Source organism: Podarcis bocagei (genome assembly GCF_964188305.1).
Source record: "Podarcis bocagei genome assembly, chromosome: 6".
NCBI classification, from domain to species: domain Eukaryota; kingdom Metazoa; phylum Chordata; class Lepidosauria; order Squamata; family Lacertidae; genus Podarcis; species Podarcis bocagei.
Genome location: NC_138130.1, coordinates 94,466,458 through 94,754,815, shown reverse-complemented (window position 1 = coordinate 94,754,815; position 288,358 = coordinate 94,466,458). Strand labels below are relative to the sequence as shown.

The window sequence follows — 288,358 nt, the reverse complement described above, 5'->3', positions numbered from 1 at the left end:
GGACTACAACTCCCATCACCCCTAGCTAGCAAGGGAGAGCTCAGGGATGGTGGGAGTTGTAGTCCAACAACATCTGGGGACCCACAGGTTGAGAACCGCTGCAGCGGCGTAGCGTGGGTTATCAGCACCCGGGGCAAGGCAAGTAATTTGCGCCCCCTAACCCGGGGCAAGGCAATTAATTTGCGCCCCCTAACCCGGGGCAAGGCAAGTACAGTAATTTACTCTCCCAAGCAGCAGCAGCGGGGCTTCTCTTTCCCCCGCGCTCTCCTGGAGCTGCCTCTTTTCTTTCCTTTTTTCCCTTTCTCCAAGGCTTTTCGCTTTCTCTCCTTAATTGATTCCTCCTCCACACCGCAGCGTTTCCTGGCTGCTTCCCCCCCTTCCCCTCTCTCTCCTCCTCGCTCTGCTTGCCTTGCCAGGCGAGGTGGAAAAGTCTCTTCCCGCCCCCTCGCCACACTCCCTGCTCGGCTCGGCTCACTACCCAGGCGGCCAGTGGAAAGAGAGCCGCAATTACCATAAAGCTCCTCTCCCTCCGCTTCGCCAAGCTGTCAAAGTCCCGGCAGCAGCGGCAACGGCAGCAGCAGGCGCAGCCAGACCCCCGCCAGCCAGCCAGCCAGCCCGCCCGCCCGCCCGGCTTCCTCTCCTTTTTTTGCCCGTGGCAGAAGGCTTCGCTCTCCCCCTTCCGCGACCTCCTCGCCAAGCCGAGCGAGCGCGGGCTCCCTAACCCGTGGATTTTAGTAGGGGCAGAGAGCTGCTAGTGCGAGCGCGCCCCCCGCCCATGTTGCGCCCGGTGCGGCCGGCCCCCCTGGCACCCCCCACGCTACGCCACTGAACCGCTGCAAGTGTGTTCACCCACCCACCCGCCTGAAACCCTGGAGAGCCTCTGCCAGTCAGTGCGGGCAATACTGAGCCAAATGGGACGGGGCGAGGCGGGGTGGGGTGGGGTGGGGAGGGGTGTCCCGGCTTCCCCGCTTCCCAGATGCTCCCGAACCGGGCTGGCCACTCACCGTGCACGGCGGAGGAGGGAAAGAGGAGCAGCAGCCACGGCAGCCAGAGCCCCGGAGGCGTCTTTTCCTTGCCCGCCTCCCTCAGCATGGTCCTCCGGGCTCCGAGGGGCGGCTGCTGCGTCGAGGAACGGCGGCGGTAGCGGCGACCAGAAGCGGGGCTGGCGAGAGAAGCCTCAGCCGACCCCGGGCGATGGTTGCATCTCTGGGAGAAAGGCAGAGAAAGTCCCCTCGCCGCCGCTGGAGACGACGCGGGTCTCAGCGCGCGCCTTCCTTCGGGCGCAAAGCGCGGGCTCCGCGGCGAGCGGCGGCGGGGCTGAGGCGCTTCCTGAGGAACTCCATACCTGAGGGGGGCGGAGAGAGACGGAGGGAGGGGTCATTCCGCCCCCCGCCCACTTTCCAAGGGAGGGGAGAAGGGGAGAAGCCTCTTGGCGCCCTCAAGGGTCAGCGCGCGCCGCCGTGGCTCCGATGTTGCAGCCCCTTTCTCTCCAGTGGTTCCGCCCGAGGAGTGGGATTCGGGATTCGGGTCAGGGGGTTGGCCCAAACCACTTTGCTGCAGCAGGGGGATGGGGGGAGGCGGGCGACTCGTAAATTTCTCCTCCTCTACCCGCCTCAACCACGTCAAGTTGCGTGGGGATTCAGAAACCTGGCCAAGTTCGGCTCGTTCCTTCCAATGGGTCTACTCGGTGTAGGGCCAGCACCGCAGGCAGCCCAATGCGCGCCCAAGGCGATATAACCAAGTTATTTTGGTGACGACCTGAGGTAGGGGGGTGGTGGTGTTGAATTGTTTAAGTCACACAAGCGCCTTCCTTCCTGAAGGGCGTCGAAGTGCGCAGAAGACAACAATGACCAATTAAGTAACCAACAATTTGCTGGCCTTTTCGTGACACTGCGAATCAGCTCTCTTCGCCTGGGTGGTAGGACAGGCTCTAATTATTGTTAAATCCATTCTCTTGCGTTTAAATTCTAGCCCACCTTTTCCTCCAAGGAGCTGAAGGTGCCTGGTTCTCCCCCTCGTTATTTGAACTCCAACAACAACCCTGAGAGGCTCAGCGTTTCCCAAACTTGGGTCGCCACCTGTTTTTTTGGACTACAATTCCCATCATCCATGACCACTGGTCCTGCTAGCTAGCGATGATGGGAGTTGTAGTCCAAAAAACAGCTGGAGACCTGAGTTTGGGGAACCCTGGTTTAGATGGTGCTGTGGCTGAAGATGACAAGCTTCATTGTGGCTTAGTGGGGATTTGAACCCTAGTCTGGCATCCTGAGTGCTACGCCACACTAGTGAACTGGTGCAAATGGTAAGGTAAAGGTAAAGGGACCCCTGACCATTAGGTCCAGTCGTGGCCGACTCTGGGGTTGCGGTGCTCATCTCACTTTATTGGCCGAGGGAGCCAGCGTACAGCTTCCGGGTCATGTGGCCAGCATGACTGAGCCACTTCTAGAGAACCAGAACAGCACACGGAGACACCGTTTACCTTCCCGCTGGAGCAGTACCTATTTATCTACTTGTGCTTTGACATGCTTTCGAACTGCTAGGTTGGCAGGAGCTGGACCGAGCAACAGGAGCTCACCCCGTTGCGGGGATTCGAACCGCCGACCTTCTGATCGGCGAGTCCCAGGCTCTGTGGTTTAACCCACAGTGCCACCTGCGTCCCTGGTGCAAATGGAGAGAAGAGCAATAATAATAATAATAATAATAATAATGTCGTGGTTAGTTGCCATTGGCTTTGGAGAACATCAGGTGCAGCAGCTGCGAATGGCAGGTGCAGTCCGTGAAATATTCACATTTTTTTAACTTCGTCGTTATTGCTTCTTTTTGGTGCTTGTGTTTTATTATTGTGGCACTGTGTGGAATTCACTGAGTGGTTGCTGAACAACTCCAGGCACGCCTGGAAGAAGTGGACCATTTGGATCCCTTCCAGTTGGGATTCAGGCCTCATCACGGGACTGAAACTGCCTTGGTCGCACTGGTTGATGATCTCCGGCGGGCTAGGGACAAAGGTGAGAGCTGTTTCCTAGTTCTGCTGGATCTCTCAGCGGCGTTTGATACCATCGACCATAGCATCCTTCTGGACCGTCTTGAGGAGCTGGGGGCACTGTTATACAGTGGTTCCGCTCCTTCCTCCTGGGCCGTGTTCAGAAAGTGGTGGTGGGGGATGAGTGTTCAGACCACTGGGCTCTCACTTGTGGGGTGCCTCAGGGTTCTGTCGTCTCCCCCATGCTTTTCAACATCTACATGCAGCCGCTGGGAGAGATCATCAGGGAGTTTGGGCTGGGTGTTCATCAGTATGTGGATGATACCCAGCTCTACCTCTCTTTCAAATCAGAACCAGTGAAGGCGGTGACGGTCCTGTGTGAGTGTCTGGAGGCAGTTGGAGGATGGATGGTGGCTAACAGATTGAGATTGAATCCTGACAAGACAGAAGTACTGTTTCTGGGGGACAGGAGGCGGGCAGGTGTGGAGGATTCCCTGGTCCTGAATGGGGTAACTGTGCCCCTGAAGGACCAGGTCACAGCCTGGGAGTCATTTTGGACTCACAGCTGTCCATTGAGGCACAGGTTAAATCCGTGTCCAGGGCAGCTGTGTACCAGCTCCATTTGGTACGCAGGCTGAGACCCTATCTGCCTGCGGACTGCCTCGCCAGAGTGGTGCATGCTCTGGTTATCTCCCGCTTGGACTACTGCAATGCGCTCTACGTGGGGCTACCTTTGAAGGTGACCCGGAAACTACAACTAATCCAGAATGCAGCAGCCAGACTGGTAACTGGGAGCGGCCACCGATACCATATAACACCGTTCTTGAAAGACCTACATTGGCTCCCAGTATGTTTCCGAGCACAATTCAAAGTGTTGGTGCTGACCTTTAAAGCCCTAAACGGCCTCGGTCCAGTATACCTGAAGGAGCGTCTCCACCTCCATCATTCTACCCGGACACTGAGGTCCAGCACCGAGGGCCTTCTGGTGATTCCCTCATTGCAAGAAGCCAAGTTACAGGGAACCAGGCAGAGGGCCTTCTTGGTAGTGGCGCCCTCCCTGTGGAACGCCCTCCCACCAGATGTCAAAGAGAGCAACAACTGCCAGACTTTTAGAAGACATCTGAAGGCAGCCCTGTTTAGGGAAGCTTTTAATGTTTGATGTATCACAGTATTTTAATATTCTTTTGGAAGCCGCCCAGAGTGGCTGGGGAAACCCAGCCAGATGGGCGGGGTATAAATAATAATAATAATAATAATAATAATAATAATAATAATAATAATAATAATAATAATTGTTGTTATTATTATTATTATTATTATTACAATATAATAAAAGGCAACATGAAAAATAAGCAAAGCAATAGCAATGTGATTAAGAGTCATATAGCAACTAGGGCAGCACGCTGCAATTGCTGCAAGAAGCAGAAGCGGTCCTCCAAGACTCTCTGCATTTTTAAAGTGGTCCGTGAGGCAGGGGAAAGGTTTGGGACAATCCTGAGCTGGATGGACGAATGGGCTGGCTCAGACTAAGGCAGCTTCCTATGTCCCTGTGAGATGGAGCAACAAATGGCAAAACAGCAAGCACACAAACACATCTCCATAACAATTTCAATATCTGACACTTTGCAGCCCTTTTGTGATACCTCTTTAAAAGCCAATAACTAAATAGGGGTGTTTTTCTGCAAGCAACACGTTTAATATCTGGACTTAATACAGCAAAGCATGATTTACTGACTTTGAACCCGTCCGCACTTCTGCTAGTCCCTGTGCTTTCTAGGCAGTTTTGCCTTTGCCCTGCCACTTCCCCCCAGAAAACCCACTCTTTAGTGATAAATTGGAACAAATAGCACTCTGGGAAGGAACCCAATTGCCATTTATTCCAATTCAGGGCTAAATATTGGGTTTCCGATAGAGGCAAACAGAGTTGTAGATAAGCTCTATATCTGATGCCACTTAGGAATATTATATGGTGTCAGAGTTGGTCTTGCTCTCCATTGATACCCCAGCACAGTGACTATGGGACAAACAGAGTCCCTGGGGCAGCTGGTGCTTCAGAGCAATGTGACCAAGAACTGGATAAGGTGGGAGCAGGTCTTTGGACAGATTCCAATCTGCCCTTTTCCTGAATGTGTCTGGAGAAGAGGCCAGGGAGGTTTTCGGTATCTTTCAGTTCACTGGTGAAGCTGAAAAGCAAAAGATGTCTGTTGTTCCCAGCAAATTTAAGGCTTGCTCCGCTCCAAAATAAAGAAAAGAAAGAAAGAAAATAGTGTGACTTATGAGAGACACAAGAGGTTAGATGGAATTGGGTGGGGAAGCATTGGTCTCTGTGGCAGAGATTTAAAGGCGATTACACAAACTTGTGGTTTTGCAGACTGATGTGAATCCTGTTGTCTGTGGAGTAAACTCAGAAACTCACTGAGGGCTAGGTTGCTAAGAAACCCTCACTTGACCCCTACTTGTGCTGTCAACATTTGCCGAGCTGAAGAAGCAGTGAGCGCTTAGAGCTGCAGAGAGACAAATGTATGCAAGAGCTCAGGATAAACAGAAGCACAACCGAAGTGCAAAAAGCCATGAAGTCCCCTGCTATGTCTGCTGCGCAAGGGAAATGCTGCACAAACTGGGTGAGGGCTCCACCAACAGTCCCAGGAGCTGTCCAAGTGTTCAGAAGCTTTTGCTTCGGCTGCTCCACAAAACATCGCTTTGCAAAGCCGTGCAGCAAGCTAACCCATGAAGGAGGAGAACCTTACTCCTTGGTGCATGGGCACTGCATTGGCAAGACAGAGAGCAGGGCAAAAAGCATTCAGGACTTCCTGGTGTTCCACAGGGATTGTTACTGGCAAGCATATTTCTTTCGAAGTGGACAGGTGCATTTGAGGCAGTTCTCACCATTTTTTATCACTGCTAAAGGAGATCTGGCATTATTAGGCTCTGCAGCAGGTGAGGCTATGGATCTGGTCCAGGATGTGCATGAAGTCACATGACAATTGCCCGCTTCTGAAGACTTCCGGTCGGTGCCAGCGCTTAATGGCGGTCCTACCTCCGAGCTCCGGAGAAGGACTGCTTCGCAAGTTCGGGTCTTACCCGCTACGGCGAGCGGGGGACCCCTAAAATCCCAGGCGCTGAAGCCTGAGAACAAGGAGACTCGGTGGGCACCTTCGCGCCCCCCCGGTACCGTGAAAGAGCCTTTTTAAAGGCTACGGATCGACATCGGGAGAGAGCGCGGTGCTGAGAGTCGCTACCCAGCCTGCGAAGTGAAGCCGCGTCGCCATAAGCGGAGAGCGCCGATTCCTTCCTGAAAAGAAAATTTGGACTGAATTCCCGTGAGTAAGAGCTGGAAAATAATCGGGACCCTTTAAAATTTTAGAAATTGGGCTAAAAACGGGGAGATTTAAGCAAAGGAAGTCTGCCTCCCCCCGACTGCATGAAAGTGAAAGCAACGGAACTCTAAACTTGCATCCGTTTAAACCTGCTCTTTGATCATATAAACCGGACATTTAGACCTTTGATCTCCCCTCTAGCAAGCAGGGCAGAGGGGAGGTGAATCTGACCAACAACTGCATGATCTATTTGGAGGAAAAAAACCTCTGCTATCTCACCTATTTGAAAGCATGAAACGGTCTGCCTTTTTAGTACACTGAACTGACTTTTTCCTGTGAAGTGATACTTTGATACAAAGTTTCCACAGTGCCTGATCGCTGTATATCATAAGAAGAAACAGTATAAACTGGGCAACTGTGGCAATTTGAAGTTATAAGTCTTTAGCAACATTGACTTTGACTGTGTTAATCTCCTTCTTTTTTACATCGTGGACTGTCTCCTTTGTTTTTGTATTTGGAAATCCTGTTCTATGGCCATTTTGATTTGCTCCCTCTAGAGGATAAAGTAAAACTTGGCACGGCCTAAGACAGTGGAATTTTCCAAGGGAGAATAATCCCGTGGGAATTGACCTTGACATGAGTGGCCCACAAGAAGAGATAGTTACAAGAGCCAAGATCAAGCAACAACAACAACAACAACAGCTGCAGCTGCAACAGGCAAAGAAAAGAGGCTCAATTTCAGGCGCAACAGCCGGATCAGCAGGAACAACAGGACAAGACAAAGGAGCAGCCGTCTCTATGGAAGCTGTGACAGAGGCCTTGCTCAAGATAAACCAAACTCTGGAGTCTTTGACAAAACAGACTTCAGAGAACACACAAAAATTAACAGAAATATCAGCAAGATTAAACCAGAATACAGAATCTATAAACAAATTGGTGGAGGAAAACGCCACCACGCGCCAAATTGCCGAAGAGGCAAAAGCCACTGCCGGAGAGACACAGGAGAAATTAGAGCCACTTGCCAAGAAGGTCTATGAGCATGATGCAACTTTGGCCTTGTGGGAGTTACAGAGGAAAGAGAGAAATTTAAAATTAAGACTGATTCCGGAGAATGAAAGAGACAACCTTGTGGAATATTTGACACGGGAGTTTGCGGATTGCTGGGACCTTGAGGAAGACGAATTTAAAATTACGACTGCCTTTAGACTGGGTAAAAAGCAAGATAGAAAGACACCGAGAGACTGTTTGATTACACTCAGATCCAAGGAGGAAAGAGATAAAATATTAGGACTACACTTTGAAAAGGCCTTGCAAATTGGAAATTCAGCTGTACAGATCTTTAAAGACATCCCAAAATATATTTTGGATTTAAGAAACTTCTACAAGGACTTGGTTCTTTTGCTAAAGAAAAATTCTATCCGTTTCAGGTGGGAGTTCCCACAAGGACTGTCATTCGACTACAAGGTAAAGAAAGTGAAAATAAAGACAATTCAAGATAAAGACAAATTTTTGGCAAGATACCAGGAGGACCTACAGAAGGGGACTGTGGACGTACTTGCAGAACAGAGGAGAGCACTGGATATCCTGAATCTCTCGATTGGACAAAAACCACCACCATCAGAAGAAGAGCAACAACTTGGAGCTGTTGGAGGAGCCTTAAGAAAATAACAAGATGGCTTTGCAATTCCTTAGTTGGAATTGTAATGGACTGAATGGGCCTTTGAAGAGAAGACAAGTATTTCATATTTTGAACAGAGAACAACTGGACTTGATATGTTTACAAGAAACTCACATAACCAGAGCCCACAGGAGATTACTCACAAATAAAAGGCTAGGACAAGAATTTATTTCATCAGACAAAGTTAAGAAGAGAGGAGTGGTAATATATGTGAAGGAGAAATGGGCTCCAAAAATGATATTCAAAGATGAACAAGGGAGATATCTGGCTGTGGAGATACAAGTACAAGGAGAAAAATTTCTAGTTGTTGGAATTTATGCACCAAATGAAGGCAAATCTGACTTCTTTAAGAGACTTCATGAAATTTTGACGGACTATCTGGATTACAATATGATAATCATGGGAGACATGAATGGCGTGGTCTCCACTAATATGGACAAGGCACAAAGACTAACAGTCACCAAAGAAGGGAGACTCCCTAAGACTTTTTTCGAAATGACAGAAAACATGGACTTGATAGACATTTGGAGAACAAGGAACCCTCTGGAGAGAGAGGGAACCTTTTTCTCCCAAGCAATGATGACCTGGACCAGAATTGACCAAATCTGGGTTACTAGTGGACTGGCTCCAAAGATTAAGAAAGTGGAAATCTGCCCAAAAACTTGCTCCGACCATAATGCCGTGAAGATGGAGATGAAACTCACAATAACTGGTCAATTTAGATGGAGAATGAATGACACCCTCTTTCGAGATAAGGAGATTCTCACGAAGGCCCAAAAGACCCTAAAAGACTATTTTGAAATAAATTTGAGGACCGACGTGGAGAAAAGAGTGATCTGGGACGCAAGTAAAGCGGTTATGAGAGGATTTTTGATTCAACAAAATTCAATAAAGAGGAAAAAACAAACTGAGAAAAAAGAGAAGATTTTGGAAATGATAAAGGAAGGAGAGAGGAAATTAAGAACAAAACCAAAGTCTCAGGATATTGTTAGGGATTGATTAGCTGCTTGTGCGTAAAATCGTGCTCCCTCAGAGTTTGTGCGACCCCACAAACCTCAGTGTGTGACGGAGCTCCTCAGACATGTCTGCTCTAGTCACTAGTAGAGTCCGACAGTGGCTGTCTGCGGAAGCGTTTCCAGCAAAGGAGCTCCTTAACGGAAACGCGTCTCCTGGACTCACGGCGTGACAGTTTCCGGCGAGGTGTAGGTCTCCCTATGTGAGACTCAGATACCTCCCCACTGTTTTCGCTGGAAGCGTCCCTGAGCCCTCCCTCCTGCTCACATTCCCTCAGAGAATCACTCCTCCCCCTGCTGGTGCCTGCTTCAGCTGTTGAGTCTCTTTCTTCCTCCCTGAGCCCCTCCACCACCTGATGCTCCGATGGCAGTTCCCTGACATCCACCTCCCCTCCAGGGCCCCCCTCACCCCCTCCCATTACCTCCCCTCTGGGAGGTGAAGGGCTAAAACCCCGAAAAGAATCTTCCTCATCTTCAGACGTCTCGAACAACTCCCTCCATCGATCGTCGTCCTGGCTCGCTGAATCCTCTTCCTCTTCAGAATCTGGGAACCCCTCCAACTCCTCTTCCTCATCGGTGGTGGCAAAGTATTCCCTTCGGAACCTCGCTACAGGCTGAGGTTTACGTGGGAACCTCTGATGAAAAGTCTCTATTAAAACTTCGTCATTGACATCCTCTGCCCTAACCCAGGTGTTTTCCGACTCCGGTTCCCCTTCCCACATTACCAAATACTCTACTTGATCTCCCTTCCACCTGGAATCAAGGATCTCCGCTACATGGTAGCTGTGTTCCTTCTCCTCCATTGCTGGTCCCCTAGTGACCCTCCCTTCACTGTCTCCTCTATACGGTGACAGCAACGACCTGTGAAAAACTGGGTGCAGCTTCATGTGGTTCGGTAACCGGAGTCTGAAAGCCACTGGGTTGACCTGCTGCATGACTTCAAACGGACCCAGCCTTTTGGGTCTTAACTTCTTACAACCTCCTTTGAATGGCAACCCTTGGGTTGACAGCCACACCTGGTCCCCCACCCTAATGCTTTCACCTTCTCTTCTGTTTTTGTCTGCCTGCCTCTTATATTCCTCCTTAGCCCTGTTTAAGTTGAGTTGGAGCTGGCGATGAATCGCTTCCATTTCTTCAACGAACTGTTCTGCAGCTGGAACGCTCCAGTTCTCCCCTTCCCCCCCTGGGAAGGCTCTGGGATGGCACCCGTGATTAGCCAAAAAGGGGCTCATCCCCGTGGACACGTTCTCTGCATTGTTGTAGGCAAATTCTGCCAACGCCAGCTTCTCCACCCAATCATTCTCTCTGTCATTAACGTAACACCTCAAATATTGCTGGAGAACCCCATTTGCTCTTTCCGCCTGCCCGTTGGTTTCTGGATGACGGGCCGTTGAGAAATTAACCTCTACATGCAGTAAGCTCATGAGCTTCCTCCAGAACCTGGAAGTAAATTGTTTTCCCCGGTCTGAAACCACCCTCAAGGGGGCGCCATGCAGCCGAAACACATTCTCTACAAACAATTTGGCTGTTTCTTCTGCTGTGACCGCATGTGAGCAGGCTATAAAGTGGGCCATTTTAGTTAACAGGTCTACCACCACCATGATGGCTGTTTTCCCTCTAGACCTTGGCAGATCAGTCATGAAATCTATTGCCACTGCTTCCCACGGTCTTTCAGGTGTGGGCAGTGGTTCTAATAAACCAGCCGGCGCCCGCCTCTCCCCCTTGGCTCTTTGGCATTGTTCACACCCTCTCACATACTCCCGCACATCTTCCCTGACCTTGGGCCACCAAAATTCCCTAGTAACCAGCCACATGGTCTTGTGTTGCCCAAAATGCCCTGCTGTGGGACTATCGTGCAACTGCTTGAGTACCTTCTCCCTCAATTCCCCTTCGGGTATATATAACGCTCCCTTGTAATACAATGCCCCATTTCTCTCCTCAAAACCACCGGGTTTGTCTTCCTCCCTCCTGAGACCCCTGAGTTTGTCCTGGGCGTATGCATCAAGCACCGTACCCTCTACCAATTCCCTTTGTCCCACCAAAGTCGCCCCACACACCCAGCGATCCTCTGGGATGATATGGGTTTCTTCAGGTGCTCCCTCCCCCTCCAAATATTCAGGTTTGCGTGAGAGAGCGTCCGCCCTAACATTCTCTGGGCCTGGCACGTAACAAATCTCAAAGTTAAATTTGGAGAACTCCTGGGCCCATCTCAACTGCCTTTGGTTGAGCACTCGCGCAGTTCTCCAATACTCTAGATTTTTATGGTCCGTGCACACTTGCACCTTATGTTGTGCACCAATTAGCAGATGCCTCCATCTCCGGAACGCCTCATGAATCGCAAGAAGTTCTCGGTCGTACACCGTGTAGTTCCTCTCGGATTTGTTCAGCTTTCGCGAAAAGAAGGCACACGGTCGCCACTCTGACTCCTCCTTTCCCGGCTGCAGAAGAAGCACCGCCCCTATGGCTTTGTCAGATGCGTCTGTTTCGACCCTTAGCTTCCTTTGTAAATCCACATGCAGAAGTTGTTCTTCAGAGGCGAAGGCCCTTTTCAGCTCCTCAAACGCTCGCTCCGCCTCCGCCGTCCATACAAACTTCTTTTTACTGCTGAGACAGTCAGTAATGGGCGCCGTCAGATGGGCGAAGTTGCGGATGAACTTACGATAAAAGTTTCCAAACCCTAGGAACCTCTGCACATCCTTCTTGGTTTTTGGTGTTTTCCAGTCCAGCACCGCCTGCACCTTGCCGGGATCCATGGCCAATCCCTTGTCTGACAGGCGGTACCCCAGGAATTCCACCTCCTTGGTATGAAACTGACACTTCTCCAGTTTCACCCACAGCCTGTTGGCTTGCAGTCTCCTCAACACTTCTCTGACGTCTCTCACATGTTGCTCCTCATTCTCCGAATACACCAACACATCATCTAGGAAAGCAACGCAATTCTTGTAGAGCAAAGGGCCCAGTACATGGTTCATAAAAGATTGAAAGCACGCGGAGCCTGCTTGTAATCCAAATGGCATAACGAGATATTCAAATGCCCCCAAAGGGGTAAACATGGTGGTTTTCCATTCATCTCCTTTCCTTATGCGTATCAGGTTGTACGCCCCCCTTAGATCCAGCTTTGTAAAAATCTTTCCCTTCCGCACCCTGGTCAAAATATCATCAATCCTGGGCATAGGGAACACCACTGGTTCAGTCACTGCGTTCAACCTCCTAAAGTCACATACAAGTCTCGGCTTGTCCGCGTTTTTTTTGTCCACAAAAAACACTGGGCTACCCCCCGCTGCTTTGGACTCTCTGATGAAACCTCTCTTCAGGTTCTTGTCAATAAACTCTCGCAACTCCTGCATTTCCCTGTCTGACATGGCATACAACTTGCCCACAGGAAGCTGTGCTCCAGGGAGTAAATTGATCTGGCAATCAAAGGGCCTATGCGGGGGTAGTTGGTCAGCTTCCTTCTCGCTGAACACGTCGCTGAGATCTGCATACTGTGGTGGTACCTTCACCTTCTCCATTACTTCAGTCCCTGCTAGGGTGGCTTGGGCCCCTGCTGAACCCTTTTCCCCTTTGCAGTGTTCTAAGCAATGTGCTGAACCAAAGGACACCACTCTTTGATGCCAGCCAACCAGCGGATCATGTAGAGCTAGCCAGCTCATTCCCAAAATAATGGGAGCGCCTCCCAAGGTGGCCACATTAAACGCTATCAGTTCTGTGTGCCTTGCCACCCTCATGATCATTGGGACCGTCTGCAAGCTGACTCCTCCTCCCAACAACTCCCTGCCATCGATCGTGGTCACCTGCAGGGGGTTGCTTAAAGGGATAGTCTGTATCTGGTGTTCAGCAGCAAACTCCTTGCTCATAAAATTGCAGGAGCTGCCTGAGTCCAATAGCGCCTTTATTTTTAGGGGGTGTCCATTTTGCAGCTCTAGCAACACTTCAATCACTAGAGCAGGTCGAGGAGCTTCTGGCACGGGCACTTTCACTGCTCTTTGGCCTGGCTGCAGTGCCCCGATTGTGGCAACCAGGCGTTGGCTTTTACCTGCTCCGTCTCCCCCTGCTCTTCCCCCTCAACAGCTCCCACCATCCCTTGCCATTCCTTCCTCTGGGGGCAGACTCTGGCAAAGTGGCCTGGCTGTTGGCAGAGATAGCATTTCCGGGCGCCCTTTCCCTCCTTCTTAGCCCCCTCGCTGGGTTTTGAAAATGCGCGCGCGCGCGCTGTCCCGATTTCCATCGGCTCTGCCGGCGGGAAAGCTGGCTCAGGAATGTCTGGAATGCGGAACTCCTTCCAACGTTCCCCTCTCCCTTCCCGCCTCTCCAAGGCTCTTGCCTCCTGACGCGCTCCTATGGTCAGCGCAGATTTGGTCAGCTGATCCATAGACCCCGCCCTGGGGCTCCGTGACAGCTCGTCTTTCACAGCCGACGAAAGACCTTCTTCAAATAGCATCTGAATGGGTGCCGCCGATAAATCCCAACCCAGTCTGTGAACCAGCATGGTAAACTCAGTCCAGTACTCACGGACAGATCGGCTTCCCTGCTTGCAAGCCATTAGCTGTCTGCGCACCACCCCTTCCTCAATATCGCTGGAAAACATGATATCCATTGCACGAAAGAACTTCATCGTGTCCTTTAGTACGTCATTGTGCGTTGCCATCAGGGGTCGAACCCAGTCTCTCGCCCCCCTCTCAAGATGCCCAATCACGAAAGCAACTCGTGATTCCTCATCAGGGAATTCATCAAACTGCACATTAAGTGCATATTGCATCTCTGTCCTAAAGGCATGGTAATCCTTGGGGTCCCCCCCAAACTTCTGCACCAATCCTGGTACCTTTCTGGGGAACTGAGTGGCTCTCCCCTTCTTGTCTGCATCCTGAGCCCTTCTCTCCTCCAGCCTCGCCGTCTGCAGCGCCAGTTGGACCTCCAACGCTCGGTATCTATCTTCCAAGCTTGGACCAGCCCCAACCCCAGCTCCTCCGGTTCCGGTTGGTTCGCTCATGATGCTTTCTCTTGCACAGGCAGCGTACAAAGACTGTCGGACTGCTGTTAGGGATTGATTAGCTGCTTGTGCGTAAAATCGTGCTCCCTCAGAGTTTGTGCGACCCCACAAACCTCAGTGTGTGACGGAGCTCCTCAGACATGTCTGCTCTAGTCACTAGTAGAGTCCGACAGTGGCTGTCTGCGGAAGCGTTTCCAGCAAAGGAGCTCCTTAACGGAAACGCGTCTCCTGGACTCACGGCGTGACAGTTTCCGGCGAGGTGTAGGTCTCCCTATGTGAGACTCAGATACCTCCCCACTGTTTTCGCTGGAAGCGTCCCTGAGCCCTCCCTCCTGCTCACATTCCCTCAGAGAATCACTCCTCCCCCTGCTGGTGCCTGCTTCAGCTGTTGAGTCTCTTTCTTCCTCCCTGAGCCCCTCCACCACCTGATGCTCCGATGGCAGTTCCCTGACAGATATTTTAAGAGAGATCAAGTTATATCAAACACAATATATGGAATTGATGAACCAAGAGATTGAATGGAAGATAAAGCAAATGAAGCAAAAGACTTTTGAATCAGCAAATAAATGTGGTAAACTTTTGGCATGGCAACTGAAGAAAAGGCAGAAACTAAATACAGTTACAAGCCTAGAGGTGGATGGAAAGAACATATCTAAACCCAATGAAATTAGAAATTGCTTTTTAAGTTATTTTAAAAAACTTTACACTCAAGGTCCGCAAAATGAAGAAGATATAGATAAATTCCTTGGAAGATATGGACTACGAAACATCTCTCATCAAAGTAAGATGGATCTGAACCAGAGAATCTCAGAACAAGAGATAGAGGCTGCCATTCAGAATATGCAATTGGGCAAATCTCCGGGACCAGATGGACTGACTTCCAGATACTACAAATCGCTGAAGGAATGGCTGACTCAACCACTAAGAGAAGTTTGTAATGAGATCCTTGAGGGAAAAAGGGCACCTGAATCGTGGAAAGAGGCATATATTTCACTCATACCAAAGTCAGAGACTGAAAGGACCCAACTTAAGAACTACCGCCCAATATCACTGCTTAATGTGGATTACAAAATTTTTGCAGACATTTTGGCAAAAAGATTTAAAAGAGTCTTGATGGAGAAGATTCATAGAGACCAAGCAGGCTTTCTCCCTAAGAGACACCTAGCAGATAATGTAAGGAATGTAATAGACATTTTGGAAAAGTTAGAGGTGAATATAAACACTAAAGCAGTATTGATCTTTGTGGATGCGGAGAAAGCCTTCGATAATATTTCTTGGAGTTTTATGAGGAAGAATCTTCATGGGATGGGGGTAGGCCAGGGTTTTGAGAATGGTATGGCTGCAATATATTCTGAACAAAAAGCTAAACTGATTGTAAATAATGTCGTGACTGAGGAACTTAAGATAGAAAAAGGAACACGACAGGGGTGCCCAATTTCCCCATTACTTTTTATTTCAGTTCTGGAGGTGTTGCTGAACATGATAAGAAATGACCAGCAGGTCAAAGGTGTGCAGGTCGGAGCTAAACAGTATAAGTTAAGAGCGTATGCAGATGACCTAGTATTGACTTTGCAAGAGCCAAACACTAGTACGAAAAAGGTCCTAGAAATAATACAACAATTTGGCCAGGTAGCTGGATTTAAGTTGAATAAGCAAAAAACTAAAGTTTTAGGGAAAAACCTAACAGATATGGAAAAGGAGAAATTTCAAGAGGAAACAGGTTTGACTGTGGTCAAGAAGGTGAAATACCTAGGGGTTTATTTAACATCTAAGAATGTGAATTTGTATAAGGACAACTATGAAAAATGTTGGTCAGAAATTAAAAAAGATCTAGAAATATGGTCAAATTTGAAACTGTCAATGTTAGGCCGAATTGCAGTAATTAAAATGAATGTATTGCCTAGAATGTTGTTTTTGTTTCAGACCTTGCAGATTCTTGACAAGATGGAATGTTTTAAGAGGTGGCACAAAGACATCTCGAAATTTGTCTGGCAGGGCAAAAAGCCCCGAATTAAATTTAAAATATTGACTGACGCTAAAGAAAGAGGGGGTTTTGCCCTGCCGGACCTAAAATTGTATTATGAGGCAGCAGCCTTTTGCTGGCTGAAAGAATGGATGCTCCTCGAGAACACGGACATCTTGGATCTGGAAGGTTTCAATAATGCTTTCGGTTGGCATGCATATCTTTGGTATGATAAAGTTAATAGTGCCTTTAAAAATCACATTGTTAGAAAAGCATTATTTAATGTTTGGATAAGATATAAAGATCTATTGGAAAATAAAACCCCTAGATGGGTGTCACCAGTGGAGGCTAAAGCAGTGAAGAAACTCAATATGGAGGTCGGATGGCCGAAGTATTGGGAAATCTTAGAACAGGATGGAGATAAATTCAAACTACAAAGTCAGGAGAAATTGAAGCATAAAGTAGAAAATTGGTTCCAATATCGCCAAATAATGGAATTTTTTAAACAGGATAGGAAAATCGGTTTCCAGGTGGAAAAATCAAAACTAGAGACCGAATTGCTAGAACCCAATACTAAGAATTTATCTAGAATGTACAACTTGTTGTTGAAATGGAACACACAGGATGAAACAGTTAAATCGGCTATGATCAAGTGGGCTCAGGATGTTGGACATAACATTATGTCAGCTGACTGGGAATGGTTATGGAACACCGGTATTAAATTTACGGCATGTAATGCCTTAAAGGAAAACATTATGAAAATGGTTTACAGGTGGTACATGACCCCAGTCAAACTGGCAAAAATTTATCATTTGCCCGACAATAAATGTTGGAAGTGTAAAGAGACTGAAGGTACTTTCTATCACCTTTGGTGGACATGCCCGAAGATAAAGGCCTTCTGGGAAATGATCTATAATGAAATGAAAAAGGTACTTAAATGTACCTTTTCTAAAAAACCAGAGGCCTTCCTCTTGGGCATTGTCGGCCAATTGGTGACAAAGAAAGATAGAACTTTCTTTATGTATGCCACAACAGCAGCAAGAATACTTATCGCAAAGTATTGGAAGACACAAGATTTACCCACTTTGGAAGAATGGCAGATGAAAGTGATGGACTATATGACACTGGCCGAGATGACAGGCAGAATCCGTGATCAACGAAAAGAGACGGTGGAAGAAGAATGGAGAAAATTTAAAAGTTATCTTAAGGACTACTATAAACTTAATGAATGCTAAAATGTTGTGGTTTCCAGAAGCAAAAGGGTACAGGGATACAAGGCTAGACTATAAAAGAGGACTAAGATGACAGAGATTAGAAAGTAACAACTGGGAGTTGCTAGTTGAATTATGGACATTGGGATGCAGAGAGGGGGGGTATGGGGAAGTTCAAGAAAAGAGGTTTATGAAAATATGTTTGAAACTATTCATGTATGTCTGTCACTTTTTGTGTTTGTTTGTTTTTCTTAAAAATGTTGTAAAACCAATAAAAATTTTATAAAAAAAAAAAAAAAGACAATTGCCCGCTTCTAAAGATAATCTCCTTACAGCGTATTCTGGTGCTTTTGCTGGCCTGGGATGCTTTTTGGTGCATGTTATATTTATGTGGACCTGGCTGTGGGCCCCTGCTGTCCATAAATGCAAGAAGATTTCCCCACACCATCATAGAATCATACAGTTATAAGGGACCATGAGGGTCATCCAGTCCAACCCCCTGCAATACAGGAATCTTTTGCCCAATGTGTGGCCTGAACCCACGACCCGGAGATTAAGAGACTCGCGCTCTACCAACTGAGCTCATAGAGCAACTGAAGCCTCTCAAGTCTATGGAGGTCACTTCTATAGCGACTAACCTTCCAGCCTGCGTGAGTAGTTCAGTTATTATTACACAGAAGAATAATGAGTCACTCGTGGTGTGTCTTGATCCCAAGGACCTTGGTAAGACTTTCAAGGGACAACACTTCTCTGTCCCCACAGTCAATGGCATCCAAAGGATCATGGCTGGGAAGAAACTCTTCACCATCCTTGATGAAAAAGATGGAAGAGAAGGGGAGGTCCCAAAGGAGATTGATCACAACCATTTGATGACCTATGACTCAGTGGGTGAGATTTATTGGGGGGGTGTATTTCAGCCCTCTGCCAGATCAGTTCTGTGCAAGCCAGCATCAGAGCTGGTCCCTTTTATCCACTGCTAAATAAAGCACTTGTTCTTCTGATATCTTGGAGTGTGCTGTGCTGCACAGTTAATGGGAAGGCATGCAACTCACAAATAGTATGACAGATATTCTCTCCCTCCCAAATGTCTCTCACCAGGCAAATCGTTGTTTCTGGGAAATAAATTGGCCATAGATTTCTAATACGATGTTGCTGAGTATTATGCCTTTGCAACTCTTGTTATTTGCTGTTCTTAAAGTGTTTGGAATTGTCTGATGTCGAAGGCAGGCCAATGGGATGAAACCGTAGGTGTTGGTGAAGGCCAATGTATGAGCAATCTGGCTCTTGAATAACAGAATGCACTTGTGGCCTTTATTACGAGGAATGAGAACTTATTTGCAAAATCTCCAGCAGCAAAAAATGGCAGGGTTAACACACACACACACCAATTCTGCCCCCAGTCTTTGAAAGGAAGCCATCAATCCCCAATCTGGCAGCTTTTACAGGTTTCCATAGTAAAGTTCTCTTGTGGTTCTGAATTGTTTTAACCAGCAATATATTTTGATCATAGTTTGTAATATGTGGGGTTTGATTGCACTTGTTAGTCACTGTTGTTTTTTATTATTCTTACACTGTGGAATCCGCTCAGTGATCTTCATGAAAGAGGTAAAGGTAAAGGTACCCCTGACCGTTAGGTCCAGTCGCGGACGACTCTGGAGTTGAGCATTCATCTTGCTCTATAGGCCGAGGGAGCCAGCGTTCATCCGCAGACAGCTTCCGGGTTATGTGGCCAGCATGACTAAGCCGCTTCTGGCGAACCAGAGCAGCGCACAGAAACACTGTTTACCTTCCTGCCGGAGCAGTACCTATTTATCTACTTGCACTTTGACATGCTTTCAAACTGCTAGGTGGGCAGGAGCTGGGAACTGAACCACCGACCTTCCGATCAGCAAGCCCTAGGCTCTGTGGTTTGGACCACAGCGCCACCCGCATCCCAATTTTCATGAAAGAAACAAGCAAATCCCACCAATAAGACACCGTCCGGCCACTGCTGTCAATGCAAAGACAGTGCAGATAGCTCCTTTCCAGTGTCCCAACTGGGAAGCTCTGTTCAGTTCCAGTACAGTCTGTTCCATTTCCACACCCCTTCCAAGTTACTCAAAACTCTGGGGCAACTGAGCATAACCAGCCTTCACTGGGTTCCTCATTCTTGTTTCTCGTTGGCTCCATTTTGGCTACAATTCTATTGGCACTAACTTACTGAGTTCAAGATTAGGAGGAGGGGTGTTCTGTTTAGTTGTGCTTTCCTTCTGGCTTGGCTTGGAGGGAGGGCCCAATTCTTTGATTCGCAATAGGGTCGCCTTCCACTTGGTTTTTTAATGGTCCAACTTTTTTATATTCAGACACTGTCGAATTAGCTCTCTACCCTTGAGCCAGGAATGTCTAACCTGGTCCAATTCTTTGAGGGCTGCATAGCAATGTTGGGTGTGGTCACCCCTCCGCTCTCTCTTACATAAAGGCACACAGCCCCCTGCCCCATGTGATCTGTGTGGACCAATTGATGAAGGGGATTATCACCTCTTCATTGATCATCAAATGATCAATTGAAAGTCCAGGAAGGGGGTGATTTGCAAAAAAAAAAAAAAAAAAAAAAAAAAAACAAACCAAGCAAACAAACCCTCCACAGAGTGTTTGACTGGATGGAGAGATTTAAACTTCTTTCCTCAGCCAAATGTGTATCTACAGGGAGCAACTGCTTTGGGGGGGGGGGTTTACGTTCTGAGGGACCACAGGCTTGCATGAAATCATGTATAATTGGAACACTCATTGAAAAAGCCTGCAAACAGCCTGTAACACCTCTGTGATATTTTTTATTTATTTGGTCATTTCTCAGTTTGGCGCAATGCACATGTGTGCAGTTGTGCACGTATCAGACTCTCCTTAAAAAGTCACTGCCTGTACTTACTTTATTTGCTGCTGCCGGAACCAGTTAGCCTTGGGGTGGGGCAGGGGAAAAAATGGCTTGGAGGCTGTGGATTAGATCACTTAAGCAGTGATGTGGGCTGGATGTTTTCTGCTAAGATAGTTTCAAAGGTCCGTTTAGTAAAAGCTATGGTTTTCCCAGTAGTGATGTATGGAAGTGAAAGCTGGACCATAAAGAAGGCTGATCGCCAAAGAATTGATGCTTTTGAATTATGGTGCTGGAGGAGACTCTTGAGAGTCCCATGGACTGCAAGAAAATCAAACCTATCCATTCTTAAGGAAATCAGCCCTGAGTGCTCACTGGAAGGACAGATTGTGAAGCTGAGGCTCCAATACTTTGGCCACCTCATGAGAAGAGAAGACTCCCTGGAAAAGACCCTGATGTTGGGAAAGATAGAGGGCACAAGAAGAAGGGGACAACAGAGGATGAGATGGCTGGACAGTGTTCTTGAAGCTATCAGCATGCGTTTGACCAAACTGCGGGAGGCAGTGGAAGACAGGAATGCCTAGCGTGCTCTGGTCCATGGGGTCACGAAGAGTCGGACACGACTAAACGACTAAACAACAACAACAAAGTTTCCAGGGGTGCGGGGAAGGGAATCCATTTCTCAAAATACATTGTCCATTAAAATTAGTCGGGAGCATAATGAATGGATGCAGCACCAGTGAAACATAATGAAGGCATCCAGCGCCATGGCTGTTTGGGTATGCTTAAATGAGTATGTTGCTGTTTTCAGTGCCTTCATTCCGCCTGCTCCTCTATCCCCCCACCAAAAAAGTATGCTATTCAATTTTCATGTCTTAAAATAACTACATGTTTTTCAGTGAAAAAGTACAGTCCAAGTAAAGCTGTGAATTCAGTTGATTATAGCCTTTCAACTTCATTAAGCATGCTTTAGTGTTGGTTCTCCCATCAACTATTTTAATCCCAACACTTAGTTTTGCATAAAGCCCAACTTACAAAAAGGGAAAACTAGTGAGACTCTTATATGGCAGTGGGTGGGGGGGGGTGGAGCAGAGAGGCAAAGTTAACAGTGCCACATTTATATGCTACATGTCAGAAAATAAAAGGAACGTTCCCCACCCTGGTTGGCCAAAGAGAGGCGGGGCTAGGAAATGCGGACCGCTGTGACATCACAGCAAGTGCCATATTCTGCTAAGGCATTGTGGGTTGGAAGGGGTGGAGCTAGTAGTGTGTATAAATTCTAAGTCACAGATTTTGCATCCATCCTCAAAACTGATTCTAACAGGTCAGAAAATCCAAAGAGCTCTGGTAGAGCTGGTGTGTAAGTGCCTGAGAGCTAAATGCCCAGTCTAGGTGTTCAGAGTGATGAGGAGGAAAGAGAAAGAGGAGGTGTGGGGCTTTGCCATCAGACACATGCTGCTCCAGGTGGGTGCAGAGTTCTTGCCCAAACGATGCTCTACTCCAGTGTTTCCCAACCGGTGTTCCGCGGCACACTAGTGTGCCGCGAGACGTTGCCTGGTGTGCCGTGGGAGGGAGGCGGGTGAGTCGGGCGGCGAGAGGCGGGGTGGCGGCGGCGAGGAGAGGCCGCCCAGCGCGGGGCTCTCGCCGTCTGCCTGCCTGGCTGCCTGCGTGGCGCTGATGTCACGGGGCTGTAACGTGCCCCACATAGGCACACGCGGGGCGGCGAGCAAGCTCCCTCCCACATCCCATCGCCGCTCGCTTCGGCCGGCCTACTGGGCTGTCGCAGGCGGAAGGCCTGCGCATGCGCGAGGTTTTCGCGCCTTCGGGATTCCCTTCACGCCTTCCTCCTCCCGGGTCCTTGAGAGCGTGGGAAGCGGCAGCGCGAGACCGGCATTGAGCCTGGTAGGTATTGCGCTTGCCAAGGCAGTCATTTGGGAAATGAAAACTTGCAAAGCAAGCAACCAGTTCAATCTGAAGTACGTGTATGCTTAATATCCTGTATCTGAAACCTGTTCTGCCCCCTCCCCCACACTTGGTGCCATTTTCATCTACACATGCAGCAGAGTAAGTTGACCCAGAATAGTACCAATTCAGATGGCAGATGGGAGAATGACAGTGCTGAATGCTTTCCCATGTAGAACAGTCCCTGCAAATAAAAACCTAGCATATTTGGAAGAGGGATGCTAGCCTAACCATTACCTTCTATGCTGTTACTATTTTTTTATTTTTTTTTTTTACATAAGTAAAAAGTGACCTTTCCCCATCTGGCATGGTGGTGTGCCTCGAGATTTTTTTCATGAAACAAGTGTGCCTTTGCCCAAAAAAGGTTGGGAAACACTGCTCTACTCAGACGTATACTCCACCCCCATGCTCTCAGAGCACCAGTCCCCGAAACCTCCTTCTTTCACGTGGTTTGTTCTCTCCATCGATCAGCTCAGTGCTGGTCTTGGGTTCTTCTTTCAGATTGAGGTCACACAAGGACGTGGCTGAGCGCTGCTCTTTGAATTTCAGAGGAGATGGGCATCTCAGGCTTGGCTGGTTTTGTTTTGCAGTATTGACTTGAAGTTAATGTTTCCTGTTGAACATGTGGTGAAAGTAATGCTGCCTGTTGCTCCTTTCTTGCAGCAGAGTGTTCATTTCTAAGCTAAGCACCCGTTCCTCACACACATTGTTTACAACTGAGCCACAGTACACTCACGTCACTGAAGGTGCTGGGGGAACTTAAGTTGCAATACTGCAGAAATGTAAAGCTTCTCCAGGTGAGAGCTGGGAAGATTCTCTTCTTTGCATGGGAATGAACACAATAATGCTCCTTATCTTTCTGTTTTCTCTCTTCTCTTTGTTATTTGTTCTTGTTCTTTTCTCCTCTTTCCTTTTTGTTTTCCCGATTCTATGTGTTCTAGGTATTATTTTTGGTTGGGGCTTTTGTTTAGGGGCTTTTGCTGGGGAATGTATCTTTTTATTAGTTTGTAATAACTAGAGTGAGAGCTGGACCATAAAGAAGGCTGATCACCAAAGAATTGATGCTTTTGAATTATGGTGCTGGAGGAGACTCTTGAGAGTCCCATGGACTGCAAGAAGATCAAACCAATCCATTCTGAAGGAAATCAGCCCTGAGTGCTCACTGGAAGGACAGATTGTGAAGCTGAGGCTCCAATACTTTGGCCACCTCATGAGAAGAGAAGACTCCCTGGAAAAGACCCTGATGTTGGGAAAGATGGAGGGCACAAGGAGAAGGGGGCGACTTGAGTGTTAAGAAGGATGCAGGACTGAAAACAACACGGCACCAGCAATTTAGTTGAAAGAAACATGATAATAAGTGAGATCTGAGAAATAAGATAAATTTTGGAATAACATTATGTCTAAATTAAGTATTTAAGTATTTGATAAAAATGTTTAAAGTCGGGGACATAATATTTGAAAACTACAAAATAAGAGTTGAAATAAGGTGATAAATTGCTGTTTATAATTCTATAACTGGGAACGCAGGAATGGGAGATCTGAGGAAGTCCAAAAGCTTAAGAAAAGATGGATGTTGGATATTTGATTTTGTGGTGTGTTTGTTACTATATGTTATTCTTTTTGCCTTTCTCTGTTGTTCTTTGTTTGTTGTATTTGGGTGAGGGTGTTATATGTGTTTGGTGAATTTAATGTTTAAAATCTTTAATAAATATCTTTTTTAAAAAAAGGAGAAGGGGGCGACAGAGGATGAGATGGCTGGACAGTGTTCTCGAAGTGACCAACATGAGTTTGACCAAACTGCGGGAGGCAGTGGAAGACAGGAGTGCCTGGTGTGCTCTGGTCCATGGGGTCACGAAGAGTCGGACACGACTAAACGACTAAACAACAAATAACTAGTATTGTTAACTTTTTGAATTATTCTTTTTATGCATTCTGTGTTTTTTATATTGTAACTTGATGTTGTGAACTGCCCTGAGACCTCATTGTATAGGACGGTATACAAAATTAATTTAATAACAATACTATTAATATTAATACCCTTTCTCAAAGCAAAAATTCCTGACTCCGTATCAGAGAGGGAGAAAACCTTATAAGAAGGAAAAAACCTCTCTATTTACTTACACCACACTGTCCATACATTCCTTATGTCCCCTTGTTCATTCTTTTTGAAACTAACCTCCTGCAACTTTATAATCGCTTTTCATAGGAGAGCTTATCTAACTCTTTGATGATTTGGGCTCCCTTTTTCTCTGCCTTCTGCGGCCGAACAATAGACATTTTGAGGGGTGGTGACCACAACTGTACACATTATTTGCAACATGGCTGTGCTATAAATTCACATCAATGCCTTTTTCACAGCTACCACACACTGGGTCAATATATATATATTAAAATCAAACAATCCCCAACATTAATTTGATCAATCTACTGCAATGCAAATCTCGCGCCCATAACCTGTAATGGTCCAAAACCTCCTGAAGCAATCAAAATGGCTTCCCTTTCTCCAGCAGTTCTGCTCCTCAGCCATGGCCTGGCCAGCATGCAGAATTAATAAACTGAGGTGACAGGAGATGCTCAGCTGTCTCATACGACAGCAGCTAAATGACTTCACCTCAAGAAAGTTCTCATGCACCAAGGAAAGGAACTCACGTCTTAGCTGCTACTGTCAGTTTTCATTAAGACCTCTCTTTGTCAGAGCTTGGCCAAAGCCCAGCCACGTTGCTTCAGGGAGACATCCTGCGACGAAGGAAAATGGAACTTCGCCAGCACACCAGCGTGCAAGCAGAAAGTTTATTTTCATCTAAGGCAGGTAGGTAAGATGGGAAATGCAAGACTGTCAGAATATGTGGTTAATAAAACAGAACACCCTGCCGGGGAAGGGAAGATATTTCACAAGGCAACACCTGCTTATCTGAAACTTAAAAGTAGCAAGGCATGGCTCAAATCAAACAAGCGTGTGACCGTTCAGTTGCTTCTGCTTCTAAAACAAAAAAAAATAGAATAACTTTTCCTGAGGGTGAACACATTCCATATACTCTGATGGTCACTGGTTACTAAGGTCAGTGCTTTTTCTGGTACCAGTCCCTGATAAATAATTGTCCCATAATATTTTGCAGTGGCGAGGGGAGAGTGCCAGATTATTCATAATAATAATAATAATAATAATAATAATAATAATAATAATGGGTGATGTATGTGGTTCTTCCGTGCAGGGCCAAGGGGGTGCAAAATTGAGAAGATCCCTAATTGAGAAGATTAATTTGGGGTGCCAAATGTTCTTCAGAACTTCCACAAACTCCATGACTATGCCAGGTTCTGGTTGGGCTCGTATTATGACTAAAGCAAGGGGAGAAATTCGATTCAATTCACATCTTTAGGCAAACATAACCAGTTTGCACTTTCAGAGAAAAAGACACAAGTCATGGCAAAAACATCATTTAGAAATTCTCACTGCTCCAAATTTTACCACGCAGTTCCCAAGCCAAATAATTCTATTTATTTTATTTACTTCGCAAGGTTAATATGGCACCAACCTTGAAGCAGTTTACAAAATGAATAAAACAATAAAACCAGTTAAAAACAACTATTTAAAACATTCAAAATATAATTAAAACCAATGATAAGCTAAAAACTAGATTAAAACATGTATCAACATGTCAGGTGTCAGAAAGAGCAAAGTGATGTCAATAGGCAGGGATGTGCACACATATACAGCATCCAAAATTCATTATATAACGGGAAACAGCTTTGCAAAAATGTGTATATTAAGCAAAAATTTCCCTTAAAATTCTGGTGAATTTCCATGAGGAATTTTTAAAATAAATAAATCATGAGTTGGTATGGAAATGGAGAGAACCGAACTTAAGTGTGGAAAATGAGAGAAACTGAAACCGACAGATTCTCCCATCCCAAATTAAGCTGCAACCCTAACTACATGGTCTGTGGGCTGGTGGGTTTTACTTCCCAAATGGGCCGCTTTTCGACGTTGACGCAACCTCTCTCCTTGAAAATGAAAATGCTGCTTCGATTCCCAGCAGCGAAAGTAATTGGCAAAGTGCTCCTGACATCTGAAAAACGTAATTCTTTCTGCATGAGCTCTCATCAGCATATATGCAGCCTTGTGTGTGGTGCTGCTCGCCATGGGATGCTAAGGGTCATTCTGCAAGGGTTGCTATGAGCAGCAGTACCTATTTTTAAAAAGGATGCAGTTACAGCTTGCACCAGAATTCCCCGCCCATGCCCCATTAGCAGATTTTCCACGGTTGCTGTTTCGCTTTTCTCTCCTCGTTCCACCCAGGTTTCACTGCCTGCTCCCCACTTTCAATTTTCAGCTTAAAGCCTATAATTTTATTGGAGTGGAAAGCGTGGTGGTGGTGAACCTCCAGCCTGCAAGCTTAATTAGAAGCACCAGGCTTCCCCCATGTGGCTGCAATGTGATTTGGCCCAAACCACACTCACCTGTCCATCATCTGATTGACACAGAGATTCTCCCTTTTGAATTCAAGCCAGGACTGCAGAGAAGGAATGAAAAGTGCACGGGGACGGACAGACTATCATTTCTTCCTTGAAGTTTAAGCATGACATTGGGTGATTGACAAGTGGTGTGTCAAAGTGGCCCACAGAGGGATCTACTTCCTCACCCCTGGGTTTCAGGGTTCAATTAAGAGACCAGGGGTCAAATCTGCACTCGGATATGAAGCGTACCGGGTGCCCTTGAGGCAGTCTGAGGCTGTGTACACCATGTACCTGAAAAGCACATTCAAAGCACATTTCCCCCCTAAAAGAATGCTGGGCACTGTAGTTTACCCCTCACAGAGCTACAAGTCCCAGCAGCCCTTAACAAACTACACGACCCAGAATTCTTTGAGGGAAGGGGTGTGCTTTGAATGTGCTTTAAAGGTCTAGTGTTGACACAGCCTCAGCCTAACTAGCCTCAAAGAGATGTGAAGAGCAGTGGCGTAGCGTGGGGGTGCCAGGGGTGCCGACCGCACCGGGCGCAACATCTGGGGGGGCGCGAGTCCAGAGGGAAGGGACAAGTTCCTTCCTCCGCCGGGCTCCCCGCCGCCACCGCCAGCCTTGCGCCCTAGCGCGCGCGCCCCCCGCCGTCGCTGTGGCTGCGCTCCGCTCACTGCTCGCAGGAGGAGCAGCCGCTGCAGCAGCGCCGCTGCCGCCACCGACGCCTGGCCGGGCACGGGCAGCCTCTGCACCCTGCCGCCGCCGCCATCCCCTCGGCCCAGCCACAGGCGGCGGCTGCTTCTGCCTCCATCCTCCTCCGGGCAAGCAGCGTTGTTTGCGCGGCAGCGCCAGCGGCAACTCGCAGGTTAGGGGTTGGGGGGGCGCAAATTACTTGCCTTGCCCCGGGTTAGGGGGCGCAAATTACTTGCGTTGCCCCGGGTGCTGACAACTCACGCTACGCCGCTGGTGAAGAGAAAATGGAGAGGTGTTCACTACACCACATTGACCTGCTTGGAGAAAAGATGGTAAAAAATATCTACTTTGTAGAAAACACCTTTTAAAAATAATAATTCCATTTGACGCAGTGGTTTCTTACAATGGCTGTTTCTCTCTCTCTCTCTCTCTCTCTCTCTCTCTCTCTCTCGGATGAGTCTACTCAGTGTAGGAGCGATCACACAGTGAAGGGGTTAAGCCGCAATACTCTATAACCGATCAGTTTTGCCTAAGTGATAAGGTCTCTGATGGCCACTAATGACAGTGACAATAAGTGAGGGCCATTTAAACAGAAGTAAATGAACATGTGTGTGTGTGTGTGTGTGTGTGTGTGTGTGTGTGTGTGTGTAAACACACACACACACACACACACACACACACACACACACACTCAGTAAAAGAAAGAAGCATTTTCCAGCACTGCTAAAAACGTTTGCTAAAAGCAGCGAATAATCGCGGCTCATTTCTGCTTCCATTATATTTTTGTGACAGTTTATCTTCCTCTGTGTTGTGGTAAGCCGAGTCAAAAAAAGAAAGAAAAAGAAAGCAGAATATGCATTTGGGAGGGGTAGGAGGAGATACAGGGGCATCTGAAAGCAAAATGTACCTTTCACCAGAACGTCCGCCCACACAACCAACAAATATGCTTGTGGCAAGAAACAGATCAATTGTTACACAAAGAGCAGTTCAGCAGAGTCCCTCCTGTCAAGTTAACACTTAATACAGTTGCCTAAAATCCTAGATATGTGATGGCATATGCATACATGCATATGCTTGAATGCATGCCAGTTTTTATTATAATTAAAGTCGCTTGACCTCTGCACAAATGTGGATAGGCACCAACTCCTGGCTTCCTCATGGGTTTCCGGCATCTCAGGTCTACAACTCGCTGATGACAATCCGTCACATCAGCAGCAGAGAACCTCAGGCTGGAATGACCTCCAGACTTCGTTTTTCTGGTCGCTGGAACTCTCCACTGGCCACGCCCCCTCCAAGGCCAAACCCTCTTTCCCCAGGCCACACCCCACACTGGCCTTGCTTCACCTAGGGCCTGGTTTGTCCCAATTGGCTTACACAATCACCTGATGTAATTCAAGCTCGGAGCCCAGCTGACGCGCTTTGAGCCTGGTTCCTTGAGGATTAGAGTGTTGGAGAAAACGCCATGGGCTTTGTAAACATATCATGCACAAATGGTAAATAGCGCTTGTGCAAAAATTAAGCGATAAAATAAATTTGGCACAAGGCTCGAAGCGCAAAGACTCTTCTGCAAATGAATGGCATTTACTGTGTACGTGGCTAAAATGGGAAACGGAGGACTCTCCTCATGTTATAAAACTTTGGAGTTGCCTTCTGTACAAACAGTAGTCTGTTGTATAGGGCCCAGCATAACTTACGTTATGTTGTTGTTATTTTGCATGCCTTGCCTAAACACCAGCTTCTGGGTGGGATATTTCAGTAGTTATCTGTATGATGTCATACAGTGCTACCTCGGGTTACATACGCTTCAGGTTACAGACTCTGCTAACCCAGAAATAGTACCTCGGGTTAAGAACTTTGCTTCAGGATGAGAACAGAAATCGTGCTCCGGCGGCGCAGCAGGAGGTCCCATTAGCTAAAGTGGTGCTTCAGGTTAAGAACAGTTTCAGGTTAAGAACTGACCTCTGGAATGAATTAAGTACTTAACCCGAGGTACCACTGTATACTGAAAGGATTTAAGCACGAACAACTGGGTTTGTGGCAGCTTTGTGCTTTGGCTGTCTGTCTTCCTCCCCCCCAACAAAATCCTGGCTTCGCCCATGAGATGGGAGGAGGAGGGCAGAAGCTATCAGATGAGGCAGAGGACCCGGAGATTGTGGACGGGGATAGCTCCAGCAGTGATATGGAAGGAGGTCCCGGATATGTGAGTTTAGGGTTTTCCCACCAAGTATTTTTGGCTATTACAAACATGGATGTTTCGATCTGTCTCAGGAGACCCACAAGGAAGTGGGAGCTGGGGCAGGAAGGAGAAGTTTGCCTCCACTAGGGATGTATGGGAATTCCCAGGAAAATGGGAGCAGGAATTTCAAATGTTTGCTTAATTTGTACCATGTCTGGAATGGAACTTAATCTAGTGGATATCATACCTGTATCCTGTTAGATTTCTATTATGCCACTATGCAGTTTTTGGAGTCACAAGACTCTGTTTACATTCCAGACTGTTGGAAGTCTCATGGCAGACGGGAGACGGATGTTGATGTTACTGGTTTCCTGTTTCTTTGTTTCTAGTTGTTCACTGACTCTCACAGAGAGCAGATGCTTATTCTTTTCTGTCCTGAGTAGTTAGAAATACACTTAGCGATGTAGCACATATTTCAGCTCCTTTTACTGCTGTTTGGATGCTCTGCATAATGGGAGAGTGCCTGAAGCCTCATCAAAGGCTTAGGTTGTAAATCACCGTCAGAGCAGAGCTTGATGGATTCCGAAGATACGACGTGGAGGAGAGCCATTTCAGCTCGGTCGTACACAAGCTCCACCATATGCCACACTTCCTCTGACAGGAGCTCAAGATGGCTAGCAAATTCATGGAAGGCTATCAATGGCTACTAGCTGCAATGGCTCGGCTCGGCCTCCGTGGTTTTAGGTGTCCATATTTCTGAATGCCAGTCGCTGGAAACCACAAGAGGGAGAAATGGTCTTGTGCTCAGCTCTTGCTTGTGGGTTTCTCAAAGGCATCTGGGTGACTGCTGTGAATCACAGCGCCACAGAATTGTAGAGTTGGAAGGGATCCCGAGGGTCATCTAGTCCAACCCTCTGCAATACAGCAAAACAGGATGCTGGACATGGTGGGACACTGGCTCCTTTTGTTATTGGTATTCACCGTTGTTGCTGCTCTCAGTCTGCAAACGATGCAGAACTGATTATGTTCCCCTCCTCTCATTTGGCTTGTGTTTTCTTTGCACCGAAATGGTTGGGGTGGAATAATGTAATGGCAACATAATTACCTAATTACCACAATTAATTGCATCAATTATTGGAGTTGCATAATTTTGCCACAACAAACAATGAGATGAATAATGCACTTTTTGGCAGAAAATGAACTGCAACAGAGTGGAAACAATGCGACAAGCACAGGGTGCGATGCAATACGGTACATGCTGACATCGTGAAGATTTTGGCTAATACCTGCCAAGAGAGAATACATAGAAACAAGCAAACAAACACTTTCTTCTGTGTGGGTTTCTAAGGCAGATTGCAGTCGTTATGGCTACATATATTTTTATTTTAAGAAAGGGAAATTTAAAAGAGAAAATGCACAAGATTAAGCACTGTGTATAGATTGGCCCCTAAACATGAATTCTAACATATAGAATGCACGGGTTCCATTGGTACGATGTATATGAGAAGATAAAGGAAAGGAAATAAAAATGAACTTTTAATAAGGTAGCTGTGTCTTTTCCATTAAGAACATAGGCAGTACAAAATAATGTTTCTTCTCAGCGATACTCCCTAGAGTGAGCATCAGCGAGTCCATTATCCATCCTATTTGGAAAGAATGACACAGAAATTTAAGCCTTGCACGGCTAAGCTCCCATCCAATTTAAGTTATCTTGGAGTATTGAGTGAACAGTACATCCTACCCAACAAGCCATTTGCGGCACACATGGTTCCCGCATTCCACAAATTACGATGGTGGTTCTTGTATCCCAGCCTTAAAACACTCATCAAAACCAAGATAACCATTAAGAGCAATACAGAAGGTGGCAATCATTGGAATAATTATATTTTACTCCCCATGGTTCCCGCATTCCACAAATTACGATGGTGGTTCTTGTATCCCAGCCTTAAAACACTCATCAAAACCAAGATAACCATTAAGAGCAATACAGAAGGTGGCAATCATTGGAATAATTATATTTTACTCCCCAAAGGCCCAAACAAGTATGTTTGAAGTTGGCACCTGAATGATAGCTTAGGGTGGGGCGAGGGTGCAACTGGAATTGCTTCAGGGGGGCATTTCATAACTGTGACACTGTTGTTGAGAAGACCTTGTTTTGCATCATCATCCAGATGCAAAAGAGATCAGGGCTCCTGTGCCCAGAAGAGGGAATTTCAGCAGGTGTGGCTTGCAAGGCCTCCTGAAATCCTCATTCTCAGAAGTATGAAAGGAGCAGGAGCCCAGTCACCCAGTGGTGTAGCGTGGGTTGCCAGTGTTAGGATATTTCCGTTCCACCTTAAAAAGGGGAGCAGGTTGTTGTGTCACAGCCTGCGTATTTCCTGTTCACAGGATGTTTCTGTTTTGTATGTAGCTATTGTCTCTCTATCTCTGTGCCTCGACACGCAGGCAGGCAGGCATGTTTTTTTCTTTGTTCTGACCAACGCTGAATAAAGTTGTAAATAATGCTCTCCTGAGTGCATCTTTCGTTGTGCGAACTCTGCTGAAAGGGCGTGCACGAGTGCTGGAATGTGGCAAGCTATTTCTGAGGCTCGTGTCGCTAATTGACTGATACTGTATCTACGGGAGATTGATGGATCGTCCCAAATCGACGTGGAGGCATGATGGCCTTTGTCTGCCTGGCAGTATCCCAACAGCCAGTGCCCGGGCCATGGAGAGTGGGTGGTGGGTGGGAGGGAAAGGGACAGAGTATGCATGCTCATTCATCATCCTAACAGCATCTGCATCACCCAGGAGATTGCACGCCACAGAGAAAAGGAGAGCCGTTCCATTGCTTGGAGAGGTCACTTCCTGGTTTGCATGGAGAAGCCGTTTTCAATGCAGCCCAGCGAAAGAAGCACGCAGCCGTAGCGGGGTAGCACTGGGTGTTGAAAAATTGCACCTCTAACAATTTTACGCCTGGGGCAACCGCCCCTGTGCCCCCCACCAGCACGCTATGCCACCGCAGTCACCTTTTGCATCTGGCCACTTAACCAACAAACACATCTCCTGGCTTTCTTCTAAATGTTCAGCTTGTTCCATTCTTGCTTGTTCAATATTCTAGGAAGAGAACGCTCCGGAGAGGTCACATGTCTTCTCTGCAGGGTAATTTTCTTCTTTTCAAAGGATAGCCTGCGGCTAGCCTTGCTTCCCAGCAACTTGATCTATCTCTGCACATTTTAATTAAAAGGTAAAAAGTGTCCATTCATCTCACAGTTTCACTTCTAAAGAAAAGGAACAATTAGTCTAGGGGCACATCCAGGTGCTGTTTTCATTGTGCATGATTTGTGCTTGTAATGGTACCAGGGTGGTTGTAGACAATCCCATTTTCAATGCTCTTTGTGCCTGCAGTCATTTTGGGGCTGGTGTACAGCTTCGCTCCCAGTAGGTTCACGTCTCTTAGTTTCCTGGTGAAATCCTGTAGCTTTTCATATCACAAATGATCCAGGGTTTGTTTGTTTGTTGTCACACTTCTGTTGCCTCCAGATGGCAATAATGCAATAACTTTGGGGAAGCATCACAGAGCAACAGAATGATGTGTGAGTAGTTCATTATTAAAACAATTGCGTAGCGCATAATGCATTGGTCTTCAACCAGCAGGTGGGTCGCAGCAAAGTTTTTGCTGCTGTGTTTGGCAGTGTGGTGTAGTGGTTAAGAGTGGTAGACTCATAATCTGGTGAACCGCTTTTGATTCCCCGCTCCTCCTGCAGCTGCTGGGTGACCTTGGGCCAGTCACACTTCTCTGAAGTCTCTCAGCCCCACTCACCTCACAGAGTGTTTGTTGTGGGGGGGGAGGGAAAGGAGAATGTTAGCCGCTTTGAGACTCCTTCGGGTAATGATAAAGCAGGATATCAAATCCAAACTCTTATTTTTCTTCTTCTTCATCATCTCAGACTTGACCGAAGCCCAAGGAGCACTGTGTATGCTGTTTGGGTGAGATCACGTTCTTCTGACAAGACACTCGTTCCATCAATTTTCACAAGTGCTGCAACATGGCAGGAGAAAGGCATACACCATTTTTAAAAATAAGATACATATTACTGGTCAACCACATGCCCCACTTTCCTATATCTCTGCCTTTAGTGAGAGAGCTTTTGATAGAGCAGGAGAACTCTGTTCACTCTCTAGTCTATTTCTATGGCTTTCTGTCCTAGAATTGGGAGAGAGCCTGGGGATCTCTCCCTGCAATGCAGGAATATGCAGCTGTCCCATATGGGGATTGAACCTGCAACCTTGCCATTATCAGCATCATGCTCTAACCAACTGAGCTGACTTCTCCCAGAATGCAAAAGCACTAGTTTCCAATAAGTTCCCAGCCTTTTGGCTGAGATTAAGTGTAAATATAACTACTTTTCATATTTAATAATAATAATAATAATAATAATAATAATAATAATAATAATAATAATTCCATTAGCACAATGGTTTCTGCTTGTGCAACAGGACTTTCCCTCACCTTCCTTCCCCAGCGCAAAGTTGTAACTGTAAAGTTGCTCTGGGTTTTCTCTCAACCCTCCAGAGCAGATCTGTGGAGGGCACAGAGCATGCCTAGGGAGAGGAGGGCGGGGAAATCCCATTGTACAAGTGGAAATCCTTGTGCTGATGGGACAGTTAGAAGAAGAAGAGTTGGGATTTGATATCCCGCTTTATCACTACCCGAAGGAGTCTCAAAGCGGCTAACAATCTCCTTTCCCTTCCTCCCCCACAACAAACACTCTGAGGTGAGTGAGGCTGAGAGACTTCAGAGAAGTGTGACTAGCCCAAGGTCACCCAGCAGCTGCATGTGGAGGAGCGGGGAAGCAAACCCGGTTCACCAGATTACGAGTCTACCGCTCTTAACCACTACACCACACTGGCTTACTGAGTACAGCATTGGAAACAGGCCAGGATAAATAATCCTGTTGCAGCTGAACTGAATGATGGGTTGGTCATTTGATTCATTGCATTTTAATGTGGTTTTATCTGATCGTATTTTAATCTCTTGTTTGTTCACCTCTCCACCCCAGATGTCCTCATGCCATCAGAGCGCTTGTCTAGCACTCTCTCTGCGGTCAGAATTCCTGGTGGTAGACATGTCAGTGCTCTTGCTTCTTTCCCCCCCTCTTGAACTGTCAGCAGGGAATCACGGTTTGCAAGCTGCCGTTTTGAACACGTCTCTGCTTTCTACACGGAGGTCTTACGTTCCAGTCTGATGAACTGGGTAGCGTCTTTCTATCCCCTGGCCTAATGAATGATGCAAGAAGGAAGCAGGTGTCTTCCATCGCACAAGGCTTAAACAGGCGCTGCAGAGCCAGAAGCTGATCAACCATGTTGGTTTCCTTCCCTACAATCTCTGAAGCAGGAAAAATGATGCTTCGGTTGTGTTACCATGCTTTTTCTGTCACTTCCAGACTGGACTATTGTGCAGCTCAGTGACAGAGAATATGCTCTGCATGCAGAATGTCCCGGGTTCAGTCCCCAGCATCTCCAGGTAGGGCTGGGAGAAACCTCTGGCTGAAACCCTGGAGAACCACAGCCAGCCATTGTAGACCAGGGTAGGGAACCTTCTGGCCTGTTGGCCAACTTTGACCCAGAATGCCATTTCCCCCAAGCCACACATGCCTCTCAATCAGCTGGTGACACCGGGTGATGGTAGCAGATGTGAGGGAGGGAGGGAGTTCAGTCCCACTTCACCAGTACATTCCCTATGGGGAACAAGCTGGTAAAGCATGTGGGAGATTGCAGTCAAACATAACTCTGCATGACTGCTAGTTAGTACATGATAGGGTTAAAGGCTATAGAGTTGTATTGCTAGATAGACTCACGTTGTGCCCCTCTCCTCTTCTTACAGAGAGGCTTTTTTCCTCTTCCTTTCTCTCTCTCTGCACCATGTAATAAGATGGGCATGTGTGGGCTTGCCCCCAAGCTTACAACACATGTTCGGAACTACCGTATTTTTTGCTCTATAAGACTCACTTTTCCCCTCCTAAAAAGTAAGGGGAAATGTGTGTGCGTCTTATGGAGCGAATGCAGGCTGCGCAGCTAGCACAGAAGCCAGAACAGCAAGACGGATTGCTGCTTTCACTGCGCAGCAATCCCTCTTGCTGTTCTGGCTTCTGAGATTCAAAATATTTTTTTTCTTGTTTTCCTCTTCCAAATACTAGGTGCGTCTTGTGGTCTGGTGCGTCTTATAGAGCGAAAAATACGGTATATCCTGCACTTTCTACCCAAGAGAATTGTGCATTTATTATCCATGCCGCTGCATGGAACAATGCATGGATGAGTCCTTGAATCTGTAAGTAAAGCATTCTAAAATTTCTTAACAGTGTGTGCTCTGCTCACTGCAAGAGGAGTAGAAAGAGGTCAGCTGCTGTGTGCAGCTGAACAGGATAAGGGAAGTCTAACAACCTATATGCCTAATGCTTTATTTATTGTGTTGCTCAACTTTTAATACTCTGCTGCTGGGGCTCTCTGTGTGCTAGCCCCTTGCTTTGAATCCAGGCACCCAGCCCATTCTTTTGTTGTTCACCCACACAGGTGGGTCCACAGCAGTTCATAGATTTAATTCCCTACAAAGCAGACTCCTTAATCCCACACCACATGTCAACTTTGACAGCTGGGCTGGACCACCCGCCAATCAGTCACCTGACATGATGACATCAGATGGCCCACAGGGTGAGAAGAGATGAAGATGGACCATCATGTTTCATGCACAAGCCTTGGGCTCATGTACTATCTTTTCCTCCTCTGGGAAAACCGTAAGATGATCAAAAGCACTGTGTCTTGTTTCACCTAAATGAGTTTTTAATTCATAGCCAAAATTGTGCTTTTGTGAAAGAAGCCAACTTGAAACCACGATCAATGGTCCAGGCTTGTTTCAATATGCCATAGTTAACCCAAACCACAGTTCCTGGTTTGGACATAACAAGAAACCATACAAGCAAAAGCTTCTGGTCCTCTCCTGGCAGCTGCATTGAGGCATGGGAGCATGAGATTCCTGTATGAAATGCTAAACTATTGATTTAGTGTTACATGCAAACATTTCCAATGCATGCGATGGCTATTGTCAAGATGGCCTTTAAAAAAAAGGATTAGTGAACTGAATGGAGAACAGGTGTATTGTTGTCTAGTAAACAGATTGGCTAGCAATTAAGCCTCCATGGATACCTGTAATTCCTAGGCACAAATAACAGGATGGCCTTTTGTAAACCACCCAATTCATTAGCTGGAGAGAGAAAATAGGACAACATATGCCTTTGTTAAGATCTAGCAAGGCAATTCCTGTATATTTCTACTTCTCAATATGTGGGATGGGTTTTAATGGGTAGGAGAGGATATATAAGTTACAATTTATCCCTTCAGGCTCCTATGTGTGTGGGTTGTACAGAGTTCAAAATCCCATCCTAGGCAGCAAAACCCAAAGCATAGGAATTAGATTGTGCATCTAGGAAGCAAGCTGGCTCCCCTTTCTTACCCCACGCAATAAAGAATCAGGCAACAACCTGGGAAGTAAGTTTAAAAATAAGATTGACTTACTTTATAATCATGCATTGGTTCACAGCAACAGTAGCAGTAAAAACTATGCAGGCAAAATACTTACATTTACAGTATAACCAGCTTCAGGCATGTACCTAAAGCTGGAGCAAGAGGAGGCATATCTATATCCATTGTTGGTCAAAGGAAGAGAGAGAGAGAGGAGCAGGAAGTTCTATATTCTCCTTCCTCTCCAGGAGAGGAGGGGAAATGACATCACACAAAGCCCTCTCTACCAACTGTATTTCTATGGTCTGAGCTATATTGCCTATCAGCAAAACAGCTCTGTGATATTAGCCTCTGCTCAGGCAAGAATGTGCAGTTGTTTGGCTGCTAATCTCCCACACAATAACGATGTACAGTGGTACCTCAGGTTAAGTACTTAATTCGTTCCGGAAGTCTGTTCTTAACCTGAAACTGTTCTTAACCTGAAGCACCACTTTAGCCAATGGGGCCTCCTGCTGCTGCAGCTCCGCCGGAGCACGATTTCTGTTCTCATCCTGAAGCAAAGTTCTTAACCTGAGGTACTATTTCTGGGTTAGCAGAGTCTGTAACCTGAAGTGTATGTAACCTGAAGCGTATGTAACCCGAGATACCACTGTAATCTTCTTTCTTTCCCCTCCTCTCTCTTTGCCATGTGTGTGCGCTCCTCTGAATCATCACTCAATTTAGTGTGCTTTCCCCCTGTCACTGCAGAGGCGAAATGTAAACAATACACATAATTACAGTGACATTAATCACCATCGTTAATAATTAATATTTGGATTGAGCCATTGAAAAACAACAATGATGGTTGACGTACAGCTGCCTCCTGCGCTCTAAACCAAAAGGGGGTTGTTGGAGGAGTATTGTCAGCTATGTCATGTACTTCATCCAAGTTCCAGCTTCCATCCTCTCCTCTAATTGGTAGTTATAGAGCATGGGTAGGCAAACTAAGGCCCGGGGGCTGGATCCGGCCCAATCGCCTTCTAAATCCGGCTTGCGGGCAGTCCGGGAAACAGCATGTTTTTACATGAGTAGAATGTGTCCGTTTATTTAAAATGCATCTCTGGGTTATTTGTGGGGCATAGGAATTCGTTCATTTCCCCCCTAAAAAATATAGTCTGGCCCCCCACAAGGTCTGAGATTCAGTGGACTGGCCCCCTGCTGGAAAAGTTTGCTGACCCCTGTATAGAGCCATCAGTCAAAAGCTCAGTCCCCAAGCCAACTGTTGTTCCAAAAAGGCACCAACAGGGACAGATCAGGCACCGCAGGTAAGCCAGGTGAGTGCTATGTTTTTATTATATATCCCGGAAGCCACCCAGAGTGGCCGGGGCAACCCAGTCAGATGGTCAGGGCACAAATAATAAAATTATTATTGTTATTATTTGAGCAGCAGTGTTTACAATGTCATTTCTAAAGCTGTGACCAGATTCCCCAGAAGCCCTTGCAACATCACAGAGGATGCTGGGATGTATTCGGCTGCACAGCACAGCTTGAAGCAGCAAAATGCTTGCCTGGACATCAACATCACCATAATAATATGTACTTACTGCTCTCTTTTGTGTGTGTTCAAAGTGCTTGCCAAACATTAACATAGTAACTCTTGCTATTTACAGCCAGTATTCTTTCCCCTATATTGAGAGACAGTGGCAGGGCTACTACCAGGACAGACTTAGCATAGGGAAGTCACAGTCCCACTCTGTTCCGCCTCGCTCTGACCACACCTGGAATAGTGTTTGGTTCTGGGTACCACAATTTAAGAAGGATGTTGACAAGCTGGAAGGTGTGCAGAGGAGGGCGACTCGGTTGATGAAAGCCTTATGATGATGCTGGGTATTTTTAGGCTGGAGTAGATTAGACAGAGGAGATATGATTGCCACCTTCAAATATCTAAAGGGCTGTTGCATGGAAGATGGGGCAAGCTTGTTTTCTCCTACTCAGGACTCATGCCAATGGCTTCAAGTTGCAAGAAAGGAGATTCCAGGAAGAACTTTCTGAGCTTAAGAGCTGTTTGACAGTGGAATGGTCTCCCTCGGGTGGTTGTGAACTTTCCTTCCTTGGAGGTTTTGAAGCAGACGTTGGGTGGTCATCTATCATGGATGATATTGTTGAGATTCCTGCATTGCAGGGGGTTGGGATAGATGACTCTCTGGGTCCCTTCCGACTCTACAATTCTATGATTTGATTCTATGACTCGGGCACTACTCCACCAATCTCACCCAGACCCCACCCACCCACCTGCCTTCATGTTTACCACCAGCCCTTGTTGGCAGCTTCCTCCTGCTTAGTCTCAGCGCTGCTCTTGTAGGAAGGTGAACTCCTCCATTGTCCTCCAAGACAGATGGATGCCAACAAGCTAGTTTAAGGCAGCTTCCTATCTTCTTTTGTTCTGAAACTGGTTCCTAATGCATTATACTATCTTCAGTCAAAACAAGGATCATTTCAAGGGAGCCTTTGTTGCTCAACGCTGTACAAGAGCCATTTGGTTTTTTTGCTTACCCACTAAGACAACAAAGTGTTGTGTGTGGCTTGGGTCCATGAATGTTCTCACAAGGTTGCCTTCTGGATATCCTCACGGGAATATCCTCATGGGATTTATCCGCCATCTGTTTGTAGCGTTGATGGTGTGATTCATGGATTTTACAATCCTGGCAGCAGAAATACGGTCACACATTAAGGTTACACATATTGAAGAGGCTTAAGTGGAGACACATTTGCGCTGTTCAGAAACGACAGAGAAAGTTTCACATCAGAAGGGAACAAGCTGTTAAGGTTCTGTGGTGATTAGGGCCTGTGTTTATAAGGTTTGGCCACCGACACACTTTAAACATTTTGGGATGCTTCAAAGCAGGGGTTGGGAACCTAAGGCTCTCCAACTTGATGTTGCTGGACTGCAACGATCATCAGAGTGGTACATGCTCTGGTTATCTCCTGCTTGTACTACTGCATTGCACTCTATGTGGGGCTACCTTTGAAAGTGACTCAGAAACTACAACTAATCCAGAATGCAGCTGCCAGACTGGTGACTGGGAGAGGCTGTTGGGGCCATATAACTCTGATCCTAAAGGATCCTCACTGGCTCCCAGGACATTTCCGAGCACAACTCCCGGCTGACCTTTGAACCCCTAATGGCCTTGGCCTTATCTGCAGTACCTGAAGGAGCCTGGACACAGAGGTCCTCCTGCGAGGGCCTTCTAGCCAGGACCATCTTAAGCATATCTGGCACTGTGGTGCAAAGATCCCCCCGGCGGTGCCCCCCCCCCAATTTCCCAGAGTTGTCGACCTTTTCCCAAGCCTCTGTGGGGCTTGGGAGGCAAGCTGTTGAGAACATTACTTGCTTGGGAGGGAAAAGGAGAAAAGTGAATTGGGAGGGTTAAGCAAGACTTCACGACAGTGGGTCTCTGATAAAATGGTCATGAAAGCAAAGCAAAAGGAAGGTGACAGCTGGCCAAGTATCCAGGAGTCCCTGAGCACCCACCCTTTGGTGTGCCTAATTTTTTATGTTGCAAGCCTCCAGGCAGGACCTTGTGAGCTTCCTTAAAAAAAAAAATTAATAGCCTTGAGAATTAAGCATCACTGAACTCAGTGGAACCTGCTTCCAAGTCAATGTGCATGGGGGGAACCGGTAGCAGTAGGGTCCGATCCTCCCAGGCAGGTTGACTCTGAATAGCATTATTATTATTATTATTATTATTATTATTATTATTATTATTATTAATGCCCTGCCCATCTGGCTGGGCTTCGCCAGCCACTTTGGGCGGCTTCCAACAAAATATTAAAAAACAGCAATGTATCAAACATTAAAAGCTTCCCTAAACAGGGCTGCCTTCAGATGTCTTCTAAAAGTCTGGCAGTTGTTGTTCTCTTTGACATCTGGTGGGAGGGCGTTCCACAGGGAGGGCGCCACTACCGAGAAGGCCCTCTGCCTGGTTCCCTGTAACTTGGCTTCTTGCAGCGAGGGAACTGCCAGAAGGCCCTCAGCGCTGGACCTCAGTGTCCGGGCTGAATAATGGGGGTGGAGACGCTCCTTCAGGTACACTGGACCGAGGCCATTTAGGGCTTTAAAGGTCAACACCAACACTTTGAATTGTGCTCGGAAATGTATTGGGAGCCAATGTAGGTGTTATGTGGTCTCGGCGACCGCTCCCAGTCACCAGTGTAGCTGCCGCATTCTGGATTAGTTGTAGTCACCTTCAAAGGTAGCCCCACATAGAGTGCATTGCAGTAGCCCAAGCCAGACCCCACCAAGTTTAACAGGACTTCAGCTCCTCAGCCATCCGATGGCTAATGAAACAAGGCAAACCCCACCCCACATAATCCATCACAGGACATGGCACACGCACCCCCCATTTGAATGGCAATGCCCACCAAGTGGGGGTGGGGCCACTTCCTCAGACTACAACAAGAGTGGCTTGGCGGGCGGCAGCTGAGGGGATTCCCAGCTGAGGGAGAGGAGGAGGCCCGTCTTCATCCTCGGCCGCTGCCTCAGAGTTGAGGAGCGGCTCCTCATCCGAAGCGGCCAGCTTGCGGCCCGCCCAGAAGGAGCAGCACAAGCCGCAGCAGCAGCGCCAACTCACTCACCCACCCGCCTGCAGAGGGGAGTGGGCCGAGGAAGGTAGGAAGAAGGAAAGAGACGCATGCCAATCAGGGCAGTAGGAGTGAGCCAGCCGCCCAATCGGCTCCCGGAGTCGGGTTAGCGGGGCTTGCGCTGCTGCTCCTGACGGGACAGGAAAGGTTGGTGGGGGGTGTGAGGGTGCCTACACAAGAATAACTGTTATAGACACATACAAAAACACACACCGAATTTAGAACATTATAGTTGGCAGGCATGTAGGGAAAGGGGAGGCTGCTAGCAAAGCCACGCAGCTCCCCCATTCACTGGGGCTCCCCTGAGAGGCCAGCACCCTGGCGCAACGAACCACTAAACCCAAGCTCTGCTTCTAGCAGTTCCCTCACTGAGAGAAGTGAAGTTACAGGGAAGCAGGCAGAAGGCCCTTCAGATGTCAAGGGGATAAGTAATTATACAACTTTTAGAAGACATCTGAATGCCGCCCTGTATTGTATTGGGAGGTTGTTTAATGTTTTATTATGTTTTTAAATGTGTTGGTAGCCGCCCAGAGTGGCTGGGGCAACGCAGTCAGATGGACGGGGTATAAATAATAAAATTGTCATCGTCATCATCATCATCCCTGACAGTTGGCCCAGGGGCTGAAGGGAGTCTGACAACATCCGCAAAGCCATGCGTTTCCCATTCCCGACCTGGCTGGGGGCGATTCACACATCCACATTATTTATAACTTGATGAGTGTGTCATGTGTGAAGCCATCTGTCCATCTTTCCTTTCTGCCGTTGTCTGCTGCTGAGAATAATCTCTGCAGGCAATGCAGCAATTTAGGACAACATAAATGCTAATGAAAAATCTATTTTATTCCCAGGGCGGCATTTGTCTACACAAAGTTATCCAGTATATCCCCCCCCCCACAAACACACACACAAAAGCAAGACAGTTAGGAAATATTGGCCTCTGAGTGGGCAACTGGCAAAGAGCATCAAAAGCAGTAGGACTGCACCACCTAGTTCTTAATTTGTGCATTGAAGTCCTTTTCGAGAGCTGCTCGGCTATCTGATATTAGCGGAAGGGCTGGAACATTTGCCTTGCATGCAGAAAGCATCTCCGAGAAGGTCTGGGAATGTGCCCTGACAGTGTGTAGCTTGATGAACCTATGATCTGACTTAGTATAAGCCAGCTTCTTATATTTCAGCGCTAATTACTTCTCTCTGCTGTTCCTGGGCTACCACCCTCACTCCTCCTTTTGTTATTTTTGAGCCTTATACTTCCTAATTATGTCTCTCCTCTGCTCAAGTCTACAAGAGGAGGCTGTGGGTTGTGAGACGCAGTTGCTGATACATGCTAATAAACCCCTCAGGCTGTGTCACGCTTTGGGTGGAATATTACCTACATATTTTCCTTTTCAGCCAACCCATTAGCAAGAGCCCACCCACCTCCTTGCCTTTGTACCTTTAAAACAAGCACAACAGAGGATCTGTAAAGTTAACTTTTAAAAATCCTCCTGTCGCTAGCTCATGATACAGTGTTGAGAACATTCCTCTTGTATCCTTTCAGTCAACGGAGTAGCCAACCAGCCATGGATTGCAGCAGAAATGAAACAAATAGCATTTATCCCGATGTGTTTAAAGCATGTTTAAATATCTTCCAGTTAGTAATTTGCACAGGGCACAGTTTTCAGTGATTTTCCCTGTCGTATTCCTAACTTCCAAAAGTTGGTTTCTTTTAAAAAGTGGATTTGTCGTGGTGGGCAACAGAGTCCTTAGGTAAAGGTAAAGGGACCCCTGATCATTAGGTCCAGTCGTGACCGACTCTGGGGTTGCGGTGCTCATCTCGCTTTACTGGCCGAGGGAGCCGGCGTTTGTCCCCAGACAGCTTCTGGGTCATGTGGCCAGCATGACCAAGCCGCTTCTGGCAAACTAGAGCAGCGCACGGAAACGCTGTTTACCTTCTCGCCGGAGCGGTACCTATTTATCTACTTGCACTTTGACGTGCTTTAAAACTGCTAGGTTGGCAGGAGCAGGGAACGAGCAACGGGAGCTCACCCCGTCGCGGGGATTTGAACCGCCGACCTTCTGATCGGCAAGTCCTAGGCTCTGTGGTTTAACCCACAGCACCACCCACGTACCTAACAGAGTCCTTAATTCCTGTTAATTAGCTAGTATTCACCTGAATCCCTTCTGCAATTAAAAATAATAATATTAATAATAATAATAATAATAATAAATTTTATTTATATCCCGCCCTCCCCAGCTGAGCCGGGCTTAGGGCGGCTAACAACAATCAAATAAACAATCAAATAATGACACATTCTAAAAAAATTTCATTATAAAAATTAGTTAAAATCACATTGGTGGCAACCGATTAAACAAAATTCTGTGCAGGTTGCCAGAGGAGGGGGTCAGGCTGCGCCCTGACTAAAGGCCTGGCGGAACAACTCTGTCTTGCAGGCCCTGCGGAAAGATGTCAAGTCCCGCAGGGCCCTGGTCTCTTGTGTCAGAGCATTCCACCAGGTTGGAGCTGCAGCCGAGAAGGCCCTGGCTCTAGTTGAGGCCAGCCTAACCTCTCTGAGGCCTGGGACCTTGAGGGTGTTATTATTTGTAGACCGTAGGTTTCTCTGTGGGGCATACCAGGAGAGGCGGTCCCGTAGGTACGAGGGTCCTAGGCCGTATAGGGCTTTAAAGGTTAAAACCAGCACCTTAAACCTGATCCTGTACTCCACCGGGAGCCAGTGCAGCTGGTATAGCACCGGATGAATGTGACCCTGCAGCGAAGACCCCGTAAGGAGTCTCGCTGCGGCATTCTGCACCCGCTGGAGTTTCTGGGTCAGTCTCAAGGGCAGCCCCACGTAGAGCGAGTTACAATAATCCAGTCTGGAGGTGACCGTCGCATGGATCACAGTGGCTAGGTCAGGGCGAGAGAGATAAGGGGCCAACTGCTTAGCTTGGCGGAGATGGAAAAATGCCGCCTTTGTTATAGCTGTAATCTGCGCCTCCATAGAGAGGGAGGTATCGAAGATTACACCCAAACTCTTAACAGACGGTGCTGGCACTAATTGCACCCCCGCAAGAGATGGGAGTTGCCCCCTCGATCCCATATCGTCCCGCCCCAGCCAGAGGACCTCTGTCTTCGAAGGATTTAACTTCAACCGGCTCCCACGTAACCATCCAGCCACAGCTTCCAGACATCTGGTCAGTGTGTCTGGGGCCGAGTTAGGATGGCCATCCATCAAGAGATAGAGTTGGGTGTCATCAGCATACTGATGGCAACCCAGCCCAAAACTCCGGACAAGCTGGGCGAGGGGGCGCATAAAGATGTTAAAAAGCATCGGGGAGAGAATCGCACCCTGAGGCACTCCACACACCAAGGAGTGACGCGATGACAATTCCCCCCCAAGCGCCACCCTCTGTCCCCGATCAGAGAGAAACGAGCGCAGCCATTGAAGGACTGTGCCCTGGATCCCCACGTCGGCAAGGCGGTGGTCCAGGAGTTCGTGATCGACCATGTCAAAGGCTGCTGACAGATCTAGAAGAATCAGCAGCCCCGACCCGCCTCGATCCAGCTGCCTGCGGAGATCATCTGTTAGGGCGACCAGAGCCGTCTCGGTCCCATGACCAGCACGGAAGCCGGACTGGAATGGATCCAAAGCAGATGTTTCATCCAGAAACCTACCAAGCTGTTCAGCAACCGCTCTCTCAATCACCTTACCCAGGAATGGAAGATTCGAGACCGGGCGGTAATTGGATAGATCTAAGGGATCTAACGATGTTTTCTTTAAGAGCGGACGCACCACCGCCTCCTTCAGGTCCCCTGGGAATATCCCGGTGCCAAGGGACAAATTGATGATATCCCCCAGGGGGGCCCGCACCTCGTCTGGACACGCTCTAATCAGCCATGACGGGCACGGGTCAAGAGGACAGGTGGTGGGCTTTCCAGCTTGGAGGAATCTGTCCACATCGGCTGGAGATATCCGGTCAAAGTGGTCCAATACTGGACCCGAGGACAGTCGAGGGGCCTCCAGTTCCTTTATTGTATCCAAATTGGCAGGGAGGTCATGGCGGAGCAACAGGACCTTCTCCGCAAAAAAAGCTCGCAAATGCCTCACAGCTGTGTGTCAGATTGTTATTTAAATTTGGCTGTCCTTCAACGGACGTTAGAGACCGAATTATGCTAAATAATTGCGCCGGGCGAGAGCTAGCGGATGCAATGGAGGCCGAGAAGTAAGACTTCTTAGCGGCCTTCACTGCCATCTCATAGGTTTTCATAAAAACCCTATAAGATGTTCTTGAGGCTCCGTCACGGGCACCCCGCCATACTCGCTCTAGCCGTCTGAGGTCCCGCTTCATTTTCCGAAGCTCCTCGGTAAACCAGGGGGCCCGGTTTCTGCGGGGTCGCAGAGGGCGCTTAGGTGCGATCTCATCGATGGCTGCCAGGAGCTGGGTATTCCAGCCCTCAACAAGCTCAGTCAATGAGTCGCCAGGGGGAGCAAGGTCCCGCAAGGCCTGACGGAATCTATCAGGGTCCATCAGCCTCCGCGGGCGAGCCCAAATTGGCTCGCCACCTAAGCGGGGTGGGGGTGGAAAATCAATCCTGGCTTTCAGTGCGTAGTGATCAGACCATGGCACCTTCATCGAGGGAGACATGATCACATCTATACCGGCGCCAAAGATCAAATCCAGCGTGTGGCCTGCTTGATGTGTGGGGCCCGAAACAAACTGGGAGAGCCCTAGTGTCGCCATGGAAGACACCAGGTCCAGAGCCTGTGAGGAGGGAGTGGCATCAGCATGGATGTTGAAGTCCCCCAGTACCAATAGGTTGGGGAACTCCAAGGCCCAGCCGGCCACCGCCTCCAACAGGCCTGACAGGGTGGCTGCTGGTGCGCTAGGTGGCCGGTACACCAGCCAGACAGCCAAGCTCACCTCGGAGCCCCACACTAGGCCAACACATTCAATGCCGGGGATCGATGGCGATGGCAGAGCCCTGAAAGAACAATCTTCTCGGATTAATAATGCCACCCCTCCCCCCCGGCCCACAGTCCGCGACTGGTGGAGGACGGAGAAACCTGGGGGCGCCATCTCTCGTAAGGTAACAGTTTCCCCTTCGCGCACCCAGGTCTCCGTCACACAAGCCAGGTCAACCCCCTGCGAGGTGAAGAAGTCTCGCAGGGTGGCGGTTTTTTTGCCTATAGACCTGGCATTGCACAACACCAGTGACGGAGGTGAGTAATCCTTGCTCACCCTACCTTCGTCCCTCGGGATGGGGCGCAGATTGGAAGGGGTACGAGCATATCCATATCTCGATCCCCTTCGCCTATGACATCTGCCCCCACCGCCATACCTCCCTCGCCCCACTACGGTAGCAATCCCAAGCCTCAAACCAACCTCCATTTACAGAATAGAAACAAGTCAAATCAAAACAATTGTACCAACACAACAAATCCCCACCCCACTCAATAGCCAACCCCAAACCAAACTAAAACAGAACAAAATAGAAATACATCAATAAAAACCACCGTTCACGGTGGGACAACAAAGTAAAAAATAAAAACCCCTATAAAACATTTTAAAATATATAAAAACATATTAAGCATTTGCCGCGGCAACATCAGTGTCCTTAAAACAGTAGCGGTGGCGAGTGTGGGCCCCGCCCCCTAGGCCTGGAGGAGTGTGCCTACAGGAGGGAGCGGCCTTCCTCAACCCCCACGGTGGAGCCGCAGCAATGGTGTCCCAGTGCCTCATGAGGCCTCTTAAGCTGTGGCAGTGGTGAGTCAGTCTAGGCCCCGCCCCCTGGGCCTGGTGGAATCAGCCTGAGAAGGGAGCGGCCTTCCCAACTCACAGTGCAGCAGCAGCAGTGGTGTTCCGGTGCCTCGTGCGGCCTCTTAAGCTGTGGCAGTGGTGAGTCAGTCTGGCCCCGCCCCCTGGGCCTGGTGGGATCAGCCTGAGGAGGGAGCGGCCTTCCCAACTCACAGTACAGCAGCAGCAGTGGTGTTCCGGTGCCTCGTGCGGCCTCTTAAGCTGTGGCAGTGGTGAGTCAGTCTGGCCCCGCCCCCTGGGCCTGGTGGGATCAGCCTGAGGAGGGAGCGGCCTTCCCAACTCACAGTGCAGCAGCAGCAGTGGTGTTCCGGTGCCTCGTGCGGCCTCTTAAGCTGTGGCAGTGGTGAGTCAGTCTGGCCCCGCCCCCTGGGCCTGGTGGGATCAGCCTGAGGAGGGAGCGGCCTTCCCAACTCACAGTACAGCAGCAGCAGTGGTGTTCCGGTGCCTCGTGCGGCCTCTTAAGCTGTGGCAGTGGTGAGTCAGTCTGGCCCCGCCCCCTGGGCCTGGTGGAATCAGCCTGGGGAGGGAGCGGCCTTCCCAACTCACAGTGCAGCAGCAGCAGAATCTATTTAAAAGTAAAACCTTGTGTCTATTAGCTGCACCAAGATCAGTTAAATTAGCAATCCCAGACTAAACAGTAACCTCAGAAAAACATTAAATGTTAAGTAAATATAGCAAATATTAAAAGGATGCCCCATTTACAGAGTAATCCTGTACATGTTTAAAGGTAAAGGTAAAGGTACCCCTGCCCGTACGGGCCAGTCTTGCCAGACTCTAGGGTTGTGCGCTCATCTCACTCTATAGCAGTGTTTCCCAACCGGTGTTCCACGGCACACTAGTGTGCCGCGAGATGTTGCCTGGAGGGAGGCGGGCAAGTCCAAAAAAGGTTGGGAAACACACGCCAGCCGGGGTCTGCCTCCGCGTTGCATCAGCTTCCTCGCTCTCGGCGCTCTGCTTGCCAGCCTGGTGGCCTCTGCCCCGCCCCGAGACTGGAAGGGAGGGACGGGGCTTCCACTGCGGCTGCGTCTCTGGCTCTTTCGACTCATTCCTCCTCCGAGTGGGCTTGAAAGAGCGGCCGATGGATGAATCAGCCGGCGACCCTGAAGCCTTGTGCAAAGTAGAGGAGGCGGAGAAGCGACGGCAGGGAGCTTAGGCGCCGCATCCGGCTCATTGCGGGAAGTCAAGATGGCGGCGGGTAAGTGTGGGAAGCAGCTTTTTCCCTCCGCCGCCCCCCTCTCACCGGGAATAAAGGGGGCCCCGCTGGGGGGTGACGTTGTAGAACGCAGAGTTCTTATTTTGGGAAGGTTTGAGGGGTCGGACTAAGCGGGTTGGGGGCTGGTCTGGGCTTCCGCTCCCTCCCCTCCCCACGGAGTGTACCTGCGGTGCAAGGAGGCGCTCTGAGCCACTGCTCTGGGAAAGGAAGGAGGGCGAGGCGGCCTGGCCAAGTGCAGGGGAGACCCGTAGTGGGGAGCAGGGGGAGGAGGAGGCACCGAGGAATGGAGGCGGGGGAAGACTCCCTCGCTTTGCAGAAACTGCAAAAAACGAGGCAGGAATTGGGTTTGTTTTTGTAGCTCAGGACGTGCTTCGCTTCTGGTGTGCCTAAGGCGGCCGCCCCAATTATCCCCTAGCCCGTCTTTCCAGGTGCTGCCCCCCCCTCCACAAAGGGCCATAGAACTGTAGAGTTGGCAGGGGTCCCAAGGGTCATCTAGTCTTAAGTTTCTCTTTCAAAAAGGAAACGTGGGTTAAAGCGGCGCCGCCGCCCCCCACTCACTTTCCTGCTCTGGCTTCCCTAACAGTTTTCCGAGTTGCGTCACTGGATCCAGCCCCCTTTTCCACAGGTGACACAGGGCTGGAGGGAGGGGAAGAGGGCTTTACGTCGCGCACAAAGGCAGCCTCCTGGAAGCGCTCTGGGCCGGCGCCGTTTCGCCGAAGGCGCCGGAGGACCCCCACCCTCAGCTCCTTCAGAAAGGACTGGAGCGGAATAGCCCTTTCTCTTCTTCCCCAACCCTTGTCGTTGGAGGAGTCCCTCAGTCCCTCGCTTTGCTGCCTCCTCCCCCCCCACCCCCAAAGCTTGGAGGTTCCCCGGCAAGGGGGAGGGAAAAAAATTGAAACTTACACTTTCGTGCGTCCCTCCCGGCGTGACGCTGCGCGCTGACGTCACGGGGCTGTAATGGTGGTGTGCCTCGAGATTTTTTTCATCCAACAAGTGTGCCTTTGCCCAAAAAAGGTTGGGAAACACTGCTCTATAGGCCGGGAGCCAGCGCTGTCCGCAGACACTTCCTGGTCACGTGGCCAGCGTGACAAGCTGCATCTGGCGAGCCAGCGCAGCACATGGAATGCCGTTTACCTTCCCGCTGGTAAGCGGTCCCTATTTATCTACTTGCACCCGGAGGTGCTTTCGAACTGCTAGGTTGGCAGGCGCTGGGACCGAACGACGGGAGCGCAACCCGCCGCAGGGATTCGAACCGCCGACCATGTGATCGGCAAGTCCTAGGCGCTGAGGTCTTACCCACAGCGCCACCCGCGTCCCGGCCTTACTTACTCATAAGTAACCTGCTGTGTTCCATGGGACTTGCCCTTGGGAAAACATGCAGTAGGACTGCAGCCTTAATGTGAGATTTCACAGTTCCAAATCAATATATTAGCTGCACCAAATTAATTGCTATTAATAACAGCCTCCTGCTGTTAAGTAACACGATGTTTTTGTAACTAAGTTACAAAACAGTAAACACTTTCTAATCAAGGACAATGCTCCGTCTGCAAAGACATTAGCAGCATCCAATTCTCAGCTTTTATGCCTGTTGTCTTTGTCCATGGAGTTTTCTTGGCAGGGATACTGGAGTGGCTTGCCGGTTCCTGCTCCAGGTGGATCACGTTTGGTCAAAACTCTCCACTATGACCTGTCCATCTTGGGTGGCCCTGCACGGCATAGCTCATAGCTTCTCTGAGTTATTCAAGCCCCTTTGCCATTGCAAGGCAGTGAACCATGAAGGGTCCGTATAGTTAAAGCTATGGTTTTCCCAGTAGTGATGTATGGAAGTGAGAGCTGGACGATAGAGAAGGCTGATCGCCGAAGAATTGATGCTTTTGAATTATGGTGCTGGAGGAGACTCTTGAGAGTCCCATGGACTGCAAGAAGATCCAACCTATCCATTCTTAAGGAAATCAGCCCTGAGTGCTCACTGGAAGGACAGATCCTGAAGCTGAGGCTCCAATACTTTGGCCACCTCATGAGAAGAGAAGACTCCCTGGAAAAGACCCTGATGTGGGGAAAGATGGAGGGTACAAGGAGAAGGGGACGACAGAGGACGAGATGGTTGGACAGTGTTCTCGAAGCTACGAACATGAGTTTGACCAAACTGTGGGAGGCAGTGGAAGACAGGAGTGCCTGGCGTGCTCTGGTCCATGGGGTCACGAAGAGTCAGACACGACTAAACAACAACAATTCTCAGCTTTTGGGACATTAAATTGAGCTAAATTTTCAGATGTTAACAGAGCTTCTGTCCAAGTTGTTGATAGAAGTGAGTGTTCGCTGGTGTCTTGCACAAATGTCTGGCAAAAAAACATGAATTTTTGAGTGATATTTGTCCCCAATCAGAAAAGCAGAAAATTGTCCTATGAAAGCTGTATCCTCATCTTTGTACTGTACAGGCAAATCTGTTTATTTGTCCTTGCTAATGTTGAACCATAGCGGCACCTGGTGGACATTGGCTATTATTGTGAGATGAATTTAAGCCTTCAATAGATTGAAAGGAGCAGAGTGACGACACCTGAGTAAGGACCCCACTGAGGATAACTAAGTATGAATCCCAGCATTTGGGATCCTCTCCAAACCTGTGCCAAGTTTTGCAGTTGTTTTGCAGTGAAAATGCTACGTTTTGCAGCAACCCACAAACTCAGTAATTGATACATGAAACATGGGATTTGTAGTCATGGGTGTAGCCAGAGGGGGGCGGGGGGGGGGCAGCTGCCCTCCCTAAATCAATCAAAATCAAGACAAATTACATATCTGAGGTTCTTCCCCCCTAACAAAAGCCTGCCCCCCCAAAAAAAATTCATGGCTACGCCCATCTTTGTAGTTAACACCCAAAAATCCAACATTATCTCATTTACAGTGGTACCTCGGTTTAAGTACTTAATTCGTTCCAGAGGTCCGTACTTAACCTGAAACTGTTCTTAACCTGAAGCACCACTTTAGCTAATGGGGCCTCCTACTGCTGCCGTGCTGCCAGAGCACGATTTCTGTTCTCATCCTGAAGCAAAGTTCTTAACCCGAGGTACTATTTCTGGGTGAGCAGAGTCTGTAACCTGAAGCATATGTAACCTGAAGCGTATGTAACCCGAGGTCCCACTGTACTCTAAACTAAGGTTACCAGTCCCCCCCCCCATGAATCCGGGGACACTTTTCAACTACCTACTAAACAGATGGATTTTGTCAGGGGCTGATTTGTAAATCCAGGGACTGTCCCCGGGAAACGGGGACGTCTGGTAACCTTACTCTCAACCAGTGTTAATGTTTGGCAACAGTTTTGTGGGAAAAGCACCTCGTTTTACAGCGCCCCACAACCTTGAATAATAGTGAGATTGGAGAAGCCAGTATAAATTGCAATTTTAAAATATATTTTTTATTGATTCTCCAGTATTTTTTATTGATTTTCCAATATGTATGTTGCATTTTTAGCTAAATTTGGGGGAACCACTTCAAGCATCTGTTGTATTTAGCTATTTCAATTGCTTTTGTTTGATTTGCTCATTGCAAGCAGCTGAAATTCTGTAAATCCTGATAATAAACCTGATTTGCAATGGTGTTTTTTTTAATTTTGAATATTTTCAGTTGCAACTGTAGAACAGTTTAGTCTAAGAGGCTACCTATCCAACTGCAGCTACTTACAGCCAGGCATCTTGTCTCCTCAAGCGTTGATGGTCAGCTGATGCAACTGTCCGCTTTTAAGAGTTTCTGATGGGGTGTGTGTGTCGTGATTGACAGCTGGCGTTCTCCAGCCAATCACAATGCAGTCTCCCATAATAGCTGGGGGAATGCCCAGGAGCCAGAGGCTGAAACACTTGTTGTGGCAAAGACAAGAGATGGGCCATCAAGATGGAACTAGTAGCTTTTCACCTGCTCTTGGATGTGACTGTTAGTATTCCTGCTCCATGACTGCAGTCATGGGATTGTTGTCTTTCACATGACAGTGTATGTTTTGACTCCACAGAGTGGGAAGTGACAGAGAAAGAATTTTGTGTTACTGTGTTCCGTGAAGTGGGACTATTGTCCTTTGTTCTTTTTTCCCCTTTGCTGTCTGATGCTAGAGAGAGAGGGATCCATGTTGCAGTGCTCCATGTGTGTTTATATGTAACTAAAGTAGATTAGCCAAAATGCTGAGTTGCTGAGGTCTGTTACGCAAGCTGTGAAGACTCTGCGGATCCCTAAGTGTGCCAGTGTCGGTTGGCATCAGTCGCTGTGATGTTTGGGCTGAAGAAAGCTTATGAAGTTCCTGAACGATCGACCAGGAGGGAGGGAACATGCCAGTCGGGCATGTGTCTCTGCTAGGGTCCTACTCGAGTGTAGGCAGATCTCCTGACAGTGACTCCACCATCAAGACCAGATGGAGAGCAAGAGATTTTAAAGTAGTGAGAAACAAAGCCGGTGCCACATTATAAATATGGGGAGGGAATTGCAAGCCTTGAATCACAGAACAGAAATGATAGGACTGTAGAGCTGGAAGGGACCACGAGGGTTATCTAGTCCAACCCTCTGCAATGCAGGAATCTTTTGCCCAACCTGGGTCTTGAACCCACAACCCTAAGATTAAGAGTCTAACTCTCTACCGACCGAGCTATCCAGAAGGTCAGAGGGAAATGTAACTGCAAAGCGTACAGAAAGCAGCAATTCAGTTAGAATTAAGGAGGGCAACCTTTCAAAGCAGGAGCAATAGGTGACAATAATCAACTTACTGATGGAGCAACGTCTGTAGTGGAGCAGGAAACCGTCATCTCCATTCAGACCCAAATGAATAGAATTGAACTTCTTGATTCATTCCTGTTCAGCAGTTTCATGCTGAAGTTTCCCCTTTGCTATCCCTTCGTTCGAGGATGGTTCCAAAAAATCCAGAGGAGGATGAACTTAAAGAGGAGCAGTGGCACAATATGGAGAAAAGGAGGTAACTATCTGATGTGTTCACTAAAGAAATCTCACAGTACAATACTATGCAGGCTCATCACATATTCTTGGGGCAAAACCCCAATTTATTTATTCAGTATACTTCTATCCTATTCTACCATAATTCAGACCCCCAAGGTAGCTAAATGTAAAACATTTTTAAATAGCTCCAAGTTAAAATAGATTAAAATGGAATGTGCGGCAAGGAAGAACTTCCCCTTATCTCTCCTAACAATTATTACACGTCTACATTTTTAAGCAGCCAAGAACTTGCCTGCAGGGCAAACCTTTTTCGGTTTTGAATATTGCATATAGAGAGGGGCCCGGAGCCTGAAGTTTTCTAGTGGTGGTAAAGAAAACTGAAGGATTATTTTGATTTGCGATTCTTGCCCATCAAATTAAACAGGAACAAAGAGCCTGAAGAGTGAGAAAGTCTCAAACATTGCTTTCTTGTGTAGCAATTGGGGCTGTGCTTTGACGTGGAGATTTCCATCCTGATTGCCTCCTCCCTGTGTTGTCCTTCAATCTGCTGGTTCTCCAGAGGCCTTAGACCTTCTTCTCCTTAACTGGGGGTTAATTGGAATCTTTTGCAAAGCCTTTTTTCTGAGAGGGTAAAAGCCTGAAGAGTCCTGTGAAGTATGAGAACCATCTTATGGTGGCGATTTTTTTTTTCTGTTGCAATTGCTTTGCTGAACGACACAAGTCGATGTTAATTTTTCTCTTTCCTTTCAGAGCCCTGGAAAAGAAATTAGCAGTGTATAGTTAAGCTGTGGAGCTCATTTCCACAAGAAGCAGCGATGGCCACCAACTGAGCTTGAAAAGAGAATTAGCCAGTTTGCCGAGGATCAGGTGATCAGTGGTGTTATAAGAATGTTACGGTCTCAAACATAGAATAAATATTCAAAAATGCACACATACCTAAATATATGAACCACGTGTCTGAAATAGTATGAGACAGCAATCCTGAAGCCATTTTTGACTCTCCCAATGACCTCAAATATTCCTCTGCAGTAAGGGAGACAAATGGGGAAAGCCTTCCCATTGTCTTTTCGCTTGCAAAGCCTGTCTTAAGGGCGTATTTCTGTATGAATAGGGTGAGCCTGTGACCTGAATTCAGGAACTAAAGTATTTGTTGTTGTTTAGTCGTTTAGTCGTGTCCGACTCTTCGTGACCCCATGGACCAGAGCATGCCAGGCACTCCTGTCTTCCACTGCCTCCCGCAGTTTGGTCAGACTCATGTTTGTAGCTTTGAGAACACTGTCCAACCATCAACTAAAGTATTAACCATCACAAAAGAATGGCCAGGCTGCCCAGGTAATGCAATCAGTGACCATTATCAGGCATCCAGGCAGGCAGGATTTCTGCTGTAGACCGCCTCCTTCTGTGATTTATGTATGATGTTTTAAGGGGTGGTCTGGGGCAATTTCAAAAGTCTATATAAGAGCTGGCGCACCATTGTTCAGGGTTCTCCTCCCTCCTGCGTGTGGTGAGTGGGGACCCTGATGCAACAGCTCCTTTAATAAAGATCAGGCTTACTAGCTGCTTTGCTTCTCAGTATATTCTGGTTGGCCTCTGTTTTCTCCTACTTATAGGGAACCCACTTAAGGACTCTATACGGGCTCTGGAATACCCCATAAGGGAAAGGGAGCAGGTTTTCTTACAACAATGGCTACCAGCCACAATGGCTATGGCTTGCCTCAATTGCCAGAGGCAGCAGTGCTTCTGAATACCAGTAGCTGAGAATCATAAGTGGGGAGACTGCTGCTTTGCTCATGTCCTGTCCCACGTGCATCTGGTTGGTGTATGAGACAGATCCTGTGGGTCTCTTCTGATGTTCTATCTTTTTCCTTAATTTTTTATTTTATTTCAAGATTCAAAGTTAACACTTTGCCACTCAACAGTTATAACCCTATTCTACAAGGCACCGAAGGGTTAAGCCAGGGGTCAGCAAACTTTTTCAGCAGGGGGCTGGTCCATTGTCCCTCACACCTTGTGGGGGGGCCGGACTATATGGGGAGGTGAACGAATTCCTATGCCCCACAAATAACCCATAGATGCATTTTAAATGAAAGGACACATTCTACTCATGTAAAAACATGCTGGTTCCCAGACCGTCCGCGGGCCGGATTTAGAAAGCTATTGGGCCAGATCCAGCCCCCGGGCCTTAGTTTGCCTACCCATGGGTTAAGCAGTTGCATGGGTGACTAGGGTGGGGATGGGGGTTCCTCCTGAGACAATGCTGCTGACTTTTGCTATGCAAATAAAAGACTTGAGAAAGGAGTGGTTTCAATCAGGAAACCTTCTGTAAGATTACCATTTATTAAGAGTCTAGCTCTTTGTTGGTTATAAATTTCCTCTATTCCATTTTTAAATTTTTCCCCTAATCCCATTACAGTGGTGCCTCACAAGACGGAAGGAATCCGTTCTGTGATTCTCTTCGTCTAGCGGTTTTTTCGTCTTGCGAAGCAAGCCCATTGACGGATTAGCGGATTAGCGCTATTAGCGCTATTAGTGGCTTTTAGCGGCTTATCAGGTTATCGGATCAGCTGATAAGCGGCTTAGCGGCTTAGAAAAAGGGGGGGGAACCCGCAGGAACTCGCAAGACATTTTCGTCTTGCGAAGCAAGCCCATAGGAGATTTGTTTTGCGAAGCACCTCCAAAACGGAAAACTCTTTTGTCTAGCGAGTTTTCCGTCTTGTGAGGCATTCGTCTTGCGGGGCACCACTGTAGCTCTATTTGCTTTTTCATAAAGAGCCAGGAAACATTGTCGAACGCTTTTTCCGCATCTAGTAATAACAGAGCTGCCTTTTCATCACTTTTAAATTCTAAGTATTCTAGAATGTCAACAATGTTCCTTGTGTTTCCCGAGATCTGCCTTCTAGGGAGGAAGCCTGCTTGATTAGGATGGATGATTTCTTTTATGACTTCTTTTAACCTGTTTGCCAGTATATTAGCAAATAATTTATAGTCACAATTTAATAGTGATATTGTCCTATAGGGGACAAGACAAGAGTGTCCCTTGTCACCACTATTATTTATATTAGCTCTGGAAGTACTCCTACAAAATATCAGGAAAGATGAAAAAATAAAAAGAAATTGCGATTGGGGGAAAATCATATAAAGTCAGAGCATTTGCTGGCGACTTAATTGTAACAACACAAGAACCGCAACAGGGCATCCCAGCAGCCATAGAGATAATTAAAAATTATGGTAGAATAGCAGGACTGAAAGTAAACTATCAAAAAACTAAATTATTGACTAAAAATTTAACACTGGAAGAGAAAAAAGAACTACAAGAAATAACAGGGATGGAGATTAAAATTAAGGTTAAATGGGAAAGGTTATGGAGGAAGGATATAAAATTCACAGCGTGCTATAATCTTAGGGAGAACATAATGAAAATGCATTATAGATGGCACCACACTCCAGCAAAACTTGCTAAAATGTATAAAGGTAGATCACCAACCTGCTGGAGATGCAAAAAAGAGACAGGGACATACATACACATGTGGTGGAATTGCACAATCATCTGGGAATTTTGGAACAAATTATATAATGAATTTAAAAAGCTATTCAGATTTACATTCAGAAAAAAACCAGAAGCCTTCCTCCTAGGAATAATGTCAGCGGAAATCAGAAAAGATATAAGACCATTGTTTAAGTATGGAACAAAAGTAGCCAGAATATTACTGGCAAAAAATTGGAAAAATGAAACCCACAATAATAGAATGGTAGACTCTTATGGCTGAATACCTTGAACTGGCAAAGATGATGGGGAAAGTAAGAGGGCTCTCAAACCAGAAAGAATACAAAGAATGGAAAATATTCAAAGATTACCTAGAAACATATTGTCCAAATAACAATCTCCTTGTGGAATTAAACTGATCCTTGTAAAATAACATGTGCAAATGTTAATTTATTAGAGTACACGAAAACAAATCAGGGTAATAGAAGGCTGTGCATTAAACGTAAATAACAATACAAGTAAAATGAGAAGAATTGGAAGTCTTTTATTTAGAAATTCAATGAATGATTGTATAATAATGCAAATTCTTGTTTTGTATGTTTTCTTTTTTCCTTTTCCTTTTCTTGTCTTAATCTTTTCTTTTTTTATCTTTATGTATGTATGTATATATATTTGTATTTTATTTTATTTATAAGATATTTATTAAAAGTTTTTAAAACACACATAAAGACATAAAAACAGACATATAATAAAAAATAAAAAACAACAAAACAAACACTACAAACCACCATCAATTTTCATCACAATTCTTATTTTCTAAACCTTATTTCCCTGACTTCCCCACACCTCCCCATCTTGTATTCTAGTTCAATATCGGCTCAACAAGTTCTTACCAATCTTACCTTATGAACAACAATATTTATACATTAATGCATATGTCCTAATTATTAACTATATCTTTCTTTCTTATTTCTTAACACCTTATTCTGAAGTCGATTTAATTTCCTTTCCACGATTTCCCTTCTTTTCATGCAAAAACAAAACAAAACAAAACAAATAAAAACAAAAGTAAGTTATAATTGTAAAGCCTTTGGATTCCCGAACTCCATCCCCCCTTTTCCCGGTTTCAATCCCCAACACATGACAATCAATTTACTGTCAGCCTGGAGATCTCACGTCCGAGGCCCTTAAGTCTCTCTCACTTCCTCTCTGCCGTTTTTTTTTTATAGTCTTTGATATTAATCTTCAGCTCTCGGAAAAGTTCAAGCCCAATAATGTCCATGTTTCTTCCAGCCAGAGCTCCATACTTAGAAGTGGAGCCAAAATCTTGTTTCTTGCTTCTTTCAAATCCAAATGTTTCCAGAGCTCCAACTTCCACTTTAATCGGATTTATAGCCATCTTGTCAGGCCTCTGGTCCTCCTCTGTCTTATATAGCATTACAATTCCTCCTTCCTTATCCTCGGAGACAGTGTGTATCTCTTTCTCCGCGTTCTCCAAACTCTCCAGTTTCTCTTCTTTACCAGCTGCATAGGCTTCCTGTGGCAAATCCTTATCGAATTCAGCAAGTTTGTTTACTGTTAAGTCCAGAGTTTCAGCTTTGGTAGCCAAAACATCAATTTGGCCTTGTATTTTTCCCAAGAGAACGAAGATTTTGTCGAGTTTAGCTTGAATTCTTCCTCCTTCAGTCATCCTTGTAATGACCCAAAACCCCCTCTAGAGGGGTTTTTGGTTACTTTGTAATCCTTCCAGCTTATTTCCAAAAGTCAGAGTAATTTGTATCAGTTCTCCTTGTTTTCCACCAAATATAGTCAAATTGTAACGAATTCAGCCAGCAGAAACAGCAGTAACAAAGTTCCCTTTTTCCGTCTTGACAGCTAATTTGACAGCTGTCAAGATCTTCAATGCCTTTTCACCAGGCTTTCTCACAGATCTCTCCCGGGTCCGGGGAGAGGCAAAACTTCAGTTCCCAACATTAGCTCTTATCCTCCGGTAAAATTTTATCATGCCAAGTCGTGAAATTAATAACTTTAACCCAATAAATGGGAAGAAATTCCTCTCGACCTCAGTTAATAGTTCCTTGCTTCAGATTGTTTACAGGATGGGGAGACGGACTTCCTGTTTACGTCTTCCCCGATCGTACCTAATTCAAAGTAAAATTTTTCCAAATCCAGTTCCGTTCTACTCACAGGTTGTAGTTTTAGAGTCCAATTCACAGGAAAAAGTCAGCGCTCTCTGGCCATGGCAGCGCAGCTTCACTCCGCAGGAGAAGCGTTCGACTCACATCACCGCGCCGCTCATCCCGTCCCCCGCTCCGGAGCCTTTAAAAAGGCTCTTTTGCAGGTCGGGGGGGCGCAAATGGTGCCCGCCGAGTCCCCAGGCTCACAGGCTCTTCTGCCTGTGATTTTTAAGGGTCACCGCTTCGCCGCAGCGGTAAGACCCTGATCCTGCGAAGCCGATTCCCTCCGGAGCTCGGAGGGAATCCACCATTTGCCGTTCGCGCTAACCCGGAAGTATATATATTTGTATTTTAATTCAATAAATATGAACTGAGAAGAGAGAGAGAGAGAGAGAGAGAGAGAGAGAGAGAGAGAGAGAAAGGAGTGGTTTCAGCAGGGTTTCCAGCAGGAGAGACTGATCATGGTTCAAAGGCGGGAGAAAGAAAATAACTTATTTTCTTGCTGAAAGGCAGAAAAGGGGAACGGATTTGCTTATACCCCTAGGAGGATTAGACAAGAGCCTTTGCATTTCTCTTCTGGGAGGGTGTTGCAGACAAATTGCTGAGAAATGCTTCACCTGAGCCCTGAACCCTCGCTAATGTATTGCAACAACAAGGGAGACAAAAGCAGCTCCTGGGCAAAAATATAGGTGTGAGATTCTGCCTCCTTTTTTGTCCTCATCCTGGCAGAACCGCCCACTTCCTACCTTAATTCCGAGTCACTCAGGGCAGGATAGTAGTAGTAATAATAATAATAATATAATAATTTATTATTAATACCCCACCCATCTGGCTGGGTTTCTCCAGCCACTCTGGGTGGCTCCCAAAAGGCTATTGAAAACACGATAAAACATCAAACATTAAAAACTTCCCCAAACAGGGCTGCCTTCAGATGTCTTCTAAAAGTCAGATAGTTGTTTATTTCCTTGACATCTGATGGGAGGGCATTCCACAGGTAGGCTGTAGATTGGTGACCCAGTCAGGATGCCTGTCAGACGCCACCCAGACACCAACCTGCTATGCTTCTGCAGGCTTGAACACAGGGTGATTGGCTCATATGGCTCGCTGTTGTCTAGACACTGGCTGGCAGCATCTCTCCAGGGTTCTTCAGGCAGGGGATATTCCCAGTCCTTCCTGGAGATGCTGGCAGTTGAAGCTGTGACCTTCTGATTGCAAAGCAGCTGCTCCACCACAAAGCTACGATTCTCTTCCCGCTCTCCCCATTGCTGTGTCATGGCATCTCCTTGTCCCTTTCTTCCAAGGCATGTGTAGATCAGGCCTCAAACTACCATCAGTGAATAATATGCTGTGGTATTGGGAGAAAGCCTGAGATGGGGAAAGTCATCGGCATCCGTCTGCCTCGAGAGACAATAGAACGCACCTCTGGGGGTGAAGTCAAACTGCTGCGTTAGCAGCCCTGGAGTGACCTCTCCAGGGTGCAAGGAGGCCCTGGGCTGCCCAGACGACAAGACCTCCCTCTCAGCCTTGCTGGTGTGCTCCAAAGGAAAGCAGAGGTAAAAAAAAAGGTAAAGGACCCCTGGATGGTTAAGTCCAGTCAAAGGTGACTATGGGGTTGTGGCGCTCATCTTGCTTTCAGGCCGAGGGAGCCGTGGTTGTCCACAGTTTTCTTAATTTGAGTTTTCTTAATTTCTTAATTCTTAATTTGATTCTGAATTGATTTTAGAATGTATTGCAATTAATTGACTGTGATTTTATGTAAACTGTACTATTTTTACTGTTGTTAGCTGCTCTGAGCCCAGCTTTGGCTGGGGAGGGTGGGATATAAATAAATTATTATTATTATTATTATTATTATTATTATTATTATTATTATTATTATTATTATTCTGGGTCATGTGGCCAGCAAGACTAAACCGTCTCTGGTGCAACGGAACACTGTGACAGAAGCCAGAGCACACGGAAATGCTGTTTACCTTCCTGCCGCAGCGGTACCTATTTATCTACTTGCACTGGTGTGCTTTCAAACTGCTAGGTTGACAGGAACTGGAACAGAGCAATGGGAGCTCATCCCGTCTTGGGGATTCGAACAGCTGACCTTTGGACTGGCAAGCCCAAGAGGCTCAGTGCTTTAGACCACAGTGCCACAGAGCAATACATTTGGCACAGGCTTGGCTGCAGAAGTTCCTTGATGGAGACGTGCAGGGCAACATCCAACCATAACAGAGACTCCACTCCAGATTTTTGTAGGGTTTATTCCTCAGCCTTTTCTTATCCCAAAGTTTTCCCATCAGGTGAGGGAAACGTTACTGAGCAATAGTTGAGACCACCACTAGATGTCACCAATTTCTTGTTTTACATAAAAAAATCTAGCGCTTGGAAGTGGAAATTTGCAAGCCGTTAACGTATTGATTTCCAGAGAAATGACTCTGTTGTATATTGTGATGTCAGAGTCTGCCTAGAAGCCTTCTTAGGATTAAGGCCTGTTCACACATATGCTCATACAACCTGGGCATCTCATCTGCTTGAGGACACTTGGTTTAATGTGTGAACTTTCCTAATGTTGAAACTATGGTGTTTTGCACCAGTTAATAATCCTCAACTGCCCCAGGGACCACTGGGTACAGGTGAGTTCCATCAAACCTGCATATCTGAAATGGCACAGGAACCAACTAAGACACATAAAATATCTACCAATGCAAGTGCCGCCACTTGGAGCACTTAATAAAAGTTCCCTACCAGGGAGTGTAGGTCTATGGTGCAACCCTGTCTCACATTTCTGAACATGTCAATATTCCCCCAGGGTACATATATGTGAATGGCTGGGTCAGGAAAGCACCTTGAAAATGGGGTGTGGTGGAATTTGCTTCAGATCCCAACCTGAAATAATAATGCAATAACAACAATAACAATAATAATAATATTATTGTTTATATGCCACGCATCTGACTGGCCCTTTCCAATTTGCACTTCTCTGAATTATTTGAATTCTGTGGTGCAGTCATCCAACCAAAAAGAATGCACAATAATGTGTATTAAGAGAAGTGTGCATTTTTTAAAAAATCTGTATTTTCACCAATGCATAGATTTTATTAACTTTCCATTCATATAAACATCCTTGTACACATTTATGTATAAAAGCATTCTATATTGGGGAAATTGCTGGGGGGGGTGTATACATTAGGACATGGGTGCACCAGAATGCTGATGACTTTTCACGGGGACGTGATATAGAACTTTGCAAAATGGTGCAGAAAAGTGACAAAGCTGTGGGCTGGTAGTGCATTCTTATTCTGCCTGGGGAAAGAGCTCTATGGTGCTCAAAAGCTTGCACATCCCTCAGCGTGAGGCTGCTCTGACAGTGCCTAGCTCTGCTTTTTGCTCTACTCAGCAGTACTAACACGAAGGCCGGCTTTCCAATGAATTTCAGGAAGGATGTGTCTCTTCCTTAGAATGAACGTCAGGAAATGGGAGTAGCCGTCAGGAAATTAGCTAAAGGCTAATGCAAATAGAGACATGGCGGGGCGATTTCTTAACAGGCGCTAGCTAAATGCAGTCACTTCTTCCTCTTGGGTTTGAACACGACATGCTTATATTATGAACGGCGGCTCTAAATTAAAAGGAAGGCAGCCTAACGTAGATCTCTATCAAACAAATGTTTTGATAAGACCGGACGACTAGGTGGCACGTTGTCCGGGTGTGCTGGTCCCGGGGGGAGGTTACCGTGAGGCGTGGTCAGAGTCTGGTCCTGGGTCGAGGGTCTGGAGACTGTCCACCAAGGGTGAAGCGGGGTCCAAAGCGAGGAGCCGGGCAAGGTCGGGAACTCTGGAAGAACAGGTCTGGGTGCTGACAGAAACAGGTTTCCAACGACGTTGCTCCCGCAACCTGGGACCGGGCTGACTGGCCTTTATCTCCTCTGAGGCCAGGGGCGGTCCCGGCCCACAGGTGACCCGCCTCTCCTGGCCTGGAGGCGAGCACTCCTCCTGAGAGAACCCAGTTCCCTCCGCCTCTCTGCCCTGAGCCTCTGCAGCTCAGGAGAGGCTGGAGGGTTACTGGACCCAGGGGGAGGCTCACCTTCCCATGACAGGGCTGGGAGAGGTGCACCTGTAGGCAATGGGTCCTCAATCACCTCCGGAGCCAGAGTGGATTCATCTGGTGTCTGCTCCTGAGGATCTGGCACAGGTGAGGGCCCTTCAGGTTCAAGCCCCAGCCCTGGCTCAGCCAGTCCTGGAGGCGGGGACTCCTGTGCAGGCTGGGATTCCTCCGGTTCAGCCTCTGAATCAGATTCCCAGGCCATCACATTGGGGAACAAATGTAGAACTTGTAACCTGTTGCTGGCACCCGTCGGTCTTGAGAGACAATGGAGTGCGCTGCCAGGGGTGAAGTCAAACATCAGCAGCACCAAAGTGACCTCTCTGGGGTGCAAGCCTGGGCAGTGCGTGTGTGGAGGTCCTGGGCTGCCCACGTGACAAGATGACCACCCCCCTCTTGGCCTCGCTGAGGTGGTCCAAAGGAAAGCAGAGCAAGAGGTTTGGCACCAGCTTGGCTGCAGGAGTTGCCAGGAGGAGGAGTACAAGGCGCCATCCAACTGTCTTAGGGACTCCACTCTGGATTTGCGTAGGGTTTCCTCCTGAGCCTTTTCTTCGCCTGAAGAGCAAGGCGGAATTTTAGGATCAGTGTTTTCCTTCTCCTAAATGGGTTACCCTCCCAGGTCAATGAGCCTCATCTGCCCCTCACTTCCCACCACATTCTTGACCATTGAAAGCCAGTGTGGTGTAGTGGTTAAGAGCAGTGGACTCGTAATCTGGTGAACCGGGTTCGCTTCCCCGCTCCTCCACATGCAGCTGCTGGGTGACCTTGGGCTAGTCACACTTCTCTGAAGCCTCTCAGCCTCACTCACCTCACAGAGTGTTTGTTGTGGGGGAGGAAGGGAAAGGAGATTGTGTGCCACTTTGAGACTCCTTAGTAAAGGTAAAGGGACCCCTGACCATTAGGTCCAGTCGTGGCCGACTCTGGGGTTGCGGCGTTCATCTCGCTTTATTGGCCGACGGAGCCGGCGTACAGCTTCCAGGTCATGTGGCCAACATGACTAAGCTGCTTCTGGCGAACCAGAGCAGCGCACAGAAACGCCGTTTACCTTCCCACCGGAGTGGTACCTATTTATCTACTTGTACTTTGACGTGCTTTTGAACTGCTAGGTTGGCAGGGGCAGGGACCAAGCAATGGGAGCTCACCCCGTCGTGGGGATTCGAACCGCCAACCTTCTGATTGGCAAGTCCTAGGCTCTGTGGTTTAACCCGCAGCGCCACCCGCATCTCCTAAGGAGTTGAGACTCCTTAGGGTAGTGATAAAGCGGGATATCAAATCCAAACTCTTCTTCTTCTTCATTGGACCCACTGCAACAGCTGGACTATGTACTGAAGGTCATATTTGTCTCACCACACCTTCCCTGGAGGTCTTCAAATAAGTTGCAGAACCATCTGCTGAGGATGGTTTTCTAGCATTGAGTAGGGGCTGGAGCAGAAGACCTCAAGACATGACCCCCCTGCGGCTCTTTTAAAGGGTTTGAATACTCAAATCCTCACCTCACCCTCACTCAGCGTTCATTGTGAAGGGAAAAGAACCTGCCACCACTTTGTCATATTAATAAAAACATTTTCTTTTTATTTTGATACAAAAATTAAATAGCAAAGTTTGGGGTCTTTTGTACAATGATAAATTAGAAATTTACAATAGACGTAGTTAACTCTTCTGTACAATCACCAACAAAGAAAAAATATATATCAGTGTCCATTTACCTTAAAAAGTTTCAGGGATAAGCAATTATCATCCTGAAGGTGAGTAACATAAATCATGTACCTGTGTGCCAAACAGCTTAAGAAACCAGGTTGTTTTAGGACAATTACCTTTAATGGGAGCAAGGAAAGGGCAAAAAGGAGGGAGAAACTGCTCCAGAACAGAAGAGAACTTTATTAAAGGGAAAAGTAAGATTGGAAGTAAAGGTGCTTTAATCTTGGAAACGTCGTATTTTTGTTGTTAGAAGAACAAATAGCAATGAATGGAAAAAATGAATGAATACATAAAAATGAAAGCCGCAACCCAAAAGTCTAATCATTCAGCTCTACTCCAGACCTGCAGAGAAAAGAGGTGTGAGGAATTTTGAGATGAGCAGAAAACGGTTGTACCATTTCAGAGCACAGGCAGGGGCTCAATTTTTATTTTTTAATGTCCTTTTATGACACGGGAGATGGAACCTTTTTTCACTCAAGGGCCACAATCCCTTCTGGACAACCTCCTGGGAGCCACTTGCCAGGAGCAGGAGGAGGACAGAGCAATAGATGTGGATTTTGCGGGCGAGCTTCCTTGCGCTCGCATGCCCCTCTCTAGCTAGGAAACCGAGAAGAATGATCGAAAGCACATTCCAGCCATGAGAAAACACGAGAGATGGGTGCAAAAGCAGGCCTGGCAAAGGGTGTGTTGGCCTGGGGAGAGCAAATTTGAACCCTAGACCCCTCCCTCTATGCAGAAGCTAGCTAGCAATAGAAAACCAGCACAGGAAGGAATGAGCTGTGCTCAACTCATCCTCTGATATGCCTTTAAACAAACAAAAACCTGCAGGGAGCAAAAGGGGGGAGAGGACATTCAGCGCTCGTGGCTCACACCTGCAGCCTGAAATGCTATAGTCCTCTCTCGCCAATTCAGGGTTCCTTTATTCCGAAGTCATGCACAGATCAGGGCCCAAGAGACAAATGACCATTTCTACATTCGCAAGCAACAGAGATGCAGCCACGGGGTCCTTAAAATTCATTTATGAAGGACGTAAGATTTGCAAGGGGTTCTGGGGCAGAGCCCTTCTGATCACACCAAACTGCAATTCCATGAACAGAGGACTTAAGAGAGGGCCCTTCCCCGTGCACCAGTAGATACATCTGCTCACCAAATACGTGGCAGCGATATCTCCTTCCCGGGCCCACACACGATAGTCGGGATGTGGGATACAGGCATGATACGGTTTGCGTGAAGGGTCGTTCCCCACCACCACCTGCCATGTAACGGTTTTTGGTGGCGCTGAAGGTGGCCCAGGCCACATGACCCCCAAAGCCAACAGCAGAGAGGGAGATCCCCTAGTAAGAGCACATGGGGAATAAGAAACAATGGAGGAGCACAGCTGTCAGGCAGAGACTCTATAGCTGGGACCATGTATTTATGCTCCAGTTCTCAGGTGTAATTTCCCCTCACCTGGCTGGATTCACTGGCATTAGATTATAAAACAGGAAACCTAAATACAGTGGTACCTCGAGTTATATACGTTTCAGGTTACATACACTTCAGGTTACAGACTCCGCTAACCCAGAAATAGTACCTCGGGTTAAGAACTTTGCTTCAGGATGAGAACAGAAATCGTGTTCCGGCGGCGCAGCAGCAGCAGGAGGAGGCCCCATTAGCTGAAGTGGTGCTTCATGAATAACGGACCTCCAGAACGAATTAAGTACTTAACCCGAGGTACCACTGTATTTAAAAAGGCAGACCAAGTGACAGCAAGTGGGAATTATCATTGATGGTCACTAGCCAGGATGGCTATATTCTTTATTCATTATACACGTTGTTGAGAATCATAAATTGTAGTGTTAGGAGGGACCCTTAGGGTCATCTAGTCCAACCCCCTGTAATGCAGGAATCTTCTGCTCAACGTGGGGCTTGAACCCATGACCCTGATATTAAGAGTCGCCTGCTCTACTGACTGAGCTAGTCCAGCTGACTCACAAGTGGGGAGAGCGCTGTTGCGCTGAGGTTCTGCTTGCGAGTTTACTGAGGGGTCTTCTAGATGCTTTGGAAACCTGTGCTAGGTGGAGCTGATGGGGGTTGTGGACCCCTCAGTTTGGAGAAAGCATGTTAGGAGCAAATGGGTTTGCACCTTGTTATTATGGCAAGGTTCCCTGAGCTTTGGGGGAACTCTACTTTGGCTGCATTCACACGGCGGCCTAGCCCAACATCACATTTCCCTAACTTTTAATTTCCACATTATTTTTGAGCTTTCAAATGACACAAAAACAAGCCACTTCTTGGAATATAGTGGTGCATGTGGTGCACTAAGCATCCATATTACAGTGGCACCTCGGTTTAACAACGGCCCTGTTTACGAACTATTCCGTTTATGAACTCTGGAATACTGGAAGTAGTGTGCCGGTTTGCGAACTTCACCTCAGTCTAAGAACGGAATCTGAACAGTGGAAGGGCAGCGGTGGCGGGAGGCCTCATTAGGGAAAGCACACCTCGGTTTAAGAATGGTTTCAGTTTAAGAATGGACTTCCGGAACGGGTTAAGTTCGTAAACCGAGGTACCACTGTACAGTGGTACGTCTGGATACGAACGGGATCTGTTCCAGACCCCATTTGTATCTAGAAGCAAATGTAACTAGCGACAGCACGTCTGAGCACGCACGCGTCGCTTTTCGCCGCTTCTGCACATGCGCGTGACGTCATTTTGAGCGTCTGCACATGCGCAAGCAGCAAAACCCGGAAGTAACGCGCTCCATTACTTCCGGGTTGCTGCGGAGCGCAACTCGAATGCGCTCAACCCGAAGCACATTCAACCCGAGGTATGACTATATTTGCAAACAGGTTTATTTTTCTAGAAGCAAATAACACAGACACGATGTTAGACGATAGTTCCAGAAGTGACTTAAAGTTTTGCAAAAGCTCAAATAGAATGCAGAGCTTAAGAGTTAGAGGGAAGTTGTGAAAAAGGAATAAACTGCCATGTGAAAGCAGCCAGTGTCTAAAGCAGTGGTGGTAGAAAATCCACGTTCATCCTGGGGAGAAACTAGCATTTGAGCACCGGGTCAATTCCCTGCACTGTGCTATCATTGGCAACATAGGAACCCGCGGGTGGGCTTGAAATAACCTCTGGAGCATTAGCTCAGACGTAGCCACTGAAGTGGGTGAAAAGAGAGAAAGGAAACTACGGCAGAACTCTCGAGCGCCAACAGGTTTGAGCAGATGCTTTTTTTAAAAGGCACCCAGCAGAAACAATCTGTCATATGCATTGATCGAGGCAGCTTGAAAGAGGCACTTGAATGATCTTTGGAAAGGTAAAGTAAAGGGACCCCTGACCATTAGGTCCAGTTGTGACCGACTCTGGGGTTGCGGCGCTCATCTCGCTTTCTTGGCAGAGGGAGCCGGCGTACAGCTTCCTGGTCATGTGGCCAGCATAACGAAACTGCTTCTGGAAAACCAGAGCAGTGCACAGAAACGCTGTTTACCTTCCCGGTGGAGTGGTACCTATTTATCTACTTGCACTTTGACATGCTTTCAAACTGCTAGGTTGGCAGGAGCAGGGACCGAGCAATGGGAGCTCACCCCGTTGCGGGGATTCGAACCGCCACCTGCGTCCCTCTTTGGAAAGGGAGAGGGGGAAATATTACTGCAACTCCTTCTATCACCAGCCAAACTGGACCGGAAAGATTTTCTTTTCTTTTTTTAAAAGGAGCCTAGTGAAAGCAGCAGGACACATGTCCAGCTCTCCACGCTCCCAGCTCTGTGCTTGCGGTGCCAACCCAAAAGCACCAACCCGGGGAGGGAGGGATATTATTTTAGCACTTGGTTTGCACATGTGCCTATACAGTGGCACCTCCTCCTCCTACAGAGAAACGATGGTCCTCTCCTTGTTGTTGGAACTCCGACTTCCATCTTCCCCAGCCAACATGGCCAAGGTCAGGAACGATGGGAGTTGGGATTCAGCAAAGTCTGGAGGGACCACAGGTTCCCCCTCCCGGCTGCTCTCCATGGTATGTGCCACCCATGCGCAACATTTGCACATCGGAGCAAGGACTGTGCATGTACAGGGGAGGAACGCAAGAAGAAAACTCTTGAATTCAAGGCCCACACAAGGAAGGCAAGCCGTGCTGTGAACACAATTGCCCGCCAGGCAATCGGGCAACCATTAACATTCTGTTCTCCGACAAACATCTGAGCAGCTTCTGCCGACTGCCTACAGGCTAAAGTTTACAGTCATCAAACTCCCACCAGCTAAATATTGCTCCAGTGAACCTGGCTGCCTATGTTTAAGATGGCATTACTCACCAAGCAATAGCCAGGTTTATTCTCTTGGGGTCATGTAACAGGGCAGGTGGGGTGAGGGGGCAGCTTACCCTTTTAGCTAAAGACAAGAAAAGAAAAGAGTGCACTCACATTCTTCTCAGACTGATAAAGACACGCACGCACAAACAGCGCTTTCATTTTGGTTCGGAGTGAGTCAGCTGTACCCCCTGGTCTCATGGCTGGAGAATGTCTTTTTAATTGTAATTGACACACAAATTATGCAACTGATCTGTGCACAGGCAAAGCTGCCAAGGAACTTAACATTTCGGTTTGCCCAGACCGGCGTCGACACAGATGCAATCACACAGAGTGAAATATATTAAGCCTTAATTGCTTAATGCAATGGGTCTCCGGGGAAGGACTGATAGGTTTACTTGGAGGGCCTGGGGCGGCGGTGGCCGGTGGGGGGGGGGGAGAGAATGAGGGGGGTTTGGCGAGGCAAGGGGAGGAGAGAAAAAGAAACCAAAACAAAACAGTCTCTGAATAAGCCAATTGTCAGAAATGACCCTCCACTCACTTTTCTTTATTAACCCACATGCTCTAGACGTAAAGACGACTATAAAAATAAAGGAAGACTTTTTCTTATTGAGACTGGAGAGTGTGTGACACTGGGAACAGCAGAGTCATGTATCAGTGTTGGGGGAAGACTGAAAGAGATTCGGGGAATAGGAGAGGGAGAAGAGAGATGGGAATCTAGCTGCAAGCTAAGGTTAGGCTCTCAGTTTCCAACTTTTTTGTCTCTCCCAATCAGCACAGCCAAGCAGGGAACTCTCTTGCACAAAGCCTCGCTGAAACAAGAACCATGCAAGAGGACACGGTGAATTCCCCAAAGGACGGCGCCATCCAAATCCCATTAAACCCAACAGCCTGCATGAATGGATCTCATCAAATGGACTTATTAAAAGCTGACCTGAGCATTGAAAGCAACCACACGCTCTCGCCCTCTATCAAGGTTGTAACCTCTTCAGACAACAGGTGGGAGTTGCATGTCGGATGCTCCCTAAATCCTGGCCTTTAAAGAAAGAAAGAAAACTAGCCCACCAAGGTGACAGATTCGGGCCGAGCACTCTCCCTGAGGTGCTAGCTTTCTACATGCAAGAAGATTTGGGGGGTGTCGTAAATGATCATGGGTATTTAGACAGCTAGTCTCGCAACTGCAGCTAGAAATGGTACAGTGCAACCAAGGCTGCCCCATAAAATTACTCTGAACGTGGTAGATCAGTTCTTGGGAAGTTTAGCGGCACAGTACATGTGCAGATCCAACCTGTTCAGCTATAACCCTTGCAAGACACACATCTGCAGAGCTACAGAGACTGTTCCTTTAAAAAACAAATGGTTTGGGTCAAAGCTGAGCTGAGCTTGGCTCCCATGGAAGCCAACAAGATCCAAGCAGCAACTCTCTTGCCATGTTTAAGAGCCATGCTAGCACTTTAAAAAGTCCCCCAAAGAATTCTGGGAGGTGTAGTTTGTAAAGGATGCCGGGAGTTGTTAGGAGACGCCTATTATTTCCCCTGGTTCAAAATTGGGAAAGGAGTACGACAAGGCTGTATATTGTCTCCCTGCTTATTTCACTTATATGCAGAATTCATCATGCAAAAGGCTGGGCTGGATGAATCCCTAGCCGGAATTAAGATTGCCAGAAGAAATATCAACAACCTCAGATGACACAACATTGATGGCAGAAAGTGAGGAGGAATTAAAGAACCTTTTAATGAGGGTGAAAGAGGAGAGCGCAAAATACGGTCTGAAGCTCAACATCAAAAAAACAAAGATCATGGCCACTGGGCCCATTACCTCTTGGCAAATAGAAGGGGAAGAAATGGAGGCAGTGAGAGATTTTACTTTCTTGGGCTCCATGATCACTGCAGATGGTGAAAGCAGTCACGAAATTAAAAGACGACTGCTCCTTGGGAGGAAGGCGATGGCAAACCTAGACAGCATCTTAAAAAGCAGAGACATCACCTTGCCAACAAAGGACTGTATAGTTAAAGCCATGGTTTTCCCAGTAGTGATGTATGGAAGTGAGTGCTGGACCATAAAGAAGGCTGATCGCCGAAGAATTGATGCTTTTGAATTATGGTGCTGGAGGAGACTCTTGAGAGTCCCATGGACTGCAAGAAGATCAAACGTCTCCATTCTTAAGGAAATCAGCCCTGAGTGCTCACTGGAAGGACAGATCGTGAAGCTGAGGCTCCAATACTTTGGCCACCTCATGAGAAGAGAAGACTCCCTGGAAAAGACCCTGATGTTGGGAAAGATGGAGGGCACAAGGAGAAGGGGACGACAGAGGACAAGATGGCTGGACAGTGTTCTCGAAGCTACCAGCATGAGTTTGACCAAACTGCTGGAGGCAGTGGAAGACAGGAGTGCCTGGCGTGCTCTGGTCCATGGGGTCACGAAGAGTCAGACACGACTAAACGACTAAACAAAATTATTTCCCCTCTCAAGAGTTACAATTCAGAGTGGTGCTGACCCATCTAACCCTGATAACTGTAACTCTGTGAGGGGGAAAGGGGTCTCCTAAGCACCCAGATCCCCCTCACAGAACCACAATTCCCAGAGTCCCCTGGGAAGAAGGACTGAACTCTCAAACTACACCTCCCAGAATTCTTCGGGGGACTGTTTAAATCGGTGTCACAATACTTTAAAGGTGTGAGTGTGGCCCTTGTCTGGAGGCAGCCCAGAGACTTTGCAGCCTGAGCCACAGAGCTCTACCAGTTCAGCCCTTCAGTGAATGCTTCTCAAAGTAAAGCCAGGGGTTTCTTACAGCACGGGAAGAAGGGGGTCGTGGATGTGCCTGAATTTTAGCAAGCCAGTGGCTTTATAGCTGTGGCACAGGAAGGGGCAAGCAAATGACAGAGGCACCCTCCTGGCTGTGATGTCGCTGCGGCAGGGACAGGCAGCTGTATGGCTGGAGGGCGGCATCCCCCATACACCAGCAGGACCCCCAACGCTGCCAACCCATCACTTACCACCCTTATCCTGTCTAGTTCTTGTAAGCAGCAGTGCCTTCGCAGCCGGGACGGTGCCACTGCTGAGACCACGGGGCAGCAAGTTTCAAGGATCCTGATGTTCAGCACCTGGAGCTTGTGCAGAACACCTAACACTGGGAAAGAACGAAAGAAATCTGAGCCCAGAAATGTGCTTCCAAGTCTCAGAACTGGATAGAGCTTGCAGGCCTTCCACACAGACACACATCCCTGGGTTACCCCAAGCTTCCTTCATTTTAGCAGTATAATTCAGGGAGGGTCACTGTGTTGCTGCTATGGTTGAACATCTAAGAGTCAGAAATCCTTGCTGACCAACAGCAAACATCTCAGAAATCTACCAGTAAGCTCCCTTCTGCCTACTTATGGTTTGGATTGACCTCGGACAACCTTGTGGACTCCAGAGGTTGTTGGGACTACAACTCCCATCAGCACGGGGTTGCGGGCAGGGGCTGATGTAGCCCAGCAATAGCTGGAGGCGGCCAGGTTGTCCTAGGCTGGCTTAGACGATAGGGACTGTGTTGGCTTCCGATTATCTGACAGCCCTATCAGCATGCAGACATCAGGGCAGGTGCTGGAAGGCGAACGTTCACCTTCCAACCCTCCATGGCGGCAGACCTTTGCGCAGCAGGATCTCAAGTCCCTGGAAGCCAGCAGCCCTGAAGAAGAGTTCCCTAGAACAACAGCAGCAGAGATCCCCTTTCTAAATTCTTTCCTGCACAAGACACACAGCTAAAAATACAACTCAGGGCAGGGTGAGGAGGAATAAAGGGAAGGCACATGATGCGTCACTAGGAGGTGCTAAGTCCCAAGACTCCTCAAGGCACAAGGATGCCACAATTCAACCGGTTCCCATTTTTTGTCTTCACAGCTTCTGAAAGCCTCTGCAGGCTCCCTTTGTTGCTGTTTTTTTGCGGGAGCAAAGCCCTGCTGTTCACAGCACACACACACACAAACAAGTCCTTGCAGTTTATTCGGGCCTTCTCTGCGCGCCCTCTCCCCACCACCTCCCAAAAAGCACAGCTCCTTCCCATGGCGCGCAAACCACTGCGACGCTCCTGCCGCAGTTGCTCGCGTGAACCCAGCTCTTCCCGCAGGCGGAGAGAGAGCACACCCGGCAGGTCCACCCGCCGTGCGTTGGTCCACTTTATACCACAGTCTCGTTCCCTTTCCCAGGCTTCACCCAGCCGTCGGCCCTCTTCTCCCCCCGTTTCACCCTGCCAGAGTTCACCAGCCGGTTCGAGCACTTCTGCCAGGTGTGTAGCGTTTTGGCAGACCAAATCCACATGCCAGAGGTGATGCCCACCAGCAGGGACATGAAGATCTTCAGCATCTCCACCGCCATGTTGGAGTCGTCCGCCGAGTAGCGGAAGATAGTCCAGTTGGAGATTTCGTAGAAGTAGCAGGCGATGACGCAGGTGGCCGGGACGGTGTAGAGCACCGAAAAGACCCCAATTTTCACCATCAGCCTCTCCAGCTTGTCGGTTTTCGTCCCGTCCTTCTGAAGGTTGGACCTGATTTTAAACAGAGCCACCAGGCCGGCCGCAATGAACAGGGTCCCAATCACCAAATAGGTGAAAAGAGGAGCCACCACGAAACCCGTCAGTGCGTCCAGGTTCTGGTTCCCCACGTAGCACAGCCCGGTCAGCTCGTCCACGTCCACCAGCCTCATGATCAGGATGACGATGGTCTTCACGGCGGGGATGGCCCAGGCCGCAATGTGGAAATAGGAGCTGTGCATTTCGATGGCCTCGTGGCCCCACTTGAGCCCTGCAGCCAGGAACCAGGTCAGCGTCAGGATCACCCACCAGATGGAGCTGGCCATCCCGAAAAAGTACATCAGCAGGAAAATGATAGCACATCCTGTGTTCTTGAGGCCTTCTTGGACGAGGACAGGTTCTGCCGCCTCCTCAAAGTCGCAGGAAATCCTCTCCCGGCCCACGATCAGCCGGACGATATAGGCGATGCTATAAATATTGTAGCACATGCTCAGGAAAATGATGGGGCGTTCGGGGTAGGAAAACCGATAGGAATCAACCAGAAAGGTCAGGACTGTGAAGGCTGTGGAAATGAAGCACAGGCTAGCCCACACAGCCATCCAGATGTCTGTAAACTCCTTGGCCGAACGGCTGTAGAGGCCGGCGTCGTAACCACACTTAAGGGCGCAGTTCAGGCTCCTCTTGACCCAGATGTATTGGTCCGGGTTCGATCCCACTGAGTGGCATTCCTCTCCAGGGTTCAAGGGCGACTTGCTGTGAAGAGGCACCTCTTCGTCCCCCGGGCCCTCCATGCACATGTGGTTGTCGCCATTTTGCGGCGGGAACTTGCTGCAGTTCAGGGTTTCCGGCCAGGAGAAGCCGAATTCCTTCAGGACCGGCTCACAGCGCCTCTTGACGGAGAGGCACATGCCGCTGCAGGGGCCAATCGGGGTGTCGATCTTTTCCGTGCACAAGGGGACATAGACGGAGCAAAGGAAGAACTGGAAGAAAGAGAGAGGGGGAGGAAAGAAAGGACAAGACAACTTTTAGGAGGCTGTAGGAAGGCACCAGCACGCTCTCTCCCCCCCCCCCAAGCCACTGAGGGAAAATAAACCTGGGAATCGCGTTTTAATACAGAACATAAACCTGAAAGTGTTCAGTTGCAAAAGCTTCAGTGTGCATTTTGCTCACACTTTAAGATTTGGCCAAGGTCATACCAAGGATCAGCACAGAGCTATATTTCACAAAACGCGTACAGAAAAAGCACATCATTCATTCTTGAAGGCCAAACCAGATGGGACTTTTATAGGATTGCCATACGTCCAGAATTTCCCAGGCATATCTGGAATACTGTGGTCATAAGCAGTGTCCAGGCAGAAATTGGCAATACAGTGGTACCTCGGGTTACATACACTTCAGGTTACAGACACTTCAGGTTACAGACCCCGCTAACCCAGAAAAAGTACCTCGGGTTATGAACTTTGCTTCAGGATGAGAACAGAAATTGTGCTCCGGGGGCGCAGCGGCAGCAGGAGGCTCCATTAGCTAAAGTGGTGCTTCAGGTTAAGAACAGTTTCAGGTTAAGTATGGACCTCCAGAACGAATTAAGTACTTAACCCGAGGTACCACTGTAACATCCAGGAAAATCCGGACATATGGCAAGCCATGTCGGCAATGTCATTTTTCCCGATTTCCCTTAAAAATAGGCAATTTTATTTTGTGTCCGGATTGTCACTTGTTGAAATATGGCAAACCCTAACTTTTATCACGTGGTTTGATGCTGCATAGCTGCTTGTTTAAGAAATAGGTGGCTCCAGAGGGAAATGTCCCAGGCAGGAAGGGAGAGTCTCAATCCCTTTGCCACTGTCCCAGTCAGGACTCACCCTGCCTTCCGACTATTTGTGATGGTCCCTTTCCTCCTTCCATGGCAGATTGCAGGATCAGGGAGGGGAGTCTGGTTAAGACTGTAGACCCCCACCACACGACAGTCCTGACTGGGCTAAACTGCTGCTAAACAACGAAACAAAAAGCTCTGCAACACCAAATTGTGTGACAAGGCACATTTAGTTTGGTCCAGAACACAAGAATTTTTAAGGAGTACAGTGGTACCTCGGGATACAGACACTTCAAGTTACAGACGCTTCAGGTTACAGACTCCACTAACCCAGAAATAGTACCTCAGGTTAAGAACTTTACCTCAGGATGAGAACAGAAATTGTGCGGCGGCCGCACGGCAGCAGCAGGACGCCCCATTAGCTAAAATGGTACCTCAGCTTAAGAACGGTTTCAGGTTAAGAACAGACCTCCATAACGAATTAAGTTCTTAAGTCAAGGTACCACTGTACAGTGGTACCTCAGTTTACGAACTTAACCTGTTCTGGAAGTCCGTTCTTAAACCGAAATGGTTCTTAAACCGAGGCACGCTTTCCCTAGTGAGGCTTCCCACCGCCAGTGCCTTTCCACCATTCGGATTCCATTCTTAGACTGAGGTAAAAGTCCTCAAACCGGGACACTACTTCCAATTTTGTGGCGTTCGTAAACCGAATTGTTCATAAACAGCGCTGTTCTGAAACCGACGCACCACTGTATAAACTCAAACTAGAAAATATGCTACAGAGGGCAAATTTCATGGGAAAGGGCAATGATATATCTCCCCCCTCCCAGACTACAATTCCATCCAGAGCATCTCCTCCTTCAATTCTATAAAGACTTGGCTATCATGCCTGACCCATGCAACAGAATCAAATGGAATATTCTTGCCTTGTAGGGGGTTGGACTAGATGACCCTTGGTGTCCCTTTCCAACTGTACAATTCATGATTCTAAGCCACACTATTATTGTTTCTGGGGATTATTTGCTGCAAGTGTAAGAACCCAGGTTTTGAGTTCTGCCCTCAGATGGATTTTAAAACTCTGCATTTATGAAGTGAGCACAGGCAGGATAACTCCCAAGTTTAGACAGACTTTCTCCCTTTTTTAGGGTTCTGAAAGTTTTGGTATTGCTGGGAATAAGTCTAGCAAAGTGCTTTACAGTCTCATTACTCCCCTTTTTCAGACAAGGGCTCAGCGACATGTCCCAGCTCACATACAGAGACCTAGGCTCTTTGAATTAAACCTGGCTCTTTAAACCCTGGAAGATCTTTATTTCCCAAACATGCAAGAGAATACCAGGCTTCCCATTAAGAAACAGTTTTAAAGAAAGATGGAAAATTAAGCTTGTAAACAACCACTTTAGCTGCCAGCAGTAAGTACAGAATCCCTCTCAGTGACCATCTATCATGGATGCTTTAGCTGAAATCCCTGCATTGCGGGGGGTTGGACTAGATGACCCCTGGGGTCCCTTTCCAACGCTAAGATTCTATGATCCTATGACCAGGCAGGAATGCTTTAAAAATCACAATAATCTTAGGCCGCAGTTACTAATGTGGGCTAATAAAAATATTTGTGGGCTAGTAACTTGTCTGAGCTTATTTGCAAGGCTGTCTTAACTGCATGAAAAAAACTGAGTGTTTCATTTGCCATCGCCTGCGCTTGGAAGCTGCACAGTTGCCCATTTCTTTAGTACATTCCATTTAGAAGTCAACTCGAAGATTCTCTCTCCAGTGGTGTGAAAATAGCTGGAATACTCCAGGCATAGCTGCTCCTCGTTTTGTTTATTAACTCCAATTCAGAGCGCACTCTCTCCCGTGTGAGCCGCAGTCCAAATTCCTGAGCTGCCAGAGGGAACATACATTCAGGCAGGGATAACCTGCCAATCAGAAAGGGGGGGAACCATTTCAGCTCCATCGTTTCTTAAGCCAACTGCTTTCCGACTTCACGGGTAAATTAACCTCAAGAGAGGGAGGGGGGAGAACTCGGGAAGCGAAAGAGAACTGGAGAGATCTTTTGAATATTCCGGTTTCACCCTGGCAGCCCCTCCTGGATTTAGATGTTATTGTAAGTGGGTTTCTTATCTGCAGATTCACACCCAGTGGAAATGTTTGCACCAAAAGTTCCTTCTCGCATGTCTGCATAAGCCTTCCGGTTTCCTTCCAGGCCCAGAAGAGTGTGGTTTAGTTGCATATTTTATAACTTTGATTGTTTTTATTCTTATGTTGCAAGCTGCTCTGCGTACAATAGAAGGGAAATGGCATAAGCAGCTTTGACATTCCGTCTCAGACTATCGTAGTTCCAGGAAGAACCAGGTCCAAAATCCCTGTTGCTGTTATGAAGCTCACTAGATGCCCCTGGGTCAGCCTAACCAACCTCGCAGGGTTGTTGTAAAATTTGGTGGGAGCTGGGAGAGAACTACTACATATGCAACCTTGGACTCCATGGAGGAAAAGCAGGAAATGCCCAGGGATTTCTGGAACTGTGGCTTTGCACTCCAGAGCTGCAAGTTAGATATTAACTGCCCACGGGCAAGTTGGAAAATAAAGGAGCAAACAACCTTCCTCACTGCAACTGAACAGAGAATTACCAAAACAAATCTGCAAATGACGGGGCAGGGCTGAATCCTGGTTGGCTTAAATGCACCTGCCACCCTCCTCACCTTGGATGGCAAGAATTTGCAACCCAGGTTCAGAAAGCTGTGAAGATGTCTCAATGTGTGGCGTTCCTAATTTGAACTCTTCTGTCTCCCTCCCTCTTCCACCCACCCACCAGGGGGGTAAATATCCAATTGCATCTGCTGCTTTGAGATACTTGGCAAAGGTTGTTTTTTGTGTGTGTGTTTTTCCTCTCTTCTAAATGTCAGCTACTATCTGCCCTCTGGGCTCTTTGCGCCTGGTTGTGCCAAGGTATAGCAAAGCAGGCGTTGGACTGTTTGGGAGCCGTGGCAATTCACTGAAAAGAACTGAAGGTTTACCGCAGACCTGCTGCGGCTCCCCAGCGAATGCAAGATTCTGGGAAGCCCCCTGTGGAAGCATTGCTTTCTGAAGACTCTCCTGCAATCAGAGGGTGTGTCTGCGTGGCTCAGGTCAGCTCCACAAAGGAGGGAGATGGTCTATATCTGGTGCAAAGTTCCACAAAGCAGCTCAAGGAGAAGGAGACACGTTTCCCTGGGGCTGTGCAGAAGTCTAGCGTGTCCGTCCTTGTGCAATTGGGGGTGTATGTATCTGAGTTTCAAGGGGTCAGGTACACAGGGCAAACAGGATTTCTGGGGCAGTGTTCTTCTTGCAGGGGTGGCTTTGCCCAGCTGAGGATTAACAACATCTGCCCAGCAAAAGCTCCAGGCATGCGGAGGCAGAGCTGGATTAAAGTTGGTGCCTGCCGCTGGAGGGCTCAACGTCTCTTCTGCACCAAACTGCCGGGCCGAGGGAGGGAACACCTGAAAGGGGCAGCAGGCTGGATTATCGGGTTTCCGAGAACCGGGGATCCCAGACCGTTTAGGGCTACTGGTACCAGAGGTTCGTTATCAGGTCATCACAGCAAAATGGGGAAGAGACAGACGAGGAGGTGGAAATCAAAACACACAGAGGCAGGTGGCACAAGGAGCAAAAAGTAGCCTCGAACAGCGAAGGGGCTTTACACTCAAGCAGAAAGGCAACTCTGATCTCCAGCCTTTTGGACTCGGATCCAATAAGCCCCCCGTCTGAGGTTTGAACTACGAAGGGTGGGCATGGCACGCACAACGCACCGCCCTGTTTGAGAGTTGGCCAGCTTCAGACTCCCGGCTGAATCAGCACACCTGATCCCCCCAAAGCCTTCTGTCTGGAAACACCCGGGAGTGGATTAGGCTCTCCATTGCTGCCATGAGTGTGTTTCGAAGGTCTGGGGAACACTCCCTATTTCCTCATCCTAGCAGTGAATAACACGCCAGGTATGGCAGAAGAATTGGGTCTGAGGCGGAGCCCCACCACCCACCCTCAACATCCTTGGCTAAAGTTCCTTTTTGTGTGAAGCAATAAGAGAACAGTAACCTTAAGCATGCACAGAAAGCACTCCACTCCCGAGCATATAGCCCCCCACGTCTAGGCTTGTGAAGTGCGCTCCCACCCTCAGAGGACGCTCCTCCCAAATAAGTTTGAATCACCACCTTCCCACAGCGGTAAGGGAAATGCACTCTGCACACGCCCCGAGACCCTCTCATGCATTCACTCCAGCCGCAGCGTCCACTTCTGGCTCATCGCTGGCGCTAAAAAACACCAGCCTTTTGAAAAACCCAGAAGTGGCTGAGCGGCGTTCTCTTTTGCGCGCGTTTTCCCCGACGTTAAAGCCAGGTGCGGTCCGAACGGGATTACTCCTCCTATGTAAAATGGGCTCAGGATCGCAACCCTCGGGTCGGGAGGGAACTGCGCGCAGCTCAGGGCTGCCGACTCCCCAAGGAGAAGCGTCCGCGGGGAGCTCCGCCGGCGCGCAGCCCTCAAGGTAAGCGGCACCCTTTACCAGCCTCGAGGGCCGGATAAATCCCTGGGCGTTTGGCGAGCGAGGGAAAGAGCCCAGACGGGGCGCGGAGAGGCCGGGGTTGGAGGAGACGTCAGACCCACCTTGAGCTGGCTGGAGCAGCCGTACTGGATGAGCGGCGTGAAGGTGGTGAGCTGCAACTCGGCGTCGGGCTGCCAGTCGTTGCCGGCCAAGTTGGGCATCTTGGTGACGTTGTAGCCCAGGTTCTGGCACATGGGGATGCGGATGGCATCGCAGCGGCGCTCCTCCTCGTCGAAGCCGCGCGCGCCTTGCGCCCGCAGGAGAAACAGGAGCAGCAGCGGCAGCAGCAGCAGCAGCCGGGCAGCGTTTTCCCCCGGCTCCGGGGCCATCGCCCAGCCAGCTGCCCGGCTTCCCCTTCGCCGCCGGGCTCCAGCCCAGCCCGAGAGACACGAGGAAGCCGCGAGGCGCCACCCCAAAGCGGCCCCGCCGACCCAAAACGCCCGTACAGTCCGTGCGCCCGGCCCGTGCGCCCTCGGAGCGCGCGTCTGGCTGAGCCGGCAGTGCAGCGCGGGGTGACACCAAGCGAGGCAGCCCCTCCAGCGAACGCCAGGCGCCGCGGCCAATGGCGGAGGCCGGCGAGGGGTGGGGGGAGCAACCTGCCCGGGGGAGGGGCCGGCGGGCGGGGGAGGGGCCGGCCCGCCCCGATAGGGAGCCGCGCCCACCGAGGGAAAGTTAGAAGCCCGCGCGGGGTCACTTTCCCGGGAGCGGCGGGGCGACTGCGGCCGTTTGGAAAAGGCTTCGGTGCCCCAGGGCGTAGGAGCGCCGCGGCGGAGCTTGCTTAGCACATTCGGCGGAATTGAAAATGACCGAACCGCCTGGGAACTGGAGGGGGCGGACTGCCGTCTAGGCTAGCTCCGACTTTGGGCGTAAGGCTGCGGAAGAGCCAATTCCAAGGGGCCGAGGTCTCTTCGTCCCCTTCCCCCAATATTTATTTTGAGGGGGACAGCTTCCGCCCTCTCCAAAGTTGATGGGCATTGTCATTTAAATTTTGGGGGGTGCAACACGTGATCAATTATGTGGGGCAAGGCTTAATCCAGTTGGCACCTCTGCAAGGCTGCAATTCTTTGCAAACTCGCTCGGATCTTCGAGCTTGCTGCTGAACAAACATGAACAGGAGCACGTATCTTATGCATCTTGTGGCTTTAGAATCATAGATATGTACAGATGGAAAGGGGCCCCATTCTGGTCCAACCCCCTGCAATGCGGGATTCCCAGGGTGGCCTCGAACCACCAACCAAACACACGGAACAGAATTTACATCCCACTCGCTGTACTGGCCAGCTGTTGAGGGTAACTTTTTATGCCTCTGTGACACTAGTCCTTGTGGTGCAGTGGATCAGTGTGTCCGGCTGTTAACCAGAAGGTTGGCAGTTTGAGGCCACCCAGGGATGGCTGTGGGCAGGATTCTGACATTGCAGGGGGTTGGACTAGGTGACCATCGGTGTCCCTTCCAACTCCATGATTCTGTCACTTTATTTATGAAGAATACTCGTGGGCCAAAATGTCATTTAAGAAAATCAAAAGTGGTTTACAACAATTACACACAAATTACGTTAAAAAGCACATGAAAACACTTAACTCACATATCACTTGCTATTACTGCAGATGCTTTTCTTGCTTTCTTTTTTCAAAATCCTTGCAGCATAGAAATGTTTTCTGCAAACATTTAAAGGTTTAAACAGAAGGTGCCTGCTATTAGACGATACTTGACAGAACCTGTTGGCATCTGTCTGTCTTGGGAGATAATGGAGGAGTGCCCCTTTGGGGGTGAGGTCAAACTGCTGGAAGGTCGCAGCGGCTGCTGTGGCTGTAGAGACATGTTTGCAGCTGGGGCAGATCATGTCCATGGAATTGAAGATGGCAGGATCTCTCCCAAGGATGTGCTGTATGGGGAGCCAGCTTCAAGCACCAGGCCAGTTGGCAGACCAACTCTGTGTTACCAAGGTGTCTGCAAACAAGACGTGAAGGCTGGCAACATCCACCCTGTCATGTGGGAATCCAAAGAACTGGGCGAATGACACTAAAAGTTTGGTTCCTTGTCCATTAAGTCCCACCAGCTATGCCACAATGGGAGCTATTGCTATGGTCAGAAGCTATTGCTTAGTCAGAAGCTTCATTGTATTCAATAGGGCTTATTCCATGGTAAGTTTAACAACACAATTACCGTATACCCTGTTATCTACACTGGTTCCCACTATGTTTCCAAGCGCAAATCAAAGTGTTGGTGCTGACCTTCAAAGCTCTAAACAGCCTTGGCCCTGTATACCCAAAGGAGCGTCTCCACCTCCATCATTCAGCAGGGACACTGAGGTTCTCCTCCAAGGGTCTTCTGGAAGTTCCCTCACTGTGAGAAGTGAGGTTACAGGGAACCAGGCAGAGGGCCTTCTCAGTGGTGGCACCTTCCCTGTGGAACACCCCCCATCAGACATCAAGGAAATAAACAACTATCTGACTTTTAGAAGACATCTGAAGGCAGCCCTCTTTAGGGAGGTTTTTAATGGTTGATGTTTTATTATGTTTTTATATTTGTTGGAAGCCACCCAGATGGGCATGGTACAAATAATAAAATTATTGTTATTGGTATTACGCATGTCCAGCAGTTAGAGCAATAATAGTGAACTCCTCCTGGGTTGGTCTCCAGTCCCCCTCATCCCTGACTATTGATCATCTTGGCTGGGGTTGATGGGAGCTGGAGTCAAACAACAGCTCCATCAGGCCTCTTCTCCCTCAACAAGATAGCTCAGTCTGTAAATCGTGAGACTCTTAATCTTATGGTCACGGGTTCGAGCCCCACAGTGGGCAAAGCAATTCCTGCATTGCAGGGGAATGACCCTCGTGGTCACAACTCTATGATTCTATGAGCTGTTACCATTCCAACACACTGTCTCAGTGGGAGAGATAGGAAACAGGACTCAGTGCATCGTTGTTGTTGTTTAGTCATTTAGTCATGTCCGACTCTTCGTGACCCCATGGACTAGAGCACGCCAGGCACTCCTGTCTTCCACTGCCTCCCGCAGCTTGGTCAAACTCATGCTGGTAGCTTCGAGAACACTGTCCAACCATCTCGTCCTCTGTCATTCCCTTCTCCTTGTGCCCTCCATCTTTCCCAACATCAGGGTCTTTTGCAGGGAGTCTTCTCTTCTCATGAGGTGGCCAATGTCTTGGAGCCTCAGCTTCAGGATCTGTCCTTCCAGTGAGCACTCAGGGTTGATTTCCTTAAGAATGGATAGGTTGGATCTTCTTGCAGTCCATGGGACTCTCAAGAGTCTCCTCCAGCACCATAATTCAAAAGCATCAATTCTTCGGCAATCAGCCTTCTTTATGGTCCAGCTCTCACTTCCATACATCACTACTGGAAAAACCATAGCTTTAACTATATGGACCTTTGTCAGCAAGGTGATGTCTCTGCTTTTTAAGATGCTGTCTAGGTTTGTCATCGCTTTTCTCCCAAGAAGCAGGCATCTTTTAATTTCGTGACTGCTGTCACCATCTGCAGTGATCATGGAAACCAAGAAAGTAAAATCTCTCACTGCCTCCATTTCTTCCCCTTCTATTTGCCAGGAGGTGATGGGCCCAGTGGCCATGGTCTTTGTTTTTTTAATGTTGAGCTTCAGACCATATTTTGTGCTTTTCTTTTTCACCCTCATTAAAATGTTCTTTAATTCCTCCTCACTTTCTGCCATCAAGGTTGTGTCATCTGCATATCTGAGGTTGTTGATATTTCTTCCTGCAATCTTAATGGCATCAGTTTTGCCAAAAGCCCAGCTCCATCAGGGTCTTTGAAAATGCTCCTTCCCATTTTCTACTGAGGCTGCAATGCTCTGCACACCTACAGTGCATCAACTCAAAACCACTGAGCTGAAGGAAGCTCTCTCCTGGGCAACTGTGTATAAGGTTTGCAGCTTCAACTGGGAATTCTTCTGAGTAAGCATGCCTAGGATTGGGTCTGTGCCAATATCCTTGACTGTGACAGGATTGCTTTTGTTCTCTCATCTCCACGCCCTCTTCTGCATCTCCCAAATGTCTCTCGCACCCTTTTCTAATCCTCACACATCATGCAAGGGATCCCCCTCTCAGATAAGACCCATCTACAACCCTCTGCAGGGAGTTGCACCCATTCATTATGTTGCAGCGTGTGTCTGATAAGATTCAGCCTAACACAAAAGAGTCATTGTTTCCCCCTAAATAAGAGCAGACAGCTGCGGTATTGCACTGGTCAAACAACTAATAAACCATTTTGCATAGGAAGAATAAGGGTCAATTCAAACAACTAAATGGGGGGGGGGAGACAGATGGGAATCCAGTAGAAGATAAGTCAATGTGCCGGGAGACATCTGGAAAATTAGACGAATGATCCATCCATTGCTTAGATTGGTCTTCCCCAAGAAAGCATCATCCAGATGTTCTGGACTACAATTTCCACCAGCAATGGAAGCAGTGGTGGGAGTTTTAGTCCATAACATCTGCAGGGCACCAGCTTGGGAAAGGCTAGTCTCGTCTGCCTGGAAATAGCTCTTCAGGGTTTGGGGCAATTGGAGAGGCAGTGTAGTGTAGTGGTTAGAGCGCTGAACTAGGACCCCAGGGTTGAAATTCTCACTTGGCCACAAAGCTCACCGAGTGACCTTGGGCCAGTCACTGCCTTTTGTAGAATCACAGAACTGTGGAACTGGAAGTGTTCCTGAAGGTCATCTTCTAGTCCAATCCCCTGCAATGCCTCAACTACCTCCCAGGGTTGTGGGGATTAAATGAGGAAGGGGAGAACATGTACGCTACCTTGAGTTCATGGGAGAGAAAGGTGGGATATAAAAATAATAATAATCTTTCTGGGAAAATATAAAAGTTGTGCATTTGAGCACAATATTCAGAACGCTTGTCGATACAGATAAATCAATTAATACTTATCAGAATAATTGGGGAGGCATCAGATACCAACCACCATCTGGACTGGATAGGGAAAATGTTCCTCAACAAACAATTAGGGCAAATTTAAAAGGAAAGTTTCCACAAGTTCAATTTTTTTTTGTTGGTGCTCAGGTTCCTGCAGGGCTTGGACCCCTACTTATGCTGCGGCCAGCATTTCATGCTGGAAAACAAAGCAGCAAATACATTAATTTTTTGGATTTATATCCCGCCCTTTGTCTCTGAGGAGCCACATAGAGTCAACGCACAAACAATTTAAGAACAAAAACAACAACAAAAAAGCATTAAAACAGGCTAAAAACAATTAGATTGTTTTCACCAAAATCTATAAACAGTTTCCGTTGAAAACAGTCTTCCATCCCGTTGGGATAGCTCAGCGGAATATGAGACTCTTAATCTCAGGGTTAGGGGTTTGAGCCCCGTGTTGGGTGAAAGTTTCCTGCATTGGATTGGACTAGATGACGCTCGTGGTCTCATGATTTTATTATTTTGGGGTTGCCTCTGGGATGATGCTGTTGCTGAGATAAGCCTCATTATCTGCCCATGGTTAAAGAGCTTGTTATCAGTAGTTCCTGGTGACAATGAAGAAGAACCTTCTAAGGACTTGATTAGGTTTCTCATTGTAAAATGGGGGGGGGTGGATCTCATGTCCTTATGTTATCTTGTATACTTCTGATGCATACAATAAAAATAAAATAAAGATATATTTTAGTATATAATCATTATTTTCAGCTGCTCTTCACCACCCAGGACTCTACTGGACTAAGGACAATATTAGGTAAAGGTAAAGGGACCCCTGACCATTAGGTCCAGTTGCAGCGCTCATCTCGCTTTATTGGCCGAGGGAGCCGGCGTACAGCTTCCGGGTCATGTGGCCAGCATGACTAAGCCGCTTCTGGCGAACCAGAGCAGCGCACGGAAACGCCGTTTACCTTCCCGCCGAAGTGGTGCCTATTTATCTACTTGCACTTTGACATGGTTTCAAACTGCTAGGTTGGCAAGAGCTGGGACAGAGCAACGGGAGCTCACCCCGTCGTGGGGATTCGAACTGCCGACCTACTGATCGGCAAGCCCTAGGCTCTGTGGTTTAACCCACAGCGCCACCTGCGTCCCAAGGACAATATTAGCCCTTTGCTAATACAGTATTTTCCCAGCATATAACTTTAGTCATGTAAGCCGGCTCTGACTCAAGGCTGATTCACACAATTCTTTGCATGTGGGGCAGATACAGGGCAACTGAATTCTTATTCAGCCAGACTAGGAGTGCCAAATTGGCCCTGTAACCATGGGTGCCTGGGGCTGTGGGTGCCATGAAGAGTTCATGGCCCTGGCACCTAAATTTGTGGGTGCCTAGCCCCTTCATGGAGAATTTTGTGGGTGCTCGGGCACCCAGGGCCCCAGTGAGTTGGCACCTATGAGCCTGGCTTTAGAACAAAGCTCCCGCCTTAGCATGAGATTAAACATTTACAGACTTTATCATATGCTGAATCAGGCTAGTGATGGAGCCACCAAACAACATATTGATGTGGAAAAAAGGGCTCTGTTCAGCTCGCGACAGATGACATGCAGAGAATGGGGCAATCGTGTTTAAAGATAAAATATTTATATCACGCAAAATGAGGTTTACGCAATGCCCACAGCGCAACAAAGAAAAGTGCTGTTTCCCAGCACTGTAGTCACTCCACAAATATATTTATATGACCAGCCGTCCAAATCTGACCTAAGTCATTCCTTACAGTGTTTAAAAGAGCCAGCACAGAAGGGTTTAGAATTTAGACAGCACAGACTGTTGCAGATTGTGACTTCCTCCTTTACCGTACTTTACACAAAAAGGCACATGTCAGATTTTTCATTTTTACCTCCATATCATACACAAGGAGGTTGACTTTAAATGTATGGTTTGGATGCGTCATTCAGAAATACCTTCCTGAAAGAATATGGCACAAGTGCAAAACATGGAGTTTTTGCTGCAAAACAACTGCAACAGTTTGGCACTGATGTGGAGGGGATCCCAAATTTTGGGATTCGTAGTTAATGTTAAGTACAAACACCATGTTTGATGTATCAACTGCTCAGTTTGTTGGGTGCTGCAAAATGCCAGATTTTTGCTGCAAAACGGTGCAAAGAAAAACCCTGCAAAACTGGAGCACGGGTTTGGAGAGGATCCCAAATTTTGGGGTTGGTAGTTAATTTTCCTGCAAGGAGCCATCGCTGCATCTTGTAGCAGCAAACTTCATGCATTATAAGAAGAAGAAAAAACTGCTCCTTTTCCCTTATGGGGCATTCCAGAGTTTGTACAGAGTCCTCCTAAGGTTCCCTATCGGTAGGAGAAGTCAACAGAGGTCAACAAGAGAATACTGAGAAGCAAAGCGGTTAGTAAGCCTGATCTTTATTAAAGGAACTGTTGCAACAGGGTCTCCACTCACCACACACAGGAGGGAGGAGAACCCTGAACAATGGCGCACAAGCCCTTATATAGACTTTTGAAATTGCCCAAGACCACTCCCTAAAACATCATGCATACATCACAGAAGGAGGCGGTCTACAGCAGAAATACTGTCTGCCTGGATACCTGATAATGGCCACTAATTGCATTACATTGGCAGCCTGACCATTCTTTTGCGATGGTTAATACTTTAGTTAATACTTTAATGGTTAATACTTTAGTTCCTGAATTAACAGGTTCACCAGCTCACCCTATTCATACACAAATACGCCCTTAAGACAGGCTTTGCAAGCAAAAAGACAACGGGAAGGCTTTCCCCATTTGTCTCCCTTACTGCAGAGGTATATTTGAGGTCATTGGGAGAGTCAAAATGGCTTCAGGATTGCTCTCCCATACTATTTCAGACACGTGGTTCATTTATATATGTGTGCATTTATGAATATTTATTCTATTTGAGAGACCTTAAAATTCATATAGCACAAGTATTGCATGATTCTGAAATATTTTGATATGTTTAATCAGGATGCCCCAGTGCACCACTGAGAAAAGGACCACAATATTCCTCCTGCTGAGAAAAGCAGAGCAGAACATTTGGGATACTTTGACGTTCACTCGGTGAAACAGTCTGCCTCCATATAAGCAGCTCCCCATGTTACCTGGGCTTGCCCTGCTCTCAGAGGAGCAGTACCGGTAATTGCTTTTAGAACCAATAAATGCAACTATTGTTACCAAGGATTGGCCAACAGAGTTGCAAAAACTTTGCTACTCTTCCTTCCAGTCCTGGCACACCTCCAACAATTGGTGATTAATCTAGTTGTGTGATGCTTCTCCAGCCAGCTTGCGATCTCTAACTTAACGGCATTGGTGGGAAGATCCATGCAGGGTTCACAGACTTCTCGTTCAGCATGCATGAGTTAAGTGAGGAGGCATTTGGATTCTGATACCATCAGAAGTGTGGGATGTAACATAAGCAGTCAAGTACAACACTTCCTGTTTGCCTAGAGTGGACACAGACAGGGGGGGGGGTGTTGATCCAGCCAGTTGAACTTCCTGTTACACCTGGTCTGGAGCATCCTTCCTTTGCATGTGACCAGGTAGGTGGGCGTGACCCTTGCAGACCCCACAAAAGGTCCAGTCACGCAGCCACCTTCCTCTTTTGATGCCTTTTCTTCTCTTGGACTGCACTGCTGGCTCTCTGCCACATGTGCCCATCCCTACAAGAATGTAAGCCACACTGTATCTACAACTACTAGCTAAAGCCTGCCTTCAGGGATCCAACTGTGAACTGAATGTGAGTAAACTTCTTATTACTTTTAAAAGAAGCTTCTTGTGCCTTTATTCTTTTTAGGAGGGATAAAAGGAGTCTTACCCGGAATATGAACAAAGCCAGATTGGATTGCTTAAGTAAAGAGATTCAGACGGATCTACCAACTAGCTTCCTGCTATATATTGGGGAATGCACTCTGCTGATGACGCACAAGTGTGAGTGAGGAAGGATACTATTAAATCAATATATCCTCTCCTAGTATCTACAACATTCCCACCAGAAGTTCTGCAGGCATTGGCCGGAGTGACTCTCCCAGTAAGTGTGCAAAGGATTTCTGGCCTGCCTGATACATGTCTGCTCAATGGATTTTCTGCCAGGGAACATGTAGAGAGGAGTTGCTTGCTGCCTAAACCTCAGTACTGTAGTGATCTTTCGGTTGTCATTGTTGTTGTTGTTATAAAAAAAAAAAACAGTGTTGAAAACTGCAGGTTGAAAATTGGGCTTGCGTCACTGAAGGCCAAGCCGCGCAATATGTTTCTTTCAAACTGACTGTTTTTTGTGAAAGTATGATCTGCTGCTGCTATTTGCACAAGCATGGGACAAAGTCTACCCAGCACCCTGTGATCTGTCCCTGCTCTCCACTTCTGTATGCTTCTGTACAAAGTATGTTCATCAGCAGCGAGGTGCTAGCTTACGTATTTATTTCGTAAAATATATACACCCAGTGCTGGATTTTGGTTTGATGAGGCCCTAAGCTACTGAAGGGAATGGGGCCCTTTATATGTCCAGCTGTCCTTTGTCAGCAATAAATTGTCGCTTTTTTTCTGTCGAATATATGCTATGTGGTAATTTATGGACCTAATAGGTATCGAAAGCCATTTGCACATGCAGAATGTAGACACCCTATATACAGAAATGAGCAAACCAGTGATATTTTAGGGTGCAGGCTAGCAGGTGGGGCCCATTACTTACATCATGGTTTCCCCAGCAACTCTGGGCAGCTTCCAACAAGGATTAAAAATACATCAAAATGTGACACATTAAAAACTTCCCTGAACAGGGCTGCCTTCAGATATCTTCTAAAAGTCTGATAGTTGTTTATTTCTTTGATATCTGATGGGAGGGCATTCCACAGGGTGGGCGCCACTACTGAGAAGGCCCTCTGCCTGGTTCCCTGTAGCTTTCCTTCTCGCAGTGAGGGAACCGCCAGAAGGCCCTCGGCACTGGACCTCAGTGTCCGGGCAGAACGATGGAGGTGGAGATGCTCCTTCAGATATACTGAACCGAGACCGTTTAGGGCTTTAAAGGTCAGCACCAACACTTTGAATTGTGCTCAGAAATGTAGTGGGAGCCAATGTAGGTCTTTCAAGACTGGTGTTATGTGGTCTGGGCGGCCGCTCCCAGTCACCAGTCTAGCTGCCGCATTCTGGATTAGTTGTATTTTCCGGGTCACCTTCAAAGGTAGCCCCGCTGGTTCTTAGATGGGATTGGACAAATTCATAGTGAACATGGCTGGCTAGATATGATGGCTATGCTTTGCCTCTGCAGTCTCAGTCAATATACTTCTGAGTACCAGTTGGAAATCACAGGAGGGGATACAGTGTCCTTCTGCTTGGGTGTTGCTTGTAGCTTTCCCACAGACCTCTGGCTCGCCTCTGTGAGAGCAGGATGCTGAACTACATGGGCCCTTGGCCTGATCCAGCGGCTGTTATGTTCTTAGCAAGGGTGATAGCAATCAAGCGTTCCATGGATTGAAGCCCGTGCATTTCTTTGGCTAGCTAAAATACAAATTTAAAAATACCCTGTGGGCAAGTTTGTGTTTTCAAAACAGGAGCCTAGGGGGAAGCGGCAGCAAGCTAAACCGGTGACCTCAGTTGGAAAAGATAAGCAATTACTTCATGCATATATTAACAGCGCTTCCACAGCACAGATAAGCACATGCATAATTGGTTCTTTAAATAGATCAAAGGAGGAAAAGGCAAGGAGGGCGGGGTATCCAGAGCCAGGAGGCAAGAAAGGGAGCATATAGCCTGGCATACTTAGCTGGCACAGACTCCGATCAGGAAGATCACAGATAACACCCCAAAGGGTCTATACTTTAAAAATGCAGCCCAACAGAGCCACCGATTGATTTCTGCTTGTAAATATCATCTTAAACCCTTTACAGTCCCTGTGTGCCAATATCTACATTTCTCTATCTAATCTGCAGGCGGACAGCTACATCTTAATTATTTTTATATGATAGGGTACGGTACGTGATGAATCCAGGAGGCATGGGAGCATGAGATAACTATATATATATAGATATAGATATAGATATAGATATAGATATAGATATAGATATAGATATAGATATAGATATAGATATAGATATAGATATAGATATAGATATAGATATAGATATAGATATAGATATAGATATAGATATATAGATATAGATATATAGATATAGATATATATGCAGGTTTTGGTGTCTTCGGGTGTCTTCCCGTGTAAGAGTTGGGGTGTCTAGGCGACGTTTCGACGAGGTCTCACTCGTCATCTTCAGGCTGGTGCTTTCGGCTTCTTGTTACTAGAACAGAGCAGGATCTCAGTGTTTGAGTTCCTATAAATACTGTTGAGGGGGTGTGGTGTATAGCCTCCAACGTTCTGGGCAGAGAGGAAGTTCCCAGGTTAGTGTGTCTTTTCTTCTTTTGTTAATTACTTGAGGGATATCTTGAGTGATTTCTTGAGTGATATTCTGAGTACCACTTAGGAGGGTCATTAGGTGTGGATTAGTTGCTAAAGCTTTCGTGTCTTGACCTCTTGACCTTGTGAAGAGTTTTTCTGAGAAGATGGCTGTACTGCACTTAGTTGTGCTCTGGCTTGGCTTCGTGTATAGGGGCGAGCTGTGGTTTTGTGCCCTGTGCCAGCCAGATCTGTGTAGGGATTGCAGGGGGGTGCAGCATCCGGAGGTGCCACTATGGTTTGGCTACTGGATGGTGTCTGTAATTTATCTGTGGAGAGGGTCTGGGTTTGGGTCTGGTGTGGTTGATTGGAGATGGCGTTCTGTGTGCCTCTGGTTCTGGTGTCGGTTTTTGTGGGGAGGGCTATTTTCCAGATGTCTGGCAGGCGGGACGTATCGTCACGCTTGTTCATGTTGTGAGGGTGTTTCTCTATCTCGATGGCTTCCATGATTATTCTCTTGTGGTGGTGTTCCATGTTAAAGAGCAATTTGGAATCTGAAAAATTAATTTCATGTCCTGTTTCTTTCATGTGTTGGTAAAGAGAGGAAGTTTTTTCTTCTTTTTTGACGGCATTCTTGTGTTCTGCGATACGTGCATTTATTCGTCTGTTTGTTTGTCCAATGTACGTGGCTGGGCAGACTTTGCAGGGTATTTCATAGACCCCTTGGTTTTCTAACTGGATTTTATCTTTGGGGTTTCTGAGGATATTGGCTATTTTTTGGTTGGTGCAAAAGGCTGTTTTGATATTGTGTTTATGGAGGATTTTGCTAATTTTATCTGTAGTGCCCTTGATATAAGGAAGGAGGGCCATGCCATTGTTTTCTTCTGTGTCTTGGTTTTTGGGGGGTGTTTCTTTTTGGATTAGCTTCGTAACCCTGTTTTGCTGGTATCCGTTGGCGATTAACACATTTGAAAGATTCTGTAACTCAGTTGTCAAGTGGTCTTTGTCAGCCAGGCGTTTGGTTCTGGAGATGAGAGTCTTGGCTACGGAGTTTATTTGTGCAGGGTGGTGGTGTGATTGTGCATGTAAGTAGCGGTTGGTGTGTGTTTTTTTCCGGTAGATAGTGTGTCCTAGGGAGCCATCAGGTTTTTTGTAGATTAGGACGTCAAGGAAGGGAAGTTGGTTGTTGGCTTCTATTTCCATAGTGAATTGTATTTTGGGGTGTAGGCTGTTGAGATGTGTGAGGAAGCTATCTAGTTTTTTCTTCCCGTGTGGCCAAATTACAAAGGTGTCGTCAACATACCTGAGCCAAAGTTTGGGTTTGTGTTCTGACTTGTCTAAAGCATTGGTTTCAAAGTGTTCCATGTACAGATTTGCGATGACCGGTGAGAGGGGTGATCCCATAGGTGCTCCTTCTATCTGTTTGTATCTTTGTCCATTGTGGATGAAGTACGTGTTGGTTAGGCAGTGGTTGGTCAGGTCCAGGATGTATTCGGGGGGATTGTATTTGTTTTGAATGGCTGTCAAGGCTTCATTAATGGGCACTTGTGTGAAGAGAGATACAACATCGAAGCTCACAAGTAGGTCGTCGGGATGTAGGTTTTGCTTCTTTATTGTTTCTATGAACTGGAAGGAGTTTGTAACGTGTGAAGCGATAGATTCTGCATAGGGCTGAAGTTGCTTAGCGAGAAATTTAGCGAGATTTTGTAGAGGTGAGCCTATGGAGCTGACTATTGGTCTGAGTGGTGTTCCTTCTTTGTGTATCTTGGGGAGACCGTAGAGTTTGGGGCATCTGGATGATTTTTCTCTGGGGATGATTCTTAGCTGGATTTCTTCACTGATAGGAGAGGCTTTTATTTTGGATTTGGTGGTTTTTTCCAGATAGGTGGTGGGATCTGTTTTTATAGGTTGGTAGGTAGGGTCTTGGAGTAGATTTGATAGTTTTGCTTGGTAGTCCGATGTGTTCATCACAACAGTGGCATTACCTTTGTCTGCTGGGAGAATGATTATGTTGTTGTCTTTCCTCAGGTTGGTGAGTGCTTTCTGTTCTTCTTTGTGTAAATTGCTTCTGGGTGGTTTGCTGGAGCAGAGGATGTTGGTGACTTCAAGTCTGATTTTATTGGCTTCTATTTCCATAGTGAATTGTATTTTGGGGTGTAGGCTGTTGAGATGTGTGAGGAAGCTATCTAGTTTTTTCTTCCCGTGTGGCCAAATTACAAAGGTGTCGTCAACATACCTGAGCCAAAGTTTGGGTTTGTGTTCTGACTTGTCTAGAACCAAGACACAGAAGAAAACAATGGCATGGCCCTCCTTCCTTATATCAAGGGCACTACAGATAAAATTAGCAAAATCCTCCATAAACACAATATCAAAACAGCCTTTTGCACCAACCAAAAAATAGCCAATATCCTCAGAAACCCCAAAGATAAAATCCAGTTAGAAAACCAAGGGGTCTATGAAATACCCTGCAAAGTCTGCCCAGCCACGTACATTGGACAAACAAACAGACGAATAAATGCACGTATCGCAGAACACAAGAATGCCGTCAAAAAAGAAGAAAAAACTTCCTCTCTTTACCAACACATGAAAGAAACAGGACATGAAATTAATTTTTCAGATTCCAAATTGCTCTTTAACATGGAACACCACCACAAGAGAATAATCATGGAAGCCATCGAGATAGAGAAACACCCTCACAACATGAACAAGCGTGACGATACGTCCCGCCTGCCAGACATCTGGAAAATAGCCCTCCCCACAAAAAACGACACCAGAACCAGAGGCACACAGAACGCCATCTCCAATCAACCACACCAGACCCAAACCCAGACCCTCTCCACAGATAAATTACAGACACCATCCAGTAGCCAAACCATAGTGGCACCTCCGGATGCTGCACCCCCCTGCAATCCCTACACAGATCTGGCTGGCACAGGGCACAAAACCACAGCTCGCCCCTATACACGAAGCCAAGCCAGAGCACAACTAAGTGCAGTACAGCCATCTTCTCAGAAAAAACTCTTCACAAGGTCAAGAGGTCAAGACACGAAAGCTTTAGCAACTAATCCACACCTAATGACCCTCCTAAGTGGTACTCAGAATATCACTCAAGAAATCACTCAAGATATCCCTCAAGTAATTAATGAACAAAAGAAGAAAAGACACACTAACCTGGGAACTTCCTCTCTGCCCAGAACGTTGGAGGCTATACACCACACCCCCTCAACAGTATTTATAGGAACTCAAACACTGAGATCCTGCTCTGTTCCAGTAACAAGAAGCCGAAAGCACCAGCCTGAAGATGACGAGTGAGACCTCGTCGAAACGTCGCCTAGACACCCCAACTCTTACACGGGAAGACACCCGAAGACACCAAAACCTGCATTCCTGTACCCGTGAAAATCTACGAAAGCAAGTATATATATATATATATATAGTGTATGCATAACTCATAATAGAAAAGCTCACAAGCTTTCTCCCTTCTTCACCTGCCCAGAGGCCAGGCTACGGGTTCACTATTTGTTAAAATAAACGATTTAATTAATTTGGACCTGAAGTGGGAAACCCTCGTCAGCCTGAGGACCATATTCTATTGTGGGCAACTTTCTGGACAGCCACTTACCATGGGGTGGGTGGGGCCAGGGGCAAAAGTGGGCAGGGCTATATGCATGAATTCTACCTCTGTATACTAGGGTAAGGGACAAGGGTGGCGCTGTGGGTTAAACTACAGAGCCTAGGACTTGCTGATCAGAAGGTCGGCGGTTCGAATCCCCATGATGGGGTGAACTCCCGTTGCCAGAGTCGGCCATGACTGGACCTAATGGTCAGGGGTCCCTTTACCTTTACCTTTATGGTAGGGTGTGGGGAGAGGTAGTACCTCTGGTGGGGGACATGTTCCTTCTGGAGTAGTTTGTCCACTATTTTGTCCAGCATCCTGTTCTTACACTGGCCAGCTAGATGTCTGTGGACAAGCAGGACTCACGCACAAGAGCCCTCTTCCCTCTTTCCAGTATTCAGAAGCCTTACTGCCTCCAGTGGGATGCGGGTGGCGCTGTGGGTTAAACCACAGAGCCTAGGGCTTGCCGATCAGAAGGTCGGTGGTTCGAATCCCCGTGAAAGGGTGAGCTCCCGTTGCTCGGTCCCTGCTCCTGCCCACCTAGCAGTTTGAAGGCACATCAAAGTGCAAGTAGATAGATAGGTACCACTCCGGCGGGAAGGTAAACGATGTTTCTGTGCGCTGCTCTGGTTCGCCAGAAGCGGCTTAGTCATGCTGGCCACATGACCCAGAAGCTGTACGCCGGCTCCCTCGGCCAATAAAGCGAGATGAGCGCTGCAACCCCAGAGTCGTCCGCGACTGGACCTAATGGTCAGGGGTCCTTTTACCTTTACTGCCTCCAGCAGAGCATGGCAGGGTTATGGCCATTGTGGTTAGTAGCCATTGATAACCTTACCCTCCATGATTTTGTCTTGTCTTCTGTTACAGCCATCTTGGTCGATGGCCAGTTGGTCACCACTGCCTCCTGTGGGAGCGAGGGCTATATAGAGTTTAATTATGTTGGCTGACGTCTGTCTGTCTCGGGAGACAAAGGAGGAGTGCGCCTTTGGGAGTGAAGTCAAACTGCTGGAAAGTTGCGGCACCTGCTGTGGCCATAGAGAATGATATGGGAGACACATGTTTCGTTGCCATGTGCTGCATGAATAAGTGCTGTCTTTTATCTATCCTGAATTTTCACGAGATGTTCATGAGCTCTGGTGCGATGATGGAGAAAACCCTTTATCTATCCACTGTCTCTCTACTACGCATAATTTTAAAAACTTCTACCATTTCACCTCTGTGCCTTTCCTCTGAACTCAAAACATCCTAAGCTCCTTCTGGCAGACTCCATTTCTGAGTGCTGCCTCTTTAACTGGCCTTTCTCCTCTTGTTTCTTAGCAGCAGTGCGCTGGGCATAACTTAAGCAAGTTAATTTTTTTCCTAGGATGGAAATAAGTTGTAGGAGAAGCATCACTTGCTAGATGTTTTTTAAAAGCCTTAGAAGTAGAGCTGGAGGGGAAGAAAGGAAGGAAGGAAAAAATAGATGGGAGCCCAAAAACAGAACTTCCCACTAAATGGAACAGATATCTGGTTTATACCGTATTTTTCCGTGTATAAGACGAGATTTTTTGCTAAAAAAAATTAGTAAAAAATTGGGGGTCATCTTATACACGGAACATGGGCATCTGGGGGAAGTTGTAAAATATTTAAGCATATGTCCGGGATTTTGGCTTGGGCAGGCTGAGGCGGTCCCTCCTGCTGCCGCCCCCCTTCCACACACACCCCGGGCTGCATACTGGTGACTGGCTCACCTCCTGAAGCCCCCGCTGGCTCAACCATGGGATCAAGAGCAGCTACCACCACTGAGAGCTGCCTCAGCTACCTCTCCTTGCCCTTCTTTCATCACCTTCCTCAGCTCAGTTTGCTTGCTGGTGTGGCCCGGCGCAGAGTGGGGGCTGTCTCCCCCCGGCTCTTCCTTGATGTGATGGCCTGGGACTCAGGCTCGGAGCCGGAGGAGTCTCAGTCCACACCGGATCCTCTGCCTCAGGCGGCATCTGAACCGAGTCTGGGGCCTGATTCTGAAGAAGAAGAAGGAAAAGGAGAAGGAGGAGGAGGAGAAGAAGAAGAAGAAGAAGAAGAAGAAGAAGAAGAAGAAGAGGAGGAGGAGTTTGGATTTGATATCCCGCTTTATCACTACCTAAAGGAGTCTCAAAGCGGCTAACATTCTCCTTTCCCTTCCTCCCCCACAACAAACACTCTGTGAGGTGAGTGGGGCTGAGAGACTTCAAAGAAGTGTGACTGGCCCAAGGTCACCCAGCAGCTGCATGTGTAGTAGCGGGGAAGCGAACCCGGTTCAGCAGATTAAGAGTCTACCGCTCCTAACCACTACACCACACTTGCTCTCAGTCTGCACAGGTTCCCCTGCAACAAGCATCAGCTGGGCTGAGTCAGGGGCCTGAGCCTGCCCTGGCTCCAGATGCGGGGATGACCTCATGGCCTTCAGCTGGGCCATCACTTACAGCTGCTCCACTACCAGTTGGATCAGGAGAGGCCGAGGCAACCTCTGGGTCTAATAGCCCACCGACATCTCCCGAGCTGCAGAGACTCAGGTCTGAGAGAAAGAGAGACCTGAGTACTCGCAGGAGGAGTGGTGGCCTTCGGGCAAGTCAGGGAGGTGAGTCACCAGGGGATGAGGACTGGCCATTACCCCGTCAGAGATAAAAGGCTGTTGGAGCCTGCCCCAGGTTGTGGGAGCAACATTGCTGCTTGCTGGAACCTGCCTGAGACCTTGTGCCTGACCTAGCCCTGTTTCCTGCCTTGGCCCTGTTGGACTGATTCTTCGTGGAATCCTTGCATTCGGGACCAGACCTGGACCACGTGGCTTGGGTTAACCCTGGGTCCAGCACACCTGGCATCCTGCTTGGGAGCCTGCTTCCCAGCAGCAGCAGCTGCCACCGAGGGGGAGCATGTTGTGCCTCCCCCAGTTGCTGCCTTTGCTTCTGCACCACAGTGTACTGCATGCCTCTCATGCTGGAAACTTTGAGGGCGATCGCCTCCCCAAAAATCAACAACTTGCCACTGCCAATCATCCAGATTTTCACTTCTGTTTTAGGGTTTCATTTTCTTAATTTTGGGTTCAAAAAAATAGGGGTCGTCTTATACATGGGGGCGTCTTATACATGGAAAAATACAGTATATATTTCATGGGAAATCTCCTTTTTTTATTTGGTGCTTTTCACCCTCACAAGTTTTGGGAGTGTGGGGTGTAGTGGAGTTTTGTGTTCCAGTATGGCAGCAGGCAAGAGTCTTTATCCCCTCTCATTTTGTTTCCAATTGCATCTCTCCAGGGTTTTTTTTCCAGCTGAAGGAATGACCTTCAGGATACTTTTTATTTCTTCTTCTTCAAGTGGGTTGGAATGGAGCTGTTCCCACCTTGAGGCCCCGAGAGCCAGCAGGCTTTGGGGGAGGAAATGATTTAATGCTTTTGCTATGCAGATAATGACCCACACAGGAGATGCTTTCTGGCAGGATCAACTGGTGCTTGATGGAGAAGTCATTGCCCTTCGAGTCTAAAAGTAACTGGTGGGAGACTAGGCATGTCTGCTCCGAGAGCTGCAATCCTTCCTCCCCACAGCTGAAGCAGCTCAAAGTTGGATTATGTTGCAGAGTTTCAGAGGCTCCAAGGTCAGAAGAGACCTTCTTCACCATAACATCAAAGGCTTGTAATCTTAAACCTACTTACCTGTAGGCTTGACTCCTTTTTTTAACCATCTCCAGTTCCCAATTCTTGTAACAGACACTTGTATGTAAACATTAGTGGGAGATAATGTCTTGAGAGGCTTGCCTGCAGATTTACGAACACAGGAAGTGGTCTTGTACCATTTCATAATATTTGTTCATCTAGCTCTGTATCATCTGTAGTGCCAGCTCCCCAGAGTCTCAGGCAGTGGAAGCTGGTACCCATTGGGACTGGGAGTGTGGAAGGCAAGGGAACCAACAGTAAGTGGATGTCTGGAGTGAGCCCGGAAGTAACCTGTACTTCTGGGCTTTGGCGGTCTGTAACCAGAAAAAATGCAACCTGAAGTGTCTGTAACCCGAGGTATGACTGTACTGCAACAATTGGAGCTTTTGGGTTTATATAAAAGGCACAACGTGGGACACGGGTGGCGCTGTGGGTTAAACCACAGAACCTAGGACTTGCCGATCAGAAGGTCGGTGGTTCGAATCCCGCAAAATGTCTTCCAAAATGTTTCTAGAACAAAATGTCTTCCAACTGTTTCTAGAAAGTGCAGATAGTTGGGTCCCTGTCATATCAACAGGAATACTTAGCAGAAGTGAGGTAGTATATTTGGACATCAGCATTTGAGCATAAGTACTTGCAGTGATGGGATGCGGGTGGCGCTGTAGATTAAACCACAGAGCCTAGGGCTTGCCGATCAGAAGGTCGGCGGTTCGAATCCCGCGACGGGTTTCGTTGTTCGGTCCCTGCTCCTGCCAACCTAGCAGTTCGAAAGCACGCCAAAGTGCAAGTAGATAAATAGGTACCGCTCCAGCAGGAAGGTAAATGGTGTTTCCGTGCACTGCTCTGGTTCACCAGAAGTGGCTTAGTCATGCTGGCCACATGACCCGGAAGCTGTACGCTGGCTCCCTCGGCCAGTAAAGCGAGATGAGCGCCGCAACCCCAGAGTCGGCCATGACTGGACCTAATAATCAGGGGTCCCTTTACCTTTAAAAGGCACAACAGAGGTGTGTGCAACTATGCCTGGTGTAGAGAAATTGTTGTGGGTTCAAGCCCCACGTTGGGCGAAAGATTCCTGCATTACAGGGGGATGTACTAGACAGAGCTGTCTTTCCCATTGGGCTTACTGGCACGTTGCACCAGGGTGCCAGTCTCTCAGGGACACCTGGCGAATGGGGGAGCTGAGCGGCTTTGCCAGCGCCAGCAGCCTCCCCTTTCCCTGCACACCCGTCAGCTGCGCCATGTCAACTCTATGGCTGGTGGGCGTGCAGCTTCCTTCCCAAGCCTCCGCGGGAAGAGAGTGATCCCCGCAGAGGCTTGGGGAAGGGTCGACAACTCTGGGAAACAGGTGTGTGTGCCGGAGGGATCTTTGCACCACGGCGCCAAATATGCTTAAGACGGCCCTGGTACTAGATGATCCTTTGATGCTATGAAGCGATAAGTTTTTCTTCCCCTCTCATAACTCTAGAAATCGGGCCGCCCAATGAAAGTGAACATTGGAAAATTCAGGATGGAGAATGGAAAGTTGTTCTTTACACAGCTCAGAGCTAAACTCTGAAATTTGCTGCCACAAATTTGATGGCCACCAACGTGGGTGATTTTAAAAGAGAACTGGGCAAAATGGGAAAACTTATGGAAGATCAATTGGAAATTCACAAATTGTTACACGATTAGAGAGAACTTTCAAAAAATGCAACATCGATGGTATCTAACACCATGGAAACTTTCAAAAATGTATAGAAATGTGTCAAGTAATTGTTGGAGATGCGGAGACTCAGGAACTTTTTACCATATGTGGTAGATATGTAGGAAAATACAGGTATTCTGGGAGAGTATCCATGTAGAATTGCAAAAAATGCTAAAGATCTCTTTCAATAAAAAACCAGAGGCCTACCTCCTGGGAATAACAGATTTGGATATTCCACAAAAGAGGAAGGGTATCTTTTTATATGCGACGGTGGCAGCAAGAGTTTTGATCGCAGCAAAATGGAAGAGTAATGAAATCCCCTCTCTACAAGATTGGATCCAAAAGCTGACAGAATATGCCAAATTAGATGCTCTATCAGAAAAAATAAAGAATAAATCAAAACAGGAATTTGTTTCAAAATGGGAGGTTTTCAAAGAATATCTGAAAAATAAATATAGTAGTTTAAATTCTGTTGCAGCATTTGAGGAACTTCAGTAATAGTTGCAAGGTAGATATAAGAAATTAGGTTTATTAAGAATAAGTTTAATTATGATAAAAGTGTGTATTGGCAATAAGTAATATGAAATTGAAATATGGAATAGACGGGAGGTCAGGTCTTTAGTCTTAAGACCAATATATGTTTTATTGTTTGCTAAGAAAATTATGTGTCTATGGTTATTCTTGTGTGTAATTTGATACTTCTGTTTTTTCCCCTTTTTTCTTGTTGTATCAATAAAAATCTTTAAAAAAAGAGAGATGCTGGACTAGATGAGTCATTGCCTGACCCAACAAGCTCCCTATGTTCTTACATGTGCTTCAAAGGAGGGTGGTGCTATAAAGAAAAACTGCTCCCTTTCCTTATGGGGTTTTCTGGAGCCTGTATAAAGTCCTTAAGTGGGGTCCTTATCAGTAGGAGAAAACATAGGCCAACCAGAGAATACTGAGAAGCAGCTAGTAAGCCTGATCTTTATTACAGGAACTGTTGCAACAGGGTCCCCACACGCAGGTGGGAGGAGAACCCTGAACAATGGTGCGCAAGCCCTTATATAGACTTTTGAAATTGTCCAAGTCCACCCCCTAAAACATCATACAAGCATCACAGAAGGAGGCGGTCTACAGCAGAAATCCTGCCTGCCAGGATACCTGATAATGGCCACTGACTGCATCACCTGGGCAGCCTGACCATTCTTTTGCGATGGTTAACACTTTAGTTTCTGAATCCAGGTCACAGGCTCACCCTATTCATACAGAAATACACTCTTAAGACAGGCTTTGCAAGCAAAAAGACAACGGGAAGGCTTTCCCCATTTGTCTCCCTTACTGCAGAGGTATATTTGAGGTCATTGGGAGAGTCAAAAATGGCTTCAGGATTGCTGTCTCATACTATTTCAGACACATGGTTCATATATTCAGATATGTGTGCATTTGTGAACATTGTATATTTGGGACCTTAAAATTCTTATAACAGTGGGGTTCGGACATAATCATAAAATTGTTAGAGTTGGAAGGGACCACAAGGATCGTATAGTCCAACCCCCCCTTCTTCACTTTGGCAAGGTGCACTGTATTTCTCTTGTAAATTACAGAAATTAATTACTGCTAAATTTGCCTCTGTAAATATAAATGAGCATATTCAAATCTGTGTCCTCCACCTGCCCTTTTTTCAGTATGTAATGGACCTTATATATCCCTAGGCTATGCATCCACTCATTTCAACCAGTCTCAGTTACAGGTAAGTATAATAAAGCTTAATAAAGACCCCTACTGTCATCTGTGCTACTTAATCTGCAGAAACTGGTGGTGCGAAATCTCTCCCTGAGAGTCTCTGGAGGTTGCCCATTATGGCAAGTAGAGTGCTGCTCCACCAAACTCCATCAGCCAACCCTTGCCTGCCTACATCCTTATTTAAGACGAGTCTTCGGCAGTCGCGCATCCACCGAAGTGCTAAATCGCGTTTTGCGCATGCACAGAAGCACCGAATCACAACCCGCATGTGTGCAGACACTCCACTGCAGGTTGTGGACGCTGCGGGTTGCGAACGTGCATCCCGCACGGATCACGTTTGCAACCCAAGCGTCCGCTGTATAACCATTTCCTGTATAGATAGAAATGTTTGTTGTTATTAGGGTAAGGAAGGATAACAGGGGGTTGCTTGGCAGGGGGTTGGACTCGATGGCCCTTGTGGTCTCTTCCAACTCTATGATTCTATGATTCTATGATTCTATGAACAGTGAAATGAAATTTGAGAAAAAATAGCAATGCGAACCCTCCTTTTCCCCTAACAAAGACAAGGGGGCTACCTCCGTCTTGCTGTTGTAGCTGTCTTGTTATGTGGAAATTAAGCAGTCAAAACTTTTCCTAGCTGAGAGATAAGTAAAGGGAAGGGCTTTGTCTACTTAGTTTCTGCTGTTAAAGGCATAGGAGCAGGGCCAGTAAAATGACAGCACTTAACATTACCAAGAGGCATCGAATGAGGAGCTCCCAGAATCCACTTCTGCTGCAGACTACTTTGCTGATTAATAAAACGCTCTCTTCTGACACAGCTGGGGGATGTCTTTTTTTAAAAAAAAAACCATACTAACAGGAGACATAATATTGCTATTAATGTCTACTTGCTTCACTTCTGTTATTTGGATTTTTTAAAATTCCCATGACTGATCTTTGCCCCCCCCTTCAAAAAAATAAAACATTATTCCCTTGCAAATTGCTCTCTGGTTCAATTATGGTCACTGATCTCTCCCCGAACAGCTTGGTTTTATAATTTGGAATCTGGCAGTCTGAGTGAAACGATGCCTTGTTTGGGTGGAAATTTCATTCCAAAATACCAAATGAGTCTCGAAGTTTTGAAATAGTAGACTGATTGCGTTCAGGATGTTATTCCACTCAGGAAAGTTAAGATTTCTATGCTATGGTACAAGAAGAAAAGAACCCCCAGTTTACTGAGGGATTTTGACAACATGCCTGCTTCGTCTTGGGTTAAATAACTGTAAGATCACAATCCTAGTCATTACTTGCACCCAAGGGTCACAATCCAACCTAAGTACTTCTAAGCCCTGCTGATTTCAGCGGGTCAGTGTTAAGCATGTATTTAGAAATCAGAAGGATTTGCAAGAATCATTTGGGCTGGATCCTGCCCAAGTTTATGTAGTCAGGTCAACAATGCTGAGTCCCAGACCCTCCAAGTGTGCCTATTTCCCAGGGAAAGTCCTGGATTTACAGAAGCCGTCCTTGTTTATGATTTGATCCCAGAGTGTCCCACTTTTACTTAGGATGTCCCTATTTTCATTGCAGAGATGTTGGAGGGTATGACCCCCCCCCGAGCCAAGGAGATAAGTAACTATACAGCCAGTAACTTTACGGCCAATAAAGCGAGATGAGCGCCGCAACCCCAGAGTCGTCCGCGACTGGACTTAACGGTCAGGGGCCCCTTTACCTTTGTTTTCATTGGAGAAATGTTGGAGTGTATGGAATCCACAGGGGACGGGGTTAGCGCTGTGGGTTAAACCACAGAGCCTAGAACTTGCCGATCAGAAGGTCGGCGGTTCGAATCCCTGCGACGGGGTGAACTCCCGTTGCTCGGTCCCTGCTCCTGCCAACCTAGCAGTTTGAAAGCACATCAAAGTGCAAGTAGATAAATAGGTACCACGCCGGCAGGAAGATAAACGGTGTTTCCGTGCGCTGCTCTGGTTCGCCAGAAGCAGCTTAGTCATGCTGGCCACATGACCCAGAAGTTGTACGCCGGCTCCCTTGGCCAATAAAGCGAGATGAGCACTGCAATCCCAGAGTCAGCTATGACTGGACCTAATGGTCAGGGGTCCCTTTACCTTTACCTATGGAATCCACAATCTTACATGTGAAGAGTTGCCAACTTTTTAATGATTTTGCTCTTGTTTCCTCAACAGCGACCTGTGCCTTGAGCAGTAGAAAGTGCAAAACCATAGGAAAATGTTTCCCCTCTCCTAATCCCCCCCCTTCTGCTACAAATAGCCAGCACGTGTAGACACAAAGTCAGAAAAGCTAAAGCACAGAATGAACTCAGGCTTGCTAGAGAGGTTAAAAGCAACAAAAAAGGCTTTTATGGGTATGTCCGTAGCAAAAGGAAGAACAAAGAAACAGTGGGGTCACTGAGAGTAGAAGATGGTGAAATGCAAACAGGGGACATAGAAAGGGCTGAAATCCTCAATGCCTTCTTTGCCTCAGTCTTCTCCGATAAAGAAAACAATGCCCGACCTGAAGAATTTGGAGAAAATGATTCAGCAAAGGAAACACAGCCCAGAATAACTAAGGAGATAGTACAAGAATATTTGGCTAGTTTAGATGTATTCAAGTCTCCAGGGCCAGATGAACTGCATCCAAGAGTATTAAAAGAACTGGCAGATGTGATCTCAGAACCACTGGCAGTCATCTTTGAGAATTCCTGGAGAACAGGCGAAGTCCCGGCAGACTGGAGGAGGGCAAATGTTGTCCCTATTTTCAAAAAGGGGAAAAGAGAGGACCCAAATAATTACCGCCCAGTCAGTCTGACATCAATAACAGGGAAGATTCTGGAGCAGATCATTAAGCAAAAAGTCTGTGAGCACCTAGAAAGGAATGCTGTGATCACCAATAGTCAGCATGGATTTCTGAAAAATAAGTCATGTCAGACTAACCTGATCTCGTTTTTTGACAGAATTACAAGCCTGGTAGATGAAGGGAACGCAGTGGATGTAGCCTACCTTGATTTCAGCAAGGCATTTGACAAGGTGCCCCATGATATTCTTGTAAAGAAGCTGGTAAAATGTGGTCTTGACTATGCTACCACTCAGTGGATTTGTAACTGGCTGACTGACCGAACCCAAAGGGTGCTCATCAATGGTTCCTCTTCATCCTGGAGAAGAGTGACTAGTGGGGTGCCACAGGGTTCTGTCTTGGGCCCGGTCTTATTCAACATCTTTATCAACGACTTGGATGATGGACTCAAGGGCATCCTGATCAAATTTGCAGATGACACCAAACTGGGAGGGGTGGCTAACACCCCAGAGGACAGGATCACACTTCAAAACGACCTTGACAGATTAGAGAACTGGGCAAAAACAAACAAAATGAATTTTAACAGGGAGAAATGTAAAGTATTGCACTTGGGCAAAAAAAATGAGAGGCACAAATACAAGATGGGGGACACCTGGCTTGAGAGCAGTACATGTGAAAAGGATCTAGGAGTCTTGGTTGACCACAAACTTGACATGAGCCAACAGTGTGACGCGGCAGCTAAAAAAGCCAATGCAATTCTGGGCCTCATCAATAGGAGTATAGCATCTAGATCAAGGGAAGTAATAGTGCCACTGTATTCTGCTCTGGTCAGACCTCACCTGGAGTACTGTGTCCAGTTCTGGGCACCACAATTCAAGAAGGACACTGACAAACTGGAACGTGTCCAGAGGAGGGCAACCAAAATGGTCAAAGGCCTGGAAACGATGCCTTATGAGGAACGGCTAAGGGAGCTGGGCATGTTTAGCCTGGAGAAGAGGAGGTTAAGGGGTGATATGATAGCCATGTTCAAATATATAAAAGGATGTCACATAGAGGAGGGAGAAAGGTTGTTTTCTGCTGCTCCAGAGAAGCGGACACGGAGCAATGGATCCAAACTACAAGAAAGAAGATTCCACCTAAACATTAGGAAGAACTTCCTGACAGTAAGAGCTGTTCGACAGTGGAATTTGCTGCCAAGGAGTGTGGTGGAGTCTCCTACTTTGGAGGTCTTTAAGCAGAGGCTTGACAACCATATGTCAGGAGTGCTCTGATGGTGTTTCCTGCTTGGCAGGGGGTTGGACTCGATGGCCCTTGTGGTCTCTTCCAACTCTATGATTCTATGATTCTATGATTCTAGGTTATAGTTAAAGCCACAGGTACCAGGCCAGTTTTTAAAAGCTGGTAATCCCATGTGTCGATTTAACCAATCGAGGTCCATGCCCACAGGGAGCGAAATGCTTCCCAGGAGAATGGAAAAAACCACCTGCTTGCGTTACAGGAATCAGAGCTCCTCGTCTTTCCATAGACGAGTTAATATAAACCATGCTCCAACTGAGCATACCAGTCCACAACGCTTTCACTGCAGGATGCAGCGAGTGTGTTTAAAGAGCTTGCTTTTAATTCACAGATACGCTCCGATCATTTTAATGAAACAAAGCCGCCTTTACAGCCTGCGCAACCGGCTCGTTTAGCTGGGATTTTATGGTCGCTCTGCATCAGTGGAGCAGTGAAAATCACCTGGAGCACAACAACGAACGTTTACAGTTCCTTCCCTCTGAGGTTTGCTCATATAGTGTGTACCAAGGTGTTGGTACCAAAGGCCACTTGCTTTAAGTCCCAATGCAGCTTGAGTGACACTCCTGGTTTTCAGCTGTACTCGGGGGTTTTGGCTGACAAACAGTGCTTGGCATATAGGGCCATAGCTTGAGCAAGTCTTTGTTCCAGAGAAAAAAACAGTAAGGGGCTTTTGTGGGTAGGATGGCTGAAGGCCGTGGTTGGTACTTTCTGGGGCATCTTTACAACTTACTTACGGTGCAGTCTTGACTGTGTCTACTCTGAAGTAATTCCTATTGAATTCAGTGAGGCTTGCTCTCAGGTGACCAATAATAATAGTAATAATTTTTTTTAAAAAATGTATCCCGCCCTGCCCAGCTGAGGCCAGGCTCAGAGCGGCTAACATCATAAAAACAACACAACATGCATAAAAACAGACATCAGTTAATTAAAATACACTAGGGTTGTATTGTAACCAAGGGTTAGGATTGCAGTGTTTGCCTACAGTCATACCTTGCATCTCAAATGCCTTGGCTCCCAAACAGATCAGCTCCCAAACGATCAAAACCTGGAGGTGAGTGTTCCAGTTTTGAACGATTTTCGGAAGCTGAATGTCTGGCATGGTTTCTGATTGGCTGCAGGACGTTCCTGAAGCCAATCAGAAGCCGCGTCTTGGTATGACTGTATTTGCTGAGAGAGACGGTGAATACAGTGCGATTCTCAGTCTTCCTTTGGTAAATAAGAGATTGTTTTCATTTGTTTTTGAGAATGGGGGAAACAAATGGGAAATGGTGGACTACCTCTGAAGGTGCACGTGTTGTTGCAACAGCTTGTGTTGACTGCCTTGCACCTAGGCAGAGGAGAAACTTGGGCAAGGGTGTTCTAAAAGTCTCCCTGCAATGTCCCAACCATTAAATCCACATAGGTCCCCTGACCATTAGGTCCAGTCATGGCCATCTCTGGGGTTGCAGTGCTTCTCTCACTTTATTGGCCAAGGAAGCTGGCATACAACTTCCGGGTCATGTGGCCAGCATGACTAAGCTTCTGGCGAACCAGAGCAGCGCACAGAAACGCCGTTTACCTTCCCACTGGAGTGGTACCCAGTGGCGTAGCGTGGGGGGTGCAGGGGGGGCTGGCCGCACCGGGCGCAACATCTGGGGGGGGGGCGCGCGCGCGCTCGCACTTGCAGCTCTCTGCCCCCTGCTAAAATCCACGGGTTAGGGGGCGCAAATTACTTGCCTTGCCCCGGGTGCTGACAACCCACGCTACGCCACTGGTGGTACCTATTTATCTACTTGCACTTGGATGTGCTTTCGAACTGCTAGGTTGGCAGGAGCAGGGACCGAGCAACAGGAGCTCACCCCATCGCAGGGATTCGAACCGCCAACCTTCTGATCAGTAAGTCCTAGGCTCTGTCGTTTAACCCACAGCGCTACCCACGTCCCTTAAATCCACATAGGTGGTCCTTAAAAATCACCAGATGATTCTGCAGCAACAAGGAAAGGGCAGCCCTTTATAGAGCCCAGTACAGTAATCTAGCCTGGTGGTTACCAGCACGTGGACTGCAGTGGGAACAATCATTTGTTTAAGGTGCTGAGATTTTTTAGGATACCCCCGATTCCCCTCACAGAGCTACAGTTAAGGGATGGGTGTCTTCTAACACTCCCAGGATCCTCTGAAGGAAGCCAAGGCTGTTTAACGTGGTATGACACTGCTTTACATGTACAGTGCAGACAGAGCCAATGTGTAACCTTTCCACAAACAAATCAGAACAAATGTTCAGCCAACAGCAGATGTCATATAACCTTCCCCACAAACTTTGTGCAGACAAATGTCTGGAAAGAACCCATATGGTTTAATCCCATGGCTTTCACATACCAGCCGAAGACGTTTTCATGGAGCCGTTCAAAGCAAGGTTTCGAGCTCTCTGCAAAACGTTTTAACAGAAAAGCAATCCGTTTCAACGTTCTGCCGCTATTTATTTTGATGCATGTTAGAATTCCCAATAAACTATTTATATTTTTTAAAAAAGGAATAAGACAGCTTTATTTGTATCAGCTGAGCATCAAAACATCTTGTTAGCCTGCCCAGAAGAATGGCAAACATTAGGAGCCTACGTGAGTTTTAGTGTTTGCTTTTAATATTTCTCACAGGAATGTTTTAACTCTTCAGGGAGATGCTTCTGCAGCCAAAATAATATGGGAAGTGGTAACTTGGGTCCTGTGTGGTGGAGTTACTGCCAGATCCGCTGCTCCTTAGTTACTTTGGCCCCATAAACCGATCTCTGGGGTATGTGTCTTGTGTGTGGAAGCCTGGGAAACTTGTACATACAAACACTGAGAGACTGAGATTTGTACACAAGAGTTCTGTTCAAGATTTAAAATGTGTTCGCCAAAGTTGAGCCCTAGCTCTCATCGAGGTGGGAAATGTGGGTCTGGGCTGCCCCACTCCAGAATGCAAGCAGGAGCTCACTTGGTCAAATGTTTATACATTCAAAACATAATAATAATAATAATAATAATAATAATAATAATGATGATGATAATAATAATAATAATAATAATAATAATAATAATAATAATAATAATTTATTATTTGTACCCCGCCCATCTGACTGGGTTTTCCCAGCCACTCTGGGCAGCTTCCAACAAAGATTAAGAATACATTAAAATGTCACACATTAAAAACTTCCCTAAACTTCCCTTCAGATGTTTTCTAAATGTCAAGTAGTTGTTTATTTGACATCTGGTGGGAGGGCGTTCCACAGGGCGGGCGCCACTACCGAGAAGGCCCTCTTCCTGGTTCCCTGTAACTTCACTTCTCGCAGTGAGGGAAACACCAGAAGGCCCTCAGCGCTGGACCTCAGCATCTGGGCAGAACGATGGGGGTGAAGGCGCTCCTTTAGGTATACGGCATGTAGAAAACTTGAATGTCAAGGAGATGGGGTCTTGCATAGCCTTTCTACCAATATCTAGAGGGTTTTTTTTGTTGTTTTTTACAATGGGACTCACCTGGAAGAATATGCAGCTAACTGGGGCCAGCATTATCCAATCACAGAGCTTAGGTATAGTGTAATTAATACCACAGACTGGAGTCCTCCATACACCAAGATATTTGTTGGGGCATGGGGTAGAAAAGGAGCAATGCATATGTTTGCTATGTTGTTTAATGTGACCTACATGCCCTCCTCTTCCCTGACCCCAAAAGCTGGGTATTTGCAAAATCTCCCAGCAATGAGTTCCACAGATCAATTGCACAGAAAAGCTCCCTTGCCTCCAAATAAGATTTCCTGTACTTATAAGCTCACAATGTGTCTTCTGCTACGTGGGAACGGGATGTGGTGGAGCAAATAAAGAACCAAGTAAATGATTTAGTCCTTTGGCTTCTTTTATGAGGTTTCTTCCCTCCCCAAAAAGTGGAAATAGTTATGATTAACTGAGAGAGAGAGAGAGAGAGAGAGAGAGAGAGAGAGAGAGAGAGAAGGGACTCACAATATCTTTGTAAGAAAGGATACACATTTATCGTTGGAGAAAGTCCAGGTTTTTCTACAAAACTGCAGGATATTGCTGTGAATAACAATTCACCCCTTATTTATTTTGGAAAAATGACATCTGGAAAATGGGAACGGCTCCAGTTAATTCCCTTACCTTGAAATATCAGTAGACACAAGGGTATTTTGAGATCATATTCTGCTTTTAAAAGGGGAGAGAAAAGAACAAACAACTTATAGAGTCACATGCCATAAAGACTGCCTTCCAATAATGTGAAAGGTCTTTGGTGCTTAATGCTATAAATTCCGAGCAAATTCGGAGCAGGAGCTGGAGTTTTGCACTTAAGAGCTCCCTGAAGGCAGGTGCTGCTGCACATATGTCAAGGATATGGGCTGGGTAGGACTTCTCGGCTCAGTGACCTGATCCACACATGCAGCTAGTCCACACAAGGATTTAGATCACTTGAAAACTGAATGTGTAGACTACCTCCGTCTGAATGCCATCTGCATGGGGATTCTTCCCGCCTCATCCAATGAATGCAAACTGCAAAGGCAGGGCTCCCAATTTGGACTGGAGCTGGCTGACTGCAGTGGGAGGCAATGTGTTTATTTTATTTTATATGCCACCTTTCTCCCACTGCAGAATCCAAAGTAGCTCATGGAATAGATTAAAACAGATACAATTAAAGGCACACCATAAATATAAACAATGCGAAACAAATTAAGTAGTCCTATTAAAAAGACATCACAGGAAACACTTAAAACCATTTAAAAGCCCACAAACGCAACAGTCAGCCTCAGAAGACCCTGCCGCAACAGCCATTTATTTTTATTTTTAACATAACTTTATCGAAATTCATAATGTACCGAATGTACATAATATAGGTAAAGGTAAAGGGACCCCTGACCGTTAGGTCCAGTCGTGGCTGACGCTGGGGTTGCAGCGCTCATCTCGCTTTATTGGCTGAGGGAGCCGGCGTACAGCTTCCAGGTCATGTGGCCAGCATGACTAAGCTTCTGGCGAACCAGAGCAGTGCACGGAAACACCGTTTACCTTCCCACTGGAGCGGTACCTATTTATCTACTTGCACTTTGACATGATTTCGAACTGCTAGGTTGGCAGGAGCAGGGACCGGGCAATGGGAGCTCACCCCGTCGCGGGGATTTGAAACGCCAACCTTCTGATTGGCAAGTCCTAGGCTCTGTGGTTTAACCCACAGCGCCACCCGCGTCCCAAATAATATACACACTCTTAATTCGACAAAAACGAACACAACCATGTACTAATACTGTACTCTTCTTTGGATTCACAAAAATTGAACTTAGTTTAAATTTATACAATCTCTTTTTTCCTATCTTTTTACTAACATAAAATAGACTTCCTATCATTTCCTGATGTAAACTTTCTTTGTACTGTTGAATGTACTTAACATTATTACCTTGCTCTTTCTGTATTTTCTAATACCTCCTTACAACAGTTTGTACTCATTACCTTATTTCTGAACAATTACTTTAAATAAGGGTCATTCAAATGCTGCCATAGATATTATACTACTATTATATTTCTGTAAGTAACTCTTATACATATCCTATTTTTGAATAAATGATTGTCTTGTATTGCCTCTCAGTCTGCTGGTCAATTGCGCCATTTCCGTATATTCCTGTAAATTGCCGCAATAGCCATTTAATGGCCAAAGGCTGGATGGAATGAAAAGGTCTTTACTTGCTGTGAAAGGAAAGCAGAGTGGGAACCAGCATAGTCCGCCGTGGGAGTTCCACAATTTGGGAGCAGCCACCTAGAAGGCCCTGTCTTGTGCCATCACCAAATGTGCCTGTGAAGGTGGTGGGACCAACACAGAATCATAGAGTTCGAAGGGATGCCAAGGGTCATCTAGTCCAACCCCTTGCAATACAGGAATCAAGGCACACAGTAATGGACTGGATTTGTGGTTTTGTCCCCCCCTCCCACTCCTGGTAAGTAGTTCCCAGGCTGGGGGTGCTCCATGATCCATCTTTGTCCCTGGAGGCAGAAGCCCAGAATGCTGCACCCAAGAAGCTCAGTTCAGCCAGAACTTTGTACATGCCCCAAGGCTAGATGTATAAGTCACCCTTGCTCTGTGCAATGGCAACATCATTGCAATCACCAAGGAAACCCTCTGGTGTAAGCTGTAGACATTGGCCAGTTGCAACCAGGAGGTTACACTCTGCCCCAATTTCCTCAGTGCCTGTGTAATAATGTCAGCAACACTGACAGTTCAACCAGCGAAGAGAGGCTGTTGCACTTGGGCCCTGTTTTCGGGCTTCTCATTTGCGTTGGGTTGGCCTCTGCGTGGACAAGGTGCTTGACTCGATGAGCCACTGGTGTGACCCAGCAGGTTCTCATGCTCTTAATCTTCCCTTGTGAGTAAATGGTTTCTACCTGGCAACCACACCCTGTGCCAATTAAATTCCCATTTGCTGGAAATTGCAGGTGCACAGAGTGTTGTTGCGCTCATGTGCTGCTAGCAGCCTTTCTCAACCTGTGGATCCCCAGATGTTGTTGAACTGCAACTCCCATCACCCCTAGCTAGCAAGGCCAGAGCTCCGGGATTATGGGAGTTGTAGTCCAACAACATCTGGGGACCCACAGGTTGAGAATGGCTGGCCGTTTTGAGAACAGCATGATGAACCAAATGGGACTTTGACCTGGTTCAGCAGGCCTCTCTTATTTTCTTAAATTAGGTATCTGCATTTCTCAAGGACTTCCCAAACGCTCTCCTTTTCAGCGAAGGACAAAACACCTTGCAACCAACCAACCAAGCAAGCAACCAACCAACCAAACAAACAAACAACAGACCACATGCTGTATTAGCTCCTACACTTTCTGCATTGGATTCCCCTCTAACCCTTTAAACAATTCCCTCACCCCACCCAAACCATGTGTATACACATTCCTGCAAACTCAGGATTGCACTTCATGCAGCTGATGAAGTGAGCAGCAAGATTATGCCAAAATCAATTTGTTATTTAAGGGGCCGCAAGACCATAGGCGCCGACTCCATGGGGCTTGAGGGGGCCCGAGCCCCCTCAAAAATTCGTTTGGGGGGGCTCCGCCCCCCCCAATAATCTCCAGCGACCCTCCAGCAGAGCGCCATCGCCGCCCCTCCCCCAGCCCAAAATGCACAGGGTCGGGCTGCATGCCTCCTGCCCTCCCTCCCGAGCAAAAGCTCCACCCAATTTCCTTCGGAGCTGATTAATAGGCGCAGCACGCTCTCCCCTATTCGCTCATGAGGAGGCGGCGCCACTTTATTTGCATATTCATGAGCTTATTTATTATTCATGAGCTTTCCCGCCCCCCCCCCAATATTTTTTATAAGTCCGCGTCCCTGCGCAAGACTCTTACTTATTTATATTTGCAACCTGCTCTTCATTAAGAACAATCCCAGAGGGAGGATTATTGCAATGGTTGGTTTTGCAAGGCATTGTGCTCTTCCCACTGCTAGTGTCAATATGTTCGGAGTATAATGTTTATGGGATGGCGGCTTACAAATAAATCTGATGATGGTTTGTTGGCAGGTGGTAGTGTGAGTGCCACATATCTTGGTGGTGTTTTTGTGTTGGGCGTGCAGCTAACAGGGAAAGGGGCTTTAGACTTGTTGCTCTTGCACTGGGGAACCCTGTTCCACTGATAATGAGAGATTCAGCCATTCTGTGTTGTAGATATTTATTGAGGACACCCAGAAAATATGTGTGGATCTGCATCTACAAGCCGAGAATATGTCTTGAATGGAGGGAAATGATGTCCACATCCTCTCCCAAATCTCAGACACAACAGAGGATGATTATGAATAGTCTGGTGTGATGTACTCTGCACATGGGCAGAAACTATTACTTCCCATTTTCAAGATTGTCCATGCATTGCAAATATGTTCTGTTGTGCTCTGTGTGTTGGTCCCAGTGACAAAAATCTTTTTTTTTTGTCTATTGGTCCAAATACTTCATTCCTTTACTTTAGAGAAGTGATAATGAGTGTTTAAATTGATTTTTTGGGAAGGAAAAGCACATGCAAGTCTTCCCCACATTCTAAAAGTTTTTTTTAGTGTGCTTAGTTTATTGGCAACAGATGTGCAGGTGTCAACAATACATGAATTCAAAAACTTACGTCATGTGGTATGGCTTAATTTCTAGATAAGAGGTCAGTTTTGCCTGAAAATCATACTTGTGCTGTCTTATAGGGAAACTCTTTCCCTCTCCATAGATAAGCAGAGAATAATTGATTTCCTGTAGAAAGGAGACAGTGGTACTCTGCACATGCCTAATAGCACACTTTCCTAAATAACTGCTGTTGCGATGAGAACAGCAAGGTTAAAAAATGCACCCCGTCCCAAGTCAAAATGTTGCCAGCTACAACTGGCGCGCGCGCGCACACGCATACGGATAAGAGCGTGGGAAGGGAGAGGTTAACAAGTGATGAAATCCAAGCAGCATTTCAGTGCAATGCTCCAGGGCACAAACCTACGAATGGACCAATGGCCTGAAGTTCAAGACAGGCACAAATCGGCCAAGCAGCGGTGTACCTGCCATCCAGGGGAGACTTACGCGGTTCCTGTACTTCCTTTAAGGGAGAAAGGTTAAGCGCAGTGGATGACTATTTAACCCTCCTACCCAAAGCGGGGGCGAAGGACACAGACATCGCGTTCAAGCCGAAGGGGAGCTGCAGTCAAGCGCTTGCTTATGCAATCCGCAAGCAGATTTCCTCAAAGCCTTCCTTCCAGAACAGCTTTGCTTGCCTGTTTCCACCAATGCAAGCCTCAAGGCACGTTTCTTGCCTCTTTGCATGGGCTTGCATTAAGTACAGTGGTACCTCGGGTTAAGAACTTAATTCGTTCTGGAGGTCCGTTCTTAACCTGAAACTGTTCTGAAGCACCACTTTAGCTAATGAGGCCTCCCGCTGCCGCCGCACCGCCGAAGCACGATTTCTGTTCTTATCCTGAATTTCTGTTCTCATCCTGATTTTTGTTCTCATCCTGAAGCAAAGTTCTTAACCAGAGGTACTATTTTTGGGTTAGCGGGGTCTGTAACCTGAAGCGTCTGTAACCCAAGGTACCACTGTACTGCAAGGTAAAGGTAAACTAAAGGGCCCCTGGACGGTTAAGTCCAGTCCAAGGCGACATATATTTCTTTATTTTGTGCACGGGTTTGCATTAAGTACTAGGCATATATACCCACATGCTCCTTGTTTTTTAATCATTTCCCTGAGCCTGCATTTAAAGACACACAGACCACCTTTGCTCCTTCCTCGGCTGCTCCCCTTTGCAAAAACACCACCGTGCATCATCGCAGCCCTTGAGTGACAGCCCGCGTGGCCCAAATGACTAGAGAGAGAAGCTGAGAGGGGAGGGGGGGTAACAAAACAAAAAAAAAGAGAGAGCGAGAGCGAGAAGGAGCTCGTGCCTCTCCAGCTCGCGCCAACTCCGCCCAATCCGCAGCCCCGGCGGCGAGAAGCCGCCTCCGGATTGGCTGCCGCGGCTCACGCGAGCCGAGCCGGCAAACCGCCCCTCGGCCCGGCCGTATACACAGAGCGCGCGAGAGGCGGTTGACCGCGAGTAACCTCGGCGGTTTGGGCCGCCCCGCGCGACCTTTCTCCTGCATTGGCCGTGACGCGCTCGGGGCCTCCCCCTCCCCCCGAGCCCCCCTCCGCCAGAGAGAGCGAGAGCGGCTGCGGGCCAAGATGGCGGCGCTGAGCAAGTCCATCCCTCACAGCTGCTACGAGATCGGGCACACCTGGCACCCCCGCTGCGGACGGGCCTTCGCGGACATCACCCAGGGGGCGCTGCTCGAATCCCTCCGCATCTACGGGACCCTCTACCTGGTGAGGAAGGGCCCACCCCCCTCTTCTCCTGACACCCCCCCCCGGGGTGGGGAAATGAAGGGAGCCAAATAAAATATTTGAGGCTCCCCCCAAGTGGATGGGCATTGCCATTCGAATGGTGCATGTGTCTGCCCCCCCACGCCTTGGCATCGATTATGTGGGGCAGGGTTTGCTTGTTCCTCTCTCTCCCCACCCCCCAAATATTGTATTCAATTTGGCACCCCTGGTATGGTATGGAGGTGGGATGGTGCCCTTTGGGGTGTGGGAGGCATTAGAGTGGATTCCTGAAGAGGAGTGGGGTATGGCAGGCTGGTGGCAATGGTGGTGGGGTGGTGAAGGGGCAAATGATAGGTATAGGTATATAGGGAGGGGGTGTTCAAATGGTCCCTTGGAGAGGAATGAGGATGGAGGACAGGTAGGAGGCAATGGTGGGAAGGGGGAAGAAGAAGCAGGAAGGATTTGTAGGTATGTATAGAACTGCCAACCTAGCAGTTCGAAAGCATGAAGTGCAAGTAGATAAATAGGTACCGCTCCGGTGGGAAGGTAAACGGCGTTTCTGTGCACTGCTCTGGTTCTCTAGAAGCGGCTTCGTCATGCTGGCCACATGACCCAGAAGCTGTACGCCGGCTCCCTCGGCCAATAAAGCGAGATGAGCGCCGCAACCCCAGAGTCGGCCACGACTGGACCTAATGGTCAGGGGTCCCTTTACCTTTACCTTTCTAGATCTGTAGGGAGGGTATTCAGAAGGTCCCTTGGAGAGGGATGGAGATGAAAGACTGGTGGCGATGTTGGGGTGAGAAGCAGGAAAGATATACTTTATATGTATATATAGATCTATATGGAGGGTGGGATGCGGGTGGCGCTGTGAGTTAAACCACTGAGTCTCTTGGGCTTGACGATCAGAAGGTTGGTGTTTCGAATCCCCGCGACGGGGTGAGCTCCCGTTGCTCGGTCCCTGCTCCTGCCAACCTAGCAATTCGAAAGCACATCAAAGTGCAAGTAGATAAATAGGTACCGCTCCGGTGGGAAGGTAAACAGTGTTTCCGTGCGCTGCTCTGGTTCACCAGAAGCGGTTTAGTCATGCTGGCCACATGACTCGGAAGCTGTACGCTGGCTCCCTCAGCCAATAAAGCGAGATGAGCGCCACAATCCCAAAGTTGTCCACGATTGGACCTAACCCTTTACCTTTACCTATAATGAGGGTATTAGAATTGTCCCTTGCCATACTGGTGGCGATTGGGGGGGGGGGGGAGAAGGAAGAAGGATCGGTAAGTGGCATTTGGGGTGGGAAGGTATAAAAATGGTTTATTGAAGAGGGATGTGTGGCAATTGCTGGGTAGGGTGTCATTTGAAGGCCGGAAAGGGGCAAAGGGGGATGGAAAAAGGATACCACTGGGAGTCAAACATTTGATTAATCAGACCACTCCATCCAGCTTTCTGACTGTAAGAGCTGTTTGACAGTGGGATGGACCACAGGTGGTGGATGCTCCTTTTTTGGAGGTTTCTAAGCAGAGGTTGGATGGCCACCTGCCATGGATGCTTTAGTTGAGATTCCTGCATTGCAGGTTGTTGGGCTAGATGACCCTCAAGATTCTTTCTAACTCTACAGTTCTGGTGGAGGGACCTTCCCAGGTCTACATGGAAATGCTGGGGATTGAACCTGGGATCTTCTGCATACAGTACAGTTGTTTGGCTACTGAGCTGTGGCCCAAATGTGTTGGAAGCTGACCCACATCAAGTCAGACCAGTGGTCCATCTAGTTTAGTATTGTCCATGCTGACTGGCTGCTGCTGGCCAGGGGTTCAGATGAGGGGAGCTTGTCATTACTGCTAGAGTTGATGTGTGATCCTGGTTAAGATTTTGAGTTTAGGAAGTTGGGGAATGCAGAAGGATGCTTTCAGATCAAACTTATCAGCCCAGCCCAGCCCAATATTTAGTCCAAGTGGTTCTCCAAGATCTCAGGCAGAGTTCTTCCCCAACCTGCTACCTAATCTTTTTAACTGAAGGTGCAAGGGACTGCATCTTGGATATTTTTCATGCAAAACATCATATGCTCTACCACTGAGCTGTGGCCCCAGTGCATTTGCTCATACAAGCAGAGTTTGGTTCTAACAATTTTTTTGGCAGGTCAAATAGTGGTAGGCATACATGAAGGTTGAAAGATGAAGGGGGAAAGGATCTGGCTTTGCAGACAGAGGATCTAAAGTTCAGTCCTTGACATCTTTGGGTAAAAGGATGTAAGGTGTCAGGGCTGGGAAAGACTTCTATTGAGGATTAAGCCACTGCTGGTCAGTACTAGATGAAATTGGCCATTAGATTAGATTGTGTTGTTTTTGCTTTTGAAGGATAATAGTTAATTCATTTCCGAATGTATTTGGCTGTTGTAATTAGTCCATGTTTAGATTTCTGTATCTACAAGCTGGATTTGCTATCACTTTTGGTGTCTTGCAAACATTTAATTAGTTTGCGAAAGGCTGTTCGTTATGAAATAGCAAAGAGTTTGGTGCAGTTAGCAGTGAATCCCTTTGAACTTAGTAGGATTTACTTCTGAGTAAACATGCATTGAATTGTGTCCATAAACACATTGGATTGTGTTTGATTGGATTGTGAAGTGTAATCTGAAGAAAAGCAGCATGTCTCAAAAGTGTTCTTAGTTGTGTTTTTTTAAAAGACTATTACAGTATGAGCTAGAGCAAGCCAATTCAACACCGGGCCCACAAACTGATTCCTTTGTCTGACTTCTTCTGGAGGAGTTCACAATACCTATTGTTTCTGTTCCTTTTCTACTTTTTGTGGGAACTTTGAAGCCTGACAGGTACAAGTGAGAATGGGAGTATTATCCCTTATCTCCCTAGAGTTGGAGGCACATGGTCTTTCTGCTGAATCCAGCTACATTAGGAATCTCACTGTGCCTCTGACACTTTTTCACTCTGTGAATTACTGGGGCAGGGCAGGGGTGGGGAGAAGGGGTAGCATGGAGTGGAGAGATCTGTGGGTGTGAAAAGAGAGGCTGAGTAGTGGAGATGGGGGTGGAGAGAGAGAAAATGTATGGGATTTAGAGAAAAAGAATTAATTGAGAAATAGTAAATAGAAATAGGGACCTGTGGTTAGGGTAGCAGAAGGAGGATCAAACAGAAGAGGTTTGTCATGGGAGAAGGAGAAAGACAGAGCAATGTGGGGTGAGATTGCTTGTGAGTCTCTCTCAGCTCTTAGGCAGGAGGGAAGATGCCAGTTGGGTGAAAGAGACAAGTACTGTATTGCTTCACTGTTAAGGAAGTGCTGTACACTATTTAGGATCACACCACAAAGGAGTGTCTCTTCTGTGGCTATGCATGTAGGTGGCGTCTTTCATGAAAGAACCAAGATGTTTTCTTGAAAGCAACATGCATTAAGAAGAATAAATATTGTATATTAATAGGTTGAAGCTAGGTTTCTTTGATAAAACTGGGGTTTCTTCCCAAGTGCTGCTGTTTCCCCATCATTTGATAAACATATGGTAATTTCAGATATCACTGAAGAATACATGGGTGAGAAGATGGAGATTTTTTGTTTGTTTGTAACAATAGTTTTTAAAGAGAGATTTTTGTGTGTGCATGCTAAAAATGGATATCATTATATGGAGAGAGTTATCCTGCGTCTTGACATGACATTCAGATTGAAGGTTGTCTCCATCTTCCATGGACCACAGAAGCTGATTCTACTTCCTTTCACCCCAGCCTTCCCATTCCTTCAAGAACGCCCAGACTCAGTGTGTGGAGACTGTGCTGTAAGAGCTCTGTCAGACATGTTTCTTCTCTGTGTTCTTTCACCCTAGATCTCTAGGTTACAAAGTCCTTTTGCACCACCGCTTCCTGACTCAGACTATGCATCCATCAAGCCTATAACACACACCATCTCTCTAAGCCTCCCCACATCACAGCATACCCCATTAGATCTTCAGTTGTGTGTGCAGCATTCTCCATTAACTCCCCACCTGCTGAGATCTGAAGGGCATCTACATGGAAGTCTGTCTCCTTTCACTAGACGCTACAAACTGGGATTATTTGCTTCTGTAGAGGCGACCTTCAGTAGGAGAGCATTCCAGCAAATGCTCGCCTCTCTTAGATTTCATCGCTGACAGTATATTCCTGCTCTATAGGAACTAAGCTAAGGTACATCCCATTAGTGGCTGAATGTCAAAGATAATTTGGGTGAAAGTGCATTCTTTCTGGGATAGAGTGAATGAGGCATCCAGAGCTCCCCCTGCTTGCCAGTGTTATACTTTCATATGTATACTCATGAGAAGTATACTCGCTGCACTGTTGAATCTAAGCTCATTTGGGACCTTTTTTGAGTTATGTATGTGTGATTCTGGCGGGCTCTGATTTGCTGGTTTTTTGTTGAAGTCTCACCTCCTTGATATCTGTCTACTAGTGGCTTGGCTGTGGATGAAAACTGGGAAGGGGCCAGCAGGACTGGGATAGTCATTAAAAACTGGAGGGAGGGATTAACCCATTAGTGGATAGATACCTCCTTTATCCCACTAGTGAAAGTACTTTCAAAGTAAATACCCATGCTTGCTTTCTCAGAAGTAAGTCCTATTGACATAGTTAAGGATTGCTTCCAAGTAAGTGTGCATAGGATTACAATATCGAAAGTCTGAAAAGTTTGTTCCCTTTAATTCAACTCTATAATTCTATGATTCTAGGACTCTAACCCATTATATTGTAAGTGCCTTGCAAAGGCAGTTGAAACTAGTATAAACTTGCCTGTGGGAATTTAAAGATGATTCTTCAAACTGGAGCACAAAGTACTTTGTCCAGTAATTAATTAGTATGTTCTATGCAGTAGCTGCAAACTGGATTTTGAAGGGCCAGAGGAACTAGAGACCAAATTGCAAACATGCGCTGAATTATGGAGAAAGCTAGAGAGTTCCAGAAAAACATCTACTTCTGCTTCATTGACTATGCAAAAGCATTTGACTGTGTTGACCACAACTAACTGTGGCGATTTCTTAAGGAAATGGGAGTGCCTGATCACCTCACCTGTCTCCTGAGAAATCTCTATGTGGGACAAGAAGCAACAGTCAGAACTGGATATGGAATAACTGATTGGTTTGAAATTGGGAAAGGAGTACGACAAGGCTATATATTGTCTCCTGCTTATTTAACTTAAATGCAGAATTTATCATGTGAAAGGCTGGACTGGATGAATCCCAAGTTCTAAGAATTGATGCCTTTGAATTATGGTGCTGGAGGAAACTCTTGAGAGTCCCAGGGACTGCAAAAAGATCAAACCTATCCATTCTGTAGGAAATCAGCCTTCAGTGCTCACTGGAAGGACAGATCCTGAAGCTGAGGCTCCAATACTTTGGCCACCTAATGAGAAGAGAAGACTCCCTGGAAAAGACCCTGATGTTGGGAAAGATTGAGGGCACAAGGAGAAGGGGATGACAGAGGGTGAGATGGTTGGACAGTGTTCTCGAAGCTATCAACATGAGTTTGACCAAACTGCAGGAGGCAGACAGGAGTGCCTGGTGTGCTCTGGTCCATGGGGTCATGAAGAGTCGGACACAACTAAATGACTAAACAACAACAATGCAGTAGCTAAACTTTTAAACTTGTGTCTGGCTAAAATGATCCCCGTATGATCACAGTTTTGGAATGCCTGATACATTCTGGTCTGGAAGAAGTAGTTTAACAGCTGCAAGAAGTTCTACAAAAATACTCATTTTGTTAGCCAAAGTTCATGAATTGGTTAGGGGTTTAATTCAAATCTCATTCTTAGAGTATGATTTCCATGTATGCCAATGTGAGCTCGTTGGCAGAACAGTGAAATAAAAAAATGTAATACATAAATAAACTTGAATTGGCTTATCTCTTTCAGATTGCTGCAATTCTCCGGAAACGAAAACTAGATTATTATTTGCACAAACTGCTCCCTGAGATCCTACAATCAACATCCTTTCTGACAGCAAATGGAAGTTTGTATATTGCATTTTTCTGCATTTTAAGGTTGGTTTAACTTCATTTTACATCTTTGCCAAACTTTGCGGATGGTAAAATAGCATTTTCTGTAATTAATGTTGACTTGTGGAATGAATTTATTTGAAAAATTCTTACCTTATTCTTCAACTGCAAAAAAGATTCGCAGATTGGCATACACATGCCAATAATAAAACTGTCCCTGCCTTTAGGCTTATAATCTAATGCACATAACACAAAAGAAAAAGTGATTAGGAGGAAGGAGGAAAAGAGCATGCTGATAGTGGTTAGAAAATTCTTGTGTTTTCTCTAAAAAGGAAGCAAAATCCTTGCAGACTGCTCCTTCTGTGGCTGATGGATAGGACTAGATTGGTCACCCCTTTAGGTGCAGCATCCCAGTGGTCTTTAGACCCCTGGCTGACATGTTCTGTCCTAATTCTCTATGTGTTTTTTTTTTAAAGAGACTACAGCTATTTTGGGAACAAGATTAATGTATCTGCTAAAATGTAACCCTCCCATCATTATTTATTATTATGTTTAGATTGCTATCCCACCCCATCCCTAGGGCTTATTTGCTGAGCTTACATTCACATATTTTCGCTATTCTGGAGATGGCAGACAAGTGCTGTTTCCTTTTTGCTAGCTAAAAAGTGCTTACTTGCCATCAGGGGTCATCCTGTGGGATTATGAAAACAAGCCCGTTTTTCTGTTCAGGAAATGTCTCTTAACTCTTTCATTTGCACAGATCAGCAGCTTACAATGAAATATTTACCAAGTACACAGTCTTGTTTTGTTCTCTAGGGCACAGTGAGCTTGAGAAGTTTTTTGTTGTGTTATTTCTTCCTTTCCATGCAAACATATTTGCCACTTCAACTGTTAACATTTTGGAACAAAGTGTGGTCATTTGAGGGAAGGAGGAAAGGACAATAATCGGTGCAAGGTACAGCAATCATGCTTCTTTCCTCTTTCTGACATCATCTAACTGCCAACAACAAAGACACCCCAGATTCTTTAATGTGTTGTGAGAGAGCTGCTAATGTGCTGTAAGAATAAAATAAAGAAATGTAAGCCCAAAGAACTTTCATTCCAACCATAGTGGTGGACCATAGGTTGGTAATTCTGATGTGTATCCGTCCTGGTTGCGTTTGGGCCACTTAATTGACCACAGTGCAAACATGGATGAGAACAGCATGCCTCCAGAGAAGGCTGCCTGCTCCATCTTGGCGTGAGTCACTGTTCTAGATTTGCCTCTTTCCATTCAGGGGGGCAGTTCCACATGAAAGATTGAGAATGGGCTGCCAGTCCTTACACATCAACCGGGAAAGGGTTAGTTTCAGAGAGTTAGACAGGGAAAAGGTTTTCCTCTGATATTCGCAGTTGTGTTTCCCAAGCCGTGCAAATTTATCTTTGTTTCTTGGAGTGACAGCTGCCACTTCTATAGTTCAAGGTGTGAAACTGGACAACATAGTAGAAACTCATCTTTGGGTTCTTCCTAAGAACATCATGATAGTTGCATTGCCCAGAGAAAATTCGTTAAGAAGTTCAGAATAATTCCCCAGCCCACAAATGTTTTTATTAGGTTTCTTGCTTGCATGTGCCTACGTTTGTCATTTATGATCTAAAGGTGGGGGAAAGCAACTTTTGTGAAGTTTCACAGCTTGGTTGGTTGTCTGGTTTACATTCCTTCCTTGGAGGTTTTTAAGCAGATGTTGGATGGCCTTCTGCCATACAGTGGTACCTCTGGTTAAGTACTTAATTCATTCTGGAGGTCCGTACTTAACCTGAAACTGTTCTTAACCTGAAGCACCACTTTAGCTAATGGGGCCTCCTGCTGCTGCCACACCGCTGGAGCACAATTTCTGTTCTCAACATGAAGCAAAGTTCTTAACCTGAAGCACTATTTCTGGGTTAGCGGAGTCTGTAACCTGAAGCATATGCAACCTGAGGTACCACTGTATATGATTTAGTTGACGTTCCTGTGTTGGAGGGGTTAGACTACATGACTCTCGGGGTTCCTTCCACAACTCTACAATTCTATGATTCTAACTCTTTCTTGCCCCAGGCAGTCACTCCCACTCTAAAAAATGAAAATAAGTGCATGCCAAGTCAGTGGTATAAAATTCCATGAGTGCATTGGAAATGTAATTTACCTATTGATTTGAACTTGAAACCAACTCTATTCCAAGGACCCAAAGCAGTTGCAGTATAAAATGTGCACAAACAAAATATCTAAATAGAAAACAGACCACACAAAACATATGTTAAAATCTTAACCCTTGTCACCAGAAGCCTGACCAAATTGACATGCTTTGCACTCTAGAGGAGGGGAAAGACATAGGTATAGGGGAGTCAGCTAAAGTCCCTCTTTTTGTGCTGTGGTTCCCTGCTGTTTACACAGAATACCCAGAAGGTAGTATTGATGCTTCTGGGAAATTACAAGGAAGGAGTTTCAAAGAAATACAGGACTCTAGGCATTTCAGTCTTTTAATGTTTAAACAAGCATCTTTTAAGTATGTCCTTTTTATTGGGCACTAGTAAACATTTTCGGCATAGGCTGGCCAGCCAACAGCTTGTCCTGTGATAACAAATATATTTTGTCACTGGGAAAATAGATGTAGTGCCTTGTAACAAAGTAATCCTTTGAAATATAGTGGATGTAAAATTGATGTTCTTCCTTGGGTGTTACAAGAATGAAATTTTATGAGGTTCTTTGATGTTCTTGTTAAGAAGAAACATGAGATGGCAATGGGCTGCTTTTTGCCTGATGCAGCCTTTGTGTCTGTCATACTGGGCTGGATCCAGAGTTTTTGTTTTGCAAACAGCTCCTGCTGTAAGGAGGAAGGAAGAAGCAATTTTTGCTGGTTCTCCATTAAATCCCCTGTGCCCCCTTCCACATTCTCCCGGAGAGTACCCCAACACTGTGGAGCACACTTCTGGGAGGTACAGAGGGCTGAAGGAAGAGGAATTGGTGAAAATTACCTCCCCCTGTGGGGGTTTCCTATGAATGGAATTACTCTGGATCTAAGCCACTGTATATGAACAGATGCACTCTCTTACTAGATGCTGTGTATTAACCCAAGAATATTTCTTTATGCTTTAGCATGCAGAATAACAAATATTGCACATTTTATTTCCTCAGGAGGATACTTGGAAAATTTTATTTTTGGACTCCTGGTTTTGGCGCTGCTTTACCAGCTTCTTATGTGGCTATTCTTATTGAAAGGAAGAGCAGGTATGTATTCATATATCCTTTACTTGCTTCCACACTTTAACAGAAGGTGGGAGCCAATTGCATGGAGCCAAGTTGAGATTATATTGTGTCGTATGCAGCTGTCAGATGGGCAGGGTGCAAATAATAAAATTAATATTATTGAGAGTTTGCAGTGTGGGTAGGTAGTATACTCGAAAAAATACATGGTGGTTTTGTTTAGGGTTGCTGGTTTATACATACATCAGTGAAAATGCACAGCTAGTTGCTGTTAAGATTCTGTTGTTTTCAGGAAGTTTTTCTAGAGGATGAGAATTCTGTGTTGTATAGGTCCAAATATTCCCCATTACTCCTAGTCCTCATCCCTCTGCTTTTAATGTATCCTTAGCAATAACTGTAAACGTAATGGTTGCCTACCCTCTGCTGTGTTTATACTATTGCTCCTCCCAGCGCTTGAAGCTGTCACCACTTAATCTCTCCATGCCTGTCTTTCTTAGGTTTGTGACCCTGCTTCATACAAATAGAAGGGACAGATGCCTAGTGCCACTCATTATTAGTCTTTCCTGGCATCCTTGCTTTCTGACCTCCTTGCCAAATAGCCACAACTTCATAAGACTGCCAGGAATTCCCACTGGAATAAATTAGTGCTTTTGTGTTCTGCTTGTTCTTGTGCAGAATCTGTATGGAGTTGTGTGACTTCTTCAATGATGAATTGATAAATGATGAATTCTGTTATCTCATGATGTGATGATTACTGACTTAATGGTTTTTTTTAATTTTTAAAAAGGAGTTTATCCATGGCTACTTATCACGATAGCTATATGCAACCTTCAGGACTAGAGGCAGCATGTCTTTGGATTGCGGTCGCTGGGGAAACAGCTGCCTGAGAGGGGTCTTGGCCTCATCTCCTGGTTGTGGGCTTCCATTCTGGGAAACAGGATGTGGGGCTAGTTAGACCTTTGGTGTAATCATTTAGGTTCTTACATGTATGTGTTAACCTACTCTCTAATTTAACTTCATCACTTTTTTAAGAAAAGATTGCAGATAGGTAGCCGTGTTGGTCTGCCATAGTCAAAATAAAAAAAATCCTTCCAGTAGCACCTTAAAGACCAACTAAGTTAGTTCTTGGTATGAGCTTTCGTGTGCATGCACACTTCTTCAGATACTTTTTCGTGTATCTGAAGAAGTGTGCATGCACACGAAAGCTCATACCAAGAACTAACTTAGTTGGTCTTTAAGGTGCTACTGGAAGGAATTTTTTTATTTTAAGAAAAGATGTTTGTATAATGGCTGAATCAAAAAATTCTGGGGGGAATTGTAACTCTGTGAGGAGTAAACTGCAGTGCCCAGGATTCGTAGAGGGAGGGGGTTGTGCTTTGAACGAGCAGCCTTACTCTTTATAGTGGTACCACGGGTTACGAACTTAATTCGTTTCAGAGGTCCATTCTTAACCCGAAACTGTTCTTAACCTGAAGCGTGCTTTCGCTAATGGGGCCTCCCACTGCCGCCACTGCGCGATTTCTGTTCTCATCCTGGGGCAAAGTTCTCAACCCAAGATACTACTTCCGGGTTAGCGGAGTTTGTAACCTGAAGCGTTTGTAACCCGAGGGACCACTGTACTTTACTTCTCTGAAGTGGCGGGTTTCACAGAGGACCTTCTTCAAGAACCCTGGCTTTGCAAAAATCCTCAGAACATACGATCTGACTTTCTTGCTCCATGATTTGATACATCCTGCAGCTTTCCCATACATTTCACTGGTCCAGATATCATGAAAGTACTCTTCATATTACTCCATTTGACCTCTACACATATCTGAGACGCCCGCCTGCCCTTCTCCAGTCTCCTGCTTCTCCTGCGACTCCTAAAGATGTCCTTAGGAATGAAGTCCTCCTTTTCCCCTCCTGCTGTGCTCATGTTGTTCTCATCCATAGCTGCTCTTTACAACTGAAGGAGTCACTAGAGAGGGCAAAAGGGATTAGTGGGAACAGGTGCAGTATTCATGAACTGCCGCTAAGGTCCTTGAAAGGAAATAGGCCTGGCAAGAAGCTGGCATAAAGAGATTGCCAAGAACTGGAGAAGGAAAATGGGCAGACTGTCTACTCTCCCCCTCCCCACACAGTTTGTTTTCGCTCTGTTGGTCTGTACCATTTATCTCTTAAAATATGAGCATGCAAGTATGGGAACCCTGCAAAATTTGCAGGGAGAGTTCATTGCGGGAAACCAGCCCCCTCTCTCCCCATATGGTCCTCTCTGTGTAAAGGGAATCAGAGTCCTCCCTTCTCCTTCAAAGCAACTGCAGAGAGCAACGTCTGTGTCCAGTTTCCCCTCTCTCTTCACCCAGACCATTTTGGAGGAGAACACAAGGTCAGATTCTGCCCCAAAGTGACCGTTACAGGGGGCGGTGAGATGACACTTGCAGCTCCTTGTGTTGGCTTGGGGAAATGAGCTGTGCTTTCTTCCTTCATTCAGCACGGCTAAGCCCTTGTCGCTGCTCAGACCTAGTGCCTGCTTACTGCTGATAACATTTCTGCAAGGGTAGGGGTGTGTTTGGTCTCCTTCTCTGCCCTGACCTCTGCATTAGAACTCCCAGTTTGTTGTTATTTTGGAATATGCTATCTTGAGTTCCATGGAAGAAAAATGGGGGGGTCAGTGAAATAAATAGCCCCGGGAGCTCATCGGCCCCTCATTGCCCTCTTCAGCACGTGCAGAAACAGCCTTCTCTGGATCTCGTCCGCTCCATCTGCTGGAGCATGTCTTCTGACACAGGGGAAAGTTCCTCACTCACCGAGGGTTTGAGACCCATTGGCTACCCTCCCCTGGTTACCCGGCCTCTTCTCCCTCTGATTGCTCATCCTTGTCCCCCCTCCACTTCCTGGGCTCTGAGACATCTTCCCTTCTTGGTTCCCTGGCTGCTTCCTCGCACCATTCCTCTGTGCCCAACCAGTCCATGACATTGCTCCATCCCTCAGTCTCTGTCCCCACAAGCCGCTTCCTCCTACCTGATCTGGTTTCACAGCTGCTGCTTCCCTTCTGTCCCCATGAAAAGGTGGATCAGGAAGTCTTGCCGGGAAAACCTTTAAATATTCATATAAAAGCAATCCAACATCGGATTGACACCATTCCAATGCTGTTTTGCTCAGAAGGAAGATAAGTTACCAGAGGAGGCACTTGGGATATGGCTAGGGGCAGCCATCATCCCTAAAGCATGAGACCCCATACACAGCAACCCTTCTGCCTGGGTGGTAATCACTGCCCTCCTGGTCTCTGAGTGCCAGACAGGTCGTCATCTCATGGACAAGAGTGGATCCAACCTACATGGTTTGGGGACTTGGCCAGGACAATAGGGGGGTAGTCAACTTGGTTAAGAAACAGGAACATGTATATCTTTTCCTTTGTTTCACTTAATGGGTGTAAGGTCAAGGGAGGGACAGGGGCAAACCTGATACTCAGGTTTCCGCCAGAAAAACCCTCCCAGTTTGTGACACAGATGTGATGTATGACGTTTTATTAAAATATGTTGTGGGTAAAATAGGCTTCTTTCTGCTTCTTCCATGTGGTAGTTGGAAGTCCTGTTGCAACAGTTCATTGAATAAAGACCAGGTCTCTCCAGAGAGCCAAGGCTGTGCAGGAGACCCCAGGACTCACCCCCCCCCCCACCAGGAGACGAAGAGAAAGGGAAGGGATGCTACTTACAGCCTGCCCATTTCGTCCAGGAAAAGATCCCACCCTCCTCTCTAAAGTAGCTAACTATCTAAAATGCCCACCCAAGCTTAACTCTGACCCCACCCCACCCCAACCCCTGCCCTAAGCATACACCTAACCTCCACCCTAAGCCTACACAACCCTACTGCTCTATGTACAAAATAAAAATATATAAAATATATACAAAATATGCACAGATGTGCACAAAAAATATAAAATAAAAAACAAAGAACAAAAATATTAAAATAAAGAACAATAAAATATGTGTTAAAATAAAAAAAGAAAAGAATAAAAGAAAATCAAAATAAATCAAATAAATCACAAGTAATACATGAAATAAAAATCAAAATAAGAAAATGAAAAAATAACAATTCACTAATCCTCCGCCTAATCTCCACCAACTGCCACTAACTCCTCACTCCTCCACTCGCCTCACTACTAATGGCCTCCTCCAAGTCTGTGGCTTTTAAAGGAGAAGCAGGAGATGTCACAAAGGAGGGTGGGTCCTTGTCACCGTGGCAACCCCCCACCTGGACCTGGGCCCGCCTGGCTCCTCCTGAGAGGTGATGCTCCTCTATCAGAACTCAGGCACCTGCTGTTCTGCCTGCAGCTGGATTCATGGATGTATTTCTCCAAACTCCTCCTCCTAGAATCTAAAAATCTTCGGAAGGCGACTACCCATTCCTACTGGTCAATGTTCCTGAAGGGAAAATGAGACAGACTGCTAAGGCCAATTTTTGAAGAGAATACTGCTCCTGCTTGCTCCTGTTTCTAATGGTTGAAACCAATTAAACTTTCCTTTTTTCATTAACCGCTTTTCAGATGGTGGGCTTGATAGGGTTCCTGAAAGTTAACTTCTTTGACGCTATCACTCCAATTGGCCTTACTGTTTCATTCCTCAAGGAAAACCAGGACAGCTTTCTGCATCTCTGCCAAGGACAATTTGAACTTCTTTTTATTGCACGTCTAAAACTAAGGAAAAAGAAATGTTGCTTGGAAAAATACACACATTGTTAAGAATAAGCCAGAGCTTGGCAGTAGATTTTCACACTGCCTCCCAAGAAGCATTAAAAGAACGGCACCCGTTAACACCCTTTCCCCACCCCTCCAAATGATCCGTCCTTAAGGTGGCTTAATGTAACATGATCACCACTTGGGAGACTGCAAGAAATTTCTTCCAGGGTGGCAACTCCGTAACCCATTTTGTCTCTTATTAGCTCTTATGGGGTAACCCCCCTGTTTTGTTTGCCCTGGCACCCTTGTGTTTAGGTCAGTGTTTGTTACTTGTGAAGATACGGAGTATTTTCCCCACTGCGAACTGTGGTCAGGGTAATATGGAAATAGTGGATAATTTCTGGGCAAGCAACTTGTGGATTTTGATGCAAATGTTCACTTTACTGCTCCTTTTGTGTGCTGTTGAGTAACAGTAATATTAAACTCTGAAAAATATCTTAACTCCAGGGCACTGGTCTCGGTTTAACCATGATTTTGGGGCACTGAAACAAGATTTTTGTCACTTTTGCTTGCAAGGAAATAAGGTGTTTATTAATGAATCCAGAATTGTGTTCAAGTCCATTTCCAGACATCTGGTTCAGAATCAGATTAGGTTCAGGGTGGTTAGCTAAGCTTGTAATTTCCATCACTCCTGTAGCATAGAATCCTCACACTTTTGGTCTTCTTTAACCAAGTTTGTGGGTTTTCTTTTCTAAAAAACACAATGAAGCTCCCATCCTTGCAGCTTTTCAGTATGGAGTTTTGAGCTCTTGTGCATTCCAAGTTCTTATCTCATCTGCTCAGGCGCAGAAGTCTGGTTGTCTAGCAGGGAAACATTCAGGCTTATACTTGGGTGAGCTAACTTGTTGTTATTCATTAATAGCACAGACCTTTACACCTGTCAACTGGTCAGAGTAGGGGCTGCTATTAGAAAAAAACTGATCAGAATGAGTGAAGAAGTGAGGGTGGATAGAGGAGGGGAAGGCAAGGTGATGCTGAAGTTGATTGCTAGTTCCCGGTTAGTTATTTGCTGAAATTTGAAATGTTGAAAAAAGAACTGGAATGTATATGTCCTTGAACCCAGAAGCAAACTTTGGACTATCCTATCATATATCTCCATGACTGTGGGATAGTTGCTTTCTAATTGCACAATACTTTTCCTCCAGTGTGTTTAGAGGCCTGTATAAATTACACAGATTTATTTGGCAAATAAATGGCTATGCAAAATAAGGGAGGAGCAAGGAATTATGCAGAGCACTGAAGATTTTTGCCGCCCCCCACCCATTGTACATTTTATACAACCACCCTTCTGGCTACTGAGATTATTGCCTGTGTTGGCCAGATGCTTGCAAACCTACTTTTAAAAGGGCTTAATAAAACAAACAATCTCCATCCCCCACCAATTTTGTTAGGAGGGGGAATTATCTGCCCATTTCAAATTTGGTGCAATTTCTGTACTTTTGAGAAATGGTGGCTTTCCAGAAGCTATAGGTTGCATCCAGCTAAATTAAAGCAGATCCACTGGAATGAATGGATTTGTGTTAGTAACCCATTTCAGTGGGTCAAATTTGTGCAGGTCTGAATTGGATCCAGTCCTATGTGAAATCACCAAACATCTTCATATTCTTTTAAATGGTCCTTTCTCTCTCATCATGCCAAATAGGTTGAAAGAGGGGGAAATAAACAAACAGTAATTGTTTTACTTTAAAATTCTTAAATATGTTTCTTTTAAACGTATCTAGCAGCTGGTAACAAATAATCACTTAATCTCTTCCCAGTGGGCACTCTATTTTAAGTTCCCTGTAGGCATTTGCTTACAGAGCATCCATATCAGACTGAGTTCAGGAATGAAATGCTTGTAAATTAGACCTCCATTGTAAGTGTTGATGTGTTTAGGTTCTGGGCCAGAGTACTGTATACAATATTCAATTGTACCTTTAGGAAAATGTAAGGAATATGAAGGCAAGGTAGCGAATGGCTAAAAGCCTTCTGTTTTTCCTTCAGTTAGTTGACACTGAAATTGCCATGATTGTCAACATAATCGAAGCTGTTCATAAACCACAGTAATCTGGCAGTGGGTTTGTGCTATCAAATTGATTACCCTGAAGTCAGCCAAATGTTTTATTCTCTTTTCTGTTAAGAAAAAAAAAGCTGTTGCCTGTCTCTTCATATGCAACCTGCTGTGTAATCCTAAGCATGTTTGCTCAGATGCAAGTTTCATGGTTTCATGTTGTTCAGTAAGACTGTAATAGGACCCTTCTGCTGGGTCAGACCACTCATTCTCTGAGTCGTGGCCCTTTGCGCTTACTCAAACTTACGTTTATATCATTTACCACATTTTTTGCACCATAACACTCACTTTTTTCCTCCTAGAAAGTAAGGGGAAATGTCTGTGTGTGTTATGGAGGGAATGCCTACGGGTGGCGGGGGGGATCTGCTGCAGTCGTGAGCAGAGGATCCATGGTTCCCCTCCCTTCCCTCCTCCGTGGCTCGCTTTGAAACAGCAAAGCGGGAGAGGAGCCGCTGAGTGGGGAGGAGAGAGGGACAGAGAGCCTGCTTCTTTAAAGGAGCAAAGCGGGAGAGGAGAGGAGTTGCTTACATGAGTGTAAGCGGCTCCTGTCTGGTTGGTTCCTTTAAAGCAAGCAGGCTCTCTGGCTCTCTCTCCTCCCCACTCAGCTCGCTACATAGCAGCAAGGTTTTTCAGCTCGCTAAGCCGGGGATGAGCGGGGAGGAGGGAGAAAAGCAGAGCCTGCTAGCTTTAAAGGAGCGAAGCGGGAGAGGAGAGGAGCCTTCTCCCCTTATACCCCTCTTCTTCATTATTAGCAGCATCCTTCTCCACCCACCCCACGCATGCTCCTTGTCCCTTGAGTGCTTTTCCTTCCCTCCCCACTTAAAACGTGGTTACAAAGCACTGATCCACATGGATCCTCAGGATTTTTGCACTGGGTCACCCCAAATTCACCATCAGATCACATAGCATGTCCATGGCTACATCTAGCACCAAAAAAACACGCACCCACTGTTGCCTGGGGCCGCAGTGGTGCAAAAATGTGGTTACAAAGCATGGATCCACATGGATCCTCAGGATTTTTGCATTGGGCTACTCCAAACTCACTGTCAGATCACATGTCTGTGGCCACAGCATGAACCACAAAAATCATACATCCACTGTTTCGTTTAGAATATTTTTTTTCTTGTTTTCCTCCTCTAAAAACTACGTGCGTGTTATGGTCGGGTGCGTGTTATAGAGTGAAAAATACGGTACATCATTGTATATTAGCAAAATGTCTGTTACTATGCTGGTAGGTTATTTTTGGAGGAAAGACTTGTAAATTGCAATAACTAGCATTTTTTTTGCTTTTAGATTGCTATTGAAAGCGTATCTTTGAAAGAGGGCTTTCCTTTAAGACTGATTAAGCCATTTTCTATTGGAAGCTTGTAATTTAATGCTATTAAGGTTTTGTATAGTGGTACCTCGGTTCCTGAACGCCTCCGTTGTCATACATTTCAGTTCTCAAACGCCGTAAACCTGGAAGTAAATGCTTTAGTTTTTTAATGTTTTTCGGAACCTGAACGTGCGTCACAGCTTCTGCTGAGTGCAAGAAGCTCTTGCAACCAATGGGAAGCCGTGCCTCGGTTTTCGAATGTTTTGGAAGCCAAATGGGCTTCCAGAATGGATTACGTTCAAGAACCGAGGTACCACTGTACTTAATTTTCTCTCCATATGTATTTGTTCTATATATGGTTTTCCCCCTTTTTGTTTTACTATATATTTTGTTCTTTTGATATATGTGTTGCAGCATGGAAACAGGTTGGGAAGCACTTTAGAAACCTTTCAATAATAAACCAACCCCTGGGGTGTAGTGAATCCATGCACAGATCCAAGGCAACACATACATGGTGGAATCTGCATCAGTGAGGACTAGCCCAGTCTACTTGATGTCAATCTTGCAGAACCTATTTTACATCCACTTCAACATGAGGATGCTTGGGGTGATAGGTGTACCTTGTGATCTCAGCTGTTGAGAGCCATCCTTGCACCTATCTGCACAGCTGCTGCTTCAGTTGGGTTCTTGATGATTAGCAGTTTGATCAGTTTGAAAGACATTTGGGACCCAAGTTTTCCACTTGTAAATTAAGAGGAAGTGATGAAATTCCTGTTTGCCAGTTTCACCTCTCCATTTCCCAGAGAGCCTGCTTTGGAGATGACTGAGTTGGGCCACAAAGGAGGGAGTGCTTTTCTCCTTTTTCTATCGTAGAAGAAGGGTAAAGGCACATCTTCTCTCTGTCTTGGCATTCTAGCATTACGTTCTAGCGCAATTAAAGGTTTGGAAAATATTTGGTGCATCTCTGTGTGTCCCTCTTTCCCCCTGCAAATGAATCATATTAACAAGTCAGGCAGCACCTAGATCCAAGATAGCGGTGCTAAATGTAAGCGTTCATTTTAAATCTGCTACCTAGACCCTGTCATTTTTAGCCTAGCAATGCAAATAGAGTGGCATGTTGTATAAGAGTAAAGTGCTAATTTTAACACAGTTTGAGAAAAGGCAATTAGATCTCTCCAGAAGTTAATTGCGTATTCTTTTGCCTAATGAGCCTAGCCCTTTACGCTTTTCCTTGGTTAATTACACCACTATGAACTGGAGAAAAGAAACCTAATTATAGCTAATCAAAATAAAGATCTAGAGTGGTTTTGAAGGGACCTCTGTGTGTGTTTTCCTTTTCCCTTCTTCAAGTGCCCTGTCCTCTAGGCAGAATTAGTGTTTACTTAGTTGCTGTTAACATTATAGTGGCGCCTGTCTCCTTGCTGTAGAGCAGGCTCTGTCATTGGTGCCATTATAAAGCCCTAAGTTGAGGTTCTGTAATTTGGCAATAAAAATGTACCATAGGCTACTTCTAACACCTTTTAACTTCCTTTTGGGATTGGGGGATGGGTGGGAAGGGAGGATAATGTCCTTAACATTTGCTGGATATTTACAAAGGTCACTCCAGAGTTTGAGGTGCGACCCTCACAGTTGAGAAATTTAAATGTGTCCATTTTAATACTAGACTGGCATTTTGAAGGTCTGAAGTATGCTTATAATGAGTTTGGCTTTTTCTGTTTAGAATCTTAACTGTGCAGAGTTCTGGTTAAGTCTGCATTGATCACAAACATAAATATATTAAGTACGGTTACCCTGGAATGTTACTAATTGCCTGTGCAAAATTGGCAGGCATATGTATGGATCTTTTTGTACTTTTTAATTTCATTTTAAAGTTGGCTCTCCAGGTGCGTGAATAAACACTTTCTTAACAGAGATTGATTGTATGGCATACTGTTATTACTGATTGTAGTATGTTGCCTATTAAATATGCCACAGTATATGTGCCATAAGCTAAACATGAGAAAATTGCTGTGGCTTTTGTGGATTTGACAACTTAGAACACAAATTGTACATGGGCTGAATGTTATTGCAATTTAATGTTTGTGGCAGCTTGGAATGGTTAAACTTTACCAGCTAATTCCATAAAATGCTTTCTGTTCCCTGGAGCTTTTCCCTGCTTCAGAATGGCCTTATTTTAAGTTCACAAGGCAGTAGTCTGGTTAAAATACATTCTGAAATCCATATTTGGCCTAATAAAAGTATTGCCCTGGAAAAAAAGCTCACAGAATAGTGCGCAAGGTTTTTGAGATTATTGGAACTCTTCATCTGACTGTAAACAAAGCAAGGAGTTGGGAAGGAAAAAACCTGGCTAATGGAAGGCAGTGGAGTCTGCATCTGCTCCCAGCCCCAATAAATATGGCTTTGGATAAAATAAGTTAACTCTCTGTTGTGTATTGTGACTTATACTTTCCTAAAAAGATGCAAGAGCAGCCTTTAAAGCTTTCTGCCTGCTTGATATGAGCTTTTTTTGTGTGTACGAAAGGAGTTTTGCAATCAGTCTTGTAATTCTTTGGCAAGCAGTAACTGTGGTTGGCATTAAGCACGGTGTACAAATCAGTCATACCTCTTTCATTTTAATAGAAATTTAAGTCTGAAAACAATAAAGCACCAGGGCTCTTGAGAATATGATTTCTGAAAGGCCAAAATGTCCTCCTGTCTTGTTTCGACAGAAGACAGGTTATTTCCCCTCCTTTCTCCGACTGAAGCATAATATCCCGTGTGTGTGTGTGGGGGTTGCCATCTCCGCCAAACATAAATTTAATAGAAGGGCAGGGGTTTTGAAGACACAGGTAGGACTCAAAATGGCAAAATTAACAGCAGCCATAAGATACCAGACAAATCAGAAACTAAGGCTAGAATGGTAATGTTTGAAGAGTACATGAGTAAACACTGTTCTAAGGAGAACATGTTGGTATGTATAGATTAAGTTTGTAAAGTAGATTTAGGTGAAATTAATATATTTAGAACATTAAAGATGAGATGTATAAGATGCAATGTAAATAAGAACTTAAGGTTTAAGGGATGATGAGTAGTGGAGGAGGGAAGTCACATGGGTGTATTAATTTTACTATTTTTTTTCCTTTTCCTTTTCTCTTCTGGGATATTATTTGTATTTCTTTCTGTGTGAATGATCATTGTTTGTTTGTCTGCTTATGAAATAAAATTAATTAAAATGAAAAAAAATATTTAATAGAAGGGCAGGGGTTTTGAAGACAGAGGTAGGACTCAAAATAAGTTTGTGTGTGTGTGATATGGAAATCCAGTTCTGACCTCAAGATATACATGAATAGTTAAAAATATGGCACAACAGCAGTGTTGGAAACTGGGATAGAAAAGCTAGGAGCCAAATGGCTTTGGGGACCTGGGTTATATGGGTGTCAAAACAGACTGTCTAGTCGCCACGGCGGGGGTTGGCAACACTTTTTTTCCTATTATTTTGGTAAATATGAACTAATACGCAATTCACATAAGTGACACATTGTTAATAGCACTTTTTTTAGCAGAAATACATGTTTAATTTGGTGTTTACAATAAAAATATTGATACCGTACTTCAGTTTTCGAAACTATACTCTTTATTGTTAAACTCCTTAACATATTGTCTATCCTTAACATATACTCCGAGGCTTCAAAGCACATACATTTCAGTAATCACTGAGTGTCAGGTAGGCGCAAAAAATGGCACCCAGACTTTTTGAGGTGTTCACAAATGGAGAATCTTTAGCTGCAAAATGTGCCTGGCACTCTGCTAATTTCAAACCCTGAACACTGGAGAAATACAACAAATTACATCATGTGTTAGGCAAACATTCCTCAGTTTCCCATTATATTTTGTACGATCAAATAACTTTTCATTTGTTTTGCAGCAATAAAACAATAAAAATAAAATTTGATCTGATGATTAGTGATGTATTTTATTTTATTTTGCTAATATAATTTTTTTATGCCAATCATTGCCATGTTTTTCCCCCTTAATGTTGGTTGTATAGAATTTTTTGCAAAGTATTTATTGTAAAACATGTCTGAATCATGTAATATTTAAAATCTTTAACGGTGTAAAAAAATAAATCATTAGAATTAGTGAAACAGTATTATCAAAACAGATTAAAATAGAAGAAATCTCTAAGAATATAATCTTTAATAATAAAACAGAAGTCTTGGCCAATGTGTGAAATTTCAGAAGCATGAAGAAAGCATGGTCACAGAATAGGTATTTTGTGTCAGATATTTATCCTTCTTCATAAATACTAACGGCAGAAGATATGTCCCATAATATGTAAATCCGGATGAGTTATTCAGATACACAACTCATTTCGCAGTGGAAAATTATAGGCTTCTTTTAGGGGGAAGATAGCTACGCTTTTAATGGTTTAGCCTTAGGGAATATCCTGAGTAGTTAGTCTTCAGTGTCTTGGGGATTGTAACTGTCATTGAAGTTATGCTGGAATCATATAGCTCTGGAGGTGAGAAAATGACATTGTGATCCTGGCAAAAAGTGAACCAAATACCAAACTGGAAATGTAGAGTCAAAAGCTCTTCATTTGAATGGACTGCAGAGTCAATGCTAAGTCTTTGAAATTGTGCTTGCTTCCCCCCCTTCTCTTTCTAGGGGCAAAAATGATGGATGCCTGCACTTCAGTGAAAATTAAGCTTTGGGAGCTTACCATCAATTTTGCTTGCCTTTGAAACTCTCCCACTCAATGCGCACAAGAGTGCAGAAAGGCTTTGACCACCGAAGCAGTTTCCATAAATGTCCTGGGAATTTTTAGATGAATGCTCCTGTACTAGATATGTAGGAGTTTTATTGTCTCATCTTCCAAGTATTTGAACTCTTCAGTGTTGTTGTAAAAGTGGAGGGGGAAGATTAGTTGTTCAGTTTCCTCATATTTATTAGGTTGGTTCATGCCTATTTGGTTTCTAACCTTCCTCAAATATCCTTGTATCTCCTTTGTTTGATTCTTATACTCATTTGTTCAAATATAAATGCATCCGTTGGAAGGGATCTCTTCCGCTCAAGGTCCAGAGTGCTCTGTAAAAATCATGTTAATTTTAAATCTGTTTTGAATGATATTTCAGTGTTGCATAGTTTATGAGCAAATTAATATCCAGTTAAATTCCTTGCTTTAAAAAAAACTGATAGAGAACTGTGAACATCACCAGAGTGCAGCATTAGCAAATATTTTGATATTTTTTTTGTTCCAGCTACCCTGGAAATATTTGTTACTGATGAAGTAAGAACATAGGAAGAGCCCAGGAAAGGTTTTTGAGGAGTGGTTTCAACACTGCCACCTTCAAACAGGCAGAGAACACTCCCTCTCGCAAGGAGGAATTTATCACCTCCCTGGCCCAGCCAGCCAGCTATCCCAATCCTCCTAGTTTTTATCAGCCAAGAGGGGCAAGGGTCAGGTTGCCCTGACCCATCCAAGCATTTTGTCCACATCCTTGAGCCTTACTAACTAAAACTCATCCAGCATAACAGGACTAGTGCTCTGGACACCTCTTGAGAGTCATCTGCTGTTACAGTGAAGGTCCTGCTGCAGGGTCAGCAAACTTTTTCAGCAGGGGACCGGTCCACTGTCCCTCAGACCTTGTGGGGGGCCGGACTATATTTTTTTTTGGGGGGGGGAAATGATGCAAGAACACCACGAGCCCCAATGGCTGCTTACCTGTGTCTTGCGAGCGGCAGGGGCTGGCGGCGGGGGGACGATGAGCGGCGTGCAAACGGGCTCCATTGAGGGGCGGCTTAAAATGGCGGCCGCTCAAGCGCTGCTGCTGGCACCAACAAAGCCCAGCCCCCTTCCTCCTCTAGGCAGGGCAGGGAGGAGGGAGGGAGGAGGTGCTGCTGCCGCCGCCGTGTGAGGGAGAGGGAAAGAACGTGCGCTGGTGATCCAGAAGGCTGTTGGGCCTGATCCAGCCCGCGGACCTTAGTTTGCCTCCCCATGTCCTGGTGGATGCAAGCAATGTTATCCTCAAGTGTGTTGGCTGCAGTGTGTAGGTGTGTCACGCAAATCCTCCCTGTGCTCCTCCCGGGACTGGAAAAGGGTTAGTTTAACCTCTGGTTTGCTAGTAAAACTGAATTACTGTGTCACGAAATGATGTGTGTCTAAAAAGCTCTGCTCTAGAATATAACAGGGAGCCAAACAGGCTCCACAAAGCAGGAGAGTGCACTCAGGGGCCATCATACCAACGACCCAAGCCATTCGGATGTTCCAGAGGTCAGCCAGGGCTTTGACAGGAGTGCCAGTCATATAAGCGGGAAAACATCCCAGAGCCGTCGGAAAACCCATTGGATCCATCAGCCTCTGAGGGCAGACCATAATAGTTCCCCTGCCTCTGCAGAGGGGAAAAGGTGCTGAAAGACTAAATCTCAACAGGAAGTGATCTGACCATGACAAGGGACTGATGTCAATATCCCACACTTTTAGATCACCCTCATTCTGCTCAGTTTTGATAACAAGGTACAAAGTAGAAGTAGTACCCAGCCATCACGGCTGGTAGCCATTATGGCCTTATTCTCCATGAATGTTTCCAACCCCTGGTTAGTTTATACCGTATTTTTCGCCCTATAGGACGCAATTTTCCCCCTCCTAAAATGAAGGGGAAATGTGTGTGTGTCCTATGGGGCGAATGCAGGCTTTCGCTGAAGCCTGGAGAGCGAGAGGGGTCGGTGCGGCAGGCTTCAGGAAGCTATCTGCAAGCCTTCGGAGCGCGGCGGGAGTGCCTGCCGGGCTCCCAACGCTTGTGGATAGCAGCCTGCAGCCCGCAGCCCGGGGTGCGCTGCGGAGCGCACTCCGGGCTTCGGGCAGATGTCCGCAAGCCTTGGGAGCCCGCGGGAGTTCCCGCCAGGCCCCCAAGGCTTGTGGATAGCAGCCTGTTCTGGGGGCTGGGGTAGGGGGAAGCTCGGGAATAATTTTTTTTCTTTATCCCCCCCCCCCAAAAAAAACACACCTAGATGCGCCCTATGGGCCGGTGCGCCCTATAGGGCGAAAAATACAGTACATCTACCCAACGCTTAAGGTCCAAACTTCCAGAGTTCAAAAAATTACGTGGCTTTTCTAATTGCTGCTATGGGTTTTTTTCCCCATCCTATGGGTTCTCTTGGCATCTGTCTATCCTGAGAGATATTGGAGGAAAAGAAACCCATGTCTACGTGGAAAAGGCTTCTACAAGCTATTGGGAGGCATGTCAAGAGTTGTCTTTCCTATGGCAAGCTGCATTGTACATTAGGTCTCCTATTGTTTGTCCCATGTCACATATCCTTAGGCATTCATGGGAGCAAGTGAATTGTGCCCCATGAATGGTGCTACGTAGTCTGGTAAATAGGTAGTAAACGCTCAAGCAGGTGAGCTAACTTTGTCAATTGTCATGCTCTAGGCCAGTAAACTAGTTACCTTTTTAAATTAGTTTGGCACAATCAGCTTTTGGTGAATACGAGCCACCCACTTGTTATTTCCTTCCATATTTTTGAATTCTGGCCTCCATAAATATTTGATCTGTAGTTTTCCTTGAGGTCAAATCAACAGAGGGCTTAGTTCTTCTGTTTTTTCCCTTTTTTATAAACATAGGCACAGTATCAACTACTTTCCAGTTAGAAGGTATCCAAGTTCTTTTTTGGAAAAATGTAAGAGATTGTTATTTCACACATTACTTCAATTAATGTTTTTGGCTGGAGTTCATCTCCATTCCAGATCTGCATTCATAAAGTGCTTTAAATTTCAAATTAAGCTTTGTGACCTCCTTTTCTTGTGAATTACATGCATCCTTAAGACATGGCACCATTCACTAGCATTTTCTTTTAAAAATAAAAGTGAGTCAGTGTATTCATTAGGATTTTGTGCCGTATATAGTTCCTTTAATCTCGTGGTCCATGGCCTTGCCCCTTTTCAGATTAGCAAAGAAAGATGGATTGATGTCCGTGCCACTGCTTGACATGCCGCCTTGAGAAATGCGTATGAGTCAAATGTTATAGCAGTACATAATGATCAATCTTTCTTCATTAGGGCTTGAAGAGAGGATGTTCCTGGAAGATTGCGGTCATGGTTAGTTTAATTAGTAGTGGATCTTTTGATGTTACAGGTCACTTGCTTTAATTTTAAGGTAGCTATAAGCTGCACTTATAATACATTTTCATAGAATCTTAGAGTTTGAAGGAGCCTCAAAGTACAGTGGTACCTCGGGTTACATACGCTTCAGGTTACACGCTCTGCTAACGCAGAAATAGTGCTTCAGGATAAGAACAGAAATCGGGCTCCGGCGGCGCAGCAGCAGCAGGAGACCCCATTAGCTAAAGTGGTGCTTCAGGTTAAGAACAGTTTCAGGTTAAGAACGGACCTCCGGATCGAATTAAGTACTTAACCTGAGGTACCACTGTACATCTGTTCCAATCCCATGCCACCTTGGTAAGAATATAATACCTCCACTCTTTAGTTTCATGAGCCCATTAGGGCTGGCAGAGTCATTAATGACAGCATGCAGCAGAACTAAGTAATCACACTTCTGCTAGGTAACAAACCAATTAACATTTAAATAGAGAATCACATAACAGCAAGCAGACAAAATAAACAAACAAATTGCCCATCTATAAAATAAGATTGACAGTTTAGTAAACGTTCTCCAAATGAAGTTTTGGTCACTGTAAAATCATTGTGTCTGAATCCAGATCATCAAATAGACATTAGTAGAAAATGCTAATAGGACTAGTGGATACATTTAAGTACAGGTAGTGTGTGTGTCCAATTGACATATGATTGCCAACTGACAGGTCCTTTTGGACCCGAAAGAGGGCAGAACAGGGTGGGTTTATGCATTTGGGGACCTGGATTGGAACCCCCGTGCAAAATGGTTTCTGCATGCATGCAACATTTTGGTTTATAAATATGTCTTTTTCTAGTAGTGCAAAAGTGTCTGATAATATGCTTAAGCTACAGCACAGGGATTTTTTCTGCCTCCCTCCCCCATCTCCAGATTACTTAAAACAATTTTGGAATGTTTTGTAGTATAGATCTTTTGCTTACTCTTTAGCATTGGCCATTTTGATTAGGCTTTCTCTCTCTCTCTCTCTCTCTCTCTCTCTCTCTCTCTCTCTCTCTCTGTGTGTGTGTGTGTTTGTGTGTTTGTGTGTTTGTGTGTTTGTGTGTTTTCAAGTGAATATTGGTGTTAGACAGCTCTCCCGCTGTATTCTATTTTCAAGTCTACTTTACTCAAAGGCATTTTGGAGATCTGAAATGGTGACTGTACAGGACACTATAAACCATGTGTCGTGATAGGTATTTGCTTTCATAACAACTTATGTTTGGGTTCTTTTTATATTGAAAAGTCACTGCTTAAGTCTGTGTTTTGCATTCTCTGTATTATTATGAAAGCTTAGCTGTTCTTGTTGGTTTTAAGTGAACTTTTGCACTGGTATTTCACTGTCAGACTTCTGCTGAAAGTAGGAAATAGGTGGGTGTGAGTGATTAAGCATAACCTAAACATCAACTGTAATGCTTTGTTATTTCAGACTTCCCTTCCATCCCCATCTTAGTTCTAGATCTGGAATTGCAGGATTTTCAGTGCTTGGTAATAGGTGTTACACAGCTGTTTGGAAGGAAAATTGGTGATTTCTTGATTTGACTATGGGTTTGGATTATGTACATTGTATTTAGTTGTACAGGTTAAGTGGTATGTTTTACTTTTTATATAAAAAGGTCTGTATTTGCGGATCAGATTCTACCTTCTGAAGAAAAGCAGCTAGGAATAGTTTTATGCTATCACATTTATGGTCAGAAAATAATGGTGATATTAGCTCATGTCTCCAGTTTAAGCCAAATAAATACAGGAATTTGTCCCTATAGAATGCAAAATGATGTATTGAAATATTGCCAAACGTATTTTATTTTAACTGAAAGATCTTAAAACAAGATACGGTCAAAACCTACTAAGGTACGGTATGGTGTTGCTTGGCTCAGCATGACATTTGGGCGAAGCAGCACTAGGGGAAGGTAGGCATTGCTTCTGTTGATGGCAGCAGATGGTCCCAAGATCAAGGAAGGGAAGGGTTGCAGCGGCATCCTGTCCTCTTCCTGGCTCACCCAGGCATTTGCTTCTATTCCAGGATGAGCAGCAGCAGCATTTTCACTTGCCCTTTTGAGCAATTCCAGATGATTCATTGGGAGGGCAGTTTCTACTTGCTTCAGGCAAGTAGCTGAACATTAAACCAGGCATAGGCAAACTCAGCCTTCCAGATGTTTTGGGACTACAGTTCCCATCATCCCTGACCACTGGTCCTGTTAGCTAGGGATGATGGGAGTTGTAGTCCAAAAGCAGCTGGAAGGCCAAGTTTGCCCATGCCTGCATTAAACCATGTACCTGGTATAACTCTACCAGGGAGCACTGAGTATCAATCCATGTGCATGCTGCATGTTTACATATGCTGAGAATATTACTAGCTAGAGCTATTGTGAAATAAAGTTACAACTTCTGGAACTGGATCATGGAAAGTTGGATAGAGCTGAAGCAGCAGTTCTCATAGCATCAACAAGAGATCAGATCTGGTTTATTGAAGATCAAAGCTTGAGTTGTAATCTGAGGGGTCTTTGTATGTAGAGTCCTATGACAAGTGTGTTTGGACTGGGGAGAGCTGGGTTCAAATCCTCGCACAGGTTCAATCACTATCTTGCAGCTTAAACTACCGTATTTTTCGCTCTATAAGACGCACCAGACCACAAGACGCACCTAGTTTTTGGAGGAGGAAAACAAGAAAAAAAATATTCTGAATCTCAGAAGCCAGAACAGCAAGAGGGATCACTGCGCAGTGAAAGCAGCAATCCTTCTTGCTGTTCTGGCTTCTGGGATAGCTGCGCAGCCTGCATTCGCTCCATAAGACGCACACACATTTCCCCTTACTTTTTAGGAGGGAAAAAGTGAGTCTTATAGAGCAAAAAATACAGTACTTCACTGATAAGGGGGGAAATATTGTTGGACTCCAGCTACTGTCAGCCTCAGTTAGCATGACCAATGGGTTTTAGTCCATAACATCCTGATTGCATCATGTTGCCTTAGAGCAGGCATGTCCAAACTTTGCCCTCCAGCTGTTTTAGGACTACAATTCCCATCATCCCTAGTTAACAGGACCAGTGGTCAGGGATGATGGGAATTGTAGTCCCAAAACAGCTGGAGGGCTGAGTTTGGCCATGCCTGCCTTAGTGGAAGGATAAAGATACAAATGCCTTAAAGTTCAAACCCAGCCTCTGAACTCTGTAGTGAACAAGGAGCCATTAGAAATGCAAACGTAATGACAAATCACCTCTTTCAAACTAACAACTAATGTGGGATAAACACCAAAGCAAAACACTAGTGTGAATGAGTTCTAAAGCAGAGCTGGTGTTTTCAGCCCTCTGGCTGTTGAGTGTGTAGGAACATAGGAAGTTGCCCTATACTGGCTTGGTTCACAAGGCATTGTAAGCCACCCCACTATTTCCTCCCCAGGTTTTAAATCCGGGCAAGATGGCAGCTAAAGCAAGGCTTGGCTTGGCTTGGCTTAGCCTGCCATCTGTTTTTTTTTTTTTTTAATATTTTATTAGATTTTAACAGTAAAAGAAATTTTCAGAAAAATACAAAAACAAAAAGGATACAAAGTCACAACATACAATACAAAAATACAAACATTAAACACAACGAAAGAAAAAGAAAAAAAGACAAAAGAACAAAAATTCCCTCTTTCTTAATTTCCATCTTCAATTGACTTATTTTCCCGACTTCCTCACATCTCCCATTCTTGTATCCCTTTTTAGAAGTTTATTCAGCAAATTCATATTCTAACAATTTGTCTATTTATTATTCCAATCTTACATTTTACTTTATTGCTAAAGCCCCTGAAGTCATTTCAATGTCTTTTAGCATTCATAAATTTTACAGTGTTTCTGCAAATAAATTTTAAATTTTCTCCAATCTTCTTCCACTGACTCTTCCCCCTGGTCTCGGATTCTGCCAGTCAATTCCGCCATCTCCATGTAGTCTATTAATTGCATCTGCCATTCTTCCAAGGTGGGTAGATCTTGTGTCTTCTTAGCCTGCCATCTGAACCTGGTTCCAAAGGAGAAACATTGGCCGCAGATCATGGTTAAGGATCATGCTGCACTGAGCTAAAAAGGATGGAATGAGGTCCCTTAGGAGGACCAGTCTTAGGTCCTTAGGAGGTCCCTTAGGAGGACTCATTTGTGCTAAGCCAATGAGTTGGACCATTGGTTCATCACTCTCAGCATTATCTATGCTGACTGGCTCCCCGGGATTTCAGGCAGGGATAGAATTTATCATAGACTTAGAGTGAAGTTCTGGGTTTTTGTGTGTGCAATAAATCAGCAGTTAAGCTCAGTATGGCTTAATAATTCTATGTTTCGGTTTCTGTCTCTAGGAGAGGGCTGCTTACAATTTACATGGCGAATTTGGTAAGTAAAACTCTTAACATTTCATTTACATATTAAAATGGAATCATTTTAGAAGCTGTTATTAAGTCGAGTTTCCCTTAAATGTGATACATAATTTACTGGCTCAGTCGGCACCTAGAGTTCACCAAGTACCGTAATTCAGAGATCCTGAAGGTTCTTAGCTAGATGGTGAAGTGGAAAATATGTCATTTTACTTCTAATATTGTAGGCAAATGGATAAGCTATTTTTCTTCCAGAAAAATTCTGTTGCATATTGTACTTGCATATTGAAATATTAAATTTTATGTCAAGTGGGTACTTACTCTGAACAATGTGTTTAATGTGACTTTTTACTTTCCATCATCAGCTTTCTGTATTGAGCTTCTTTGAAAATAAATACAATCACAATTCAAAGGGTGTCATTCTTCTGTGTTCTTTTGATGCTCCCTTCTTGATATGCTTCTCTGGAGTCCCTCAGATTCATCAAGGAAATTATACCATGCTTGCTCCAGTAATACAATAACACAGCTGCCTATTAATAAAGCAAAGCAAACTTGTGCTGTGAAGGTCTATAGAGAGGAATAATTTGATCATATTTCCAGATTGTTTCTAAACCAAATGATGGGAAGTTTAGAAATACATATTTGGTAAGCTGTGTTTCCTGTGTTTGTGGACCTATGGTGGCAATAGCTACCATATTTTTAATTTTAATTTTAATTAAAATTATTTATGATAGTAGAAAGAATGATTTCCTTGAGGTGTATGGATAACTAATTCTAGTATTAGGATAGGTACTAAATATATTAATATATATACAAGCGCAAAAATAGAATTATCAAAGTAGACTATTATTTTACATAAAAACACCTTTAGCATCAGAGCAATAGGAATACAAATTTAATAAGGCAGTTGTGAATTGGAAAGAATTTATTGCGCTGTCTTCTGCATGGTTGTGCCATTTAACATTTTTCTAGATGTGTGTAGGCTATTCATGGTCAAATTAGTATCACAAGGGGGAGTCTTCAGTGAACTGCCTTAAGGTAAAAGATTAGCAAAAAGGACTTTTATAGATCTCCGACTATCTCTCTATGACAGATTAAATTGGGAAGATTGCTTAGGATTTCACAAGCAGTATACATTATTTTTCATCTGTTATTGTTCCATATAGTTGGTTGATGTCTGCATTACAAACAATGTGATGTAAGGTTGGCTTATATATATATCAGAAATTTGATTCTTAATTTTTAAGTACTACTCTCTATTGTCACAAGAAGAAATATGTCCGAAGGAATTATATTGCTAATGTGGACTTCCTGTTGACCCCTGGTATTGTCAAGTGAACATAGGCACCAGGTTTCCGGATACTGAACTAAAATTGAGGTTGCCACCGCTAAACTGACATGCGTGATCTTGTAGTCTTGGGTAGATTGTGGTTCTGAAAAATTCAATTTAACAGTACCCAAATACAGACAGATGAATGCAGATGTTGTACAGCACCGTAGGCTTTATTTGTGACATGCAAGTTTAATAACACAATAATTGATCTCTTTGGAAGTTAGTGTAAAAAAAAAGAATTCACATAAAGTAATATGAGAACTTATGTAGCTGAGAATGTGGGCTACAGAATCTGAACCAGTTGCAATCAATGAATCAACATTTCTGTAATACCAAGGAACTGAGAATGATAGTAGCTGGTCCTGGAGGCTCAACAAACATGCACAAGTCTTTCCAGATCTATTTTGGATTGCACATGTTGAAGGCAAGACATTTCTAAGATGGTAAAAGGGGTGTATTGGTAACATATGTATATATAAGACGATCCCTCTAAAGATATATTGGGATCAAAGCGAACCCCAGGATTCCAGCTGGAGGGTGAAAGTGAAATGTGATCACTACAGTTATTTCTGGATAATAAGGTAGGAGAGGACTGTAAATAAGATCCTTCTTAGATTCCTTGAAAGTAAAAGGCACAGTAGATGACAAGTTGGCAAAATGTTCTCCATTTGAATAAAGTGCTTTGGAGCTAGAAAAATTGCATAAAGCTGTGTAAAATTCTAGACACTTAAACAGAAGGAAAAATGAGTGGCAGGAGTGGGAGTAATTCAGAAAGCTTCACATGGTGATTGCAATACTGAGTAGAATAATTAGTGGTAGGCAAATCAATATGTTTTTTAAACTTAAATTTACATATTGCTTCTTAGGTGAAACTCTTAACAATGTAGTTAACAATGAAATACAAAACCATAAGTTGCAAAGAAAGCAATAAAAAATTATAAAATAATGTATGTCCTTGGAGAACTTACAACTAAAGGGAAAGGTACAATTAAAAATGGGTAGTTATGAAACCCAGTATTACCTTTTTGGTTCTTATTTCTCTAATGCTGTTGTTTGAAACTTCCAGCTTTTTGCCCAAGCTTCAAACCAGTTACTTACCAAAGTTTTCTTTCCACTTAGAGGAATGAAGTAAAAATAAAATGATAAAATATTTAAAAGAGATTGTTTTCTGAGTAGCAATCATGGAGGGAACTAAGGTTACTGAAGCAGTAGCAGTGGTGGCTTTCCTTGCTCTCACCCCCCTTTCCTTTTTCTAAGATATTGGCCTAGTTCAGACATACCTCTGTGCCATAGTTTGGTACTATATCTGTGTGGGCCTTGGTCTCAAGTGCATCCCCTCTCCTCTGTTGAGCACTGGAAGAAAAACTGGAAAGCCAAAAAGTTACATTTCCTGTGACTCCTTCTCATAATGCTAAATTGTGGTTTAGCATTATGTCCAAACAAGGTCAATGGGTTATTTAATTTTTGAAGTCTGCTATATAAATTACCGTAGACAAGAACCACATTCAAATACAATGCCAAATACATACATGAGCAACAGCGAGACTCAGGCTTCTGTACATTATCTGCCTGCTCCTTTCATGACCCAGTTTCTAAAATGACTTATGGGTTCTGAGAAAAACAAAGCTTGCGTTACAACACAGCAAATTGCAGTTTGCCTAAGCAAATTGCAGTTTGCCAAGCTATAGGTTGTTGGACAAATATAGAATTAGCCATAGCAGTCCTCCCCAACTTGAATCTCTGATGTTTTTGGATTACAACTTCATCATCCCCAATGATGATTCCTGGCTAATAGTCATGGATGAGGGAAGTTAGAAGGCTGTACTATACAAGGTGAGGCATAAGTGGGGAAGAAGGGGTTTGTGAACCCAAGGATTGTTGATGCTCATGCACAAAAGACTAAACCATGGCTTGGTCCTAGGTCTGAATACACCTGATGTAAAGAGTGCCCACAATGTTTTAGTATCATTGTGTGGAAATGCAACTCATTTTGAAATAAATAAAGCAGAAAAGCCACATTTGAAGGTGACTCGGAAACCACAACAAATCCAGAATGCGGCAGCTGGACTGGTGACTGGGAGTGGCTGCCAGGAACATATAACACAGGTCCTAAAGGATCTTCACTGGCTCCCAGTATGTTTCCTAGCATAATTCAAAGTGTTGGTGCTGACTTTTAAAGCCCCCAAAGGCCTCAGCCCAGTATACCTGAAGGAGCATCTCCACCCCCATCGTTCAGCCCGGACACTGAGGTCCTCCTCCAAGGGCCTCCCTAACTGCGAGAAGCAAAGTTAACAGGGAACCAGGCAGAGGGCCTTCTCGGTAGTGGCACCCTCCCTGTGGAACAGCCCTCCCTTCAGATGTCAAGGAGATCAAGACCTACACAACTTTTAGAAGACATCTGAAGGCAGCCCTGTACCGGGAGGTTTTTAATGCTTGATGTTTTTATTATGTTTTTAGATATGCTGTTGAAACCCAGCCAGATGGACTGACTCTGAATAATAAATTTATTATCATTATTACATGCTACATACATACGTAGAAGAAAGGAAAAAGTGGAGCATGCTGAAACCCTTGTGCTATAATGCTAATAAACTGATGCATTGTTTCCCTTTGAGCTGTATGAAGACCATAAAATGTTGCAGACGAGTATCCTCCCCACCCCGCTTGTGAGTAATTGCTGTTGGAGAACACTCATATCATTATGGGACGAAGAAAAAAAAAGATTTATGGTAGTGAACTGGAATCACACTCATTATTGCTACTCAATTCAAATCAGGGTAGAAGAATATTTTTGTTTTCAAAAGACTTTCTTTGTGTATCCTCAAATTCTGCCTTCTGTCGTTCTAATACGTTTTTGTTTGAAAGTCACATGCATATTTTTCACGGCTTTTTAGAAAATAGTTTAGAAATAGGTAACATGCTGTTTGAGGATTGGTTGAACTTAGGTGATGAGTCCTGCTTTGGCTGGTGAAATTATCTGTTGATTTTTTTTGAAGACAGTGTGACTACTAATGTTCTTCAGAACTTCCTTTATTTTAAAACTTAAATACATGATTATCTGCCACCTAAGGTATCCAAAACAATTTTTTAAAATAACTCACTTTAAGATCTGATTGCAAATCCACAGCCACAACTACATAAAACGTAAACATTTGCTACAAGATTTCAAGAAAAGAGTCAATGCAGAAATAATCCTAACAGCGGCAGAACAGCTTTCAAAGAAACCAGATTTTTATTACTAACAGTAAGGTGTTACCGAGTATGAGTATGGAGAAGGCTCTCACGTATATCATAGTTGGCACATGAAGGGGTGTTTCGCCATTAGGTTCCAGGAAACAGTGATCTGTGTAGCTTTGAGAGCGTGGTTCATTAAGTGTATATCTGCTCTATAATTATGTCTCAATATAATAACCATGTAGGAGTTTGTTTTGCACTGGAGGAGACTACTAAAGATGTTCCAAGTGATATGCAGGATATTTCAGTGAAATTGTAGTCCATTTTAATGAACAGTTTCATGAATGATAAAACAGCCTTAGAAATGATGTAAGCAAAGAAAAGGATAAAATGCTTTTTATCTGACTTTATTACCATTGATTAATTGCCTTCTAAATCAGTTTCTCAAGGCGATTTGCATGCAAGATAATTTAGAAAGGTTAAAAATACAAAAACAGCAAATACTTTAACAAGAAGATTTAAAAACTCTAACAATTGGACACTTAGGAGAAAGACCCATTTATCCAGCTGGGAAAGCCCATCGGAACAAAAATGTCTTCAGTCGTTTCCAGAAAGTGCAGATAAGCAGGCTCATCTTGTATCCCGGCAGGAATGCTTTTCCACAGAACAGGGGCAGCCACACTGAGTTGCTATGTAGCAGACTTTTGAGAATTTAGGAACTTCCAGGACTTACTTGGTGTCTTAACAATAAATCTGCCCCCCCCCCTTTCCTGAAAGTGGTAGGTAGGCTTTGTGTAGGCTCAAAGGGATTTGCTATTGGTATGTCAGCCTTCTCTGTTTGTTCTAGACTAGAGCTACATTTGGTGTAAGCAACTGGTGGGAAAAACAATCTCTGCTCTCTGTGACTTCAGTTTGTTTTGGTGACTTTGCAAGGAAGTTAGTCGAACTTTCAACAATACTGAGATTCTTGTTTTAAAATGAAATGCACATGTTTTAAAGCAATCACAGAACAAGCATGTTTTGTGTTAGCTTGAAAGTGTTCAGTACACTTTGCAAAAATGCATTTCTGCCCTTTGAAATGGATGCCCTCATTGCTTAGCCGTGTATATATTAGGCATCTCATATTTTGTGGAATAAGCAGTTTGAGCTATAGCAAAGACAATACTGCTATAAATTGATACCCTGAAAATAAGAAAGTTATATGAAACATAAGCAAAAGATACATGATAATTCAGATTTTTAAAGGCTTGTAATATAAGCTAATTTGATTAACAGTGCATTATATAATCAGGTTAAAGGAAATGGAGAGTACTCATATTGACTTCTTAAAAGCCGAAATCTAAGGTCGCCGTTGCTGCCACCTCAATAAATCTTTTTGAGGCAAGTTTTAAAATTAGGAGTTATGTGAACTCTTAACATTGCTGATGTCTTCACTTTTTAAAATCATGCACTAATAATATTAGATCCTGGCAGCTGGCATACTTGTGGATTGACATGGCTAATTGGCCATGGCATGTTAGCCCCAGGAAATCTCATCTGTCACTTCAGCCCAGAAATTCTGGCAGGAACCAGAGAAAGCATCTCTTCGTGGCCTTTTACAACTCTCCCAAGAAATGCTTTAGAAGCTTGATATGGGAATGCTGACGTGTTCATTTATATTTTTCTACAGTGTACAAACTTGAGCTGTGTTGCAGAAGGACTAGGAAAAAAAATCATGTAAGGGATTTGGCTGACATGTAAGATCAGCCCTCTCAAACAGTGACTTATGCGAGCAGTAAAGAACTTCATGTCTGCATTGTCCACACTACCAAATTGTTTGTTGACAATGGTGCTGCAGCAGCCTTGTCTGTTACAAATGGATCAGAGCAACTCTAATCTGCTTCTAGGACAGTGCTGAATCTAGGAGCACTTCTGTGCTCTGCTCCTGACCTTTCTGCAAAACTCCATCCAGAACCAGTCACCTACACCCTGATCAACCAAACGGTCCTGTGATCTTCGGATGAAGGGCAACATAGACATTTACTAAATAATAAAACAGCAATAAGTGACTTTTTATTATTCTATTTCTATGCTGCTTTTTATTCAAATAAATCCCAAAGCGGCTTACAAACAAAAGATAAAAATAACATAATGGAACATCACAAATACAGCATAAATCGTATAGAATACTTAACAAATCATCAGTAAAACAATCACAAATTAAACAATTGCCATCTATGTAACACTATTAACAAAGCAACTAACAAATAAGCTAAACATCACAGTTACACCAAAAATCATATTATAGGATTCACAAAGTACTACAGCATTCATATCTATAAAACAATATTAATAACATTAACAAAATAGCAATAAAACAAAGTCCTGTTGAAGTTGTACACGTGCTCTCCCCACCGTCATGACTCAAAGCTCCCATTCTAAAAAAACATTCTTAAAAAGAGCAAACTCAAAGGTCCCACTTCAGTATTTTGCTGTATACAGAATACTTACGTCTTTGACTGCTTGAAGCATGTGACTTTATTTGGTTTGTGCCATCCAGGCTACTGGAGAGAGTTTGTTTGTTTATTGATCAGGGGAGATAAATGTTGCCTTTGTAGTAGCGTATGGGAGGTTGGTAATTCAACAAAACAGATATACCGTATTTTTTGCTCCATAACACTCACTTTTTTTCTCCTAGAAAGTAAGGGGAAATGTCTGTGCGTGTTATGGAGCGAATCCCTACAGATGGCGGGGGATCTGCTGCAGTCGTGAGCAGAGGGTCCATGGTTCCCCTTCCTTCCCTCCTCCGTGGCTCGCTTTGAAACAGCAAAGCGGGAGAAGAGCCGCTGAGTGGGGAGGAGAGAGGGACAGAAAGCCTGCTTGCTTTAAAGGAGCAAAGCAGGAGAGGAGAGGAGCTGCTTACACGAGTGTAAGCAGCTCCTGTCCGGTTGGCTCCTTTAAAGCAAGCACTCTCTCTTTCCCTCTCTCCTCAGCTGGCTAAATAGCAGCAAAGTTTTTCAGTGAGCCGGGGAGGAGGGAGAGAAGCAGAGCCTGCTTTCTTTAAAGGAGCAAAGCGGGAGAGGTGAGGAGCCTTCTCCTCTTATACTCCTCTTCTGCATTATTAGCAGCATCCTTCTCCACACACCCCATGCGTGCTCCTTGTCCCTTGAGTGCTTTTCCTTCCCTCCCCACTTAAAACGTGGTTACAAAGCACGGATCCACATGGATTCTCAGGATTTTTGCACTGGGTCACCCCAAACTCACCATCAGATCACATAGCATGTCCATGGCTACAGCTTGCACCAAAAAAAGCACGCACCCACTGTTGCCTGGGGTCGCAGTGGTGCAAAAACGTGGTTACAAAGCATGGATCCACATGGATCCTCAGGATTTTTGCATTGGGCTACCCCAAACTCACCGTCAGATCACATGTCTGTGGCCACAGCATGAACCACAAAAATCATACATCCACTGTTTCATTTAGAATATTTTTTTTCTTGTTTTCCTCCTATAAAAACTATGTGCGTGTTATGGTCAGGTGTGTGTTATAGAGCGAAAAATACGGTATACAGTATGTACACATACGCACAGCTAATCCAAATAGGAGACTAGGACCTTAGCAGGTTGCATAGCTCAATGACAAATGATGACAGGATTGGCACATTTCTTCTGCTTCATGGCTGAGCTTGAGCCTGTCACCACAGCATAGCATAGAAAAAATATGCAGCTATAATTGCTCAGAATTAAACTCCAATGTGCTAACAATGAACATGCATATTGAGAAGATCTAATTTGAGTTGCATTTGCAGTTACATAATAATTGCATTCAGAGTCAAAATTCTAAATGGATACTGATAGGGCTGGGCTGGGCTGGGGCAAATAAACTGGAGCTTAATGCAGACAAGGCAGAAACTTCCAAATTGCAGCCTAGTCTTATTCTGGTATTCCATTTTTCTGTGATAAAAGTGTCATAGTGGCAGAAAGGATGTGCGGGGAGAGAGTCTTTGTACTGACCATCTCCAGCGCAAGGATCCTTCAGAAGGGAGTTGCTGCCAGGAGCGTTATGTACAGGTGTATTTTGATGCATTGAATAGAATGACTCAAAGCTCCCATCCTATTTACCTCCAGCACTTAAAGGAGAACCAGACGGATAAAAGGACCTGGGGTGAAAAATAGTACAGTGGTACCTTGGTTCTTGAATGGCTCAGTTGTCAAACAAATTGGCTCCCAAACGCTGCAAATCTGGAAGTGAGTGTTCTGGTTTTCAAACGTTTTTTGGAAGCTGAACGTCCGACGCAGCGCCCGATTGAGTGCAGGAAGCTCCTGCAGCCAATCGGAAGCTGCACTTTGGTTTTCGAACGGTTCCGGGAGTTGAATGGACGCCCAGAATAGCTTAAGTTCGAGAACCAAGGTAGCACTGTACTTACAACACTACAGGGTTTTTCACAGTTACCATATTCCCTGGACACAATCAGAGATTTGCAGGCTAAAGCAGTAATTCCCAGAATGTGTGTTGTGATGTTTTAGTAAGCTGCCAGAAATAAATGAATTAAAAATTCCTTCATTTTCGCCCACAGAAGAGGCTGCCTGCTATGTCTGCATGATCACTGCTCTGAGCTTATTTTGTTCTAATTAGCTTCTGTGCGGTGCAGTTGATTCTTCCATATCACTTTATTGGATCTGGTTGGAGCATCCAATTCTGATACAGAAACAAGCAAAATTGCCTGGCTGTTAAAGGAGACTTCACATTGCAGGGCTGCACAAGTTGCTGGTCTGCTTTCTTGCTTCTATCTACTCTCCTAAATTCATGCAAACATAGAAGTGGAACTTCAGATAGGTAATTCTCTGTTATAATATACATTTTGCTTTGTATTTTATTACTTTACCCGCAAGTCACTCTGAAAATAATTTAATTAAAGGGTGGCAAGTAACTTCTCAGAATGATGGAATAAATAAATTATTGCAATTCTTAGATGTGTGCACCTTTTGGGTTCAAGAGGGAAATTTTAACTTTAATTCAGGGGAAAGTTGTCAGAGGTTTGGGAAATGGGCAGCTAGGTGCTTGGTAGAAATGGCAGAGGGAACATTTTAAATGGAACTTGAGTGTGCTTGAACCAAGGCAGATAACAAACAGAGCCCTTGAGTTGGCATATGGGGGAGGTGGAATCTTGTCTCTGTGATATGCTCCTTATGTCTTGATTAATGGAAGAAAGTGGAGGAAGGTACACTCTAGGAAAGCTTGTAAATGTCAATCTTGATGGAAGGCAGGTCACCTTGCAGACAGGATTGGTGTCGCTAAAAGCCAAAGGAAAAGAAAATTCCCCAAGTTGATTAGTTAAGGGGCAAAACAAACCAACCAACCAAAAAACCGAAAAAAAAACCTGTTGAGAAAATTACTAATTTAAATAGAAAAAAAATGTCAAAATAGCTATACAGTCATACCTCGGGTTGAATGTGCTTCAGGTTGAGCGTGTTCAGGTTGTGCTCTGCGGCAACCCGGAAGTGACGGAGCGCGTTACTTCCGGGTTTCGCCACTCGCGCATGCGAAGACGCTAATGACGTCACGCGCTTGCGCGGAAGTGGCGAAACGTCTTGTGTTCCGTTCGGGATGCGAACAGGGCTCCAGAACGGATCTTGTTCGCATCCTGAGGTTCCACTGTACAGTGGTACCTCAGGTTACATACGCTTCAGGTTACAGACTCTGCTAACTCAGAAATAGTACCTCGGGTTAAGAACTTTGCTTCAGGATGAGAACAGAAATTGTACAATGGCGGCACAGCTGCAGCAGGAGGCCCCATGGTGCTTCAGGTTAAGTACAGTTTCAGGTTAAGAATGGACCTCTGGAACGAATTAAGTACGTAACCAGAAGTACCACTGTACCTGGAACTACCTGTCATATAGATGGATCTTTTCGTCTTGCCCAATCTGCTTCCTGTAGCTGTTCAAACTAACTTTGTTCCCTGGAAGGGCTAAATCTTAGACATGCAAAGTATGCTGGGCAGCTAGGTAAGTTAGGGAAGAGAATTACTTGAAAAGTTAAGAGGCCAGTTCAGAACTCCGTTTGCTTATGTTCAGAAGCTATCTGAGCTATTTCAAAGTTGCTGGCTGACTTGCATCTTTGCAGTGACCTTTGCATCACATGGATTTAAGTATTTGAGAAGGTATTTGACCACCCCGTCTCAAAATCACCTCACTGGAGAGGAGTAATGGTATTGCATGTAGGATGACTGCATAAGAGAGTCTACATTTCATAGGCTTCTTAAGAGTATTCAGTTTTTAATCCTTGATGTAAAGCGAGTCAACTTGTTGAGAAAATGTGTAATGCTTACATGTGCAGCAAAGGGATTCTCTTCCCCTTGCACCAAATATTCTTGGAAAACGTAATTGAGTGAGAGACCAAATGCATTAAACTTTCCCCATAAACTTAAAATAATAGAATAGTCAAGAAGTTTTCACTTTGAGGTTGCTTCACCTTTTAAACTTTGGAAAATATTTCCCCAGTTTTGGCTCCCGTCATGAAATGACTTAAATAAGATTGGTGAACAAGTTATTGCCATTCTGCATTACTAATGCTTGGATCCCTGTCATGGAGTCTTGTAAGTAAAAGTGTTCTGGTCAGAATTGCCAGATAAAATTATTGTCAGCTGTTGAAAACTGTTTGGCGTTCAGTGTGTTTTTGATGTCAGTGCCCCAGTGAAAGTTTTTAGTAAATTTTACTGGTGATGAACACGTGACCCCCCCCCCCTTTGCTAACTTCACTACAAGCGTTTCCAAATTTCTGCACTAAAACTGTTCAGAAGCTGCGGCTGCTTGCTTATAGAACAGCTTTTGGTACGGGGTGCAAAGTGCAGCTTGGCACCACAGTCTATACAGTTCTTTTGTCCTATTCAATACAGTGGTACCTTGGGTTACATATGCTTCAGGTTACATACGCTTCAGGTTACAGACTCCGCTAACCCAGAAATAGTAACTCGGGTTAAGAACTTTTCTTCAGGATGAGAACAGAAATTGTGCGGCGGCAGCGGCGGGAGGCCCCATTAGCTAAAGTGGTGCTTCAGGTTAAGAACAGTTTCAGGTTAAGAACGGACCTCCGGAACGAATTAAGTTCTTAACTCGAGATACCACTGTATTTCTGTTTCATCCTGATAACCTATTCGAACATGAAAGCTGGCTGCAGTTCTATCAAACTGGAAACCTAAAACAGGCATGTTATAACTAACAAAGCCTTACTCCGACCCATCAAATTTCAGGGCAAACATTGTACCAACTTGCTACCCAGTCTACAAAGAGGCCAGCTGTTCTGAGGAAGCACACAGGAAGGGAATGTTTCATGGCAGGCTAAGGATGGATTCCTAGAAGGAGGGAAGGAGCTGGATTCTAATATCGCCTTTATGGAATGGGAATGGGCATTGCCTCTGTGGCTCCTGTTCCACATATGCAAGGTGAATAGGGTCACTAAGGCACAGAGTAGTACAGTGGTCAAAGTGTTGATCTAGGATGGGGGAGATCCCATTTCAAATCCTTTCATAGCCATGAACTTGGTCAATGAGCATCTCTCTTAGCCTACTATATCCCATTTTACAGCTCCTTGGAAGAAACACTGGATACAAACACATTAAATAAATAAATACTATGCTTCTCATTACTTAAATATATAAGTACTTCATTTATTTATTTTAAAGTAGGGAATGTTAATAAAATAGTTGGGGACTATGCTACCTGAATGGCTACCTATGCCTGCCCAAGCTTTACGGTTAGCCTTGCAGGCCCTCCTTTCTGGCCTGTCATTAAGAGACAGGTAGATGGATACTAGAGACGGGGTCTCTATAGTGGTGGCCCCATACCTTTGGAACACAATTACCCAGGAAGCCCCACAGCTTCTAATTTTATTTATTTATTTTTTCTTGCATTAGCGTTGCCTTATTCCTGTTCTCTCTCTCTGCTGCTTAGTTGTGCCTTTGCAGCCTATTTTAAGGGGGTTGACTGATGTTTTTAAACCATGGGTGGGAAATCAGTTCTCCAGGTGTTGGACTCCAGTTCCTGTCAGCCCCAACCAGCATGGTCAAAGATTGGAGATGATGGAAATAGTAGTCCAACAATATCTGTAAAGCCATAGGCTTCCCACTCTGTTATAAATTACTGTGTTTATATTCTGTTATGATTTGTATGCCCCCCTTTGGGGGAGCACATTGCCCTAAAAAATGGGATACTTTAAAACAAAAATAAAATTATTAAATAAATAAAAGCAGGCTGGAAGTAGAACTTTTTAGGGAGTGGGGAGACTATCATATAACTACCATAGTCATTCTGGGACTGACTCCTTTCCAGTTGTCACAGTTTGAAAGATTAGCTTTCCTGTGGGAAAGAGAGGAAAGCCATCTGATAAAAGTGTGCCTAAAATATTTGGGACTGGCTTCTCCTCTTGCAGTATACGGTACATTAATTTATATAAGCATTTTTGTGTGTTTGTGCCTAGCTACCTCTCACTCTTGCACAGAGAGATTTGTGCTTTTGCATGTGTCTTTGTGTGTATGTATGAAAAGAATCCCATGAGATCCCATGGACTGCAAGAAGATCAAAAATATCCATTCTTAAGGAAATCAGCCTTGAGTGCTCACTGGAAGGACAGATCCTGAAGCTGAGGCTCCAATACTTTGGCCACCTCATGAGAAGAGAAGACCCTGGAAAAGACCCTAATGTTGGGAAAGATGGAGGGCACAAGGAGAAGGGGACGACAGAGGACGAGATGGTTGGACAGTGTTCTCGAAGCTACAAACATGAGTCTAACCAAACTGCGGGAGGCAGTGGAACACAGGAGGGCCTGGCGTACTCTGGTCCATGGGGTCATGAAGAGTCGGACACAACTAAATGACTAAACAACAACAACAACATGAAAAGAAAGCTAATGATGAAAAGAGAGCTGTGTATCTAAAACTATATACCGGTAGTTAGATGTTTTGTTTCTGCATTCCTAACTAAAACTGGGTTTATATGATGCCATCCTAAATTTTTGGGATGAGAGATTGTAAATCAAAATAAATACATAATGGAAGAGGGAATTTGTTCGTTTCTCTGTCACAGTGGTACTGCCTGCCTTTAATATAGCTCTTAATCTTCTAATTACTGTAAATCTTTGAGAGAGCCTAGTTACTTTTTCATCGAAGGGTTAACTAATTTTCTTTTGAAGGGATTCAATTAGGAGCTATTACAATGCTTTATTGCTTCAGGGCAGTGAAACTTAGGAGTCCAGTTGTTGTTCAGAAATGAGGCAGCACTCTTTTTAGCTGTCAGTGTTTCAATAACTTTAAAAACCGAGCTTATTCCTTCTGTTTTTGACGAGAGAGAGAGAGAGAGAGAGAGAGAGAGAGAGAGAGAGAGGCTTTTAACATGTGGCTTCAATTCGTGTTTTAATCAGAATGTGGAAGTAATTACTGTGACATCTGAAACTGAGGTAGCAATAAAAAAATTATCACAAACAAGACAGCAGACGCAAATTATTTTGTGTTTATTAATGGGTGGCCCTTTGGAAACTTTCCCCCTCAGCTAATTGGTTCCAGATATTTGAAAACTGAAATTGTTTTGACTGGTATTCCTGGCCATATTTAATTTGAGCTGCCTGAATGGGGATGAAGTTGTCAACCATTAATGCCTGTCTTTAAAGATTTTGGTAGTGGTAATCTTACTAGTTGGTTCACCAGGCAGCAATTTGACAACAAAACACTTGTACTTACTGATCTGCAGTAATTATTTATTTATCATATCCTATTATTTATCCTATTGATAAGGTTTTACAACTAATAAGTGCTGCAGGGTTGCAAAGATGCCAAGACTGATTAAATGCTTGCGAAGGGGCTAAATACAGTGGTACCTCAGGTTAAGAACTTAATTCATTCTGGAGGTCCGTTCTTAACCTGAGGTACCACTTTAGCTGATGGGGCCTCCCGCTGCTGCCGTGCTGCTGGCGCGCGATTTCTGTTCTCATCCTGAGATAAAGTTCTTAACCTGAGGTACTACCTCCGGGTTAGCGGAGTCTGTAACCTGAAGTGTTTGTAACCTGAGGTACCACTGTACTCAAGTAAGGCACACATCCTGTATGTAACCTTAAGTATTCACCCATAATAAAATAACTAAGTAACAATGAGAGGATAACTTAAACAGATTTTTTAAAAATTAAAATTTGGATTCCACCCAAATACCCAAAGGGTATTTAAACTTAATGTGATACAGTCATTTTTAATCAGAATGAGGTATCCTGGAGAAAGGGGTTAGTATCCAAAGACAGCTGTGTAGACCTTTGTATTTGCAGCATTATCAGTTGGGATAAAGAAATGATTGCACCTTCCTTTTTACTAAGTAAAAAAAATTGTCTAGTAGCACCTTAGAGACCAATTAAGTTTGTTCTGGGTATAAGCTTTCGTGTGTTCTGGGTATAAGCTTTAAGGTGCTACTGGACAATTTTTAATTTATTTTATTTATTTTGACTGCGTCAGATCAACATGGCTACCTATTTGAATTCCTTTTTACTAGTCTTCCTAATTTTCATTGTGATTGACTTTCTATTAGCTCTTTGTTCTTACACAGCCTTTTCATTGCAGCCTTGAATAAAGATTGAGAAATACTTCAATCCACGTATGAGTATTAAAATGTTCCTCATGCTGCCTTTTCTTCTAGATGGGTTTTACTCCCGAATTATATAAATGCATATTAATAGCAAAAGTAGAACAGCCTTTTTGCCAACTTAGATTGTGTTCCATTTGGGTTCCCACCTAGACAGAGAAGGCTGGCACATCCATGCTTTGGTAATCTCCAAGTTACTTGTTTGAAGACAGTTCTGAAACTGTACTTGGTTTACAAAATGACTGCTCACCTGCTAATTGAGACTGGTTATAAGCATCCTACACCAATTCATTTGGTTTCAGGTCTGTTTCTTAGCCCAATTCACAGTGGTCTTTAATTTTTAAAGCCCTTTATAGCTTGGGCCCATGGTACATAAAGATGATCCTGTTTCCAAAGATGTCTGCCTGTATTTAGATTATCAGCCCCTCTCTGAGTTCTCCCAATCTCAGATGTGTGGCTGGTAGTTACCAGAGAAAGGTGGTATCCCAGCTTTGCAACACACTCCTCTAAGAGACTTACCTATTATCCACTCTAATTACTTTTGCTAGGCAAACAGTTTTGTATTTTTTAGGCTTTTAAGCTTCAATTTATCTATTTAATGATAACAATTGTACTTTAATAGATTTGATATTTTCAACTTACGTTTATGTATTTCTCTCTCTTAAATATGTTGTTGTAAGTTGCCCTGCTAAATTATTGAGTAGTGGGGTATAACTCTTAATAAACAGCAACTATTTTTTTAAGTTGAAAAAAACAGGGTCAGTCCTCTTAAAGGAGGAGTCTTTATGTTCAGAATATGCTGTTTTTCCAAAATGGACATTTTTGTGTTTGAAAATGCTTCCTAAATATAGCTAGGATTCAAGTACTGGTGGAAATTTATTTTTGCTCCAGAATTATTGGTAGGTGGTAGGGACATACGGATTGTTGGAGCTGTGACTTAGAATACTATAAGACCGCATTTTGCCAGTAGAGCTTCAGCTATGTGTCTGGGTACCAAGTTGAATTTTAAGTGATTTATGGCCCAAATAAAAGTCTGTCGCTGAAGGAAGCTGGTGTAGGAAACCGTGTTAGAGAGAGATGGGGGTAGTACTGAAACACCTTAAACATTTTATAAAAACAGTGATGTGATTGTTTCCCAGTATTCATCTAGGCAGGCTAGAAGTTCATTTACAGTCTACTTAACAACAGCACTGTGCTAGTAAAACAACACTTACTGAGAAGTGTTGGATTGTTTCCAGCCCTGCTCTTTTTTAGCTAGTGACAAATTAATCTGCTCCCTTTTTTGCCCCTAATCACACAAAGAATTCTGTCCTGGTGCCCTGTTTATAAGGCTGTTAAAACTTGTAGTTTGGTATATCGGGATAATACTTTGCATTGTGGTCAATTAGCACAAATGAAGCGACAGGAGTGCCAGTTTATGAAATATACATTTTTTAATTGCTGCAAAGCACACTGAGGGATTCATTCATTCCTGAATTACTAGCTCCATGGGCGCCAGCCTCAGAGACTGCAGCCTCTAGAATCTAATAAGGATTTGTCTTTGCATTGCAGTGACACCACCATTTTGTAGGGAGTAGTATAGACTTTCTGCTTTAAAGCTTTTGGCCATGCCTTTAAGTTTATTTTTGGTTTGGCAATGAGTGCCTGGTGTGTGTGCAATAGGTTTAACCATGGTTGTCTTCAATATTGGATAATTCAGAGGCAAAAAAGCATGTTCTGGAGTCGGAATCTTTATTGAGATGCCCTGATTCTCAAAGTTGCTCTTCCTTGATACTGCATCTCTGGACAATTTGTGTGTGTGTTTGTGTTGAAGGTAATCAGAGCAGACTTGTGGTGTTTTATGAATAGCACAGCCCTTTCACTGAACATTACGTTCCTTGGGTTCTGCTGCCTTAAGCTGTGTTGTGATATCTTCCCCCTTCTCTTTCTCATAGTTGGAATGGGAGCAAGCTCTTATCAGCCATGCTCTCCCCGCTCTCTCTCTGAGCCCGTGACAAGTAATGCTAGGGAACTTTGAATAACAATATATTCATTTCAGCAGGCTGATTTTGGCAGGGCCACTCTTACTGTTGCCAGACCAAAACTCTTTATTTTCCACAAATCCTTCATATCATGGCTTTTTAAGTGAAAAGGGGAATTGAAAGGCTATTCCTCATTTTTGTTTCAGACTTGGCGAAACTTTATGATAAGGTTTCTCCTCCTCCCAGAGGGGAGGGGTTGTGAACGGGAGCAGCTTCCCGCAGTAGCAGGGAGGCGTATTCGGCTCCCTGCTCCTGATTGCTTCTGCTGTCGTGGCCAAGCCTTCCAGCCGACCAATAGGGCTGGCTGGTGGGCGGGGCTAGCCACAATTAAACAGCCGCGGCAGCACTCAGCTCCCAGTCTGTTCCTGCTTTCTTCGGATCTCCCTCCCTCCCTCCCTCTTAGGTCAGCTTCATTTGCGTATTGACCTTGCTATGGACCTTGGTTGCCCAAGGGGCCTTGGTAGGACTTTTTTTATCCATTTGGCAAATTGACACCAGCCTCTTGCTTTTTTCGCCTTGTTGTTGTTTAGTCGTTTAGTCGTGTCCGACTCTTCGTGACCCCATGGACCAGAGCACGCCAGGCACTACCTACCTCATAGCAATTTTGCCTACCTCATAACAATTCATCACAGCTTTCTGGTGTTGGCGGTTAGGCATTGGAATATGTGTTGGAGGATTGGGTATGGGCCATCATCTACCCCTCCTCTTTTGAGTATTCCATTAAAGGAATCCGGCGGTCGTGGTTCCTGTCCAATGCCCTGCTGGTGGCTAGGGCCATGGTACGACCCCCGGTGATGTCATGGGGGAGCTTCCAGTTGTATTTGCATCAAGAAGCTCTTCACATTGGTTGTTAACCCTGATATGACTCGTGGCTGAGCGGGGTGGAGTCTTGTATTGCTGTTTCATCCAGTGTCTAAGCCAATACTACTCACATGCTGTAAACCAATAAAAGTTGTGGCCTAATTTTGCCCATTAACCTAAAATAATGTGTCTTTGTGTCTTATTTTTAATCCTATGTGGGTGGCGGGTCTTCGAATCACAACCAGAAGCTAGCTGCATACTAAGGGTTTGGGTGACTAGGAGTCTCTGCTGGCACAATCTTGCAACTTGCATTTAATTTGTTTTGCACTTTCCTCAAAGGTTGTCCCAAAGCTTAGTCAAAAAGTTATAAGGGTGGATCAAGCTTTGCTTAAGCTACCCTTACAACCGTTCTTCTGTCCTATGAAAATTGCCTTCATCAGTGGCTTGTGATGTACTTTCAGTTGTATCAAAATGTCTACTAAATTTAAAACCTTTGCAGGATGTAGACAAATATGTCACCAATATGCTGATGACATTTCCAGGTTTGTCTTTCAGGTGACACTGAAATTGGTGTTTGGGAGCAATGTCAAACTGGATGAGAGTCAGTAAATTGAAGCTCAATCCTGACAACATACAGGTGCTTTTGGGCCGCCTTCCATATCAGTCTGCCGGTCCACTGAGGCTGTAATCTAAAAACTTTTTCTGGGTTCTCCTTCTGTGTGAAGTGTTGTGGCTGGCAACTACAGAGAGGGCCTTTTCTGTTGTGGCTCCTTGCTTTTGTATTGCCCTTCTTAAAGAAGCCTGTCTTGGGGCCTCATTACTATTATGTAGACATTAGACAAAAATATCTGTTTTCCCAGGCTTTAAAAAGCTGCTAAATTAAGTGGTTTTTAAAAAATAAAAAAATAGAGCAGTTTAATTTTACTGTTTATTTGAATGGATTGTTTCTGCTTTCAGTTGTTGTTTTAATTTACTTCTTTAGTTTGTATGCTTTATATTAGTTATTATTAGTTGGCAGCAAAATTTATGTTGAAGGTAGAGGATATAACTTATGTAAGAAAATAAAAAAGTCAGTCTTCAAAGCCCATTATTCCTTGCCTTCCTTTACGTAACCAATGCACTTTCTAGGAAAAATGCTCAATTTTTAAAATGGAAATATCACCTGTATAGTATATGCCTGAACTTTTAACTGTTCCTATCCAATTGATTATAGGTCTTTGGTTCACTTTGACTATACTCCAAAAGTAAATATTACACCAACTAGTTATGTATCATATTACGTGTATCCTCCGTAAGAAACGATTCCGTTCTAATTAGCCATCTGTCTAGACAGGAGGCAGGGGTAACGTCAAGAAATGTGAAATAAGTTAAGTCTTGTTCTGTTTCTGATTAGTTCAGAGGGATTGCATGACATATGTGTATTGGAACAAAAAAGCTTTGTCACCCAAATTAGATGCAATTGGTAATATTTATTGTTTACCAAGGGCTTGTGATAAATCACTGGCAGCCAGGACAGGATGCATTTTCCACTTTCCTAAAATATGTATAAATCATTGGACTCAATCAATATGCATGAAAAACAACTAGTATAGGGATGGTGACGTCTTCCTTTTATAAATATTGCACACATAAACCTGTTTTGGCCTTTGGGGGAATGTAAAAGGTAGCGTAATTTTACAAATTGAATCTGTTATGATTGTGAAATATATAAAACATAAATCTTTTGAACCTTATAGCAAGTCTGTTGTCCCACATCTGCCCACTTTACATTTTCTCAACAGGATCTGTACAATCTGTATTCCAAGTCGCCCTCATCTTGTTCGTAAACCTAATATTTCTCAGTGTAGCTTTGTAAGCAAGAAACGTATCTGTTGCATTATGTTAATGCAAGCAGCCCAGCATGTGCCCTGTCTTAACACTTTGCACAGCAAGATATTCGTCCCTCTAAGGCAGGTTGTGGCTCAGGAACTATTATTCATGAGTGTTAGCCCCTGGTGCTGACAAGTCACTTCAGAAACTTAGCTTGTTCCTCATGTTGAAATGACAAAGTTAGCCGTACATCTGAGGCCCTTTTTGACCTGTAACATCTTGGAGACGTTCTATAAACTTCCTCTGCTTGGGAATCCTGTTGTCTGGTATATTGATCACTAGTTTTAACTCTCGAGCTATGATGGAGCACCAGAATTTGTGAATGAGTATATGCTGTGCTCTACTGTACAGCTGGGGCGCGGGTGGCGCTGTGGTCTAAACCACTGAGCCTCTTGGGCTTGCTGATCAGAAGTTTGGCGGTTCAAATCCCCACAGTAGGGTGAGCTCCCATTGCTCTGTTGCAGCTCCTGCCAACCTAGCAGTTCAAAAGCACCCCAAAAAGTGCAAGTAGATAAATAGGTACCACTCTGGTGGGAAGGTAAACGGTGTTTCCATGCACTGCTCTGATTTCGCCAGAAGCGGCTTAGTCATGTGGCCACATGACCCGGAAAAATTGTCTGTGGACAAACGCTGCAACCCCAGAGTCGTTTGCGACTGGACTTAACGGTCAGGGGTCCTTTACCTTTACTTCAAAGTTACTGTATGCATAGGACATAGCTCCTTGGTTCACATTTTCCAGCTCTTGTATATTATTTATTCATTTTTACTCTGTCATTTTGTTTAAAAAAATACACAAGAATGCTTATATAAAATCAGTATCACTCTAGCTGGATCAGGAATTCCTCTATTCAGATTCCCCCCCATTTCCACTTTATTATTGTTACAACATACATTTTTCTGTAACAAAAAGTTACCTTGACTCTGTCGTCCTTCTTGATACCTTAGATAAATTGTCAAACCATAACCTCAAAACCCCAAATTCTGGCTGCAGCAACCATGTAGAAACCTGTTCTTCTTCTTCAGATCTAACTTTGTTTTCACATAGTTTAGTAAAAATAATGGAAGGTGAATTTGGTTAGAGTGTTGGACTACGACCTGGAAAGCAGGGTTGAAATCCCCATTTGGCTATGAAGCTCACTAGGTGATCTTGGGCCAGTCACCATCTCTTAGCCTAACCTGCCTCTCAGGGTTGTTGTAAGGATGAAAAAGATAGGATAACCATGTATACCACCTTGAGCTCCTTGGAAGAAAAAGGTAGTATATAAATGTGACAAATAATTTTTTTAAAGCTCTTTTTTTTTACACCTTGCATTTCCACCACATGGTGAGAAAAGCTATCCGTCTCTTCTTGATAGTTCCAACACAAAGATTGGTAATTGTTGTTAATCTTCTTTATCTTTGTTCATAACTTTGAAGCAATTTTCTTACATCCATGTTTAAGGAAAATTTGTGAGTTGGTTTCAGAAAGTTAAATCTGGGAAAAGGTTGGCTTTAAATTGCATAATTTTCTGGGTCGGCAGTTTTGGCTCCCATGGCTTATTTATGTATGGAATACGGTGCAATACAATGCAAAAAGATGCTCCTGATGTTTGCCTCCTGGTGCAGACCTGCATCTCACTTGTTTGGGCTGGCCTGATGGGCTGCTTATCTGTGGCAGTTTCTGTTGGATTCAGGCAAGTTACCAAGTGTCAAGGAGCATGGCTGACTTAACTCTCATCGAAATGCTTCAGCTGTTCTTTGGGGGTTGAATTCTAACAATAATCGCATATTATATCTCTGTGAAAGATGTGCTGTTAAAACCTTTTTTGATAGCTATGAATACTGGAACTAGAGGTTTTCATGAGTTTGCAAGTTCTTGGTTGAATCCATGCTGTGCATGATAGAAAACTGATATGAGCAAAATAATTGGCATGCTATCTTGCAAAATAATTGGCATGCTATTTAAATGTTATGAGGAAATATAATACTGCAGCCTGCTGTCACATTGTATCTGGTCTGTGATGAAGTAATATGCATTTCTAGGGGGGAAAGCACACATTTTAATTGAATTTAATTATTAACTCCTTGCATGAATCGGGCTGTGGCCCATGAAAACTTATGCTACAATAAACATGTTTGCCTTTAAGGTGCTACAAGATCATTTGTTTTAAATTCAACGATATTTTGTGTTGGGATGACTAGAGTTAAGAGTTATTTGTTGGGTGGTCTGGCCACTATCCAGGTATTGAAACAGAAGGAGGGGCACTTTAAATCTGGTACTACTCCTATGTGTGACCCATGTTTCCAGTCTCTTGGAATGTCGGGTGAGGGAGACTCCTACTCTTTGAGTAAACACTCTGGAAAAAGGATGTGACATGGAACTGGAGCAAAATATACAACTGTTTGCTACATATTATAGGGCTAAAATATATTGCTGTATTTCTTTGGGCATAAATTTAGGGCTTTTACGTCCTGTTGATTTCACTTGGAAATGTTACTCTTCCATCAGGCCTTTGGCTGATTAATATTCTACAGCCTTTTAAATGTGTCTGTTGGAAGGGGAGGTTATTGTTTTGCTGTTTAGTTTTATTTATTTGCATGTTTTTATCCTGCTTAGCATTGCAGTTGGTTGGCCACCATATCAGTGCTGTTCCCTAGAGTACAGCCATTCATCCCTCTTATAGACCAATCAGAAACAATTTTTGTGCTGTTAGACATTTAGTCTCTTAAACAACAATGTGCTATTCAGTTGTGAAAGATAGGCTTGGAGTCAAATGCGCTCGCATTGTTTGTCATTTTGAAGGAAATTGCCGCCTATAAAATGCATATTGTTTTGGAAAATGCTCCCATTTAGCAGCTTCAATGTGAGTATTATGAGGGCCAATTTATATTGTTCTACAGAATGCACACTTTCTCTGATATATATATATATAGAGAGAGAGAGAGTGTTAGCTTGTTAGCTAGTTAGTTACAAGTGTGTCTGTATACCCAATGTACTCCAAATATTCCCATATGAAGCATGTTTGCTTTGTAGTTCACTCTTCCCATTTAATATCTTGCATAATACTATCATGGAGTGGAGCTAGTTATTAATAAAGTTAATTCATAGGTGCTTCACTTCACTTTGCTAGGGATGGGCTAATCAGTCTGTTTCTGCCCAGAGTCACTTTTTTGTGTTCACTCATAAATCTTTTCCATTTCCATTTTTGCAATTTTTTATTTTTTTAACAAAGAAATAGTCCTGGTTCCTGCTGGATGACAGACTTTTACTCGGATCTCATTTTCTACTGTAGACTTTATTGCTCAGGTCAATATGGTCCTGAAAGACCTACATTGGCTCCCAGTACGTTTCCGAGCACATTTCAAAGTGTTGGTGTTGACCTTTAAGGCCCTAAGTGGCCTTGGCCCAGTATACCTGAAGGAGCGTCTCCACCCCCATTGTTCAGCCTGGACACTGAGGTCCACCTCACTGTGAGAAGTTACAGGGAACCAGGCAGAGGGCCTTCTTGGTAGTGGTGTTTGCCCTTTGGAACAACCTCCCATCAGATGTCAAGGGGATGAAGAATTACTCAACTTTTAGAAGACAACTGAAGGCAGCCCTGTATTGGGAGGTTTCTAACGCTTGATGTTTTATATTTAGATATGCTGTAAGCCGCCCAGAGTGGTTGGAGAAATCCAGCCAGATCGGTGGGGTATAACAACAACAGCAACAATAATAATAATTACTATTATATGGTAGAAAGGCAAAGCAAGGATCATCAGCACAACAGGTACAGGGCATGGCCATAATAATAATAATAATAATAATAATAATAATAATAATTTATTATTATTTATACCCCAAGCATTTGGCTGGGCTTCCCCAGCCACTCTGGGCGGCTTTCAACAAAATATTAAAATGCAGTAGTGCATCAAACATTAAAAGCTTCCCTAAACAGGGCTGCCTTCAGATGGCTTCAAGCTAAGACATTGATCCAACAGTTGACATGCTCCTTGGGCTCTTGTTATAAAGGAGAGGGGTGGGCACGGCTTTTCAGTGTGCAAAGCAGGATTCAGTTTGGGTTTGCATCAGCAAACAGGAACTTCACCTTGGTGTCTGGGCCTGCGCTGTCTGTTTGTGCCAGCTCTGGTGTCTCCATGTCCTACCTAGGTGATAGAAGAGATGACAGTGCCAACTAAGAATCAGAAAAAGCACTGGATGCCTTCAGTGGGGGTGTGGAGGCTCATCATCAGAGGCTGGTGAGGACAGAGGCTCCGGTGGCGTGGGAGGGGTACCAAAATGGGAGTCGGGCAGGCAGGACGAGCCCCAGCAAGGTGACAACCCACTGGATTCCTCTCTGGGATCAAACTCCCCACCCCCTCGCAGCTCGGATGACTCCTGGGGTTCTAATGTGGCTTTACCAGGGCTGCCATTGGGCAGCACCTTAAACTCCCCCCACCCCTTGTCCTGAAAAGACCAGCCCCTCAAGGACACTTGGGACTCATGACAGAAACCAGTACAAAAATTGCATTTAGCTATGGATTTTAAGCACATTTCCTTCTGAATTTGTAACTTTCTTGTATTTCTTTGGGAGGTGTGGGATCAGATAGTTCATAGTGGAATTTGCAAAGATCAAATTCCTTTAGGATTCTTAATCAGAATCCGCTTCTGGCTGTGGAGTCATCTTGGCTATACAGTATATAACAATCTTAAAGTGTTTGTGTGCCCCATTATGTGCCAAGTGTAGTTTCATTTATCATATCCTTCATACACTATTTGGGTATGTTCCCAGTCAGTCCCCCATTGAGTTGGCCATTGATTAGATACCACAATGCCTTTTCAGTGCTTGGGAAGGGGTGGGCTGGCGTTTCCCAAAGTTTCCGTGAGCTTCCATGTGGAAGCTATTTCACAATTCTAAATTTGGAGAAACTTTATAAATTGTATTTGTCCACATCTGTTGTTACTGGTGGTTGTTCCTCTTATTCAGTAAGCTTAGCAAAACCCAAATAGATACATAACACTAAAAACAAAGAACTGATAAGAATCAGCATCAATACTAAAATACATATAGACCACTGAAAACACTAAGATCTGATAAATAACTATAACTAAACTTTATTTAATCAGCAACCTGATTACAATGCTGTTTAACAGAACCCAATAGAAAACAAGCAAGTTTTCAGGACCCCTTTAAAGGTCTGCAGTGGCACAGCATTTCATTGCCTAAATGTATTTCTGTACATTTGCCCTTACTTATCTGAAGGGCGGATGGATTATCCCAGAGCTTTCCAAGCTTTTCATGGTTGGTGACACACTTTTTAGACATGCATCATTTTGTGACATGGCAGTTCAGTTTTACTAGCAAACTGTAGGATAAACTAACCGCTTTCCAGCCCCTTGAAGAGCATGGGGAGCGTTCTTGCAACACACCTACACACTGCAGCTGACACACAGTTTGGAAAGCTCTGGATTATCCAGTGTTAATCTAATACTTGTGGGTGCAGGTTACCTAGGAGTCTGTTGATACAGCAGGCCATTTGAGTTTTGCATAGAAAGGACTTTTAATAGAATTCATCTTATTTTATTGATCTTTACAAAGTGGATTTGCTGTTGTATTTGATAATCGAGCAGTCACTTTAATTGGCGTAGGAATGCTACTATGTACATGAAACGGTATATGACAGGCAGTACTTGAAATGTGAAGAACTATTCTTTCCTTTTTCAACAGGAGGGTAATCCGCCAACTGGGATTGCATCCCCTCCTGGCTTGCAAATCCATAGTCATCCAGGAGGAGGGGTTCACACTTGCCCAGACTGGCACCAGATTAGTGGCAGAACATAAATTTATTGGGAGCTCCTGCTAAAGCGGCTCTTCATTAGCTGTTGGTGTGTGTCTTAATATGGAGCTAACGTTTTCTCCTTCCTAATGACCTTGGTCAGGAGGCTGGGAAGGGATTTATTTAAGTTCTAATTGTGAACCCCTTTGGCTTCTTGCTCTTTTTTCCTGGCCGAGATAACAGCTTGAGATGCCATGCCTTTATTTACCGTATTTACTTGAGTCTAATGCGCCGTCGAATCTAATGCGCACCTCAGTTTTCAGAACCTTGAAACCAAACAAAGTATTTGCTGGCAAATGTAAATGTGCCATCGAATCTAATGTGCACCTTAATTTTTGTAATGTAATTTGGCCAAAAAAAGGTGAGCATTAGATTCCAGTAAATAGGATATTTGCAGTATTTTTAACTTGCTATTCAACCAAAAAGGTTTGAAGAGCCGCTTGCATAAAACCACTTAAAGCAAGGCCATCCCTGCCTGTTGGTTTACAGTCTAAAATATGTGACATAAAAGAAAAAAAGGGATGGGGAGAGAGAAGGGGGGGGGGAGCAAACTCAGGCACCAGTTTTCAAATACAGTGGTACCTCTGGTTGCGAATGGGATCCATTCCGGAGGCCCGTTCACAACATGAAAAGAGCGCAACCTGAAGCGCCGTATCTGCGTGGCACGATTTGGTGGTTATGCGCGAAGCGCGATTTAGCGCTTGTGCGCATCCGCGAGCGGCAAAACCCGGAAGTACCACTTTCTGGTACTTCCGGGTGACCGCGGGACATAACCTGAAAGAATGTAACATGAAGCAAACGTAACATGAGTTATGACTGTAATACTTAAAACAACCAGTTGTTATGTAAACATTTCAGGGACTGGAGGAACCCAATGTAGCTGGTTTTTCAGCAGACTTGACGGTATGGGCCCTGCTTCCCATCTCTCCCTCCCCTGTTGTAATGGTTGCTGCCAGATTAGAGTTGAAGGAGAGTCTTTGTGAAGAAGAGGCTCACCATTGTGAAGTGTGCAGTTTACATGCAAGACAGCAGTTCTTGCATGCAACTCTGATTTGTCTCCCGCCCCGTTTGGATCGTTTGACATTGAAACCTGGATGCAACCTATAATTTGGTACCCCAAGGGTTAAGAAGAAGTTAAGAAGTATAAGGCTTAAGAAGTATAAAATGAATAAATCAGTCAGATTATATTCTAAAACATATTGAAAAACTAGGATGCAATAAAACCAAAGCAGGAGAAGTGGGGAGAATGTTTGCTGAGTGAGGGATAGGGAAAATGATGGAGTTGTAAGTGGTCAGAGGATGAAGGCAGGTTGAGCTTTGAGCACATTTTTAGGCAACACTAAAAATGCAAGTGGGAGACTTTGGGGTCAATGGCAGAGTATTAAAGCTCTGCTTTTGCACTGTGTGTAATGAGCAAAGTAGAGTGGTATTTTGTGGGGAGACAACCCAGGAAGAAGAAAAGAGCATAATCAGGGAAATAAAGCAAGCTGAAAATGGAAAGGCAGGGTGGGGGCAGGGATAGAAGCTTTAGAGGGAAGAGAGAAGGCAGATTTAATACATGCCCTTGTTCTGCGGGTAGATGTGTTGTAGTTTGAGGTACCTCTTTAGCAACAGAAAGAGAAAGATAATGGAAGGAGAAGGAGGGTGGGGTGGGGGGGGAAGTACATAAGAAAGGCCCTGTGCAGGGAGCTGATAGCTCTTTTATACCTTTGTTGGTAAGGAGAAAAGACAAAGCCTCTTAAATACTGTCTTGCTGGCAATGATCAGGTGTTAAAAGTATTGAAATGGTGCCAGCCAGGAAGTATTTGTTCTCAATGTCTGAGAAAGGTCTTTTAAAAAATCATCCTTATTCTGCTTTCCCAGGGGAAAAGGGATCAACATGTCTTTTTGGCTCTTGTGGCAAAAGCCTGGAGCTATTGAAACAAACTTGGTTAGAAGGAGGATAGGAGAAGCCAGAGGAGTGACATTTTAGGTGATCATATCTTGGCATAACACTTCAAGGAGTCTGATGCTTTAGTTTCCTTTACAGGGCTATGGCAGAGATTTACAGTGAAGGAGAAAGCAATCAGTGCATTTAAGATGAGAGGCGGCGTAACTCAGCTTTGCTTGAACATGCACTGCCTCAGTTACAGCAATGGAGGCTCTTCTCTTGCTTCTTTAGGTCAAAACCAGAGCTTCCCTTCTCAGGTGCAGGCTACCATGGCAAAAGCTGGATTTTTGGAGTGCTTACTAACAGCTTGCGCTCACCTACTATGGTAGTTTTTTCAGAGTTCAGGGCACATGAGCACTTTGGACTGGGCCCAGAAGTGAACTGGCAAATAATGCTGCTATTTTAAAACACGGGTTATATGGCAAATACATTCACTTTCACTTGTGATCTAGATGCCCAGCCAGTTATCTGACTGCTACATATTTTTATCAGTGGAAGTTTCTGAGTCATCTTTAAGAGCATCCCTATGTAGAGCGCATTGCAAAAATACAATCTGGAGGTTATCGGAACATGGAAGTATGGTGGTCAAGTCAATATTCTGATGTAGAATATTAAAACTGTTGGATTCTTTCATGGGAGCAGAGCTTAAGTGCATTGCAGCTCTAATTCTGTGCAGCAGTAGTTCACTGTTAAAATCTGAAAGACACTTTGAGCAGAACATGTTGAGGTTGTGTATGAAATTTCCAAAGCATTTAAATTTCCGTGTTAATTCAGGTAATTCAACCCAAATTCCACCCCAAATTCAAAATTTTCAATTTCCCTCTTTATGTTATGAGGTTTTTAACATTTTTTAAAATTAAAATAATTTTTCATAAAGTGAATTTTATAAGGGTAGACTTTATTAACTCACTTAACGTTTTTGCTACAGCCACAGGGGTTTTATGTTAACACAACATCTTCTTATGCTTCCCAGTCTTGCTCTTTGTATTGGCTAATTACATAACCCCTTAAATAGTCAGCTGCTGCTGCGGCTCCTGTTCTTGAAGCTTTTGTCCATGTTAGGCCTTTCCCTCCAGTTTAAGTAGGAAGTCTAGTTCTAATCTTCTTAGCTGCACTCAACCTATGTGAGGGGTGATCCTATCAAGGAATCTGTGGCCCTAGATTCACAAATGATGTGAACACCTCTCTTTTTCTTTTAGGAGCTTTGACAATTTATTTTAGCTGTGTGAGTACAAGCATATTAAAAGAGATCTCTTGCCAGTGGGAGAAGAAGGAAAGTCACACACACCACTGGTTTTCAATGGAAACAAAGGGAGCTTAGCAGTCTTGACAGAATGTTCTGTTTGGGTGAAACATCCTTAAAATGTTGGTGGAAAGAATGGATGAAAGGAATCAATTCTGAAGAACACAAAAGGTTGCATGAGGTTCTCACCCCTTTAATCTTCAAGAGGGAGAAACAGAAGTAGGTATTGGAGCTGGTATGGACTTATGTGGGTGTAAATGAGCTAATAAATAAAAGTTTGCGAGTAGGCGGGGGCATTCATTGGAAACAAAAAGTTAAAAGTATGAGGAAATAAAATGCTTTTAAACCAGTGGAAAGTGCAAGGGACAGTTAAAAGCATTATGCATTCATGCTCACCTCACTATGCGATTTTAGGAAAGCAATTCACCATGTATGTTGTGCGTTTAAAAAGCTATCTGTGTCATGTTCCTCTCCTTACAATGAATGAAAGGGCATTCCTCTTGTAATGGGATGAGTCTTTCTAACCCAACCATTTAGTTCATTCAGTCAGAAACACTGATAAAAACGGCAAGCAATTTGTTCAACTATTTTTCTCTTTCTTTGTTTTATCTTTTTAATCACTGCATGATGCTACTGGTGGTCAGAAAAGAGGATTATTCAGTGCCTGCATTATTTTGTGGGTGACCATTGTTGAAAAGGCTTATGTTTTCTTTATAATTAGCTTTCTCTAAAAGCTGTTGAGCTGAGCGACACAGAAGACAGATCTCTTCATTTCATGAGATATATCTGTTATTACTTTTCTGTAATAAAGTAACATTTTTAAATGCTGTTTATTGGGTGTGGATGTGTACGTTCATGTTTGTTTTTCCCCATCAGCATACAAAGTGTCAACTTCTTTGTGTAAAAATTTCCTTCATTTAACACTTTCACCTGGAAAGAATACAATGTACAGAAATTATTTAATAACTGCAGTCCTCTCTGTGTTGACTTGGAAGTAAGTCCCATTGACTTCAGTGGAACTTACCTCTTAAGTTAAGGTGTGTAGGATTGCCATGTAGGTATGGTTTTATTTTTGTGGATATTTGAAAAAAGGATTCCAGATTTGACTGCTTTTTGAAATAACTTTACTTTTTTATATGCAGGCCACCGAAACTCTATTTCGCATGGGGGTGTCAAGAGGAACAATTACTCCTTTAAGACACGGAGAGGTAAGACTGTGTTTGTTTTCTCCTGCTGTTTATAGTCTTAGAACTGAACCTGGTGCCATCTTGGGCAAAAAATGCTTAGAGTTGTTGAAAAGTGATGATGATGATGATTTAGAAATTGATAATTCTGTATGTAGATCATCATTATTTTCTGTTTGGGGCGGGGGAGATGCAATTCTTATGTTGTCAAAAGAGCAGGACCCCTCCATCATACACAGGAAGGAGGGTAGGTGACAGGCTAAGGAGAACTACAATAAATCTTTAGAAGAAAAGAAACCTAATGAGGCACACTCTCCTGTCTAGTGAGGACTGAGCATGCTCAGTTGCCGTAGGATGTTGAATGTTGAGAGTGATGCAGGAGATTGGAAAAGGGGAAAGGAAATGGAGTATATGGAAATAAGATGTGGATGCCTGGAACAGTGAATAGGGACCCTCCAATTGCAACTTCACCTCCCTCCCAGATCCCACTTGTATAATGGGCAATATTTGTGACATGACCCTGTTTCATTGTTGAACTTAGTGGTGATTGTTACCAAAGACGTAAAGTAAAAGCTTTCATGCACAATTAAGAAGGCAGAACTTTTTCTTGAAAATTGTAACTGCAATTTGAAAACAGGGTTTGAAGCTGTTAGCAGGTTTTGGTCATCCCTGCTTCATGGTGACCATAATACAAAGTTGTAGCTGCGCCATAGTAATCATGGGGAACCCTGACATAGTGAAAAGATAGGGGAATTCAAGTGGGAGAAGGGAGGTGCTCCTGGTCTCTTGACCAGTAGTCCATCTGCAATGGATCTAAGAGAATTCGATCTAGAGTAATGGAGAGGTTATGAGCAATTTTGATGAACATGTGTTATGTTCAGTTTCAGCAAGATTTGTTCCTTAATATTGTATTTATTTATTTGTTCAATTTATATCCTGCACTTCATCAGTTTTATTGATCTTTGGGCGTGTTGCATCACAACACAATATAAAATCTTAGAATTTGAAATAACTAGAACATCAGTCAAAATACAGCAACTAGCAGGGTTCTACAGTGAGAGCAGAAATTGAGACTTTGAAAAGAAGGGTTCAACTCAGTTTTCCCTGAGTACAAATGCACATGCCCACCAGGCTACCATATAACAATTCAAAGCATATGCCCACCAAGCTTCAACCACAACAGGGGATATAATCACCAATCAAAGATGACTCATTGTAACCAGAATTTGCACCTTCAGTAAAAAAGGGTTTATTAAAGGCTTTACCAATGGAACAGGTGAAACATCCTGCGGTCTGTTGTCCAGGGAGTTCTTCAAAAACTCTTTGTCAATTGACACATTGCAAAGCTGGAATATATGTGTGAGTTGGCTTGCTGCTTATTGAAGTGTATTTTAGATGGAACAGAGTTCACAAGATATAGTGTATGAATTAATGGGGAAGAGTACACCATGAAACGCCATATATTTTGGCCTTTGTAAGGAATACCAATATGAACATGAATACCAATATGAACACAAGCATATAGAGGGTTCGTGATTGCCTTTAGGTGAACGAACAGTTGTTTAAAGGGTGATACTATCATCTCCAGGTTAATAAATCAAACTTGCAACTAAAGGATTGCAAGAATATCTTCATAGGTTTGTTCAGCCTGTGTATCTTTCTAGAAAGAGCTTGATGCTGTACTTGCAAGAGTTATTCTGTACTTTGAAAGTGGAAAGCATATATAACCGAGTTTTATAAAAGGACCAAACCTTCAGATTTGTGGTTATGAAGATAATTACTTTGTTTTGCTTGCGATGTATAGTTGCATTTTATTTTAAATTCATTTTTAGGATATTATAACAGATTTGATCTGTTAATGGAAACTGTGTAGAGTTTTTATTATTATGTTAAGTGGCATAAACATTTCTGAAATAAAAAGTAAAAGAAAAGAAAAATGCAGATGCTGAGTGTTTGTGTGCTCTTACTGAAAATGCAGTTAAAGCCAGAATTGGAGAGATTAATACTTGGACGTTCCAAGTATACTTGCTCAGTTCAGAAGTGCTAATCTGGTGGTGAAATCCCCAAAAGCTAAATTGTTGGGAAGCTGAGAAAATGATACAGATTGGATGAGTATAGACAGAAAAGCCTGTGGTCAGATCCTTGGTGGTTTTAACCAGTACACATCACCTAGTATATATTAAAATAATGCATTATTTAAAAACATATTTAAGGTAATTTCTGTCAATGTGGTAAGCACAGCTGGTGCTGGGGATAGTCAGAGAAAAGCAAGACTAGTTCTGAATTAATAACAGACCCTCACATTGCACTGAAGCAAACAGCTTTTTTTAAATAAAAAAAACCACTATTCAAACAAGAGAAGTCACTAAGGACTCTTCATTGTTGGCTTGTTTCCAGGTCCAGATGGATTTGCAGTTTATAATGCTGAATATTTGAGGGAAATCTTCCCCCTTATTTCCTGCTTACAGCTTTTCTGCATGCCAGGAGAGTCATCTCCATAGCCTTTCTGGCTATGATATAGTTTACTTTTGTCAACCTTTCCACATAAGAAACCAGGTTTTTGTGCTGAAAGCTGTGTTATTTGCTGTTTACATATGGATTACAGAATTATTGACAAGGTTTTGGCATGAGATTTGGAACCCGTTGCTGCCAAGTGTCATTCATCCAAGTGAGACAGATAATTCTTGGACTGGTTTTCCTGTTCAACAACAGCCACAGGGTTGTGAAAAATTACCTCAGGACTGGTTATGGTCATGAAGTTGACTGATCTCCAAGAAGTCTAATAGTATCAGGGGAGGTAATGAAATTCAAGAATATAATTGCCTTCAGGATTGAGCACATTTCTCTCCTTGTTGCTGAAGTATTTCTATCAAGACCCGCTTTTTGGAGAATGTTTAGTGGTTCAGAGGTCACCCATTTCTCCTCTCGCTCCTAGCCATTATGTTGATGTCTGACTATTTTGTAAAGGTTTTGTCAGTCCTGAACATAACTTTAGAGCACTGGGAATTTAAAGAGCATTGAGCTGCGATTTTATTTCTAGCCATGCCTGCCTTTCTCTATACCCTCTTTTTCTGCCTTTAACAATAGTTGTCATTTGTGTTTTGAGGACCATCACCAAGGGACCATGAAAGATGCAAGACATCTGTCTTTTAAGTTCCTGCCTCTTGAAGCCTCTCAGGCCCCAAATAAATTAACTGAGATACTTGTCATTAAGGAGGCTTATTTCATAGTGTCACCTGCCTTCTGCCATATTATATCAGATATAGAAAACCTGGATATAATTCTGAAAATAGCACTTTGGGAATAAAGATTTGCTGGACAAAGGCAACTGTGATCCTCTCCCATGTTTCCCAAAATGGTATGATTCTCAGGGAAGTTCTTGGAGGAAATTACACTGTTTGCCTGCTGCTAAGCAACACTCGTCTTATTTACGAATCCAACCCTTTGCTCCCCTGATTTCCACAGGTTTTTACTCAAAGTCTTGAGGTTGTTGGGTTTTTGTTTTGTTTTAAAGACATCCTGGGCAATTTTGTGCTGTAATTCTCAAATTAAACCTGCAAGAATTTGAACGTATTTGCCATAAATACTGTGTGTGTGGAGTATAATTATTTGTTATGAGGGTATGTATTTTTGTGTTTTTATATTGTAAACCACTCTGTGATCCTCAGATGAAGGGTAGTACATAAATTCAATCAATAATAATAATAATAATAATAATAATAATAATAATAATAATAATAATAATAAAATAAATAAATAAATAAATAAATAAATAAATAAATAAATAAATAAATAATGAATGGGTGTTTTTGTCTCAGGGGTTAAACAGTAAGGACCATGTCAGCAAATTTCCCATTTATTGGCTGCAAAAGGGCACTGGGAAGCTGGAGGTATAAAATAATATCCATATGCCAGCAGAAGAGTACAGTCAGGCTGCGGATGGCAAATGATATATGGTTGCTGAGCTAAGGAGCAGTGTGTTTTCCCTAAACATTGTGAAGCCGGTCTTTAGATTCTTCCCAGCATCTCTCTTTTCTCTTAGGGCAAGCTGCCAACTTGGTTTCTACGACTGTCTTACACACCTTTCTCTGCTAGCCTGTAGGGGTGAAAAATGCATCTCAAAATGCTCCTGTTTTCAGCAATAGATTGAGACGGATCTGGCTCGCATCCAGGTTCCTACTGAAAGCTGAATTTCAAGGCTCTATTACTGCCCATCTATATTCTAATGAACACACAAATAGCTTTGAGATTTCTGCACAGATCATGTTTCTTGGGCAGCCAAACAACTGGGATATGGCCAGGGTTGAAGCAATATCTCGGCAGCTGCCTGGCAAGTGTTGTGAATGAGCTTCTGCCAAGTCCCTAGAGCAGGTACTTGATGGTGTGGAGTTGGGGGGGGGGGCTGTAAAATGGTTTCTGATAGGATTAGCTCATCTAGTTCCCAGCTTTTCATAATTACAGATGGAGAACATTTCACCTTGCGTGAGTCTCTAGGTCTCGCAAGCCTCTTCCCTCCCAGCAGAAGTAAGTGAATTGGGCTGTGGTGTGTTTATTTGAACTTCTTTCTGGGGATGGATCTGGTCTTCAGGAAGGGAATCATATCCAAATAAATGCAGGTGCAGCCTGTTCCAGTTTCTACTTTGTGTTGAGGGCAGGGATGTATTGGACTTGGCCTGTTCTGAGCTTTCTCCCCTGAATGTAACAAGCGATAAGAGGTCTTATATCTGTAGACTATTCTGGAACTGATAGCATCTGTGTGGTCAAGCAGATGATCTACTTCCGCTGGTTGAAGCAGCTGATCGGACAAGAATGAAACACTCGGCAAGATTTGGGATGTTGCAGGAAAAGGCCTTTTGTGATAGAACATGCTCTTCCACAGAGACATATTTGGAATAAGCTCTGCAATCGTGTCACGTTTGGCTTCCTTGAATTAAGTTGCCGTGCCCAGCAAGTTCCGCTCATCAAAAATAATGAGAATTTAAAGGGTCTGTGTCAGCAACTTCAGAAGTTCCTAATTTGTCTGAACTCCTGTCCAAGTCAGGATCTATTAATTCTACTTGAAGGGGCCCCAAGAGAGACATTTAGCATTAAAGTAGGGAGAGGTCATAGATTTAGGATGCTGCCTAGCACCATGGTTGGGTGGGTGCACAGGATGCTACATAGCCCTTAGCTCCACTACTCTGGAGTAGGGATGGGGATGATTCACTAAATTTAAAAGTGCCAGGGCAAATCACTATATTGGGACTACAGATATGTTAGCAAATGTCATGAGAGAGGTGTGAATATGACAGCTGAGTGGCAAATGAAGCGGTGGAAATAATAATAGTGTTCACATAAGCATGAAAATTAGGGTTTGTTGTTGTTCAGTTGTTTGGTCGTGTCTGACTCTTCGTGACCCCATGGACCAGAGCACGCCAGGCACTCCTGTCTTCCACTGCCTCCCGCAGTTTGGTCAGACTCATGCTGGTAGCGTCGAGAACACTGTCCAACCATCTCGCCCTCTGTCGTCCCCTTCTCCTTGTGCCCTCCATCCTTCCCAACATCAGGGTCTCTTCCAGGGAGTCTTCTCTTCTCATGAGGTGGCCAAAGTATTGGAGCCTCAGCTGCACGATCTGTCCTTCCAGTGAACACTCAGGGCTGATTTCCTTAAGTATGGATAGGTTTGATCTTCTTGAAAATTAGGGTATGTGACTGCAAAAGGAGTGATGCATTTATGTGTATGGGGAGAGGGAGGAGAATGGCTTTAGTGGTGTGCTTGTGAAAGGAGTGAAGGAAGGGTCATACAGTGGTACACTGGTTGCGGATGTGATCCATTCTGGAGCTCTGGTCAGATCCCAAGGTTTCCACAACCAGAGGGACCGCGTCTGCACATGCGCACAGGGCGGTAGAGCGCTTCTGCGCATTTGTGCATGGCAAAAACCGGAAAAATTCTTCCGGGTTTGCTTCGTACGTATCCCGAAGGATTCGTAACCGGAGGTGAACATAAGTAGAGGTACCACTGTATGTGTGTTTATGGAAGAGAGCAAAGAATGAAACCAGTTCATAGCTGAAATTCTATTTAAAACATTGCAATTGGAGACAAGACCTTAAGCATCACAATTTAATCAGAATCACCAGTTTCCTAAGTCCCTATTTCTAATCATGCCAGTTCATTTTGAAGTGTGCATGAGGAGGATGGGTTTAAAGACATTAAACTGGCCCTTTTCAAGTCTAACCAGTTTATTACGGCATAAGCTTCCGTGCTCTCAAGCCCACTCAAGTCAGATGCACGAAATGAAATCCAAATTGGCAAGTCTATAAAGGAGAAGCTTGTACTGTGGAAGTTGCATGGTCATGAGATGCAAACATTGCAGACAGCCACAGCTTTAACCTTTTATGGTAGGGAGGATAATTGCTGAGATATTACTAGTAGTGGGGTTGGGAATAATTTACAAGGATCAATAATAGAAATTGTAGCTATCCTGGCATTGGTAAACCAGGTACATCACATCTGTAGAATGGTAAAATACCCTCTGTCTTAATTAATGCCGCTAAAGGTAAAGGTAAAGGGACCCCTGACCATTAGGTCCAGTCGTGGCCGACTCTGGGGTTGCGGTGCTCATCTCGCTTTATTGGCCGAGGGAGCCGGCGTACAGCTTCCGGGTCATGTGGCCAGCATGACTAAGCCGTTTCTGGTGAACCAGAGCAGCGCACGGGAACGCCGTTTACCTTCCCGCCGGAGCGGTACCTATTTATCTACTTGCACTTTGACTTGCTTTCGAACTGCTAGGTTGGCAGGAGCAGGGACCGAGCAACGGGAGCTCACCCCATCGCGGGGATTCAAACTGCCGACCTTCTGATCAGCAAATCCTAGGCTCTATGGTTTAACCCACAGCGCCACCCACGTCCCTAATTAATGCCACTACTTGTGTGCTAAATTGAGACAATGTGTGTTTGTTTTTTAGAAAATCAAAATACATGTATTAATTGCCTTACCCATGCCAGGACACCTGTGTTTCTTGTGAGTATTCTGTTGGAAGCCACCCAGAGTGGCTGGGGAAACCCAGCCAGATGGGCAGCGTATAAATAATAAATTATTATTATATTATTATATAATGGTTCTCTGTCTGACTGTAGGTGTCAATGCAGTCATCTTAGTAATACAATCATCACCAGGCTGCTACTGTAAAAGGTTAAAAGTGTTATTAAAAGGTTTAAAAAGTCTATTTATTTAATTTCTTATTATCACTTACAGTAACCATTACTGTTCAATGCCCACCATAAAAGTTTCTCATTTGTATATCTACAAACCAGGATTTCACTTAATGCTTACAGTATGGCAAACTGGACTTGAATCCCCAAATGCTTATGCCAGTTTATTAGCTTTTAAGGCTCCACTGGTTTTCTCTGCAAAAGTCTTATCATTGCTACCCCATGGAAAACATTTAATTAGGTAAAACTTTGTGGAAATTGCCAACTGCACCCCTCAAAAGTGCAACACATGTGTCACACAGAACACAATCATATGAAACTCAATGGGTGACCTCAAGGAAATCACAATATTTCAACTTAGCCTACTTCAAAAGGTTGCTTTGAGGATAAACACTTGTCTGAGCTCCCTGGACTGATTGGTTGCATACAAATGTAGTAAAGAACTTTTTATTTTATTATCTGAAAAAAAAATTAATACCAGGATTTATCTACTATACATTTTGGAAAGTCGTTTGCCTGTTTGGTTTGCATTTGGACACCTTTTAAAATATTGTAACCAAAGTTTGCACGATGGTTCCTGAGATCAAGGAGCAGTTTTTTGTCTATGTGATACAATTGGACACTGTTTTGAATCAAGATTGTGGACTAACCTTTCAAAAATGTGCTGATTTTAACCACCACTTTTTAAAAAATACCTTTTTTTTGCGGGTGTGGTGGTGTAGAATTCCCAGGCAGTGCCAGGCATGAGAGGCTGTTAGAAAGGAATAATTTTAAAAACACAGTCCAAACAAGGGTAATTCTGAAATGCACCTTTTTAAACAAGGCATTTCTTCTTTAAGAAAGGAATTCTTGAAACTGCTGAATAATTGTGCTTTTTTATTTTTAACTCTTGACTTAGCAGCATAATGATCTGTCTGTTTGATAAGATGTATAAGTGCATGAAAGAGATCTTCAGTTCACAAACTGCTTCCTGCAGTTTATAGACTGAAAAAGCAGTGAAAGTTACTCTTAAAGCTGATTCTGATTTAATTAATATTGTTTTCGGCATGTTTTCCCTTTTTTTCATGTATAGTTTCAGCTTGAGGGCATGCCAGGCCCCAGTCACAGGCATATTACGGAGCAAAATAGTGATGTGATCCTAGACATCTGATCTCCTCACCCCTCTCCTTCGTATCACAAAGATGTCATTATTATAGTGGGTTCAAAAGTTCCATTCTCACGGATTGTTCAGTCATCTCTGGTTTCCCTCCTTGTTGTCTGAATGCTTTGCTGCTATCATGTTAATTTGTGGAGAAGATAACAAACTTCCATTCTACATGTATTCTTTTCCCTTTGTACATACAAACACACGCTTGTTAAAATGAGCATTTTGTATTAGCAACCCTAGTTTAGTTTGATGGTCTAGAGAAATTTCGTTTTTTTAAGAAACAGATGAGTTTAAGAATATGGTCCCGGGAGCTGAAACATCTCACACTTGTTTGTCTCAAATGTGATGTTTGCGGAAAGCTGAGCAGAGTAAAGGTTTCCTGGAATGTTCAGTCAGAGTGTGAGAAAATAATGCTTTTCTAGAATTCTGTAACCCTGTAACCCTGTTAACATGTATGCTTGAAGAATGTTAACTCTTGGCAAAATGAAGATTAAGTGCAAGTTAATACTGTGGAATTTTCCCTCCAATTACATCATAGGAGCCTATGACAATGCCAGCTATTTGAAATTGGTTGGACGCCATGCAATTCTTTCTGTGCCTAGCAGAATGTGTGCAGCTCCAGAATATGTAGGATTTTTATCATTTTTGCCCAGTGAATCCTGTGTTTCCTCAAATCATTTCTACCAATATTTCACTAAGACTGAACTGACATTAAATTCTAAAAGTGTATTTCTTTTTTTCCTAGGAGAGAGGGATTCCATTACATAGTAGCTCAAAGAGATGTTTTAACAAAGAGTAATAGAACAGTAAAGTCAGTGAAACAGACCAAATCCACTATGCTGCAGTTAGTATTACACTATGTTTATTGAAAGGGACGCGGGTGGCACTGTGGGTTAAACCACAGAGCCTGGGACTTGCCGGTCGGCAGGTCGGCGGTTTGAATCCCCGCGATGGGGTGAGCTCCCGTTGCTCGGTCCCTGCTCCTGCCAACCTAGGAGTTCGAAAGCACGCCAAAAATGCAAGTAGATAAATAGGTACTGCTCCAGCGGGAAGGTAAACGGTGTTTCCGTGTGCTGCTCTGGTTCGCCAGAAGCGGCTTAGTCCTGCTGGCCACATGACCCGGAAGCTGTACGCCGGCTCCCTCGGCCAATAAAGCAAGATGAGCGCCGCAACCCCAGAGTCGGTCACAACTGGACCTAATGGTCAGGGGTCCCTTTACCTTTACCTATGTTTATTAAAATCGAATTATTTTTTAGGTTCTTTAAATTCTTTGTTATTTAAATTCTTTTGACTGCGCATCCTCTTTGCTGCACAGTGGATCAGGGTATTCTATTAACTGCAGGACCGGATCCTCTGTACCTTTTTTTAAAAGGTGAAGCACACTGATGGTTTAAAATTGTATCTTCAGCACCTTTGGGCTGTCTTGACTGTCTTCAAATAGAACAGTCCACCTTTTACAAGAAGAAACTCATACGTACAGAAAACACACACAAATGGGAGAAGAGGTGGGGAATTCACAGTGTTATGAACTGGAACAAAGGTGTGCCAATGTGGAAAGTCTGGAGCTCATTTTAGGGCACATGCTCCGTATGCCAAATTCTCTGTCTGGCATCTCCATGATAATGCTAGAATTCAGAGATACTAAATGAAACTGAGTGTTGGAGATTCAGGACAGACGAAGGAAAGTGCTTCTTCACACATACATAGTTAAAATGTGGAATTTGCTCCCACAAAGGTTGCGATGGCCACCAACTTAGAAAGCTTTAAAGGAGGTTTATTTCTTTATTTCATAAAATGTATATGCTGCCTGATTGTAAAATGAGCCTCAAAGTAGTTTACAAAAAATATAAAACAGTAAAATTATGGATAAAAACAATTAACAAGAATTTAAAACATTGTAAAAATTGAAATAAGCAATAAACTAAAAGCAGGTTTCTTCTTCGGGGGGAAAAAAGGCCTCCTTCTGGCAACTCCTGCAGCCAAGCTGGTGCCAAAGATACTGCTCTGCTTTCCTTTGGACCACATATGGATCTTCTCTTCTCTTCTCTTCTCTTCTCTTCTCTTCTCTTCTCTTCTCTTCTCTTCTCTTCTCTGTTTGCACAACTTGCTTGAGCAGCCTCTGTGGTTGGCATTCTGCCTGTCCAATAAAGCGAAGGAATAATGGGAAATCAACCGGCAGATGTACAATTACAAGGCCATGTGGGTTTAGAGAATGGGAACTCCTTGTTTCTTCTCCTGGGGAGCAACTGCAGAAAGCATTTCCTGGCATCTCTGAAAACCTGTATCCCCATCTAAATATAGGAGGATGTGCTGGGAAATGCAGTGACCCCAAACATTAAAGCTGAAAGCAAATAAATTTGAATGCTGTGGGGACATTTTAAACTTGCTGCGAGCTTGGACATCTGCAAATGCTTAAAAGTTCCACAGATCATTATTTGGTACCCCCTCAAGAAATCTGTACATGCTTGTTGCACTGTGGAACACAGGAACCTGCCATAAACAGAGACCAGACTACTTTGTCATTTACCTAACTCAGCCTTGCCTACACTGACTGGCAGTGACTTTCTAGAGTTTCAGACTGGATTCTTTCCCAGTCCTTCATGGAGATGCCAGGGAGTGGACCTGGGAGGACCTTTTGCTTTCAAAGCACCATATTTTTCACTCTATAAGACGCACCAGACCACAAGACGCAGCTAATTTTGGAGGAGGAAAACAAGAAAAAAAATATTCTGAATCTCAGAAGCCAGAACAGCAAGAGGGATCGCTGTGCAGTGAAAGCAGCAATCCCTCTTGCTGTTCTGGCTTCTGGGATAGCTGCGCAGCCTGCATTCGCTCCATAAGACGCACATACATTCCCCCTTACTTTTTAGGAGGGGAAAAGTGAGTCTTATAGAGCATAAAATATAGTATGTACTCTGTCACTGAGCTATGGCGCTCCTTAAAGTTGGCAACCCAGCTTACAAATGGCATACAACTTCTGGTTGCTAGTCAGGGCTTTTCGTTGTTAGTCAATAGCTTTTTGTTGGGAAGGTTTTCATTGTTATCGTCTGGGTTATGCCCATCTTCTATTTCTCCTTGTTAAAACTCATGGGTTGGGTTGAGGTGTCTGAAAACATGTAGGGAGGATCGCCAATACAACTGTCATGTCTGTGTTTCCCCTAACACACACACTCATTCATCCTCTCTCTTTGCCAGAGAGTAGTTCTTTGTTTTAAATTGGGATACAATGAAGTGCACATTTTGTTTCCATTTTGCCTTTCTCAGTCATCTGCCAAACCACTAATTGTGTTTTAAAAACGGTGATGTTAAAACCTCCTTCTGTCGTTTTGGAGAAAGAACGTAACAACAACAAATATATAAGAAAAAGCACCAAGCAGGAGGTGCACAACCTCTGTTGTGCTACATTGCTGAATTGGTGCCCTATGTGATGGCATACTGCTGAAACTGGGTAATTTGGTTTTTGGCTACCCAACTCTCTGTTGTTAGACCTTCAAATCCCTCCCCCCATAGAATATAATATACCGGTATATTAAAAATCAGAATATAAAGATATATTAAGAAGAAATCATTGATAACTACTGTTATGATTTGTTCTCTAACTCATTTTTTTCACTTGGTGGTTGTTGTTTTTTGGAAAACTGGAATATGAAGTATTTTCTTACTCTCTGGAACACATCTGGTTTAGTAATTTGCACAGACATATGGCATTAATTAGTCTCCTATATAGAAGCTCCTGTTATAGCTGTGAATCTGTCTTTCCATTCATTACACAAAAATAGAAATGTAAGTATTTCTGTTTTTTGAGAGGACTCCATGTGTTCAAGCTACTGAAAAACGAGTTGCTCTGGGGCTGCTACTGGATTTTGGAATCTTGCAGAAGTGTGGCAAGTATTAAAGTTCCTCATTGCTCTTTCTCCACCTCTTGCTTGTCTCTCTCTCTGTGTGTCTTTCTGTGGTTCAACAAACCTCCAAATTCAGGTTTTGCTAGGAGGTAGAGCAATCACCATGCCGTATTCCTTCCAACTCCCAAGTTAATAGCTCTTTGGATGGAAGTAACTAGGAATTTCATGTGAATGTAAGCAGGCAGTTTGAGGAGAAACAAAACAATGAGTAAGTAAGCAATGCAACTTAATGAGATGAGACTGAAATATAAAGCACTTCAGCAATTTCCACTACTTTCCACGTGTGCTTTTGTGGGATGCAGGTTTTTTCCTTTCTTTCCTTCTTTTAGAAACGAGTAAAACGATAGAAGGCTTTTCTCAATGAAGCCTGCCTATGGTGAAGGTGGAGGAGGTGGTTGTCCCTACCATGGTCTCTCCAAAAACTTATTATGTGCAGTAAGCCCTGCAGCCAACTTCTAATAAATGTGAGAAAGGGACCAGCAATGGAAGAGGCTGGAGAGGAACAGGGCTCTGCTAGGAAGTGGGAAGGTCCCCAGTCCCTGGCACCCAGAGGAGTAAAAATTCCTCCAGCCCTCTCTGCTGGCACTGCAGTTGAAGCTTTCTATATCCTGGCTGCCCAGAACTGCAAAAATAATGGAGGAAAATATTTGGCAGAGATGAGAATTCTGAATTCATCTCTCCAGACTTTTATGGTTTCTGCAGGCTCCCCTTTTTGTGTGTCTTTTTTCTCTGTTGCATAAATTCCATTTTGCCACAGGCATAGCAAAGGCCTCTGCCTCAAGCATCTGGTCCTTCAGGCAGGGCCCCAAGGAGCTGGCTTTCCAAAGAACAGCAATGTAGGCACATTGTTGGTTGTTGTTCTTTACATTTCTGTAATTTTTTTTTTATCAAAGTGACTTAATGCGTGGCCCTCATTTCTTCCTTGTCAATCAGTTGAGGCAGTGCTGCGAAAATATGAAATGGGACTTTTCATCCTTGACCCACTGCCTTACTTTTTCCTGGTGTAATGGAGCCGCTGTGGCACAAGGTAAAGGCAAAGGACCCCTGACAGTTAAGTCCAGTCGCAAACGACTCTGGGATTGCGGCGCTCATCTCGCTTTACAGGCCGAGGGAGCCAGCGTTTGTCCGCAGTTATTCTGGGTCATGTGGCCAGCATGACTAAGCTGCTTCTGGCGCAACAGAAGACCGAAACCAGAGCAGCACACGGAAACGCCATTTACAATCCTGCCAGAATGGTACCTGTTTATCTACTTGCACTTTTGGCGTGCTTTCAAACTGTTAGGTTGGCAGGAGCTGGGACTGAGCAACGGGAGCTCACCCCGTTGTAGGGATTTGAACCTCCGACCTTCTGATCAGCAAGCCCAAGAGGCTCAGTGTGAGCCAGTGTGGTGCAGTGGTTAAGAGCAGTAGTCTCGTAATCTGGGGAACAGGGTTCGCGTCTCCGCTCCTCCACATGCAGCTGCTGGGTGACCTTGGGCTAGTCACACTTCCCTGAAGTCTCTCAGCCTCACTCACCTCACAGAGTGTTTGTTGTGGGGGAGGAAGGGAAAGGAGAATGTTAGCTGCTTTGAGACTCCTTCGGGTAGTGATAAAGCGGGATATCAAATCCAAACTCCTCTTCTTCTCTTCTTCAGTGGTTTAGACCACAGCACCACCCGCGTCCCTTTTTAGACCACCCCCTAAAACATCATACATACATCACAGAAGGAGGCGGTCTACAGCAGAAATCCTGCCTGCCAGGATACCTGATAATGGTCCCTGAATGCATTACCTGGGCAGTCTGGCTATTCTTTTGTGATGGTTAATACTTTAGTTCCTTAATCCAGGTCACAGGCTCACCCTATTCATACGCAAATACGCCCTTAAGACAGGATTTGCAAGCAAAAAGACATTGGGAAGGCTTTCCCCATTTGCCTCCCTTACTGCAGAGGAATATTTGAGGTCATTGGGAGAGTCAAAATGGCTTCAGGATTGCTCTCCTATACTGTTTCAGACACATGGTTCACATATTTAGATGTGTGTGCATTTATGACTATTTATTCTAAATTTGAGACCTTAAAATTCTTAGAACAACTGTCATGGCTCTTCCCCATGCCAGTGTTGCATATTTTCAAAACTGGGGCAGCAGGAGTTAAGGAAAGAACTTAGGCATGGGCTTCTTCTGATAGCCCGGGACATCTAGTATTGTATTTTGGAGAACAGGAAGCAGCTGTGAATCAATGGCTCCAAAGCCACCAGAACAGGGCCTGAATTGCTGACTTCCTTTGCAAGCCCCACATCTCTCAACGGTCTCTGTTCCCACAAGCCCATATTGTATATTTACATAACTAGCACACACAAAGGATTCCGGGGAGTTGTGGAGGACTGGAAGCAATCTCTCCATTGGGTTTCTACCAAGATACTTGACATTTTTGAATTACAGAATGCATTTAGTCACATGGTAAACTTAAAGAGGCACAGTTAGGTTCCTGAATTACATCGCTGAGGAACTTCTGTACAATTCAATGTCCATATTGTATCTTGATTTCATAAAGCTGATGGAACGGCTGCCAAGTTCTCTTGAAGGATTCCGAGTTGTTTACTATCTCTTATATGAGCGTGTACTGCCAGCTGGCTGGCTGAGATATATTTCACAATTTGGAAAACTTTGAAGCTGACACACAAACATCCAGAAAGCAGGAGTTCGCATTTGTATCTCTGCTTAAAAATGCCAGCTGCCTCCCCTTTAAATTATTGCTCTTTCCCCAAATCAAGAAACCAGGCATATGTGGTATGCCTCCCCGGAGTTCCTACATGCTGGAAATGAGCTACACTCGTGTAACATCCAAATGGTGGGAGAAACATCCATACATTTTATTGTTAAATGTTGTGTTCTGGCTAATAGTAAGATGCTCACATATTGAACAAATGTAGCTATGCATTCAGTTACTTTCTAGCCCTGCCTGTGCTCTGTTGCCAGCCGCAGTTGCTAATCCTCAGATAACAATTTAATTTCGCCGAAGCCCCCACCCCTTTAAATTCTCTTTTCATCAGTACCAATTCAGCTTGTGGCCACTAATGCCAAAAGTGGGCCTCTAATGAGCAGGCTGGCCTAGCCACCCTCATTGTTGTACAGATTGAGTTAATTATTCATAAATGGCTGTTAATGGATGGATGGAGTACCCTGATTTGAATAGCCCCATTGATGGCTTCTTTTGGAACCTTGTTCCATTGTCTAATGTTTTACAGCAGTGAAATATCCTGTTATTTTACCCAAATGCAATTAAGCAGGGTCTTGGAAATGAACAGGATGCCTGTTTACTAGAACATTGACGTTAAAATCAGATATGGATCCAGGTACAGGCAACTCCCCGTTTACGCATCCATTCCGAGGCACCGCACGTTTAAGGGAAATCGTGTATATTGGGAACACCAATTAAAAGACTGTATACACCCTCTAAACTTCTGGAAATCCTTGATAAACACAAACTCCCACAAACTCTACTACAGGGATGTCCAACAGGTCAGTTGCTATCTACCGATTGATCCTGATCAACTCCAACAAAACAAACAAACAAACAAACAAACAAAAACGCTCCACAACTTTGGGTCTTTCTCGCCCCCAAAAGCTCAACAACTTTGCTCAATTTAACGGGTAGATCACTGACAGGTTTTTTTTAATGGGAGTAGATCACAGTCTCTTGGAAGTTGGACACCCCTGTTCTATTACAATCACTCCCTCCAAATCTCCTTGCTCAAACGCCAACTCTCCACAGGCCTCAAAGGTTGATGGGAAGGCTCCTGGGATTGCACTGGCAAAGACTCACACACTTTTTGCCACTTTCCGTGCAACTTCCAGGTTCAAGGTGTGTGTGTGTGTGTTTGTGTGTGTGTGTGTGTGTGTACCTTGAAAATGCGTAAATGGAGAGTTACCCTTACTACATTAGCTCACAGCAGCATCCCAGGAAGGGCAAGCTTTGTATGGCTTTGTGCAATTGGATTTTAACACCATTTTTTTTACTAAACATTTCGGCACGAGCTTTTGAAGCATTTGATCCATTCTGAATGAAGAGGCATTTGGTGGTGCGTAGATATAGCCCTCCTAAATTCGGCCATTTTTGTGGCTGCAGCTTGGGCTGTTCCTAGCATAATAACCTTTTTCATATTTATAAATTTGCTGTGCTGGGCTGCTTTGGGAAGGAGGGTGGGATATACATTTAATAAATGAACGAAATAATAAATGAAATAAAAAAGCAGGCTTCTAGGACCCTAATCCATGTCAGAGAGATGTCATTGCTCTGTAAGCCTTCTTTTTAATTTGAAGTGTGTTGGGAAAGGGGAGGCTGTCATGGCTCAGTGGTGAGGAGAAAAGCACTGTACCATATCTGTTAAAAAATTCTGGGGCATGGGTTCACTGACAAATCTTTTCACTAGTCATTTATTGGGTCCATTATTTTCTGAATGATATAAATGCAGCATAATGCACCTATTCTTGAATGTATTTGGCATGCTGTGTGGCTTCTTCAGTGCTCGTCATGTAGTGCCATCTGCTTTACACACTTTTCATTCCTGTTTTCTGCAAGTTGAATATGGCTTGTGTTTGTTAATTATTATTTATTTGCTTAAAGCATTTTAACCCTGCTTCTCAGCCAAGAAGGTTGCCAGAGCAGATGACATAAGATCGGTAAGAAACAGCCCTCGATTTACAAACTAAAAGACACAACACAAGAAAAATAAAGGAAATGGGAGGGAAGAGGGAAAACAAGCAAACTTATAAACTTCTTATGATGAGCAAGGCTGGCCCAAGACATTCTGTGCCTGAGGCAAAGAATTAAGGTGACACACCACCACCCCAGGAATAGGTGAAATATTGAAGGTGCCAATGTAGGCAATTCCAACAAGAAAGGAAAGTGGAAGGTATCTAAAGAAACTGGTGTGGCTGCATAAGGAACTTACAGATGAGCTGAGAGTTAAGAAGGGCATGTATAAGAAATGGAAGAAAGAGGGAATCACAATAGAAGAGTATACACAAGTAGCCAACAGTTGCAAGGAGAAAGTCAGGTGGGCCAAGCCTAAAAATGAGCTGAGGATTGCAAAAGAGGTTAAAAATAATAACACAGGTTTTTTCAGCTATGATTGAAGCAAGAGGAAGAGGAAGCATGTAGTAGGTCCTCTGCATGAAGAAGGCAGAAAAATGCTATTGGGTGACAAAGAGAAGGCGGAACTGCTCAACATCTACTTTGCCTTCACCCAAAAGGAAAGCAGTGTCCACCCTTGCGAAACGGAATACACAATGCAAGGAGGGAGCTGCAGTGCAAGATAGGAAAAGTGGTGGAAAGGGAACACCTAGCTGCTTTAAATTAATTCAAATCCCCAGGGCCTGTTGAGCTGCACCCAAGGGTACAAAAGGAGCTTGTGGATGTAATCTCAGGACAAGTGAGGTCCCTGGAGGTGGGCAGATGTTGTCCCCATCTTCAAAAAGGGGAAGAAATAAGACTCGGGTAACTATTGATCATCTTGATGTCAATACCAAGAAATATCCACTGCATCACTCTGTCTAATGGTAGGGCCAGCCCTGATTACCAGCTTGAATTGAAATCATTCAGGGAGAGGAGAGGCCAAAGGCACCTGCTCTTTTAGCGGTGCCAACAGAGTGGTCCCTGCTCTGCTGCCCTTCTCTCTTTGCTGTAGCCTGGTGAAATGGCTGACCCATTGTTGTCTCCGAGGCCATGGCACTGGGCTGCAAAACAGCCCCTGGCTCTGCCTTCTCATACACAAGAGTGTCTCTGTTTTCATCCATGAAATGTTGGAGGGTATGAATCAGTCCATACTTTTTTTTTTAAATAAAAAGAACATAATTCAAAAGAGAAAGCATTCGGTTTGCTTACAAGTATAATGGCATAATAGCATTCCTTTGCTTAGAGCCCTAGGGTAAATGGGCTCCAATGTAGTACGTTTAAAATTACCTGCTCATGACATAAAGATAATTTTGTGTGAAAAGACAGCATTTCTCCCAGCTCTTTTCAGTAACGTGATAGCTCCAAATATCAATTTATATCTTGCACTGATGCAAAGTGATGAAGTATGTCAGCATCAGCATGTGTTACTCGATTCAACAATCAGACTTCTGGCTGTCTTAAGCCTAGGCTGTTCTGGTTTTGTCTCAGTTGTTTTCACTTTTGGTAATTATTCCCTTTGGCCCATAAACATTAGGGTCCTCCTGAGGTCAGGTTAAACCTCAGCTAAGAAAAATATGACACATATGAAGAGTTGTATGGTGTTTCCTGTTTCCTCCCAATGTTTTGAGGTTGATGATTTTTAATGGCATATACTCTCAGACTTATAAAAATAAGGAGCAAAGTTCAGAATTTATCTTTGAGTTCAGACTGGAGTTGCTGGGCAGTTCTTTTTAACATTACCCATTGTTTAAAATGGGGAAGGGATTCTTGTTTTCCTTATAGGTTTTGCCCATTTCCTTTTGGCACATGTTTTCTTTCAATGTTTTCAATCAAGTTAGGTTTGCAAACCTGTTTCTAGTTAGGCAGCACCTCAGTTCAAAAGTGTGAAGAGGAAATTAGAACAGCTTGGGAATAATATTGTTGGTTAATTGCTGCTGAGAGCCCACATAGGCAGGGTAAAACATTTTATTTAGTCAAACACATGTGTTCTGAGAAGTTTTGTGCAACTTTAGCCCTCTGAAATAAAGCTCATTCTCGTTGCTCTTTGGGATTGCAGAGCCGTACAATGACCAGAAATGCATGGTGCAATTTTTTAGGACAATATTGGTAAAGGGGTACTGTCTAGCAAGGTAACTAGGGTTCCACTGAGCTCATTTAGCTTGGACTCAGAGTCTCTTTAATATAAAAGGCTAACAGAACAGTGATTCTGGTGCCCAGCATAATGAATCTCTGTGAGCTTGGTGGTTTGTGTCTATTTTTCTTCTGTTTGAGGCTTCTACACAGAGTAAACCTGTGCTGCGGAATAACCCATGTGTCAATATAAACCTGTAGGCCAGAGTTGGGGCAAATGTGGGTAATTAAAGTATGCTGCCTCTGGTTCAACTGTTGAGCAGAACAGATACTTGCAAGGCATTTAGTGCTTTACAAGAGGAATCTCCCTGTATGGAATTGAATAACATTGGACTCACTCCCTCCCCAATTTTCATTTTTTCTTCTTGTTTCTATTTTCTCCTGTTCGTTTCTTTTTTTACTTAAAGTATGGTATGCATGTGGTGGGGTGAACTCTTGGGATTCTTGGTCAAGTAGCAAAATAGTGTTTGAGAAATCTGTTTAATAATTCTTAATACAATGAAAGCAATAATGGGAGGGGAGAGGGAGACACCAGTGATTCCGAAAGGTGAGGGGCAGGAGTCCTTTTGCTGGATTCTAATAAGTGGGGCTGGGATAGCAGAACCAAGGGCTTAAAGGCAAAGATTATGTTTCACTTGTGGGTAATCCATTTCTTGGTGGCCTCCGTGAAATATTTGAAGTCACTGTCTTAATATTAAGGATATCTGATGACTTCAAATGAGGCTCTTGTTAAGGGCACTAAATCTTCAATTTGGGTTTATTTTATTTCTTACAAAACATGTGAGTGCTGGTTAAACATATAGGAATAGCAAATAAAGTATCAGCTGGGTTTTAGAGAAAAAGGAGTGTACCTACTTCAGTGACAGTAGATTGGTAAATTGCCATATGCTCATGTAAATAATGTCCGAGTTCATACATCACATTAAATAATAGTTAAAACAAACTATAGTTTAATGTGAACATGCAGCTAAAACGTTTTTACTCTGCTTCTCCCTTGCTCTAGCTGCGCTTGCAAAAAGTAAGACTAGGAACCAAGGTTTGTTCTTGGCTTACTGCTTGTGGCTTTTAGGCGGGGCGGGGCGGGCAGGGGGGAAACTATCACAATATTGTTAATTGCCTTTTATTGAAGAGTGTTATGAACAAACCAAGGGATGTTTCTTGCAGGAGTAGATAAAATCTCCTCCCACCCAGCAAGGATTTTCATAGATTTGTAGAGTTGGAAGGAACCATGAGGGCCATCTAGTTCAACCCCCTGCATTGCATGGGGTTCAAACCCATGACCCTGAGATTAAGAGTCTCATGCACATATTATTCTGGGATATCATAAAGATTAATATAATCTTCAGCAATGTTGAATAGAATTGTCTACCACTTGTAATGAAATGACAGGATAGTGTTATATGGTCCTTCTGAGGTTTTGAATGCTTAGCTGCTGCTCTCCTCTTGCAGTTAGCAATACAAGTTAAAATTACTGACATCTTCTCTTGTGTAATTTGGGGTTTGATCCTTGAATGATTCTGGATGGGTCTTAAAAACAGTAAAGCTGCAAGGTAAAGGTAAAGGACCCCTAGACGGTTAAGCCCAGTCAATGGCGACTATGGGGCTGCAGTGCTCATCTTGCTTTCAGGCTGAGGGAGTCAGCGTATGTCCACAGGCAGCTTTCCGGGTCATGTGTCCAACATGACTAAACTGCTTCTGATGCACAGAACACCGAGGTGGAAATCAGAGCGCATGGAAACGCCGTTACCTTCCCGCCGCAGCGGTACCTATTTATCTACTTGCACTGGTGTGCTTTCAAACTGCTAGGTTGGCAGGAGCTGGGACAGAGCAACGGGAGCTCACCCCGCCATGGGGATTCGTACCGCCCACCTTTTGATCATCAAGCCCAGGAGGCTCAGTAGTTTAGACCACAGCGCCACGTGTGTCCCTAGTAGAGCTGCAAAGAGTAATGGCATAAGCAACACTGGAAATCCCTATAACATGGATAGGACTGTCAAGTATTTTAAAGCAGAATCATCAAAATTTGTACACTGGTACCTCTGGATGCGAACGGGATCCATTCCGGAGCCCCGTTTGCATCCTGAAGCGAAGCATATTTAACCCGAGGTATGATTGTATGAAGTTAATAAGTAACGGCCATATTGCAGGTGGAGGCCTCCTAGTGGAAATGGTACTGCATGTACTTATTTAAGGATGCGTCCGTGAACTCAGGTTCAAGAGAATGGAGCTGGACTGGGCAAGATACATCCAGATTCAGGCAGGTCATATCAGGACCATGGAAAGCTCTCAGTGTGATCTGTTGGTTGTAGCTCTGTTTCTATTGTAGGCAAGGATAGTGCCTCAGCAAAGGGTTGAAGGATTGCAGGGTCTGTTTTGCTATGGACTCCACCTCCCTGGATGAGCTTGACATGCTGTTTAAAGGGTTGTTCTCTAGTTATGTAATTTTTGGATATGGGAGGAGGTGCTGAAATTCTTCCTCAGCGCTTGGCTCCTTTGGGGGGCAATATTTGAACATTCTGTTAATGCTAACCTGAAAACTGAATAACAGGATTTTGAAATAGAATGTAACATAGGTCTGTATTTGCATTACGACTGCAGGAAAAGCTAAAAGTGTTCAGAATGCCTTATGCCAAAAATGTATCGTGCCTTTAAAGGAGATAGGTGGGATAATGATGACTAGAAGTGTGGCTGTAGTTCAGCCCCCTGGGCAAAATCTTGCTTTTTAAAAACCAAACAAAGACTCAACCTTATCACATGGTATTGTAACAAATGAAACTCCACGGTATAATGAAGACATGGGCCACAAAAGAAGACTTGCACTGTGTCAGGTCCATTGAAACCAGGCTAAAGGAAGTTAGCTATTTCTTTGAACTAACTCACTGGGTTATTTGAAATGCACTTGTGTGGGGTTCCTGGGATTACCAGTGTTTGTTGAGTTCTCAGAGTACAAAACACTTCACAGATGAACAAGGGCTTCACATGTGAAATAGGATTTTTATTTTTTAAAAAAATACCTTAATTGAACACCCTAGGGAGCTGCAGTAGTTATCAAAAATTCCCTGCTGCTTAGGTTTTAATATTGAATTTTTACAATAACAACAAGAAAAGCAATATTTTGCTTTACTACTGACGTTTCTACAAGACAGTAATTTGGATAAAGCTGTACCTCTCTTTCTTGGCAATGTTGTTTTGTTTGACCTAACCATTCACGCATGCTCTGGCAGTTAAAAAAAAAAAGGTTTCTCGTGTACGTGCCTGAAGCAGTTTTCTTGGGGGGGAAGGGATAGAGGGCTTTGGACTTGGTTGCAGAGGATGTGAACTTAGGGTTGTGCTTTACAGGAGAGTCTACTGAGAGTTCACAGGAAATAGGCCAGAAATATAATTATGCAAAAGCTGTAGACTTATTTAGAACTTCCTGTTCACTGATGAAAGACACAAAGTTTTTAACATCAATTACCTGAATGAAATGTTCATGGGGATTGCCAGTTCCTGAGCTTTCTGAACCTGAAATTGCAAACATGCTAAAATGATAGCATAATTAAACATAGTGTATTATTCAATGCCTGTTGCCATGTTAACAATACTGTTATGTCCTGCTACAGGACAAAAAAGGGACAGTTTACTTCGTCGGGTGGTGGGGTGGAAAATCTCATTGTAATGGCCAAGGCTGTAGAATTACAGCACAAAATTAATCAGTTGGACTTTTTCTAGGTCAGACTTTCTCTGGATTTTTTTTTTTAGCAAGCTAAATGTGGGTTGTAATATGTGTATAGAACAAAGAAAATGCTTTCCTTAATTACATTTTATATAACACAACAGCATCTGGAGCATTGCTGGTTCCCCATTCCTAGTGTAAGATTTTCTCTATAGTAAGGTTATCATGAGAAATGGAACAGAATCATACATATGTAACATTTCAAGCAGCAGAACACTCACTTTGAAAGCACCTTAGGCACAACTTAGTCAAGTGATGTGGCAGTCTGGTGTGTCCTACAATTAATTTGCTTAACTAAATTATTTTTGTTTTTGTTCCCAACTTTATTTTTGTTCCTAACTTTACATTATTAAATCCATTCTTGTGTCAGAGCAGAACTCTTTTTGTGAGTGAAGTCACACACTACTTATGGAAGAAGTATGGTTATTTTTAGTAAATAGTGTGTTTGTTGAAAGGGTGAAAGGGATGTGAACTTTGGGAGAGCTTTTGAGTGGGGGTGCAAATTTCTTGCTAGTGGACAGGAAGTGATTGATCATCAGACACCAGCTGCTCCTAATTCTGCTTTCACCTAGCGGGGCCACTTCCAACACTTGATATGAATATACCGTATTTTTCTGTGTATAAGACACCCCAATGTATAAGATGACCCCTATTTTTTTAACCCAAAATTTAGAAATTAAATTGTTTACCTTTTGGGGGGTGGGGGTGGGGGAGGTCACTTCCGCCAATCGCTCACCCGCCTGCCTGCCACTGCTGATTGCTTGCCACAGCCACTGCCAATCGCACACCTCGCCGTAGCCGCCAATTGTCTGCCCGCTCGCCGCCACCAACAACCCACCTGCCCACTTGCTGAAGCCGCCAATCGCTTGCCCAACTGCCACAGCCGCCAATCACCTGCCCAACTGCTACAGCCAATCGCAAGCTGGCCTTGCCACAGCCACCAATCACCCGCCCAATCGCCACTGCCAATCTGCTGCTTGCTGCAGCCATTAATCACATGTCCCCTCTCTGCATTCACTGTGTATAAGACAACACCCAATTTTTGCCTATTTATTTTTTAGCAAAAAGCATCGTCTTATACACGGAAAAATACGGTATATTTGTATGACTGTATGGGCTCCAGGTGGGGTATCATGAAGGGTGGCTGCTCTGGAGGTCTTCTGGTGTCTATTTGAAACAAGAGAATGAGTGCTTCCATAACTGAGGTGATAAGCTCTACAGAGGTCAGCGGGAGGTCAACTATTCAAGTCTGTCTTGTGAGACAGGATGCGGTATACATATAGTTGCTTACATTTGCTTTTTAAGAAATATCCTTTAAAAATTCATACCATTTTCATGAACTATGAAAATTCATAAATGAGGTGCCTGTCCTTCTTTCCCATTTTTATTCCTTTGCAAGGCCCAAAAGTTAACAGTTATTCTTCTAGCAAATGTATTAAAGCTCAGGAGTAGGTTTAGGCATCTTTGCTTAATACTCTTTGAAACTGGCATATTCTACATTCTGGTCAACCCCAGATGAAAGTGTAATAGTTGCAAACATTCTGGCTTTGTCATTGTAAAACTCACAGCAACTAATTACTTGGTGACAAATATGAGACATAATGCTACAGGTAATTTTCCAGGCAATGTCTGTGGAGGAAAAGGAAATGTGGATTTTTGTAGTCTTGCTGGCGTCGTATATAGGTTTGTTTTGCATGCATTGGGCTTTATGCTGTGTTTGCTCTGCTTTTCTGATAAACTTTACAAAATGGGTAGATTGAGAGCAGAATGTGAGCTGATGGAGAAAGGGGGAGAGGGTAGCGGACCTGTCAGGAACCTGTGGAGAAATCTGCACATTAGTAGAGATAAAAGCAGCTTCAAATTTCAAGATAGATAAGTTAAAAGGAGGAATTTTGAAACCCCTTCTCACTGACCTTTGCAAGACAGGGCTGTCCTGTCCAGAGCTAATCAGGGATAGCCGCATGATTAATTGTGTGGCAATGCAGAAGGAATGCCTAAAACATTTAATGAGCATAGATATATCATGACCAGGCCAACCCTGCCACAGCACCACACCTCCTTGTTCTCTAGCTAATTTGACCTGGAGGGATTTGATTTTTGCAGCAGTCATTCCAAAAGAAAACAGTCGAGTGGCAGTTTCCATGCCACCCAACTGGTGGCTAATTCTGATAGCTCGGAAAGTATTGAGGTGCTATTTGCAGCTTAGCCAAAAACCTTAGCAGGGGTCTTTCCCCAGCCTTACCTAATGATGCCAGTGACTGAACCTGGGACCCTGTGCGTGCAAATTATGTGCCCCACCATTGCGTGATGGCCTTTCTCCACATTACTCTCCGAAGGAAGCAGGAAGAAGAGGGGGACCTGTAATCCAGTCTCAGGCTTTATCCTGTCACTGGTGCAGAGGAAGCGAAGCTGAATTTCTACCCTGTTGTGTAGACTCCTCCCCATCCTTATTCATCCTTATTATCCCCCCCCACCCATAAAAGACAACAGGTGTGGGAGACAGGCTAAGGGGTTGTTTTTGATTTTTAAAATGTCTTGTTTTCTGTTTAAGTGCATAGTGGAAAAGGCTACATCTGTAAAAGGCTAAATGCTGAGCTTTATTCTCCCTAGTGTGTTGCAAAATCGGTCATACTGAACTTCACTCTGAATGTGGTGCTTTCATTTTCCCACACTACTAGGATAGATATAAAACTGGCTCTTACATAATTTTAACATAGTCTCTTGCACAATAAGTTTAATAGCTGCTGCTGCTGCTGCTGCTGCTGCTTCTTCTTCTTCTTCTTCTTCTTCTTCTTCTTCTTCTTCTTCTTCTTCTTCTTCTTCTTCTCTTCAAAATACCCCAAATTGTTCAGATCATTTTATGAAAGCCCTTGTGCCTTTTAGGTCAGCTTCAACAAAGTTATGCTTCTCAATTTTTCATTCGTCACAAGGAATTATCTTTGCTTTCAATATTTTTAACAATTCTTTTGATTTCGTGGGTTTCCAAAAGTAATCAGCAAGTATAAAATGTTAATTGTTCTGAGGCCTTATTACCCCCAGAAGTTAATTTTATCATATGGTGACAGCTAACGTCAGCTGTACATTACAGAGTTTCCTGTCCCAGGAAATGTGAGAGGTATTTTAGATTTGTGCTTACTCTGCAGTTTGGGATCTCTCTCTCTCTCTCTCTCTCTCTCTCTCTCTCTCTCTCTCTCTCTCCACCCCCCCCCCCCCGCCCATGCTCTCAGGAAGCTGCTGCTTAACGAAAATTGCATGGACTTCATGGCTTTAAAATCTGGTTTATGTTACAAAGGAGGCTTACATGAAACGACTGCAGTTATTTTGTCTGCCTGGTGGTAAAAGTCACATGCCCAATTATTGCATGTAATGAAATATATTTGCCAGCAACTGCAAATAACAGGGGTTCTTTGTTTGTTTGTTTTACATGCAAAGTATCATCAACCTCTGTAACTGAAGCTTTTAGTAGAAATGCATGATAAAAAAGGACCAACAAAGATTTCCAGAAAGTTTTTTTGTATGTTTAATTTTAAATTTAAAGGTAGATCTGACAAGTGTTTTGAATACAGGGATGAGTTTCAGCATCCTCCAAAAAAACCAACTTATCCGTTCAGTATAGAAGGGATATTCTTTTTATTTATGAAAGTGTTCATTTATAAAATATATTGATATGTAAGACTGTTGATAAAAATATCAGCAAGTTGGCAGAATCATTAAATAAGTCCAGTTTTAAAGCTTCTATGGAACAAATCACAAAACTACAGTGTTGACAAAAATTTGCAGCAAGGGACGACAAAAATGTGAACCAGAGACAAAATCCATTACAACACATTCTAATCTATAGGTCCCTGTGCACATGTAAACAGTTCTGTATGTGTAGGGCCACTCTCTGCAAGGGTAGAAAAAGTACAGATTGTAATAAATTGGGTTCAGAAATTAACTATATAGGATTATCTACTTTGAACTTTTTCTCTTTTGTTAAAGCAAGCTTGCAGTTGTGGCTTGAAGGTATGTTAGCAGTGCCAGTGACATGATGGAATGAGATTTCCATTGATTCATGGTGGGCCATCAGGGTTCTTTTTCAGTGAAGAGCAGACTTCAGACTTGTAGTATTTACTTTTGTGAATACAGGGTCCCACCTGAGATTGGTCCCAAAATGGCAGTATGTGTGAAGCTAGTTGCAGTGATTGGGTTATGGAGCCAGTCACCAATGAAGTCTCAGGGAAAAGATCCCGCATTGTAGAGGGTTGGACTAGATGACAGTTGGGGTCCCCTCCAACTCTACGATTCTGTGATTCTTGACAACTTCAGCCCATACCCCCTTCTGCTCTCCCTGACACTTCAATGGTGTAAGCAACATCGGAGGACAACCAGTCATTGAGTGTATGCAGAAACCAGTACAGCCCAGTGCAATTCAGCAGCTTATTCAAAAAGAGTATATGCACTAAGGAAGAGGGGAAGAAACACTAAATATGCATATCAAGACTGAATTAAAACATTACATTATATTTCTAATATTCCCAAGAAAACAATGGAGAATATGCAGTACTCAGTGGTCATCTCTGGTGTTGTCAGTGTCTGGCATCATTTGCAGGTTGGGGTAATCAAGAAAAACAAAGGACTGTTTGGCAGCAGGCATCTTTGAAGGTCTTTGGCCGCAGGTGGGTACCGACTGACAGGTGGCTTTGCCCAGCCAACCACAGTCACCTAGCAAGGGAAATGCAAGCAGGGTGATGGGGAAGACTGTCAGCATGTGAAATGGCAGCCTTTCCTGTGTTGGGAATTTGGCAGGGAGGATGTGACATTTACAGAGAATGGAGAACACAAGAAACTAGGCAATTATAAAAGGGACAGGTGGGCTTGTGTCACAGGCAGCACCAAGCTAAAAATAAAGAGTGATAAACAGGGTTTCTAGACAGTGCCCTAACTGCTTTAGACATTTTTATGGGAAATCAACTAAAGGTTTAGGGCTTCCCAGAGGCATCCAGTTGGCCAATGTGAATACCAAGAAAGAAGAAGGAAAACAGAAGACAGCAAACGGCTGCCTGCTTGCTCACATTGTTACCAGAGTGCTTCCCTTGGTGTCTCAGATATTTAAAGCCACCATAGAGCAGTGTTTTTCAACCACTGTTCTGCGGCACACTAGTGTGCCGCAAGATGTTGCCTGGTGTGCCGTGGGAAAAATTAAAAAATTCGAAAGATTTTTTTTTTAAAGTCAAATTTTCGATTGGGGCGCCGTACCCGGAGGGAGGCGGGCGAGTCGGGCGGCGAGAGGTGGGGCGGCGGCGGCGAGGAGAGGCCGCCCAGCACGGGGCTCTCACCGTCTGCCTGCCTGCCTGCCTGCGAGCTCGGCGGGCAGCGCCTCCGTTCGCAGCGCCCGCCTTGCGGCTCTCATTCCCTGCCCCTGCCAAAGCTCACCCAGCCAAGCCGCGCTCTCCTTCCTGCCTCGCTTTGCTGCCTCCTCCCCCCCACCCCCAAAGCTTGGAGGTTCTTGGCTTTTTGGCGGTTGGCACAGAAGGAAGGCAAGGGGGAGGAAAAAAAATTGAAACTTACACTTTTGTGCGTCCCTCCCGGCGTGACGCTGCGCGCTGACGTCACGGGGCTGTAATGGTGGTGTGCCTCGAGATTTTTTTCATGAAACAAGTGTGCCTTTGCCCAAAAAAGGTTGGGAAACACTGCCATAGAGTACCAAGATTCCAGTGTACTCTTCCTGCTGGTCTTAATGGGCTCATGTCTCTATAAGGCAGGTGTTTATGCAAATGCCATGCAGAGAGTGCCACCTGGCATTTCCCTGGGGGAAATGTAGAAGCTACAGTAATTCCTTTTATGAGTGGAAGGAGCATTATTTTGATACGTGGCATGCAATACTACTTTTATGACCACCTGCATCCTGCCAGATACACAAAAGATGGGTGCTCAACTCTGATAAGGAACTGATTGTAGTTCTCTGAACTAGCAAAATAGTTCAGCCAAATACAGAATCATCTGCCAATAGCAGCCAATCTCACTACGGCAGTTTTAAAAAGCAGTTGTGATAGAGGCAGCAGCAGTGAGTGTGCACTGCTTGATATAACTGAGTGAGTGCTCTGAGAACCGTTGTGTTTTTGAAAGGTACAGCAATTACGTCAAGTCAAAAGGGAGGACAAGTACAGCAACTGCAATCAAGTTTGTCATGGTATTTGTTGTTTCAGACTCTAATTCTGGGGTCTGGTTACCGTCCAAAACACTCCAACCCTGTTTTGTGGTTTGTGATGTCACTGAGACCTTTTGATGGATTTGTAAGCTTTATTTGTTGTTTTCCTGGTGTAATTTTAAAGGATTTGTTACACCATGTATTATCACAGTGAAAAGAACAATGTTGTTTTAACTTTGGAACTGAACTTTCTTTATTCTGGCTGTTCTACTTTCCCCTGTATTAATTTATCATTAATCACCAGGGGAACAGTTATTAACTAATTATCAGTGAACTAATTTTTGTGTGTGTGGTATTTGGATTCACTACTTTTCGACTGTGTGTGAAATCTTGTTGTGTGCGTCTGGAAGGATTTATCCTAACCATAGCCTAAATTTCTTCTCTTTCACTCTCACACACTTTTATACACACCATCCTACTAATACCACACCCACCCCAGTTGTGCTGTCCTTCCAAATGAACACTGTGTTCCTCTAATTATACAAGCCATCGACAGAAGTCCGTGTAACAGACAGAAAAGTGCCAATTTCCACCATGAAGGAAATTATGCATTATATGGCTCAGGGCCCCTCGAGTCCAAAGAGTATTTTCCTATCCATCATGGTTTTGGATAAGACCCTAGAAGCAGCTTAATCCCAGCCACAAATGTTATACATCTTGGATACTAGTTGAATTAGATCCACATTCAATCTCAATTCCCGATCTTTTAACGGAAAATACTTAGAACTAGCCACACTCCTTACGGTGCCATCCCCATTTCATTAGCGGGAAGGAATGCATGCAAAGGGCAGCTCCCCAAACTGCTAAACAATATGTACCAGGAACCACCTGCTCTCCTTAAGAGCATTTCTCATTAAAGCATTAGTTAAATGCGTCTGTGTTTGACCCACCCCTCCTCCCTTCTGTGTTTTTCAGAGTCTGTTACTCCTTCTCTCCTCGCCAACCCTAATTCTGAGAGGCACAGCTTTTAATCCACCTGTAAGAATCCTGCAAAACACAGTCCGGGCAGGGTAGTTCTTTGCATCACCCTTCACACCAATTAGACCTGCTTTTATTGTGAGGGTCTGACTACTAAAAGCTGAAAGAGCTGGAGAATTTCAGTTTGAGTGCCCGACTGTTACAAAAGGATTACATATGACCATATGACTCCACTTCACTCCTAATCATCATCTCAGTGTGAAGTTATTAGCAGTTCTGCCATGCTGAGATCCTGCTTATTCCTCTCATTCCATTTTCTTGGGCAGAGACAACACTGGTATTTGGACGCAGCCAGGCTGACCTTTTACAGTGATGTGAGTGTTTTGAAAATACCCTAGAGGAGATTGTCCATAGCCTTTGTAGAGCCATTTCATCTGAAATGGGTTTAATCTTGAGAATGGCGGGGAAGCCTTGAGAAATAGGCAGGCTTTTTAGTGGTGTGTAGGTCCTGTGAGACTTGCTTGTCAAATACATGAATGGAGAATTAAAAGAACCACTTCCTGCTTAAAGATGTCTTAATCTGAGAGGCAAAATGCATTAGTTCCCTAGTTTGCCATGACTGTGAAAGGCCCAGCAGCACTCCCTTAAAAACCAAATCACTCCCCATTTTCTCCCTGCCTCTTTTAAGTATCAAAGTCACAAAAAAATTGAGGTTTCCTCTCACCAAGGAAACACAACATGTTTTACTGTTGTACAGTTGGTTTTATGATAATAGATGCAAGTTGAATATTTGTTCGTAAGTAAAAGCACGGGGCAACCTACTGACAGTTTGACTTGTAGTGTCTTGGGTCATATAATACATACCGTATTTTCCCCTCTATAACACGCAGAGTTTTTCTCCTAAAAAGTAAGGGGAAATGTCTGTGCGTGTTATTGAGCGAATGTGTGGTCCCTGGAGCCGACAGGCGCGAGTGAAGGCAAAAATCAGGCAAATATCAATCGTCTGGAGAAGGGAAGCCTTGAAAAGAGGAAGCTGCTGCTTTCCTGCATTCTGCCTCAGGGTCTTACTGCCCACCCGCTTCTGTTTGTTACTGTGTTTGCTCAAACGGAACAAAGAGCAGAGAAAACTCCTCCCCTCCAGGCAAGCAGAGGGGAAAGCAGAGCGTCCTTCCTTCTAATTCCTCTCGTGCTCCGGTGCTGCAACATGCAGGTGGGGGAGAGAGAGAGAGCTGGCTGGCTTGGGTGGATGCGTGGGGGGAACTTTTGCCTTCCTTTCCTCCCTCCGGTAAAATCCCTCTCCTGCATTCTTAGCCAGCTGCTTCTCCGCACACCCCTCTCGGTGCTCCTTGTCCCTTCTATGTTTTTCCTTCCCTCCCCACTTAAAACGTGGTTACAAAGCACGGATCCACATGGATCCTCAGGATCTTTGCATTGGGTCACCCCAAATTCACCATCAGATCACATAGCAATGATCTGATGCAAAAACAGGGCTGCAATGGTGCAAAAACGTGGTTACAAAGCACGGATCCACATGGATCCTCAGGATCTTTGCATAGGGTCACCCCAAATTCACCATCAGATCACATAGCATGTCCATGGCTACAGCCTGCACCAAAAAAATCACGCACCCACTGTTGCCTGGGGCTGCAATGGTGCAAAAACGTGGTTACAAAGCACAGATCCACATGGATTCTCAGGATCTTTTCATTGGGCTACCCAAAACTCACTGTCAAATCACATGTCTGTGGCCACAGCATCAAGCACAAAAATGATACATCCACTGTTTCATTCAGAATTTTTTCCCCTTGTTTTCCTCCTCTAAAAACTATGTGCGTGTTATGGTCAGGTGCGTGTTATCGAGCGAAAAATACGGTAATTTCCTGCACATAGAGAACCAATGAGGGTTGTTTTTTTTGTCCATTCGATCACAGCAGCTCTTCCAAACTTTCTTGTTCTATACTGTAGAGATTTAATCATTTAATGTTTGATCCCTACCATAGCCCAAGGGTCCCCACCTACCTCTAAGAAACATCATCATAACAAGGGGAAGACGAACATTGCCCCACCAGTTTCCAAAGAAGGAGCTTCAGTGAGCTTGTTGCCTCTCTACCTGCCAGAAATAATACTTAGAAGAAACTGGTAACTAAGAACTGGTGCCTGAGTTTGCTTATTTCCTCCTCACTTCTAATCCCTTCTCCTTTTGTGTCATGTCTTTTGGACTGTAAGCCGAAGGCAGGGACTGACTTACTATTGATTACTATTGAGCGGGGGTTGGGGGATACATTAAATGAAATGCATATAGTTTCTTCATTTTGTATTATACTGCACTCCCCTCCACAGAGCACCCAAGCAGTTTTATGACATGTACGTGTGCAATTGTTTTGGGTGTGAGAGAGTGGAGGTGGATTGGCTGCACCAAAGATGTTATACAGTATCTCCTTTCTGCTAGCCACAGATGTGCACAGCCCCTCTTGAAGACCTGTAGAAGACGACTTACCACGGCCCGAGTCACAATGGAGATAATTTACCATGCTGAGATTTAAAGCTTGCCCTATCTGCAAAGCTCTTATCCTTTCAAGCCTTAGTTTGAGAAATGAACTTGCATCAAGGTTCAGCAGAAAGGGACAAAATGAGAGCTTTGTGATCCTTCTCCTGTCATTCTGTTTTATTTATCTGAAGCAAAGAGGACAAAACATATCAGCTTAAAGGCTAAGCAATTAGGTTTGTAGTTACAAAGAATTGATGTAGTACTTAAGCATGTATGTTTATATAGAGTTAGTGAACCATAAAATCTAGGGATTTAATTGGTTTTTCCATCCACCCTCCCTTCTCTAATGACAGGTGTTCTCTATTTTGGCTCAGCCATGTTCTGTAATTGCCAGTTCTAATAATTTCACTGTGATCAGACAACACTGATTTAACAAGAATCTACACAATCTCTTGTTTAATATCATGTATTAGGCATCCTTTTGATCTTATCTCTCTGCAGTTTGCTTGGGGCTTGTTGGCAGAAATGCTCAAGAGTATCTTAACAGCTGTGCTGGTGTAGGTGTAGCTAACTTGGCCGGGAGCCCAATCTGCGCTTGACAAATTGTTTTATTCATTTCCCATAAAACATGAATTTAAGAGGCAGAGCAGTGGCGGGTTGCTGCTAAATTCCTTGCCCCGGGCCTGAAAAGAGATGACAAATATTTACTGGAGTGCAGAAAGTTTTTTTGGGGGGGGGGGGATGAGGTTGGGATGTTTCCTTACCACCATCACCATTCCTAGACTTTTCTTCTCCATCTGATTGTGATGATAGCAGATGATCTGAAGTCTTAACAGAAATTCTCAGTAATAGTAATACAGATTAACAGGAGAATGAAAAAATAGTAAATGTTTATTGAACTATACACAACTACACAATGGCTAAACACACCAATGTTTGCAATGACTGTGTGTGAAAATCTACATCGGGAGCAGGGGGGTGGGTCAAATCAAACTTACCCAATGGTTGAACTGGGAATCAAAGTTCACTGGTGCAAGAAGGATCCTGGGGGACGTGGGGCTTGGGGGAGAGGTAGCTGGAGATTGGGTGGGGGTTCTTGTCCACTGGCAGCTCAGCCTTGACCTTATTCCAAGGGGAGGCACAATGGGAAAATTGTAATGCCATCGTTTACCCAGGACTGCTTTTCTCTTCAAGATGTTTAATCCATTAAATAAGTGTTTATTTGACTTTTTAGTTTCCTAACTTATTATATGAGAATGTTTGATTTTAATTACATCAGATACTTGAGAGACATACTTGAGAGTCAAAAGCAATTGGATATAGTAGCCTGCCTGTAGAGCAGCTGATTGACCTGTCATATCTGGACAGACAGCATGTCATCATTATTTCTTTTGAAATAAATTTTTGGGTTCAAGTTTTGGATTGCTGAATTCAAAAGCTGTATGAACTCTGAGAGAAAATATTTAATGCACTATACTTCCATCATATTTATGGAACAATATGGAATCACATTGCCCAAAGAGTGCTTGGAAACTAAGTTTGTTATGCTACCTAAGAGCGCTGCAAAAATGGCACGGAAATTCATGATGACTGTGACAAAACTAGGTGTAGAACCTAATACAGAAACTACTTCAGCCACTCAGGCTACCTAGATTTAAACAATTTCCCTTTCCTTTTCAGACTCCTGAGTTAGGCAGCTGAGGCAGAAAGGGCGGACTAATCTTCTTCCTCTGAGTTTTATTTTTTATCCTTGAAAGATTTGCAAAAGTGAAGACTCTAAAATTCATTGGAATTCTGCAGTTCTCCCCACTGCGCAATTTCATGCAAATGTTCTATACCTCAGTATGAAATGTACATGAACCAACTATCTCTGTGCTCAGTGAAGCCTTGCTGGTGTAAATGATACATGAACTGATGTAGTAATTATGCAAGAGAAAGTGCTTTTTGTTATCAGATACAATTAATATTATATAAGTTATATATAAGGAGAAAGATGTCATCTTCAGCTTATGACATCAGTACACAGTATGAATCAATTTGTAAATTGTATTACAGTGGTACCTCGGGTTAAGAACTTAATTTGTTCTGGAGGTCCGTTCTTAACCTGAAACTGTTCTTAACCTGAAGCACCACTTTAGCTAATGGGGCCTCCTGTTGCCACCGCACGATTTCTGTTCTCATCCTGAAGCAAAGTTCTTAACCCGAGGTACTATTTCTGGGTTAGCGGAGTCTGTAACCTGAAGTGTCTGTAACCCGAGGTACCACTGTATATACATTAGGTCTTTTGGAGTACATTTACTTACTTACTTAACTTCCTGCTAAATCACAAAACATATTAGAGTGGTTTACAACAATAAAAAGATAACATAACACATTTTTTAATAAAATAATTAAAAGCAAAAAGTTAAAAAACAATAAGTAAACCATTGTCAGAGAAATACTCCTGCATAGGCCTGGCAGAAAAAAAGGGTTTTCAGCGGATATTTAAAAGTTGGCACAGAAGGTGCTTGCTGAATCTCTGTGGGCAGAGTATCCCACAAGAACTTTTATGAGATACCTTGAGATCACTGTTAACTTTTCCTGTAGTCTCTGTCTTCATCCCCCTGTCCAAAGGAAACATGTTTATGGATGTATGGCAATATATCCATAAACATGTTTATGGAATATATCCATAAACATGTTTATGGAATAGGCAAACCAAATAAATACGTGTTAAATTTATTTTGCGTTTCCAATGAAATATACCGTGAGCATGCAGATCATTGCTGGAGATACAACTTGCTGGGAGCTAGCCTATTCCACATTATGTAGGTGTGTATAAAAATCCAGATATTCTGGGATTTTGTTATATCAGAAATATAATGATTTTTTGGGGTTATGATCTTCCAAGAGGGTGAATGGTGATGTTATTTGGTTACTTTATAGGCTGAGTACAAGAAGATGACATAGAAATGATAATTTATTTAGTGACAACTGTCAGAATATTAATAGGCCAGAATTGGAAAAATACCACTTATGCTTTAATTAATCAACTATCTGTTGAATGATAAGATAATGGTATGCTTGGCAAGGTGAAACCTACTTATGGGGGTGCGGTCGAGAGCAAGGCATTTTTTTTTATTAAAAAATTGAGTTTGTTTATTTAATATTGGAATAATTGAGTGTAAGCCTCAGGAAATCTATATTTTCTGCTGGGGGATATTTAAGAACATGGTTGTAAAATAACATTCGGCAGCCATGGAAGTGATTATTTATCTTGTTGATCTTTGTTCTTATTTAAAGACTTGCAGGATTATTAAATTGTTGTAGCTGTGAAAATTAGTTTAATTGATATAGTAAATTGCATTAATAGTTATATATTGTAGTATTATAGCATGCTTTTGGTTTTTTTCTTTACAATATATCTTTTAAAAAGAAATGTTTTAAAAAACTTAACAAATAAAAAAATAACAATTATAGAAGTGAACCCGATGAAGGTCAGGCCAGCCTTTCATGCAAAGGTCAAGAAGCTCTGGTGAATTGTCCCTTGAGTATCTCCTTTCCCTTGGCATACTGTGAAACAGTATGTGAAATACTGGATGCCAGCCTGCCTGCTGATCTTAAGAAGTCCAAAGAAGCTTCACGATTCTTACAGGGCAAACTCCTGTTACCCGTAGGCAACAGCCGTACAAAATATTTGCTATAATTCTGCAGTAGTTAAAGAGTTTCAAGATAGCCAAGGAGATGATAAAGTGGAAAGTACTTAAGAATTTTGACTTGTGTACAAACACATTTCATATGCATATCTTTGCTCGGCTCTTTGAAAGTTAGATCTAGTGAATTTTGCATCCTTGGCCCTGTATGCAGTGTACCTTTCCTGTTCTTTTAATATGGTCCAGCCACGTCCACAAATTAAGAATGAAGGTCTGCGCCGGGGTGGGGAGCCCTTTTGGCTCCATGGGCCAGGCACTCATCAGGACCTGTCTTGCTGGTCAAATTCAACAGGTGCGTGAGACAACTCATCTGTCAATCACATGGTGTCATTATGACATCACAAAAAATCCTCAAAGACTTAAAGGGAAAGGGGTAGACTTGCTAAAGGCTTTAAGGAAGCAGACACTCTCGGGTTTGAGCCTCCAGACTAGCAGGGGTCAGCAAACTTTTTCAGCAGGGGGCCGGCCGGTCCACTGTCCCTCAGACCTTGTGGAGGGCCGGACTATATTTTTTTTGGGGGGGAAGAAGAAGAACGAATTCCTATGCCCCACAAATAAACCAGAGATGCATTTTAAATAAAAGGACACATTCAGCTCATGTAAAAACACCAGGCAGGCCCCACAAATAACCCAGAGATGCATTTCAAATAAAAGGACACATTCTACTCATGTAAAAACACGCTGATTCCCAGACTGTCCTTGGGCCGGATTTAGAAGGCGATTGGGCCGGATCCAGCCCCCGGGCCTTAGTTTGCCTACCCATGCTCCAGAGGCTCAGATGGAAGCACAGGAACAGCTAAAAAGCCTTTGCCCCTCTGAAGGGGCTCTCATTCAAGAGCTGCTTCAAATGGTGCTTTTGCAGAGGGCTTTAATCCCTGATCTGCTAATCTAGCCCTGGCTGTGCAGTTTTCTCCCCTGTGGGGAATGGGTTTGTGCAGCCAATACAAGATTAAACCCTGCCCTCCAGCCTATTAGCTGACATCAACAGTGACGCCAGCTGATGGGTGGCTAGGCGTAGTATGGGGATAGAAGGTATTGTGAGAAATTGGACACCTTGGTGGGCCAAGTTTGGCCCATAGGCCAGAGATTCTACACCTAGTGCCCTCAAAGTCATGCCACCAGCAGTTGTATGGTGAAATCTCTGAATGCCGGCATTGGACACTCCTGTACTAGTGGCACACAAACTAGAAGCAAACTGTGGCATTGTTCCCTGGATGCCACGCTCTTTGAGTGAGCTGATTTCCCCCACTGAGAGCAGCAAGACCATTGCAATACAGAACGTGTTCTGGTAGGCCTGGGGAGAGGCATTGTATCATATCATATCATATATCATATCACATATCATATCATATTATTATTCATTTAACAAAATTTGTATGCTGCCTGATCATAGCAAAGCCTCTTAAGTGACTTACAAGAGAGATTGAAATTAGCACTGAAAGCAGTTAACAACTGTAATTAAAACCATTAATTGAATAGAACGTTGACTCTAAGGCGGTAGTCTTCCAAGTAAAGGCTAGCAGCAAATGAAGCTGTCTGATACCTGGTCAGACAGTTTGTCAATAGATCTACTCAAACTCTCTTTCGCATCACCTGCTGCTTGAACATTTTTAACTGGAGGTACTGGGGGACTGAACCTGAGACATTCTGCAACTGAAGCATGTGTTTGATGACTTAGCTGTGATCCCTCCTTCACAAACTGGAGGTATCAAAATGACACTACATCCCCATGTCACGCTAGTGCCTTTTATTTACTGCAGGATGAAATGGTTTTGTCCCTCGGGTCTTCACAACTTTGGCCCCTGTATAATACTGATGCATCTTAAATCCAATGTATCAAAATTTGTTGCAATGCCACCGAAGAATTTGTTTTAAATTTTGCCTCCTAAGAATTGCATTCACTGGTGACTAAACTTGAGCGTGACGTGGAAATTGGCATATAAAAGCAATCCTGACCAGGCCTCTTAATACATATTGCTTAAAAGGTTTATTACTATTATTTTTATTGTCATTTAAAAAAGCACCACCTCACTCAAATTAGAATGGTGAGGCCTCATTTCCTGATGGGCGGGTTTCTTTGTTTCTCGCTTATTCTCTTACCTTACTCAAGAGTAAATTGCATCAGTACCCTGCATTTCTTTCTTTTCCCTTCATATTTTGTGCTGAAAGAATACAGGAGGTCCCCCTCCCTCTCTCTCTCTTTTTTAAAAAAACCCCAGCACTGAGGTGCTCTGCCTGTTAGTGATATCCAAAACAGCTGTTCCACGATAAACCCAGGACAGCTGCATGACAGTGTGTGAAAAACACACCAAAAAACCCAGCAGCCTCATGTTGCTAAAACTTGAGCTCGCATTTGCCACGTTTTCTGCAGGGCAGCAATTTAGAGACATTAAAATTCCTTGGCGTTACTTATTAAAAAGTACATGCCTTAGGCAGATAGAAATACAATTAGAAAACATGTAAGTGTTTCTGTTCATTGCTGAACAGAAACCTTTCACAACAGTCTATTTTGAAACCAGGCATGATGCTAACTCAGGCCGAAACCTGTGCAGTGGGATTTTTGAAGGCCCTGTGAAATATCTCTGTGCCTTTGGTGGGGAAGGGTCAGCATCCTGCAATTTGGAAGGTAGCCTGGAGCACCAGATTTGACAAGCGGGCAAATTATTTTATTTATCCAATTCGTATACCACCCTTCATCTGTAGATCTCAAGGTATCTGGGAGAACCTCCTGGCTTTCCTTGGTGACAAGTTGCTGTGACTAAGGAAATGCAGAAGAAATTAGAGAAATGTTTGTTGGCATAGAATTGGCTGCTTGATTTCCAATGACCAGGAATATTCTGGCCAGTGTGGTGGTAGCATCCTGACCACAACTGCCTGTAGTTCACACCTCAAAGCACAGTGTCATAGGAATTAAGGACTTGGTGTTTGATGTATAGAGTCCCATGGTACCTATACACCCAAGTAGCCCCCTGTTTTTTCACAGTTGTCAATTTTTTAAACAAAACGTTACACCTAGATGTGTGTGCCGTTTATTGATTGTAGTTTTATAATTCACAGTTTTTATGAGATCTGGAATGAGGTTTAAGAACTCTTCGTTAAATAACACCTGGAGTTGAAAGTACTGGAAGACACTTAGCACCAAGTGAAATCATCTTCCTTTAAGTAATTAATTGTAATTTCTCCTTTAATTAGCCGTCCTGCCCTTTCAATATTGACAGATAACTGGAGCTTATTACTGGATTAGAGTAGACAGGAATATTGAGCAAGGGTTAGGAGGTTAGTTTTCAGGGAGAGCTGTTAATATTTATTTATTTTTAATTTGTGAAAACTTAAAATTAAGTTACACAGGAAGTAACAGGACAAAAACTACAAATACTTTTAAGCTTAGTCATAACAAATGACTTAAAATTTGGTTAGGAGCTATCAATAACTAATTAAATGTTAGTTAAACAAGCAAATTACGTTGTGCATTCCAGTTTTCATTTGCGTGGAACTATATGACTGATATGAATAGGGGGAAAAACTATGTAGCACTCCTAGAAAATCTAGTTGCTTTGCAGCAAGTTTTGCACCTCTGCCTCAGCTCGATGTTCAGAAATGAATTTTTGATTTTCCACTTTGAAGTTATCAGCAACATTTGGTGCTTTTATGCATGCGATTTGCTGATGTGTGAAATCCAGGTTGTTTAATGAGCATCTAATAAAAACAGCGTAGGGAAAGTAAATGATATAAAAAGAACTCGTCAAACATATATCACTCATTCGAGATACTTTTAGTCTTTCGGCTGGATGTAGTTATTTGTACAGCTGGAAGATTTCAAGCTCTATATGTTGCAGAACTCCGCTTGTTGACCTTCTGACATCAATCAACTATGAATGGGTCATGGCAAGGCAAAAAAAAACTGGAGTAGAATTCCAACAGAGTGCAGGTTAATTTACAGCTCTGGTTTCCACTGAACACACAGTTATAGTTTTATATGGTATGAAATCTATTTGTTTTTAAAAATAACTATCAACGTTTCTTGTCCTTTTTTGGCTGTGAGATATCACTTTAGCTTGTTTCGTGGGTGTGTGGGATATTTGGATTTTTATCTTTAGAGCTTAGCGCTACAACACTATTTAGATACAAAAGGGATTTCTGTGTAGAGTGTGAGATAGGAAATCTTTTTCAGCCTCTTTAGGTGATGCCTAATCTCTGTATCGTAGACTGCATTCACTTTTGCTCTTTTCCTACAGAACCTAGGTAGCACCACTGTCAGGGAAGGTGTGGAGAGATGCTTAAAAATGAAGGAGGTGCTGTAGCATCCCTGCTTAAAAACATGCCCCTGATAAAAAGCAAGAAGCATCACCATAGTTCAGGGAAACATCTTAGCCAGGCAGAAACACCCAAGAAAGGACTGGAGCAGAGCCAGTTAGGCAATATGGCCAGGACACAGAGGACTTGATCTGGGGAGGCTGTCCTGGCCAATTAGCAAAACTGCCCTTTGACCACTGTCCGTAAGTGTCATATTGCTACCAAAAGTGCATACCACTCTCAATATTACAACCCTGTGCAAGAGGATTGGATTTTGTCTCTGGCCACCTTCACACCATACATTTAGAGCACTATCACACCACTTTAAAGCAGTCAGCATACGCGCTGCCGGGGTGCCGGGGAGGGGGGAACCAAAAGTTGTTGACTTTTTTTGGGGGGGGGATCGCTCACCTGTAACAACAGTGCAGTGGAAAATACTGCATTTAACGGAGTAACAGAGTGGAAGAGGAGGGGCTTTTGCTCCATTGCTTTCCACTGCTGCCGATTGAGAGGGACTGGTATACAGTAGGTATCCATTTGGTGCCCAGGTGCCCCACACCCCTTGCACCCTGGGTAAAGACAGCCCTGGCAGTCAGGGTTCCCCACACCCAAAGAATTCTGGAAACAGAGGTTTCTTAAGGGTGCTGAGAGTGGCTGCGAGACCCCATTTCTGCCCCAGAGCCACAATTCACAGAGCTCTTTGGGAAGAGGGCTTGACAATTAAACCATTCTGGGAATTGTAGCTCTGGAAGGGGCTAATAAGCTCCTAATAGCTCTCAGCACCCTTAAGAAACTACAGCTCCCAGAATTCTTTGAAGGAAGCTATGACTGATTAAAGTGGTATCGCAGCGCTTTAAATGTATGGTATGAATGTGGCTTCTGCGTCCCTGAAATTGTCCACTTTTTAGTCACTGAAAAATGTCTTCAGTGAAACTTCCTGCCAGTTTCATCTAACTAGAAGTAAAATGTAAAGGTAAAGTAGCAATTTATCTGGTAGAAGATTAAGCCTTAAAAAAACAACTCCTACAGCAAGGTTACCTTCAGGATTGTGCTGATCTGTACAATGCATTGTACTTAATGTTCAAGCCAAGCTCCCTAGTGAGAAGAGTTTGTTTTGTGGAGTTGGCAAACATTAAAGGTTAAGTTTCAGAACGTTATTGTACCTGCAGGTGACCTAGACTTTTGCAAAGGTGCTTTTAAATTTCATCTTCTTTGTCATGAAGTATAGAAACAATACTAATAGTCTGAGTGGGTTTTTTAAAAAAAAATCTGAAAAAACGAACAGAGGCTATTTTTGTGAGGGAGAAAAAACCCAGTGGAGCAAGCTTAGTTTGAATCCAGCCTTTAATCACATGCTCCCAAGTTGGCTGTTAATGATCAAAAAGGCCTTGTAGCAATTTGAACTGCTGCCAGCATCACCCACTGCTGGAAAAATAAAATAATTAACTTAAACCAACATGCTGAGATGCAATTGTGGCCGCATATTTGTGCTGAAATTATGCATGGATCTTTGCCAGAAGGTAGCAATGGAAGCACGTGGAGAAAACGGCAGGGAGTTGCAAGCAGTGTTTATATATGTGCAATTGTAGTTAACTGTTGAAATAATTGTATGTCAGCCCATAGTCTGGATGCTTCTGTAGACTTGCTAGTTGTCGCTCGGCCCAAATCCTGATGAATGCCTCCAATGTACATTAATGGTTGGGGAAGGGAACAGGACTTGGAGAATTCCAGCCTCTTTAGGTTTAACTTAAGGTTATGAGACGTTCCCGGGGACTGTCCCCAGATTTACAAATCAGTCCCCTGACAAAATCCATTGAAGTTGAAAAGTGTCCCCGGATTCATTGAAAAAAAATTCTGGTAACCTTAGTTTTACTTGCATGTCTGTCAGGGACATGCAGGAGATATATCCTAAGCTTTCTTCTTTACAAGCAACCAGCACAATACTTGTCTTCCCTGCCCACCCCAACTGAAAGATAGAACATGAAAAAGGAAAGAGAAAATAAGAATCAATGGAGAAAGATACAGGAAGGAAGAAAAGACAGGAAATTTGGGGAAGTGAAAAAGACAGCGAGGGAGCAAGAAAAATCGATGTGCCTTGAAAAGAATGGGGGAGTAAAGGGACACCCCCACAGTCGTTTGGGGAGAGATATTATTCCTTATCCTTATCTTGTAGTTTGGTACCGAGGTTCCATCCCACCATAAAGCCGAGCCCCAACCCCAAATTATAATTTTTGTGACCAGGATTTTCTCTCTCTTACAAAGTGGCTGTTACCCCTGCAAAAGATGCTAAAGTTTCTGTTTTTATTTACTGTTATGTTATGTTATGGTATGTTATGTTATGGTATGGTATGGTATGGTATGGTATGGTATGGTATGGTATGGTATGGTATACTAAGGGTTAATGCGGGATTTTCACAAAATGGCTGCTTGAAAACTCTATACAGGCAACTCCCCATTTACACGGGAGTGTGCTCCAAGGCCCCACATGGGTCAGCATAAGCCTGCCCTGCCCTCTTCCGGTGCCAAAAATGGCACATGTGTGCTATATGCACAAATGGGAAGTTGCTTGTACTTATTTCTTCTGACTCGTATATTATTCACAATGCTTTCTAGAATTCAGTCCAGGACGCCAACTTACTAATATCTGTATATCTGCCCAGTTTGTCTGGTGACTTTGTACTTCTTGGCCACTTTAGTAAGTCTGTAAACTCGCCTTCTTCCTGTTGGGCCTAGCAGAGGAAGGAGGCCTCGTCTCAGCCTGGGAGATGCTCCCTTCTGTTGACCTGACTTTTCTAGAAGTTTAGCCATTGGGATGTGAGTTAGCTGTGCTCCCTGCATTGCTGGAGGTTGGACAACCCTTGGGTTCCCTTCCAACCCTACGACTCTACGAATCTTTGAGTCTTTTTCAAGGATCAGTTCTCCAGGACAGGCGAAGGACAAAACTAAGACTAGCAAACAGGAACAAAGCTCCAGGAATCCTGGGAATGGCAGTAGGACACAGCAGAGACCCATCCTGCGCTGTTATACACGAGAAAAGAAAACAGTAGGGTGGGAGAAGGAAGGACAAGGAGTTGAAAGGAGAGTCAGCAGCTTGTCCTGTGATCTGCTAAGCTGCCTGTTGAAAGAGAGAGAACGAACTGTGCTCCCAAGCCAAAGTTCTGCTGAAGGTTGAACAGGAAGGAGTCCCTTCAAGGCCAGAGGAGAACTGTAGCTGCTGGAGGCATTTTTTGGACCACAGGCTGCTGAAACTAACACTACTTTGCTTTTGGCAGAAGTTCAGTGCTGGCTAGGACAAGGACAAAGTTTGTGTCCGTAGGGATGTTTAAAGAGAGACAGAGGGTGGAAATTGCCTGTGCAGCTTTCTTTTAACCCATGTTTCATTCCGTCACTTCAGTTGCTAATCATCTGTATATACCTTCAGCATCAAAGTTCATTTCTCATCTGTTTCTTTTTTAAAAAAAGAAACCACTTAGCACCTTATGAAATCCCATATGACCAACTGTACAAAAACATATTTCACACAGGGGTTTTTTTGACACTCCACAAAACATGTCTAGCTAAACATTAAAATAAATCCCAGAGCATTCTCATTTGTGAAAGCTTTGACAAAAGAATGATTCCACAGAAAATTTAAGCTTTTTTTTTTAAAAAAGGCTTGGAAACCAGAAAGAAAGATTAAGCCATAACAGTATCAAAATGGCAGGCCTCTTTTTTTTGCCATAAAACTTTTTGGACTCCTGCTCTGTAATCTCATTGCTCTAGTATTCCATGCAACGTTCCCAAATCCCTTAGCACTTGGACAGCAGGAGGCAGAAATCTTCAGAATGTTGGAATCAAAGCACGTTGGAAATAAGGGACGCTTGAAGAGACCTCAAACTTGTTAAATTTGAAAACAATAAATAATTTGGCACTCTTATTCTGACCCACTGATCTTTTTTTCCAAAATGATGTGTTTGGGAGAGCTGATCTCACAGAATCAGGTGATCTGAAACAAGTTCATTTCCCTTACAATTGTGCTCTAAGGGAGGATGAAAATTTCATCATTTTATTAATATGCATTATGCAGAGAATTCAGGATAACCATATTGTAGGGGTTCATTTCACTTATACCATCACACTTCAATTATTTTTTAAAAAGAAAATAAAATACAGATAATTCTGAATCCTCACTCCTCTTCCCCCCAGGTTTTTTTTCAAGCTTTTCACAACCCAGAATCAGTGTCTACACACTTCTTGGTAACAACTATTTATAATAATGTTCTTTTTCCTTTTTGTAGGTCCTTTTGTTCTGCATTACAGCTGCCCTGTTTATGTTCTTTTTCAGGTATGTTGTCCTATATTTTTTCATACTTTATGTTAAAGGGTAATTTGAAAAACCTTGGCCGGTTTTTATAACTTCTTCTCCAAATTAAAAAAAGAAGAAGTTTAGATTTATTCCAAAAAACAGGTTTGGTAGTAATTACCTTATGCTGCAAATTTTTAAGCTTCTTGAAATCTTATTCTGCAGCACCATCTGCTAAAAAGGCAGTGGAAGGAGGAGTGTCCTGTAAGGATCCACTTATTCATTTGGGTATAAAGAGAAAAAGATAATGTTTTCATGGACTGCCACCTACTAATGAAATTCTGCAACTGCCTACTATTAGTAGTCTTAAAAACCAGCCAAAATATTCCTAGTACTGGAAAAAGTTGTGATGATGTTGTGAAAAATAAACTTTTCTTGGATTCTCTTTAGGATAATGGCGTCTTACTAATAATTTTTGATTTCTGCCCTAATTACCTTGAGTTATTTTCCATTTGGGGGGTGGGCTAGGAACCCTGACAAGTAAATAAAAGAATTCAGGAGCTAACAAATAAAGTGATAATCAGATTATTTGCATAGCTCAAAATCCACTCTCTCCTCTCACACACAACAGTTGGCTTAAATGTTGGTCATTTTGTTAATGCTGCAAAGTATTTTCCCTGCATGCTACAAACACTAGTTCAGGTCTGGTGGTTCCTGGTGCCATGAAGCATTTGAAATCCTTTTTTGTGGCTGCCTTCCATTTCTGGATATTAAAAAAAAAAATCCATTTCCTTTGCCACTTATTAGATGCTTTGCTAATGAATTAAATCCGATGTAGGCTAGTACAGTGCATGAAATAATACCATAATAATTTTGATAGTCTTTAAGGTGCCACAAGCTTCTTGTTTTTAAGAACTCATTCCTTAACTGGGCTAAAACTTTATGGCCCCCCATAAGTATGGCCATATATGCCTACAATCTTTGTGGCTCATTTCATGTATCTGATGTAAGGACTTCCGCTAGTGTAATGCAGTTTCCCCCCGCTGTCCTCCCCCTGTGCACATCCCAGATTGGCTTTGGGTGTGTGTGTGTCTAGAGAACCCCAAAAACTTGTTACATTGGGCATCCAGAAATGCTTGCGCTGGCAAAAAGCTTGTAACAGCATGGCGTTGACTTCCTCTCTTAGTCTCTAAGGCAGTGTTTCCCAACCTTTTTTGGGCAAAGGCACACTTGTTTCATGGAAAAAATCTCGAGGCACACCACCATGCCAGATGGGGAAAGGTCACTTTTTACTTATGTAAAAAAAAATAAAAAAATAGTAACAGCATAGAAGGTAGAGAAGGTAGGACTCGAACCAGTGGATTCACGTTACAATAAAGATTTTGACTAAACATGGGAAAGAACTTTCTGCTGGTAAGGGCTGTTCAACAGGGGAATGGTCTCCCTCGGGAGGTTTTTCCCTTCTTGGAGGTTTTTAAGCAGAGGTGGGATGTCTGTCTGCCATGGATGCTATGGCTGAGATTCCTGCACTGCAGGGGTTGTACAGTACTGGATAGCCCTGGGGATCCCTTCCAACTCTACGATTCTATTAGGATCCCTTTTATAAAAGAGAGAACTTTAATGGCACGGCCATTATTTATTTCGGCTTCTCCCAACGGGGCCACGAAGGATCAGAAAAGCTGAAGAAGAGACCCTTCCTCAGAGGAGGCGGGAGACCACCGGACCCGCTGAGGAGGGGAATCCGGCCGCCTTTCCCTCCAGAGCTTCGCCTTTTGCCCCGGCCAAGTTGCGCCGAGGGCGCCTTGCGGGCTCTGCGTGGCTTCAGGCGGAGCCTAGGAGCCACTTCCCAGCCTGGAGGGCAGGCTGTGCGCGGACCCCGCCACTCTCGGGGCGCGATCCAGACCCGGCTGCCTTCCACGGCCAGCAGAGGTAGGCCGCCGGCTTCTAACCCGGCGGAACTGGGGCGTCCCGGGCGCAGCGCCGCGCTCCCCGCTCCTCCCGCCCCGCCCCCTTCTCCCGGGTGCCCCCTCCCTCCTTTGTTCTCCGGAGCCCCGCCTCCCCCTCTGCCCCAGCTCGCCTATTGGCTCACGCAGCCGCCACTCAGGTGGGGGCCCGCTTTGGCCCCGCTCCCTGGCCGCCGAGAGAGAGTGGGAGCGTGCGGGGCTGGGCTGGGCGGCCGGGCGTCTCCTTCCCTGCGCTGCTTCGGCCGCGTCTGCAGCCGCCGCGGGACCAGGCGGGAGGCCAGTCATGCCCAGACACTGCCAGCCGCTCGGAAGGAGCCGTCGCTCTGCCGGGCAGTGCCTGCCTGCGCGCCCCTCGCTCCCTGCGCCGAGGATGGCGGGGGCGCCGGGCGCAAGGCAGCGCCGGGGCTGCTGGGCAAGCGGCAGATGCTGATGCAGTTTGGGGAATTCCTGTCACAGGGAGCAAGGCAGAAGCGGATGACGGGGCACGTTCCCCGGGGGAGCGGGGCCGGAGGATTAGCCCGACTCGCCCGCCTCCCTCCCACGGCACACTAGGCAACGTCCGGCGGCACACTAGTGTGCCGCGGAACACCGGTTGGGAAACACTGCTCTAAGGTGCCGTGCCAAAGCACCTTTTGACCCTTGATTCCTCCGTTCCCTAAATTGCTTCATTATGCCTTATATTGGGGACTCTGCTAAAGTAACTACAACTTTCCAGCTCTTAAAGGTTTCTGAAGGAAACGTGGTTACTTCAATTTGTTAGCTGTGACTTTCCCAAATAGCAGCAAAAACTTGGAAACTTCTCTTTTATAATAATTCCAGTCATTAAGTAATTTCCAGTTGCTAGTCAGGAACATACTTGGTTCATATGTTGGGGTGGAGCTGGAGAAATTGTTAGAGGAGGAAGATGGAGGGGAAATGGCTTTTGATACTAGCAGCCATCTCTGTTTTGTTTTTCTGCTGTTACACAGTTGGCGCGGGAGGCCTTCCCAGGTTATCTTAAGTGGGGGGAGGGAAGGAAAATAACTGGCCGATAACTTAATAGAAGGTTCTGAATTTGACCAGTTTCTACAGGGTCTTCTCAATGTTTCCTGTAGTTTTGAGCAAAATCATAAAGTAGGCCTGAACAGAAATTAGAACATGAATGCAAATATTTATTCAATATAATTCATACCTAACTGTTTTTATTCATTTTGTTCCTTGCCGAGAGTCTAAGCCCAAGTATCAATAAATTAACATGTAATACGCACCTCCTAAAGCAAGCTCTTCCTTTATTTATTTTTCATTTTTTTATTAACTTCTATACTGCCCTTCATCCTTGGATCATGGGACAGTTTGCAAGATAAAAACACAAAAATAAACAACATAATAACAATCAAAATAATAACACCTCCCCACAAATAGCTAAAGTGGTATCTCAGGTTAAGAACAGTTTCAGGTTAGGAGCGGACCTCCAGAACGAATTAAGTTCTGGACCTGAGGTACCACTGTACTGCAGTCCTGAGCTGCTTAAGCCTTTATAGGTCAAGGGCAACACTTTGAATTGGGCTCAGAAACCAATTGGCAGCCAGTGCAATCGGGCCACTATCGGTGTAATATGCTCAAACTGTCCACAATACTACAAGCCTCTAAAATGTTAAAAGATATTTTGCTTTCATATTCCAAAAGCTCTGGGGAATCTATTATGTTGCAAGGTTGACAGAAATGGTAGAGAGTTGTGTTGGTCCTTCAGAAAAAATTCAAAAAGCCATAATAGGGTAAGAGATATTAAAGGTAAAGGGACCCCTGACCATTAGGTCCAGTCCAGTCCAAGTCCTAGGCTCTGTGGTTTAACCCACAGGATGAACCAAAATGCCACACAGTTGTGACCAAACTACCAAGTTCTCCAGAATTCTTCTTTAGGATCGTGCTCAAAAGAGAATGGGGTGTGTGCAAAGAAAGGAAAGCCTCAAAGCATTCAGTGAATTTGAATTGCTTCATTTGATGAATAAGCATAGATATTTTCATTTGGATATTGTCAGCATTTCTGTCATGCTGATTTTGAGAAGGGAGAGCAAGCCCCCAAATCTTGGCGACAAAGCTTGTGGCTGGTAAGTCGTTCAAGTAGTTTAAGTTGAACAAATTGCATAAACCTCTTCTAAACCTGCTCATGGGATCTGTGAAGGAGGAAAACAGTCATAATTCTGTCTGCTTTTTCCTTGGCTAGCTTATTTCTCACTTGGCGTCTTTCATGATGATCACATCGTTTTGTGGCTGACCTTTGCTTTATGACAGCTCTTTTCATTGTCTTAACTTGGCTGTGGTGATGCATGCTAAAATCAGGCATTTTACCAAGGCATCTCCCTTAACCAGTCTGTGATCCCGGCAGTCTAGCAAACAGCTTAAATGAGTTTACAACAAATGTGAGCAGAAAATAAATCCAGCAGGCCGTCTTGCTGGCTGTTAGGTTAGATTACTCATTATTTGAAAGCAACAAGATATTCTGCAGTACTAATGTGATCAGTATGAGATGGTTAATTCTCTCCCATTTCCATTTCCCCCCAGTTCTGTATGGGTGATGTCCACCCAAGTCACATCCCACTGAAATGAAAGGTCTCCACCCCACTAATTTCCATATGTCTACCCTGAATATGACAAACATTGCAAAATGTGCTACTTTGCATCGGGAAGAGTGTGTTCATCTTGAAGCCTTATATAGCTCTTGTGACAACATAGTTTTATTTAGTGCTAGTGATGTGTTAGATGCTGTAGAGAACACTGAAAAGGCTCTGTCCTGGTTTTGAAAGTCACTGCGGGCTAAACGATTGCCCACGCAGCGGTATTCTTTTGTGTTCCAGGTGTCTATGTTTGTGTGTGTGTTGATACTGAATGCTCGGCAGCATAAAATAGCTTGTCGTTCGTTAAAAGTGTGGCTTCCAGGCACCCTATGATGCCCTGATTTTTCTGTGATCTCCTTCATTCTTTCTTTAGATTTTCTCCTGTGTCTAAGTTCATCCTTTCCACTGCATTGGAATATGGCCAATGTGTGCCTTTCAAGTTTTCTGTTGTTGTTTTTTTAATTAAAAAAAGAAACAACAAAAAACTACTCAGTAATAGCTGGCTTAGATACCTAGAAGACCAAACAGATAGGTTTACTATCCTATACATGTTTACCTGGCATTCAGCCCCTCTGTGGTCTAATGGGGCTTACTCTTGAGTAGACATGGTTCAGATTGTGCTATAAATGGTTTCTCCAACTTCTGTTGAATGACGGCAGAGTTTCACAAATGATGGTTTTGAAGGCAAAAGCAGGAGTGGTGTTTGGCTTTCATCTACTGCAACATGAAAAATTATGTACTCAAAATTGCTGACTGCATGTTTTGGGCTTCTAGATTGATCAGCTGTTAGAGACATGGTCCACAAGCCCGCTTCATTTTGAGTTCCCAGAAGCCCTTGACTTCTAACGCTGAAGTGCTGAGTGTATTGAGAGCCATTAAAAAATCTGGGTTGGATAGCAAGGTCTCTGTTGGCCTTAAATATTTGGCTGCCCCAAAGGTTTACTTTCCAAAATCCAAGTAAAGATATTGCCAGTTTCATTCAGAACTAAATCCTTGCCAGTTCCTTTAATGTTGATTTCTGTAGATCATTTTAAAATGTAACGATCTGGTGCAGAACTGCATTCCTTTTACATGTGTTAAAAACTACTGCGATAATTGTCTAGAGCATTTTTTACTTGTCCCTGCCTTTTTACCAAATCAAATTTGAATCAGTAGATATGGAGGTGAATATTAAGGAGAAGTGTCTATTACTTTATCCATGTATATTCTTGAACTCACTTTAAGGGAGAGTTCACAAATTTCCAAAAATTCCTCCTTCCATATGTTGCCAGTGCTATGCTCTTTTGTAAACAAAAATAAATAAAAGGAGGGAGTTAAGTTAGTTTGTTAAATAAAAGGATTCTCATAATATATGCAGTATTTTCTACTTTAGGTTTTTTTGTCTCTTACGCATTTTACTGTTCTTTTATATAGTCAAAGAATACAAAATTAACTAGGTTGATGTTAAAATATTTACCTCATACAGTGGTAAAAATCCATATAGAGTAGGCCAAACCTTTTGTTCTGTTCTTGACACATACCTAAATGCCAGCTTACTGAAACATACCTTTAAGAAAATCCAGCAATTTTCTTGATGTTATATGGGCAACGGCTTAGATTGGTTGCTATGGTAGTTAATCCTTACTGGTGATTCACAATGGACATGTCTTAATTCATCTGTTCTAAACTTTGGAAAGGAAAGTGTAAAGCTAGGCTTGCAAGCAGAAACTAGTTATTAAGGATGCAAGAGGTTTCTGTCCATTTATTTCAACAAAAAAAGAAGAGAATGAAACTGGCACCCTGATACATACATTTTATACCCCCCCTTTTCTATGCAAACAAGTCACCAAGATTTCAGTTTAATTTTGCTCCTATATTTGAATGCATCTCAGTTACAGCTCAAGACAAGTCTCCTAAACTTGTACAAAAGGAGTCCTATTAACGTCAGTGATTGTCTGCAAGATCAAAGTCCAAGTCCACTTCTGAAGAGATGAGTGCGAGAAATCCCACAAAATAATGTGTGCCAATTTAGCTACCATTTTTGTTTGGCCTCATTTGTTCTCTGTATTGTGAGAACTCTTTGAAATCTTAATGGAACTTGAGATAGAAGGTATTCTATTTGCTGCATAAATTTATTTGCAGCACTAGGGGTTTTTTTTTGGGGGGGAACGATGATTAGTGAAATATGACCCCAATGCCATTTAGGTAGTGCCTTATAACCTGTGATTCAGGTAATGCAATCTTTTCTCCTCCTTTGTTCCCAGAACAGAATACCCAGACAGCCATCCGTTAGCCCGGACATTCAGCAACGTTTTTCTTTTTGCCCTGAACACCCAAGCTTGTGGAAAATAAAAAGAAAACCATATGTGTTCAAATTCCACTTCCTCCAACATTTGCATGTTGATCATCTAGGGCAGGGCTCAGTAGCCGAAGGCCCATGGGCCAGAAGCTGCCCATGGAGGTTGTTTGACTGGCCCATGAGCCGCCCCCAAACCAAGTTGCCTGCTTGCACGCTGCGTTAAACCGGCACAGCGCAGCGACTTGCTTTTGTGGTGCTGAAAATTGCGCCTGTGCATGTGCAGACGCCCAAAATCACATCTGCACATGTGCAGATGCCCAAAATTGCATCCATGGAGGGATCTCTGTGGGACTGATCTGGCCCAGGCAAGATAAACCTTGCTGACCCCGATCTAGGGTATCTCTTCCGTGGGGCCAGCATGGCAGTTAAATAGGGGGCTGAAACAGGGTTAGAAAGAGGGTAGGGTTGGGCCCTTCCTGGAGATTTTTGGGGAAATATTGGTGTGAGTGTTTTTGTGAATTAAAGAAAACCTCATTTTTAAATAAAGCCAAATGGGAGGAAAGATTGCTGGGCAGTTGAAGGATTCTGATAGCAAACAATGGCGGATTGTGGCCTTGCACAAAGGTAACAGAGCTGGTGGGACACAGAATGCAAGGAAAGTGTCATCCATGTGATTCGTTCTTATTTGATAATATAATACATTTTGCAAAGTTTTAAAGGAAAATAGACAACATTATAGACCAGTGTTTCCCAACCACTGTTCCGCGGCACACTAGTGTGCCGCGAGATGTTGCCTGGTGTGCCGCGAGATGTTGCCTGGAGGGAGGCGGGCGAGTCGGGTGGCGAGAGGCGGGGCGGCGGCGGCGAGGAGAGGCCGCCCAGCGCGGGGCTCTCGCCGTCTGCCTGCCTGGCTGCCTGCGAGCTCGGCGGGCAGCGCCTCCGTCCGCAGCGCCCGCCTCGCGGCTCTCATTCCCTGCCCCTGCCAAAGCTCACCCAGCCAAGCCGCGCTCTCCTTCCTGCCTCGCTTTGCTGCCTCCTCCCCCCCCCCACCCCCAAAGCTTGGAGGTTCCCCGGCAAGGGGGAGGGAAAAAATTTGAAACTTACACTTTCGTGCGTCCCTCCCGGCGTGACGCTGCGCGCTGACGTCACGGGGCTGTAATGGTGGTGTAACTCGAGATTTTTTTCATCAAACAAGTGTGCCTTTGCCCAAAAAACGTTGGGAAACACTGTTATAGACTATATCCAGCTCGGTTTCACTCAGATCCATTGAAATGAATGGACCTAAGTTAGTCATGTCCATCAATTTCAGTGGGTCTTCTCTAGGTATAACCTAACACTGGATACAATCGTATATGAAAATGTGAAGCTTGTTTTTCCACATTTATGAACTCAGAGGAATGTGGGTAGTGTTGGGAAGATGTCCATACGTTATTTATTTTGTTATTTTGTTATTGTTTGCCTTTGCAAATTTTATAAGAACGTGTGGAACATAAACTGAACCAAACAGAATTCCCTCCAGATGACCAAAAAGCAGCTTATGTAAGCTTCCCTCCAGATGTACGCCAATCAAGAAAAAGAGAAACCAATATGTACTACACATGGAGTACATGCATAAAAAGCCATGCCTTGCTTCCATCCAGAAGCTTTGACCAGCAATAATTTTAATTTCATCTTGTGCATTCATTCCTGAGTGGACATCTTCTCACCAGCTGTGTGATTATGTCTCTTTATCTTAATTGAGGGTGACACATCTAAACTCTTCTATTCTTCAAGATCTAGTTGCAAAAGCGGGGAAGTGTTATAAGAACTGGAAACAAGCCTGATCATCTGATGTGTATCAATGTAGTGTCTTGTTTTGGAAATGTAGGGTGTCTGCAAGGAACCCTTCTCACACATTTTCTGTGGGTCACATTAATTGTAGGACGTACTGTGTGTAAACTCAACAAACATCATGGTCTTGCAACTTTCCTTCATTTCATTAATTAGTCCTTTGCCCTGTGGCATATTTGCCAGTAAATGAGCTCATGACATATATATTTTTTGTCCCTAAAATCAGCTCCATTTAATATTGGTAATCTAACAGGTTTCGGATTTGAACCAAACTTTGAACATTGTAACATTTTCAGTTAAAGTCAAGACCAAAAGGTGTTTATCTACTTCAGGCATGTCCAAAGTCCGTTTCAGGGACCCAATTTCTTTCTTCTTCTTTTTTACAATAATATTTATTATTTTCCATACATAAACATAACAGAAGAAAGAGCCAACAATAATAAAGAAAAAAGAATGAAATGGAAAAAGAAAAAAGAACATATAACATAAAATACATCAAATCATCACATAAACAAAAACTTAATTAATCAATCAATCAAAATCCATCCACATAAACATATTACTTGACTTCCTCAAATCTCTTCCACCTGAGTTTCTTAGTAATTATATATAGCAATTTCCAATATCAGGGGCCCAATTTCGGCCCGCCGGTCGGTTTAATCCGGCCCCTGTGGTAATTTATTTCCTGGGGTAAAATCCTAAACGAAACTTCAACCCTAAAAACACCTCAACAACTTCAACCCTAAAAAAAGCTCTGTTGTTGGGAATACATCCCTTTCTTTTTCAGTCCAATAAGCTTTCATAAAATGAAGCTTTAAAAATGCAACACCTTTGTAGAAACACTCAGTACTATTAAATATTCACATCCATATAGTAATTTTTCTTTCATTTAATTACAAATAGAAAAGTTCATGCTTTCAATTCCCTTCCCTTTTGAATTGCATATTATATATAATGTATTCTGTGCCCTGAAGGTAGAAATCCTTATAATTCACTTTACCAGTTCTCATTATATTTTTTTGTATTGTGGTAGAATTCTCATGCCCCCCCCCCGCCCAATGGCAAGTCCTTACCCATTAGCTTGACATTTTGAAATGAAGGAATGTTAATAGATTTGTATGGTTGACTTGAGTCATTGGTGGAATTTTGTTCCTTGCGGAAGTCAGCAGTGTTCATTCTGGTGTTTAATGAGGATTGATGTTGATTAGTATAATGAAGAAATCAAACCAGAAGAATAAAAAACCTAAATGAAATGCTGGATTTACGGAGCTAAAAATCATGTTGTGGGATTATGAGGGGAAATGAAATCTGTTATGCAAAAGCAGCATCTAACAAAGTATTTGACAATGGGTCTTTTTATTAAGCCTGTTGGGAAGCACTGGCTGCTCTGTTTACAGATTAGGGGAGTTAAATCCCCAAAAAGGCTTTTAAAATGTAGGCGTTCCTTAAATTCTGGAGACTGACATTTCTTTGACTTGTGTGCGCATAAGTTTGTAAGGCCACTGAGAAATCACTGCTTGCTAATGCTATATTATATTATATTATATTATATTATATTATATTAATGATAGGATATGATGTGATATTAAAGGTAAAGGGACCCCTGACCATTAGGTCCAGTCGTGACCGACTCTGGGGTTGCGGCGCTCATCTCGCTTTGTTGGCTGAGGGAGCCAGTGTACAGCTTCCAGGTCATGTGGCCAGCATGACTAAGCCGCTTCTGGCAAACCAGAGCAGTGCACGGAAACACCGTTTACCTTCCCGCCTGATCTATACCTTCCCTATTTATCTACTTGCACTTTGACGTGCTTTTGAACTGCTAGGTTGGCAGGAGCAGGGACCGAGCAACGGGAGCTCACCCCGTCGTGAGGATTCGAACTGCCAACCTTCTGATCGGCAAGTCCTGATCGGCAAATCAGTTCACATTAGGGGAAATAAACACAGCCCATCATTGGGCAAATGCTTTGATTTCCTAGTGACTCACTAAAGCCCAAATGGATTGGATTGATGCCAGCTATGTTCCATTACAAACCTCTAAGCTGATGAGGTGTACTCTCTTTTAAGTGTAGCATCCGCATGCCAGATTAGAGCTGCTGGAAGCGTGCAGTGATGTGTGCCCTTCTTCCTGGAGGCTCACCAAAACACAAGTCTAAATATGTTCCAGAAGCATGCAATAAATCTTTTAAAAAAACGAATTGGCTTTTGGTGGCTAAAGATAGGGCAGTGTGAAATTGTGTTCATAACTGAATGGACTTTATGATTTCATTTTTTAAAAAAAATATAAGAATACAAAATACAGAACTGAAGAATAAAAAAGAAAAAAGTGAAAGAAAAGGAAGAAAAAGGGGGAAAATAGATACATGACACTAATCCATAATTCTGTTCCATTGACTTCCCATCCATCCTTCCATGGCTCCCTAAAATTTCCCATTCCTGCTGCATATTCTATTTTTCTAACTATTTAAACATTCTAATTCTTCTCATTATAAACTTTAACTACTGAACTTACTGTAAACCGACTCAAGTTCTAACATTTTTACAATGGTTTTTTAGGTAGTCTACAAATGGCTTCCATTCCTCTTTCAAACTTTTCTCTTCTTTCTCTCTAATTTTGCTGGTTAAGCTTGCTAATTCTGCATATTCCATTAATTTCATCTGCCACTCCTCCTTTGTAGGTACTATCTCCTTTCTCCATCTTTGTGCATATAGGATTCTGGCTGCTGTAGTGGCATACCTAAACATATTTATTTGTTTACTTGGTACCTTGGACCTCATTATTCCTAACAGGAAAGCCTCTGGCCTCTTTGGAAAATTCTTCCGAAATATTTTTTTCAAATTCATTATAGATCATTTCCCAATGGGCTTTATGATTTCAACCTGGTTAAGCGATCAAACAAACAAGATGTATCTGCTTCCATTTGAGAACCAAGCTGTCTTGATACTTACTGCTGTTCGCACTAGTTGGTGTCAAGTGGGAAAAAACAGCTTTCTTTGTATTTCCAGATTTCAAGTAGCGTCTTTTTTCCTTTAAAGATCAAGTTTTTAAAATAAGTTACTCTGATATACCATATTTTTTGCTCTATAAGACTCAGTTTTTCTCTCCTAAAAAGTAAGGGGAAATGTGTGTGCGTCTTATGGAGCGAATGCAGGCTGCGCAGCTATCCCAGAAGTCAGAACAGCAAGAGGGATTGCTGCTTTCACTGCGCAGCGATCCCTCTTGCTGTTCTGGCTTCTGAGATTCAGAATATTTTTTTTCTTGTTTTCCTCCTCCAAAAACTAGGTGCGTCTTGTGGTCTGGTGCGTCTTATAGAGCGAAAAATACGGTAGTTTATTTTGGAGTTTGGTGGTCCATATGCCTAATGTTTGCATTTACACACTGTTTCTCCTATTGACAGAGTGAGTGAGTGCGTATGAAGTGTTGGCCTTCGTGAAAACGTATGACTATAACAACATACCACATGAAATTGAAATATATTCTGCAGTAATTACTGAAGTCTCAGTGGGTGAAATTTAATCCCTGCTGTAATTCCATTAGCTGTGCCAGTGAGAGGTACATCTGATATTTTTGAGCCAGGGTCCATTTTCTGAGAGTGTTTTATTATACAAGCTCTAATTTAATAAGCTTCCACTTTCTATACTGAGGCCCCAGTATCATGCAGTAGATGTTTAAAGGTTTTCCTTACTGCAAATAACTACTACTGTGCATTCATTACTGAAAAAAGAGCGGGGTGGGAGAGAGAATTGGAAGCATAATGGGCACGTCTTATGATACCTTAATTTTAGATCCAGCTGACTTCTATTTCTTAAACTTTGGGAAAAATAAAACACTGAGAAGGATGACTTCCTTTCAGCTTGATTCCATGTTTTAGATTAAGTCAGTAAATAAAAGTTATTGCAGCTTGTTGATCGTTATGCTTGGAGTTCTTTCAAAGGATGTCGTCGTGTTCCATAGCTCCATGTGTCTTTTCTGATGAAATTCATGCAGTCAGGCTTTCAATGTTGGAAAGAATCTGAAGAACATCTGGTCCAAATCCTCTGCTTTATGGCCCAAGTCCTGGGAACCAGCAGACCCCCTCAACTGCCTCATGGCCATTGTTAACTTGGTTTGGCCTGGCTTTGGCCACATCTTTCTGGGTTGTGTTAACTAGGAATGGGCTTTCTAATAGAGATGGAGAAGGGAAGACCTAAGAGGTTTTCCTCAGAGAGGCAGGTTTGTGAGACGTGAAAGCATCCCCCCTTCTCCCCATTCCTAATTTCAGCATCTTTCTGCTGTGGTTTAAGAGGAGAAATATCAGCACGTTGCTGTTTATGGAATTGTGCCTCTTAGACGCTCAAGGCAGGGATAAATTGCAAGTGTGTGTATACATTCATGTGTGCTTATCTGGGGATGAGAGGGGGAAGCATTATTATTATTATTTTTTAAAAAGGAAAAGGACCCCTGGATGGTTAAGTCCAGTCAAAGGCAACTATGGGGTTGTGACGCTCATCTTGCTTTCAGGCCGAGGGAGCCGGCTTTTGTCCAGAGACAGCTTTCTGGGTCATGTGGCCAGCATGACTAAACCGCTTCTGGCGCAACAGGACATCGTGACGTAAGAAACACCGTTTATCTTCCCGCCGCAGCGGTACCTATTTATCTACTTGCACTGGCCTGCTTTCGATTTTGCACACAAACTATTTAGCTGTGTCCATTGGTAAATTTCAAATAGACAGTATTACCCCCTGGAACGTCACCTAGAGATTTGAAATGTCTTTTTTTTTTAGTTCTGTGGAAATTAATAGCATCATTGTTTGTTTATTTATTTCAAATAATTTATATACAGCTTGATTGTAAAAAAAGAGTCCCCTCATTACTCTCAAACGCCTACAGCCAATTTGATGCAACAGTTCTTAGTTTCTCAAGCTACCATATTCATCCCGTTGATCAAAAGTGTAACCTCTCCTCTTGTTGATTGTTTGGGAATTCCTTGATACTGGCTCTCTCCAAACAGTAAAACATATGCTCTACTTGGTTATATCGTTGGTCCGTTTTGCCAGATCCGGTTGCAGGGACAATACCTCTCTGCTCTCTGCCTGCAGACAAGCAGTGGAAGAATTACAACAGCACAACCAGCCACTGATTGCGTGATTTCCCGCCCCCCCTCGCTCCCCCACCATTATCAGTTATTAGCTGTGGCTCTATTTCAGATATGTGACTGACTTTCTGAACCAGGAAGGTGCTTACCTGCAAGGTGAGCTGGTAGTAATGAGAGAAGCTTTTAAGGGCTAGGGTTTCAGGCGTCTCTGTCCAGAGCCATTCCTGGGGGAAGAATGAGCGGGTTTCCTTTTTAGGTCCCCTCTGTCAATCACAAAGCTCTTTTGTCCTCTTAATGCATTGATGTGACTGGCCTTTTGGCTGTTAATCATGTTCTTGTCATCCTCAGATGCGAAATAAAAGAGCGGGGAAATAGCTCTTCGGGTTCTCAGGCCTCGTGGAACAAGTTGCTTGGGGCTACAGCAGACCTCTGTGTCCCAGCTGCCCAGAATGCTTTTTCTTTTGCGATTGGATCGCCAACAATGATGTGCATTACCCTCGCAGCTTCAGTTCCTGGGGCATTGCTGAGAACAAGGCTGATGTTACAAGGCTGATGATGGGAAAGCAATTGAGCTTTGCGGATTTGATTTCTCTCTTTGGGCCTGGCACAGAGGCACCACAGTTTGAAAGTGGAAGCGCCCCATGCATGAAACTTCCGGCAGTCTCAGATTAAATATCCACCCCTTTTTAAAATTTGCATTTCCAGGCCTGTTTATCGTTTGCTCTTAGTGTATTAGATTTTCCATGAAGCAGAAAAAATAATCTATTCTTTGTTATACATCTTGCATTCCTAAACATTTTCACTGCCTGCAAAGCTGCCCTAGCATTTATTCTGTACCACCATATAAACATGTTTTGTGATTTAGTTCTACAGTAGTTAGTGCACGCTGTCTGAGATGTAGACTTGATAACCTGTCAGTTCTTTGGCTAGAGCTCTTGGTTTGCAATTTTGTTCACATTTACTTGGGAGAATGCATGCTTGAATTAAGATGTTTTTACTTATGAATAACCCAGCATTGGATAGGGTTAAATATCGGTTGCAATTTTACAGTTAACTTTACTGTTTGAAACATGCCTTCTGTCATATAAGTCAGGGTTAGGGAACCTCCAGCCCACGACTCCACTCTGGACTAGAAAGGATCCTAATTTGGCCTGCAGCACTGTTTTCCCCAAACCACACCGAACTGCCCTACACCTGGGGCAGCTGAGTTCCCTGTGAACAGCAGGTGTGGGGTAGGTAAAGTCGTGGCTGGATTGGCTGAATGATCAAGTTCCCCACAGAGAAACCCCTAATGTAGCCAATCCCTGCAAAAAGCAACCTTGCTAGCTCTATGCGAGGCATAGGCAAACTTGGCCCTCCAGATGTTTTGGCACTACAACTCCCATCATCCCTGATCACTGGTCCTGTTAGCTAGGGATGATGGGAGTTGTAGTCCCAAAACATCTGGAGGGCCGAGTTTGCCTATGCCTGCTCTATGCTCAGCAGAAGGGCCATAAGTCAGTGCTTTGCATGTAAAAGATTCCCTGGTTCAATCCCAGGCATCCCCAGACACGGCTGAGAAGATCTCCGGCCTGAATCCTGGAGAGCTGCTGCCACTCAATGTTGTCGATGCTTAGCTAGATGGACCAATTTGCCTGACTTGACAATAAGTGTGTTTCTATTTCTCTTAAAGGCTGCAGTCCCTGTAATCACTTACTTGAACTAAGTTCAATTGAGTTCCATGGATTTAATTCTGAGTAGACTGTAGCCATGGTCAGACAATATAGGAGCCTTTTCATCACACATATAGCCTCTTAATTCACCCCTTTGCTTGACCTTCCATTAACTATTGCTTCCTGTTTCAACTTGCCAGCCAACTATGGTTTAACAGCTCTAGTAAAAACTAGGATATCAGACCATTTTGGTTTGTTCTAAAACCATTAACCATAGTTTCCTGGTTTGGATAAAACTATTTGAAGGGTTTCTGGCTTGTTCATTGGCTTGAGTGGAGGGCCTGCAGGCACAACCACGAGGCTTGCTCATACCTTGGCTTATGAATGCTAACAGGTAATATCTAATTTGACAGTACTATTTAAATACTATAATTTAGAAGAATTAATCAATATGACAAGCACTATTAAAAAGAAGAACCACAATTTCCTTATTTATGCTTTTTTTTTGTCCAAATCAGTGTCGTTCCAATAGCATTTAAGTATGATGATTTTTCAAAATCATGATACCTAAAGTGTTCTTATATTCGGAGGTGTGGACCAAAGGCAGAAGCAGGAAAGACACCACCTGTTAACTGCAAAAAGTCTTTGTTCTATTTGGAACAGTGTGTAAAATTCATGTTTGGATAACACTGTGTACGTGTCAGCTCTCCATAGATTTTATATACAACGCAGCATTGTTATATTATCAGCTGGCCTGATAAGAATCAATTTAGATAAACATGTTTCCACAGTGTATTTTCAGAGATTACTAGAAATTGGCACATTAGAAATGCATAGCTTTTACTTCAGACATTGCAAAATACTTAGAATTCTGTTCCTGTGAGCTAAGTTCTTAGCCCAGAGTAGGAAAAGTAAAGCTACTTTGTGGTTAGACGTTTGTGGTTTTCTCTTTGGGCATTTTGCCATAAGATAAGTACAAGATTATTGAAGGGCGAGCAGTACACAAACAGATAAAGATATGAAATAGTCTAGCTCCCACACAGTTTCAGACTTGCCAAGTGACTGATTTTCAAAATATTTGCATCCTCTTTCCTGTTTTCCTGTTGCTGTGTTGAAATGTGTTGGTGGTGAGGTGACCAGGAAGATGTGAAAAAGTCTGATTTGGCCATCACAGATTTCAGCTGGAACCCTTTCTATACAACCCACCATATACAACCCACCTCCTTGCCCCAAATATTAGTCAATTCTGGGACAGTTGTTTTGCTTTTGTACCACAGTTTCCTGATTTTGCGATTTGCAAGAGCTATTGGAGATGTCTGATGTTCTGGAGACCAACACATACTGAGGTAGTTCCTGAGAATATGGAAATGCCAGGACCTTTGCCAAGCCTGTACCAGAGTTTGGACATGAAAAGTTACGTGTTCTAGCAAGTGCATTTTTACCTTATTTCTTATTTTCTTGAGTAAGAAGGAGCTCTTATGGGTCATCTTTTATGTGTCTTTGACACATCACTTGAAAACACATCACTTGGGAAGACAGGCGAACTAATACCAGTGTACTGGAAGAAGCAACGATCACCAGTGTCGAAGCAATGATTCTTCAACATCAACTTCGTTGGACTGGCCATATTGTGCGGATGCCTGATTATCATCTTCCAAAGCAACTACTGTATTCCAAACTTAAAAATGGAAAGCGTAATGCTGGTGGTCAACAAAAGAGGTTTAAAGACTGTCTCAAGGCAAATTTAAAAAAATATAGTATAAACACCAACAATTGGGAAACACTTGCCTGCGAGCACTCCAGTTGGAGAACAGCCTTTACCAAAGGTGTCATGGGCTTTGAAGACACTTGAACTCAGGACGCAAGGGAGAAACGTGCTAAGAGGAAGACACGCTAGGCAAACCCTCACCATGATCTCCTCCCTCGCGGAAACCTATGTCCTCACTGTGGAAGGACGTGTGTATCCAGAATTGGCTCCCACAGTCACTTATGGACTCACTGTTAAGACTGTTTTCATGGAAGACAATCTTACTCGGCCATGAGTGATCACCAAAGAGAGAAACATATCTAAAACCTAAGTTATCTTTAACTTCAGGGTTTGTTTTTTAACCGACTATCTGTGGTGTGTGGAACACTGTGTTTGCTGTCAACGCAGCAGCATTTGATTTATTTTTACACTTGTGTACGAAGAAGCAGAAACGTAGACAGCTTGGATTCGTCTGGTTGTGGGCTCAGTTCAGGACTTGTCAATTCTGACAGTGTTATATTTTGGTTGTTCAGGCAATTGTCTGGCACATTCATTAAGGAGACATCTAGTGACTGAATCCAAACCCCATGGGAGAGGACGAACCTCTTCCATATGTGAAGAACACTAGATGGTTCCTGCTGGACCGAATAACAGGAAATTGTTTCACGGCAATGGGTTCCCCCCCTTCCTTTTCTTCCTTTTTGAAACTATGCCAGTGAACCCCTTGATTGTACAACTGTAGAGGGGATTAATCTGGAGCTTGCTACTTCCTTTTTTAAAACTTTGGCTGTGCTTGTTATTACCTCAAATTCTTCGCGTGCGCTTTCCTGTGACTTCCATCTGTCCCTACTTAGTGCTAGCTTTGGCGACACCTTCCATAACCTTCCTGGGGAAATTTTCCCCACTTTATCCTCCGGTCCCCTCTCATTCTCTTTGCCTAGAGTTTCTCAGTCCTCAAGACCAGGGCAGTTGCTTTTTTAAAAAAGATATTTAATTCTGGGAGGAATTTAAAATCTTGCATAGTTTCATAAAAGAGGACTTCTTTTAAAAACACACAGAATACTACGGTTTTAGCCTCTGATTCCGGCGGTATTTTATAACCCAGGATCAAATGGCATTGTCTCTACTAAACTTCTCAAAAAGAAATTTCAGCAGCATTTCAATATCGCTGCTATGCCAGTGCATTTTCTTTGCCACAGCATATGGCAACCTGGAGTTTTCCCCTGTTGTCCAGCATTCAGCATTGAAAAGGTCCATTAATAGCCACAGATGCTGCTGCAGTTGTGTTCTGGCTTCACAGAATAGCAGGGGTTGTGGGAGGAGGGCTTGTCTTTCAAGTGGGCAGTATAAAAAATGACTCTGCGCACTGTCCAGGCTTATAGTAATGTTTCCCCTTCTGCATTGTGAAACCCTGTACTTGCCATGTGACTAGCAGTGGTTTGCGCTAAAAGGCATGACCTCCTCTTGTCTATCTGCTTCGACATTTTAGATGACAAAACAAGGATTTTGTTTGATTTGTATTAAGACGCTGCATAGGTCCTTTTCAACTGTTGAACAGCACGTGTGCAGATTGTTGTGTTAAAAAAGACAGTGTGAAGCCAGTGAAAGACTTTATTCAGGTATGCATTTACTTTTAAACCAAGGACATAGTGCCTTCAAGTCTGATGCACTATGCTTAAGCCATCCTAGAGACTTTAAGAAACAGAGCAGAATTGAAGTGTACTATATATAGAGGTTTATGAAAACATGGTTTGATAGGCTTTCAGACCAAGACATTTGGGAGCGCAGGGGAGAATTAACTTGCACTGCAGTGAATGTGTCCAGTGGCGTAGCAGGGGTGCAGGGGGGGCCGGCCGCACCAGGCGCAACATCTGGGGGTTAGGGTTAATCCACGGGTTAGGGGGCGCAAATTACTTGCCTTGCCCCGGGTGCTGACAACCCACGCTACGCCACTTAATGTGTCTGTTACTGACCTCTGCATAAACGTAAACAGCTGAAAAATGAAAATAAAGGATTTGATGTGTCTGTGAAGATACTGAAAGTTGGTTTTCTCGAAGCCCATGTCATCTTGCTCTTGCAATTGTGGGAAAGAAGCCAGTAACCCTTGCACTTGTACCACAATTGTGTTTAAGCAGGTATTGTTGCAAATCCGGGTGACACAACTGCAGTTTTTCTTCTATGTGAAAACAGGAGACAAAACAAAGAGGCTATCTTTTAGGGTTACATGAGTGAGCAGGAGCCAACTTCAGACCCATGGTCTCCTCTTGTGGCAGAGCTGCAAGGAAGCTTTAGATTCCAGAGTTCCTTGTCATGGCTGAACTTTGAGGGAACTCTGGTAAAACTCTGGTTTGTTCAAAAATGTCAGAATCAAATCATGGGATAAGATTTTTGTTTAAACCAGAGTTTAAACTCCCCACAGTTCCTTGAATTTGTACCTAGTGAGACACTCTGGTTGCTTTGAAATCAGATTGTTCTGATCTTCTCATGATTATGCCAGAGGAGAAGAAGGATGGAGAAACACGCAGACCGAAAGCTCGCTGCTCCTCATAATCCTTGTTAAGCATTTTACTCAAACCAGTCCTGTGGCTCACTTGAACATCATGTGAAACAATGGTTTGCCCAGGTGAAAACTGGACTACTTGATTTGATAGACTTTAAAGGTTGAGCAGGCAAGATGAAGAATTTATCAAGCATTTCATTTAGAAACTACTTGATTTTAATTAACCAGTTAATTAATATTAATTATTATTTCAAGTCTGCCTCTAGTTTGCCTCCTGAAATTCCAAAACAACTAACTTGGCAATCATATAATATTAAAACAACAACATGCATGCAACACTGCGAAGGGGAAAACAGTTTTATAGGCCAGCCATACCAGAAGCCTGCTATAACAATGAGGTTTAAGTTCCTGCATAGGAAACATTTATCTGTCATGCTTCTGGTTGAACTTGGGATATGAAACAGGGCTTTTCTCAATGGTCTAAGAAGTGCATGAGAATAATACTATTGAAAGAGATGACCCCTTTTAAGGAGACTGTGATATTTAAACTTTGTTTTTGTGATTGTGGAATAATTGGATTGTGAACAAGAGGGGATTGGCTGTTCAAGCAATGGAAAAGAGTTTGGGATCTGTACATTCTTAGGATTTCTGTGCATTTTTGCTTTTCAGCAGGCAAAAAGCAGCAATATTTGACTCTCTTGCCTGCAGTTACCCGAAATAGAGACCAGACGGTTGACTTTTAAAGACACAGCTAAACAACAGTCGAAAGCCTGGTTTCTAGGTTACATTTAAAATTACATTTCCATAGCCACTTTATTAAGTTAGATGTGTGTTGTAATGTCTGAGGCTTTTGTTCAAAGCCCTGCTTGAGTCCCCTGTTGCTTTGCTGTTTGAAGGTGGAAATGAGATCTCTCTACAAGATACACTAATGCTGGGACTGCACCAAACATTGGGTGGTTTATGCAGGAGCAGCAGCAGCTTATTGTAACCTCCTTTACCATTGCAGGGCTAAGAAAGCAATTTCTTTTGTGTGAAAAAAGGAAAATATTTACTTTGCGAGGATGCCAGTTCATATATTCCTGGATGTTATGCAGGCCACCCAGTTCCCAAAGGTTTCTGGTTTATTCACTGGAGATTCTGAATGGGTCCAGAGAAAGCATGGGCTCTTTGTTTTGCCCAGCGAAACTTTTGGAATCTGGAAGTGCAAGGCATAGTTTTCATTCCCTTCCCCGAACGTTCTTTAAAAGAAGTATTTTGGGGTAGGGTGAGCACAAAGGGATGACAGCAAGGTGAAAATATCCAGTTGGCAAAATTGGTTGCAATCACGCATTCAGTTACACACATTTACGTTTTATTGAAACCAGCGGAGGCTCCTTGCTTGCGGCTGAGTGTAGAGTCGGGATTTTTATTTTTGAATGTTTTATTTGTAATTAGGTCTGTTGCTGTTCTGTGGAATTTGATTCATTTCACTGGAGGTTTATACCTGTAACTGGAAACCTAGCAGGCAGCCACATGCACAGTGTCTTCTCCAGAGTAAATTGAGAGCTGGCAAGGCCACCTCCAGATTCAAGGGGACTCTGGGCAAAATGCCCTCTGGTGGACCCTCTGGTGATACTGGAGCGTCCCAGATAGCTAGGACTGGGAGCCACCATTCAAATCCCCCCAGTATCCCCAGTGCAGTATCACTCTGGGGCATTGTGGGAAAACAAAATGGCAGCTTATGGGACCAGACACGTTTTGGAGCTGAAAGTGCTAGACATAGCAGAAGCAGCAGTGGATCCTAAGCCTGATTCATTGTTGTACATGCACAGATGGGTACTGGTGATTTTCTTCTAAGTCTATTCAAGCCAAGGAAATGATGGATGCATAACCATTTCGTATGTGTACAGTATATATCTACTTAAAACACACACACATATATACTGTCTCTCTCACACTTGTGGTCAGACTGATCCAAATCTGTTCCTAGGTTGAAATCAGCTGCCACTATGAATAAATTTTACTAACTATATATGATAGTAAGGGTTTGACGTTCAAAGAAGTTTCAAGATCCATAGCTATTGTGTTCTCTGTCTGGCTTTTGATTTGATGTTAATTTCTGCTAAATGGGCCTGTTTTTGTCATACCTCTGCCTTCTGGAAATTCAAAAATATTCTCTCAACTTTTACTGACAACATCACCTCCTGATGTGACATATTAAATTCTGTGTGTGTTTTTTTATTTTAAAGATCTTTATTATATAAAGATCTTTATTATATATCATCTTCTTTATGATAGTTTCTGTGAGCACCTTCTACTAGCTAGTATGGCAGGATGTTAATTTTAAAATAAATCTTTGTAAGAACAACTTCTTTTAATATTAACCAGGTTGTGGGGGGAAAGAGGCTTGTTCTTACTACAGTTCTGGTGCCTTGGTTTCTTTTTATTTGTAGATGAGCTGTGAGCTTTTTTTTTTTAAAAAAGCAGTTTATAAATGATCTGAAAAAGCATATTAATATCTTCTGTCAATGTTATCTTCACAAATGCAATAGTGTTCTGTATTTATATATGCATACATCTTAGCATATATATAAATAGAAGGAATATATTTTCCTTTTCACACAAGCATTTCCTTTGTGTGTGTGTGTCATTTGGAAATAGCCAGCAATGAAACGCTGCATGTGTGCTTTCTCAATTACTGAAGTGTCTAGCAAATAATTACAAAGGTTTTAAGTGAAGGAGTGGGACCTCTGTCTCTATTATGTGATTGATTGGAGGGCAAAAGGTTGTGACCTTTATTGCTGAGGATATTGTGTGGGGTGTACGAGTCCCATAGTCTTATCAGCCAGCTTCATTCAATCTGCGCTTTCCTGTTGAAACTACAGGACTGGTAAACATTGGTTTCCAGGGATGTTAATGTTCTCTGTGGCTTTGTTTCTTTTTGTCACTTGTGCGCAGTCTTGATCAGTGCTTGAGCCCAACTCCTTTAAGTCCTCTATTGACATAGGCTCCTTGCAATTACCTGAGTCCGATTCCAGCCTGACCCTGGAAGATAGAGCCGTTGCCGAGTAGTATTCATTTCTGTGTGATTTATTGTGTCTATTTAAGCTGGTGTCCAGCTGCTTTCCTACATGTCCCCATCCCCCCAACCTTGGGAGGTATACAAATTGGATAGCATCTACACAGGCAGAGCGCAACAGTGGTGAAAGAGACTCCACATATTTATGATTAAATATACTGGGTGGTATTCCGCTACATTTGACTCAGCGTAAATCCCTTGAAATTGCCGAACATGAGTAACTTAAGTCCGTTCATTTCAGTAGGGCGACTCTGAGCAAAACCTAGCTGAATACTACCTTAAACATTTCAGGCTGCTGAAATAATTTTGAAGATTTGTCAGAATGACTTTGGGCATAAGAGAAGAGGTTAGTAAATTATTCTCACCACATAATCCTGTGCAGCAACTGGCAAATTTAATACATCTTTTAAGAATAAATAAATAGAGAAATTGCTGTGATATTTTATTTTTATTAATACAGCCTGAGTCCCCCCCTTTAAAAAATAACTCCTGTTGCTTTAATAAACATTATAAAAGTAAGATAAATAAGGGGCCTACTTCAAGATGTGATTATAATAAGCCATTTACATTTTGTCAGACTCGGGCATAATAATTTAGTATGTTGTCAGCCCAGGAGCGTTCACGCTAAAGAATGTGCCCTAAATATAGCTTCTGGTTCAGAGATTAAAATGCCCATTGATACTTAGAAAGACTCCTATTCACATGTCAACTATGATTTGTAACATCCTAATCCATGTTATGAATCCCTTCATTATTCTCAGTATCTGAAACTCATAATTTGGGGTGGGGTGGGGTGGGGTGGGGTGGGGGGAAGAAATGGTTCATGCTCCATAAAACATCAGCTCCTTATTTTGGAGGACTCTATCTATCTATTTATTTATCTATAAGATTTCTTACCCACCCTTCACCATAAGGTCCCATGGTGGGTTACAACAATATAATCATACCATTATAAAAACAAGTAAACCAGTTCTGATTGAAGGCAAAAAAAGAAAAGTACAGTTATACCTTGGTTGACGAACACCTTGTGAGTCAAATATTTTGGCTCCTGAACGCTGCAAACCCGGAAGTGACTGTTCCAGTTTGTGAACGTTCTTTGGAAGCGGAATAGCCAACGTGACTTCCGATTGGCTGCAGGACCTTCCTGCAGCCAATCAGAAGCCACACATTGGTTTCCGAATGTTTTGAAAGTTGAATGGACTTCCGGAATGGAAAAGGTGAGTCCCACAAAACAAAATACCTTAACTGTCATAGGCCAGGGTAAAGAGGTGTGTTTTCAGCATGTGACAAAAGCTGTACAAGGAAGATGCCAGGTCCACCTTTTGTACGGAGGGAGCACCACAATTTAGGGGCTCCCACAGAGAAAGCCCAGTTCCAGGCCAGTTTCTCTAGCTGCAAGTCGCTCCTCCATTTTCCACATTTCAGAGTAAAGTAGCACAACAGGCCCAGGACAGAACCCTATGGCACTTGTCACTTTTTTCCCAGGATGATGAAGAACTATTACTGAATCCTCTTTGGGTTCAGCCAGTCAACCGGCTACAAATCCACCTAACGGTTACCTCGTTGAGCCCATATTTCACCAGCTTGACTTGGCACGACTTGTTTTTGAGAAACCTATGCGGTGTTTCTCAATCATAGCATCCTTTTCTAAGTGCTCACAGACCATCCATTTCATTATATGTTCTAGGACCTTTCCTGATATCGACATCAGGCTGGCGAGTTGGTAGTTACCTGGGTCTCTCCCCCTGCCCCCTTTTGAAGTTGTGGACAACTTTTCCCCACCTCCAGTCTGCAGGGTCCTTTCCAGGGATATTTGCAAGCGATTTCTCCAGTAGAATGAAATTCATGTGTTATTTTCACAAATACATGGATTTTTATTTCATACCTTTCCCTAATATACAATTTTTTTGTATGCTTTTGTTTGTTTGTTTGAGAACTGTTTAGCAAGATTTGGCAAAATGCGAATTTCGAAGAATAGATATGGTTCAGGCCACATTTCAGCAGGCCCACGTTAGGATGCAAACCAAACCAAATTTCTCCCCTATCCCTATGTCTGGTCATTTGAATGTTTTCTATATCTGTCTGTCTGTCTGTCTGTCTGTCTGTCTGTCTGTCTGTCTGTCTGTCTGTCTGTCAGCAGAATTATTATAAGGGGCACTTCACTTTCTGTCTAAGGACATTCCTTCCCGGTGTCTTCAAATTAAATTTGTGTGACCAGAAAGTTCCTTCTTGCCCAATTAGGTGAGAAGCATTTGGTGGGAGGAGAGTGGGAGATTTTGATAAGAAAAATAGCTTCCAGAGAAAGTGTTAAGGCACCTCCTTCCTCTCCAGCCCCCCTCATTTCCCACTCCAGAGTGCAGCTTCCCATAGCTATTTTAGGTCTCCCAGCTTGCTCAGAGAACATTAGCAAATCATTCTTGACTGATTGCTTCCTGTTTGCCACAGTCAATTGTTTGCCCTGTCAAAAATGTTTACATTTGTACTTTTAGCATGTCAGAAAGTGAATGGAATATATTTTGTATCTTGATGGATTCATGGTGGAGAAGGTTGAAGTAACTGTCAAAGAAAAAGGTGTGTGTGTGTGTGTGTGTGTGTGTGTGTGTGTGTGTGTGTGTGTGTAAATGTTACTTAATTCATATGAACTAGTGGGTGAATTGTTTAATGTTTGCTTCTTGTCTATATAAGAGGCATTGGGGTTATGTTTATCACAGTAATAATCTAAAGATACCTGGGAAAGATTTGTCTAAAAGATACATTTTAGGCATCCTTTGGATGGTTATATGATGCAGGCTAAAAACCATTGCTTTTCACAATTTACCACCTAGGCTACTGGACTAGCCCTATGTAGAATCAATTACAGTAGTCAAATGTTGATGGTACTAAAACATAAACATCAGAAGTGTGGAAAGTTTACGAATGCTATCAACCCTGGCAATAGTGCAAAACTACATGTTTCAAAAACATGTTCAGGATGTTTGATGTCATTCTTCAAATGTAAAACACTCCTGGATTTATGTACCACAGGAAGCCTGCAATTGCGCCAAAAGCCAAAATAGTGTGTGGTCAAAAGCCATTGAGTTCATTGGTGGGAGGCATTGCCAGTCATTTTTCCTGGAACTCTGCCCCCTTTATTATTATTATTATTATTATTATTATTATTATTATTATTATTATTATTATTATTATTATTATACCACGTGCGTAAATCTGAATGTGCACAAGTTAAATGCACATAAGTTGTGGTCTTAAATTGTGGGGCTGATACGGAAGCTGTTCAGTCTGCTTTCAATAGAAATGATGTTTTTTATCTTACAGTTACTTCATGTGCCATAAAACACTTCTGCCCTTAAGTCCATTGTTAAACACATGGAACTGAAGTAATAATAATAATAATAATAATAATAATAATAATAATAATAATAATAATAATAATAATAATAATAATAATAATAAATTTATTTATACCCCGCCCTCCCTGGCCAGAGTGGCTAACACCAATAAAATCACAGTAAAAACATAATAGGGGGAAAAGAGGGGGGGGGGGAGTAAGTACCATAGTGTTTTTCTATCTCTCCAAACACAAAATTCGTTTTTAAAAATCCTAATTGGGTGATGTCAACCAATGTGGTAGACTTTATAATCAAAACAAGGGTTGTTTTGTTCATGCCCTTAACTGTTCATTTGATCAAATAGCATCTCTAAACAGCTTAATATTTCAAATTTCACAGTATGATACAATCAGAACCAAAAAAGCTATCAAGTAATAACAGGGTCCTTCAATTCTGTATCCCCAAATGGAAACCAGAGTTGGAGGTCATACATTTTCTATTACAGTGGTACCTCGGGTTAAGAACTTAATTCGTTCTGGAGGTCCGTTCTTAACCTGAAAGTGTTCTTAACCTGAAGCACCACTTTAGCTAATGGGGCCTCCCGCTGCCGCCGTGCCGCGATTTGTGTTCTCATCCTGAAGCAAAGTTCTTAACCTGAGGTACTATTTCTGGGTTAGCGGAGTCTGTAACCTGAAGCGTCTGTAACCCAAGGTACCACTGTACTGGGGAATGATCAGGAGCTCACCAAGTTAGTGGCTAAATATCTCTATTTGGTTTTTTGTTGTTGAAATACACTGCAGACGTCTGATCTCCCTGGAGACCTAGAGATGTGACGATAGACTTCTCTGCCTCCTTTCTTTTAGAAAATGTTTTTTGCCACTGGGGAAGTGGTAATTCTGTATTGATTTGTTTTGGATGTTTGTATGTGATGCCGATAAAAGGTTTGATGATGATGAATAACTGGGTCCAGTATTATTGGTCAGGGAAAGCTTGTCTTTTAAAAGTTACTTTTTTCTAGGCTACCTAAGAAACTATAAAGAAACTAGAGGAAGAAGCTAAATGTAAAATAAACTCTGGTGGAGGAGGCTGTTAAAAATATTAATTTCCCTCCTGTCTTGTGAAATTGCTTTAGCTGATTTCTGGTGCATGGATTGAATCATTGGTTATATCTCATGACCCCCTTAATTATTGTAATGAAACAGCAGATTCTCAAATATCCTGCAAATCATTTGCTTTGGAAAGGGAACATTTCTGGAATGATTTTGATAGAAGCATATATGTTGCTAGCAACCTGTTTGCCAACTTGGAGATTTGTTCCTGGTGCAATCCCCCAAACAGTCCTAATGTCTCCTCTTTATTAAATCCTTCTTGAAAATCCGGACAGTCAATTCTTGGCACATAGTTCCTAAGAAAAGCTTGTAAAGTACATTCCCAAAATTTAGACCAAACATGTCAACTTTCAGCTTTCATGTTTTAACTTCTTTGTGGACAGTTAATGAATTCTGACACTTGCTTTTCATTTTGGAAAACTTGGGCTACTGTGACCTGTTTATATTTTTTTAAAGTGGAAGCAGCATCTGCCATGAGCCTGAAGGAGTTGTTTTCGTTTCTTAGTTTGCAGTTGGCTAGTTTATGGTGGCAAGATTCTCTGTGGCTAAAGCTGAAACATTATTTTCTTTGATTAAAGATGAGACCTACTGTTCATCCTGTACCCAGCATGCCAATGAATGTAATTTCCTTGAAACTATTTTTATATTCCATCTTCATGCAAAAGAGAAGGAAATATTCTTAATTATTTTATTTTTATTGTTATAAAATGTATACACAGCTTGATTTTTTTTAAAAAAACATTCAAAGCAGTTTACAAAGAGACACCTTGATTTTAACTATTGATATTCCAGAAGATATGCTTACAAGCATTGCTTTGCAGCTATAACCAGCTAGAGGTTTTTTTATATATAAAACAAAATGCTGGGAACCATCACATTGCTCCTAGCTTTCTCATTCTGACACATCTTGTTTCTGCAGTAACTTTATAAAGATAAACTTGCTGTCTTTTGGCCTTTTGTGACTTTTGAGAAGTTATGTCTGTTGGGGTGGTTTCCAGTCTTAACTTAAGTAACTTAAGTTCATTGATTTTGGTGTGTGTACTCCAAGTATGACTTCATTTATTTACTTACTGAGAAGATTTCTAACCTGCTCTTTAATAATCCCAGTATAAAAAGCATAATGCATAATAAAGCATGTTATAGAAAAGAAATACAACTCTAAAACATCAACAGAGGCCAAACGCATTGGAGAAGGCAGCCCCATTCTCCAACAAGTGCTAAATTAAAGTCCTGGGAGCAAAAATATGGTTATTTGCTGCCAGGGTTGGCACCTATTCATGCTGAGAGGGGCGGGCACTCCATGATTGGGGTGCCATTGTTGATATCACCTGTTCAATTTTTGTCCCTTTCTATGTTTAACGTAAAGGTAATTTGTCACTTTGCGATCTACACGTGTGTTAACTAGTCATGGGGACGTGGGTGGCGCTGTGGGTTAAACCATAGAGTCTAGTGCTTGCTGATCAGAAGGTCGGCAGTTTGAATCCCCATGATGGGGAGAGCTCCCATTGTTCGGTCCCACCTCCTGCCAATCTAGCAGTTCGAAAGCACTGCCCCAGCCACTCTGGGTGGCTTCCAACAGAATACTCACAAGAAACACAGGTGTCCTGGCATGGGTAAGGCAATTAATACATGTATTTTGATTTTCTAAAAAACAAACACACATTGTCTCAATTTAGCACACAAGTAGTGGCATTAATTAGGGACGTGGGTGGCGCTGTGGGTTAAACCATAGAGCCTAGGATTTGCTGATCAGAAGGTCAGCAGTTTGAATCCCCGCGATGGGGTGAGCTCCCGTTGCTCGGTCCCTGCACCTGCCCACCTAGCAGTTCGAAAGCAAGTCAAAGTGCAAGTAGATAAATAGGTTCCGCTCTGGCGGGAAGGCAAACGATGTTTCCATGCGCTGCTCTGGTTCGCCAGAAGTGGCTTAGTCATGCTGGCCACATGACCTGGCAGCTGTCTGGGGACAAACGCCGGCTCCCTCGGCCTATAACGCCGGCTCCCATGGCCAATAAAGTGAGATGAGCGCCGCAACCCTAGAGTCGGTCACGACTGGACCTAATGGTCAGGGGTCCCTTTACCTTTTAGCAGCTGTATACTGCTTGTTAAGCTCTACTTCTTTCTGAAACCTAAAGTACAGTATTTTTCACTCTATAACACGCACCCGACCATAACACGCACGGAGTTTTTAGAGGAGGAAAATCAGTAGGCATTCCACCCGTAGGCATTCCCTCCATAACACGCATAGACATTTCCCCTTACTTTCTAGGAGGAAAAAAGTGAGTGTTATGGTGCAAAAAATACGGTAACAGTTCTCCATCCTAAATTCCATGCTGTAGGAGACCAAAATGCCAAAGGAAAGACTTTCCCCTTCTTTGTGATGTGACATCATTGCGTACAAAATCTCCTTGCCCCTGTCCTACTTCATCAGTTCTAATAAAACAGAAATGTGAAGTTTAGGTTGGATTTCGACTTAGTTGTATTTGGGTCCCGTTGACATCGGTGTGAAAAGGTAGCTATGCCTAAGCTAGGTCTTTCTGGTTTCAGTGGGACCTAAGTGCAACTAATTTAGCCTGGATCCAATTCATTATATGCAAGATAGAACACATTTAGAATTGTGTGCGCTCTAATGACCAGCTTTTCTATAAGAAAAGTTGCTTCCCCTTTCCCCCCTCATTTGCTTTTGCTCTGAGGGTTAACTTTGGATGTTGTTATTTTCACTACACGTGGTGCTTGTTGTTCAAAACTATAGTAATTAAACCTCATCAGCAGGGCCCTTGTGGAAAGATCATCAGTCAGCCTCTGAATGAGAACCTTTGAGAGACTTTCAGCAAGAAACACTAATCAAAAAAATTAGAAACCTAATTGGTGACATTTAGCCTTACGATGTGGTGTGGAGACCTTTTTGCCTTTCCGCACAATGGGGTGGGGGGAAGATTAGGTATGCCTACATGCACAGCCCGAGAATAATTAGTCTTGTTTGCGGCTAGACTGAAATTGGGCAGGAGCTGGCTTCAGTAAAAGGGGAGCTCTGCTAACTTGGGGCAAGGGTTGTTCCTGCTTTCGGAAATGTTCTTATACAGCCACAGATTACTCTGTTTTGAATAGAGTCCTTCCTCCCCCTCTTTCTGCTTTTGAATGAGGGCTACCTCAGCAAATAGCTTCTTGCCTTTGCCAGTTTATTTCTCTTCAAATCTTTGCCCAGATGCTAATTGCTTTTGGTGCTGGAGCATGAACTCATGTGACCTTCGGATTCCTTTGAGTCCTGCAACTTCATGATTCCTTCTCTTTTACTTCACTTAATATGCAAATAGGAAAAAGAGTGTCGTGAAGCTGGCCTGCTTGTCAGATGCTCAGGGCATCTGACTCAGAAGTTATGTAGTACAGAGCCTTTCTGAAGTTCGTTTTCATTACAAGGGTATATTGCATTCAGGTGCTCTTCCAAGAAAATACAGTGGTACCTCAGGTTACATACACTTCAGGTTACATACGCTTCAGGTTACAGACTCCGCTAAACCAGAAATATTACCTCGGGTTAAGAACTTTGCTTCAGGATTAGAACAGAAATCGTGCTCCGGCGGCGTGGCTGCAGCAGGACGCCCCATTAGCTAAAGAGGTGCTTCAGGTTAAGAACAGTTTCAGGTTAAGAACGGACCTCCGAAACGAATTAAGTACTTAACCCGAGGTACCACTGTATGTTGCAGAAAATCATGCCCGCAACATGATTGTGTCTCGTTTTAACGATCAGGGGATGAACAGGACTTGAGAGTGTTGCATATGATTTTGAGAATGTTATGGCAGTGTGTTTTTAACCATTTTGGTTCAGAATGAGCATGAAATAATACCCTTGAGTAGAATTTGCTTTGTCGGTTTAAACTTATCCAGAATTGTTACCCTTTTGACTTAAAATGCTGCAAGACAAAGCAATCTCTCCTATACCCCCTATACACACAGTAATTCCCTAACTTTGTTGTGTTCCTTGAAACATGGGAATTATATTTCTAGGCAGCTGCAGTATAATGCTTATTAACCAAGTGATTGGGGACTCGAAATGAACCGTTTCGCTTTGAAGTCTGTGAAGTACACACACTTATCATAGTGGAGGCCAAATGTTCTGATGACTTAAGGTGTGATGGTGATAGTGCCAAACAGCTGAGAGAGAAAAATCATGATACACGCTAACAGCTATTTAAAGGTTGATTGCAGCATGTTATGAGCTCAGGTCACAGATGCAGAGCGCATGGAAATGGCTTTCAAGTCAGTTCTTCTGTCATGGCTTCCCTCTGTTCTCCTTAGAATTGTGATGGTGGCTCTCCCCAGAAAGCCTTCTATTATAAAAATATCATTTGCATACCTTATAAAACTACATGATTAACACCTGTACCAATTTGTGTGCAAGTGTTCCTTGATTCCTAAGAGCTAACTTGATTTTCATCACCTCCCCTAGATCAGATACCCTTCAAGCCCTTCATTTAAAATATTTTAAATTGGTTTTAAACTGTATTTTATTTACTTAGAAATATTTATACCTTTTTTCTAAGATATCAGGATGGGGAACAATAAAACTTCATTTTAAAATACATTCTATGAAAGTTTGTTTTGTTTTTTGCTTTGTGAGCTGAGCTGCCCAGATAACACACATTTTGGGTTAACTATATAAAAGCAGCTGATAAAAAATAAACAAATAGGTGTGTGTCTGAAACCAGTTTCATTGTGCACGACCCAGTGCTCAGAAACTTAAAACAGATAATCTGATATGAGTTTTGGAGGCCCTTCCCACAGCTGCATTTGCCACAATAAATGTGCTTGTTCCGTGATTTATTAAAACTAATAATTATATTGGGTTCCATGGCAAATCGTTCTCCTTAGTAGCATGCTGATTCCCTCTGGTAGGCAAATCCTACGAAAGCACCCTTATCACCCTTTTGCAGCAAAAATTCCCCAGATTCAGATCATACTGCCAGTCGTACTACATGGGACAGGCTGCAGATAAATGCTTAATGGTGTCAACTGGAATCGCAACTGGAGCGTTTTGTGCGCAGAGTTTACTCACTCTGTGTTTACACCCCTCCTTCTTTACTTGTTGAATGTTACTTGTTAGAACGCTTGAGAGGTTTATGTCCTGCAAAAGCTTTCTTTAGCTAGGCATTCATAGAATCATAGGATTGTAGAGTTGGAAGGGATCCACAGGATCATCTAGTCCAGCCGCCTGCAATCCAGGAATATGCAGCTGTCCCATATGGGGATCAAACCCGCAATGTTGACATTATCAGCACCACTCTCTAACCAACTGAGCCATCCAGTGGCATGTACCACATTTTAAAAATAAATAAAGATTTTTTTATTAAAGATTGCATGTACCGCATCTGTGATTTTTTGGGTATTTTTAATGCTCTTGGTGTTATGAGAATTATAAGGTCTAAGATATAAAAGGTTCATAAATGTACCAGGTAAACACATACATAAATATATAAACCACATGTCTGAAACAGTACAGAAAAAAAGTCCTGAAACCATTTTGACACTCCCAAATTGACCTCAAATGTTTCTCTGCAAGAACAAAGGAAATGGGAAAAACCTCTCCATTGTCTCTTTGCTCACAAATCCTGTCTTAAGGACATATCTGTATGAATAGGGTGAGCCTGTGACCTGGATTCAGGAACTCAGTATTTAGTATCTCAGAAGGAATGGCCAGACTGCCCAAGTAATGCAATCAGTGGGTATCCTGGCAGACAGGTTTTCTGCTGTAGACCACCTCTTCTGTGATGTATGTATGATGTATTGGGTGTGGTCTTGAGGTACAGGGTGGCAACTTCAAAAGTCTATATATGGGCTTGCACACCATTCCTCCTTCCTCCTGCAGTGTGTGTGTGTGTGTGTGTGTGTGTGTGTGTGTGTGTGTGTACCCAGTTGCAACAGTTTAATAAAGATTAGGCTTCCTGGCTGCTTTGCTTCTCAATATTCTCTGATTGGCCTCTGTTATTTTCTCCTACCGATAGAGAACCTACATTAGGACTCTATATGGGCTCTCTAAGGGAAAAGGAGCAGTTTTGTTTCTTATAACAATGGTAAAAAAAAGTCACAGCATTATCTTCTTTTTGAAATATTTACGTGACTAGTCTCCATAGCATTTATTAGGTACAGATTAATGTATGGCCAGTCCATTTAGAAGGCTGCTGCTTCTGTGTCCTTTAAAGGGGAAAGTTGTGTCGGAAACTTATTTGCACCACTCAGATGTGACTTGGCTGATGGGGTCACTGGTGTCGTGGCCATGTACGCTGCCATCTGCACTTGAGTATGAAATGCATTATGAGAAGCTGCCCTTGGCGCTTGACCGACAGAAAATCTGTCTGCCCCTCTTGCTCCTCCTTTGCCAGCAGCAGATTTACTTGTTTGGTTAACTTCTTGGCATATGCAACAGACTTTTGAATTGCTGCTGATCAGGGACATCTGCTGGCAGAAGGGTAGAACTTCTTGGCAAGTGTCGAAATGGAAACCAAACTGGCTTTTTCCATTGCTGGGCTTGAGGCATTTCTTTCTTTTGCCAAAGCTTACATAAGCTGCTTTTTGGTCATCTGGAGGGAATTCTGTTTGGTTCAGTTTATGTTGCACACGTTCTCATTAAAAAAATTGCAAAGGCAAACAATAACGAAATAATTACACATCTTAGCTCTGAATTTCTGGCCCTGGATAGAAGAAGGTTGCAAGACTCTGATGCTTTAAATGATCTCTGCTGTTTGAATGCTCTGTGAATTTGGGAACTATTGAATTAACCACGCCCAAAATGTTTGGTTTATATTTCAGGTGCAAGGATGGCTTGAAAGGATTTACATTTTCAGCACTAAAGTAAGTAAAACAAAGCAAGTGTTTTTCCTTTGTAGCCCAAAGTGATCAGACCAGATTGAGTGAAATACTGTATGTGCAAACATAGATGGAGGAAATTTGACGTGCAGGAAACAAAAGCTCTTTGCAAAGCATGATTTCCAGCCTTGTTTCTCATTTTCCTTTTCTCTTTTCTCTTTTTTTTTTTTGGATGAAAAACATATACTACTTCCATTTATAGTACTTCCATTCTGTGCTCCATAATTCCCCCCCCCCCGACATCTAGAAGAGAAATACACAAATCAGTTAATTTTATGTTCTGGACAGTGGTATTTTGCCCTTGACTCCTGCATTGCTTAATATAACAGATGCCTCAAGAAAGCACCTGCATTTATATATCGTTTCGTTAATAAAATATGTTTACGTGTTTTGCTTGTTTTTACTTTCCGAACACTATTATTTAATACTATATTCAAATTGAATGTTAAAACCTGCAGTTTGAGACAACATGCCATATTTTAAGGAATTGCATGGCTATAAAAATTGCTCCAGCAGTAGGTTAGCCAGAGGCAACTGCAATCCACTGTTTGAAAACGGCACTGCAAAAATCAGGTAGCTGGTGACTTGTGTGCATCTCTGTTTCTTTTCTTTTCTTCCAGATTCATTGTAGGGAAGGAAGAAATTCCCACACATTCTTTTGCACCGGAAGCAGCCTTTCTAAGGAGAGGGAGAAAAATAAAACACAGCGAAGAAATGACACAGCGAATGAACATAGTGGCGGCAACAAAGAAACTTGTGGACAGAGTGTGAGTGTAGAATTTCATGGATTTGTATTTGCCGTGCCAGCCAGTTTGCCAAGTCACTGACGAATGAGATTTGAGCATTTAAGCTTGACGCTTTGTGTTACCTGTCTTTCACTCAGCTGTTAGCTGTTCTGTGCCGTCCACACTAGTGACTCTAAAGTGGAGCAGAAAACTTCCCAACCGCTCCATACCCTTAGTGACACCTGAGTTCTGCTACCAGAAGCCTTGGTTCCAGACACCTGGCACACAGTGCTGCCAGTTACCAAGAAGGAGACGAGAGGAGGGGGCAAGACGGCAGGGACCTTGGGAAGGCCATTCTGCTCCCTCGAGCTCCCTGGTAGCTAGATAGCTAGCAGTGATGCTCATCTTAGGGAGGCCAGGGGAGCAACGCCAACCACTTCTGGTCCAGGGCATTGCCTTTATATATGACCTGTAGGCTTTCTCATGATGTTACAAAGAACAGTCCCTCAAGCCTGAAAATTATATTGAATAGGAGAGGCCAAGAATCCGAATTTCAGGAGACTTGGTTTGAAGAGCTCATTTTGGTGTATCACTGGATTAATCTAGGTCCAGATAATTCATCTGAGACACATACAAGATATAACGAAAGCTGGCAATGCAGTCACCCCACTAAACGAAACTGCTCATTCCATGGCCAGAAAAGGCCCGAATGATTAACAATTAAGAAGAATGATCTTGTTTTGGTATTTCTATCGACCCACTTGCATATGACCAAAAAAACCATTGAGTTCTTAATCCTAATCCTCTATCAAGTTTCTCTCCCATATGTTTCCTTTCAGATATAACTAAGTCTGAATGTCTGTAACTTGATCACATCCTCATTACAATTTTTGCTACACAAACTGACCTCATGGGTGATTTATGACTGATACGCTTTTGCAGCGCATAATTCAAAGCTTCCAAAAATATTTGGCACAATCGAAAGATTGAGTAATGTTATTTTGTCCTCAAACCGCAAATACTTGACTACAAGAAAATCTAATTTCTAGAACCAGCATCAAATTGATTTTCTTGTAAGTCAACCTGATATGTCCCAACAACTGGAGAGCCCTCCCCAAAGCATTTATCTTTTTCAAATCCACAACAGTAGAATTTCCACATAGCAGTAATGCTCATGAAAAGTGAAGTATTGTGAGCTGCAGAGTACAAATTTTCCCCTAAGCCTAGAGAGAGGAATAGGCAACCTTCCAATTATCTGTGTGCCCCCTTTCTGTGGCCTTCCAGCCAGCAGCCCACACTGCCCAATTGCCACAATCCTGGTTGCATCATGGAGCACATGGGCAAAGTCGTAAAGATGAACAAGATGTGGGGGCTCACCTCTGACTTTGTTCTGTGCAAAATGCGCATAAGTCAGAGATCACAAAATCCTGTTTCTTCTACAAGTTCCAGGTTCAGGCAGCAGCTTCCTTCCAACTTGGGTAGGGGGCTGTTACGTTAAATGGAACTATTGCAATGGGTAAAATGATCAAGCCAGGATCAAATGCCTCTCCACCTGTCCCGTGATCCTGGTCTGGATCAATGTCCTCCATGGCTTTTTATAATAATAATGATGATTTTTAAAATCCCATGCATGTGAATATTCATTTAATGTAATGTTTAGTGTGGTTCTGAGACTACCTAGTGAATTCATGGGAAAGGAAAGATTTGCAAAGATGATTTCCTGGTTCGCAATTCAATCTCTTAGTTGTGTTAGCTCTCCCTAGAACAAAGGTCTTGCCTTTATTTGTACAGGATCTTTAAGAATCTTTATTCTTTTCTGCTTCACACTTATAAGCATTGTAAAGGAATTTATTTTGCACTGCACAAAAGAAGAAGTAGCTATAGAACATTCTGCACATTTGGGTGGAAGTAGATCATTTATGTGTTTGGTATGCAAAAAGCAACTTGGTGGTTAATATTGATGCAGGGCTCCGTTTTTTGTGTTTATTTTCCAGATGCAAACATGGGCCAAGGCACAGATGCTGTAAGCATTATGAAGATAATTGCATCTCGTATTGTGTTAAAGTGAGTCGAAAAAATTAACATAATTCACCATTAGAAAACTATTTAAAACTATTATATAGATATAAAAAGTTGATGTAAGTCACAAATATGGATGCAGGAAAGAAAATATTGGTCCACATTTTTAGCAAACTGAGCTAATTTGTACCTCCCAGCTTCATACAGTGGTACCTTGGGTTAAGAACTTAATTCATTCTGGAGGTCCGTTCTTAACCTGAAACTGTTCTTAACCTGAGGTACCACTTTAGCTAAGGGGCCTCGTGCTGCCGCTGCACAATTTCTGTTCTCATCCTGAAGTAAAGTTCTTAACTCAAGGTACTATTTCTAGGTTAGCGGAGTCTGTAACCTGAAGTGTTTGTAACCTGAAGCGTCTGTAACCCGAGGTACCACTGTATAAGGATTGGAGCACAATTATCCTTCTGATTTTGTTCATAACATTTTTTATATAACTAACTGGACTTCCTCACATCTCCCTTACCCTGCGTTCTCTATAATAAAAATACCAGCAAATTATTACCTTGTTTCATACCTTATTTTGTACTTCTCAAATGTTATATTTCTAGACTTAAAGTGATTTTTGTTAATTAATTGTAACTTAGATTAAACATAATATTTCTTTAAGTTTCGATCTTTTCTTACATATCACTTAATTTTCTATGTCTCATAGTCAAGTTACTGGAACCATATTTTTCTGGATCGTGCAATTTTTTAACATTCATACAGCTTGTACTGTTTTTGTAGATAGTCTTTAAACTCTTTCCAATCCTCTTCCATTGTTTCTTCACCCAAATCTCAGATTCTGACAGTCATTTCGGCCAGTTCCATATAGTCCATCAATTGCGTCTGCCACTCTTCCAGTGTGGGCAAATCTTGTGTCTTCCAATGCTTTGCAATAAGTATTCTTGCTGCTGTAGTCGCATACATAAAAAAAGTTCTATCTTTCTTTAACACTTTCTGGCCAACAATGCCCTAGAGGAAGGCTTCTGGTTTCTTAGTAAAGGTATATTTAAATACCTTTTTTAACTCATTATAGATCATTTCCCAGAAGGCCTTCACTCTTGGACAAGTCCACCAGAGGTGAAAGAATGTCCCTTCAGCCTCCTTACATTTCCAACATTTATTGTCAGACAGGTGATATATTTTTGCAAGCTTGACTGGGGTCATGTACCACCTATATATCATTTTCATAATATTTTCCTTCAAGGCATTACATGCCGTGAATTTCATTCCTTCTGATTTTGCACTTCTTCAAATTTTGCAATACAGTTCTTGCCTCAAAAGATATACCAAAATGCCTTATAAAAGTTCATATTTTACTTTTATAAGTGCATGCACCGAGATAAAGTAATCAGTACCAAAATGTGTATTTGAATGCATAAATATGTATTTCATCACAAAATACATATTTAGTGACAAAATGCACATGTAATTATATATTTATGCACCTTTGAAAATATGAATTTCATACTTTAAAAAAATCTATCTGCAAATTAATGTGGAGATGGACAGAACAGACTTACAAATAAGCATACACGGTAGAATTGACACAGACCAGAAATAAGAGTGATCCATCTCTAGTCACAAAAAGGTTACGGAGACATTTTCCTGCTCTGGGTCCTGTTTGTGTATGCATGCACACATGGAAAAATGTAGTAGTGGTTTCTGGATTTCTATCAATTGCAGCGTTCAGGGCAGAAGGGAGTTGGGAGAGCACATCGTGTGAAAAGTGTATCTTCTTTGGGTAATGCAGTGTTCCTCTTTGGAGTCTGTGCTGTATTATCTACAAGGAAACATCAAGAGTGTGCATTTTATCCTTTCATGGTCTATTCCATTTATGTGAACGACTTGCTTTATTAAAACAATAGTTTTTAATTACTATTATAGTGTGGTTGGAACAGGCACACAAGCTTCATAAATGATAGAGGGCAGATGGTTCGGTGCAGAGTAAGGTGGTGATGATGATGATGATGTTATTTATGCCCTGCCCATCTGACTGGCTTTCTGGACTGCCAGTCTCCCCAGTTCCAGACCCCTGGTGATATTTCACCCCCCTTCCCCCCAAACTTGTTCTAAGAGTTGCTTCACATTGTATCTTCCCAGTTCTTTAGAAATACGCCCCCAGAGAATGGGTCTTTCCATGGCTGCTAGCCACAGTAAACGAATAACATACAGCGGTACCTCAGGTTACATACGCTTCAGTTTACATACGCTTCAGGTTACAGACTCCGCTAACCCAGAAATAGTGCTTCAGGTTAAGAACTTTGCTTCAGGATGAGAACAGAAATCGTGCTCTGGTGGTGCGGCAGCAGCGAGAGGCCCCATTAGCTAAAGTGGTTCCTCAGGTTAAGAACAGTTTCAGGTTAAGGACGGACCTCCGGAACGAATTAAGTACTTAACCCGAGGTACCTCTCTATTTATGTATGGAGGCAGTATAGCACTGAATGCCGGGCGCTGAGGACAAACAACACACTTTCATGCTCTGTTCACAAGTGCTCAGAGTCAGTTGGCTGGCTGCTGTTGCAGACAGAATGCAGGATTTTCCATGTGATTCTGCAGGGCAACCCTTGTGTTCTTTTAGAAAAGCATTTAAAAAAAGAGAGATGCAACGGGCAAAGTGGATCTCAAAGCTCCAGTATGTGAAGCCTTCTGCGCTGGCTTTTACATAACCGACTCATTGAAAAGGTTCTTCAGTAGATGCCCGCTTCTCTTTACGCGGTAACCACCGTCGCTGGTGTTCATTTCGTTCCTGCGGTAAGCTGCTAAAGTGAGTGAAAAGCGAGGCTCTGAGAGCCTCGTCCGATTTAATTGCGCACAGAACCATGTAACAGATCGCACTTGCAGCCGTTCCCTCAACTCAAGTACCAGGAATGTGCTGTTCTCGGCAGAGGCGGCCCTCATACAGCTGTGCCTCCCTGGCACATTGGAGTAGATTTTTTTGGACTCTCCGAGCCTGCAAATGTATTTTAAGGGTAATGGGAGAAAGTTCACAGTTGTTGCACGAAGGAAGGGCGGTCCGTGTCCATTGATATGAACTATCCTCTCCCAGAATACGATCGGTCTGGGTTTTCTTTCCCTTGGAAGAGTGAACTGTGCGGGGAGATTGTTTTGGCTGCAGTTAGACTGGCGCAGGTGGGAGCACCTGCTCACATTTCCTTTGGTAGGACTCCAGCGCATTTTGGTTTTGCGTTTGAGAAGCGACGTGTACGGGGCGAAGCAGCTTTTTGGGAAGTGTCTGCTGTTTTATAGGCCATGATATTTCTCCCCTTCAGATTTTCGTAGTAAATTGTTATGACTCTCCGGCAACAAGTGTGAAGAACAGCACGTGAAAGAGAAGGTGCAGTTTGACAGTCTGCATATTTTGACTCGGCCTCTGGTCTGCTTTCCGCAGCTGCCATTTGTCACTGTCCTGAAGTGCATTGCAGCCAGCTGGTTAGCAGCATGACCCAAGCCAGTGCCGCTGTTTTAAGCACAGATTTGGGTTGCCACAGAGACATAAGTACAGCTTTCAGTTCTGTAATCCAACATATAACAAAACTTGCAGGATAACTGGGATAGAAATTGCAAATTTAATGGACACGTCTTTGGCACGCAGACAGAATGAAACTTCATTCTGTGTGTTTGGTTACCACACTAAGAATTGAGACATAAGCAGGCACACAGCTACGGTGGAGAATATGGGCTGGTAAAAGGTAAAGGACCTCTGAACGGTTACACCCAGTCAAAGCCAACTATGGGGTTGCGGCGCTCATCTCGCTTTCAGGTCAAGAAAGCCGGCGTTTGTTCACAGACAGCTTTCTGATGTCATGTGGCCAGCATGACTAAACCGCTTCTGGCACAATGAGACACTATGATGGAAACCAGAGCACACAGAAACACCATTTACCTTCCCGCCGCAGCGGTACTTATTTATCTTTCACTGGCGTGCTTTCGAACTGCTAGGTTGGCAGGAGCTGGGACAGAACAACGGGAGCTCACCCCCTCGCAGGGATTTGAACTGCCGACCTTCTGATTAGCAAGCCCAAGAGGCTCAGTGGTTTAGATCACAGTGCCACCCACGTCCCTTATGGGCTGGTTAGTCAGCTCAGCACTAAAGACCTCAGTTTTACACCATGTTTTAGACCAGGCCTACCCATTCTATTGCCCCTCAGATGTGTTAGTATAAAATCCCAATCAACTCCGGCCAGCATGGGCAAACACATATTTTAAATAAATTTTAAAAGTGTAATTTCTGCTTTCTAAAGTTTTCCCTGGGTGGCGGTGATTTAAACTTAATTCTGTTGTTCCCAGTTATATAGGGAAAAGCCGATTACCTTCAGATTTTTATTTCTAATTATTTATTTAACCATCTGCATACTACTTGATCATAAAAACCTGTAAGCGGTTGATCTCTTTTTTAAATTATTCATTAAACATTCTTGGTTGTCAGGGGAGACAATCAATAAGAGAGGCTGTTGATGGTTTGAGTTACTTATAAATCTGTGCATTGACTCAAGTCCTGCACAAGACATAAAGTCTTCCACTTGAAGAGTCTTAGCTGGTTTCAATTTCACTGTACATGCATATTTCAAGTAATGACCGCCGTCATAGCTATCAATGCTCACTGGCCCATTTAATCGCACCCAAAATTCTTATACACTGAGCCAGTAAAATGATATTCACACAGCAATCAGCACTATAAATATATCAACGAGATTTTTTCTTAAATGATATATTTAAAATAGAAAGGAGCCTCCCTCGCTAGTAGTAACAGAAGTAGTAGACATCGGTTTCCTAAGAAGTCAGTGCCAAATGTTCAGCAAGCAAGTTGAGCAGACATTTATCTGTTTAGGTGAACTACCTATTAACTTGAATGGTAGTTTGCTGGTGCAGGATTCAAATTTCCAGGTAAAGTGGAAACTGAATAGCCTTTCTTTTCCATGTGATACAGCAAACTGCATCTGATTTCTCTCGAGTTTCTCATCCCTTTTGGTAGCTGGTAAAGTCATTATCCTGTCAATTGTTTGATCTTGGTTAAGGAATATAGAGCAACCGGCCTAAAGACAACTTGTGCCTCCTTTCTTTTAGAAAACAAATACCCCTTTCCTCCTAGCCAGGTTTCTTTTAATTGTTATACCAGCATTGATGTTGTCCATGCCTGATGTTGTCTATACTTAGGTTCCTGCTTAGCCTATGATTTGCAGCTGGGACTGTAGAAGAGAAACCTCTGTAATCTGCTCCGTAGGCTTGTCCAGCTCGATTTTGAAGTTGTAGAAGGTCCTTGGTATTACATTACAGAAGCCGGGCCAGACTAAAGTGGAACAAACACTTTTGAACATTGTTGCCGGGCCTCGGTTTCATGTGATCATGTTTTATATCACTTAAACAGAAGCAAAATCCTGCTATTTTGATCATTTATTCTGAGCTCGGTACATGTGCTTTGAGGTTTTTGAGAGAGCCATCAGTATTGTCGAGCTTTTCCTAAGGATGTCTCTGGACAAAATCAGCAGGAGCTGTCTTCTAAGAAAGAACATACGTGGATTTGTAATTTTCATTATGAAAGGGTTGTGGCTGGGAAGGATGGCTGCCAATGGCTTGACCTATTTGTTAGACGTTCCTTTCCTGCCAAACAGCTTGTCTTCCTATCGTCATACCTGCTTGTGTATTGGTTTTGTCTGGTTTTTTCACAAAGTGGGCACAATTGGCCACAGGAAAAGTGGAGATAGTGCTGCTGTGGTTAATTCCAGCTTGAGGGCTCTCCATAGGCCTCTGGTTGGTCACTGTTAATGAACTAGATCAGTGTTTCCCAACCACTGTTCCGCGGCACACTAGTGTGCCGCGAGATGTTGCCTGGTGTGCCGCGAGATGTTGCCTGGAGGGAGGCGGGCGAGTCGGGCGGCGAGAGGCGGGGCGGCGGCGGCGGCGAGGAGAGGCCGCCCAGCGCGGGGCTCTCGCCGTCTCCCTGCCTGGCTGCCTGCGAGCTCGGCGGGCAGCGCCTCCGTCCGCAGCGCCCGCCTCGCGGCTCTCATTCCCTGCTCCTGCCAAAGCTCACCCAGCCAAGCCGCGCTCTCCTTCCTGCCTCGCTTTGCTGCCTCCTCCCCCCCCCACCCCCAAAGCTTGGAGGTTCCCCGGCAAGGGGGAGGGGAAAAAATTGAAACTTACACTTTCGTGCGTCCCTCCCGGCGTGACGCTGTGCGCTGACGTCACGGGGCTGTAATGGTGGTGTGCCTCGAGATTTTTTTCATCAAACAAGTGTGCCTTTGCCCAAAAAACGTTGGGAAACACTGAACTAGATGGACCTTTGCTCTGCTCTTTCAGGGCTCTTCCTATGTCCATATGTCTCCCCTGGACAAAATGCACTTAACAAATAAATTTTCCCAATTCAAAAAGTGGCCAGTACTTAAAATTAATCAGTCTTGGAACAACAGACGACACAGCCAGTTATTGCACATTAGACATTTCAAGAGCCTAGTCTAGAGAAGTGGGATGTTCACTCAGGGAATAATAATTAAAAAATGAATATATAGCAGGGGTATTCATTGTGGTGCCTTCCAGCCCAAGCTAGCATGGCCAATGGTCAAGTGTGATGGCAGCTGTAACCCAAAACCTCTGGAGGGCTACCTGTGATACAGAGGTTTATCTTTGCTTCCCTCTTGACATTTTACTGGTGTGCAAGTAACTTTGAATGTTTATAAAGAGCCTCAAAGAAGATGGAGGGCTGGTCTGTGTGTTCCTTTTGTGATAGGAAACAGAAGTTCCATCACAAGTTTCCCACTGACCCATCTCTGTTTACGCTGAATTTGCCGCGTGAACAAGGGCAAAGATGTAGCAAATTTCCTTCCCCCTCCAGTAAAATAACAATAACAATGATAATAATGGCAAACAATGGTTGGAGGCAAGGGCGCTTTTACGTAATGGCTCCAACGCACAAAGTCAGTTTTGCAGGAAGAGGTGGGTGGGAATTGTACTAAGGGGATGTTGATCTCCGTGGTGAGAATAATTCGCGGGACAAGCTGTGAGCATTCTCAGACTGGTTTAGTAACCACTGTGGCACTCAGAGGTAACCTTATCCCTCTACCAAACCGCTGGTAAGGTGACATACAATTAATCTGTATGGAAGCTTAACTTGTGGAACAAATGGAGTATTGCAAGAGCCTGTTTTGTAAAGGTTAAGAAAGGGAACAAGGAATAAACCTTGGATGAAAGAGAAAAAGAGCAACCATACATGTAGAAAAGTTGGTGCCGAATAAGAAACAGGCAATGTTTAGATCTCATGACCCATGCTGATATCATCATTGTTATGACTACAACCTGTACTGAAATTGCCATGAGTTTATAGGTTGGCTAGGGGAGCAAGATACATAGGAGAAAATTAGCCAATAAAACGAGTAAGCAGTAAGTCACCCCAGCCTCATTTATGAATGTGTTGCACCTGCAGCAATCTGATTTGTTATTCTCCGTTTTGAATATTTACCTAGTACTGAGTTTCAGTGTGAGAAATGGAGTCAGGCTTTTTAAAATATGTCTGTTGAACAGGATTCATCTGCGTGGTGATATTTGCAAGAGTATACATGGAAGAGGTGTTTGAAGCATTTAATCATTTTTCGAAAACCTGTTTCACAGAGTAATCCTTAGCAGAGAGGGCATATCGGGCCATAAAAGTTGGTTAAAATTATTCTTCTCTTTTATCTCACGGTAGACTTTCTGCACCTGTGAAATCTTTCATTTGATGCATGAATTAGAATTATAGCTATTGGCACAATATCGAACACAATAAAATTGATTTTGTTGTATTTGAGCCCCCATTCACAAGCTCTCAACCTGCATGGCTGCAGTTTATTGCGAAACAGAGTTGTCCCAACTAAAATTGTGCTCAGAAGGTGGTGTGCCTGCCAGCACTAAGTTCAAATTTCTTTGGGAGGAGGGTGAGCTATGATGCAGCCCTTGTCTCAATTGTATCACAGTGGGTTAGCCTGCTCTCCGATGTGTCAGCTGGAAGACTTTGCTGTGGGAATGCTTTCAAATAAGTATGCCTCCAGTGATGGAGCTGGTTCCCAGAGCACACCCAGAATATACACCTGCTCCTTCTGGGAGAGTGCAGCCCCATCCAGGGCAGGCAACTGACTTGCTTTCTGGATCCAAGAACCATTCACCCACATAGCTTCTATCTTGCCAGGATTCAGACTCATTTATTAGCCCTCGTCCTGCCTTCCCACTGCACCCAGAGGCTGGTCTAAAATTAACTGGCAGTACATTTAGGAGAGATTACTCAATATGTAATTAACGCAGGGAATCCACTCCTAATACGTGGTGGTGCCTTGCAAGGGAGGATAGACAAATCCATGGAGGGTGTGACTCTCAGTTGCTATTTGCCATGATGGTTGGCATTTGAGTGTTCTTAATTCTGGATGCTGAGGACAAGCAACCTTCCCGCTCTTGCCTGTGGGCTTTGCAGAACTTTCTGGCAGGCCGCTGTTGAGAAGCCGGACTAGATGGGGCCTTGGTCTGATTCAGCAGGATTCCCCCCCCCCCCATGTTCTTAGCTTCTATACTAATACACGCTGAAGGTCGACTGCACATGGAAACAAACCACATATTGTTAACATTGGCTGAGCAGCTTTAACGGTTCAGTACATGGATTTCCTTTTGCTTTAGCGCATGCTTCGCAAGACACCTTGCAGAGTGGTTGAAAGAACCCAGGAATTGAATACGCTGGAGATTGAATATAGCTGTCCAGTGCTTGTGTTTTCAGGAAGATCTTTGTTTTCAGAGTTCCCACAGTCTTCCAGATGTTTGAGCGCAAGGCATAAGGCTTTCCCCATCTCATTGTTTCCTTTTCTGTACCATTGGCATGAATTTAAGGAGAAAAATAAATATATTGCACACCTGAGTGTTTCTTTTCTCCATTAAGTTAACATTCCTGAACTTTTTGTGGGGAGCCTGCCTTCAAATTAAGTGAATAAAGAAGGGAGGGAGACATGTGAGCTTATTCATTTGCAGTATTCAGACTCAAGCTACTAACTGAAGTTTTTGATGTGGCATGGAATATATTCCAAAAATAATGAAACAAAGAAGAGTTAACCAGGGCAGGGCAAAGGTGTATATGGGTGAGATGCTGGATTTACTTATAAACTAAACAAGATATAGCTTAGGGCTCCACTCTCTTGCCCCCCCCCCAAAAAAAAACTAAAGGAAAAAACCTGGATGTACATTTCCAAAATATAAGTTCAACAATTACTTTGATAAAATACATGTTTTGTTATGTGCAAATGGCTTTAGATACCTACTAGGTCCATAAAGTACCATATAGCATATATTCAACACAAAAAACAGCAACAATTTGTTGTTGACAGAGGACAGCTGGACATATAAAGGGCCCCATTACCTTCAGTAGCTTAGGGCCTCATCAAATCTAAATCTGGCCCTGCTGGCACCACAACAGTATGTCTGTTTGCCAGGGGGTTGGACTAGATGACCCTCGTGATCCCTTCCAATGATGAAATTCTATGATTCTATTATCTCAGCTACATTGCTTGACTGTAGCCTGCTCTTACAGCCGTTCACTTGCCCCAGTATGCAAGGAGGAGAAACACACACACAGTGGAAATGGTATTAACTGGAAATCTTCAAACTGTGGCCTGCGAGTTCCATTAGGGTGACCTATGGAAAGGCTGCAGCGCAATAGATCTGTACTCAGCCCTACACTTACTTTGCTTGATGTGATGATGGAGGACTAAGATGCCCAGCAAGGGGTCCATGAGTCACACGGCAGCACAGAAGCACAAGACGCTCGTCTTTGGCTCTGCAGGAGTCAGCTGACTCAAAGGAGGTGTCAGCTGCCAACCTGGCGCTCGGAAATCTCCACATAGTTGCAATTGGATCTGCACCAGTGGCAGGATACGCCTGGCACCCAGGGAATTTTGAACACTGCCCCTCACCAGCCCTAGTTCCCTCTCTCCTTGAGTATTTTTGCATGGCTGGGATGTGTTTTTGAACTCTGATAATGCCTCTTGCTTGTCTGGTTTGAGGATAGAGAAGGGGTGTGGGTAGAAAACTATTCTACTGCACAAAGCTGGGGGGAAATACATTCATTGCTCCGCCTGCCTTTACCTCTGCCCCCCCACTAGAGACATGTGCCCCCCCCCACAAAGGTTGCCAAGATGAGCATGCGGCCCTCATTCTGAAAAAGGTTCCTGCCCCCTGCCTTTCCCAAAGATCTCTGGCACAGTGTTGTTTTTCCCCAAGGAGTGCTCAAAGGTACGCAGCACCAGCACCTCTTCTTTGTTGTTAAAAAGTGTGGCACTTATTGTAACTTCACGACGAGCACCTATTTTTCTAGAAAAAATAAGCTCCGATGTCGTGACTCCCATTCTGCAGCTGAATCTCCTAGCCTGGAAATAGCTGTTGGAACAAGCAGGTGTTATGCCCTTCACCTGCCTTCTTCACTGAACTGTGGCTCATGTTTATTGCAGATGCAGGTAGCACTGGAAAATCAGAAGTGTCAATAAGTCCCCACCCCCTCCCCAGCAAGCTTCCATGCCTCAGATACTCCTACTGTCGCTACGACGTTGGAGGAGACCGTAGTGGAGTAATTCTCTATTTCTTGCCCTGCGTTGTTATGGTTGTTGTCAGTCTTTCAAGGGCCATCGGCTGACACAAGACGCGAACAGCTGCCATGTTACACCAAAGGGAATGCACAAAGGAGTGGGTGGTCTACCCTTGGTCTAAGGGCCCACTCGACACAGAGAATTTTGGGTTGGGCAGAGAATCAGGCTCAGTCCTCCTGGAGCAGGTGGTTGAATGTCTACAGAGAGCCAGTGGGGCATAATGATTGATTTGTTGGTCTGGCACAGGGTAGATGCAGCCACAGAGGTCACTGGGTGCCCTTCAGATACGGAATCGTTGAATTGTAGAGTTGGAAGGGGCCGTGAGGGTCATCTAGTCCAACCCCCAGCGGGGCAGGAATATTCAGGTGGCCCCGTTTGGAGGTTGAACCCGTGACTTTCGCCGTTTACCATCCCTCAGCCTAGCCTTCCCTACAGGGTTTATATGAAAATGAAGGTGACCCCCCAAGCTCCTTGGATGAAGGGTTGGGTAAAAATGTAATAAGCTATGGTTGGTATTCAGTTAAATTTCACTCAGAGTAGATCCACTGAAATTAATGAACATGGCCATGTTGGGTTCCTTACTTCTAATGGGTCTACTCTGAGCACAACTTTGAATACTACCCATAGGGAGAAATTTTACACTCTAAAACCCTTGGGAATGGAAAAAAAGGAAGAAACTAGATGGACCTTTTGATTGTAAGTTCCAAGGTTATGTTTCTGTGAATGTTTGCACAGCATACCTTCCCAAGGTTTTGTTTTATAAGTGAGATTTATCTGTGAAGTTCCTGACACGGCTGTTTTTCTTTCATTTGCTCTGCCTCCCTCTCTCTAAATGTCACGTTCTTAATATCTTCTCTAGGGCTTCATTCGGATGTTTAGCGTTGGTTACTTGATCCAGTGTTGCCTTCGGATCCCGTCAGCATTCCGGCATCTGTTTACAAAACCTTCCCGGCTGCTCTCACTCCTCTACAACAAAGAAAATTTCCAGCTTGGGGCTTTTCTGGGGTCATTTGTCAGTATATACAAAGTAAGTTTCTAAAGTGCTGAAAAGTTAAAAAGTTGGAATTTAATTATCCTAAAGTTGCTCTTTTGCAGCAGCAGAAATATTTAACGAGCATCTGTATCATTCTAGGGACTGAGCCACATAACCTACCACATACGCATGTGGACCATCTTTTTTCTTTAAAAAATAAATTGCATTGAGGGCACTAATCAGCAAGTTGAATTGTGGGGTGTGTTTTTTTTTTTTTACTAAATGGGGAGCATTTCTATTGAGCGTTAGTAGAATATTGGCTCGTTTGGTCGCAAGTGGGGAGAATCCCCTTGATTTCTGTTTCCTTGACCATGGAGGAATTTTGTAACCACTGCATGGCGACATTGTTTTGTAACTTAAAAGGGAAAAAACAAACAAAAAGGAAGCAAGCTTAGCTTGAAAAGAGGTGAGGCAGTCAATGTGATGAGCAGTTTTAGAATGCATCAATGAACTGGGAGTCTGAAAGGCGTGACACATATCTTGTTTGCAAGACAGAAGTCTTCATTTATTAGTGCAACATTCACCTACTGCTTGGAGAGGTGTGGTTTCTGCCTTCATGATTTCTCCAACACTGCTCCAGGTTCTATACTGATATTCTACTCATTTGATTATGGCAGATCGCATCGTTCTACTCTTGAGCAACCCACTTGACTCCCTGAGAGCAACCACACCACTCGAGGCTATATATAAATGACGCTATAGCCAAGCAAACTTTCAGGTTTACCTGTATGCTCACTCTTTTTAAAGCCAATGTGTTGGGAAACTGTGTACGTGCAGTACACAGAGTCACTTAAGGTTTGGCAGACAGCCAGAAGGCAATCTGAAGGAGTAAGTCTGCCTGGTGATAACACAGACATGGAGACAGCTCCCTGATTGGTCAAGCTCACTCAAGGGAGTGATAATTAATGGCCTACTAACTGGAATGTGTGAGTTCAGAGGTTCAGAGTTCTGTGTGTCAGTGTAGGAGTTGTGAGTCGTGTCAGAGAGAGCTAGCATAAGATCTGTGTTCTGTTCCTGTAAATAGTCCACTGTATATAATAAACACCTAACTAAAAGTTCCTGGTTCCTGCTTCGTCTATCCTGTCTGCAGCCAAGTTGCCAATCACTTCCGTGGATTCTGCATGTACTCTGCTAGGTCCTGCAACTAGTCAGAAAGTTGCGAAACACCAAATAGGTTTTGCCAATACAATGCACTTTGGAACTTTTCCTCTAGAAAGCCTTTTGCTCTAGACTCTCTTGTATACCTTCTAGGACTTTAAAGGGCTGGTGGCAGAATTCTGAATTGTACTCTTCAAGACTGTAGATTGCAAGGCAGGGGATTTCTTACTTTTTAATGCTCTCCCATATAAATAGCTCCCTGCGTATATGAAGGTAGCACATCAGAGAGAGGAGTCTCTTTCCTTGAAGCACCAGTTTACTACATGCAGAGAGCTTTTTCCACTAGCATTAATATGACCCCCCCCCCGAAGCAGTACACTCCAGAATTCTTACCACCCCATTCCAAATAATGTGCCGAATGTCTGGAAGCACGGACTTCCGGGTTGACGCGATCTGGAAATGGCGGATTCCCTCCGAGCTGCGGAGGGAATCGGCTCTACTGAGGACGGGTCTTTGCCGCGCCGGCGACACGGGGACCCTTAAAAACCGCAGGCGCGGAAGCCTGCGGACTGAAGACTCGGCGGGTGCCTTAAGCGCCCCCCCTGATCCACGAAGAGCCTTTTTAAAGGCTGCGGAGAGGATACGGGGGTGGCGTGGCACTGAGAGTCAACCGCTACCTCGGTGGAGCGAAGCCGCGAGCCATGACCAGAGAGCGCTGACTTTCTTCCTTGAAAATCTGGACTGAAAGAATTACCCGTGAGTAAGACGGATTGGGACTTTAAAATTTTTACCCTGAATTGGAGACGACCGGGGGGTGTGCTAAAAGGAAGTCCGCACCCCCCCCCCTTGCAGACGATCTAAGCAACGACATAAGAGCTAAGCTGGAGAGCCTACCCTTGGTGGGGTGAGTTAAAAAGGACACTAACTTTCAAGATTTAGCTAAAGGAAATTTTGTGCTGGAGAGTGGAGTTTTGGAGACCCTCTTTTTGTTTTAAACAACCCCCCCTCCCGGGCTCGGGAACGTCCTGCCTTTGTGCCTGTGTAAGAGCTGCGGAGTTTGACAGCTGTCAAAGCTGCCAAACGGGCAGTTTAAAGTGGAAAAATCACTATCTAAGATCCCTCTGGATTAAGACGAGTTATAATTGAGCCAAAACCGTTGGAAACAAAGTAATAATAATAAGTTAAAGGACTGTTGGAGAAAAGACTAATAAGTAACCAGATTCCCCCTAGGGGGAATTCTGTGAAACTACAATGGATACAATGGCTGTGGATGGAAAGTTACTAGTGGAAATCGAAAGGATGTTTCAATTGGTGGGGATCTTACAAGAGCAGAGCTTAGCCATGAATAAACAACTTATGACTATGACCTTGGGAACAGGCAACTCTGCTGTTTGTATTGAGGACCTGAATGAGAAAGAATCCACAGCTGAATGGGAAACAATGTCTACAGAGGTGGAAGAGACTAAACAAGAAAAAGAGAAAGTAACCTTGGGAAGCAACAACCAAAAGCTCACATCTGTGGAACACAAGCAAGGAGACTCTGGGAACATATCTACCACAAGTCTGCGAAAGATGCAGAAGAAGGAGGAGGAGGTTCTGGGACAATATGGAATACAGGAACTTAAAATAAAGAAATATGATTGGGGCCTCCGTTTGGACTTTGATTTTGAAGATACAGGCTTTGTGGAAATTCTCCAGCAGTTGCTTTCAAATCTCCTTGTGGGAAGAGAATATACTTTGATGGTGAAAGATCTTTTTCCAGACTCGACGACTGACATAAAGGACTACCAACAAGACCGGCGGAGAGGGACTGAAAGAGACTTGAAAGCCTCGGACGTGAGGAACCCAGGCTGAGAATCTTGACTTTGGATTTTTATTGGGAAGGGACAAAAACCGGGGATGGGAGGGAGGGAAGAGGAGATTCTTAAAAACTCTTAAGACTTTTAGGTTTGGTTAATATGACTTTTAATTAAGATAAAATGAAAAATCGATGGAAGAGAACTTAAGTCCAACTTAGGAAAATCATTTTTTTTAATTAGAAAAGAGGTAATAAAATGAATAAGATGGTTAAGAGGAGAAATACCAACTTGCCGATATAATCTTGGGAATTGGGATGCACGAGGGGGGGTGGGGGGAAGTCAGGGAACAAGGTTATGAAACGAGGATCTGCTGAATTTATACATGTTTCTGTCTTGTGTTATTTTTGTGTCTGTATTGTTTTTATAAAAGCGGAAAACCCAATAATTTTTTTTTTTTTAAAAAAAGAATGTCTGGAAGCACTTCCTTCATATTGGCAGTTTTCAAGCAGCCAAGTAGTATATTGACTCAGGTGAGGAGCAGTTTGGGTGAAATGTATAGAAAGGAAGGAAATGATATTTTGAAAAACAAAGAGGCTGTGTATATATGAACAATTTCAGATTTGGCTGAGGCTTTGTCCTTGTTTCTGACTGACCTTCTCGTCTATCTCCAAATACCATGTTGAGATTACTTTATAAATCATCATGCTGAGCAGCTACTAAGTCTTCATCAAGAGCCAGAGCTGTAATCAGAGGGTTTAAGTTGACTTGATTAAATTTTTAAGATATAATTGAGTGCTTTGTTACTAGATTATAGCTCTAACAAGGTTGATGTGATTATCCTCAAAACACAGGGTACAAGCTGCTTCCTGCGCTGGGTACGGAACCTGGACGATGAGCTGCATGCACTTATTGCAGGTATACCTCCATGTTTCTCCATGGCAGTGGCCCACTTGCCCAGGGCTAGAACTTGCCATGTATTTGCCTACCCGCTAGAGAGATGCTGGTTTGCAACCTGAGTCCTCTGCTTCCTTGTTTCATACGGTTTTGTCGATTTTGGGATGGGAGCAGTGAGGAAGATCAGCTCAGTTCCCGAGATGTTGTAAGAATTGGCCATGAACGGTGTCAGGGACAGAATGTTTGCAATACGTCCAGCTTCTGTCAGCAAAGAAAAAAACCCTTAGCCCTGCCTTTGGGCATCCAAAGTCATCTTCTTGGCCACGGTGTGAATTTTGATTGTGGACTGCGTTGGTCTCTGGTCTGATCTTGCTGGACTCCTAAGCTCTGTTATCCCTTACAGTGGTACCTCGGGTTAAGTACTTAATTCGTTCCGGAGGTCCGTACTTAACCTGAAACTGTTCTTAACCTGAAGCACCACTTTTACTAATGGGGCCTCCTGCTGCTACAGCGCTGCCGGAGCACAATTTCTGTTCTCATCCTGAAGCAAAGTTCTTAACCTGAAGCACTATTTCTGGGTTAGCGGAGTCTGTAACCTGAGGCGTATGTAACCTGAAGCGTATGGAACCCGAGGTACCACTGTATTTGGATCATTGTTGCTACAGAATTTCATGTAGTACATGGTAAAAAATGTGACCAATTTGTTTCTTGTTCATCCAGGATCCTTGGCAGGAATGTCAATGATGTTCTACAAAAGTACTACTATATCCATGTACCTGGCTTCCAAACTGGTAGAGGTAAGCATATTGTGGCTTTGTGTGTGTAAAACAACCGGAAGGAAGAAAATTCTGAGCACATCTACTCCTTTGTAGTGGTTTGGAGTCAGTGGGTCTGTTACACCCACATCTGACCTGCATATTTTCGTTTTAGGAAGGCGGAGCTCTGTGTGGTTGGGCAACAGAACAAGGATATCCCACATAGAATAATAATAATAATAATAATAATAATAATAATAATAATAATAATAATAATAATAATAATAATAATGGAAAAGGCACAGACCAGCAGGTGCAGGATGCTTCTTTGAGAACAGCAACCTGAGTGCAAAGATGTTTGTATGCTTGCTGTGTTGCTGAGCTGGTATATCTTGTATGGAAAGCTAAAAGGTTGCTTCCACATGTTAATTTTTCCCTTGAGGAAAAGCAGCTCTGATCGAAATAACACCAGGAATCAGCTTGGAAGGATAGCATTTCATGCATCTGTTGGGCTTTTCCCTTTTGTATCTTTTCACTTCACTAAATGATGAGGTCTACTGGTTCCAGACTAGCTATGTAATATTGCACCACACGGCGGCTGCTTATTCTCTCCGGAGTTTACCCCAGGGCACTAGGACGCTGGTGAAAGCAGAATCTCTGCATGAATTGCCACATCATGGCGGCCAAAAACTATCTGACCTAAGAGGGACGTGTTGCTTAGGAGGAGAAATGGTGTGGATAAAAATAAGCTTCCATTGTTTTCTTTAAAAGCAAAATCAAAAATGCTTCGAAAGAGCATGCCATTTCAAGTAGCTTTTAGAGGGCTGATTAGTTACTGCTCTAAGGAAGGAAGGAAGGAAGGAAAGAAAGAGAAAGAAAGAATAGGAGGGAGTTATATTGCTTGGACCTAAAATATCCTCTAATGCAATATGATGTTAGGCAGCTGTTTACACTAGAAATACCCGTATTTTTCCGTTTATAAGACACTCCATGTATAAGACGACCCCTATTTTTTGAGCCCCAAATTAAGAAATAAATATTTTAAACATTCCGTTTAGAAGACGACCCCCGATTTTAAACTTAAAAAAATTGGGGGGAAACATAGTCTTATACACGGAAAAATACAGTAAGTAGCAAAACTGCAAACATGTAAGTACTGCCCCATATCATTCCTAGAATTTATTCCCACTCCTGCAACTGATTGTGTCGTCTTAGTACAGTTCCCCTCTTCCTCACTCAGTTCCATGCTAGAAAGAGATGCATTGTAAGCTATGCAAAATCATTTAGGTACATGTTTCCTTGTCCCAGAATTTGAACATTTTCCCCAGCATTCTGGAGACTCTGTAAAACCTTAGGCCAGATTGGGATTTAGGTTTGGCGCCACCTGGCGGACAATAGGCAACATTGCAAGTTTGCAAAAAAAAATATGAAATGAAGAATTCAAACCGGAAGCTACTCTCTTAGCTCCTCCCTTCTCCTTCCTTCTTCGCTTTCCCACTTTGCCTCGCAGAAATTGGTCCTTTTTTCCTTCGACACCTGGCATTCTTGGAGCAGGAAGGCATAAAGTGGAAGCAGTGGCCACTCTCGGCCCCAGTGCATCTCTTGCCTTTGTAAGAATACTTTGCTCTGTGTTTCTTTCATTTAACAGGCCATGTATTTCAAAGGCATCGAAGCCGGAAAGGTCCCTTATTTTCCCCATGCCGACAGTATCATCTACGCTGTGTCCACAGCCATCTGCTTCCAGGCAGTAAGTGTTCAATCTTTAGTTGGAAGCTGCTTGATGTGTGTCTAAATCAATGAACCACAGTTGAGTAAAAATATTTAGAAGCAAGGAGACAGTTTGACCCCGTGTACAAAGGTCGGTAGCCTCCTTCCTGTGTTTCCCAATAGCAAGATTGCCAGAGCTTTTTTTATGCTGTTAGACAAGAAGACTTGCTGAGCCTTTCAGGGGAAGAGTGTGTGTTCCCGGAACATCAAGCCGCAGCTGTCTGCTGACTTGAGCAGCCATTAGACTTAAACCCATCCCTTCCTTTGTGTGACATTAAAGTTGTGGTTGGTGGGAATGTTTTTATGATTATTTTATTATTACGCTGTCTGTTGTTATGTTTTTTATTATGTCTTTATTACATTTTTTTATTATGGAGGCTCCGTAAAATGTGTTCTTAGTGTTGTACACTACCCTGGGATCTTTTGATAAAGGGTGGTATATAAATTGAAATAAGAATACTGTATTTTTCGCCCTGTTGGACGCTCTGGCCCATACTTTTGTACTGTTTTATTGTTGTTATCTGCCCTGAGCCCGGCTTCGGCTGGGGAGGGCGGGATATAAATAAAATTTATTATTATTATTATAGGACGCACCTAGATTTTTTTGGAGGGGGAAATAAAAGGGAAAAAATTATTTCCCCCCTGTGCAGGCACGGGGCTGGGGCGGGGGAAGCCCGAGCTTCCCCCGACCCCAGCCCCCAGAACGGGAGCCAGAGCGATGCTGAAGCTGAGTGCAGCTTCGGCATCGCTCTGGCTGCGCGCCCGGGAGCGCAGGCAGCTCCGCGGAACCCTCAGGAGCCCGGCGCGGCTTGGCGCCGGGCTCCGGAGGGTTGCACGGAGCTGCGCTGAGCCCCGGAGCACAGACAGCTCTGCGCAACCCTTGGGAGCCCGGCACGGAGCTTCCTGAAGCCTGGAGAGCAAGAGCGGTCGGTGCGCGCCGACCCCTCTCACTCTCCAGGCTTCAGCAAAAGCCTGTATTCACCCCATAGGACGCACACACATTTCCCCTTCATTTTTGGAGGGGAAAACGTGCGTCCTACAGGGCGAAAAATACGGTAATAAGAATAAGAATATGGTTAAATTCAGATTTTGTTGTTGTAGGCCGTGATGGAAGTTCAAAACTTGAGACCTTCTTATTGGAAATTTCTATTACGGCTAACAAGGGGAAGGTAAGTAACCAGCAGTGATTTTAATAGAGCAGTTGGAGATTGCAGTTCTATGAGAAGTTTGGTACTCTTTCTTGGGAGAAAGATCGATAGTCTGCTAAGTGAGGCCATCAGAAAGAACAACCACCCCAAAGTATCTCACTGGCTGTATATTAAAAATATAGGATGGTTGCGGTCAGGAAAGCACCATTCCCTTTGAATTCCCCTGGTTTCTGCTTGTATCGCAAGGTTTCATTTCCATGTCTATTACCAACAATGTTTCTTAATTCAGGTTTAAGAATGGATATTTGCATTTGCACACCATCACAGATCCTGTGATATGTGGAGTGTAAAAATGCATACATGTCTGTGGTTGTGTGTTTATTCTAACTTAAAAGGGCCATCTGCATTGGCGCTTCTAGAAGATAATTTCCATTCTGACTTCTTTTTTAAAAAACAGTCAATTGCTTACACAAATACACCATAACGCTAAAGCAACCAATTGAAAATCATGTCATATCTGACAGGCTTCGCTCTTTGATTTGCAGTGATCAGGGTAGAATGCAGTTTGCGTGCAATGCCCCAAGTTTTAAATTAAAAGGAAGGGACAGGGTGGGTAGCTTATCTGAACACAGACATAAGTTAAAAATGGAGATAAATAAAAAGAGCAGAAAGGCAAACAGGGAAGGAGATATCTCAAGCTACCCAGGAACACTGTAATTGTTAATGTATTGGACTTAACACTTGCTAAGGTATCACACTGCCACACTTCCTTTAGCTAAAAGGAGGAGCTTCAGATTGGAGAAGAGGAGAAAGAAAGGGATTCGTTTGACACAGGACACATTAGTGTGCACCACATTGCACGCTATAACTGACAGAGTAGTGAGCCACACAAAAAGGGGTTGTTGTGAATATATTCTCAGTCTGCAAAAGATTTTGCTACGTTAGTCCTCAGAAGAGACAATATCCAAAATTTCTCTGGCCACCAGAGATTAGTCCATTAATCCATCATTTGAACCATTAGTCCATCATTTGAACCATTTAAGACATTGGAGTTCTTGTAAACACTCAAAAGCCTTTATAAAGCAAATAAAAGTTGCTTTTTGGCCCGTGTATCTAGTATGGGGGAGTTTTTAGTTTGGCCTATCAGATAGATAAGGGACGCGGGTGGCACTGTGGGTTAAACCACAGAGCCTAGGACTTGCTGATCAGAAGGTTGGTGGTTTGAATCCCCGCGACAGGGTGAGCTCCCATTGCTTGGTCCTGCTCCTTCCAACCTAGCAGTTCAAAAGAACGTCAAAGTGCAAGTAGATAAATAGGTACTGCTCTGGCGGGAAGGTAAACGGCTTTTCCGTGTGCTGTTCTGGTTCACCAGAAGCGGCTTAGTCATGCTGGCCACATGACCTGGAAGCTGTACGCCGGCTCCCTCGGCCAATAAAGCGAGATGAGCGCTGCAACCCCAGAGTCGGCCACAACTGGACCTAATGGTCAGGGGTCCCTTTACCCTTTACCTTTATCAGATAGATATATTGATATATAGATATATAGATAGATATTTTGGCAGCCACAATTCCGGGAGTTTTCATGACTTATTTCAGCAGCGAATGCTTTGCAGGAACCGAGTTTCATTCAGAATCAGAGTTGCCTTATGCTCCCAAGTGATGCCGTGTGCTAAACTCTCGCCTTGTATTTTCTAGGTTTGCTGTCATGAACAGGAAAGTTTTGGATGTATTTGGTACTGAAGCATCTATGCATTTCAAGGACTTCGTACCTGCGCTTGACCCAAGATATACAGTGGCTCCACCAGAGAGGCCTGTTGAGCGATCTTGGTAGTGAGACGTTAGCCTGGGACGAAGTCTGGCTGATGTTTGTGCTGAGAAGTTAAATTAACTTTAACAGTCAAATAGACCGAAGAGGGCTTGTGTTCCACTTCAGTATTGTTTCAGTGAGTTGCGTTATCTTACCAATCAAAGCGTTGCTAAAGCACCGTAGCGAGATGCGGCTTTTAATTCTGCCGCTCCCTTAGTAGAAAGTGTCTCTGGATCACTGTGGCTGGTTGACGCAACCTGGTAGATTTTTGACAGAATTATATATCAATGGATTAATATATCAAAAAAAGATCGGGGGGTGGGTCTAAAGTACGTGAATGTACTTAAAATAAAAATAACACCATTTTGAAAACAATTCATTCTAATTCATTCCGGTAGATAACTTAATAACGACATTTTTACATTTAGAAAATGAAAGGGACATTGGAGATATAATATCAGAATTCTATAAATTTTATTTTCAAAGTCAGATTTTAGTGGGGAATGTTTTCTCTGTTTCAGATAGGTGGTTAAAAAAAAACATTGTTACTGGAAAATGTTTAAAGAGCCAATGTCTAGTACCATATTTATGACTGTACTGTTTATATCCAGCTTTGGCTTTGAAAAAGCCCCCCCCCCCCCAGCCTCTTCCCTTAAGTCGAATTGCATACCTCGAAAGCTACTGAGAGATTAAAAAAAAGATATAGTGGGCATTTAGGCCTGAGTAATGTAGTTCTTCAGATACGTGTATGAATAACTAGAAAGGACAAGACCACCACAGAATGGAATGTAGTATTGTTCTTCAGGTTTTGAGCTGAGCCTCACAAGATATACTAGATGGTTTGAAGAGCAAAAAATTGAAAACCTATATACAAGAGACTTAAGAAGATGATTGTGCCCTTGAATATGGAATTGACTTGATTTTTGTAAGCCTCCGTACTATGTCAGTAATCCAGTGGCCTTCCAAAGGAGTCAAAACCCCAAAGTTTTGAAAGGTGAAGCAAAACAGATTAATTTTTTTTGAGAACATTGATGCTGTTTGCTTCTACAGATTTTGTTCTTTTTTTTTTTTAAAAAAAAGGGTAGCCGATATACAAGAGCCATATTACAAGTATGTTAAATTTAGGGCAAGCTGGTCATTGCTCAAAATCCACTGCCCCTCCTTCCCTGTCTGATCCCTGTGGAACCTTGGATGTCCAGATTCCATTTCTGTGATCAGTTCAGTTGGGTGCGGGCTGCAGTGAAGGATCTCCCGAGCCTTTGGATGGAAAAGACATGGTACCTAGAGTTGTCTGATTTGTCAGAAGCTGAAATGTCTGTGCTTCAAAAAACATCAGAACGCTTAGAGATACTGTTCAGATTCTTCTTTAATTGCTGCAGAGTTGTCGTTTTTCCAGCTGTGTGTGTATTTGTGCACATGAAAATTACCTAACAGAACAATTTCCAATATAACAGTGAAATTATATTTCCAAAGAACAGCAGTAGCATAATATCTCTTTAAAACATCCCAGGGAGCAAGCAGTATTTTGAGTTTGTGAAAGCTTTCCTTCAAGCTGGTTATAAAGTGCAACGCTGGAAGAAAAATATGATTAAAAAGCCTGCAGTTTTAAGTACTCTTGATTTTGGCTTTTTGTTTTTGTTTTTTAGAAAGCCAGCAAGTTCTTTTTTCCTATTTCTTCTTAAAATTTAACATCGTTCCCAATGAATTTTTCTGGTGAACTCAAAAAGCACACTCACTGTGTCATGAACTATTTAATTTTAGTTAAAACTAATAAAGGTATTATGCTGCCATTGCTGTTTGATTTTTATTTTTTTTAATGGACCAATATGTTTGCCTCCGTTTATTTTCTGCTGTAGCACAAAAACTTGCACGTTGGCCTTTTAAGTGAGTGCTGGTCATACTTGTTACATGTTGTTGGGTTTTCCTCATGCACTAAATTTTATATCAGGGTTGCCAAACGAATCCATAGCTTCCCTTTGAGGTAGGGGAGAAGTACGATTAACTAACACAGCACCGATGAGTGAACCGCTACTGCTGCCGAATGATTGTCAGAAGTGTCTTTGAAGAACGAAAACGTCAACAGCTGGCAACACAAAACATTTTTTGCATACCTGCAAGAGATTATTAACAAATCCCCTGACCGGGATAACAGTGGCGGAAAGTTTATTTGGTAAAGACTCTGGAAAGAGTACAGGCATTGAACTCAGGGACATTATGCCACCCACATGCCATATAATATAACAAAAAGACAACCCCAAAAGAAGAGAAACCCCTTGTGAAAGTTGTCTCCACAACCAACAGTAGTCCCATTGTCTTGACTAGTCCATGTAATTCCATGAATAGAAAAGCTCTGGTATGGGTCAAGAACTTAACTTATAGGGCTTAGAGCAGGTGGTTGCAGCACACAGAAGCAACCATGCACTTGGAGCTATATTGACACTATTTCCTGCCCCAAAGTATCAAACCATCCAGACCTTTGTGTGTGAAACTTGGTCTTCCTTCTTGTATGGGCAGCCTGTGCCCAGAGGCCTCAAGTCTCTGGTGTCATGCAGTGGATGACAAGCCACCAGAAGCTCGCACTTCCTGCTCTCCAGAGTCCGAGGGGCCCAGGATCATGCCTGATGTTACCAAGAGCTGAGTGCTTGGCGCTTACTTCTTCTCCAGGACAACATGGGAAGATCAAGGAAGGAGGCCCCAGAGCAGATGGAGATGGTTTGATCGAAAGACTTTGAGTGAGGATGGTTCCAGGGAAGCATTTGTGATAACCATGAAAATGGCTCAGCAACCAGTGCGTGCCCAGGCGTCTTGAATGCCCGCCGTAGTTCTGAGCTTCGTGGTGGAGCTAACTTGGCAGCAAAGAGTGCGGAAAATTGACTGTCCCTTTGCAACCCTCAGAAGACAAACCAGCAAGACCTGATGATCTCATTCACCACTAGGAGCTGTTCATTGAGGCTGTGCCAAATTTTCACGAGGCTTGAGATTTTTCTTTTCCGCAGTGAAAACTGGCATTTCATGGGTCATTACGTTTTGACTGAAGGAATAGCATTCCTGGAGGAGGAGGAGGCGTTACTCTTCACTGCAAAACTACCGTCCCTCAAGTTCTCTTGTCCAAAGCACTGGTCAAGGGAGAAGATGACGGTTCACACTTTTCTGGAGATTACTTTAAAGGACTCGTTCCACAGTAGTATGGACAAAGTGTGAACCTCCTTCTCCTCCCTTTTTCTGAGAAGCAAACTAAAAAACAGAAGCCGATCTCTCTCCCCCCCGGCTCAACCAAAATGCTGTCCACATGATTCATGTATAAGGATCTGTGACTTGGAGGTCAGATTCAAACATAGAAGGAAGGAAGTTGCCATGAATGTTTGCAAGAAGCAGAGAGAGGGGAGGCACAAGAGCATTGTGTCTTCTTCTCTGTAGACTTCCTGGTCTTTTAATAAGGCAAAGGATACTAAGTCCCCTCATCAGATGCACATCCATCACTTTGGGCCAGACCTAGCAGTGTGGGGAGAAGCACAACTCACACTTCCTCTTTCACCTCTTTATAGGAACACCAGAAATAGAATCATAGAATTGGAAGAATGATAGAAAAATAGGGTTGGAAAGGGATCATGAGGGTCATCTATTTCAATCCCCTTGCAGGGCACGAATCTCAGCTGAATCATCCATGACAGGTGACCATTCAACCTCTGCTTTAACAAGGAAGGAGAGTCTACCGCCTCCTGAGGGAGACCATTCCACCATCGAATAGTTCTTCCTGTCTGACTGTTCTTCCTGATGTTTATTCCAAGTTTCTCCAAAATCAGTGGGACTTGGCTTAGGATCCAGGGTAATGAGTGTGGGGCATTTTGAGTTTTTCTTCATTAGGATGAAATGGTGAGTTAGGGACTCTGTGGGAGCTCTTATCTCAAAGGCTGCTTCCGCCATTCCTCTTGTCCTCTGTGTTTCCTATTTCTTGGCGATCATGGTTTTTGTGTAATGATACATTTTAAAAATATGTTTTAAGGAGCCTGTGATTTTAACTGGATCGGTTGGAAGTAAATAGTGAGCCTTGCCACCTCTCATCTCTGATTATTAAAACATTTCCTTACTGGACAAGTTGCAATGCTTGGATTGATTTAACAGAATAAAATTATTTGGCGGAACCTGTTTCTCAGACGCCAGGCTTTCTGACCTAAATCTTGTAGAGACCATTTTGTTGAAATAATCATACAGAAAAATCTATTAAATGCACTCACACACTGCTGATACTACAAATATCCACAAGAGCACCTTTCATGCATGTGGTGAGGGATCTTTCACACTGAACTTGTGGGTGGCAGAGTGGGTGACTCCAAAACAACAGCACAGGGCATGGCCATGAGACCATAAATGTGTGAGGGAGTTCACCTTAAGCCACCACTGAAAGCAGATTAAATGGCCACAAAACCCTTACGTGATCATTAGAACCTTGTTGGCTTGGGCTGCTTTGGGAGGGAGAGCCAGACAGAAATCAAATCTATCAATAAAATCGCCAACTCTGGCTGTTCTCATGGGCTCCGGCAGCTTCCTATGTTCCTTCAGCAAGAACAGGGACCTCTGGAATGAAACTCAACTTGGGACAAGTTTGGCTTCATTGCCTGGGGCGAGTTCAGCAAGGCCCACATTGCAATATTAAAAGCACTGGATCTTCTCCCCCTGCCAAAATCCAGTGCTTGTTACAGCTGGCGATGGCCAACGGCTGTCTTGATTTTCAGAGTGCAGTATGATATTAAGCGAGAAATACTTAATCACAAATGTGACAGAGCAACCATATAACACAGCCAGCTGCGACACACGTTAAAACATTGGGAGGGGATTCAGTGTTGCACCGAATTCAGGACACGAGGACAGAGAAATTTTGCAGAAATTCCTACCTTCAGTACACAGAACGGAATGTGTATTGGAAGAAAAGGAACTGCAGAAGCTATAATTAGCGTCCTCTTCTTAGAAAAGCTGCCCCGCTGAAGAGACTTAACCAGTTTGCTGCAGAAAATGGGAACTGGAGTGGGATGGCCAGTTTTGCTTCCTTTTAAAGAACGTAAGAAGAGTCTGCTCAGTTCAGTGGCTCATCTAGTCCAGTGTTCTCACATGGGCCAACCAGATGCCTGTGGGAAACCCACAAGCAGGATTTGACCACAATATGCTTCTCCCCTCCTGTGGTTTCCAGTAACTGGTATTCAGAGTCTTTGCAGTCTGCAACTGTGGAGGTAGAGCACAGCCATCATGACTAGTAGTCACTGATAGCTCTCTCCTCCACTGATTTGTCTAATCCTCTTTTAAAGCCACCATCGTCTCCTGTGGGAGCAAGATAACGTTCTCCATAACTGGTCCCGGTTACTAGACCAGCAGCTGTGTTTTGTGCCCCTCTATAATATTTCCAGGAAGTCTTCAAGGGTCACCCTTTGTACAACGTGTTGCAATAGTCTACACTGGAAGTTAGAGCGCAATCTGGCCCCCAGAATATCCCTGACTTGGGGGCTTCACAGCTGCCTCATCAGCCTTAGTTGCACATGGTCCTTCAGAGATGACAGTAGATCCATCCATCCATCCGAAGAAACGCCATGGTACACCTCCATCAGCAGAACCAGACGCCGTCATCCGCCCCAGTTGCAACAAACCATTTCTCTCCCATGTCGGCCTCCACATCCACAGCAGGTCCTGTAACTCTCCAGTGGTTTGACTTCAACCCCAAAGGCACACTCTTCCATTGTCTCCCAAAACAGACGGACACTCACATTATCTCCCTGCTACCTCCCCTTTGGCTGCTCAACTCCTTGGCAGGCACCTGGTCAGCAAATGCAATCCTTGTGTCAGCTGTTACATATGCAGCCCACTGTTACGGTGTGCATCAAGATCTGTGGCTTGGGGAACGCTCCCAACATTGGTGTCAGAAGTGGACTTGATCAGAGGTTTCCAGACACCCTCTGAAAACTAGTCAGCGGGGCAAGGAAGGCAGGGTAGCTGCAGTGCAGTCTTTTTCAAACCTTTTCAGGCACCTTGGTTCCAAAAAACTTTTCTCCAGTGCCTGCTTTACAAAGCATTATTCAGCATAGCGGTTTGCACAACCGATAAGGAAGAGGACACAATAAAATTCAAAGCACTAACAATTAATTGCACATTTATTCAAAATCCAGTATAAACAATGGATGAACCTGATCCTGTAATACTAGCTTTTCAAAGTCTGATAGTTACACCTTTAGCATCCCCTGCTGCCCTCCTGCCTCTCAGCAACCCAGCAGGTAATCCCACCATCTCCCAGGTGGCAGTACTGCCCACTGGGGGAACTATGGCTATGGCTGTTAAAAGCTCTTACAATGGTACCTCGGGTTAAGAACTTAATTCGTTCTGGAGGTCCGTTCTTAACCTGAAACTGTTCTTAACCTGAAGCACCACTTTAGCTAATGGGGCCTCCAGCTGCCGCCGCGCCGCCACCTCACAATTTCTGTTCTCATCCTGAGCTAAAGTTCTTAACTCGAGGTACTATTTCTGGGTTAGCGGAGTCTGTAACTTGAAGTTTCTGTAACCTGAAGCGTCTGTAACCTGAGGTACCACTATATGCTTCTTGCAGCTTCCGTAAGTATAGCTCAGGGGTAGGCAAGCTAAGGCCCGTGGGCCAGATGCGGCCCAATCGCCTTCTAAATCTGGCCCACGAACGGTCCGGGAATCAGCGTGTTTTTATATGAGTAGAATGTGTCCTTTTATTTAAAATGCATCTCTGGGTTATTTGTGGGGCATAGGAATTCGTTCATTTTATTTTTTCCCCAAAATACAGTCCAGCCCCCCACATGGTCTGAGAGACAGTAGACCAGCCCATGGCTGAAAAAGGTTGCTGACCCCTGGTATAGCTGTACAGTGGTACCTCGGGTTACATACGCTTCAGGTTACATACGCTTCAGGTTACAGACTCTGCTATCCCAGAAATAGTGCTTCAGGTTAAGAACTTTGCTTCAGGATGAGAACAGAAATCATGCTCTGGTGGTGTGGCAGCAGCAGGAGGCCCCATTAGCTAAAGTGGTGCTTCAGGTTAAGAACAGTTTCAGGTTAAGTACGGACCTCTGGAACGAATTAAGTACTTAACCTGAGGTACCACTGTATGCTGCAATGAAGGCTGTGCTGAACGTTCTTCGATTTGGTTTTTTAGGATGATGGCAGTGCTTGTATTACAGTATTTTAATATATTTTTTTGGAAGCTGCCCAGAGTGGCTGGGGAAGCCCAGCCAGATGGGTGGGGTATAAATAATAAATTATTATTATTATTATTATTATTGCTGGAGAACCAAATACCAACCACCACCCCTTGACACCAGTGACAATTTATCCTCCCCAGCTTCAAGCTCCCGTCTCCCAGATCAGTTTCTGCTTTGGCACCAGTGGGGGAGACATTCCTCCTTTTTGCAAGGAGTTCAGACCGGGCGGACACAGCAGGCAGTACCCAGTTTCACTCGACACTGGCTGGCATTTCCTGTAAATCTTTTGGCAGGTGGATTTTTATTGTCTTTCCCGAATAAAATGCCCCTCGATTCCCAGACGCAATTTCATATGGTGTTACTTAAGTCGCTGCTCCCGAGACCATAATATTTGATATACCCAGAATGGTGTGTCTTGGCAACTCCTTGGACACTAGATCCCGAAGGGGATTTTATACGATGCCTCTATTAAATTTCTCCCAGATAGTTAGCCCGGCCACCAGAATCTGCTGTGCTGTCAATATAAGAAAAAGTCTTTGTTCAGAATGTGAAGGATATTCTTCTGAGAATTATTGCACGAGGCCAGTCTGCTAACAGCATATGCTTGATCCAGGCTCTGAAAAACATGTCTCATTTATACAGTGGTGCCTCGCAAGACGAAATTAATTCGTTCCGCAAGTTTTTTTTCTTGCGAGTTTTTCGTCTTGTGAAGCACGGTTTCCCATAGGAATGCATTGAAAATCAATCAATACGTTCCTATGGAGACCGTCCGGGGACAGAGGGGAAGCGCCGCGCGCCTTCCCCTCTGTCCCCGGACCTGTTTTAAAGCAAGGGAAGGGGCAGCGGGGAGAATAGCTTCTCCCCGTTGCCGTCCCTTGGTTCAAAAGGGGTCCGGGGAGAGAGGGGAAGGTGCGCGCGCCTTCCTCTCTGTCCCCGGAGATTGCGGGGCTGGCAACGGGGAGAAGCGATCTTCTCCCCGCCGCCCCTTGCTTCAAAAGAGGTCCGGGGACAGCGGGGAAAACCCGCTGCGCTTCCCCGCTATCCCCAGAGCTTGGGGGCAAGCTTCGTTTTGCGAAGCAAGCCCATAGGGAAATGCGTCTTGCGAAGCGGCTAAGAAAACGAAAAACTCCTTCGTCTAGCGAGTTTTTCGTCTTCCGAGGCGTTCGTCTTGCGGGGTACCACTGTATATTTATGCATCTCATAAAACGTGTACACTGCTTTAAAATATCATTAAAATAAACAATTAAGGTAAAAATCAGATTATATTACATGTTTGGATAAGCCAGCCTAAACAAAAGTGTTTCCAGCAGGCGTTGAAAAGTGTGGAGTCATGGTGCCTGTTTAATATCATCATCATCAAACCTTTTATTGGCATCACATCCAAACATCCAAAACAAATCAATACAGAATTACCACTTCCCCAGTTGGCAGGAAGTTCCAAAGTGAGTTCCTTGGGTTTGTTGAAGAAAAGGTGGGATATAAACGTAGAAATTAAATAAGTAAGTAAATAAATAAGCAAGTTATTGTAATGTCTATATAAAAAACAAAGAATCGTAGAGTTGGAATGGATCCCAAGGGTCATCTAGTCCAACCCAGCTAAAGCAACCATGGCAGACAGCCATCCAACCTTTGCTTAAAAACCTCCAAGGAAGGAGAGTTTGCCGCCTCCCTAGAAAGTCCTTGCTCTGTGTTGGACTCAATGCAATGGTTTGTGGATCTCCCAGAGAGTCTAATGGGGAGGTAAGATCTGTTCGGAGACAGTGCTGTGAGTCCATCCTAGGCTCCAGGTTGCATTTACGTACTATATATCCTAAAGACACTACAGTATCCATTCGCCTTCATTCCAAGGAAATCGGACCCCGGGGAATCGCTGGAACCCTGGAGTCTCTTGCCTCTTGGGGACTGGCATTCATGGAACACTTTCTGCATGGCAGATGGCAAGCCAACCTCTGTCCAAAAACCTCCCAAGAAGGAGAGTCCAACACCTGAGGGAGTCTGTTCCACTGATGAACAGCTCTTGCCACCAGAAGGTTCTTCCTAATGTTTAGCTGGAAATCTCCTTTCCCCCCCTTTCTTTTATAAATTTTATTTTCAGTGCAAAATAACAACAAAAATTACAAACATTGAATCCAAAATAAAACTATACAGACAACAAAGAAAAACAGAACACAAAAAAGAAAAGAAACGAAAGAAAAAGCACACATCTACAAATGAAACCGTATCTTCATTCTAATCTAGTCATTACATACATATACACATATTGACTTCCTCTGTTCTAAGACCTCAAAAATTTTACTCTTTCTAAATTCTTGTGTCTAATCTTTATATTTTTTACACCATTCATTTAGCTGGAATCTCCTTTCTTGGTGACTTCCTTTCTTGTAATCTCTTCTCTTTCTCATCTGTATATATAATTATAATGTGTATACTGCTTAATGCCAAAGCAGACTATTCGCGATACTAATATCTGCTGTTGACTCCTGAACAATGTCCCTTGAAATTTAAGCTGAGCATACCTGTCTTAATCTGACAATATGTCGAAGGATATATCACTTTATACGCTTAGCCGCAGAAACGTTTTAATGATTAACTTGGCCTTGGAAGAGTCTCTGGGAAACCTTGAAAACAAGCCAGGTGTGTGTGTGTGTGTGTGTGTGTTTTGGGGAGGGGGGTTCCCAACAGATTGAAATGCTTCCACTGTATTTATCCTGCTTTCCTTGAATTCTTGCTGACGTGGCTTGAACTCCCTGCTCCCATTTTTAGCTGCCACAGAGCAGCTGGAAAAGGGCGATTCTCCATGCCAGCTGACTTCTGGCAATTTCACTGTGATTTAGAGGGTTTAGCTCTTGGCTGAGTTCCTCGCAGCAACACTTCGTCCCTTTGTTTCTACAGGAAGTTTTCAATCCAACCTCCCCTTTCCCCTCCCCCCCTTTTTTTGTCCAGGCAGGAAAATGAGTCATGGTGTTTCCCCCCCTCTCTCGGAGCCTGTTGAGAGAAATTTCACTTGAAGAATTTTGGCCAGGCTTGCAGACCTTCCGTCAGCAGCAAGACCAGGCAGCCTGGGAAGTCAGGGAGGGGGCTGGGAAAGAGGGGCGCTCCAATGCTTACAGTGGCCCTACAATTGAAAAAATATATATGGGCCAATATCCCATAGTTTCTGAACAGTTGTTGATCTGTAATGGATTTTATGGGGGCAAAACAATTACAGTGGTACCTCGGGTTACATACGCTTAAGGTTACAGACGCTTCAGGTTACAGACTCCGCTAACCCAGAAATAGTACATCGGGTTAAGAACTTTGCTTCAGGATGAGAACAGAAATCGTACAGCAGCGGAAGCAGGAGGCCCCATTAGCTAAAGTGGTACCTCAGGTTAAGAACAGTTTCAGGTTAAGA

The 288,358-nt window shown here is 44.1% G+C and overlaps 3 protein-coding genes and 1 long non-coding RNA gene across 5 annotated transcripts in view; 1 reads left to right on the top strand and 3 right to left on the bottom strand.

The window, feature by feature from the left end:
- The window catches only part of LOC308588817 (uncharacterized protein), a gene marked incomplete at its 3' end in the record, with an annotated part of 117,300 nt that extends 115,808 nt beyond the window's left edge, over positions 1-1,492 (bottom strand). The window contains exon 1 of one of the 2 annotated variants that reach the window (XR_014008900.1): positions 1,005-1,492. Coding sequence is in view for 1 of the 2 variants with exons in the window: in XM_081197508.1 (XP_081053634.1) it covers positions 1,005-1,092 (88 nt within the window). The remainder of the gene's footprint in view (positions 1-1,004) is intronic. The other variant, XM_081197508.1, reaches the window with a different exon arrangement.
- Positions 1,493-64,639: 63,147 nt separating this feature from the next.
- On the bottom strand, positions 64,640-66,654 carry LOC308588840. Its single transcript, XR_014008916.1, has 2 exons — positions 66,504-66,654; positions 64,640-66,275 (listed from the first exon to the last, which is right to left on the bottom strand). It is a non-coding gene; the product is annotated as an uncharacterized lncRNA (long non-coding RNA).
- A 6,385-nt stretch (positions 66,655-73,039) lies between these two features.
- FZD4 (frizzled class receptor 4) lies at positions 73,040-80,495 on the bottom strand. Its single transcript, XM_081197396.1, has 2 exons — positions 80,028-80,495; positions 73,040-74,562 (listed from the first exon to the last, which is right to left on the bottom strand). Exons 1-2 carry the CDS (start codon positions 80,292-80,294, stop codon positions 73,231-73,233), a joined length of 1,599 nt encoding a protein of 532 aa, XP_081053522.1. The 5' UTR covers positions 80,295-80,495; the 3' UTR covers positions 73,040-73,230.
- A 35,034-nt stretch (positions 80,496-115,529) lies between these two features.
- On the top strand, positions 115,530-278,825 carry TMEM135 (transmembrane protein 135). Its single transcript, XM_081197412.1, has 15 exons — positions 115,530-115,849; positions 121,715-121,842; positions 124,952-125,044; positions 145,532-145,565; positions 175,452-175,517; positions 220,095-220,141; positions 254,034-254,075; positions 254,711-254,857; positions 256,810-256,879; positions 268,319-268,486; positions 272,241-272,304; positions 273,004-273,080; positions 274,687-274,785; positions 275,907-275,974; positions 277,648-278,825. The coding sequence occupies exons 1-15, from the start codon at positions 115,709-115,711 to the stop codon at positions 277,781-277,783; spliced, it is 1,380 nt and encodes a 459-aa protein (XP_081053538.1). The 5' UTR covers positions 115,530-115,708; the 3' UTR covers positions 277,784-278,825.
- The last annotated feature ends 9,533 nt before the right edge of the window (positions 278,826-288,358 follow it).

Excerpts from the sequence above, each read along its gene's own strand:
- FZD4 (XM_081197396.1), bottom strand. The coding sequence starts at position 80,294 with ATGGCCCCGGAGCCGGGGGAAAACGCTGCCCGGCTGCTGCTGCTGCTG. Across the intron at positions 74,563-80,027 it reads GCTGCTCCAGCCAGCTCAAG|TTCTTCCTTTGCTCCGTCTA; the intron begins GTGGGTCTGACG and ends TCTTTCTTCCAG.
- TMEM135 (XM_081197412.1), top strand. The coding sequence starts at position 115,709 with ATGGCGGCGCTGAGCAAGTCCATCCCTCACAGCTGCTACGAGATCGGG. Across the intron at positions 125,045-145,531 it reads CTTATTGAAAGGAAGAGCAG|GAGAGGGCTGCTTACAATTT; the intron begins GTATGTATTCAT and ends TTCTGTCTCTAG. Across the intron at positions 275,975-277,647 it reads TTACGGCTAACAAGGGGAAG|GTTTGCTGTCATGAACAGGA; the intron begins GTAAGTAACCAG and ends TGTATTTTCTAG.